General features: G+C 38.9%; 1 protein-coding gene across 2 annotated transcripts; it reads left to right on the forward strand.

The window, feature by feature from the left end:
* The first annotated feature begins 49,318 nt into the window (after positions 1-49,318).
* FBN2 (fibrillin 2) lies at positions 49,319-234,504 on the forward strand. Of its 2 annotated transcripts, none has more exons than XM_076362414.1 (65): positions 49,319-49,545; positions 50,433-50,515; positions 54,345-54,443; positions 55,024-55,119; positions 57,520-57,615; positions 89,397-89,594; positions 104,413-104,538; positions 114,750-114,875; positions 116,873-117,025; positions 117,797-118,030; positions 118,890-119,027; positions 127,608-127,727; positions 128,300-128,425; positions 129,086-129,208; positions 130,298-130,420; positions 136,361-136,513; positions 137,451-137,504; positions 146,108-146,233; positions 149,261-149,386; positions 157,789-157,908; positions 162,986-163,123; positions 164,388-164,438; positions 164,926-165,051; positions 168,077-168,304; positions 170,861-170,986; positions 173,351-173,479; positions 175,572-175,697; positions 176,409-176,534; positions 177,395-177,517; positions 177,638-177,763; positions 181,762-181,887; positions 183,520-183,642; positions 185,072-185,194; positions 185,715-185,840; positions 188,565-188,687; positions 189,071-189,193; positions 193,865-194,026; positions 195,105-195,173; positions 195,826-195,951; positions 197,088-197,213; positions 197,774-197,926; positions 202,808-202,876; positions 203,412-203,537; positions 204,366-204,491; positions 204,906-205,031; positions 206,605-206,721; positions 208,647-208,775; positions 209,082-209,201; positions 212,558-212,683; positions 212,915-213,067; positions 213,645-213,710; positions 213,990-214,115; positions 214,222-214,341; positions 218,511-218,633; positions 219,060-219,191; positions 220,562-220,687; positions 223,077-223,283; positions 223,984-224,109; positions 224,665-224,787; positions 224,937-225,053; positions 225,725-225,853; positions 227,527-227,646; positions 229,454-229,685; positions 230,366-230,555; positions 233,747-234,504. In XM_076362414.1, exons 1-65 carry the CDS (start codon positions 49,319-49,321, stop codon positions 234,119-234,121), a joined length of 8,730 nt encoding a protein of 2,909 aa, XP_076218529.1. In that variant the 3' UTR covers positions 234,122-234,504. The 2 variants fall into 2 exon arrangements, with proteins under 2 accessions (XP_076218529.1, XP_076218530.1); XM_076362415.1 differs by having other exon boundaries at positions 230,366-230,525.
* The last annotated feature ends 17,548 nt before the right edge of the window (positions 234,505-252,052 follow it).

The raw sequence follows: 252,052 nt of genomic DNA on the forward strand, positions 1-252,052 counted from the left end.
GACTGCTAGGGCTCCATAAAAACAGAAAAGCATAAGGTATTATAGATGGAAGCGATATGAACTGGTATCACGAGCTTTTGTTCATGCTCCCAAACCATATTTACTTTGAGGTGTTTTTTTAAATCTTGCATATGCCTCTGTATGTTTGTGTTTGACACTACCATAAAATAAAAACCATCATCACAACAACATGGAAGAATGCTTTAGATGACAAAAAGGAAAGAATCACACCCAAACTGTGTAACTTCTGCATAAAAGAGCCCTTCTTATCTCAAAAGTGTCAGTGCTACAAAGTCACACAAAAAAACCTTAGGTTTAAAATGGAGACTGAGTGGAGTGTCACTGATTTGAGTGGAATGTGAGAGGACTATTCCCAAAAATTGATTCTGCTGTTGTTGATGTCAATAAAAATCAAAGTATCCCCACTGAAGTCAATATCAATATAATCTCCAAATGAAATCAGAATTCAGTCTCTTCCCTACACACAGAAGCAACAAAGCATTTTTTGTTTATTTTGTTTTCCCTTTTTGGCTATGGTTTCCCAAACAAACAGAGCTGTTCTTCTGTCCCTTTTCAACAAAATAAGAACTGTAGCTAAGTGGTGAACTGCATTGTCTGGAGTTTTATAGGTTGGTTTTCTTAATCATTGAACACAATTAAAATAAAAACCAGAATTTGTCCAGTCATACATACTGAATTCCCCCAAGTTTGACATAATTGTATAAATAAAATCTACAACTATTGTGTGCCTAAGGAAAACATTTCTATTCATGAGAAAGACAAAAAGACATGTATGGCAACAATTCTATAATGGGATAACCTATGCTTAAAATGGGCATTTCTAGCAGTACAAAAACATTACCAATCCACATATTGTTTTCCTTATCTTCCTAGCATATATGCAATATTGGAAATTTTGTGATAATAAATATTATCTTGGGTTTTTAAGAATGGAATGCTTCTTGCCCACTTGCAAGAAGTCTTAGTATTGGTAGAGTTTCTGCTGTTTAGAAAGCTGTAGTTGGTGTAAAGTGTGAACGGAATTAGTTGACTCAAAAGTTGAAGGGGAAAACAGTCAAAGTAAACAGTATCTTGTCTAATAGAAGACATTGCCCCAATTTATCCATCTTTCTTTGTTTATTTATTCAGACCATTTTACCAACATCACACTATTAAAACGTAGGTAAGGCAAGTTATCCTTAGAGTGAGCAAGCAAGATTTTGTTTCTTTAGAGGATCTGTTTGTCTGCCAGAGTGGGTTTATCTCTGGTTCAATTACAGAATCAAAAATTAAAATCCAAGAATTAGAGACAAGAAGGGAGTTGTAAGAGATCAGAATATCTCACCTAGAAAACATACAAATGCTGAATACAGTGGTGGTTTTGTTTACCATAATGTCTTCATTAGCTAAGCAATATCTAGTGTATTCTTAACTGCAGAGCAGCATTTGCACAAGTTCATCACCATTTTGAACTAAGTGACGCTTCAAACTACTAAAAGTGTCAGGTATTAAACTGTACTTTGTCACAGCTGTATATATTTGGAGTATCTCCAGTGAAGCTTTTAAAATTATTCCAGTTTATATTTGAAATGGAGCTTGGCTTTACCGTAAAAGCAACACAGAAAAGGCAATAGGAAAGCTGACTGGTATGCACCATTGACCTATTCACATTGGAATGTCAAGCGCCCTAGAGCAGAATAGGTAGTATAGAAGTGTTATCTAATTGTAGGGATTATCTATGGAGCAACAACACTGTTTTCTTTGTTTAAAAAAAATGATATGCATCTGTTGACATTGGCAAGCTCTTCAATTAGCAGCAAGAACTAGTGAAGGGTATTTTGTAAATGAACCCTAATTTCTACACAACTGCATAAAATGTCAATGAAAAGATTGAAAAATCACATTTACTAAAACTGATGCCACCATTTTACGAGTAGGGAAAGAAATGACTTAGCTATTTTTGTTTTTATAGGGTGGCTATAATGTAGTAGAGAGTGACTAGTATGTATTAAAATCCTACAAAAATGTAAGGTGTTTTTTCCCTTATCTGCAGCTGAATTGTCTCTACAGTCAGCTTGGAACAAAGCTAGATATGCACAAAGATGTAGCAGCTACATTGTTGTGCTTGAGCAACGTGTAAATTTCAGTTTGATTTGGAAAGGAAACGCTCCACCTCATATTATGAGTTCCTATATTGTTTCCAGAGGTTGCTACTTATATATGAATTATAGTCTTGTTTTCTAACCTAGGATATGGAAGAAGTGCTGTGTTCACTGGCTACCCTCTGAGTATAATGCAGCCCCTGGAGTGAGAACAACAAGGTGGAAGGAAAGGTTAGCAAGTGTTGTGGTTTAAGCCAGTAGGCAGCTAAACACCACACAGCCATTCTCTCACTCCCCCACCACCAGTGGGATGGGGGAGAGAATTGGGGGGGGGGGGGGAAGTCAAATTCGTGGGTTGAGATAAAGACAGTTTAATAGGACAGAAAAGGAAGCGAAAATAATAATGATAAAAGAATATACAAAATAAGTGAAGCACAATGCAATTGCTCACCACCCGCCGACCAATGCCCAGCCAGTCCCCGAGCAGCAGTCGCCACCCCCCCAGCCAGCTTTCCCCCAGTTCATGTACTGAGCATGACATCATATGGTATGGAGTATCCCTCTGGCCAGTTTGGATCAGCTGTCCTGGCTGTGCCCCCTCCCAGCTTCTTGTGCACCCCCAGCCTTCTCAGTCAGTAGAGCATGGGAAGCTGAAAAGCCCTTGACTAGTGTAAGCACTACCTAGCAACAACTAAAACATCGGTGTGTTATCAACATTGTTCTCCTCCTAAATCCAAAACACAGCACTGTACCAGCTACTAGGAAGAAAATTAACGTTATCCCAGCTGAAACCAGGACAGCAAGATAATTTTGGCTTTAAATTTAGTTATGATTGTAAACAATTACATTAAAATACTCTTCTTGCATCAGGAAAAAAGGGGTCAGATACATCCCTGAGTATGTAAAAGGTTGCAATTAAAAAATGAGAAAATCATTGCCCTGGCCAAGCTAAAAAGAAAAAGAAATGGGCTTAAATTTGAAAGATCTAGATTAGGCACAAGGAATAATTTTCTACTGATAAAAAAAATAAAGAGCCACTGTAAAGTATTGCTTGAATCTCTGTGGACAAATGAGAGAAGAGTTTTCTGGGAATGTATTTCCAAAATACCTATTATTTAAAAACCAACCAAACAAAAAACCTCCCAGGTTTTTCCTGTTGTTATCCCTTACTTATTAAATTATAATTCAATTTCTGCTTCTATGACACCTCACCTTGCCACCCTTTTTACATTTGGTAATTTGTGTATGAACAGTACTTATTACAGCAAGAGTTTGGGAAGAAATACCAGAATGCAGGATTCTTCAAAACAATTCTTCGTTATTAATCAAGAATCACTAAAAGAATATTAAGCAGAATTTGGGGCAGGAGATTACTGCTTTTAGTTTTTACATTCCATTAATTGTTTCTTATCCTTATCACAGTAACTAACTGTGTGGCACTAACATTCCTTAGATACTTGTAAATGAGTGAGTTGGGTCTAAAATAATCTCTTCCTCCTCAGTGAATGTCCTAATCACTCTGTACTATGTGAGTTCAGTCTTCTCAAGCATAGCAAAGAATTGAACTAGGTCTTCTGTGGGATTCAGTATTTCAAAGAGCACTTCTACAGGAAGTAGTTTGGCAACAGGGGCCATGTGAAATGCAACAGTTGTCGGCAGACTGACAGATAGAAGTGTGGCATTCACCTCTTTTCTGAACTTTGCCTTTGTGGCTTTGTCTTATTGCAATACATAAAACTTGATGGAGATGCTAATACAGAATCTGATGTGCTGGGCCAGCACTGATTTTCTTACACAGACAGATACTCTCACATCTACTATAAGATATGCATTGGTTATGTCAGCATAGAAGAAAATGACAGAAAATACAATTTGATGTAGGTGCTACTTTCAATGAAGTTGTGTTTCCCACTGAACTTAATAATAGCTCTCATTTAGTTTGACTTACCTGTTCTGTATCATTTTCCTGCAAAAGCGGGAAATTCTATAAGCAGGAAAGAAGGAGAGAATTATGTTTGTGACAACATACAGGCTTCAGCAATTTTAGAATCAGAATTGACACCCTAAGGGTATAATGTTCACAGTTTGGATGCTGTGAAAACTATTGTTAAAATTCCAAGCTATTTAAAAGTATTCAAGCCAGAGAATTATGACTTGTACACAAGACTTAGAACTACAATAGAACCCAAAGTTTCCCACATTATTTTGCTTTTATGATGGTCTCTAGAGAACCAGTAGAGTAATGTAATGGTTGCAAACCTAACTGCTAATTGTAGACTTGACTCCTCATTTTCATAGTGTTAGCTAACAGTATGCCACTGCTATGTATGGTCTACCCAACACCATTTCTTGGTCAGTTATTCCACTGTGAGCTACATATCGAATTCTCAAGATTGTTTATATGCTATTTAGTCATAAACAAGGCTATTTTATTGAATTTATGGACTACAAAATCATATTCTGTGCACACCTTATTGAGAACCTCTTACCTGAGAACCCCAAACACTGTAAACAAGATATGAAAATCCTATCACAAAAACATGTTATATTTCATTACAAATTTTACATGTTACACTGAACCCTTTATGCCACAGTAAATGGTGTTCTAGTCCTGAAAAGGAACTTTCAGAGATGGAAAAAAAGCCAGAAGACAGATCTTCACACTCTTCCAAGAAGAAATCTGCAAGCTGCTCTTTGATTTCCAGAGGTCCTTAGTCTTTCCTTTTTCTGACAACGGCACTTTATGTGGGTCTGAATTTCATTACTGTAAATGTAAGAACAGTGATTTTTTTAAAATGTCCTTCCTTAAGCTGAATTTGTATTCTTTCAACATTGAATTTGTCCCAGGATATAAGGTGGGGCTTATGTTTAAAAAAAAAAAAAAAAAAAAAATTCATTATGTAGAAGTAGCCTGAGATTTTCAAACCTTTGCTTTAGTCTGCAAAATAATGAGAAGTTTCATTTTTAGAATTTATTACTGGAGAGTGCTAAGTAGAGGTTCTTAGCATCTGTTATATTAATGACAGTTCACATTTTTTGCCAGGAGACAAGTATAAGTCATGTTGGCATTTTTAATTCAAGCAATTACTGATAAATTCCAATCAGGGCTTCCAGAAACAAATTAGGATGACATTTATCATTTTAATCTAAACCAAAGTACCCTTACTAAAAACAAATCTTTAAGAAGTATAGTTTTAATTTTGCAGATAGAATTTGTTGTGCTCTATTTTTCATAGGCTAATATATAGTCCTGCCTTCAAGGAAATTAAGTTCTAAATAAATGTTAAGAATTGGGCACTCTATCCAGTATTAAATACTTACTCCCTTTTCAAGCTGCTCAGATTCCAAGTGGTCTAAATTCTGGAGGTAGTGCAAGGTAGACTAGGTGGTGTATCTCAACAAAAGAAGAGACAAACCATATGAAATTCCATTTAGGTGTAAATACCCAGTTTGAGACTAATGAAAGTGGATGAATAGCAAACCACTCATGAGTGCAATGCCCACTGCATCTTCAGCTCCTTCCAAGTACCCTCACTGTAACAGTGAAGTAGATGAGGTAGTGTAGCTTCAGTGGATGGATGGAGACCATTTCAGTTAAAGGATGTCTCTCACCACATATTCTTGATATTAACCAGCGAGAACTTTTAATGTCCATCTACTGACCTGTATTATATGCTAAGTAGGAAGCAAGTGTATTAAATTTTATGCATGTTTAACACTGAAATAGAAATTATTGTATGTGTAGAATAAAGCTAACATGCTCACATATTTGGGAATACTGATGACAATCGTGCGTTTCTGTGAATGATAAATGTTTGGTGGGAGGAGGTCATGTGTGTCCTGTCCATCGCCCCAGCCCAGCCTCTCCAAAGCCCTGCTTTCCCTCAGAGAATGGGGAGAACCAGTTTAAGTTGCATATGGTAATGAACCATGAGAGTATGACATTCACATATGCTTTTATCTGCTGGTGTATTCAAGAGTAAATGCAAATAGATTAAGTTTATCCACTTTTCATGTGAGCAATTTATTTACTACTTGTGTGCTCTATGTAGGTGAGATTGTGCACCACTAATACTGACAACCTGTAAGATTTATATTTCTGTTAACTAATATGAGGTGCCTTCTAGGAATGCTGTAGCAAAATAACACTCTTATTGTCATGAGTCATCACCCCCAAAATTTTGTTCTTTATTTTAATTGAATTCTTTTAATATTTTGACTGCTATAATCAGACAAGTGTGAAATACTGAGTGTTCTCTTAAGAAATCATCAGCTCAGGATCTTCTGGAAATAATACTGTCAAATGAATTGTGAACTAATTATTCTGGCAGACTTCTGGCACCTTTTGCCTGCCTTTCCAAAAGTAAACATAGGTAGGGTTTGAGAGGATTTTATCAGCATCGTAACAGTATCTTCAAAGCTCCATGCAATGATCTTTCTCACATAGTAACAAGCTTCAGAGATGCTTAGTCACTACAGTTGGTGTCTATGGGTTATACTAACAGGCATGGTGTTCGTATGCCATTATGAAGACCATATATTATTCTCACATATCCTCACAACACCTGGCAGAAGTATTGATGGGAAGATTTTTCTGAGTGAAAATCTTTCTGTTTATAAAAGTAGTTGGATTTCTCATAGGTATGTTCTGGGTCAAGTAAAACATGAGATGGACTTGAACAAGGACATTTTTGGATAAGCCTCTGCACACACTGGAAGCTATAAATGAATTTTACATGTGTCTATAAAAGCAAAACACCTGCATGTTGTAAACAGAAAATGTCAGCAAAGCCAGCACTAGAAAACAGTGTAAACTGAGAGTGAGTGACAATTATGGGGTACAAAAATCACATTCTGATATCTTTCACAAAGGTTTTTTATGCTTACAACTGGATTTGGCAGCTAGTTTGAAATGTCAGCACATAATGTAGATAAAGTTTGTAAATGTACCAGTTATGGTGAAGGTGATGCCCATATTATCTGCCTTCCTAACATTCTATTCACTAACAATATACATGAAAATCCTCATATCTGAAGCTCCTTAGAGGATAAGCTAGTATTTCCTACATTATTAGATAGATGTTTTAGATCCCATAGAGACACATGGTATATTTTGATATACATAAGGTGAGTTACTGGTTTCAGTTAGTGTTGTAAGTAATCTATGGACAGCAAACACAGGTCCAGACCCTCACCCCTCCTCCCTGCACTCATTTCCCCACCCCCAGTTTATAACCCTTTATTGCTTTTCAGAAAATAATAAATAACACACATTCCAAGGGTTTGCAAAGTAAAATAATATAAAAAGTCTTAATCCAGCTTTACAAAATTTCCTGAAGTTTATTTCAGTGTCATTCATGTTTCTCTGCTTTAATCCGTTATAGTATGACAGTCCTTAGTGCACATACCTGACACATTCAACAACAAATTATGTGCAAAAGTAATAAACAGGTATGTATCGAAACTCAGTCACTGCTAGTGTTACTATGGCCCATCTGTTTTATCATTCTCATTTGTTTATTGTTTTTCTTTATGATGGTCATAAAAAAAATGGTGTTTCTTCAGATTTCTGCAGTAAGACAAAGTTTCCATGAAGCAAGTGAGACTCAGCCTGGAGTTTATTGGAGAGTTAGAGCCTAGGCTTGCATATTTTTCTTGCTTTCATGTTTTGAAAAATGATTCCAACATTTTCGTGGTAGGAAGAAAGCAAACTACAATGAATGAATTTTTTTTACATTTTGTACAAACGATACTGAATATTCTCAGTGTTATTAGTTTATGTATATATAACAAATTTCAATTGCAGGTTTACTTAGTTTATTAATTCCAGATTTATTTATTCAATCCTGGAATATTTTATCAAAAGGAGTATTGATTTCCAGAACTATTAGTGATGGTATTTGTTGCTTGTGAAATACTAGAAAGAACAGATAATGCTGTGTGATGCAGTTTGATATGTTTGCCACAGTATGTCTCAACTAGGCAATTTAATTTTATATTAGATTTCTTTGGACTGATTTTTATCACAATGTTTTCAATTTTTTAGTTATACAGTATTGTATTCTACTTTTCCAGTTTTATATTAACATCAGGAGAATATGGGAAAGTAAACCAACATACACAGGACTTTATGCAGGAAGCAGTCATGGCTGCTGACCTAAGGCTGAACTGAGCTGAGCTTTGTATATACCTAAAGCAGCTTTTTGGTCTTTTTCACCATGTATATTTAAAATATATATGGATATACACACACATCTTCTTCCTAAATTTTGAATATACTGAGTAGACATATGTATTTGATGAAAATTTTCAGATAATTTCAGTAGCTAGACTGAGTTCAATCAAGCAATTCCCTTAACAAAACCAGTAAAATGTTGGAGACCCTTTTTGTTCCTCAAAATAGCATAATGGAGATTTTAAAGAAGTGTTTTGGGGGGTGAGGAAGAGACATCTTAAAAGGATAAATAGTAGTCCTATGGTAAAATCTTTTCAAATGCAAATTGGTAGCTCTACCAATCCTTATCACCAAGCTGTTTGAGTAATCTGAACGCCAGAATCAACTGGCTCACAAAGTGAAGTGCCGTGAAATATTTATTTATTTACTTCTGCCAAATTACTGTTTGTTTTCAGCAAAAACAAGACATTCTGCTAACATTTTAATACTAAAGTTGAAGATTCAATTTCTCCTGGTTGTAACAAATAGTTGTGGTTTTTGGATAAGGCCAAGTCTTGAATTCTTTGGCTGGTTCTGTACTCTTTCTGGCCCTTCACATAGGTTTGATACAGACAACAGATTCACTGACCTTGACCAGCTGTTTGGTTACTGCTGCTGGTCAAGGTATGCTGCTGGTATTCCTCATTCCAAATACCTTTGCACTGGAAGACTGTGGCATCTACTGGAAGACACTTTAGCTGGTAACCTGTCAAGCTTGAAAGACTACAGGATCCTCTTTCTGGCAACTACAGTGCTTTTTCCAACGCACAGATGACCCCTCCCATTATCTTTCCCCTTCCTATTCTAGAATAACAGGTCAAAATGAATTTTGTGACCACCTGCTGATCTCCACCCTAAACTAGCTTAATCCAAATTCAGCCTGTCTTCCCATGATGCTGGAGTAACAGAATTCCCAGAGCAATGCTGTAAAGAGTGTGTCTGTTTAAATTCACTGTGTCCAGCTTCTCTGCAGCATTAGGACATCCTGTTCATCTACAGAACAATGATGCTCTGCTCTCCAAGGCAGGCTTTGGAATAGAAACTATAGGACAGAGTTGGGAAAGAATACTTCTGTTTTACTAGTTGAGATAACAAAAATAATTACGCTAGGCAGCTGAATGAAAAATGACCAGACAACGGTAGTCTGTTGGCTTCATAGCAGAGAGATAGCTTTAGGACTTTTTTTTTAAAGAAATACAAATAAAGCAGCATAATAGATAAAAAGTTATCAACAATGATCTCAGATTTTTATCACAGTTCTTAAAATAGTTAATGGAGTCAGAAACAGTGTAAGTGTGTCAGACACTCAGATGGGGGGAAAAGATAAGGAAAGGAAAATTGCTTCAAAATAAGAAGTAGGTACCACCAAAGTTAGAAATCCATATTTTTTATGTCTGCAAAGAATATTTTTAAAACTTGGGGGGACGGACGGACGGGGACTAAGCTGATTTTGTGGCCTGACATTATGTTTTTAGCCATAATAGCTTTTCAGTGATTCCAGCCTGGAACTGGACCTAAATAAGTCTGTTCAAGAATGAGGTGCAGTTTAATTACATCACTTCACACTTTCATGACTTGAGTTTGCGTTTGCATGATTCAATACTGAACTGTGTGCACAAAGTCACCCAAGCCAGAAATGACTCAGTCTCTGCACTGTGCTACACACAATGTAAATGTGCCCTTGGAGTGAAAAGCAAATTGCTAAGTTATAAATTGAAGTAGTTAGAGGTTCAGAGTTCCTGAATGTCTAGTGCAGTACAGAATTTTACTGTGCCTCTTGAGAATGAAGGAACACTTGTAATTTTAAGTTTTATAAGGCTAAATTAAGTTTTATTACTCATTTCTTGTGAGATATCCTGTTACATATTTTGCTGTAATAAAAAATATTTAGTGATATAATATTATCACTATTTTATTGCAGCAGAATGTGTAGCTGGACACCCTGGGGAACACAAAAGTTTAATGAAGTCTTAGCATAGGCTATAAAGACTCCTTAAGAAGGAGTCAGGCTCGGTGTTTTGTTACTATGATGTAGACCCAAAGCAAACTGGGTGCTGTAGTTTCCAGAGGGTCTAATGAATTTGTAAACAAGAAATTCAACCTGTTGGGAAGGGAAATACGAAAAAGGAGACAACTAAATAAATAGTCCTTCGTAATTACGAGTGAGGAAATTTATTGTTTTGACAGCCAAACTGGTGTGGCAACACTTACTTTATTGAAAGTTAATCCTCTTTGATCTTTTCTTTTTTCCAGATTTTAACAGGTCATCAGATATTGTGTAATGACTTAATGTTTAATTAGTGCTTTCAGACTGTGAACAAACAGCAGGTTTTCTTCTAAGTGCACCCTACCTTGTACATTAACATCTACTACTTCCAGCATTTACAGTGGTAAAGTTCACTGTTAGCAAGAATTTGCTAAGGATTAGGATGCATTAATGGAAAACAATCACCATCACCTCTAAGATGTACCTGTATATCATACCAATGCATTGTAATTTAATAAAATTAAGTTATACAAGCTGCAAATGTTTGGTTTTATGATAAATGTCAGTTTTAGGAGACTGCTTAGCAGGAAAAAATGGGTGCTATGGCGTTACTTGCAGCGGAACATACTCAAAAACCACAAGCTGAAACTTGGAAATGTGTACTGAACTTCAGTCATAGTTCTCTTCCACGATATAATGAGATGGCTGAAAAAAGAGCTGCAAGGCCATTCAGGGTGGGAGAAAGAGGAGAGAACTCCACATTATGATATTAGACAGGGTTTTGCCTCTCCTGTGGAACATGCCAGCCTCCGACCATGCAGCAAGCCCAGAGGTGGGCAGCACTGCCTGCCCGAGGCTTTGAAGCTTGTTTCCCTCCTCTGTTTCTCTCGCAAAATGGCTACAAGTGGTGTGTGTGGAGTCTTTACCTCAGGATTTGCCACAGCGTGAGGGGATTTGGATAAGAAAACTGAGCAAGCAGATCGGTTTAATTGACTTTATGCTCTGCTATGCTAGTAGGTACTATTAAAAATTATTTTTTAAGTCATAAATATAATAATAACAACCAATAAATTGTATAGAAAAACTATTTTTATAATTTTCTTGGGGTTTTATAATTGTAATTACAGTTTCTACTGTAAATCATATCATCATCAGCCTGAAGTCTTTGACAGCTTTATTTTAGCATCAAAAGTTTAACAATCCACTGTCTTTCTCTGCAGGGAAAACGCTTTCCAGGGTGGAAGGGCTTGTTGGCAACTATTTCTGAATGAGTACCTTTCCTGGCTTAGTGCAGTTGGCTGGCACAAGAAAGAGCAATCTCTCCATTCAAGGCTCTAATCCAGAAAGCAGTGTCATTTTTTTCTTCATGGTGACCACAGTATATAAATCAAGAAATAAGGCTTTTGTATTCTTTCCTGTGTATGTGAAAATTAATATGATTCGTTTCTGTATTATCAAAGAGGCTGCTTGATGCCTTGTAATTTTGCAGTTCCTGTCTGTGAAATTAAAGCTAAGATTGGTTGAATTTTATTTGATTTTTTTTTTTGTTTTGTTTTCTTTTGTTATTTATATAAAGGAATCTAGTTGCTAGATGCTTGAGGTTTGTTTTTTGGTTTGGGGGGTTTTTGGAGTTGCAATAAAAAATTGCAGTTTGGAAGCATATTACTAAAACAGTAACATCTAACTGACCAAGCAAGATTTAACCATAAAATATTAATTCCTCTGTTATTGAGGGGAAGAAATGCATTTCCTTCAGCTGAAATAGTAAACAATAATTTTGAAAAAGAAACTTCTTATACACTCTATAACTATTGTATATGCAGTAAGAGCAAAGTTTCTGTGGCTTGCTATAGCTGTCCTGCTAGAAGCAATAGCAAATGTCTTTTCAAAGAAGAAAAATAAAAAATTAAATCACTGTTATTATGATGTTTATCCATTCTGCCAGAGACATCTTCTCTTACGTTATGGCTGAAATTGTTGTGTGAAAGTTTTTGTGCAGGCAATTTTTACATTAAAAACCCCCAGATTTGAAGCCACTTGCGCTGCTTGCCAGTACTGCCTGTTTCCTTGGGGCTGTCTTTTAGACAAGCAAACTGATGTATCAGCGTGAACATGAGGCAAGGTGGGTATATCCCGCCATTACACCCTCCATATCTCTGCTGTATTGACTGGTCCGAGCAAGCTGATCCTCATCAGAGTTTCTTAGGTCTGGTATTCTGAGTTAAATCAACTTGGATAATATGGATGAAAGGCGCAGCATCTCAGGTACTCAGCACCTACAGTACCCTGTAGTTCAGACCTAACAGTTGAGGTGCAATGTAATAAATCAGACTCTGTGTAATGGCCTTAGCAATACGTTAAGATACTTTTATTATATTAAGGAATCTAGCTTTCTACAGGAGAAATATGAAAAATAACCATACTTGTTTTGCAACTCCGTAGAACAGTTTTCCATGAAATGTTGCCTCAAGAGATTAATGTAGCCTAAAAATTTTAGGGGTGCTCATTTGATGTGACCACATAAGATTAGGCAACCATCATAGTTGGTGTAGTGAAAAGCTTCTGTATTCCCATCATTTGCATCTCTGAGGGAAATGGAGAAACACATGACATGTTTACTAGATTGTGGTTAAAGTAGTTGCCTAATTTACAAGGAAAGAAGTCATACTCTGTTATGAAGGTCTTTGTGGATGAATTTTGTATGAAATAAACTAGTTCAGGAATATTCTATGTAGTTCACTAAATATATTGGTACTTTTCCTTCCTTCCACTTATTAAAAGAAGATGTCTTAGTTGCCGTGAGTGCAAGCTTATAGAAAAGCATAAGACCTCTTTTAAAGAAATGCCAAATAATTTGCTTCTTTTATGAATGAGTTACTTAATGTCTATCAATAGTCATCTATGTTTAGAAGTAACTATGTATGTGTCTGAAAGGGACCTGGCAATCTTCTCTTTCTAACGATGCGAAGCTTCTTGTTCTGGCTCTGGAAAGCTGTGAGATGTGAAACATTTATATCATGTTGTCTGTTTTAAATGACAATAATTTAAGCTATTTATGAGTTTAGAAGCTTGTTATCTATCACCCTGGAGATGGTTTAGTGGGCACAAAATAGGAATAACAGCTACACAGAAAAATTAACAAATGGTTTCATATAAGATTACAGGTGACAGCTGTGTAGTAATTTATGTATACCTCATAGCATGCCTGAAAATATATCCAAGCAACATATCTTTTAATTTATTTTATTTTAGGACATGGAAGAAAGGCAGTACAGTTTCAAAATCTGGCCATACTAGGTTCTAAACTTGTGCTAATCACAGCTTTAAGAGTACAGCTCTCTGAAAGTGCAGTTCAAATGTACATTTGGGCCTAGGCTACATAGCTGAAATATGGACTGTCTTTACTACAAAAAGGAGTAAGTTATGGCAGTCCTGTAAGTACCAAAAGTTAGTGGCATAATGCCACTACAGTGTGCAGATATTGATTGTTTCTTTTAACTTGTTTTGAACAGTGGAAAATAGTCAACACGTAGTTGTCACTTTGTGCCTTGGAATTCAACTACTTTGAATCTTGAGATAGCAGGAGTATGCTGTATACCTGGATATTAGCTTATCTTATCCTACCCCAAGCTTGAACTTTGCATGTAAATGACATGTAGCACAGTATTACTGTGTGAGTGAATGTTCAAAGTGTACATGTAAACACCCTTTCAAAGTTACAGATGTTATTTTTCTCAGATCTGTAAGAGATGGAGACATGTCTGTTAAAAGTTGCCTACAGTACCATGGCATCAGCTGTGTCATTTTATATGTAAAATTACTTGGGTAGTTTTGTAAAGCAACTTCCCTGGAAAAGTTGGATAATTATTTCCTATATATATTTGCCTTCTCTTTGTTCAGTAATATAAAAAATTTAACTTTAGCACAACATCACTATCAAGAAAGTTTGATAGTATACTCACACAAAGATGTCAGCAGTCAGAGCACACGTAAGGGATTTCAAAACTGTGCAAGTTTTGCAAATTGCTCTTACGAATAAACAGCTATAACTTCTTAGAAAGTAATAATGAAGATAAATGCTTCATGCCCAATAACATTGTTGGAACAGCTTTTAGCTTTCCAGAGAGTTTCAAAAGTTAGTAAGACTTTTCTTAGAAAACATAATTCATATACATTATAAATTATTTCTTAATTATATAAATAATTAATTATTATTATTATAATTAATATATTATATATATTATATATTATATATATTATATATTATTATAATTAATAATTATTATTATATAAATAATTTCTTAATTATATTTGCAAAAGGAAGCAGTCTCTTAAGGCTTAAAATACTACTGGGAATGGCGATCATTTCTCAGAAGTGATGTTTGGTATGATCAAACCTGAGGAATTACTAAATTTCCAGACTACAGTATTCAAGAATTCCACAAGTTTACTTTGAGTTCATGAACTATTTTCCTTATTACAATGGAAGGCATTATTACAAAGATAGCAAGCTTTTGTTTTGGAGTTATGTACCAGAAAATTTAATTTGTCAAATTGTTCATCATCTCTTGAAAGAGCAATTTAATATACTATGTATATCCTTCAGGTTGGAAACCTGGCTTATTGCCAGGGGAGGATAGTGTGACTTTCTCAATTTCTTATAAACCTGTTTTGCATCATTCCTTGCCCTGAGTATATAAAAATTCACTGCTGATGACTTCTCTATTTGGGCTAAATATTATAAGCTGCATACAAACACTATTACAGTGGAAGAAAAGACACCATAGGAATCCTTCATTAATTTATTGTATTCCCAAAATTAATTTAGGATCCAGAGACCTCTGCGTGACATTATTTTGTGATGGGGAAAAGGCATCTCTCCCCAATACACTCAGATAGTTGATTACTTGCTTTCTCTCTCTTCTGGTTTCCCCAAATATATCTTTTCTTGTTTTTGCACCTGGTCATGATTATCCATTCTTTGTTTGAGCAGGAGTGGTACATGCTTCACAGTTTCATTCCCAGATACGTTTTCTTGAAACTCTTTGCAAGTATGAATCAGAATCTGCGGTTTCAGGTAAGACAGTCAAAAGTACTACAAAGCCTTTCTGCAATCCTATTTCTACTACACTGAATTTCTAACAGTAGTGCTGAGTCGATCCACAGTATCATAGGCATAGACAGTCTACATTAATGATAGCATCTGCTTCAGAGGAATTATAAATATTTCACTGATTATATTCAAATGTTATTTGTAAGATTGTAAAGATCCAATTCCTATGTCTTGGGACTATTGAAATGTAATTGTAATAAAAGGTGAGGAAAAGGTGAGCCCATTACTATTTAGCAGTGTTCAGCACAATCCTCCTGGGCCTGTTTAAGCACCTGGCCCAGAAAATTAGAGAGAAACCCTCTAGCTTTTATTCTCCAGAGAAACAGCAGCAAAGGGGAAACCTGTCTTTCCATCACACTTTCTGACTGTGCGTTAGTTCAGCTACAGGACTATTTCCAAGTCAGTACGCAAATAACTGATTACGGGAACTGGAGATACTTGCTCTCTGAAGTTCATGGTGCAGCTGATCTGTGGCTTCTTGTCTGTCTTTGATGGTGAGGCCAGGAGGAAGGAATGCTATAGGCAGATTGAGTGTGCCTCTGTTCTTCACGAGCAGCATGCTGTGCAGCTTTAGTGGGGTCTGCCTAATGGTGGTTAGGAAATTCTCTGAGTCTGTACTGATGGTGTTGCGTTTCAGACCCCTGTTACACAGCGTGGGCTGTAGCTCTCTTCTGCTTTCTGCTGTGCAGTATTGTGGCTAGCAACAAGTCAGGGTTACAAATTGTATTTGGAAGAGTTACTGAAGAACATTTAAGATACTATGCTTCATTCCACAATTAATTCTTGTGAGGGAATGTGTTAGGAGCACTTTGTCATCTTTTTCATTCCTTTGTGAATACACAGAAGCCTTTTTTGGCTCATTTCATAGGCTGTAACTGTTGATACTATAAACAAAGTTTCCTAAAGACAGATGTCTGTGGGACTCCACAGAAAAAGGAAAAAAAATTTCTCAGATTCCTGAAGTACATCTTAGCAGCTGCAGTAGTTGGCACTGACTATGAGAGCTGTGCAACATTAAGTTTTATGGTTTTCTAAGCATTTCAGGTACCATTTTATACCATTCCATTGTATCAAGCTTTCCATTATTTTTGGCAGTACATCCTAAGGAATGTCTGCTTCATTCAAAATTAGTGCTCGTGCCAGTCTCAAAATGGGGTGAAAAAAGGAAGATGGGGGTGGGGGGAGTTGTGCATGAAGGGAATACCACAATCACAAATCACCCTATGCTTAAGGACATGCTCACCACATTCACCAGTCACCTCATGTTTAAGGAGATCCTGATTTTTATGGCATGTTGAAATCACTTGGGAAATTCAGTGACTTTATTTGCCAGAATTAAAGGCTTTACAGAAACATTCATTCATATAGTTGCTTTGCTTTTCTTTGTTGGCTACTATACTCATAGGAATCTAAGCATCACTTAGAGACGGAAAACTGGCTTCACTGAGTTTAAGGAAAGAAAAAAAAAATCTTTGAATATCTCTATTACTGAAGCACCTGTTTTGGGCAAAGTTGCATAATGTAAGATTTTGGCTTAAAGCGTTTTGTAACCAACTAAATCATGTTGGTTTGGATGATGTTAAAAGAACCTCTTTTAAAGATGTTTCTTAGTTTTATGTCTAGACTTCAGCTCTGAGGTCACTAAGCAGCTGTATTTAGTAGCTGTTGGCACACTTTGGTACTTCGGCAGAAGTCTGAATAAGGAAATCTGAAGGTAGCGTACTGCTGACACTGCTTTAAGACACCATTCCTTTGGCCAGTAAAGGGTTAATTGTGAAAGGGTTAATCGTGAAAATCCTGCAACAAGCTATGAAAACCCTTCTTCAGCTTAGTTACACCATTACCCTGGTAGAAGAGCAGGGAAACTGAATCCAAGCTCTTCTAGTTCTGGATCAGCAATTCTCCTGGGAGGAACTAGAAGCTGCGTACACTTGTCCATGTTTAAGGCTTAAATGGGCATTAAAAGGTACATTTGGGTGGGGAACGGGCAGGAGAGGGATGCATAGTTGAGGTCACAGAGCGGTGGCTGTTACTATGCAGAAAGGTTCATATCACACCACTTTTTTTCATGCTAACTATTAGTGTACTCCAGGAGTAATCCTGTTAAAATCATTATGACTGTTCATATGATTATAGGTCAGCTTGTGTCAGTATGCCAGCACCTGGCCCAAAGGAAAGGGAAAAATGTCAATGAGACATTTTTCATTCCAGTTAGGAGCAAGAAAAAGGGTGGGTCTTGCAGTTAGAATAGAGTAAGGATTGCCAGTAAAGTAACTAAGGGTAAAGTTGATTATTGCCTGATGAGGGCAGAGTCCTTATCATCTGCAATGGATGGGACAGACCCTAAACAAAGATCAGATGGGACTGACTCTATTTTTTCTTATATCAGTTCCCCATACTTTACTGAAGTTATGGTGATATGAGGGGGAAATACATTATAAATTGTTCTCTTTTAAAAATCTCAAACCGTCACTTGGTATGTACAAACAAAAAATATTATCAGTTTGAAAGAAACATGGATTTGTCAGAAGCAAAAGATTTACCTGTGTTTGTTCTATCAATAATGGATATTCACTTCATTTACTGGACTTTAGGATCGGAAATAAAGGCCTCCAGCAGCTCTCCTGTTTTAATTTAATCTCTGAAATGCTGATTTCAATTGCAAGTTCATACATCTTCAATACTTAAGTAAAATTTTAAATATTTAAAATAATTTATTTTTCAAACTAAATAGATATATTGTGAGGAATTGTGGGTTTTGAAATATTAACATGTTTTGAGTGATCAATACTACCAAAGTATAGATGCATCCCAGGAATAGTGCAGTATTTTCGTTCAAAACTTTTCCCTTCAAAAAATATGTATGAAAATCTAAAATTCTTTGAAGATATGAGACCTGGTTACCCAGGACATGGAGAAGGCAGAGGTACTCAATGACTTTTTTGCCTCAGTCTTCACCAGCAAGTGCTCGAGCCACACAGCCCGAGCCGCAGAAGGCAAAGGTGGGGACTGGGAGAATGAAGAGCCGCCCACTGTGGGAGAATATCAGGTTCGAAACCATCTAAGGCACCTGAAGGTGCACAAGTCCATGGGACCCGATGAGATCCATCCGCAGGTCCTGAAGGAACTGGTGGATGAAGTTGCTAAGCCACTATCCATCATATTTGAGAAGTCATGGCAGTCTGGTGAAGTTCCCACTGACTGGAAAACGGGAAATATAACCCCCATTTTTAAAAAGGGAAAAAAGGAAGACCTGGGGAACTACAGGCCAGTCAGTCTCACCTCTGTGCCTGGGAAGATCATGGAACAGATCCTCCTGGAAGCTATGCTAAGGCACATGGAGGACAGGGAGGTGATTTGAGACAGCCAGCATGGCTTCACCAAGGGCAAGTCCTGCCTGACCAACCCAGTGGCCTTCTATGATGGAGTGACTACATCAGTGGACATAGGAAGGGCTACAGATGTCGTCTCTCTGGACCTCTGTAAGGTCTTTGACACGGTCCCCCACAACATCCTGCTCTCTAAACTGGAGAGGTATGGATTTGATGGGTGGACTGTCCGGTGGGTGAGGAATTGGTTAGATGGTCGCATCCAGAGGGTAGTGGTTAATGGCTCAATGGCCAGATGGAGATTGGTGACAAGTGGTGCCCCGCAGGGGTCTGTCCTGGGACTGGTACTGTTTAATATCTTCATCAATGACATAGACAGTGGGATCGAGTGCACCCTCAGCAAGTTTGCAGATGACACCAAGCTGAGTGGTGCGGTCGACATGCCAGAGGGATGGGATGCCACCCAGAGGGACCTGGACAAGCTCGAGAAGTGGGCCCGTGTGAACCTCATGAGGTTTAACAAGGCCAAGTGCAAGGTCCTGCACCTGGGTCGGGGCAACCCCTGCTATCAACACAGGCTGGGGGATGAAGGGATTGAGAGCAGCCCTGCCAAGAAGGACTTGGGGGTACTGGTGGATGAAAAGCTGGACATGAGGCAGCAATGTGCACTCGCAGCCCAGAAGGCCAATCGTATCCTGGGCTGCATCAGAAGAAGCGTGGCCAGCAGGTCAAGGGAGGGGATTCTGCCCCTCTACTCTGCCCTGGTGAGACCCCACCTGGAATACTGCCTCCAGCTCTGGAGCCCTCAGCATAAGAAAGACACAGACCTGTTGGAGCGGGTCCAGAAGAGGGTCACAAAAATGATCAGGGGGATGGAACAACTCTCCTGTGAAGAAAGGCTGAGAGAGTTGGGGTTGTTCAGCCTAGAGAAGAGAAGGCTTTGGGGAGACCTTATTGCAGCCTATCAGTACTTAAAGGGAGCTTATAAAAAAGATGGCAGCAAACTTTTTAGCAGGGCCTGTTGCGACAGGACAAGGGGGAATGGCTTTAAACTAAAGAGGGGTAGATATAGACTAGATAGAAGGAAGAATTTTTTTACGCTGAGGGTGATGAAATAGTGGCACAGGTTGCCCAGAGAGGTGGTGGATGCCCCACCCCTGGCAACATTCAAGGTCAGGTTGGACGGGGCTCTGAGCAACCTGATCTAGTTGAAGATGTCCCTGCCCACGGCAGGGGGGTTGGACTAGATGACTTTTAGAGGTCCCTTCCAACCCAAACTATTCTATGATTCTATGATTTTATTATTAGTGAAAACACTGAGACTTTCTATTACAATAATAGTAATCTGAATGCACTTACCTTGATTTAGAAATACTGGAATGTTATCTTCTAAAGGAAGGCTGTATCTTCCTCATTTAATGTCTCTGTTTTCCTTTTTGTTAAGAGTTCTCTGTGTAGACGTGGTGTTCTATCTCTCACATGATATTCTATGGCCAGGGCCTTTGATAGTGTCAGCTTTCCTGTTCACAAGTACAGAGGGATAAAAACATTCTGGAAATATCATTGCATTATATCCAGTTAAATATAATTTGGTATCTTAACCTTTGCTGAACTATTTGAAGGTACATTAAAAAAAAATAGCGGTATAATCTGTAAATATGAATAACGGTTTCTGTAGGACAAGAAAATAAGAAGACTCTTTTTACCAGCTCTGTTACTGTTAGCCAAGAACTGGAATTTTTGGAAGTCTTACTCCTCTGTTAATGCACATCTCATGCTTCAATACAGTACTTTTGGTAAAATACAGCACGCTAATATTGAGCATACAGAAGAGAATTTTCTTGATATAAGAGTTTGTATGTGGTCACCATTTGATAGCTGCCTTTAAAAATTATATACCCAGGATGGTTAAAGATGTGAAATTACTTTGGCCTATGATGTCCACAAGCATGACTGCATTTGTTTTAGAAAGAGTTTTTATTTAAAACTTTTGGCAAAAGCATCTACAGATAGCATGATACAAACGTGAGGCTGTGCAAGTATTCTATAGTCTGTTATTGTGCATAGAACTAGCAAATGTCAAAAGGAAGTGCCTCCTCACAGGTACAGACTAACCTGTTGAACACTTGTGTGTATGCAGGTTTCTCTGTTGGAAACGGGTAATGATTTCCTGGGTTTTTTTACCTATGCATAAAAGCAAAGTTTTAGACTGTAAAGAACTTGAAGACTTAAATTAATTCAATTATTTTGTATCTGTCAGCTACAATAATGTTCACCAATAAGTAGTCCCAAATTCCAAACAACATGCTTCTTACATGGCAAAGATTATGTGTACTGGTTTTGGCTGGGATAGTGTTAATTTTCTTCATCGCAGGCCGTATAGTGCTATGTTTTGGATTTGTGACCAAAACAATGTTGATAAGCACCCGTGTTTTCGTTATTGCTGAGCAGTGCTTCCACAGAGCCAAGGTCTTTCCCGCTTCTCACACCCCACCAGCAAGTAGGCTGGGGGTGCACAAGAAGTTGGGAGGGGACACAGCCAGACAGCTGACCCCAACTCACCAAAGGGATATTCCAGACCATATGACGTCATGCTCAGCAATAAAAAGCTGGGGGGAGAAGGGAGGAAGGGGGGACATTTGGATTTATGGCATTTGTCTTCCCAAGTAACACATGATGGAGCCCTGCTGTCCTGGAAATGGCTTAACATCTGCCTGCCAATGGGAAGTAGTGAATGAATTCCTTTTTTTGCTTTGTTTATGTGCGCGGCTTTTGCTTTGCCTATGAAACTGTCTCTATCTCAACGCATGAGTTTTCTCGCTTTTAGCCTTCCAATTCTCTCCCCCACCCCACCGGGGGGAAGTGAGTGAGTGGCTGTGTGGGGCTGAGCTGCCTGCTGGGGTTAAACCACAACATTATGGAATCAAAATGTTTCAGTATTAGCTACACAGTCACTTTTCAGATTTAATAGTCAAAGGTGTTTGAACGTCACTTAAATGGGATAATTAACTTAATTTTTGGACCAATGGCTCCCAAATACTTTGCACCAACATCATTCTTAAACCTCTATATTTTTCATGCATCACTGTCCAACTTTACACTGCAACTAAAGTCAACGAAATGTAATTAAAATCTAGGCATTTTAGTGCTTAAAGTAGTTCTGTAGGCCAGCCACAAACTAGTTACCATGGCTTTACAGATCAAGTATGGGAATTACAGTTCTAGACCGATCTAGAGAGTTTTTTCATGTTAGACTTTAATCCTTTCCATACGAGACCTGGAGTCCACTTTAACTGCATCATTTAATCAGTGCAAAAATCTTTACTGATAAAATTTAAAATCGTCTTCCACCTACAATTTAGGTACTGCCATATGCACAGGTTTTATGGTTGAAGCAATGTGCAAGCATATTTTAGATCCAGAGCAAGAGCTACATTGCTCCTTTGAGTTTCTCCAACACTCTATTTCTATTCAACACTATCATGTAAAAATTTGTGCTTAAGCTGAAGTGTATAATTCCACCTGTGCTGTGGAAGGCTAGGAAAACAGCTTGTGTTCTCCACCCGCACAATCCGTAGCCATGGAAGGGATAGACAGAATATGCTCCAAAATAAAGAAATTAAAACAAACAAGCTGTGCTTGCGGTAAAATAATACTATACCTTAAGACTTTGTCTGAATTATTTCCTTTTAGATTAAAGAAAAAAAAATCAAGTCTCCATTAAAGTGACGTATTTCTCTCCCCAATAACATTGAATCAGCTCAGAAAATTCACTTCAACAATTAAGCGAGACAGAAACCAGTGGGAAAAATATCTCTTTGGCAATCTGTAGCAACATAATTTGTGCTTTTCACATGCACGCAAGCTCTTTTCACTGGAAGATTCAGACCAAACAGCATGTAACCAGGGGTGAAGAAATAGCAGGGACCAAACATGAGCTGGAATGGGGAACGCATTCTTAAGGAGCTTTGCTTAGTGGCATTAAATGAAGCGTGATTTCCAGATGCATCTTTCAGCCCATGTTCCTGGTGAGCCAGACTCTGATTTGTCTAGCAGAAGGCAGTTTTTTCCCTGCCTGACTTTCATCATTCTCTCAGCTGCAGGTTCAGGAATTGCTATAATTTGTTCTTTGGGATACACACTTTCCTGCTCCAGAATTCTCATATGATGCTCAGGACAAAATGCTAATAATGCTTGTCAAAAACTTTTTCAGTCTCGTACTGTATCTGCCTTGTCAGGGCAATATCTCTTGTTGGTTGTCTGTTGCACTTAGGAGGTATTCTGCCAAGCAGCTGTAGGCAGCACAGTTTGTTCGCATGACTGCAAAGGTAAGACAAAGTACAAGCAACATGAAATGCAGGGGAGAGCTTTAGCTTTCTTTTTTAATGAAAATTTAATTACCAGATGCAAAAGTGGCCAGATGTGCCACCCTAAGTTCACAGGACACTCTTAGCCATATTCCTTTTGCATTTCCTAGATACAAGTGTTTGGTACACAACAGAAATACTCATAGTGTGGAACAGAGTCTTAGCTGACACTTGTACATACCAGGCTTGAAGGAAGGCACAAGAAAACTAGGGAAGGTGGCAAGGTCAAAATATTGGTGGATTCTGGTTAGCTTTTGCTGGCTATCTGTTTCCTTCTGTCCTAGTGCTTATGTCAGTCTAATGTGACTGTGAAGTTGCCAAACTAGGCAATATATGACAGATCTGCAATCAGTTGCACAACTGATTTGGGTATCTGCTCTATAGTGTGCATTTCACCCATTTCAGAAGTTCCAGTTGTCCTTGTTCAGTGTATTTCTCAATGTCCATCAGTGAATTCCCATGCATTTAGCATATGTGAGCATGTTGAAAAGTATTGAATGTTGCTGACTCTAGAATATTTGAAATGCTGATTTCAATGCAGTCAGCAAGAGCAACAGTTACATTGCACAATACATCCATTAACTTCTTTTAATTATGTCAAATTTTCAGAATTTTTACCCATGGGGGAAAAATGTGGGTTTGTATGTCCCTCTATTGTTCACTTGATTTTCTTGTTTGTTGAAACTAAAGGAAAAAAATGGAAGACATGTTCATATTGATTTACAGTAAAAGTACAGAGAACTTGGAATAAATATTACATATCTTATTTTTTACCATTTGAGACCTAAATGAATTTATTTGGAGATGGAAGGAAGGAATGGTATTTTGCTACTTACTAGCTTATAAAACACTTTTACCAGCTGAGTTTTTGTTTCCTGCCAGAAGGCAGAAACCGAGTTTTCAGTTTGCAACAAACGAACAAACAAATTAGTCCTCCCCAGAATCTGTCGTAGTCCTTTTAGCTCTTCTTCTTCAGGTGAAAGAGGAGTTTCATGGAATATTCCTGGACACATGCTGAAGTCAGTAGCTGACAGTTAAATAAATTTGCAAACGCTATATGTGTGATATATCTTAATCTAGCCATTGGGAATGTAATTTACATCTCTAACTGCGTGCATTTTAGTAGCTTCTGTGTATGCCATTCTTCTAAACAGGTAAGTGGCAAATTCCTAAGCTTGGTTGTTTCAGTATCATATGAATTGTATTTTTCCATCGTACTAATCTAGTAGCCTATGAATCTGCTCCTGATTGCATAACCCTATCTTCTACCCTACTCCATAGCTTTCCCATTAGATGTCTCAGGGATGGTCTTGAATCTCTTTCTCATAGGTCATCTTCCATAAAGCTATGAGGAAGTTTTAGTCTGCCTGCTGAAACTGCTTCTCTCACTTCAGAAAAGGATAAATATTGTTCAGGATTTAAAAACACTTGAAGATTCCTTTCAGGCTAATGAAGAAAACCTTGAAATCATGCTTTCAAATTGATCCCACTTGTCACTACATGAAGATCATTCATTAAAATTTTTAGAATGAAAATGCTTTTTTTTTTAAAAAAAAAGAGGCATATAATAAGATCTTGTAGATGATATTAAAAAAGTAATTTACATATAAAGCCTAGATGGTGAAAACGGTTCTTTTGAATTCATGTGATGTATCAGTGAAAAATACATTGCTTCTTATACAAAGAGCAGTGGACTGAGAATAAATTTCATCATACAGTCAGCTAAGACGCTGGAGTATTTTGAGTCCAAACTGAATAACCAGAACATACCTTTACTACATGGGCACCTGTTCAGTAAAAAAATCTGTCATGCCTAATCCAGGGCAAATACCAGAAAGGATTTTTTATTACATCTGGAATTAAAATGTCGAATTCATGAAAAAAAGACTGTAAATAGAGTTTGAATAAATGGATTTCTGGAAAATAAATGGCAGAATTAGGGAGTCAACCAAAATGCTGTCTAGGGAGCTAATAGCTTGCTTATATATGGCGTATGGATTCATCCAAACTCATCAGTGATATGCAGCAAGAAAAAGTGTTCTTTACATTTTTTGATACTCATTTCATACAGAATATTGAGAAATTGTTTATTTTTATTTTTTGTCATCTACAAACACCTTTGACTTATTCAGCCATCAACAATCTTAACTGACAGTCCATTTTATTAGTAACTATAAATTAGAATGAATTAAGATGTTGTCAGCTGTCTAATTTGGGTGGTGTCCTTGCTGAAACTCATAAGGCCTATTCTGTGAGTGGTGTGAAGCCACACAGAACCCAGGAAAGCAACTTTCTCTCTTGCAGAGTATCTTCCTCTTATTTGCTAGTACCCTTTTAAAACGTGTAACTACACATTTCTTTCTCCCACATTTCTTCTTGGATCTTAAATGTATTAATAGAGAGGATAAAAGGACTTTAAAGGTTACTTAAGAGCAGGTACCACAGGTGTATCATAGCAGAGCTGGCTAGTCTCTGCTTTGCTCATACAGTATTTCCAGTTCTTTTCACACAGCACTGCCATGTACAGGAAAGAAATATTGAAAAGGAGAAGAGGAGAGGAGAGGAGAGGAGAGGAGAGGAGAGGAGAGGAGAGGAGAGGAGAGGAGAGGAGAGGAGAGGAGAGGAGAGGAGAGGAGAGGAGAGGAGAGGAGAGGAGAGGAGAGGGAAAAGGAAAAGGAAAAGGAAAAGGAAAAGGAAAAGGAAAAGGAAAAGGAAAAGGAAAAGGAAAAGGAAAAGGAAAAGGAAAAGGAAAAGGAAAAGGAAAAGGAAAAGGAAAAGGAAAAGTTGGAAGGGACCTACAACGGTCATTTAGTCCAGCTGCCTGACAACTACAGGGCTGACCAAAAGTTAAAGCATGTTAAGGGCATTGTCCAAATGTCTCTGAAACACTGACAGGCATGGGGCATCAACCACCTCTCTAGGAAGCCTGTTCCAGTGTTTGACCACCCAGGAAACGGTGGGCATCGCCCCAGGAAAAGGGGGAGAAAGCAGCACGGGTGGGGATAGCAGCACCACCTGCACTGTTAGTAACACCGAGACTACTTCTGCAGCTTTCAGGCCTTTATTTTCTTTTGCTGCCTGATAATTAGACTTAGAGGGCCGGGAGCCCTTGAGGGCCAGCGCATGCCCGAGCTGCTGGCCCAGCGCTGGTTTTGGCAGCGCCTGGGGCGTTCTTCTAGTGCTGCTGGCGGGGTGGTCTCTTCTTGGCTGGAGAAGAGGCCTTGGGGCTGCCAGCCCTCCTCTTCGGGGGTCGCTGTGGCCCCCCAGGGGAGCATTCCCTGCCCCAGCTGGAAGTAGATGGACGTGCCACAGCCTCCTCAGGCTCCTCCTGTGGCTCTTCTTGCTCCCCAGGGATAGGAACAGGGGCAGAGGGAGGGCTGCCGGGACCCCCACGAAGGGCAGCTGCTGAGGAGCTGGGAAGGTCGTCCGCGTTGGTTCCTTCAGGGCTGTCAGAGGGGGCCAGGCCAGGTGTGGGAGACCCTCCTCGGGAGGCAGCGGGGCCAGGGGCAGTCACGGGGCTGCCCTCCCGCCCCCTGGCAGCATGGCCGTCCTCCAGGCCCAGCAGATGGTGGGCCTCCCCGCTGCACCGTTGCACGGCGACATCAATAAGCTGGTGCACAAATGTCGCCGCACGGTTTTGGAGGGAGGCTCCCAGCAGCTGGACCAGGAGATCTTCATCCAGCCCAAAGAGGACCAGGAGGGGCATGATGAGGTCCTCCACTATGACTGCCCGCGAACACCGATTCCCAAAGATCAGTGCCAGCTCCTGACGCACCCAGGGCAGAAGGCGCTGGAGGAGAGCTGGGTGGCCCCGGAAAAGGGATGCCCAGGTGTTCGGCTGGAGGCCACCCAGAGGAGCCCTGGGCAGCTGGTGCTCCACAGGCTGTTGTTCTGTTGCTGCAGGGCTGTGGGCAGCTGGACGGCCAGCAGCTCCTCCTGCCCGACGGCCGGCGACGGATGACGCCGCAGGTGGTGTGACGACATCCTCCTCAAAGTCGTCGTCTGCCCGCACTGAGTGCACGATGGAGAGGATCCTCCTCTTGCAGAGGGGGCACTCGGGCTTGCTGTCAGCCCACCGCAGGATGCACCGGTAACAGAACTGGTGGAGGCATGGCATCACGTAGGCAGCATCGTCCCAGCTGTCCAGGCATATGGGACAGCGGTTGTCCAGCTCTGTGGCCATGCTCTCCACTCGCTGCGGTGGGCTGGGGGGAGCTGGGGATGAAGAACTGCTCCCTCTCTTTGGCGCTGCAGCAGCGGGTGTCGCGCTAGAAAAGGGAGAGAGGCCACGGTCATGGGCTGGCCCAGGGAGGGGTGGAAGAAATGCCCTGGTCCCTCAAGAAGGAAACCCTCCCAGCTCCCCAGGGTGAGGTTTCCCTGCACAGCTCACCTCTGCTGCTGCGAGCGCGCCTCCTGGATGCCCCGGCTGCCTGAACCTGGCAGGGCCGGGGAAAATCCTTCGACGGCTCTGGAGTTGGGCACCAGGAGTTGCAAGGAACAACTCCCTGAGCACGACACCAGCACCAAGGCCTCGCTCAACACTCCAAACTTCGTGAACTCGCTCAGCTGGAGTGTGGTCATGAGCTGGCTGGGTGAGACTTGGCGCTCGGATATAAGCAGTGAGGGACGCCTGGTCACAAACCATCACTTGGGGATGTCACAGTCCATCACTAGGTGACATCAGAGCCCATCGCTCAGGGATGTTGCAACAGGCCATCCTCACCCATGGTGCTCACCCCGGCAGTGCTGTGGCCTCAGCACACGCGTCTGGGGTTACCGCAGCGCCGCTGCCCGCTCCATCCCCCCACCTCTTGTCTTGTGCTCGGCATCGGTGTTTCACGCCAGGCCCCGAGGCCTCGGCCGTGCCTTCCCAGGGCCCCGTCAGGTCGCTCCGGCCGTGGCAGATGTCTCCAGGCACACATGGCAAGAGGGTTCACTCGGTAACACCTCGTGCCTCCCTGGGAGGCTGCAGGACAAAGTCCCACAGGCTCTCCCCACACCCCAGCACTGCCGGCCAGCCCTCTGGGCTCCCCGGCTTCCTCCCACGGGGTGTCACAGGCAGCACTTGGCTCGCTCTGGTGGGTCTTCTCCCGTCTTTCTCCCCTAGCCAGAAGGCACAAGGGTGATCCCCTCTGCTCAGCACCCACCAGGCCTCATCCGGGCACTACGTCCTCTTTGGGGCCCTGGACAGGAGGGAGGTCGACAAAGCAGAGGGGCTCAGGGGAGGCAAGGAGGGTCTGTGGGGCTGTGGCTGGTTCAGCACGGAGCAGAGGAGGCGTCGGGGCACCTCACAGCACACCCCGGTGCCTATGGGGAAGGCATCAAGGGGGTGGGGACAGGCTCTTCCCAGCACTGCCTGGTGGGAGGGTGAGAGACGGTGGCATCTCCTGACACTAGAGAGGTTCAGGCTGGAGATAAGGAATCAAAACCAAAATCCCTGTGAGGATCATGAAGCACTGGAGCGGGCTGCCCAGAGAGGTTGTGGGATCCCTGAGCCTGGAGGTCTTCAAGACCTGAGTGGCCACCACCCAGAGCACAACTGTTACATGCCCGTGAAGGGATGCTTGCTGAAGTCCTGGAGGAGAAAGCTTTGCCAGTGGGAAATACAGCAAAGGTTTCCAAAGGTGCAACAGCTTCCAGATGCTGCAGCGTCAGAAAACTACTTGCTGGTTTCACTCAGTTCAGCAGCTTTCACAAACATTGATTTAGAATAGAATAGAATAGAATAGAATAGAATAGAACAGAACAGAATACAATAGTTTAGTTCCAGTCGGCAGGGACCTACGATGACCATCTATTCCTACTTGTGTGACCACTCCAGAGCTGACCAAAAGTTAAAGCCTATTATTGAGGGTATTGTCCAAATGCCTCTTTTTAAGGCACTGACAGGCATAGGGCATCAACCAACTCTTTAGGGAGCCTGTTGCAGTGTTTGACCACTCTTTTGGTAAATAAGTGCTTCCTAATGTCCAGTCTAAACCTCTCCTGTCACAGCTTTGAACCATTCCTTTGGGGAATGGAACCTGGAATGTGGATTCTTGGAACCATTCCTTCAGCTTCGGGGAGACCTTATTGCAGCCTATCAGTACTTAAAGGGGGGCTTATCAAAAAGATGGCGGCAAACTTTTTAGCAGGGCCTGTTGCGACAGGACAAGGGGGAATGGCTTTAAACTAAAGGGGGGTACATTGAGACTAGATAGAAGGAAGAAATTTTTTTATGCTGAGGGTGGTGAAACAGTGGCACAGGTTGCCCAGAGAGGTGGTGGATGCCCCATCCCTGGAAACATTCAAGAACAGGCTGGACGGGGCTCTGAGCAACCTGATCTAGTTGAAGATGTCCCTGCCCACGGCAGGGGGGTTGGACTAGATGACCTTTAGAGGTCCCTTCCAAGCCAAACTATTCTATGATTCTATGATTCCCACGTGTCCTATCACTGGATACCAGGGAGAAGAGATCAGTGGCTCCCTCTCCACTTCCCCTCCTCAGGAAGCAGGGGAAGCTGCCCCAACGCTAAATACAGCGGGATAGTCACCTCTTTTGATGGGCTGGTCATACTGTGTTTAATGCACCGCAGAATGCGGTTTGCCCTCGTGGCTGCCAGGGCACACTGCTGACTCATACTGAGCTTAGTGTCCACCAGTACCCCCAGATCCCTTTCTGCAGGGCTGCTCTCCAGCCACTCCTCTCCCAATTTATACTTGTGCCCGGCGTTCCTCCATCCAAGGTGCAGAAGCCATCATTTTTTCTTGTTAAATTTCATGCCATTGATGAGTCCCAATGCTCTAATCTATCTATATCCCTCTGCAAGGCCTCTTGTCCCTCAAGAGGGTCCACAGCACCTCCCAGTTTAGTATCATCAGCAAACTTACCAATGGTGCATTCAACTCCTACCTCCAGATTATTAATAAAAATATTGAACGGAACGAGCCCTAGAATTGAGCCCTGAGGAACAGCGCTAGTGACTGGCCACGAGCCAGATGTAGCTCCATTCGTTACAACCCCTTGAACCCTGCTGTTCAGGGCCATTATTTGAACTTAATATTTTAACAAGACCACAAAACTTATCTATCTCTCCCACCTTCTCCCATGTCCAGTTAACCAAGTTTCCTCCAACTCTCAAAGAGAGGACATAAAAGTAGCAAACTTCTGATAAAGGAAATAATATATAACTAATGTAAAATAAGTAAGGAGTGGAGAAATATGACAAGAAATTAAGAAATACATCACAAAAACAAATAAGATAAAAAATGCAGACATAAAACGTTATTTTTTCAATAGCTATTGCTTGAGCAAGACACTACAAATTTCTTGCCAATTATTTTTTATTCCTTCTGTCTTAAATATATATATTGTTTTCATTTTTCACTGACATTTTTTGAATGTTTTACTTTTTTGTATTATCTTTTTTGTATTTTTCCCCTCTGTTAATCTGCATTAATAATTTCTTTGATTTATTCTTTTTGTTCAGTTTTCCTTCATTAATTTATTTTCATTCTCCTTTCTCTGGGTTCTAGATAATCTAGATTATTTCCGTTTCTAGTCTTTTTTTTTCCTTTGCATCCATTGGTGATAAGTCAATGCCCTAGCTGGAGCAAAAGGAAAAAGACTATCCAAAGCATGATGTAGTATTCTTATGAAAGTTCTCTGAGAGAAAGTATATTTCACTTCAATTCTACATTTTTAAGCCTGTATTTTGTAAATATTGAATGTAAAATAGTGAAATCCTACCTTTTAAAGGGTCCAATGATAAGTGAATTATTATAAGTGGATCATTACAGTAAGGTGAGCAAATAAGATTGGCCAGTTACGTGATTAAGATGCAAAAAGCTGCATGTCTGAGAATAGATAATCAGAATGTGACAGAAAAAAGAATTATTTAAATAAATCTAAAAGATTTGAGAACTCTGTTGAATAGGTGCTGCCTTGTAAAGCTTTTCCATAAATGGCCTTTAAATTGCTTTTCCTCCTGATTTTTTTTCCACTCTGGAAAGACTGAACTTATTTATATTTCTGTGTTGTTGTTTTCTCCTCAGAAAAGACACATTTCTCTATTTCTTTGCAGCAGAAGGGCACCTTACTTTATATGTTTGCATTAGACTATATCCCTTAAAACTTTAATGTCATGATCTCTCACCTTACATCATTAGGAAGGATGAAAAGAAATCACTATGCAGTGATGCAGTACTAGTGGCATATGTTTTTCAGTCACAATAAGAAAGGGTAACTTATCACTTTCCATCGCTGCCTGTCTTGCAAGTAGAGATAATGAATTGTGCTGGAGAGAACTGTTGTCTCAGTGGCTGGTGTGTGTTTTGGGGGGGTTATGCTTTCCAGATATTGATGTTTCTTACAGGAAGAGCAAGCTTTCAGTAACCCTTAAGAATACTCTAGTAATGCTCTCTTAAACAAAGACTGAATTTACCTATTTGCAATCTCGCCATAACTGTGTGCCAGCTCTTCTTTTCCCAGAAAACACTTAATGCTGTACACCTTGGTAGATTGAACTCAGTACCCAAGATCCTTTCTTAGCAGGATTTAAAGTTGATTATGGAGTGGATACAGTGCGAGTTTTGATTACAATTAGCAGAACTCAAGGAAAACCCAAGCCAGTAATATTATCTGTCTCAAAGCTGGGGGGGCACATTATCCTGCACCACATGTAGCCCTTGCATTTGTGCCATATGATGCCTAACACACCCTCTCCCTGCCGAGGCCGTTAGACCACGCTTTTTCCCTGGTGTAATCTGTTCTAGGCCACTGTTCATGGCACACAGAAAACTACCACCAGATCTGGCATTAATACACACTCATGTCTGCAGTATCAGTGGAAATACCAAAAAATCCAGACATGAAAAGCAAACTTCACAAAGTAGTAGAAATACTTAGTAAGGTGCAATTCTACATTGGCAGAAGAATGCAGTAGACGACATAATCTCTTCCGCCCCCCTCCCCCTTTTTTTACTATTTGTTACCATTGTTACTTCTCTGCTTTTTGAAGGGAACTGAGTTACTTTCTCACTACCGGAAGTGGACTTTCTAGAACAAGAGTGTCATAGGAGCAGGCTAGCATACAGAAACTTGGGCTGTTTTACCACTGCAAGGACTTTAATAAACGACTACAATCTCCAGATCTGTCATCTTGACCCTTTACAATCACAGTTAAAAATTATGTGATACCATAAATTAATAGCACTGAACTGTGTGGTAATATGCAGTACAAATACTTTTGTAGTCTACACTGAATTTAAAGTTCCCTCCTATGGAAATAGTTTTTACATTTTGAAACTGTTAAACATGTAAATTTGTAGCCCAGTTATAATAAGAGATTGCACCCATCAGTGGTCACAGCTCAGCAGCGGAGTGTAGCACTGGCACGGGAAATGAAGGTGTTCAGCACCATCGTCGCTCACACCATCATGCAACATTCCCAGTTGCCACTCTCAACTGCTTACAAAAGTTCAGCCTCTCATATTTTGACTCTGTATTTCCTCAAAACTTTAGCTGACTGAGCCTCAAGAAAAACATATTCTAGGATTCTGGAGGACAGAAATGCCAAGGTAATAAAGGGCTATCTCTCTAAAGCAGGTGATAAGTCAAACTATCAGCGTTTTTTACACCTAAGTAGACACAAGACATTAAAAACGTACATATGTTTAATTTAATGTAACGAGTAACCTATTGCTACTGGAAATTACTTCTCGGAAAGACCCCCTCCTCCCCACACCCACACACTTAACTGTCTTGTGTAAAACTGAAGATGTGGGATTCTCCACTGTGTATGCATATTTCTCTACTGAAGTTTATATATTCAGGACACTTATTCATAGTTTCTGAATTCAGTTACTGGAGACAGAATGCAGTAATGAAATCTCATCTGAACTGGCTGTGCACTCACTATCTTGGATGATTTCAAGGTCAGTAAGACAGAAGTGATAAATGAGTTGCAATGACTCAAAACCAATAAATCCTGAGGTCCAGATGGGTTTTATCCAAGGTTGTTAAAGATACTAAGAAAGAAGAATGTAGACTGGTGGCAGTAATCCTGGAAAATGAGATTATTGTGAAGAGGTTTTGGAAGCTACAGGAGAAATAAGACTGACATACAAAAATGTAGTAAGCAAAATAATACAAAGTTACTTAAAATGCATGCAAAATAAATGTGAGTAATTTGCACCTGGTATGAAAACACTTCTCCACTGCAGAAGCAATCAAAGGTAAAAATCACCAAATTAACTTTACATTTGTGTATAACAAATTCAGAGCTATGTTAGCACTGTGAACTTCTACCAAGAGTATGAAAAGATTGCTCTGAATATGCTTGAATAGAGATGAAGTCTGTCTTCCCTGAACTGTATAAAATAGAGACCATTTGGTATAAGGATATGCTATCAAAAAAAGTGCTATTAAAATCATTAACTTAAAGACACAGAAAAAAGCCCAAACCCTAGCAGTTTAAATTATTTACTAAAGCAACATTAATAAAGCTTTAATAAAAACTAGCTATCATTTTTTTATGTAATGCCTGTAGAATCATAGAATGGTTCAGGCTGGGCAGGAGCTCAGGAGGTCTCTAGTCGAACGTGCTTCTCACAGCAGGGTCAGCTCTGAGGTCATATCAGCTTGCTCAAGGCATCGCCCATCCAGGCTTGAAGCCTCAAGGGATGGAGCCTGCACAACCTCTCAGTGCTCCACTGCTTGGCTGTTCTTATGGGAAAAATTTTGTCCTTATATCCATGTCAGGGATTGAAGCATCATTATGCTAATAATCTGCATGCAAATAATCTCTGATCTGGAAAGCGCTTACAGCCTGCTATTATAATTCTCACAATAAGTTTAATAAACGTCTCTGAACGTAGAAGACCAAAGCTGGTTATGCTATTTTGGACAGAAATTATCACAGTAGGAGACTTAGTGAGTCTGAACCTACAGTTCACAGATGCAGTGGCAGCACAATCATTTCGGTAAGAGCTAAAAAGTCCACATCAGGGATCAAAGCACCATTTGTACTAATCAACTGAACAAAGATCATCTCTGGTCTGGAGAGTTCCTGTGGCCTGTTGTTACAAACGAGAAGAGGGAAGGATGCTTAAACTGCATATGGGCCTTCACGGGAAGCCAACAGTAGTAGGGAACCGTACCTTTTAAAAGGGTATGGTGTGACTGGAGAACCGGTTCCTTCCTTTTTCCTTCTGTGGAGAAATCAAACCCTGAAGGAAGCAGATAGCTATGGGCATCCTCAGTTCTAAGTGACTTCGGAACAGCACAATTTATCAGAAGTAGCCCCTGCCCTCTTCTTTTGTTAATGCCTGTTGTGTCTTGTGCTACTGCAAAGGCCTCTCTCTTTAAGAGGTCAATACTGACTTTTGTCTTTCCCTTTACAGTCAAAATTTTCAGTGCTACTCTCTGGATTAATACAAAGACATTTTCTACCCGGATACTACTATTCAGCTTGTTACTCATAAGCCTAAAAGAGTTTGAGTTGATTTGTCTTGACCTACCTAAAAGATATTTCAGTTTAAGTAATGATCATTTATTGAGAACTTTAACCAAATTTCCTCTTCAGTTTTGTTTTGATTAGGATGATAAAGGTGACCAAAGTAGCTGCCCAGACTTTTTCAAATACTGAATTGGGACTCCATTAGAACATTTTTTACTGCCCTATATCTTTACCTCTTTCTGTGCACGATGAACAGTGTCCTAGCCATCACTGTGTTTTCAGGTGCCAGAGTTTCCTTACGAGAAATTTTAGTAGACTGCATTCAAACTCTATATAAAGTAGGGAATTATGAACTCAAAATATTAAATTTATGATTTCAATTAGAAAGAATGATTCCAAAGTGTCAGAAAAAATATGGTATTACACAAGGGGGAAACTGAGGAAAAGATTGGATACATGTGTGTTCTTATGGTGTTGGATAAGCAAGATTGAACTATTTTGTAATAGCTGGTAATTAAATTTGCAGTGGTTAGAAAAACATTTTAATTTTTTACCTTTTTTGTACTGCTGTTTTGCCAGTACCATAAAGAATGATAATATTAGAGTAAGGGGGTGAGGAAGTTTGGATTTGAGTCATATTACATCAGCAAATGAAAAAGGCTTTAAACTACTTTTCCTTAACTTACTGTAGAGTTAATAATTCAATTAACATTAATAAGAGGTAGACCCCTGCAATCACACTTGCCAATTTGTGCTCTCAGTTTTTCCAACGTTAAATCTGCAGTAACTTGTATTAAAGCATGTTTTTGGTTTTTAGACAAAGCAATACATCCATAGCTCATCCACACTGTCTTTTTCCAGCAAATATGAATTAATTGTCTGTTGACTTCTCTCAGCATGTTCTGTAAGTTCTTTTTCCTCTCCTTTCTCTGTACCTTGTTTGTACGGATACTGCTGGCAAGTCTAAAGGAAAGCAATGAAAGTAAGTTGGATTACCTGGATTTGTGATAGTTTAACTGAGTGAGGCTCTGGGCTAGTTAAAATTTTTAGTCATTTTAATTTTGATGAGAATATGTAGAAAGAAATGTAATATTCTTTGTGTGAACGATGATTTAATGGATTTAACATTTAATGGGAAATACATCCACTTTTAATACTGGAAAGTCCAAATTCTAACTGTTTTCTTCTTTATTTAAAACAAATACTTGAAAGTAAGAGGCAGCGTTCTGCATGAAAACACTCTTCTACCAAAAAGTCTCATGCAGTCAGTATCGCCAGTGCCATACTACTACCGATGGTAGATCATTGTAACATCTTTTTCTGGAGATCAGTGTAAATTTGATTCAACCTAACTGTGTTTGAAACTCTGGGCTATTTGTTTCGGGTTTTTTTTAACATTAGCAATTTAGCTACTTCTTGGTGAAGTAAGCATAAGCTCCCTGAAGTTTCAAGTTACAGATTTTAGGTACATCACATTTAAGAGAATTCAGGAGGTTCTGGTATTGTATTTTTAAAATGCCAGGAAAATCTGGAAATTAAATTAATGACATTTTCCAAAGGAACATGTTACATTGCAGTTACAAGAAGAAAGGAAATAAATTTATCCCCTTTTACTCATTTAATGAAATGTTTGAAGAATAAACCTTAAACTAGTTTGAGATTCTTCCCAGAAGAACGAAAGTATATGAAGTGATATTTTACAGTTTTCTTGATACTTTCATACATAGGAAGACAACTGTTTATGCCAAGACAACTATGGATGCAATCCTGTGAATATAAACCTTTTTTAAAAGTGCAGCTACATCACTGTTATCTTGAAAGCAAATTAATGGTAAAAAAAGCTGTATTGTTTCTTTATTTCTTGTTATCTTCCAGTTTCTCTACTGAGATACTTTTCTAGATGACTGATACTGTTTATGAAGTGTGGAGAGGATTAACCTGCTCTTGCTCAAGTGTGTGTTCCAAGTTAGCCAGTAACGAGATGCAATGGGTGCGGGCGGGGGGGGGGCACTGGGCATACTTTCCTATGAGAAGTATCTAAGATTAGAGCCATGAATTGGTCCCTCGGTACTGGAGAGAACATAAGGGACTATTTTAAATTGGGCATCTAACTTTGAAGCCACATAGCTAAATTTATCATAGAAATTTGTATTGCATACTGATCCTTAAAGTATCCTCCATTACTGAAGCTAATTTATAAACTAAATTAACTTCTCAATAACAACTGTAAGCTCTCTTTCCTAATGTTAATTTCCTAATTCTGTTGTCAAAATGGGACAAAAGAATTTGATGTTATATTGATGCAGTTCAGAATATGTTTAAATAGCAAATACAGCAAGTGCCAAATGTTGTAGTCTTGCGAATAATTTGCTGCCTTTCAAGAGGTCTGGCTATAGGAAATAGTCAGGCATCATCTTACAGCCTTAAGATTGTTCAAAAAAACCCCATCTGAATCTGACTTGGGGAATGATTGGTGAACATGAATCTTAAAATTTCTGCGATTAAGGTATCTGAGATAAGACAAGATAAGACAAAATGCACTCTTTAGCCCTCCAACTTTATTTAAAACCCTCAGAACTCTTTTTCTGGGTTTCTTATTTTTCCATGCTCTGTCCTTCATCTGTAGATTATCACTTTTCCAAAGCACTGAAGCTACAGTCTCCTTTTTGGTTCTAGTCTCCCCATTTAATCAAAGTCTTTGTCCTCTAAATTAAATACCGTCCTGTTTCTCTAATTTGTTGTCTTGGAATTCAGGCTGTTAGTGCACGGTCTGCAAGGATAAAATAAAACTTAGCTGTATGTTTTTCCCACCTCCTTCCTCTGACTATTTTTAGTAGGATTGCCATCCTGCCTGTCATTCAGGCCCATACTCTCACCATCATTTGCAATTTGCATCATTTGCACTGCATATGATGTTCCATCTGTATGACTAAAAGTCTTGTTCTGGCTGCCATCTCACATGCCAGTGATGACCACTCTTTGTCTAGTGCTTTGAAATGCAATATATATCCAGATTGCTAATACAAAGATAAATTTCTTCCATTGTTTCACTGATTCCACATCCTCTATTATATCAAATATAGGTGATCTTACTTTCTAAGACTCTTGCAGTCACTCCTCTTTGGGATCAAGCGACTGACTGTTGACTGGCCTGTGGAACAAACCTTCATAGTGTGCTTAAAAACTTGATATATTTCTGCACCTTTCTTGCTCTTTTTCCTCTTTGGAAAAATAAACCCTGAAGGTATCTGTAAAACATCCTTTTTTTTCCCCTCATTCATATGTCTATATTTTTTAGTAAATAGCTATGCCACATGCATAATGAATCCACCTGTCAAGCTTACCAATATTTCTTCTGTGCAGTCTCTCCTAGATAATTCTTGCCTTTTTTATATTGATCATAATATTTTGCTATCAAGAAACTTTAATTCCTGTGTTTATCCCATGCTTGCAGAACACAGTCCTGATCCATTAATAAAGCCCCTAGATGCCACTGTAATAATATAAAAACCAGTAACAATTGTAAATAGCAGCAGAATTGTTTTCCAATTAAGATGATCTTGAAAGACATTCAACTCAAGTAACTTGATGAACAGTATCAGTCAACAGATTAGGGAGAAAAAAAGATGTTTTGTAAGTTGTTGAACTTCAAGAATATTTCATAGAGGTTGTGTTCCTTCTGCCTTTGGCATTACCTGGCTGAAAAAGATACTAGAAAACACTTCCACAGCAGCATAGTTTCAATAAAGATAACTGAACTACACCATAATAAAAAGGTATTTTACAATGCAGTGCGTTAGACGATAATGACAAAGAGGATCTGCTGCATGAGTAGGTGTCCATCCTGACCCCAACCACATTCTACGTGGCCTGAAGTATCCTCATGGGTTCAAGTACAAATTTTCTTTGACTGTAAGTTAAAGACCACTTCTGTTTGGCAACAGACCTTTGTGAGTCCCTTGAGCAGTGATTTAAGAGAAGTTTCACTACACTATGTTTACAAACAGGAATTGTATTACCAGTGGTTGAAGCGTAGCCATCACTGGTGAGATCCAGCACACAGCATGGAAGGGCAAATGTTTTGAACAAAGAAACTGTGTTGAAATCTGCCTTCTTTCAAAACTGGACTGTGATGTGCAAAGGTGACTTTTCAGTTTGAAAAGTTTATAACAGGTTCACCCAAAACAGCATATTCTGCCCTTCTATTGTTCCAGTCATTCGCATCTCTGGCTGGGTCTATGAATTTTCTCAGGCTGGGAAGATGGATATTGGATGCTTTCTATGGTCACATTCACATATATTTTCCATTACTGGAAGTCTCTTTAAGGTCTGTGCCAGCGGAAATCAGTGGAGAATGTGGCTTGGTTTTAGCTGCTGGTCTGAAAAGCTCTATCACAGTACTCTTACAAGTCCTTGCTCTTATTCTGTGCAAAGTACTTTCTAGGCTAAGGTAAGTATTATCACGTTTTCTTTATTCGTTTTTCTTAGCTCTAACTGGGGAGTTGATACCAAGTCCTTCTAAAAAATATTTACATTTTACATATATAAAACCATATTTGTCTATTTGCACATATATAAAAATATAAATATGCTTTCTTCCTAAGCAAAAAAGAACATCTAAGAGAAAAAAGCTGTTCATATTTTTGTGTGTGCATGTTGAAAAAAAATCTGAGGCCCAAAGGCTAGGTTTCCTAGATTGTTAAAAAATATATGTATCATAGATATGATGCTTGAATTATCAAACACAGGTTTTTGATTTTAAAATGTCAGAGGCAAGTTAAAAACAGAGTATCTGGTCAAAGAGATCTATGACTATTTTTCTCTGAATGCAAAACACATATGCAATCTGTGAAATGTTCTACCGTAGGCTGAAGGGGAAAGGGGTGTAACTAGCATTTCCTTTTCAGTCTGAAAATTTACAGGAATGCAACAGCACATCTGTATGGAATTAGCATGGCTTCTCTCCCTAATACATTGAGATTCATGTGACTGCAAACCTAGAGTCTATAATCTTGAGTCCAGATTTGTTTTACCTAATAAAAACATCAGGACTGATTGTACCTTAGGGTCTAATATTTAAAAAGACTAACATTATATTTTTAAGAAAATAAAAATAAAAGCAGACAGTTTCATAGTAATTTTAAGCCCTTGCATCTTTAGATATCTGTTTAAGAGTCTGTGTGCAGCAGGCTATATAGCAAACCACGTACCTATATTTGCCGGCACTACAGCTGGATTTGAGACCATCAGCATACTCAGAAAAGTCCTTCTTTTTGGAAAGCCACATTACAAACATTTCTGCTGAGTGCCAGTTTTCTTATGGAATTTACACTGGTGTACGAGCCATTCTTTTTCCTTCCATTAGTCTATACGAAGGGCATGCTGTATATAACATTCCATAATTACAATATGCTGGCATAGTGCTGCTGAAATAAGTTAATGCAAAGTTTGAATTGTTCTTAGTATATGTAGTGCCATCACAGATTTTTGAAGCATTCCATAACGTTAATATATATTATAGATAATACATAATATTATATATTAGACTTTTATCATAGAATAGATAATAGATCTTTATTTCTTTCTGTGTTTTGATGATGGACCTTTTTTAAATCTCCTGAATAATAATCAGAGTTTTATATATCAAGATTATGCTGATTTGAACCTTACATAAATTTGGCTCCCAACTATTTCAATGTGCAGTTGAGTGAAAATTACCATCTTTGCCTTTCATAGGTGTGTGCCTATATAAAGGAACTGCCATGATAGTAATTTAGCAACTTAACATTTGCATGTGTCTTACAGCATGCAATGAAGCAAAGACTATCTGTATTTATATTCCATAAATCTATTTTAATTTGGTAAAAATAAAGTTTGGTTCTAGTATGCAAAAACAATGTTCTCATGTCCATCAGAGAGGAAGAACCTGAAACAAACATGACAGAAAATTATTGTTCATAAATTTCTTGTTAAGAATTATTTTTATTTAGATAATGCTACTGCTTAGTTTGGAGCTTATCAGAGATTCTTGGGACTGCTGTCAAGACCGCTTTACTTTTGTGATTCCACAGAAGAAGTAATATTTAATAAAAAGAGAGAACATAGGCTTTAAGCAGTGATGCAGCCAGAGTAGCAGTTGGTACAAAATTGCACCATTTACATGAATGGTGGAATTCAGGCAAATTGAAGCTTGGCTGCAACTCTTAAATACTCTCCCAGTTCATCCTTGTTGTCTTTAGTTAAAGCTTTATCTTCATGTGGGCATGCAGAAGCACTGAAACGTAGAACAGATCATGTTAACCATGATCTGTAGTTTTTCAGATTCCTCATTTGTGGTGCCACACTCACATGCTTGTAGCAGCAACTCCTAGAACTTCACTTCTGGTTTAGACAAAGAAAACTGCCACAGTGCACAAAGTAACTGTGGCGATGTTGTTAACGTACTGCATAATAAATATTATGTATGCTTTTAGATAGATGGAATGTATATTTGAACATGTCATCTCAGTGTGATTTAGGCTACCTGAATCTTCCTTTTTAAAGATGTTGCTACAGAGAAGCTGAGTCAGAAAATAATGCTTAAAGGAGCCTAGAAAAGAACAACTATTTTAAATCATATGGCTATAAAATTATTAATGTATTTAAATAATTAAAACCATGTAGTCCAGGGTTTAATGCCAGATGAAACTTCTCTTGAATAACTGAGCCCTTTTATGTGCTCCACCTACAGACTCCCCAGGGTAGAGTTTCTAGAATGAAGACAAATCAAAATAATTATAACTATAGATGTCTTCCTTGAATCTGGGAAGTACTGCAGCAGCTATATGCTTTTTTTCATAGACAAAACAGAATATCCAAGAATCTCTGTTGTGTTTTATATTTTACTTAATTTGACTCATTTTAAAATAGACACTGAGGTGTTTGAGCTCTATGAAGGGATGGCTTCGACCTCCTGTTTCATTTAAGACATATATACAGATCTTATTTCCATTGCTAAATCTTGCACATAAAATCTGGTTAACCTTTTCTGCACCTAGAAAAAAAAAGAGAGAGTGCTTAATTCCCCCCCCTCCCCCCCCCCCTCTGATGATAGATTTTGGAGCTTAAAGTAGAATTTCATTTCTGGTAGCTGAGATGTCTAAATTAGGAACATTTCACTTTTGTTTTTTCTCACTTACAGAAAAATCAGTACAGAGTGGTCCACCCTACCTCTCCCATGCTAAAAAAAATATCCCCAAATACGATGAAGTTTTACAGGCAAAAGAGTCAAATCAGTCCTGGAAGGACTGATTTGATATTCTGCCTTGTTTACATTTTTGTCTGTATCATAAAGGTAAAGTAGCTGCCATCTTAAAGTTATGACTAATTTTCTCACAAATAAGACATTCAAAACTAGGTCATCTTTTTGTAGCTGAAGCTTTGTAGCATTGAAGGATTTTTTGTTTAATTGCATGGAATAGTTCTCTTATGATGTGTTTCAGTACTGTGATGTCCTTTTAGCCTTTTTCAAATTGTTGCCTTATGTTTTAAGTATCTTCCTGTTTCTATTTTATAAGCACCACTTTATGGTTTCATTTCTTCTTTTCAATATGCCTCAGTTAACATATACTATTTTTTTTTCATCTGCAGTGAAAGCATTACTTTGAAAACACTGCTAAAATAATTTTGAACTTTACAAATGATAAACCTGCAACTCTGCGGGATGATTGATCTATATGTTGTATATGTAAGGGGCTTTAGGTTGAGGGACAATATCTGAGGTCCAAACTGTAGAGCAACTACAAGTGAATTAGTCAAAAACATGAATCAGAATTGCATCTTAAATGACTGTAATATCCTTTATATGCATTGAAATTTTACAGATGAGCACAGACATGGAAGAGATCATAACTATTTACTTCTTATTTTTTATTGAGAATAAATTTAGGGTTGGAATAAATTAGTTTTCTCTCTTTTTGCTTACTAGTTTTTATTTGTCATTTACCAAATTATGGGCATATTCCAAATCAGTGCATATATTTCAAGAGAAGAAAAAGGAAGTTAGGCCAACTAATCTAATCTCCTGGCCTGAAATAACGCTGAAAAAGAAATAATTCAAGTTTCCATGTGAAAACAAGAACATCAAAAACAACCAAGAGAGACTTGTCAAAAGCAAGCAAGACATGGGCAGATAACAGGGCAGATGGATAGAACAAAAAACATAGATGTTGTCTACCTGATCTTAGTAATGCTTTTGAAACAGTGTCAACTCACATTCTTCTAAGCAAGCAAGAAATCATAGTCTAGATTAAATTACACCTTGAATGTATAATTGGTTAAAGAAAACATATTAGAGCAGTTATCAACAGCTTACTGCCAAGGAGGAAGCAAGTACAATGTGTCAATTTCAGACAGCCTTGGACCCATTACTTTTCAATATGTTTTTTTAAAGAGCAGATGATAGAAAATTTATTCCATTTGCAGATTAATGCCAACCTGGAGGGAGCACAACTACGCTGGAGGACAGGATTAGAATTCAAAATGGTCTGATAAATTAGACAAATGGCAAAAAGAAAAAAGAAAAGGTAAATACAAAACAAAAAAAAGAGTACGCAGTTCAATGAATTGAAATGCAAGTGTTTTTACTTTTTAGGTAGCACTCTTGTAGAAAAAGATTGGAGTATTATAGAGTACTATAAGTTAAAGTGAGTAGTAAAATCAGTTTTGTTTTGAAAAATACAAACACCCTGTAGTCTATAAACAGTATTGATTTTAGGCTGTAAGATAAATGAATTACTCCCTCCTCTCCAATCAGCTTGGGCAAAGTCTCAGCTAGAGAATTGTCTTGAGCTTTGAGTACCTCACTTGAAGAAGGAGGTCAGCCCAGTAGAACAAATCAAGGCAATAAGAATGAGTGGAGATCTGGAAAGCCTGAAAAAAGACACATGCTGGTTTAGTCAGAGAAGAACAAAAGAAAAGACAATGATATTCTTCAAACATGAAGCATATAAGAAGATGCTGGAAATAACAAGTGAATTGGGGGGAGGTGTTTAAAATGCAGAAAGTAGGATTCCTATTGGATGTTTGGAAAACTTTTTAGTGGTAAATCAATGGCATCTGTAGCAGATCACCTGCAGCCCTGCAGAATTCCTGTACTTGAGGCACAGGTTAAATGGGCAATTTGTAGGATACAGGTTGTAGTTGTTTTGGGTTTTTTTGCTTTACAGCAGAGAGAATGAATCAGATGACTTTCCAAGGTCTTCTCCAGAAATACTTTTTAAATGTTTCTGTGGTGAAGATACCAAAGAAAGATACCAAATGAAGATTTGGCCCTGACTGAAGAGGTGAAGACAGGGAGAATACATTGGATCCAGTGGGGAAGAGGGAAAACCGGGGGTGGGAGGGGAAGGAGGGGGGGAGAGAGAGCTTCTGTAGTTAGAGATATTTCTGTCAGCAGTAATCTCAAACAGGTTTATATAAGGTAAGGCCAGAAAGGAGGAGGCAGCAATAAGTAAGGTGCAAAATTGGACCCACAGAATAGTTTTTTTTTTTCTGGGTAGACATAGCAGCTTGAACGTGTACTTCTGGGGAGAGAGGACGTAGTATAGGATGATATGGAAGTTACAAAACTGAGCAACAGAAAGTTTACAAGATTTGTGTTGTTTTGGGGGGTTTTTTTCATAGTGGAAAAGGAGGACTGGCTTAAGAGGACAAGTCCAAAAACTCAATTTTTACAGTGTTTATTTTAACACAACAACCAAACATTCACAGGAAGATGTCAGAAAGACAGGATGCCATGTTAGGCTGGCTGAAGGAAAACAGTTTATCAGAAATGAATGGTGTGTACGAGTCATCAGCATACAGATAGGAGTTCACTCAGATGCCTCAGTTCTTAGAGAACCCAAGTTCCACTCTGGCCCATTTTCCATAGGATTTAGTATGCGGGAGGCTAAGGTCTATTGGGAATCAACAGGTATTTTGTAATTTGTTTTATTAAAAATGGAACAAAAAGAGGAAAGTTCAAACTGCACTTCACAGGCATTCCATCAACATATTTATAACTTCACAATTTAACATTCTCCAGTATTTTCCTATTTCTCAGTGTGCTCTGCCACATTTAAAAAAATGTTTATGTCTGGAATGGTCCAAAATAGTGGTGGTAACAAGTCAAAATAAGGTATACCGAAATAATATTGAAAAGATGCATATGTTTAACAAGTAAGGAACTCGTTTTTACACAAAAAGTCAGTTGTGTAGGTGGAACTTGAGATGTAATTAGAAAAGTAAAAAGGAAAATATTTACACGTTCTTGAATGACTAGATTTTTTTAGTTTATTCTGGTCCCTTCCAACCAATTTTTATCATTTGAGCCACTTTTCATCTAGAATAAAACCAGACCATCTCAAAAGAATTATTCAAGCACTTTTTCCATGGAGGAAGCAGGAGGTATTGCTCATGATGCCCAAAACCTGAATGCTTCCTGTTATACTTGGTATACACCAATACATCCCTTGCTACCAGTATAACCGTGTGGAAGGACCAGCAAACCACACCCTGTACCTGTATATATCCAAGTGCTTAGACCTGTGAGCTGATGACTCTGTACCACACCATATGCTAAGGTCCTAAAACTGGTACTTATCACTGAAAAGAAAGGGTTGTGCTCCTGAAAGGTACAGAAGCACAAGTTCACACATGTGTAATTATATCATTTTTACTGTAGTGTCTTAGCCATGAAACAAAACAACAAAAAACAAACAAAAAACCCGAAACAAACAAAAAAAGTTTTATCCTGCTGAAAAACAGTTTAAGACAAGTATATTCTTTTATATCAAGTATGTGTTGTAATTTATGTGACTTATGCTTTCAATCCATGGCCTTGGGCAAACAGATGGGCCCAATACTGCAGTCTCTTTCATTAACTTAAAGAGAAAACTTTCTGTAGGACAGGACCAGTCTGCAATAGATTCAACTCCTCTTAATGCTGTGGAAGGAAAATAACATGACAGCAGTTTGGATAGCAGCATTAAGAAGAAAAAAAATTGTGGTTTTTTTAATCCTGACATTCTCTTGTCATTTGTACTTTTAATACCTGTACTGATCTAGGCATCCACCATTGGGTACTTTTAATGATTCAGGGTAATGAGTAGCTGAGAATGTTTTTAATTGACAATCAAATGTGGCCATTGAGAGACATAATTTTTAGGACTAAAAGAAATTATTTACCTCCAAGGAGTCTAGTTAGATTGGATCCTACTTTAGCAAAGTGATAGCCCACATTTTTACTTTGTTTCCAAATGACAAAATAGTAGGAGTGCTGTTACTTAAAAATAACTCTCACCCTTGTTTGGGAAGAAAAAAAGTCAACCACATGGGAAAAGTATGGATTCAAAAATAGTCCACATTACAAGTTTTTCTCTGGGAATATTTTCTGTATGTAAATGTACACTTATATGTTTCCTGAACATCCACTGTATATAACATCTTGAACTATTTTTATCAGAATTGGTCAGACTTGAAGTGGAAGTTCAGCTAGAGCAAAGTAGACATCATTCATCCTTCTGCATCAGTCACATGACGTCAATATATCATGGCATCCTCTGTAAAAGAAGCTACTCTATTTTATAACAGCTAGGGAATAGGATGGGAGGGAACCTCTGGGATCATCGAATTCAAGTGCTTTTTAAGAGTTGGAAGACACAGCCTGCAACATCTTTCCTAAAGAAATCTAGTTTAAACCCAAAAGTACTTATAGTTTTAGGTTCTACTTTTCCTAATGCAGAGCTGTATTCCTGTCTTATCTAAGAAACTCTTCTAATTGTAGCACTAATTTGAATTATCATCACTTTATACTTTTTTTTCTTCTACTATTTTCCTTCACTATTTTTTAAAGAGAACTGCTGTTAGCTAAAGAACCCAAACACTTTAGCAGTGGTTTTCCCTTGACCATACTAGTGGCTTTTATGTGCAGCTATTCCAATTTTAACACATCTTTTTCTAATGTGAATGATCAGAACATAATCATTTAGATGATGTCTGATCAGTGTCTTGTACCCATAAAAAGTATTAATGCTTCCCTTCCTAACAAAGACAGCTTTGTTGGTAAATACCTAATTTGTATGCATATTTACATGGACCAATATATGACAATCTTATCAGAATTAGGACTTCTTGCTATTGAATGTTTTGTAGTTTTGTGTGCTAGTTCCTTTCAAAATTCTAGAAAGGTGTTACCTGGTCCTCTTCTGGTTTGAGTGCAACAGGGTCTCTGAGTCTTAGAAATCACTTTACAAATCACTGGTAGCTGCTGACCATTTGCTTTTGTTCCTGTGCTCAGTATCTACAGTTTCAAAGTAAAAAAAAAAAAAAAGTATATATATCTTGGCTTTGAACCATAATTTTTTCCCCCTAATTTCTAGCCCACCCCTGCTGTGTAACTCGTTCACTTTTTTTGTTGTTTCACTGATCTTTTTTTTCCTTAAGATTTTCTTGTGTTGTCCTTTTCAAGATGTAGCTCTGTTTAACTTCTGGGAATTACTTCTTTATCTCTGTGCTTCCTGATATCCAAGGCCCTAAGCTTATCTGAGATCAGGTCTTTCCTTTTTATTCTTTGTAGCCTGCCTGCTTATTCTTTGCATTTTTCTTGAGATAGTTATTCACCCGAACAGGCATGGAATCCCTCTCTCTCCCTGGCTTTGTTAGGCGCATCTCATTCATGACAGGTTTAACAGCTTCTGTTTTGAAGAAATTCCAAACCTCACCTATACTCATGACGTTCCTGAACTCTTCTACCCAGTTGTCTTCATTAAATAGTTCCTTCATTAAATACTTCCCTTAATTTCTCAAGGGTTTACTGTTAATGATTCAGATCCTCCCATGCAAAATTACTTTTGCAAACCTTCCAAATTTAAACAAAATTAGCTTCTGATCAGTCGGAATATAGTTCTGTAAACAGAGCCTCTATTAGAGCCACTGGACCATCAAAGTAGGGCAGTGACTTCAATAAGGGAATGGCTTCGTGACCTCTTAGCTAGTGGGTTTTATTTCAGAGATAACAAAACATGGCTCCTGCTTCTCATTCCAGAATTATAAGTGACAGATAATATGCACATGGAGCTAAAAGAAGCTGCTACGTTTTTTGTTTTGTTTTAAAAGACAAAAAAAAGTTTCCTTGTTGCCACAGTATGTATGGTGAGGTGCTCAACAGTATAGACATAATTCAAAGCGATAAATCTTCTCAGATGACAAAACCAGATTGTGTCCTGTTGTTATCAGAACGACCCACAGGGAGCACTCGGGGACTTTCATCAGGGACACGTCTTCATTGCTTTTGTTTGCTTTTTACTGGTGGCTAACTATTCAGCACATCTAGGTAAATGCATGGGTTTGGCCTTAAAAAGGAAGCACGAAATTAGCCAAGGTGGGTTTTTTTGCATTGATTTTATGATGCTTATGTAGAGAGAAACAGCAAGAGGAAAACAAGTAAAACTTTAAGGTGTGAACTTGCAAAAACTACTCTTGAAGGAAACTGCAAACTAATACAGTTCAAAGTCTCATAGCTCTTGGTGCTTTTCAAGGGTTTTGAAGAAATTTGTCAACTTGCTGACAAAAATACCGATACACGAGGCTGAACCGATACAAGACGGGGATGAGTTCCCGCTTCAGACGCCGCTGCTTGGCATTCCCGTGCCTGACCCCAGCGAGGCCCCCTGCCCACTCACAGGGTGGGTGCGGGTCGCCCGGCTCCCTCCCGCGCCAGCCCCAAGCCCTTGCGAGGCCAGGGGAAAGGGCCATCCCCAGGCTTCACCCTTCCGGGCCGGGCCTCATCCTGCAGCTTCGACCTGGACCTTTCTTTTGAACCCAGGTGCTTTTCCACGGAGGGCTTTTACTTATAAGCCTCTCCGCAAAGGCGGGGCCGTATACATTTCATGGTACAGTTCCCAGAGGTTCGGGAGAGGAGGGGGCGCCGAAGGAAAGCACATAATTCCCTTTCGGGCCAGCTCTACTTGCGCCGCTCCCCCTCCCACTGCTCCGCGCCCTCCGGCAGCCGCCCGCCCGCCCCCTCGCTCCCCTCCCCTCCCCCGCCGCCCCCTCTCCCCGGGCCCCGCCGCAGCCCCACGTGTGCGACTGCAGCGGCGCCCGCTCCTCTCCCCTCGGCCCGGCCCAGCCCCGCGGTGCCGGCGGCGGAGACGCCACCCGCATCCTGCATCCCGCATCCCTCGCCCCGCGCCCGCGGAGCCGCACGCCCCCTCCCCCCGGGGCCGCCGCAGCACCGGCCGGGAGGCACCGGCACCGCCTCCGCCTCCTGGCCTCTCCCGCACCGCCCGCCGGCTGCAAAACCGCCCCCTGTGCTGGGCAGGGGTGTTTGCTCTCCTCTCGGCCCGTGTCGGCGCGTTTCTTTGGACGCGGTTATTGTTATTTATCATCTTGTTCTTATTTTTTCTTGGGAAATCCAACGTGGTTCTGTTGGATTCCCTTTTTCCGGGGGGGGGCGGGAGGAGAAAATCCCAACCAACTCAACTTCTCTTTCTTTTTTTTCCCCTCTCTTTGGAGAGAGAGGAGGGGGGGATGCAACGTGGACCCCGCTGGTGGTATCACCGTGTCCCGCTGACGGCTGCGGCGGCAGGGCAGGCTGGGGAGGAGAGAAGAAAGAGTTTCCGCGGCTGAAGCCTTCCCCCGACGAGGAGCGGAGCCGTGCCCGCAGAGGGCGGCGCGGGACAGGCGCACCTCTCCCCGGCTCCCTGCCCGCCGCCGCCGCCTCCGCCGTTTCCCACCGGGGCAGCCGCAGGATGGGGAGACGGCGGTGGCTCTGGGTGCAGCCCTGCTTCCTGTGGCTGGGCTGCCTGGCGTTCTGGGCGCAGGGAGCAGCAGGGCAACAAAAGCCGCCGCCGGTCCGCCCTGCGGCAGGAGCGGGCGGCATCTACCCTGCCGCCGCGTACCGGGAGGAGGGGGCCGGGAGCGCCGCCGCCGCCGCCGGCCGGGTCCGCAGGCGAGGACAGCAGGACGTGCTCCGCGGGTAGGAACGCGCCGCGCCGCGCTCGGGCCTCCACCTTCCCAGCCTGAACCCCCTTCCCCGCTGCCCGCTGCCGCCCAGCCCCGGCGGGCGGTCCTCCGGGCAGCGCCGCGCAGCCCGCTCCCCAGCGAGCAGCCCCCTCCCTGCAGCCGCCCCCCGCCTCAAACCCGAACCTGAGGTCTTCATTTTTGCCTTCGGTACATCTTACCTGCCGGCCCCTTTATATGGCTAAGGAATTGTGACTAATGGAACTTGATATTTTGTCCTCGGCTATGAAATACGGTCTTTCAATTAGTGCGATTATATTAAAAGCAGGCATTGTGTAGGGCTACGTTACAACTTACAGATGTACAGCATCGGGCTTTTTATTCAAGCATGTTACAATATTAAGATACCTTGACATTCACTTTACTTTGGCTTCTACAGAGGAAATATGCAAAACCTGTTTTTTCTAATGTTTTGGGGAGTTCTTGGTAATTTGAATTCATTAATCTTTATGACCAGCCATCCCTTCTGTCTTGTGTCAGACAGCAGCATGAAGCCAATTTTTATAGCCAGACTTCTAAGACTGTGTTTGAATGCAGAGCCAAACTCATCCCTTGCATATCCTCAATAGTTCCAGCAGGGATGAATGTGGCCTGCTGTTGCCTAGTCTGCCTCTCTTCTTTATACTAACCAGTTGAACTAATACAAAATAAAATGGCTTGGAACTTCTTATAGTGGAGAAAGATTTTGTTCCTTTGGGGAGGATTTTTTGTGGACATCTTTGCTATACACTTCTTCTGTTTCATGTGGCTGGTTTCTTCCCTTGTGTCTACGTAAAACTTTGGATTCTATTTAGACTGATTTATATTTTTGTATATACATTTATTTGTTTCTGTGTGTGACAGGCCAAATGTGTGTGGCTCTAGATTCCATTCGTACTGTTGCCCTGGATGGAAAACGCTCCCTGGAGGAAATCAGTGCATTGTTCGTAAGTGTCTGACTTCCAAGTTTCTACTGCCCTAGGGACAATATTAAAAATAAACATTCTTCTGTGAGTTACTGCTCCATTCAGTATGAGAAAAGAGAATTCAGTTCTGTCTTTCGCCTTATTTTTAAAAAGAATAGAAAGAAAAAGAAAAAAAAATATGGATTTACAGGTCCACGTTTCTTGTAATCGAAAGATTGGCAAGTTGCTGTATTTTCTTTGGTGTGTCCATAAGAGGCATGTCTCCACTTAGTTTTTTTAAAAAGAAGAACATGACAATGAAGGAAAAAGGAAAAAACCTTCCATAAACCAAATAATCAACTATAGTCACAGGAAAAGAAAGCCAAAAGGTCTTGATATAAAGCAAATCAGATCTGAAGTTTTGTGAAACTTCTGTGCTAGGCTTGGAATTACAATCAAATGGAAAACTTTTCTACATCTGGGGTATTTATTCTCTTGCCTGTCATTTTTAGTTGTGTTTTAATAGCATGTAGACTTGGATTATGGCCTGGTCATAATAGGTACTGTGCTGACAGATGTGGCTGTTGACATGGCTTGGGGGGAAAAAAAAAAAAGAGGCAGAGAGGAAGATATGCTCAGTGCTCTGGTTAGGGAGCGTTGCCTACCTAGAAAGGATGTAGAGAATTAAGTTGCATTTTCTGTCTGTTAGATAAAAGCTGGTATTAGACACATGCTTCTTATAGCCCTTGAATTTTAATGTGAGTCTCTTCCCATTCATCCTAGCCTGTCACCATCTCTTTTGCTAAAAAGTATGCTCAACTTCAGAATTCAGGTTCAAGAACACATTGCCCTTTATGTAAGCAATGAAGGTCTTTGTAATACTCCATCTAACAAACTGCAGACATCCAGGCCTAAACTAGGGAAGGAATGGGTGGTAAGACAAGATCTGCCAAACTTAGAGGTGACTTCTGGGCTGTTGCCTTATGATTCAGGACTATCAGCCTGTTCACATCTATTCGTTTTACATGAGTAAATTTGCCTTGCTAATATTTTTTTATAACTGTGCCATGTATCACTGATTTTCATCTCAGGTTGACATGGCGTTTCCTAGCAAAGGTTAACCATGTCATTCAGAGGAAAATGCTGGTGGAATAAGAGGAGCTCCTCAAAATGTTCAGTTCACATTTATCATCCCTTACAATATTGGCTTACTTAAATGTAAACCAGAGTTTTTAAAATGGATTTAGGCTGCCTAATATGCTGTTGATAGGTTTTTCAAATTCAGCTGGGTATCTAGGTCAAATGAAATTAGGGAGAGGCAATGATTTAGGTGCTTTCAGAAATCCTTCTAAAGTATCCTTAAATTGTGACTCTCAGTGCCTCTTAAAGACCTCAGTCTCAGGTCTCTCTCTTCACATCCAGAATAATCTTTAACTTACTATTAATTTATGTGCACAAAGGACATCTTTTAGCTCCGGTTTACTTACTGGAGCTTAATTGCAGCTCTCTAACATGTTTGAAGGGTGAATGATTTTCCCGGACCATCTGTAAGATTGGCTGTGACGCTTTTCTGTTTGCATTTTTGGTGAAGGTTTAAGAGCACAGATTTCTATGCTCACATTAAACATTTATTGAGATGATGGTCCCTCTTGCTAGAGCTGTTTAGCTAGACAAAGCCTCCTGCACAGGATGACGGACAAGCTAGCAAACTTCTTATTGGAGATGCATTGATTATAATTAGTGCAGATTGTAACTGGTGATTTTAAAGTATTATTTCATGAAGAGAAATCTATGAGCTAGTGGCAGGTCAACAGGAAACCATTCTGACCTTACAGTGTTTTCAGTTGGTAATGTGATGATGGTGGTTGGCGGTCTGTGACATATTTTTGATTAAAAGTGATCTTTTATCTAAAAATCAAAGGTCTGGTTTGGTTTACTTTTTCTTTAAATAAAATAAACTGTACTGATGAAACCATATTTAGAATGTGCTTTCAGCTATAGGGCTTTCAGTTGATAAAAAAATTATTCCCTAACAGATAATAAACTAACAAAATGGTCTCAATGTAGACCTTGCTTAATCAGGAGATTGAGTTACGTTGTATAAAGATGGACTGAACAGTGATAGAAGGAAAACAGCCCTGTTCCCTGTGTTTGTCAAGTGCTCTAAGTCAGAGTCCTGTTTCTCACTTTTACGTCTGCTAATGGAAGAAGTATTTCATATCAGTCAGTGGTATGTCTCTGATTTCCACTAAATAGCAAAATCCCACAAACTCTTTCACCTCTCATGCCTTCACATTTAGGGCATAGTTGTAGAGGAATTTAATGATAAATGTAGATGATCCACATTGCATGTTTTTGATGCCCAAAGAGTGGTGTCAGTGGACCACCAATGTGGCTTTTTCTACTCCTCTCTCGTAAAGAAAACGTGGCCTTTATTGGAGTATGTCAAGGAGGATGCGGGTTTACAAAATCTGGTCTGGTTTGGTCATGTTCGGCATCAGTACAGAGCTTCTGATTTGTTGGAGAAAGGGTAAAAGGGAGCATGTAGATTTCGCAGGGGGCATATTTGAATTCTTCAATGGGGCAAGAAAATAATTTGCTTCCTTATGGGAGTTGCATCTCATTTACGCATGTCTTTCTAAATCAGAAGTGGAGCAGAAGCATTCTGGGAAAGGTCTTATCTCTGCTTTCTTTTTTTTTAATGTGTAGGGCCAGGTGTTTTTTTTTCTTTCCTTTTAATATATATAGGCAGTTTTTTTAGGTAGTTGGTATATTCTTGGCAAATTATCTATCGGAGGTATTTGTTCCTTTGGTAGTCCTTCAGTGGAGATGCGCTTCCAGATTATTTGATTTTCTCAAACCCCTAGAGTTACTTACAAAGAAACTGTGATTCTTGCTTGGTTTTTTTTGCTTTACAAGCTGTCTCTGGCACGATATGTGGTTTTTTGAGGTTCTCCTGTGCCATACTGGCTCTTAATGTTTCAGGCTCTCTTTTGGTGCATTCACTAATCCATCAGATTATTTAGATGTATTCATTCGGATGTCCTTTAGAATCTGGATTTAGCCTTTAGCTCTTTTCTTGTTCTGTCGTTCCTTTGTGCAATGGAGCTCCCTTGGCTGGGGAGTGAGAAGGGAAGGCACGACTTTGATGCATCAGGGGATAGCACAACGGCATGCACGTTATGCACACATAATATGGTGTGGACAGGCTTCCCTGAGATTTTTATAAAGCTAGTTTCTAAATGACAATGTGGAAATATTTGAGTACAGAAAACTATTTAGGGAAACTACACAAAAGCGGCAAAGCCCAGCATTTGGATATTGACTTCCTTCCCACAAAACAGCTTTGTGTGAAGGATGGATAATCTTAGAAAAAAGAGACCCTAAAATGCCTCTAAAATAGCGATTATAAGAGACAGACCATACCATAAATTGGCATTTATGATCAATATTGTTTATATTCATTCAAATCTTGGATTCTTGGTAAAGTTTTCTACAGGTCTTGTGGTCTAAAATATATAATTTTAATAATTTGACATTACTTGTGTAATAGGCTGGCCTTTCTAATTAGGGAAAGAGTTGATTATCTGGTTTCAGTGGTCAGACCGGTGTTTGAATATGCCGTATTTGATTCTGTTTGTTTTTAAATGAGTCAGAGATACTGATTATACCAAAATTCAGTTTGCTTTATTTAATTTACAATTACTTTTGCATGTATGTTAAGGGTCCCAATGAACTGAGCATTCAAGTGTTGTGGTTTGTTGTTTTTTTTTTTTTAAAGAAGCTGTTAACATACTTTCAGCTTTTTTTCCTGTAGTTTCAGACTAAGGTTACTGTTAATCACTGTCATTTTAATTGTGTTCTTCCTCAGCGATTTGTAGAAATAGCTGTGGTGATGGATTTTGTTCCCGTCCTAACATGTGCACTTGTGCCAGTGGACAAATATCACCCACTTGTGGATCAAAATCTAGTAAGGACTTACTATATTTATTTTCATTAGAGATTTCATTTTAAGTAATTCACTTTGAGTGTCAACTCAAAAAAACCTACTATGTAAATTCTTTAAAAATAACTTGTCATTACTGCATACACGCATGTAACTTACACTTTGGTATATCTCTAGTTTTTGATAAAGTTTGATATACCATGTGTGCATGTTTACTCTGTGTGACAAATTGAAAAAAAAATGCATTTAAAGAGATAAGCAAGTTTAAATATAAATGTGTGCTATTAACATTTTCATCAAGTCCATTTTCCTAAGAAATGAAGATAGTACAGCCTCCAAGATAATGAAAAGTTCTAAGTTGCTAAAGATAATAATGGAGAACTCTAAAAACCTCTTCATGGTTGCTTTTAAAATAGTGGCTGACTAATAGCTACAGCTTGGATGGCTGTGGTTACAAGAATACCTGAGTGTACATTTAAATACATAGTATATATTGTACGAAGCTCATGTCTACTTTCAGATGTCTCTGTTTTTATCCACATTTGCTTCCCAATGTGGTATTTTTGCCTAACACTGGTATCTCTCTGCCTGGGCTCTGCTGCAGTACAACAGTGCAGCATCAGGTGCATGAACGGCGGCACGTGCACGGACGACCGGTGCCAGTGCCAGAAGGGCTACGTCGGAACTTACTGTGGGCAGCGTAAGTAACTGCTCTGTTGCATCTAAAGTTAAATCCACATAAGTCCTGCAAGCTAGCCTTCTTACTTTAGGTAGAGTAGGCAGATAAAAAAGCCAATATGCTGAAATATAATGGAATGTCTGTGAACAATTTAATGCTGTTGTGGGGTATAGTGTTTTAGCTGAAAGCCAGTTCATGCATGAAGTGCATTTGTATTCTTTAAAATTCAAATTAGGGATCGAATTCACCAAATAGTTCTGGAAAATTCTTTGGGAGCAATGGCAGTATACATCCCACTCTCCTTTTCTTACCAGATGATCACTAATTTTTCATTCTCTTTAATGAAGTTTCTTCATCTCAGAAGAACAGCCTAACTGCTAGGTTAAAGCATGTTTTCCTGTTTTCTACTTGACTAAGGAAAAAGACTAAATAAAGTTCAAGCTTTTGGATACCTTTTTGGTTTGGCAGACAAGCTAGAAAGTAAATTATTTGCACAGCTCTACCTATCACAGTACGGTGTTTACAAGCTATACAAATTTAGCAAACAATAAAAATCACTAAAGGCTGCAGGGATGAAGAAAGACTCAAAGTGTATTCTGAGGCCAGCTGGCTACTAATTAGCTGAGAAATTAATTGCTGAAAGTAGTCTGAAGGAACTAGAGGCAAACAAAAGGCAGCTATGCAAAGAACAGTTAGACTGAATAGTGTGGAAGAACATCCTTTTGTCTTAATCGTTTTTGCAAATGCTAGAGAGCAGTCTTGTTCTTGCTTTAATTCTACCTGGATAAAATTCTAAAATTTTAGGTAATAATTGTAATTCTAAAATGTGACCCTAGTCACAGTCAGATTTACTTTTAAGAGTTGCTGGCCCCTTCCTGCTAATTTTAAAGTATTGGGTCAACACCTGAATGCTCTCAGACAGGGCATATTTCCAGTGAATAAATGAAAAGAGGATTGAATATTCAAGCAGTGGCTCTAAAGCAATTGAGAAAATCTGAACAAACTGTGGAGATTGGTCTCAGTGTATAGGACAGTTAAAATTTCAAGTAAGATTGAGTATTTGTCTTCTAGACACAGTATGGAATGAATGTCTGAAAAATGTAAATATGTCTTTATTTCTTTTTACTAGAATGTAATTGTGTCTTAAGTCTGCTGAAGTTAATTGTCTCACTAAAGTGTCATTGTCCATTAATTCAGTAATGTAACACATGCAGAGAAGTATCTTCATTTTATGCATGATACGCATTCACAGTAAAAAGTAATTCAGTTTTATAGTTCTTGATAAGAAGTAAGGCTTTATCACATTTCCACGTAACAGTATATTTTATGTTCCCCATTGTGATATAGGAGGCATGTGTACATTTTTTCCATTTTGAAATATTTACCTTCTCTAGGTTACTGAGGTTCTTTGGCACTGGATACTCATGTTACAAATGCCATCTTCAAACTGGGGAGACCTGTGTAGGAAGGCAGCCTAGAGACTTCTAGACCAAAATCTCTTTGCTGTTGTTCAGAGCCACTTAAAAACGGTGGGGATGTCCTTTAAGGTGAAATGCTTTGATATGGGACATGTCCTAATTCTGAACAAGGCTACATGTCCTGGAAGCAATGAGCCTGAAAATAGACAGAATTAGTTAGCACTCTTTCAATGGTATTTTTCAACCTCGCTGATGAACTGTCTTCCTTTCAAATTGAGAAGATTTCAGTGCTTTGGGAGGAGGCTTTGTTCTTGATTCACACCATTGATAAATAGTGTGAGTGGGTGCTCCGAAGTCCCACAACTGCGAAGTACCTTCTCAGTCTATATATACTGTGGATTTATACCCCCCCAAAATCGTTTTATTTCTTGTTGGGATCTTTTAGGAAACACAGTTTTTGAAGGTACTTAAAGATGAGTTCAACTGGTAATTCTTTCCCCTTGCTCTAAACATCACTTCTTCTGCCAGCAGTATCAACTGAATTATCTGTCTCTTGGACTCCCCAAGCCTCCTTTCTTGAAAGGTTCGTTGCTATTGTGACTGAATAGCACAACTTAATATGCTCAAAAACCTCAGAATAGCTGAGTTTTTATCTGCTAACTTTGGTGATGGATACAAGTTCTTATGATTAGTGACTAGAGCTGCACAACTGTTTAAAAATATACTTAAGTTAAACATCTGCTAAGAATCTGCTGAATATGATTAATTAAACAGCTGCTTGCAATTGGCATTAAACAGGTGCTAATGGAATTTGGGCTAATGGAATTTGACTTGAACAATCATTATTGTTGGTGATGATTGGTAGGAAGGAGATCAGTTTGATCTTCAGGTCCAGAAAGACTTAGAGCAGTTGAGAGGAAAAAATTTATTTTTGAATACCACATATGGTAATCTTTGAAATATCATTACTATAACATTTAAAACTTTTTTTTTTTAATTAAAGCTGTCTGTGAAAATGGTTGCCAGAATGGAGGACGGTGTATTGGACCTAATCGCTGTGCATGTGTCTACGGATTTACTGGCCCTCAGTGTGAAAGAGGTAAAAGAAATAAATATGGAAGGAAATTATGAGCAGTTATATGCAACAATACATTATGTACATATTTTATGCTGTGTATTTTCTGGCTGAGCCAGTAAGCTTCCAGTAAACCGTTTATTATTTGTAATTTTAGAAAGTGTCTTCCTTTTTAGTCTGGTAGCCACATTTCAGGTTGGCAAGTACAAAGCTGTCGCAATTGGTAGGAATTTGAGCCAATTTAGGCTGCTTATTTTGTTCGTATAATAGTTAAAAGATGAGCTATCTTTTGCTTTCAGCTACGTGAAATAACATTACAGCAAAATTGCTGATGGTGTTAGAATTGCGTAAGTGTAACTAATTGAAGGATCGTTTTTCTGTATAACACCTCTTTCATAAGAGGAGCTTGGGAAGTTATTTGCTCTGGTTAGTTCTGTCCTATAGGAGAAAGTCAGAGACGGAGTGAAAAAATAACCAATTACCGTGATAGTGAGATGAGTTCCTAAAACCATTCTTATTCAAGAAAACATCTTAGACATGGCTTAACTTATAGTGCTTTCATGAATTGGGGACAAAACTAGGATTTTATTTTAAAATTTTATGGAGAAATCCCTCAGCCTTCTTTTACGGGCTTAGAGATACTGACAAAGTAGTTTTAATGATAGTGAACAAAACATTTTTAGTGTTACACTATGTGATTAGCACACAAATAATTAAGGCATGAATTCCATATATAGTGATTTAGAATAAACCTTCCACTCTCAGAAATCTATACTTCTTGCTTTTTAATAAATCAGAGTATTGTTTGTGTTTTGAAACCAAGACTGTTAAACTATGACAGCTTAGCAGAAATATTGTTCTTTGTCTTTCTCCAAGTTGATGTGTTTGCGAATGCATGTTCTCTTCAAAAAGGGTACTGAAGAACTGAGCAACCATAGTGTGAAATGCTGAATACTAGTATGCATTGTTACCTTACTTCTTTAAAATATTCAAAAGGTTGTCAATACTAAAAAGCGGGATGGGATCGTTTGCATTAATAGAAAATAGAAAGTCACATTCTTAATTCACGTTAGCAGTGGACAAAACACCCACTCATGGCAGAAGTAGACTTCTTAGATTGATAAAATAATTTAAATCAGAAAGGACCTCCACAGGCCATCTAGTCTAATACCTGCTCAAAGCAGGTCTAATCAGATCAGCCTGCTCAGGTCCACGTCCAGTCAGGTTCCACCTTCATGGATGGAGATTCCACAACATCTCTGGACAACCTGTTCCAGTATTTGACCACCCTTATGGTAAAAAAAAAAAAAAAATCCCTAATATCGCAACTTTGCATATTTCAGCTTGTATTTGTTGCCTCTCGTTTGATTGCTGTGAGCCTCCAAGAAGAGTCTGGCTTCAATTTCTCTGTATCCTCTGAACTGGTAGTTATAGGCAGCAATGAAGTCACCTTGAAACCTTCTCTTTTAAGGCTGGATGAACTCAGGTCCCTCAGCCTCTCCACACAGGGCAAGTTCTCCAGCTCCCTGACCAATTTGGTGGACCTCCCCTGGACTTTCTTCAGTATGTCCATTTCTTTCTTGTAATGGGAGTCCAAAACTGGACACAACACTCTGATGCAGTCTTACAGGTGCCAAATGGAGGTGAAGGACCACTTCCCTGGTTTGGATGCTACACTCATCCTGATACAGCCCTTGCAGCTGGCCTTCTCTGCTGGAAGGGTACGCTGCTGTTTCATGTTCAGGTTGTTGCCTACTAGGACCCCCATAATCCTTTTCTCAGAGCTGCTTTGAGGGCAGTTAGCCTCCAGCCTATGTTGTTCCATCAGGTTATTCCATCCCAGATGTGAGACTTAGTTTGCTTTTGCTGAACTTCACAAGATAACTGTGTGCCCATTTTTTCTAAGCTGTCCGGATCACTCTAAGTAGCAGCCCTGCCCTCCAGCATATTGACTGGTGCCCCAAATTTGGTGTCATCTGCAATCTCGCTGAGAGTGCGCTCTTGTGCTATCACCCAGGTTGTTAATGAAGACATAAAACTGTTATTTGTCCCAGTACTCATCCCTGAGGGAATGCACTAGTTTCCTGGCCTCTAGCTGGACTTTGCTGATCACAGCTCTTTGAGCCAGCAGTCCAGCCAATTTTCCACTCACCTTATCTACTGTTCACTTATTCAGCCTGTATCTCACCAATCACAATCTCTCTATGGGAGCCTGTCTCAAAAGCCTTCCTCAAGTCAAGCAACGTTCACTGCCCTTTCCTTGTCCTCGGCACCAGTGACCTCAGGGTTGAAAGCAGTGATGACATTTGCCGTTGGTAAACCCATGCTGGCTGCTCCCAAACACCTTCTTGTCATTCATGTGTTTAGAAATGGCTTCTGAAGGGAATCCTGTGGAATTCTCTGTTTCAAATTCCACTCTGAAGTGCTCAAACCTGTATAGAAATTGTGAAAATATCTTGCACCATTTTTTTTTCCACATTTGTTGGCTGTGAAATGGAAATAATTTCCACGTAGATGAAGGAAATAACTAAACCCAACACTGAAAAAGCAGGAGTTGCTATTTGCTATTCCAGGCTGTTTTGTATACCCACTAGATGTCACAAGCAACAGAGAAATGTGAAGGATGAATTTGTTTCTTTGTTTCTAATTGCTTGTCACTTTCATTCTTAAAACCAGATTTACGGACTTCTATTCATCTCTGTTGGTTTAGGTTTTTGCTGTTGCATGTTACATCCAGCCCATTCTCTGTAGTTACTTCTTATGAACCAAGCACAAGGACTTAAATCTTTTATATTTTGGTTAGTGGGGAAATAGGAAGCATTGTTCTGTAAAAACTCTGTTAATATTTACAGCCATTTTCAGAAATATGTCTTTGTAGAATGTACACCTGTCTTCTAGCTAAAATAAGAGACTACCAAGTCTGTCAGTTTAGGATGGATTTTCAGGGGATTGGACAATGTTAGGTTGCTTTATAGTTTGAGCCTTAGTTCAGGTGGAGGTTACATTTGTCCAAATTCAACAGTCTAAACTAGGTATCCAAGATGGATGATGGTTGTAGCTGTACTGTAACATGATAGAATTGTAATACTGCAAATTGATTTATTTTTTTTTTTAATTGATTGCATTCAGATTTTTTTTTTTTTATTTATTGCCAGACAACTTGGTAAGCTTGCCTTTTGTCCAGATAGAAGCAATCATTCCTGGTTAAGATTTGCTTCTATCCTCTGACTAGATTCAGGACTGTCATGATACATGTTAATCATATGATCATATTAATACATATGACAGACTCCAGCTGTGATGATGGCTCAGAGTTTTTAATAACGATGCTTATACTTGAAATAGGTTGACTTGTTTAAAAGATTCTAGTACATACGGATGTTGTAACTTAACTTTTGTGGTGATGAAAGCATTGAAATTTGCTTTCTTACAATTCATTGTGAAACTTTAAGCTGCAGAATTCAAGCCACGTAAAGGAATTAAACACCAGTATTTTGGCATCCATATTTCTTAGCCGTCCTTGAAAGTCTTAGCCTTTCAATTCTATGTGTAAAATGCTATTGTTATACAAGATTTAAACTACATTACATGGTTATTTGGAAATTGAGTTATTACAATTAAAAGTTTACATTTACTTGAAATTGGAGGTAATAAGCCAAATTTGCTTCTGTCACTGTCACAAAAATATAACCTATATGTAATACATATAATTGCATATCTAATTTGCATATCTAATCTAATCTGCTTTTACAACAGTGGATAGGGCTAAGTAAAATTTCACCTAGTCTCTTACTTTGGTGTTGCCTAAACTTTCTCATATTCAAAAAAAGTTGTTACTAATTTATTGTACTATTATTCAGTTAAAGAAAGATGACTCCTGTAGTATATCTTGGTAATGACTATAAAAAGTCTCTAATATGGTAACTGTAAATGTTAATTTTTTTATGCTTTACGTGAGCTGGAGTACATGAAAAAAACTGTAAAAGATACCTTAAATGCCTATTCTGTTCAATAGTAATTTGTAATTTACGCTTTTAACCTAATAAGAAGTTTATGCTTTCCAACAAAATGCAAAAGGCAAAGATTTCTTCATCTGTTGGTTGCAATAGTTGCCTGTAATGCTTTACAGTAAGAAATGGCTCTGTAGTTTAATTTTAAACTGAGTTTAGCAACAGTTCATAACTCTTTAACTAAAATTTTATAGTTTAAGTTTATGTGGACTTCCCTTGCAAATCACATCAGAGTTATAAGAGATTTTGTTTTGTTATTTTTTTACATCACTGTGTTTTAAAAGCATACTTTTTATTGTTCTGTAAATTAAGTTCTTTTAAATTAGGTATTTTCTTCCTAATACAGAACATATGTAGCTTTCCTTCAGATTGGCCTCCCAGCCTCGGTTATATGATAAAACGTGACTGCTTGTTCAGCTATCTGGGCTCGGAGCAGACTAATTTCCGGGCTGGAGACAGGAGGCTGAGCAGTAACTAATGACTGGCATGATTACAGTATTTAACTTGAGACTTGCTGCTGGTTTAACAAGAAAGCAGAACCTGTTTGGGAGCTCGTGGTTTACTCTTTCTGATACATACAATGACCTTTTATATTTCCTGTCAAAGTCTGTTCTTTTGGTCAGCTTCTTGTCTTTGATTTATAAACACACAAGATTCAAGCACTTGATTTTGTCTGTTTTGTTGTTGTTTTGTTTTTAAGGAAAAAACAGATGTAGAAATTTTACTGTTGAATTTTTCCCAGTGAAAAATAATTGGGAAAAAAAAAAGAAACAGATTGATTAAGAGGCCTCATCCTCAGTTGTACATATAAGAGCAGTTTTTTCTAGCATGACCAGTTCCTTTGGTTTCTCAAGACTGTCTGAGCAAATGATATTTGTATTACTGCATATGACCTGTGCATTTTTTTTAATTGATGATTTGTAGAGGCATGAAGCTGTAGAAAAGCAATGACGTTTTCTTCCTTCTTTCTCATGGGTTAAAGGGAGGAAGAAGCAGTGGGAAAGGAGAATCCTGTCACTGATCTAAGTTTGCTTTCATCCCATTTAGAAGGAGAAAAACAGTGCTTGCTTAATCTGTACATAAGCGGCTTATAATGGGAAGCAAAAGGGTTTGGACTGAGTAGAAATGCATAGCTTGGGAAGAATATCCTTTTGAAGAAGGGAGAGGATTTCAGATAAAGCTTGGGCAGGTGAGAAAAGAGGAAAAATGAAGAAACTTAATAGTTGAATATAGCATGAGAACTTCTGAAATGGGGGAGCTTTTGGGTTGTTCTCAGGAAAATGGCTGCTAATGTGTCTTAGCCCAGTGTGTTTGTTGCACTCAGTACAAGTGTCTGGACACTTTCTTTGGCTGCCTGAATTTTGGAATTTCTGTCTATCAAAGAAGTTGAGAGCCCGTACCTCATGACAGATGCAGTAAATCAGCTGCCTTCCTACAGGTTCTTACTGGGTTAATAGGGAAGACTCTGCATAGATGCAGCCAGGTAGTCAGTAGAAACCCTCTTCTGTGCAAGGCAGCAATTTTTATACCAGTTCTGCAATGCCTACAAGAACTTGGCCCATGCAGTTGAAGAGTCCTAGGAGGGACAGCAACAGAGTAAGTGAAGTGTCCCTGTGGCTGGGGAACAGGATGTTGCAGAGGATAGTGAAAAAGGTTTGAGGTAAAGGATGTAACTGAAATAGAGGTTCGTTTTGTGGAGTAGGAGAGCATACATCTAACACCATATCTGAGATCACTTGCCTTCATCTGACCCTCCCCTATAGGAAAATAATCAGCGATGATCCTATGTCTAAGGACAATAGAAGAAAAAGGGGAAAAAAGAGGAAAAAAGAAAAAAAGGTTTTCTTCAACCTGGGAAGAGGATGAAGACGCTAATCAACAGCACAGAGAAAGGGGTAGGAAGAAGCAAAAAGCATTCTCAGTGAAAGTGTTAATAGTATATAGTAACTGAGGCAAAAGAGGAAAGAACAAAGAACACAGAACTGAAGTGGAGCTGTACTGAAGAAACTGATTGGCACCTAAAGATATTTTGGGATAATATTTATGAATAAAATTAGACTTATATAGCAAACTGACACAATTTTATACAGGACTCAATGCTTCTCAAATGTATTTTTATTATAAAGAAAACATACAATTCATATTTATTCTGTAGTGCTGCTGAAGATGCTTGTGTGTGCTTCAGTGACAGTGATTAGGTGTAAATGAAGCAAGGAGGGAATGAAATTCTTTAAGAAACTACTCTTTCCTCTGACAGGTATTCAGAAGATCTTTTACCTTTACACAACTTTTCCGTATCTGTTGATGGTAGCAGTACCGTGAGAAGAAGTGAAAACCTTTTGGGGATGTATTCAGATCCTGATTTGGTCTTACCCCTGTAATCTCATGAAGTGCAGAACTTCTTGCCATGCAGGCTATGGCAGGTTCAAGAGGTTTCCTGTCTGCCAGCCATGGCATACTGCTGCACGAGCGGTTATAAAAGGACCTGTACTTTTTCTCAAGTTGCTTGGTTTATTTTAGCTGTCCCCCAATGATTGTAAACTTTGTTCTGGTGCTTAACAGCAAAAATGCTCTTTTGATCAATGAGACCTTCTCTTTTTGTAGGAGTTGTGGGAATGCAACTTCTTAATTTTGCTGGTTTTTGCTTTATAGTGGCTACTATTAGCCTGAACTGAAATAGAGGTTCTTTATGTGGAATAGGATGTGTGTGTGTATGCGTAAGCGGGTCCCCGCTCTGAAGAGCTAACTGGACAAGGGAAGTATTATTACTCTCTTCCCTGCCCCCAAGACAGGCTGAGGCATGCGAGGTTGTTACTTGTTGAAGGCTGAGCAGGGAAGCTTTTGCAGAATTAGCAATTAACCAAATATCCTGAGTTTCAGTCTGAGGTTTTAACTAGGGGGGTCATCCTGCCTGTTATATTAAGGTGGTGTAAGACTGTTGAATTTTGCATGCTCTAGGAGTGTGTATAAATGAAAATGCAGGGCATTTTAGGAGAAGGCAGGAAGCAAGGAAAGCAATAAGATTAAATAGAAAATAATTACTATATGCTGCTCTTAAATATCAACCAGCATTCTTCTTTTCTTCTTGCCACAGGGCCACGTGTCCTGGTGTCTTTTTTTTCAGTGCACAGTAAGTGGAATACTTCCCTGCTAAACACCAGTTTAGTTAATTTTCAGTCTGCTTTTAGCCATTGGGAAGTGGAGCATATGGTCTTGAGATATTTTCTGCAAGTTCGTAAAGAAGTCATTCAAGGCCTGTTGAGTGAAGAAAAAAAATATTAGTTCGCTGTAGCATACTCTAACTACATGGTCCAGTTCACAGAGGGTGTTCATCACCGCTGGGGTAAACACAAGAGTTACATCATCAACTCGAAGTCTAATTTAACTAAAATCAATTAAGTTTGATCAATTTAACTAGAAATAAGTTAGGGGTAGTTTAAAGCTCTACAAAATGTGAATCTTCCTAAAATTTTAAATTTTCACCATGCTTTTCTACTTACTTTATTTTCTAAATTTTCTGTTAATAATAATTTGTCAGCTTTTTCCATACATTGTGGAAAGTTGATTATAAGCAAAATGCCACAGTGGTGGTGGTATTTTAAAAAAAGCTTCAGTTTAAAATAAAAAAACACACCTCTAATTCTTCTTGGAGATAGTAAAAGGTAACAATTGCGAATACCTGCAGCAATAAGAGGTAAAATTTTATCTGACGGGTAAGTACCTGATTCAGGAAGATAGGTCAGATTATCTGTGTTAAAAGAACCTGGTAGTTATTTTCATTGTTTGTTTGAGACTAGAGGTGTCATCAGAGGTTTGTAATACATACAGTCAAGTGCAGTCCCTGTTCAGAGAAATCCCTTTCCTTCTACAGGTTCAGACCTGTAGATATTTGCATACATCAATCTTTGATGGATTACAGTAGTTCTGAAGGACAAATTCAGAAAGCTGCTTTCATGCTCTTAGATAGCAATAGCTACTAGGATTACAGGACTCTGGCACTACATTCCCTGGTTTTGCCATCCATTGTTATCTCCAATAACAAGGTTTTCAGACTTTCCTTCACCCCGCCTTTCACAAACTGACAATTAACTGTCTAAAGCATTAAAAACCCCACAAGATGTCTACAGAGTATATGTTTATTCGTTGTTAGCAGGTATCTGAAAATTTCTCTCTTCTAGCTGTGCAAAAGATTCAACATTTTGCAGTTCAAAAAAAAGACATGGATAATGCTGAACATGCCATTGGCAGTAATGATTAAGAAAGTAGTATAATCCCAGTCAGTATCTTTCTCTTGCTTCCCTCTTTTCCTTTCTTTGGGTACTTCAGGATGTGACGATTAGTATTCCCTCCCTCTTGCCCACTTTTCCTCTGGTTGCATTATCATAGTCAGTCTGTTAGATAAGTATCTAGCAATGCGTACAGCAAAGTCATTTTATGCTAGAAGGCTAATAATATATAGCATATACTTCTAAGTTACTTCAATAATTCTCACAGTGAGTGTAGTACATGTTGTCTCTGAACGCAGAAGACCAAAGCTGGTTATGCTATTTTGGACAGAAATTATCACAGTAGGAGACTTAGTGAGTCTGAACCTACAGTTCACAGATGCAGTGGCAGCACAATCATTTCGGTAAGAGCTAAAAAGTCCACATCAGGGATCAAAGCACCATTTGTACTAATCAACTGAACAAAGATCATCTCTGGTCTGGAGAGTTCCTGTGGCCTGTTGTTACAAACGAGAAGAGGGAAGGATGCTTAAACTGCATATGGGCCTTCACGGGAAGCCAACAGTAGTAGGGAACCGTACCTTTTAAAAGGGTATGGTGTGACTGGAGAACCGGTTCCTTCCTTTTTCCTTCTGTGGAGAAATCAAACCCTGAAGGAAGCAGATAGCTATGGGCATCCTCAGTTCTAAGTGACTTCGGAACAGCACAATTTATCAGAAGTAGCCTCTGCCCACCTCCCAGTTCCAAAAGCCCTGAGAAACTATCTTGAGGAGTATGGAGCAGTTAAGAGTTCCTCCAGAGCTGAAACTGGGGAGGAAAAAAAAGAAAAAAAGAAAAAAACTGTGAAATTTGAATGACAATGTGTTTCAATCCACAAACAGTAAGCACCAGCAAAAGAAAAAGCTAAAAATCCTTCAATGAAGCAGCCTTGTTACTTTTTACTGTAGCTGGTTTTGAAGCACTTGAAATCTTTAATACTTTTTAGTTAGTTCAGGCATATGACAGGTAAGTATTAAAGTGTTATAGATGTGGGGTTATTGCACTTTGTGTTAGAAATAAAAGCAGAAATTTTATGCCTTTAAACTAGGTCTACAAAAGTAAGATGAAAATACAGATTTGAATAGCCTCTTCCGAGGACTTGAGAATTTTCACCAGAGTAAAATGGAGCTGTGCTGCAACTCAGGCATAGGGAAAGCTTCTTTGCTTCAAGTCAGGGTTTAAAAGGGAAGCACTGTAGCTACACTGCTCCAAACTGTGAAATGAAAGAAAGAACTAGGAGAGTTGTTACACTCTATACTTATGGCAAATAGATACGTTTTCTTCATATCTATATATTTTTAAAATCTATATTTGAAAACTAGTGTTTCCTATTACCTACGGGAGGAACAGGTCCAGGACAGCATAAAATACTGGGTTTTTTATGTGTCAGGTAGGACTTAGACTAGGTTATGTTCCAGATCTAGAGATTGTTCACTGAAAAGTAAAACAAGGGTCCGATAATACAGAGCAATGGACCAAAATCATGAGTGGGGATGTGTTGCAGAGGAGAAGAAAGATGATGTCTTTGGAAAATTCTGTCTAGTCTTCTCTCTTTCCTTCCTCAGTGAAAATTTTACTCTTTGTCAGATGTATTAGGATATGACTTTTTTTTTTTTAATTAGTTGGGGGGTGAGACTACAGGAGCTGAGCAAAGACATGATGGCTTTTGTTAGAGTTTCAGAAGGAAAAAAAAATTTCTTCAGAAAAATGAGGAAAATTATTAATTTTGTTAAACTAATTGATTTGTAATATATATGGAAAAAATATCTGGAGATATTTGCAGAATATCTAGGTAAGTTAGAGATCACAATAAAATCGAGACACTTGTCAACAGGGATTATCTTTAACAAAGAAAGTGCAAAGCCCCTGGAAATATTCAGGTGAATAGGAAAACTTTTGTGAAATTCAGCAAGTGCTAATGTTTTGTATTGCTTATGTGGGCATTGTAGGCAAATTTTAAAATTGGGAAAAAGCAGAAATAAATTAAAGAACCCAGTTCTGAAGTACTGTAAAAATGAACAAAAAAAAAATTGTTTGGTTTTGTGACTGTAGAATGTATTAAGACAAATTAGACAAATAGACTTACTGATAAATTTACAAATATTGTGTTAGAGGAGGCTTGAGAGATCCTCTGGAGAATTCAGGGACCTTGAAAGTTGTTTATTTCTGTAATGGTTACAAATGTTTGAATTTGTGTTGGATTTCTGTATTGCTTAAAAGTACTTGTGTAAAACTTGAAAAACTTGAAAAACTCTACCCATAAAGAGATCCTGCTGAGGTATAATTTGAAACACTTTTCATGTTGTATAGAGGTTTACATTATCCAAGAATATTAGATGAATGAACAGAAGCTCTTGAAAATGCCTGGAGAGGAAGTCACAGCGTACGAGAGCGCTGTCGTGCAAAATCAGACCAAAGGGGCAGTCTCGCCTAGGAACCCGTCACTGCCAGTAGCCAGTTTAACAGGAAAAGTGGCACTTCGCCGAGTTTTTTCCCAGGGTCAGATAATTTTGTGGCTCAGGATTTTTCTGAGCAAGTGGCACTGTAATAATTTTTAACACCTTGTCATTCCTTTTTCTGTGGTGCTTGTGACCAGCTTTGTCCCTTTCTTCACTCCTGAGATCACTTACGAATACGTGAATCAGCGTGGGTCCCAGCATTCCTTCCAGTATGAAAATTAGTCACATACTCCCCCTTTCCTATTTCTTGTTTCTTACCCATGTAAGGAACTTCCCTCTTACTTCGTGCCTTGTTTTCTTGAAGAGCCTATGGTTGAGGTCCTTTGGTATCTCGCTAGACTGTATCTGCTTCCACCTAATAGGTGTGTTGATTCGTTAAGGAACTACACTAGGTATATAGGGTTTGATTTTTCTTTCACAAAAGCCACATTGATTCTTCCACAATGCTATACTTATCAGTATTCCTACATCATTATTAACATTACATTAAAACCTAACTGTTGAAAAAAGGAGGCTTATGGCATACTTCTTGACTCTGAATGGTTTTTAAATTCAGATTAGTGTGGGGATGGGTTTAGAAATGGAAGCTACAGGAATTCTGCAATTTCTTGCTTTTTTTAATGTGAAGATACATGGATTTCTGTAAACTTGGTAATAAAGTCGTGCTCTGGTTCTGTGGGGTTTATGTCTTCCTTTTACCCTCTGACTTAATCTGCTTCATTGGCTTATGTTAATCTTCTGGTTTTTAAACTGCAGTCATAGATTCTTTGTGACAGAAACAAATAATCTTTCTGGGAATGTTCCACTTCCTCCAGTTCTTCTCTATGACATACTTTTTGTTATTAATACCAAGTTTTGAAAGGAAGTCTTTAAATGGAAAGCTTTTAACTGTCCTTAGAGTACAGCATGAAAATGCAAGAACAAGATTTTCACTGTTTTCCAATCTAAGTTTTATGAAGATTTTCAAGTCTTGATTGGGTGAATCAAAAAGTAGTTTTGTCTCCCATCCTTAGTCATTGACCTGCATGCTGACAGCATCCACAAAAAGCAATTGTTGCAAATATGGGAACCGGACAGAGGCTGTCAGTCCAAAGATCCAGTGCCTTGGACTGAAGCCTCGGCATACACAAGTGATTAAAGCAAACCAAAGAGCTGCTGTGGTGGGTTGACCCTGGCTGGCAGGTAAGCCCCCACCCAGCCGCTTGCTGACTCCCCCGCAGTGGGATGGGGGAGAGAAACTGAAGGGGAAAAGCTGAAAACTCATGGGTCAAGATAAAGAGAGTTTGATAGGTGAAGCACTGGTGCACGCAAGCAAAGCAAAATAAGGAATTTACTGACTACTTCCAATCGGCAGGCAGCTGTTAAGCCATTTTCTGGAAAGCAGGGTCTCAGCATGCGTAACAGTTACTTGGAAAGACAAACGCCATAACCACAAAGCTCCCCGCTTCCTCCTTCTTTCCCCCAGCTGTTTTTGGTATGGAATATCCCTCTGGTCAGCTCGTGTCCACTCCCAGCCTCTTGACCACCCCCCCAGCCTACTCGCTGGGGAGAGCAGAGTGGGAAAAGGATAAAGAAAGAGAACCTTGACACTGTGGGAGCACTGCTCAGCCATGGCCAAAAACTGGTATGTTCTCAACACTGTTTTAGTCACAAATCCAAAACACAGCACTTATACCAGCTGCTGTGAAGAAAATTAACTCCATCCCAGCCAGACCCAGTACACCTCCCAAAAAGTTTCTCAGACAATATAGATTTATAGTAGCTTTTTTATTTAAGAAATAAAGGAAGGGATAGGAATTTTCCAGAATTCAACTTTAATTGAAATGCACATTAATTTTTGAAATTCAAATTAATCAAATTAAAAATTTAATTATTGGTGCAGCAAATTGAAAATAAACCATAATACCATCACTATAGGACAGATCTCACTGAAGTTCTGTACGACAGTTTTGTATGATTCCACTGTGTTAAGCATTGATGTCCTGGATTGTTTGTCCTGTATTCACAGTTTCAGCTCGTGTCATAACTACAAATCCAATAGTGTTGTGTGCATGATTTGTCATACATCTATATGCAAAATGAATCATTAAAGGGTGTGTGTGTGTGTAAGCTTTGTTATTCTAGTTGTTACCACATGGTAGTTCATCTGAGTTCTTTTATAAAAACAGGTGAGAAAACAGTGAGAAAAGCTGCTGTTCTGACAATAGTGAAATAATGGCATTTTACACATTTTTACAAGTTTTCAAGGCTATGTGAGGCGATGTCGGGCCTGTTCTCTCTCCTCTAACTTCCAGAGCCCCCAGAACCCTTTCTGGGTTTTGCCATACCCAGGCCATTTTCATAATAAGATGTCTAAATGATCTGGTGAACATTTCTTGTAGATTGCTCAACTCACATAATTAAATAGTTGACTGTTGTATGACTTGTCTAGTATGGTGTCAACACTTTTTATCTATGGCTTTAGACATTGATGAATAACTGCGCTGAAGCATCATAAGCCTTCTTGTTCTTTTGGCATACCAAAATGGTGTGATGCTCTTTCCCCAGAGTGAATGTTTGTCACCATTTTTATGTGTGGCCATAATGTTAATGTGGCCTTATATCAGTATAGGAAATGTATGAATAATTCAATAGAGTTGTTTCAATAGAAACAAATGTATATTTTCTTTGGAGTAAAAACAGATTGTGATTCATGTTGTTCTTACACACTCATTGGGGCTGCTGTGACATGGTTTGTGTGTGTTTGCAAATGACTCCTGCTGTTTAAAGAACGTAATTTTTTAACCTGGAAAGTTGCATTTCCTCTTTCTTTTTCCTGTTCAAAAATGTTTGTGTCATCCAACCTGTAAAACAGGAATAATACCATATAACCAGTTGCATAGCATAACAAGAACAAATCAGTGTGTATATGTATACTAAGATTAGAATTCTTTGAAAGGATTTAGTTAATAATTCATATAGTCATAGAAATCATCATCATACTTTGAAAAACAGTCGAAGAATTAACTGCATCATGTTTGTTGTTTGGGAAGAAGCAAGAACATGGCCAAAACAAAAAATGTTGCACAAAGCATGTAACTGACAAATATTTAATCAAAATTATGAAAAGGAATGTTTGACAAGAAAGAGATTTGCCATGAGTCCTTTGGGAGGACACTATTTTTTCCTCCTTTAGAAGTTGCATGATCAGGCTGGTTTGCTCTGTAATTCCTCCCAAGGAGCCAGTGAAGGTTCTAGTGGTCTGGATTTTCTGGTTGTTCTAAATGCAAGGAAGGGAGGGTGTTATTTGCTCAAGTTTCTTAGTTAAGGACTTGAAATTTTGTAAATGATAGATAGACATATCTTTCCATGTAATGGAAAGCCAAGTGCTTAATTTATTAGAATTAACTAAGTTGATAACAATAAAATGTGATTTACTTGTAATTGATATTTAGATTAAGTGTTATTGGATCAATATTAAATATGTTTTTAGTATAGTTATGACTTTTCATGGTCTAGTAAAGACAGAAGAAAATGATGACGTTTTCAGTCAAATATCTCCTTAGGAACACTGGTTTGTAAAAGCCTGTTGCTGACCTTTTCTTAGACGACTCTTTATAGAGAAGATTTTTCTTTATTTAATCGCTACCTTAAATTAGCCAACTAATAGCCAGTGATATGCAAGGTGTTCAAAGCATGAAAAGCCCAAAAGAACAGCAAAGGAAAAGTCAATGGAAATAACAAATAAAGCGGGAGTTGAAATATTCCTTGTGAAGTAATGAGCTGTTGAAAACAGTGGAAGGAAAACAGTCAGGAATGAAATTGAATAGAATAAAAGCAGCATGGGTAAACGGTGAAATCTGCATCAGACAGGGATTGAAAAAAGCATTTTGATGAGCTCCATGGAGAAATGAAGACGTTAGTGCTTAAGGTCAGTTCATATAGCCAAGTTTCAACACATTGTCGGTTCGCAGCAGTGGAGCTATACACACTGTAACACTACCAGCACATGTGAAAAAACTGTAGTAAGGTATTGGCTGGAAATGTTGATGTGCTGCTAAACTCGCTGAGGTGTTAAAAGCTGTGCAACAAGGATTTTGGATAAATTTCACAAAAAACAGGAGGGATATCACTAAGATCAGTTCTTACTGATCTTAAATATAAAGTGAAAAAAAAGAAGAGGTAATAATAATCCTTATAAAGGAAATATTACTAGAAGAGTAGTGGCATAGGTCTGCCTGCTCTTCTCTGAATCTTCGGCTGCTCTATACGCCCCATTAAGGACAACCACCTCAGCATGTGGCTTTGTGGTACTGTGCTATTTTTTTAGCGTCTTTGTGTGTTTTGCCATTGTGGTATGAAATTTATTTTTCAAAAAAGAAACTGTTGACTACTTACGTGGCAGGTTATTGGGCAAATCACTATTGTGGATACTTTGTCATCTTCACATTTAAGAAAACATTTCCTGAGGATTGTATTTTGCCTGTGCAGCTTAGCGGGGAATGCAGACTTTTCCCATATGTGCACAGCTCTGTATTTTATGTGAGCTTTGAGCTGATTTTCAAGTAGGGTGTGGCATACATTATGTGTCCTAAACAAATGGATGATAACAAAAGATTTCCTCATTCCAGTCAGTGGCTTAATAAACATGGTCATCTATTCTTAATGAGGGCTGAGGAGGGATAGAAAATTTTGCAGTCTGATGACCATGTATGGTCTCTTCTCTGCTTGAGAGGCAGAGTGTGTAATACCATTTTAATGCGAGTACAGCATTACAGTACCTAACATTGTCTACCAAGAAAAGCTATTTTGCATCTGTCTTGCATTATACTGATTCTTAGCCTGCAAGAATCAAGTAAGATTAAGTGTCCTGATTTTTCAAAGGTGATGAACAACATTTCTCTTACTGACTTCATTAGGAGCTCCAGGTGCTTCTTGGAAATCAGGCTGCAATATAACTAACAGACTTGCAAAGTACCTCCAATTCATTGTGCTTTCAATAAGTGCAACTCATCAAGGGAAAAAAATATGTTTGTAGCTGATGTCCAGGCCTTCTCTTCACACCTTAAAACTGTCAGATTAAACTTTTTCTCATGCAGGAATCTTTCAGTTGTCTTTCTCTATAGCTACAAATCTCTGGCTTCAGAGAAACAATTCCCTGCCATGCCTAAAAAGAGGTATGTCTCTACTGTCATGATATCCAACCTTGTAGCCTGCTTTTTCCTTTCTGCTCTGCTCTTCCTCCCTAATTATCCTCTCATGTTGGGGTGAGACACAGCAGGCTGTTTGTGTTATCCTCCCTATGCTTTCAGTGCGGGTGCGTATTTCCAGAGTGGGTGTATCATTCCTCAGTCCCTGACTCTGCGTTACTCTGAATCTGCAGTTTTCTTGTTAGGACTGACAGTAAATGACCTTTGCGTGTGAGCTAAAATTTTGCTCTTCATCTTCTTCAAGACCTTGAGCTCTGTCTCCTCTTTGCGTCTAAAACTTAAGACCTGGTTTATGTGCTAGTTATAGAGAGAATTTTCAGATCTTTTCAGCCTTTGCGCCTTATAGCATAAATGACGGGAAAAATATAAAGGGAGAATCCTTGTTAATTTTTTACCTCATTTCAAGTATTTTAACTGATGGATCATTCTGTAATATGACTTTTTAGACGTACTACCAGAGACATCATGTACCTACCTCACACTTAGCAGTCTGATGCCCAAAAACTTTCATTGCTTCTGAATATTTGTAGAATGCAAGCTTAATCTGCAATATCTACAGTAAATGGAAAGTTTAAGCAAGGCCTCCCAGCTAAACCAAAAACATCTGAAAATAATAAAATGTAACAATGGAAGAGACATTTTCCAGTATAGAAGTTGTATCATTTGAAACTGTAAGATGTTTTCTTTCCTGAGAATTTTTTTTTAAGTCCTCGCTGATTGAAAGTTGGAGATCAGTGTCGCAAAATTAAGTCTCAGATGGTACAATTTAGAATATAATCTTGCATTCATTAGGTAAAGGATTCCTTTGGTTATTTGACTGCTGTATGCAAATGTGACAATTTAGGCACGTATGTGAAAAGATGTTCCCTCTCCATGTTAAGAGTTAAGGTGTATAATGCGAAGTTCTTTACTGACAAAAATTCAGTTTCAGCGTAATTACATAAAATTTTCACTCTTCTTGTGATTTTGTAGAATTGGAATTAATGTTTCTGTTTTCATTCCCCTTTTTGGACCCTTTTATTTGCTTATTGTAAAAGCAGACTGAGTTGTGCCACTTTGTACCACTGCAGAGCTCTAAGGCTCCCCAAGGCCATCAGGATCCTGCCAGAGGAAGAATTTTCACAGCAAGCTGCAATTACTGTTTTATTACTGTAAAGTGACTAATGTTGCTCCTGTATAACCCTACATCTTGCCCATAGAAAAGACGTTTTGATCAAGGTTGAAAAAGGGACTTTAATAAGTGGTCTGTGATTTCTGACAGTTGCTGGAGCAATCCTTCTCACTCATAAACCAGTATAGGGAAGATGATTAATGCTGTTTCACTTTGTGAGGCATCAGGTTGCTCACAGATGGGCCAGCATCATGAACTGAGTAAAGCTATCTTTTTATCTCCTCTTGACAAGGTATCCAAAACACAGTTTGAATGTGGCACTAGGAATAACTGGAGTTCTTTGTTCTTTTCTGCTTAGAGAATCATTTAACTTCATTTCTATTAGTGTATCTTAGATGATGAAAACTTTTATAATTTGATGAGTATCTTACAATATACAACAATATAGAAGTTATTTAAACTACAGATCTTCACATTAGTTAAGCAAAAACCTTTCAAACAAAAGAACTTTCTTTTATTTCATTTTCTAAAACAGTAGCTTTTAAAGAAGTAGAGTAGTTTTCTTCTGGTGTAATTTTACTTCAGTAAATTTCCTTTTTATTAATGCCATCACACTCCAAAGGTGTAATTCTATTGCTTCATAGTGTTATGTCTTTACAGTTCCCTTCTGTCTCTATTGCCAGTCCTCTGCCTGAAGCCACTCTGCTTATTGTCTAAATCAGACGTATAAGGTTCAAAATTACAATGAACTGAACCAAAAGCATAGTTACTTGTGATGCATACCTATTTCTAAAATATAACACCAAAACAAGCAATATTTTTTTTAATGCTTTCACATATTGCTAATATTTTGTGGGTACTTTAAAAATACAGCTCTGTGATGTTTTTCACTCTGCCTCTCCCCATGCTTTACACTTTAAGAAGAAAAAAACAAATATAGGAAAATGCGTAGAATGGATTAGGAGAGGAAGGGGTGGGGGCTGCCTGTAGAAGAAGTAGAAGAAACGTAACACAGAAACTTGTAACAGATCCAGCTGTATTGAAATCTAGCGGAAAGATTTCTGTTCATTTCAGTCAGGTTACCTAAGGTCTCCCAAGGAGGAAAGGAAAAGCCCTCGAATGCATGGGATATGCTTTTGCTTCTGCGTTGGTTTCTAGTAACATCTGAAAATAGTGACATACAGACACTGATTAAGCACACTTACGGAGATGCTTTCTAAAGGAAGGGCTGGACTAGACTGGTTTAAATAATTAAACCAGACAAACCCCGAGTCTTTTCAGATGTGATAAGGGGACGCAGATCCCAATTACTTTTCCATTTTTCTTCAACTGTTTCAGCTTTATCTAATAAAAGAGCTTACCTTTCTGTATACATTTTAGGTAAAAATATGTATCTAAACTAAAAAAGCTATAGTAGTACAAATTCTTACAAGATACTTTTCTGGTCAAAACAGTCAAAGAGCCAAACCATCCTCATCAGCAGTGCTAATTCACTTTTAAAAGCTGGAAACAAGAAGAGATGGAAATCTCGTAATAATTAAAGAGTTGTGAAGGATTAGTGTTTGTCCCTTGAAGTTTTTAGTTCTAAGTAAGGACTTAATTGATACTTTGTAGTCATAGTTGTTTTTAAAACTTAAAACAGTGGCAGGAAATTTTGAACCATGCTACATTAATGAATTGTTAAGCTGAAATTGCTTCATAGCTGAAGGGGTCATAGACGAAAAAATTAATTGAAAGAAAAAAGCAAACATAGGCCTTTATTAGTAGTACACAGGCAATTAAAATTTCAAATGAGTTCATACTTTGAGTAGGCTTTGGAGGTTCCTTTCTCTCTCTCTCTCCCCCCCCCCCCTCCCACCCTGGTATTGGTAGCACATTTCCAGTAATTTGCACTGTTGGTTGTCAGTCTAGTATTAAAAAAAATTATCCTCTGGAAGATAAATAGGAAATGTAAATTAAAAAACATTTTTACACATCGTCAGTAGTCTTAGAGAGAATTCTATTGTTAAACTGTTCAAGCTTGTGGGGTGTATTGGTAGCATTAGTTACGTCATTGCTCTGGGTGTTTTTAGTGGTTGTAGTTTTGATAGCTATATAATTATTCCCAAATGTTAATATATATAATTATATATTACTATTCCCAAATTCTTACACAGGAGTGTGCAAGCAAGCATAGTAAAGCTATACTAACCTGCTGTACTGTTGACAATGTTGTGTATGTGTAACTATATATGTTTATACATGCATATATATGAAGAGGGTATTTTATATATTTTTTAATATGAGTCATATAAATGTATATTTATATTTGTTTATATTTCTGCATACTTTTATATAAATAACTACATATTTTATGTCACTGCTGTCACATAGAGTGATCTAACTTACTCCTGTAAAGCCCATGAAGAGTGTCATCATACAACACAATTGTTGAATTGTTGTTTTACCTTGGTGTGTGTATGCATGTTCTGTGTACACAGAGGTGCCAAATTAGAGCTGAGAGAGAGTGAAAAGAGGGCTTTGAATATTCCTTTGTGTCTTCTTTTTTAATATTGTACTGGAGCTCAATGGTTGAGCAAGAAGTAAAAGAGGAAAAGTATAGATATATTGTTCAATAACAGCCGAACAGTTCTTCTCATGGAAACTTGAGTTTGAAGAATGAGAAATGGGAAGATTTTTTGTTTGTTTGTTTACTTTTCCCTTAAAGGGCATAGTCATTCACTGTAAACCTTATACTTGTTTTGATTAATAAAAAAGGAGTTTAATAAAACTGTGTAAATGTTGAGCCAGGAGGATGAGTATGGAGGGGACAAAAGTCTGTGTGGCTCTATGGTTGGGGGTTAGACAGATGCCAGATATTTGGAAATAATTTTCTTTTTCTGTTTTCTCCTCCTGTGTTTTTTGCATGCCCTGATATCTTTCACTATGTCTGTTCTGCTACCAGCTCCCTGACAAATTCAGTGTTCGAGATCAGATTTTACAAAATGCAGGGTCTCTGAGCAGCTGGCAGATCTAGTCTTTGGGAGTATTGACTTTCAAGTATCTTTCCAACTTATTTCTGGTGAGGGTGAAATGTGAAGTGTGCATGTCCTTCCTTCTTTGCCATGACTTCATTGTCTTTCCCTGTGTACAGCCTTCTCGCTCATAGAGTGCCCTTCACAAGGCTGATAGCATGCTGCAGTCATAATTCTCTCTTCTGCTGACAGGGAGAGGGGAGTCTTCTGTCTCTGCAGATTCCCAGGGAGCAGCTGAGGCCAATGAAAATAGACTTTTTGGGTTCAGTCCTGCAGTACTAAGTCTGGCAGAAATCCCAGAGAAGCTACTGGGAGTTTTGATTAAGAACAGAATTCATGTTTAGGACCATGGTTTGCATTTAAATGTAGATCTTCTGGTTTTGCTACCTAAACGCTGTAGCACTGAACTGGTCTACTAGTTTAGGGAAGTTTCCCTTCCCTAAGAAGGGAAACAGAAAGATAGAGGCTAGAAAATGTTTCTGTTACTCAGCTTGAAACAGTCAAAAAGTAAGCTTCATGTAACTGGTGAAAAGCATATTGGACTTTAGAATTAAAAGTTTTAATGATTTTGACAGTGAAGTATGGCACAGCAATTATGTATCAAAGAAAATGTTTAATTTTAAACTATTGAATTTAAAATGAATTCAATATAAAGGTTTAAAATTCTTTAAATTTGCTCTGCTTTAAATTTTCAGTTATATCTGTCTTCATAAGTATTAGCTATGCAATGTCTTAAAAGCTATAGTTACTCTGATAAAATTATATGGAAAAGAGTAATCCAGGTATTATCAGGGATAGAGTTTGCTGAAGCCAATCAAGAGCACATTGTGTCCAGGGTTGCAAAATACTGGAGTGCCAAAAGTAAGCTGGTTGATTCCACCTCAAAGTAATAGCTTCGTATATGAGAAATCGCAGTAAGTTGTTTGTTTATTGGGAAAAGAGATGAATCCTCTGAATTAACTTCTGTCCTATATTTTGATTGTTGAAAGATGCCCAGCTTTAGAGTGTCCCACTGAAAATATTGTATAAGCCAAAGAGGTAAATCTCTAAAGCTCTTTTGTTTTGCTGAACAAAAAACAGAGATCTGAAGAAGAGGAAACTATGCTTTTGCCACTCCACAGAGGGAACTTTAGTAAATAGTAACTGGCTGGGTTTTTAGTTTATTATCAACTCAAACAAAGTATCAGGATAGTCTAGACTGTCATCTGGGGAAATGTTTCTTGCAAGCTAAATGTGCTTTTTTTTTTTTCTAAGAGCAATGTGTGAAGCAGTTGTTTTTCCTACTTACATTAGCAATTAACAACATTGCATTCACCTGCATGTCCATGGTGTTAATAGGGTTTCTGATCTGCTGAGCCTTTTTGCATGTTTTTCTTAATTTACGCAGGAATTGGTTATGAAGTATTTTCCCTCCTCTTTTTGTGAGTATGGATGCATTCTGAAGGCCTTCCTAAAAGGGCTACTAAGAAGAATACAGTTAATGGGAGAGACTCCACACTGCAGTCATTCACTGTTACCTAACTTCAGCAGAGGCTCCATCATGCGTTACGGCGCCTAACTTTGTTCTGACTCTGGGTTGTGGCCAGCTGGGGGCTAACATGTAAACATCATCTCCTTTTATGTCTTCCTTCTTATTTTTGACGTCACAAAGTAGTACGCAGATTGCGAGAGGGTTGAAAAAAAAATTGGACCACTTCTCCGCCTACCACAAAAGTTGAAGTTATGTTTAGCTGCTTTTAAGTTTTGCAGCTGTAGAAAACTCTATTTTTGCACCTTTAAATTGTCCTGACTGCTCTTCCGCACTTGGCTAACCGAAATATGTCCCAACATACCATGGTGAGATCGGAGTTTCTGAGAATAATTAAGTATTCTCCGTGGACCTGTTCTGCAAACCCTTCTCCATGTGGGTAGTCTTAACCAGTACAAAATGCCTCACTTTCATTAGTGGGATTGTTTTCTGGCATGAGTAATGACACTCAGCTCCAAAGCAGGGGGGTGAGGGTGGGGAGGGGGACTCTGCACTGTGCTCTTTACACTAGTCTTCAATCCTCTTAAAAGGTTATCACATCTGCAGACCTGAATCTTTAAATTTCCTCTTTGTTGACAAGAGATTCTGTTCCTTTGAGGTTGAACTGAATAGCACTCATTTCCTGGGGTGGGGAACCAAAAACCTGTGGAAGATGTAATTAAAGTTTTCATATTATGGTCCAGAAAAGTAGCATATTTTCTTTGCAGGCATACAGCAAGGTATTGACTTCTTAATTGTTGGGATATGAAGGAATTGAAGACTATAATGTGCATTTGTCCAGCTTTCCAGAGTCTAAGTTTTAATGAGTAATATCTTTTTCTTTTCATCATGTGGGCAAATCTTGTCTTGTCAATGAAATCTGAATACAAGGTTTTGTGCAGGGTATGGAGTTTCAGCAGAGGTAAGGACAATCCTTTCTGTCACTGAAAATCAAACATCCAGCTGTCAGGCTGTAACAGAAAATCTTTCTGCGCTACCCTGTTCCACCTACAAAGCTTTGTTGGTAGTATAGCGTGCTCTCCCAGTGGGGATTTAAATGGCCTTGGCTTCACTCTGGTCTTCTGGTATTTGGTGGATTTAGGTCTTACCCTTGACCTTATGGTCGAGAGGAAAATATCTGGCTTCCCTTCCATTAAAGTTTTGAGGTTTGGGGCTTGGGGCTTTGGGGACAGGTATTATTTGTTGTGCTGTAGTTCTGAAGGAGCCTAGTTGTGAACCAGAATGCCAGTATGCTGGGAATTCCTCTAACTCAAAGGAGAAACGTAAGAGGAGAGGGCAGTAGGCAGCGTGATACACAGAGTTACTTCACTGCTTTGAATTTTGTAGACATCTCAGCAAAGTAAAGATGTAAGAAGCTAATAGTAGGAGAGTAGTTACAAACTGCTGAATCGTGCAAAAAATTATTCTTGTGATTTCTTGTCTCCATGTACACTTTGCACTGGGGTAATTCAGCCTGTAACTTCTTGTAATAACTGGTGATTATTATTTCGTTGTGTGTCAGCTTGTGTGTTAAGTATTTGCTAGTAGAGGTATTTCATTAGAGTCCAATATCCAAACTCGGATTCAATCTTTATGTAGTAGTAGGGCTTGTGGAAGTATAAGGAAATATATACATTTACACGAAGCTCCAAACAAACCAAAATTGGAGACCTTGCTGGAACCAAGATTTAGTTACATTTATTTTCCAGCTTTTATTCTACACTTGAAATTTTGTAGCAGTCAGTGTATGATACTGCAGTTGCACATGGCAACAGTTTCTTCCAAGAAGTTTGTAAGTATAGGGAAAAAGGTTGCTTCTGAAACCAACTAAATTCCATAAATGACAAAAGCAAAGTATTTCCATGTTTCTATCTTTCTCTGCTTTTTGTGTGTGTATATTTTTCAAAATATTTTGTCTTAAAATATTAGAAGCATTTTCTTCAATGTTGAGATTGATTACAGAAAATTGCATTTTATTTCAGAAATATTGTTGATTATCTGGTACTTTGCTATCCTTTCCCATGTGCTTAGCTGTGTAAGAATGAATTATTTTTCATTTAAAAAAAGACTTTTAAGATCTGCAGATAATACTATACTAATACTTTATCTGCTTAAAACTGACATAATATCAATTATATTAAAATGGGTGTGTGAACCCTGGAATGTTGTTTTTGGAAAAGAGCTGCTTTTGCTGTTCCAGCAAGAGGAAAATGAGAACGTGCTTAGAATGGACATGACAGCAGTACTGGTGGAAACTGGAATTTTGCTAAAAGCTACAAAGCCCACATAGACTGCTGCATTAAACATGCTTTGTTTTTCTTCTTTCATTTAGAGCTGCCCCTCCACTCCCTTTTTAATTTCCATGTGTATATTAAGTTGCCTAATCAATCGCAGGAGTTTGTGTGATGGAAAGTATTGCATTGCAGGAGCTGGTCAGAAATGGTCATGTGGGACCAGTAGAACAGTAGTAAAAATTCAACCTGAAAATGAAAGCTGTCAGCTGTGTAAAAACATTTAAGCCTTCATGATATATTTAACATAAATGTTCAAAACCTTTTTCAACTAAACTGCTCTTCTTCACTATTACGTATCAAAAAAAGATTTATAAAAATCATTGCTTCAGACAATGACTAAAGAACCTTCTGGGGATGTGTCTCAACTTTGAGTTTTCCACAATTTAAAATGTTTAAAAGACTTTGGTGTTCATTGTTTATGTTAATCATAAACTTAATTGTATTAAATAATTAAGGACTTGACACAGAAGTTTTCTTTTTAAAAAAAAAAAAAAGCTGGGGGAAGGAGGCTCAGACTTTACTATTCAAGCTTTGGTTTATGTGAACTTTGTAGTCTAAATAGCTGTACTGCCCATCGACTGTTTTTTCCAAGAGAAATCAATAGCTTTGCCAAGACTCTCTCATTTTCCAAGAGACTAGCTCTCATTTTCAGCCAACAATCTTTTTTCCTTAACTTGTTGGATGTCACCTTTGAAAAAAATGCTTTTTATTTGTATCAAGCCTGAATCAGTACAATTCATCTAACTTCTTGTTACCTTTGAAACCTCCCTTATGGTGAACCCTCAGTGTTGGCAGCTAAGCATTACTGCAAAAAGAACAATTTTCCATATTAGGATGATTAAAATATTAAAGGAAAAACAATTTTAGATAATCTTTAATAAAACAAACATATGTACCTTTGTAATGTTTAAATATCTTTTTGCATACTGTGACTTATGATCTGCAGATGTTGGAGTTGAAGAAGAAGAATAATATTTGCATATGCATACATTTCAGATTTGTGGTCTGAACTCAAGTACAACTATGAGTATTACCGACCCTTTCATACTCAGATGAAAAGTTAATCAAGGAAAGCCCTGATCTCCCATTTTTTGGAAACAGAATGTCTGGGCAACGCTGTCATTCATGCAGAATCAGTGGGAGAATGGGGCACGCCTTGCTCTTCCAATCCTGCTGGTATTATGGTAGGAGTCACACATTGTGGGATTTCCCACTGCAGGAAGATGGAGCTCAATTATACTTTTAATTATTGAAACATTTAGATTTCACATTGCAAAGGGGAAAATTCAGATACAGTTTCTTTGAAAAATCTCATCAGTAATCAAGGACCAGGTGCTGCAACAAGCAGCAAAAATAAGTTTCAGGTTTCTGGAGACCTCTAAATGTTAGCGGAAATTATGGGGAAATTTGCTACAGCATCCTATCAGAGGTGTAATACAGTTGTTCCTCCAGCATGTTTCCTGTTGGAGCATCTTCTAGCAAGGTGAATTTAACTTCAGATCTTTGCCAATACAGACTTAATCTCTCCAGTCGGAAGCTTCCTTGACATGGAGTCTAGCCTCTTGGACTTTCACCCACTGTGCTAATTTTTCTTTTGGAAGGGAATAAAGTTCCTGGTAACCCTAACAGCAGGTACTACTTTCCAGCATTCAGGTCCCATGTATTAGGTTGTTTATCTAATAATGCTGATGTATGAAATGGATTTTTCAGGTATCATTAATAAAAATAAACTGTTTACTCTACTTGAGCCTGCAAGTGAGGTGGTAGAAGTTGAAATTACTTATTTTCTCATCCCTTCATTAATATTTGCTAAATCATACTTATGGGAGAGAGGTTCTGTAAAAAGTCCTTATGAAAGGCAAATTTGCTTCGTAAGGAAGTGAAACAGATTTATCAAGTATTAGGTTTTGTTCTTTAATTGACAGGGGTGGGAGGGCATATCTCAGATCTCCTCCTTTACTCACTCCTCATGTGATTCATACTGATCAACATGCTTAAAGTTTTCAGTATTTTAATTTTAGTAATAGAAGTATCAATATTCCAAATAGCTTATAGTTAAAAATATTTACTTCCAGACACATTGCTTTCATATTTAGTTATGGTTCTATGGAGTTTTGTTCAAATAAAAATGTTGGAAGAGACTTTACAGTTCCTTCTTGCTAATCTCTCTAGCACTCAGACATGAAATACAGAATTTGTGATAGTATGCTGCTCCAGCACTGCGGTCTACATCCTTTTACCCTTCTGGGGCTTTTACATAGGCTTTATGTAGGGGCAGGAGACTGCCACTGTACCACAAACAGTACTGTTGGGCTTTACTCAGAAACAATATTTTGGTGTTGGGAGCCTTCAGTTAAAATTTCAGTCTGTGCTTTCCCATGAAAAGAAACTTCAAGTTTTCATATTCTTCCAGATAACTTGCAATGGACATTCCAATATGTCTAGGTGCCTTTTTACTTTTCTTTTTCTTTATGTCTCACCTTTTCTCTTTTTAGTTACCTAAGAAGAGGTAAAATTTTCATGGGCAGGAGTGGTTAACACAGTATGAAACTGTGGAGGCTAGGACTATGACAAAATTCAGATAGAAATTGGATCCTTATATGTGTACCAAAATATTTTAATGTTTTGTCCTGAATGACAACAAATGGTAGTCGGGATGTTAAACATTGTGTTTCAGGTTTTGAGCTAATGGGTGTTAGACACCAGGAGGAAACTTAATGTGGCAGCCAGATTATCCCATGTCTACTTACAGCAGGCTTTTTACACCTTCATCTGAATCATCTGGTTTTTGCCAGAGGTACAGGAAGAAAAACAAAATAGATGGATATTGGACCACACCCAACACGAATTCTTACGTTTCTAATCCTTGTGGCAGGCTCCCTGTCAAATATCCTTTTTTAAATTACAGGTAGAATTAGAATAGACTTAACATTTTTTAAAAGGGAATTAATGAAAAAGATCTCAAGGACCATGATAACTACATAGTCCCATTTGTGAATACAGAATACATACTTTAGGAAAGAATAGAAATGCTGTAGTATAATTAAATTTAGAAGTCCAGTAAGCTATTTCCAGGGTTTTTTTTTTCATGTTGATGCCAAGAAAAAAGTACTTCTTATTAAATTTAATTATATTAACAGTTTGGATTGTTGATAAAGGTTGTCATTCTCCAAGTCATGGTGCATATTAAATATAATTTTCTGAGGTTAAAAAAAATGCATAACACGTATGTGCTGAAAATCACTTTCTTTCACCAAAGCAACTACCCTTTCTAAGCAACAAATTATTTATAACATGTGTTCTAACACATGTTCTTTCTGGCAAAACTATTCTGGCAGCAATGCTGGGAAAGGAGTAAATGAAGAAACACCTAACAATAAGACAAGAAAACCAGTATGGAAGAGATGATTGACTGATAAACTCAGGGTTTTTAAGGTCAGATGAACCATTATAATAATATAGTCTTGACTGACTGTATAAAACAGACCATAGAATCTCCCATGGTAATTTCTGAATCAAATACACAGCTTCATTTGAAACTACAAAGTATCTTCAGAATGGCGTCTAGTTTTAGTATGTTTGCTTCCTGTAAGTAAAAATACACTATGTGACTGGAGACCTTTATGTAAAGAGCTGTACTTTACTATTAGCCGGAAAATGCCTGAGTTCACTTCATACTGTAAAATCTTATGTTATCTTCTTAGGATAGAAGACCAGCCACTACTCAGACTCTTTACCTTTGGAATTCATTTTGGATAAACTGAATGGATAAAGATTTTTAAAATGGATACATTTGTTATGGATAATATTTTTAATTACAATGTTATTTTAAAATATTCGTATTACTATAAAGCATGTTTCTGAAATCTTAAATTATTCTTCTGACTCTTTGCATCATTTTTCCAGTTTTCCAGCATCCCGTTTGAAATGCAGTTGCCCTAGCTGTGCAAAGAACCACTCTTGCCAGGTGCAGATAGCAGGTTACTTCCCTGTTGCTATCTGGAAATGGTCTGCTGCTAGGTTCCTGCTTCTGTAACCCAAGGTTCTATAAGCCGCACATTCTCTTTAAGAGCTCAGGATCTGTTGCTTATATGTCATTATTCTGAAGTATCGTTCAGGATCTCAGCATTTTGGGTTGAATTTATTTTTATTTGTAAATCTACCTGGAAGCTTAATGATAGTTCCGTTTGTTCTTCTACTGTTTAAGATGCAGTAGTCAGATTTTTAGATACCCTACTGCAGACTTACACTGATGGAAGTTGCTTGGTTCTAGAACCTGAACATTATGATTTATGCACTTTCTGTTTATTAAGGCATGGGTAGGCACATATATATAGGTTTCCAGAGCATATGTTTCTTATTTAATGGGATATATTAAGCAATGGGTGTATTGGTATCACTGCTTCTTGTATCTAACTCATTCATATTTTCTTGCACAAACACTCATTGTAGTCTGGTTTTATTCTCTAATCTTTCTTTCAAACGCACCCTCCAAACTCAACTTTTCATTAGTAGGGTTGGCAGAGTGTATATATAATCATCTTAAGTCTTATGGGAAGGTAATGGAACTCAAAGACAATTCACAACTCAAATTTAAGTTCCAAGTTTAATCTTGTCTGATTGGATACCAAACTTCTTAACATGGAAGGTCTTTGGCCAGAATATTCCTATGGATCACCAACCATTAAACAGAAAAATATATAATTTGTATTTCTACTCCTACTGTAATGTTATCCAAAGATTGGTCCTATAAAAAAGTGTACCTCAGAGAACAGATGCTACAAAAATACAATATTGTCCAGCAGAACTACTTATTTTCTGAATAGGAGTCCCAAAGTGAGCTGGGATGTCAAGATTATCAGTCCTGGTGAATGCAAGCTTTGGAAATTTGAAAGATGCATAATAAATCATTATTTGATTTCATTATAGGGGACATTCCCCCATGAAGAACTGGACTCCATTTGCGTGCATGGAATAAGGAATGCATGACTAGCCATCATGCTTAAGTTCTGCAGAGGAGTTGCACATTCAGTAGCCCTCCAGGAATAGATCCATGCCTACATGGGCTGATGCAGAATACAACTTTGGAAGCAGGACAGGATTTGGTATTCCCATACAGATCTGTGTGGATCCAGAGATTGTGCTCCCTTGCACTACTGGAAATCTTACTTCCTTCTGATAGTGATTATATATTATAATGGGACTCTCAGTGTTGCTAGTGGCTCGTAAATGGTCTTTTCAGGTTTACCCACACACATCCTTTTGTCTTTTTCAGCATCATGTTTTTGAGAATCTCATTGATGAGGAGTCTAAAATCAATCTTAATTTTCAGGAAAGACTCAATCTTTATTGATCTGACTGCAATCATCACTTGGGCAAGAATTCTGCAATGTGCAGGTTAGAGTCAAACAGTCAGCTCTCAATACATAGAGCAGACCACAGACTTTCCCAGAATCTGCCTATTATTTTGATAAAGTTCATTCAGGTATCAGTCTGGGAAAGACTTTTGCACACAGTGATTTATACATGTTGGTGGTTAATTTCAACTGGGCTGTTCACTTTAAATGAAGGTCAGCAAGCACATAAGTATCCACAGCAAAAATGCCCAACAATAATACTTCAGTCATTAATGAGAGAATGAGTGGACTTTTTTTAATAATTTGTATTACTATCATATTAGTGGTGTATATAACTTAGTTGACATTAGAATGGGAGTCTGCTTATTGAGCAGTGGTAGAAGCTTTTTCCGTGCATATGAAGCTCATTACTTTCACTGTGTGACATTGAGAATGCTTTTACAGATAATATTAGGAAATAAATTATAATACAGTTATTTGCGAGAGCATAATACTGTTTTCCAACAATGAAGTAGTGTTGTCATTGAATTCAATAGCCAAATTCTCATTTGTTTTCACCTGAGTCAGGATATAATTCCACTTCTTTCAGTTGTTAAATTCTGAGCAGTTCTGTTTTTCTTCTGATAGCAGGCAGACCATTGATGATGATTTGCAGGTTAAATGCAGTCTGGCACGTATTCCCCTCAATCTTTGTGACACCTGTGTAAACTTTATATGAAAGAAGTATACAGTCATAATCTGTGATGGAGTCTTTTCCTTACCCTTACCCCTTACCCAAAATCCAGACAAGATTACAGTGAGTTACTGGAATTTAAATCTTTGATGGTTGGAGTTTGTGTTTCAAATATTTGTCATTCTCATATGAGGCTATAGCCTGATGAGACCACTGTCTTCTGCTATCAGTCATCAGGATCTGTATTTTATGTTAAAAATTCAGCTTTCTCCGATTTGGCAAGGGCCTTGGATGTAATTAAACTGAGACCATTGTAAAGCTGCTTGTCTTCCAGTATGTTGAAAGATCACTGAAACCTTTTTCTAATGGACAGGATTTTCTTTTTATAATGTACATATTTTACTAAAAGTACTGTCTTTGTGGCTTGATGGACACAGGGGAAGCTTAAAGGTATAACTCTGAAGATTATTTTCTAATGAAAATCAAGGATGATTAAAATTCACAGTCCTTACCGGGTATTTAAGATCTTTTAATCTCCTTTTATTGTTGGGCATTTTTGCTGTGGTTACTTATGTGCTTGCTGAACTTCATTTAAAGTGAACAGCCCAGTTGAAATTAACCACCAACATGTATAAATCACTGTGTGCAAAAGTCTTTCCCAGACTGATACCTGAATGAACTTTATTGAAGATAGGGAACAGAACATTTATTTCTATTTGAGCTAGCTTTTACTTTAAGAGCCTTGTGTCTTAGTGCAAAGAAAACTGAATCTGAGGTCTCACTGGGAAGACCATTTTCTCCCTTTCCAAACATGTCAAAGCTCTTAATTTTATTCTTCAGGGTGCAAGTATCAAATTCTAGAAGGCATTGATTGTCCCATTTGTAGCTTGGTTGTGAGACCAATTGCACACTAGTGAAAGTGTGCAGAAGGCAGTGTGACCCCACATATCAGTACTGGAGTGTGTTTTCAGTAGGAGAAAAAGGAGAATAGGACAGGATAGCAGGGAGAGCAGCCATAACCCCACTGTTATGCCGCCTTTCACGTGACTGAGTCTGAGTGGAAGCTTTGCATTTTCTTCTTTTTTTCCCCCCTCTTAAAGTTTCCATAAGGATATGAAATCTGGCTTAGAGCAACCATCTGTTTCTCATTTGTTCCTAGAGAATTTCAGTTGATTGTTGTTCCCAGTTTGTGTTGCCTCATGAGGTCAAAAACTCTTTCTCTTTATACAGGTTGAACCTTAATGAGTTAACCATTTACAGGAATTTGACTAGGAGTATATTTTCATATAGTTTGCATGCTATATTCAGGGTACTCAATATAGCTTGAATAGGTTGTATTATCTCATGTTATTCCTCTGAAAATAAATGGTGGTTTACCAATTAGTCCTCTGTAGGTAGCACTATTTTGCACAAGCATTCCAGCAGGAATGTTGATTCTGTGACAGTCGCTGGCATGGACCTTGATCAACGTGGAGTGAACAGAAGTGTGTCTCTGTGGTCTGTAGTTCCCTCCCATGAATCGCCATGAAGTAACTTAGGAACAAGAAAACCAGTTCCCAGTCCTTGTTTGCTTAATCTGATCTGCTCTTTTGATTGTTTGCTTGCTTGCTTGTTTGTTTGTTTGTAAAACTCTCATTTATTATGGATTTCACTGGATATATTGTCACTGCACAGATCAGTTTTGGGTCCAGCTGCCTTTCATTACTTGCATCTATCAGAAAGAAATAAATTGAAAGATCCTAATAATGAAAATCATTACCTTCAGTGGAAGGTGTCATGCTACTTCTGTAAGCAGTAACATAACTTAAATTTCCAGGTCTTCTTGGAAGTTTCTTAATATAGGTATCTACTGGATTAAAAATTGATTCCTTCTGTAGTTACTAGTATGCTGTCTTGTATAATACAGTGATCTTTCCTTTTTTCCAGATTACAGAACAGGCCCATGTTTCACACAAGTTAACAACCAGATGTGTCAGGGCCAGCTAACTGGAATTGTTTGCACAAAAACCCTCTGTTGTGCAACCATTGGGCGTGCATGGGGTCACCCCTGTGAAATGTGCCCTGCTCAGCCTCAGCCATGCCGTCGTGGCTTCATCCCTAATATTCGCACTGGAGCATGTCAAGGTAAGCCTTCTGGTTTAAATTGTGCATGACTATTGTGTTGCTGATACACATGTTGAAAACCTTGCATCCACTTAAAACAAAATCACTGTTTTCCTTGTGTATGTTTTATGTCTTAGTTTTGATAAAATTTGGATATGCTTTGCTGCTTCCAGATTTTAGCTAGTGTACATACAGAACAAAACTCAAGTGCCTGGAAAAAATGAATGCCAGTCAAGGAGCCATAAATACAGAGCATGAAAAGGTCAGAATGTCCATCACATACTGCAGTAGAGCACCAATCAGGCAACTGGCTTATGTTGCTGTACCTCATTCATTCTACTGAAAAATTCACTATTTCTTGCTACTGAGTTGTTTTCTTTCTGAAGTGGTTGGGAGTTATTATATAGACCTTTTTTTTTTTTTAATCCCATCATTTAGATAAAGCACATAGTGAACCTTCTGGATGCTCTGTTTGGATTATTTGTACAGGGCTAGAAAAATGCATGAGTAAGGAAGGACTGCAGTCTTCTATGTTTAGATTCATAAAATGTTTGGGGAATGGGAAAGCCTTCTTGCCTTACCCAATATATCTTTCCATGATGTTAAGAGACTTGCTGCTCCTCCTTTCTGTTGTTACTGCAATCCACCTATCCTGAAAGATAGGTATCTGTTCTGCTGTACCTGCTTGGCTAAGTTTTAGAACAAACTGCATAAAGAATGCAATGACAGCGGATACTAGAACTCCCGAAGGAGAATGTACTACTTTTCTGTTACAGGCTGGCACACATGGTCAGTTTGCAGGCTGTGTTGTCTTAGAACCTTCCCAAGAAGCAGTGGAAACCAAGTAGGTGCTGCGGTCAAACCCCACACCACTATCTACCCCCTGAAGGAATAAGGTTCAGAGTCCAAGGTACAACAGTCTGTTGTTGTGTTGATAAGTGCGCACACTCCACCTTGTTTAAGCAAGAGGGCATCTAGCGCCAGTCTATGTTGCAGTATCATCTTGGCGGTGGCTTGCAATTGTATGTTGATGAATGTGAAGGATGTTCTGGTGCTGTTGGCCAGACATCCCAGTTGGACGAGCGTATCTCTGATGATAATGTTAGTCTTAATGTTGCTATCTGGAATAAACCAGTCAGTCACCCATCCCATCATAGATTTCAGCCGTTCACCCACACTCATGTCTTTCTGAGTAAGTGTTTCTCGCTTTACCCGGTAGTTATGCCCAGTTAAGGTGTGCAACATATAGGGCATCCATTTCCTAGGGCAAAATAGAATGGTACCTAGGGTGTAGGCGGCTGGCTGATAGGCATTTTCCCAGGTTTCATTTTTTCACCAATTAAAGTTGGGATAGGCATATTCATCACTACACAGCCATACCATACCCGGATGTGTCCATACCACCATGGAAGCATTCTTTTCCCACATGAATAAAGCTTGATGTATAGTGTGAGACAAGAGGGCCCACTTCTCTTGAGTCGGTGAGTTTCAGCTCTTGGACCATAGAGTAATTCACCATGTGGGCCCACTTAGATTTCGTTTTCCTCCTAAGTGGATGTCCCAGGAAACATCTTGTGTTTGAAACCAAGTGTCGTGGTTTAATCTCAGTCGGCAACTAAGCACCACGCAGCCGCTTGCTCACTCCCCCCCACCCGGTAGGATGGGGGAGAGAATTGGAAGAGCACAAGTGAGAAAAAACTCGTGGGTTGAGATAAAAAACAGTTTAATAATTGAAATAAAATGATAATAATAATATGATGATGATAATAATAATAATACACAAAGCAAGTGATGCACAGTACAATTGCTCACCACCTGCTGACCGATGCCCAGCCAGTCCCCGAGCAGCGGCACCCCCCCGGCCAGCTTTCCCCAGTTTATGTACTGAGCATGACGTCACATGGTATGGAATGTCCCTTTGGCCAGTTTGGCTGTGCCCCCTCCCAGCTTCTTGTGCACCCCCAGCCTTCTCAGTCGGTAGAGCATGGAAAACTAAAAAGTCCTTGGCTAGTGTAAGCATTACCTAGCAACAACTAAAACATCGGTGCGTTATCAACTTTGTTCTCATCCTAAATCCAAAACACTGTACCAGCTACTAGAAAGGAAATTAACTCTATCCCTGCTGAAACCAGGACACCAAGGAATTGAAATGAGCGTGGGAGTCACTGTTGTACCGCTTCTAAATTGAACCAGTCAAAGTCCCACAGAGTACCATTGCATGTTTCACTTGGGTCTGTCATATCACAATCTTGCATTGTATAGGAAACAGAGATGTTAGGCTTTGATGCATTAAAGTGGGTTAAATTAAATCCACTGCTTGGGGCGGTCCAATCCCGGTCCCAAGTATGGGTGGTGGTGGCAGTGGTCCAGCCATCTACCCATTCCAGGCAGCTTTCACTGTCATTTAGGCTCAAGTGCATGGGACCTTGAACTAGAGGTATACAACACACCTGGACACCTTCAGTGGAATTGAGGGGAACTGCTGTTTTGGAAATGTTTGTTATTAATTCTGATATGTCAATGCCTGAGCCGTAAAGGTGAGCTCTCAGCTGATGTCAGAGTGGCAATGCAGGCAGAAAACGGACCATCATTAATGCTCACATCTCATGCAAAATCCATTACCATTTGCAAGAGTACTTTACTTTTAAGCCCTCCCTGACTGGAAGCATCTGTCTGTGCGGCTGTGCTAATGGCCGTCAGGAAAAAGAGGCCAAGCCACTTCATACTGGCATGGTTCAGGTGCCTGTGACAACACTCAAAATGCAACTGGTTGGCCACATGCTACCAGCAGCAACCCTACACCAAGCTCTTCCAGAATAGAGCCTGGTCTAGCCCACCACTGCGGGTAGTGTCATTTGCTGTCTCCATCTTAGAGGTATGGTGCAGCATGCCGAACAGCTGCACCAAAAATTCAAAAAACCTACATCAACCCGTACTGACCCGGTCACTAGGGGCAAACCTCTACACTCCCTCCAGTAAGCCAATTAACACCACCCAGTATTCCTACTGTGCTGGCAACGGGACCTCAGCAGAATACAAGGACCGTGTACCGTACGAGTAATCCAAATTATGCCATTCTGAGTCATGAATTGATCCATGACATTCCTGCAGAACAGAAAAGAAATTGGTCTCAGTGGGGAAAGGCCGGGTGGTTACCCCTGGATCCACTTGTGGGGAGTTTTTAGGGTCTTGCTGTCAGGAGTCTGAATGCTCCAGATGTTATTATGCATGCTCAAAAGGAGGCCTTGTTTAAGGCCCTCGGTGGGGTGGTTAAAAGATACTGCTTGCCCAATCTGCAGGTCTTGAGGCACTTCTGGGGGAGTCAACAGGTTCGGCAAGGGCAGTCCAGGTGGAAAAGCCTTGCCAATTGGTTGACCACGTCTGCCCCAGTGGAAATTTATTTTGGCCAGAGCTGTCCACAAGCGGCTTCCCCAATCAGGCTTGTGGAGCTGCAGTGCTTGTTCTAGGTCAGGAACAAAAGCAACTTTAACTCATCAACGTCTCTTCATCAGGAAGGTGCAACATCACCCAGGCAGTAGGCACACTGAGAGCTGCCCACTCATTGAACATGAACACATGCACGGGGAGAGATACCCAGGACTGCCATTAAGGCAGAGGGAAACCAAGAAATTTTGGCTCCAGTGTCAATCAGACATCTTAAAGGGAATCTATTCGAGCCCAGGCCGATAATGACATGTGGACCCCCCTTGGTGTCCCACTCGAAAAGTTTAAGCTGCCGTACCTGGGACACCAGACAGGGTATGGGCACTACTGGTTTTCTGCCAGTGGGGCGGTAGCATGCCGAATGGCGTCTAGAGCCACTCTGGTGTCTTTATAAAAAGGGATGGCGGACAGGAGGCCTGCATCCTTGCCACGCTGGCTGGCTTCACGGGCAGCTTGGACCATGGCCTCTAAAACTGCTAGTGGGTTTCTTATGCATTAATTCTAGTGACAAATCTAGGTCTAAACCTTCCCTCCACAGCCTGGTTCTGAGGTCTTTCTCGTCTCTTGTCCCACTTGAGGATTTAAGCCGAGGTCCTGCAGGACCTTGTTTGAGGGTTCTGGCCTCTTTTGGGGGGTTGGGTCAGGTGACATCTTCATCACACCGTATTGTTCTAGCCTTCTGTGTTAATTGGTTTATGAACCATCCCCAACTGTTTTGCCCGTTTTGTATTGCATGGGCGGTACTAATTAAGATTAATTTAAGGCTGGGTGGCAACCTTGTGTGAGTGGTCCTAATTTATTGAGGTTTGGGATCAGATACAATGGTGAGTCTGAAGCTTTCCTGTCACTATTGTGTCTCCTTTGATCAACAAACTTTTCAACAGCCAACTGCACTCGTCTGTTAGCCAATTCCTGAGCAGAGCAAGCGTGAATACGCAGTTGTTCCCCTTGCTTGAGTTTAGGGACACGCCCCGCCCAATAGGAATCTTGGGCAGTGTTGTGGTTTAACCCGGCAGACTGCTAAACATCACACAGCCGCTTGCTTACTCCCCCACCACCAGTGGGATGGGGGAGGGAATGAGAAAAAAAAAGTAAAATTCGTGGGTTGAGATAAAGATTGTTTAATAGGACAGAAAAGGAAGCGAAAATAATGATAAAAGAATATACAAAATAAGTGAAGCACAGTGCAATTGCTCACCACCTGCCAACCAATGCCCAGCCAGTTCCCGAGCAGCGGTCACCCCCTCCCCTGGCTAACTCCCCCCAGTTTATGTACTGAGCATGACATCATATGGTATGGAATATCCCTTTGGCCAGTTTGGGTCAGCTGTCCTGGCTGTGCCCCTTCCCAGCTTCTCACTGGCAGGGCATGAGAAGCTGAAATGTCCTTGACTAGTGTAAGCACTACTTAGCCACAACTAAAACGTGTGTTATCAACATTATTCTCATCCTAAATCCAAAACACAGCACTGTACCAGCTAGCAGGAAGAAAATTAACTCTAACCTAGCCAACACCAGGACAGGTGGTCAGGGAACATAGCGCTCCAAGACCTGCGCTGAGAAAGACACCAGCTCCCCAGCCTCCCTCCTGAGCTTCCTCTTGATTGAAAACTATTCAATCACCTCCCATCTCATGAACTCGTTTGACCCACTTGATTGCTGACTCATCAGGCTGTTTACCAAACTCCTTCTGTAACTCGGCCAGATCAAGGGCGGGGAAAGGCAGTGGTCTTAACTACATACTGGGCAGGTCTCCAGTCTGTCCCCCCTCTTATCGCATGTTTGATAACGGGGAAGACTACTTGCGAGGTATCATCACCATCATCTGGCCAGTCCTCTGGCTCCTTCTTGGGGTCGTTCCACGTGTCCCCATCCCAGTGTTCGGGATCTCATGTTAGGGCATCCACAGTCCCGCCCTCTTTCTCCAAGTTAGCACTGACCATCTATACTACTTTATTTTCTAATCTCTTTTCATTTTCTGTTTCCTTAAAGTTAGACCTTGCATCATCAGCTGCATCTCTTGCCTTTGCACCTTCTCTTATAACCTTTCCATTTGAGCAAGCAGTTCTTTTTGTCTTCCCATCGCTTCTTTTCATTACAATCGGCATGATGGCATGCACCCAACATCTTACAGATGATGCCTTTACCTTTTCCACTTTAGCTCTTCCCTGTGCCAGGTCCGTGTGGCTTTTCTCTTGGTCCCACTCAGACCAGTGGTCTCGGACCCAAGCATTGTCAAACCGGGGCCGGGAGGGGAATCCCATGCTTACCCAAATAAACCTCCACCCTGTTATCCTCGGACCCTGCTCGCTGTGCCATTTTGTGTTGCGGCCCTCTGCCGCTATCTGCCCCTTGAAGGGACAAGGTTCCGAGTCCGAGGTACAAAGTGAGGTGTATTAGGATAGGGCACTTATTAAGTGGGTAACAATTACACCGTCCTGCGAGTGGGGACTATTCTGCTTCTATTCCAAAATCCCTTATAATCTACCTAAGAGGTTTCGCTCGGTTCCCGGGAAAGCGTCCTTACCCGGCGTCCCAAGCGAGGGGAGGCCAGCAAGGCGCGGGCCCGCCCTTCCTCGGGCGCGCTCGAATCGGGCTCTCGGGGGGCGATTCATACAGCCTTCCTCGTGGCGGCTGTGCTCACCGCCTAGCGGTGCCACTGCGCTGCTGCCGGGCCGGCTCGGGGCCGGCGGAAGGGAAGGCCGGACCCCGGCCGAGCGGAGCACGGCCCCCCCCGTCGGGGTCGCCGCCCCGCGGAGCGTCACACCTATGAACAGAGCAGAGGAAGGTTAGTGTTTGGGCTGAAATCGGCTGCTGTGAATCGACACAGTTCTTTGAGTTCTGATTATGATCTGTGCAGCGGAATACATTAACAAAGAGAGCAGAATCCTTTTTGATCAATCAATCCCCAGTCAGTCTGGGGATAAACAGAGGTTTAAGTTTGGGTGACAGGTTTTTTTTTGGTTTGTTTGTTTTCTGATTTCACAAAGTGTCTATGTACGGTTCTGTCTCTGTGTATCCGTATCTTAGGGCTTCCAAAATCCATGTGAGACAGCACAGCCGGGATGCTGCTGGCGTTGCATGCATAAGCAGATCTCTGTGACAGAGTTAAGATCCTCCTTAGCAAAGTGATAAAGTTGACTGGAGTGATCTGCTCTAAATTTTTATATAGGTGATTCCCTCTGGTGCTGGAGAACTTTCTACTTTAATTCCCTATTTACAAAATAACAAAAAGTGTACAGTAGCAGGATCTGTTTGTGTGTATGTGTGTATGTGTTAGCAAGAATTTCTGTTAGGTAATTCAGAAAAAGGGCTTTGACACTGTCTCACATAAGCTGTTGATGTACGGGCTGGGTGAGCAGACGGTGAGGTGGATGGAAAGCTGGCTGGCTGGCCGGGCCTAGAGAGTGGTGATCAGCAGCGCGAAGTCTAGTTGGAGGCCAGTGACTAGGCTGTACCCCAGGGGTTGATACAGGGTCCAGTCCCGTTTAGCATCTTCAGTAATGAGCTAGATGATGGGGCAGAGTGTACCCTTGGCAAGTTTGCAGATGACACCAAACTGGGAGGAGTGGCTGATGATGCCAGAGGGTCACGCTGCCATCCAGAGGGACCTCGACAGGCTGGAGAAATGGGCTGACAAGAACCTCGTGAAGTTCAACAAGGAGAAGTGCAAAGTCGAAGAACAGCCCCAGGCACCAGTATTGCTGGGTGCTGATGATCTTGAAAGCAACGTTGCAGAAGAGGACCTGGGGGTCCTGGTGGAACCAAGTTGAACACAAGCCAGCAGTGTGCCCCTGCAGCAAAGAAAGCTAATGGTATCCTGGACTGTGGAAGAAGAAGTGTTGCCAGCAGGTGGAGGGTGGTGATCCTTCCCCTCTGCTTAGCTCTGGTGAGGCCACACTTGGGAGTGCTGTGTTGAGTTCTGAGCTCCCCAGAACAAGAGAGAGATGAAATTACTGGAGAGGCTCCAAGGCAGGGCCATGAAGATGATGAAGTGACTGGAGCATCTCTCCTCTGAGGAAAGGCTGAGTGAGCTGGGACTCTTTAGCCTGGAGAAGAGAAGGCTCAAGGGGGATCTCATCGGTATATACAAATACCTGGAGGGAGGGTGCAAAGAGGACAGAGCCAGGCTCTTTCTAAGTGGTGCCCAGTGACAGGACAAGAGGCAGTGGGCATGAACTGAAGCACAGGAAAATCCTCCTCAACATCAGGAAACATTTTCCTACTGTGAGGGTGGTGGAGCACTGGCACAGGTTGCCCAGAATGGTTGTGAAATCTCCATCCTTGGAGACATTCAGAAGCTGTCTGGATGTGATCCTTGGCAGCGTGCTCTAGGTGTTCCTGCTGGAGCAGGGTGGTCAGACCAGATGGCCTCCAGAGGTCCCTTCCAACCTCAACCAGTTTGTGATTCTGTGAAAAACATCCCTATTCAGACAGCTTCTGTTGCTCATGGTGTTATAAAAGATTTCAGGAAAGTTACTCTTTTACTGCTTCAAAAGAGGCTAGGTAATGTCCTCCTTTTCTCACTTTTATTTCCCTATTCCTTCTCTTTCAGTCTCCTCCATGGCCCCATGTATTGCAGCATTATTTTTAGTGCTGCTTTCCCCTGCACTGCATCATAGTTCAGTGGCTTAAAATTGCACAAATCTAACACAGTCAATTGCTTGGCTGGATTTCTACTTCAGGTCTCCTCCATAAGAGTTCTTGGTAAAAGTCCTCTATAAACTTGAGTTGAAAAATTGAGAGAAAATCAAGACAACGTAAGATTTTTAATTCTTAGAAATTAAAACTTGATGAAACATCTTTTTGGATTTTTCCTTCAGTTTTCATTTACACAGTGGTATGGTTGACCTGAAACTACAACTGAAACTATTAGCTCAAATTCACTTCTGTGGAGCTCCTCACAGCATTATCTTAGCAAAGGCATCTATTTTATTTAAAATACTTAGTTTTAAGCAACAATAAATCCCTTCATTATTCTTCATTTCAAATACTTGCTTTCCTGTTTTTCTGCGCTTACACTGCTTAAAGCATCCAAATTATACTAAAGAGAAATACTTGATTGCGCTTTTCCTTATATGTCAGAAATAGGCCTCTGTCAGCGTATAACAGCTTATGTTTTACTGTTAATCTTGAAGTGATTAGTATGTTTTAGACATTCTTTTCATAACAATGTCATAAACAGAAACAGTGTACTGAAGGCATGCACGTTGGTTACAATATCCAAGTCAAACTCCTTTGTATGACAAACACGTTGGCCAGATATAATGAATTCTTAGAACTTCTCTGCCAGACTGATCCTGGCATAGCTTCTGGGGCTTCATTTAAATTATGTGAGAGTCCAGTAAAGCTCTTTAGCACCCATGCCCACAATACTGCATTTTCTTTTTCTGCCAGCTTATTCTCTGTGGCAAATATTTTTAAGTTACGCAGTTAACATCATTGCTGAATTCCACTGGGAAGCATAGAAACAAGGTGGTAGTTTACTTTGTGTGATGGATGAACAAAGGAAATTTAAACAGCCATCATTTTTGCTACATTTTTTGCGTATTATTATTATATAGGAAGATCTGATTGTATTTATGTCAGTAGGAGTTAGCATGTGATATTATAAGATGATGGTAAAGCACAAACAGGTGAAGAAAAGTTAGATTTTCTGTGTGGAAAAGGAGAGATGAAGAGTTTCTTTGTTCCACAAAATCATTGCCTTTACTTCCAAAAGTCAAGAGAGTCCCTTTTAAGCTCTGAATACTGGTAATTTCTACTGACCTAAGTTCTGTGGTGTTTGCAGGTTGATAGCACGTTGTCTACTCTGTCCCGAATTATCAGACCACTCTACTGGAGGAAGGGACTGGATTTAGCACTTGACACTGTGAAGCACTGTTTACCTTTCCAAACTCCATATTAGGGTACATAGTCTGTAGAAATAAGCTGCAGGATTTTGCTACAGCTAGGTATGAAAATTTTACAAAAAAGCAATACAGCAGTGTTGTTCACAGGGGTCAAAAAACCTCCATCAGTCAGTTAAAGTAGAAGCTCTAGGAGGGAGCCAAGGGGTATGCTGAACAGACAAATTGGGACTGAGGTACTTGCTATTACACTGCAATACTGCAAGGAAATATAATCAACTCTGTGCCAAACTCATCCTGGCACAGAAAGGTGAATGGAGAGTTTAATCCAAGTAGGAGTAAAGGGTGGTGGATCTGTGAGTTGTGCATAGACAGAAGCTGCAATAATGGTAGTAGGTATGACTGCACAGAGGGAAACTGAAGAAGAAAATAAAGGGGTCAAGATGGAGCTCTAGGGGGGGTGCTACAAAAATGTTAGCAAGAGAGGAGTATTAGCAATTCAGGAAACAGTTGTTCTCCAAATGTGGTAACTCCTAGCTAAGGAGACTTCATTTCATGAAATAGAAAGGTCAGATGAAACTGGCATTAAATATTTACTCTGAGGAATAGGAATAAACAAATACAGGGATCTGGTTAATGCTTTTCAATGTTTTGCTTTCTGCTGATGACATCAGATTTACAGAGACTTTTATTAAAGGAACACAAAGCCCCTTGGTATTCAGTAAAACTGTATCTTTGTAACATATCGATTAGACCAGACTCACTCAGTCCATAGTTTGAATGCTTGGCATTTTTGAAGTGAATGCTTACATCAGCTGATAGCCTAGTTTGGGAGTTGATATGAACAAGTCACAATCAACAGAACGTGCAAGCCTTACTATTGGAAAATATGTCATAATTTCAATATGTGTTAGATGTCAGAGTGTGACAAGGTATGAAGTTGCTCCTACTCTTCACAGGATGTGCATGTTGCAATCTTAGTGTATCTTAAATGGCTCTTTAGCACCTTTTCAGGATTAATTATATTCTCTGAGTAATGTACTTGTATAGAACATTATGGTAGTATTGTTATTTCATTATTACCATGAGCAGCTTTTAAAAAATTGGAGAAGCAAACCCAGTCAAAATTCAAATTGTTTGGGGTTTTTGTCCCCTCCCTCCCCCTCCTCCCCCCCCCAACAGTTTCTATTCAGTCATTGCTTAAGCAGGAATTGTAGCTGTTCAGACATCCCTCTTCCCAAGAATTCAGGCAGGAGGAACTTAGATGTTCCACTTGAAAGTACTTTATTGCCATTGCTACAGGGCTTTAGGAATAGCATAATGGCAGAAATCCCATGTTGGACGTTTTCTCAGTTCCTCCCTGCATTCCTCAACAGTCCATTTCTCAGCTACACCCTTTCCCTTCAGACAGTTAATTTTTTGCACTAAGGAGAGAAAAATAGTCCTGGCTGAATAGCTTTGAAAATATGAAGGTTCTTCTTCCTGCTGCCATTGCTGACATTGTTAACTATATATACCCATTACAGGAGATAATACCCCAAAAAAATCTGTCTATAGTAGGAATACACTGTACTGAATATTAAAGGCACTGATGTGGACTGGACAAAAGAGAGTAGTCAGATGAAGGTTCAAATTCACAGTGAAGAGTGATAGATTATAATTTTTAGTTAATCTAGTGTTTGGAATTAATGTGTCTGGTTTACTGACAGTATTAACAGTGTCATCTGGTATCCCGTCCTGCTGTCATGAAGATAAGTATTAAAACAGGAAAAAAAAAGCTTAGTATTATTTCTGTTGTATGTTTGTATTCGTAGTATTTCTGTTATCTAGGATGCAGAGGAAGAACCAACAGTTTCATGTTGTATTGACGACCAGTTTACTTTTTAGTTCCCACATGCCAAATCCATTGGAAAAAAATTTCCCATACATATTATAGGTAGAATTCAAGAGAAAATTTGTGTTTGGGTAATTGTTATTACTAGCATTGTGAATAAGAAGTGCACTCTCCAAAATTTTTGTATAAAATCTGAGAGGATTTATTTTTCCTGAGCTTTTTGGTTCTTCAGAGTTTTTTGAGAAACAGTCAACTCATCAGAAAGGGGAGCTGAATTTTCAGCTGTGTTTTCAAAGGTACATGGTTAAAGTTAGCTGTGCAAATCCCGCAGGCGTTTTGCAGAGAAAACTCTGCAAAAGCGAAGAATCTTTTTTCACTTGCCAGATATTATCAAGCCTATGAACACATGGAAACATTCTACCTAATCTGTAGCATATCAAACCTCTGTATACAGAACTGTATCTAAAGAGCTATTCATCTAATTTTCTGTTTATGGCAAAAAGTTTATTGTGTTAATGTGGTTGGGTTCAAAAGCGTGAGTAAATGGATAATTAATGATGCTAAAACTCCTGTGTGACTTAGTCTGACTGTCAAAGACATAAAAAACTAAATAAAAATATGCTTCATTTCAAATTTGTTGTATTTTCAGAAAAAATATTCTTATATCTTAAAATGGCATTTAGGAAGCAATTCATAAAATATGCCCTTTTAAGAAAATACTTTTGTCCTTTCTGACTTTTCTCAGTTCCAAAACACTAATGATATATTAAAATACTAAATACAATAATAAAACAAATTTGGGTTTTCATCAAAAGGTGATACTGACCAAAAAATCATCAGGCTTGTAGTGTGTATATATGTTTTTAAGCTAACATTGAAGTTGAATATATTTATTCTCTTTACATTTAAATATGACTTAGAATAGTTAACATATAAGCCCTCAAAAATTAAGATTGATATTAGCACAGAAAAGCAAGGTAGTGCATGTGATTCAAAGATTTGCAGGATCTCACCTTTCATAGTGATACCATTTGTGTTTTCTTCACTGGACAAGCGCTGCATTGTGTTGCATATTTGGGATCAGCTTTTCAGACTTCAGCAGGGCTTGACATTTATTTGTCCTTCTAAAACCATAGGATTGCTATTGAAAGAAATGAACAGAATCAATAGATCTTAAAATTTTGTTCACTTCAAGGCTTCAGTGATACCTTTTCTGTTTCTGGAAAGTACTCATTTACGGCTGCTACTGCCATTAATTTACTATTACTCGACATCTTGACTTACAAAACTGTGAAGGATAGGCAGTGGTTATTTTTAACCACTGATCTGCTGACACAGTTGGCTTAATTTAAGTAAGCATTAATAAATGACACAAGGCACAGGCATATTGCGTCTGATGAATGCATTTTGAGGCCCAAGGGTCAAAAGACAAACACCGTATTAGTTGTACTCAGAAGGGAGCTACTGGGTGGGCTGGGTGTGAATAAATGATGGAACCCATCTTCTGTCTAGATGTTGCTAAATCATGTCCAAATTCCTAAGAATACTTCAGAGACGAAAAGTTTGCTTTCCAGGTAAACTAGATTGCACCAAGCACTAGTTATTTAGAAGAAAAATGCTTGCAGAAAGTTTATGCCTCTGATAAAGTCCTTAATCCATTTACAATCTAACTGTTGTATTTGGACACGGTACTGCGCTGACTAAATCGGCACAGATTCAGGAACTAAATGCAAACTTCTCCAGCAAATGTACTTAAAACCAGGTCCAGTGGTTAAAAAAAAAAAAGCCTTCTTCCTTGACTATGAGCAATTATACCTGCTTAAATGAAAAAGTGGGTGAATGGACAAGGCATATATCATAGCTTTTATCTATAGCACAAACACCAGGAGTAACAAAAAGGAAGTAATATAATCCACAAAATCAGGTGGAATTTCAGTGTCTTGTAAGGGCTTCAAGATAATGAACATCCTACTGAAAAGGAGTACTGTATTCTACTATTAGTATGTTTGTCCTACCTCATCTGTATCTCGCTGTTCTCTACATTCATAGTGGCAAGGGAAAAGGTAGAGAGAAAGAAAATGAACATGAATGTGAAGAGGAAAGAGATGCTTTCTTATGCATCTTAAATAAAGTTTGCCAGCTGCTTCATTTAGTAATGCATGCAGGCTAACAGGAAAACTGACTGAAAATGGAAAATAGGGTAATGGTTAAAATTCTTTGTTTATTTGGCACTAATGAAAAGTCTGGGGGAAAAAAGATGAAAAAAATTTTTCCTAAATGCTTTAAAAATATAGTAATCTTAAATAGGTATTTTAGTCATAATGAAGAAAGGAGTGACATAAAAAATTGTGTTTTTTTTAAAATAGGCAGTGTATTGCTTTATTGAATTCCATACAATTGTAATCCAGGAAGAGAAAATAGTATGAAATTGACCTCTTCACAGAAGAAACTTTGGAAACCACGTAGCTCCCTTTTCTACAACCTGCAAAGGACACTTTATTTCTATTTCACAGTGTGGAGAACTAACAAAATCAGTTGATTTTTGCCTCTTTTGTGAAAGAGCAAAGTGTTTGGCAAGAAATATTACCTGAAATCTCACCGAAGAGCTTCTGCAGGTTTTGGAACAAAACTTCCAAGCCTTCTCTCCTCTATGAACATTTGGATGCATGTGAAATTTTTTTGTGAAGGAATTAGTACGGTTGCTTAATTCTGAACTCTCTGATAGCTATAGATCAATTGAACTTTTAAAAAGAGCTACTGAAAAGCTAAATACCCACATAAAATATGTACATCATGCACTAATCTAGAGCCTGTTCTCCCTTTCCTTGTGTACAAAGAATTTCTGTCTGCTTTAGCACTGGTTATTTCATAGGGGCCTCTATGATCCTTGGTATGACTTTCACTGCCCATTTGCACTTACACATTGAGTCATGTGATAGTTTTGTATAAAAACCTACAGAAATACAGGACATTTTATGTATAAACAAATCAGAGTGGGGAACAAAAAAGCCAACACGATTTGAACTGGAAATAGCACATGCTAAAATACAACAGGAAATTACTGAAAGTAAGATATAAAGCAAAAATGGCAATATATTTTCTGACAGCATTTATTTAACATTGACAGTCCGGCCTAAAGAAATCTATGAAATTCCAGTCCTATTTATTACTTCAGTAAAAAAAGTTATGCAGATAATTTGTCATACAGCTTATCCTGGCTGAACAGCACCTATTTTTTATTGACTTGTGTAGTTTGACTTCTGTCTAGAAAGAATATCCTGCAAGAATTATCATATTTAGTTAAGGTGGACAGGAGGATAGTCCATCTGTACAGGTAGAGATCCTTTCAAAATAAAAATCTGCGTTTTGTAATATTCATGTATAAGGAACAATCTGAGGGCATGGGATACCAACAGTAAGTTGTACAGATTTGACTTAAGTACACTTCTTAAATATTTAAAGCTATGTAAGTCGTTAAGTCAATACATGTACATTTTGAGCTTATATGGAGTCAAATACAATACACATGAAGGTCTGAGTCACGTTACTGCTGTTATTGCCATATCTTATATTGGTGCTGAAGTGGAGAAATGTGCTGGGGTTTGCTGGGGTTATTTTTAAGAATAATTTCAGAGCTCTGTGTATATCAGCAAAAGCCATGATGAAATTTTGTATCTTATGTCAAGTAATCCTTCTTTTTTGTCTTTGGTAGATGTTGATGAATGCCAGGCTATCCCTGGAGTCTGCCAAGGAGGAAACTGTATTAATACAGTAGGTTCGTATGAGTGCAAGTGTCCTGCTGGTCACAAACAGAATGAGGCAACTCAAAAATGTGATGGTAAGTGATGTTGTCAGAGAACATACCTAAAAGGTGGTTAAGTAAAGCATTAGAGCACTTTAGTCATGAAAGAAAAGGTTCTGAATAGTTGCAGTGTCTGATCTGAACAGACATAAGATATAACATCATTGTACTGTGCTTTTTGTTTTTTCTTCACAGCATTGTCTGTTTCTACTTTGCTGTTCGTATTTTGCATTAGATGTTTTTTTCTGTCTGACTCATGTGGGTGAAGACAGTGTTCATCCTGTTTCAAAATTTAGAACTATTGATAAAGAATGCATCTGTGAGCAGCATATAACTGCAACTGAGTAATTAGGATTTTGTTTGTTTTCTCAAAAATGTCCAAAATGTTCTAGTACAGGTAGGTATTTTCAGCCTGCTGACTACAGTGTGAAAAGCAAATGTGGCAGTTTTGGTGATGGATGTAAGAGATTACTGCTATGTGCAGTTTGTGTTGAAGAGCCTGTGTAAGTAAAAAATACATAGGAAATGTTGTTCTTTTTTAGATGAAAAATGAAATAGACCATGTTTAATAAGCATAGTTTAATAAACATAGACCATGTTTATTCAGTAAACGTGTTGATATAATTAAGAGCAGCAATTCTGTATAGTTTAAAGGAATGCAGGAGAAAATGGCTGAGTTTTTGTGGGTTTGATGAAGACTTCACTGATTTGAGTGAATTTGCCATGCCTTTGAAAGAAGTCAGAACTCTCAAACTTCATCCCAACCAGTGGGTACCTTCACATTCAAGTTACACAGATAAGACGACTGCTTGTTCAAGGCTTTGGCTTGTGGTTAGGTGGCAATTTAAGTATGTTATCAAATCACATTATACTCAGTATTCAGTTACAAACAAATACATGGTTTGTAGCCAATTTTGGAAGTCGTCTCAGAGTTTTCCTTAGTTTTGCATACAATACAGAATTCACAGAAAAATTAAGTAATACAATCTGTTTGAAAATCACATTTTATAAGTGAAAATGTAGCATCTGGTGTTATTGCAAGTAATACCGAAGAGTAAGTAAAAAAAATTTCCAAAGGTATTTTTCTCTGGTCTGGCCTCCACCCTTTTCTGTTTTTTTATGTTGACTAGTTTCAATTTCTGCTCAGTACACAATGATACTCCTGTCATGAGTTTTTCTAGGGGAAACTTGGCTATAGCTTGTTACAACCTTCCAAGAAGCACTTTGCAAGAAATAGAGCTGCAACCATAGAAATAGAGCTTTTCTTACCACGGTTGAGGAGAAATAGAAGCAGATTGCATATGTGTCTGTGCATGCACGTGTGTATATCTACCTAACCATATACAAGGGTGTGCTGATAGGTATCCAGCATATGCACAGAGGTTTAGGGCTCTGCAGGGAGCAATCACATTCACAGGGAAAGCAGGTCCATTTGAACAATTTTAGAAGTAAGGGAACACCAGGAGCCTTGCTGAGATACTGGGAAAAAGAGTCTCTTTGTACCTTGAAGACAGTAGAACAGTAGAGGAGCTGTAGAGCAACAGAACAGCATGGCACCATCTCCACAGCCTTCTGCAGGATCAAGGGAGAAACCAGAAGGCACCAAGTGGAGTGAAGAATCGTACAAAACAAGATGACTGAAGGGGAAATTTGTAATCAGAGCCACTTCTCTTGGGAGAATTAAATCCAAGGCAAATCATCTACCCTGTGCTGCATGGCAACCTGTGAGGAACAGGGCTAAGCATAAAGTGGGCAGCACATCCTAGTAAAATCTTTCATTTTTTCTGGGAGGCAGAATGGGAATGTAACCATGGGCAAGAGGTAGTGGGATTTTTCTTGCCAGGGAGGCAAACAGGAAGGAGTGGCTGGGTAGGATACAAGAGATTTGTAGGCCCTCAATGAGGCATCAGCATATAGAAAGGAGAATTGAAATTGGAAGAAAAGGAAGAGGGCAGGGTGCTTTGTTTTCCCTTCAGAAGACCCCTCCTTTGGGCTTTCCCACGTTGGAAAAAGTGGAAAGGAGGTAACTCGGATCATGCATCCACCGCTCCTGCTGTTTTTAGAAACGGACATCATGCTTATCAGCTTGTGAGCATTTACTTGGCTTCTTTTTCCTCTCCACCTGTGTGGAAAGAAGCCCAAAAGATGACGCATCCCTTTCCATTCATTGCTAACTGCAAAAACCCCAGCTGCTGTTGGAATTGCCTGCCACTCGATCACTGGCTCTTAAAATTGTAACTTCCTTTTTATTTCCTTATTGAGTAGTAGTGGCGAGGGGTGCAGGGGCATTAGTAATAGGTGAATCAGAACACAAAGTATGAAGATGTATAGCAATAATCCAATGCTACTTGCTTTTTTCTGATAATGGACTGTAATCATTTGTAAAGGTAAATTGGCAGATATCATTAACAATTACATGCAACTTAGTTTATGACTAAGTTTATATAACAATGTCTGGCACCACTATCAGGTCCTACATGGTGCCATACTGATGTGGATATATAACTTGTGCACCAGAGCTAACTTGTGTCCTACCAGCTCAGAGCACAGGCACAGTGAACTTAACAGCTACTTATACCCACCTGAAATCTGACATATAACTGACATGATTAATTTTGTTAGTATCTCAATCCTGTCATTAGCTTCTAAGCAATGTACTTCTGCAATGGTTACACAACATTTAGGAAATGAATAAGCACCTACTGTTTGCAATTGTCTTTGCATAACTGGCTATTTTTGCCATCATTTTGTGTTACGTGGGATATCAAACAATAAGTACAGTTATCATGATTTTGAAAAATTCTAGCAATACAGTTTATCTTTTAGTAGAATTCAAGCTTAAGTTTACTGGGCATTGCAACATAAAGTACACAAAATTCAGAAACATTTTCCTGTAATTATGCCGTTAAACATAAACAACTATCAGAAAAAAAATTTGCAAATGTTGAATGTTTTCCAAAATGTGACTGTGATGCCTCACTTGAAAGAGTGGATTTGAAAATATTAGAAGTATAATCAACTCATCATTTCAAAGCTGAAGCAAAACCAGCTGTAATTGCTAAACAAACATGTAGTGTATTTGATTGTGTAGGCAATGTATAGATTGGAAATGTATGCTTTGTTGTTATTAATCTTGGATTTGTGTTGTCAGTTGCAACACATTTCATTGGAAGGCTTTTACTCAAATCGGTATTCTTTGAATTACATCTGTTTATTTTGGTGGGACTCTTTCAGCTTGAGACTGTTTAGAACTTTTTATAGTATTAAATGCAATGATTACTTGAATGTTAGAGAGTAACTTTTACATTTTTTGATGAATAGTTACTTACCCTTGTTCATTAGAAGTACACTTGTTTTTTTGATTCTCTCAGTCATGGTGTATTTATTGTTATTCCATGAGACTTGTACAGCAGGAGTAGGGCAATAGTGCTTTTACCCAAGCTGGCTGTTGAGGTGTTAGTCCTGAAAAAAGGCATTTCTAATGTGATAAATACATCATCAGAGCAAAGACAGCATTTGGATATCTGTTATGATGGACTACTGTCTCAGTTCAATAAATTAAGTCCTTGTTCTGATGATGTCTGTAATCTGTTCATGGCAGTGCTTATGCTTTACTGCTGTTAACCCTAGAAGAGCTTCATGTGAAGGAGACCTGATACCTCCTCTCAGCAAGGATGCAGTTAAAATACATCAAATAGATGTTTTCACAGAGATCCAAAAAATGCGGGTCATTTTGTGTATGTTATGTTTCTGCCTGGCATCTGTACTCCAGCTTTGATGCCAAAAGGAGAACTTACTCAGTGCTAAGTTTCCTTTCTTCTGAAAACAGTAATTAAAGCACTCTTTGTATTCTACTTCTTTAACCTATCTAAAGCTCTGCCTTAATTGTTAAAAATGTTATTCAACAGTTCTCCCTGATAGTATCCACAGGAAAAGGAGAATGTATTTCTAACATATATCTGCTTAAAAATTTGTGATGCTTTTGGGACCGTGCATAATAGAATTGAAATATCATCTGCAGTCTGAAATATTTGCTGTTATTTCATAGTTTAGTAATCAATGGGTTTTCATTTCCAGCTTTGTTGGCAGCCTACTGCAGAACAGGTCATATGCTCTGGCTTTGTTTCTTCTAAGCCCCTGCCACTTCTGTCTGCGGCAGAAGTTAGGTACTAATTAGTCCCTGATCACGCTTCCCCATTAGCTTCCCTAGTCACATAATACCCCACAGGGAATTGTGCAGATAACAACCCACAGTGCCCAGTTTGTACCATTTTTTCTGGGAAAAAAAAACATAATGAAACTGTTACTTATCCATTTCCCCATGCTTCACAGTCAAGGTGGTAATACCAAAATTATACCAGTGTAATAGCATGCTTACATTATTCTAAGAATGGAGCACAGAATGAAAGCCAAGCCATGGCTTTATTCAGGCTTTTTTTTTTTTTTTAATAAAGGCTTTGAGAGTTCATAATCTCTCAGTGTGAGATTTATAAGATAAAACTATAGCCAGTCCTTCAAACAATTACACTTTCAGTTGGCGGTACTGGTCATTTGAGTGAAGTTACATCATTTTTATATATGTATTGGGCCATTGGGAAGGATATAAGGAATTGGTCTATGAGTTACAGCCTGTGTACAGAGAAATTATTTAATAGAAACTGCATTGTTTTAGTGAAGTTTTTTATTTAAAACATTATATAGAAGTGATGTAGTATGGAGTATTCTGCTCACTCCTTTCCCTTCTTTAAGTATGGAAAACCAGATCAAATAGTACTTGCTGGCTACAAAGGGCAAAATCCAAGTTGGAGTCAGTAACCAGGCAGGGCTTCAGTGTTCAGAGGCAGAGGCTGGAATCTTACACTAACTACTCAGACCTTCTTTATTTAACAGCAAGTCTTCTATTTAAGAAGGAGGGATTTGAGATCCCCTGCTATATTCTTTGCCGTTAAACATCCAGATGTATTTCATGGGTTAGGGTTTTTTCTCCTGTTGTTCCTCCTGGAAACAATAGCTATCGTTAGAATAAGTAGGAATGCTCATGTTGTGCTTTTTGTGCCATGATGGGTTTTGCTAGAACTATGCTAAGCAATAAACATTGCTTTGCTAGGCTATTTGCTTGCATTATATTCCCTTATTTCTTTTTTTAAAAAAATCTGTAAGAAGGCACGTTTGGCTTATTGGATTTATTTTGAGCCTCAGATTACGGTTTACTGACACAGACCTTTCAGAAATTAATGGCAATTGTATATCAGTAAAGAGGGTTTAAAGGATTTCCAAAGCACATCAGAACAACTTGTATGTGTTAACTCTGTGTGTATGCCCTCATGTAGAAAAGTAACTAGGTAGCTTAGGCTATTTGGGAAAATATGACCTTTAAAAGGAATCCAGCTCAGGGTTCAACATTACTGATTTTATTTATAAGCTTTCCTATATTCCTGATTTATAGACTTTCCACAGTAGTCAGGACAACTCCTTCCACTACTGGGCAAGTCATGGAAGGATTCAAGGAGTGGGCACAGAGCTGAAAAAATTTGGAAAAGGACATTACAGGCGTTGTATCAAATTCCAGATATCCAGAGCACTAGTGTGATGTCTTAACTAAACAAAAGAAAATCCCAAACCCTTCTCTTTTTTGGCCTAAAAGTTTTGATCTACAATATATTGAGTTTTCATTGTCTTTTTAGGAATGTAATTCTGTTTGTTTTTAGGATGTTGTCTTCCAGAATTAATGGAACTTACATCTATGGGTTGTTCAGAGGTGGATTGTATATAGATAAATTGAGAGGAGAAATAAGTTTTCGGTTGTGCTTGCTGGTTTACATAAGAGGTGGACTACTACTTATTAGTACTTCAAGGATCTAATAAATGTGTTCCACCTACCCTTCTCAAATCGAAAGTACATCATACTCCTTGACTAAATATAGTTAGTTATGACACCCTTTACAGTCAAAGGTGCTGTAGGAGGTAGGATGCCTCTGATGCTTTTTCAAAAAGTTGCTGTTACTATTGACATCAAAGGGCTAGGACTATATGATACAGGCTAACTCCTTTTTTTTAAAAACGTGGCACCAAAACGCAAAGAACCTTTTAAAAGAAATAGTTCTATTTCTCGTTTTCCTGCTTTAATGTGTAATTTCATTATACTGTGTGTAATTCAGATTTGATACTACCAGGTATTACTATAGACTAAAACTATTTTCAGGGAACCCTTTTTCAGAGCTCAACAGTTGAGAGCCCCTTTTCTGGTACTTTTAATTCAGTTATTCATAAAATCCTGCTTACTGTAGCAGTAAAAGTCATGAATTCTGGATGACAGGTAGCCAGGCTGGGGTTTTTTGGCAGAAGCTGACCTATTAATACTCACACCTGCAAAGTTTATGTCACACATTTAAATTGGTTCTCACATTGAGACTGGCTTTCTCATCTTGTGTGCAACGTTGGAACCGCAGCCATTCACGCCACCAGTCTTTTTCACCCTTAAGACAGCATCTCCTCGTACTATCTTTGGAGCATTTTCCCTGAGACCATTAATTTATGTATTTTGGAGGGGGGAAGGGAGGAAATTGAGTAACTTTTTCAATCAGCCATCCTCAAAATAGCTCTTCCTGAGGTAAAGTCTCAGAATTTCCAGTCAGAGGTAACAGAGATCTTGTTGAAAGAATTGCACATGCAAGAACCAGGGAGGGGGAAGGAGAGACAGAGATTTAGCTCAAAAACTAGTGAAATAAAAAATCTGTTGACTTGGTACTGCTCCAGTAAGTAAGAAAATTATTCTTCCACAAGGGTTCTCTGTGTTAATTGGTTAAAAAAACGTTTTTCTCTCCACATGGAGAAGACTGTGGAGTCTTCTTTCCACTCTGGTCACTGCCCAGATTTCAGGAAGGTGCTTCCTCCCTTCCCAGCTCCCTGTCATTCTTGGACAAGAGCCCTAGACAGTGTTAAACTCCTGTGCATGTAGCCAGGTGAGAAGGATGGTCTACGTCCTGCAGCTTTGCAGAAGTGGCTAACTACTTCCTTCCTATGTCTTTCACTTGCCTGCGCTATAAACTCCACCTACTCATTACCTCAGTGGGCTTTGTATGGTACGACCAACTAGTTTGGAATTTGGTTTCCTTTGGTAGATCAGGTGTTGTGTTCTTGTAATTAAGATGACTGCCTTTAAAGTAGCAGGTACTGTGCCAAACAGAGTGAAAATGAAGGGGAAACTTTCAGTTTTGAAGTGCCTGCTGGTTTTAGTGCTCAGATTTTTATAGATTCATTTTTCTTGTGTTTCTTTTTTCTTAGGTATAGTAGCTGCTGTTGTACCTCACTTGTCAATCCCCCCCCCCCCCCGAAATAAATGCTATGAAACCTATAAGATTTAAGACCCACTCTCCAAGAGAGTGACTGAATAAAACAGATATTTTGAAAATGCTATGTAACTAGTTCTTAGCACAGGGAATCTTAAATTTAACGTGCTTATGTATCACTGGTGGCAGTTGCTACCAGCTTTGTACCATCCTGTTTGTGTGTACAGCATTTGCATCTTCAGACAGTATTTGCATGCTGGTAAATTGTGATCACCATGCTGGTGAGATCTTTATCAAAGTTTGGGTGCCTCTGAACTTTCTAATTAGTCTTGGAATTTATTTTTGAAACCACTAGAGTAGTGATGGAAAAAGGTAGTGTAGTATCTCCTTGAGATCAAAGGTGTACTTCAAGGGATGGTAAAATGAGGGAGCTTTCTTGTATGAGCATCCAGTGGCTCTGCCATCGGGAAGGTGTCACTTTCCAAAAAAACCTCCTCCTGTAGAGTCCTCATTTTGTGCAATTTTCTTACCTGTCTTTCTGACGTGATGTTTCAGACTGTGTGTGTATACAGAAGACAGTATTCATGTTTAAAAGATTTACGGGTTGTGAAAAACCTGTACTGCATGAAAGATCTCAACAAGGCATGCAGCTGGTTCTGGTTCTGTTTTGATTTACACACATGGTTTCATTTCATTGGATTAAATCAGATGGTAAGCAGTTCACCACATTATATATGTTGTCTTTAATATAGTAAATTAATGCAAGATTTCAGAGATTTCCTGGGGAATTATTTGGTTTTGATTTATACCATCATTTGGAATTCTGGAATCTCTGCAGTGGGTAACTATGAAGTCTGAAGTGAAAGCATTATTTCTTAGGAGTGTTTTGTTTTAGGAAAAACGACACTTTCTTTTGTACATACTTGAGCAGACAAAATGAGGGGAATAGTTGTCATCATTTCATAAATATTTTAATGTGAAATTTGAACTTTTTGTGTCCTATGAAATGCTTAAATAACCTTATTAAAAAGACAAAATTTTCACTTCCTCTGATTCTGCTTCATAGTGCAAAACAAACAACAAAGGCCACAGGATGCTTATATGTATGGACTAGTTAGGAAGTTTGAAGATATGTTACCTGTAAGAGAAATTGTCTTTTCTACAATGACACTCCAAATGACATGCCAGTGAGAGAGGGATTGTTTTATTCATACCTCCACTTTACAAAGAACAGTTTTCACATTCTCAGTAGCCTTGTGGCAAAACTTAATTTTCCTCTCAGTACTTGAATGTCCTCCGTAGATTCATACCTAAAGGAACTTCTTCATGGGTGGACCTTCCCACAGTGAGGAGTTACCTTTTTAATATAGTCCCTGTGCACGCCACATCTTTTTGACACTCTTCCTTTTCTTGAGTTTTCAGTGTGGAGAATGTAGCAAGGGAGGGAGCAAAGTATTCACCACATAACGGCCTCCTAAGAAATAACACCTGCTAAAGTTTATTTCTCAAGTAGTCATTCATCTCAAGAGAATTTCTAGAGTGACGGGTCCAAGGAAATGATAGGTCTGTGTAAAAGTGCAAGGAATGGTCTGTGGGGTCCCAACGCTTTCTTACAAGGAATGTGAAGACCTTCACAGTGTCATCACAAGATAATTTCGGTCATACGCTCTTTCTGATGCTTCTCCTGCATTATTTGACATGAGGCAGTCTGGGTTCAAAAGGCTGATTTTTTTTTTTTGATTTTTGTTTCGCAGTATGAAAGCTAATTTAAATTAATACTGCATCCAGATTTTTACAAACAAGTTAAGCCAAAGTCTTGTACCTATGACTACTTTTGGTATCAAGCCATGCGAAACCCGTGGTATCATATCATTCCAACTGGAAAACATAACTCATTTCAAGCTAGTTAGAAAGTTGGCCCACCTTTTCCCCGAATGCCTCCCATGTTAAACCTTGGCCACAGTTCACATTCACGGAATGCCAGTCGAAAAGCTAAATGTACAGAGGTCACTTAAAAGCAAAATTAGGTTACTAAAATTACTCTAAAAATATTCATATGTCTAAAGATTGTCACAGTTGTAGAATGGTTACTTAAAATGGCTCATTTGTATAAATCGTCATGACATAGCCTTTACTCTCATGCTGTTCTTCCCGCTTGTATTTCTTCCATTCCAGTTTGCTCTGCTGTGCTTCACATCTCTAACAATACAGTCAGACTGCTTCCTTCTATTGCTTCTCATTGTCTCAGCTCCTCATTTCGCTTCCAGTTTGTGCTGGGACAGCACACGGTGTTCTCAGTCCTGGTGCCAAGTGCCCTAGCAGCCCCTTGTTACGTACAGCAGCTCATTCATCAGCTTGATGACATCTCACTTTATATGTATTTACATACAAAATTGTTTCAGTGTTCAGATGAGACCACTGTTTTTAGTTAGCAGAAACATTTGAATGGATTAAAAATACCTGAAAAGAAGTAAAAATGCAACATTTGGTTGCATTTGAAGAGCGTGGCCAAAATTCTTGCTTACAGTTGGAGTATTAGAAGGCCATAAAGCAGTCAGATCTGGTAAGCAATATTTCTGTGGTCACAGAAGCTCAGAGCTGTCATGCTTGGCTGCTGTACCATCCTCCTGCCTTCAGTTCAAAAACAGGATATGTATTTTGGTATTGCATTGTAGCTGTTGTGTGCTTCCTAGAGGTGGCACTCAGTGTGTGTCATTTAGAGGAAATCCCAGACTGCTCTCACATACTCTGTGACTTGAAGTGGTGTACCCCTTGAATGTATAAAGAAAGCCTCCATTAGATGGCAAACAAAACTATTTGCAGTATGCAAACACCAGCAATATGTTATTCAATCTGAGTTGAATAACAACTTCATTTCAGAAAAGCTCTCTTTCCCTCTTTTTAATACCATGTTCCAGTGCTCTGCTAATTATCCTATGTCCTTTCCTCTTTGGGTAGACATTGATGAATGCAGTGTCATCCCAGGAATCTGTGAAGGTGGTGAATGCTCTAACACCGTGGGAAGTTATTTCTGCATCTGCCCACGGGGTTATGTCACATCCACGGATGGTTCCCGCTGTATTGGTAGGTATTCCACCCTGTAGGCTTTTAGAGGTCTCAAGGTTATTAAGGCAATTTATACACAGCAGCAGCAGAATTTCTGTCCCAACCATCTAGCACTTGCCCCTGGCCCCAGGGCTTCACTATATGCTAACTTACTAGTATCTCTGATCCAGCTACTTGAAATTCATAACATCCTCCTGTGATGATGATTGCCACTACAACCATCTTTATGTAGATAGTAGATCACTGTGTTGACTGTATTGTAGCCTGAGAACTCCTGCCTGAGACCTGGATCTTCTTAGGAAAAAAGCGATTAATACTCTCTGTTGTCTAGGCAAACATAGGGAATGTTAATTATGTTTCTCTAATCTGCATCTGATGAAACCAAAAGCTAAGCTCACTTTGGTTCTAAAGGAGCAAACATTTATCCTTACTTGGTATTTCAAATTCCATCTCACATAGGTTAATTTAATGTTTAGAGACCAATATAAGGCACATATATATAAACTCAGAAGGCATTAAGTAGTGTATGCTGAGGTGCCACTAATTTGGCTGGAACACACTATTGCAGCTTTTGCAGGACAATTTATTTAAAACCTGTTTCTATATTATGAAAAAGATGTATGCTTATTTTCACGTGTGGTAATTTCTTTTATACAGCTGCATGTGTCAAATATATGGTATAAACCATTCTGATGAATTAACTAAAAATATTGCATGCCATGTGTAAAAAACATTAACAATTGCTAATAATAGTGTCTTTTCTAGATCTCATGTGGTTCTTCTAATTTCAGACATATCAAAGCACTTTGTTCTCATGTTGGGGAAGGGATGGGAATTCTGAAGGGATTTCTGAATTACAGATAAATTATGTAAGCCAGTAGCAACACAAGACCTACAAGTTATTTCACATGGATAAATTTTTGCACAATGTAGCCAGCTTTTGTTATCCAGGTTCATCTGAGGAGTGCCAAACTTCAGATATATTGTGGCTAGCCTCAGGAATACTGGGAACCTATGATTTCCAATATGATCAAAATTTCTATGGATTTTGGCATGTTTTAAAGTCCGGTTTCTAAAGTCAGCTCCCAAAACCAATTGCACACAAATCACATGCCCTAGTCCTCTAAGGCAGGTCCTTATGTCACAGAGTCTGCTTCCCTTAAATGAACATGTGTCTGAAAGTTCTTGTGCTCTCAAATGTTTATACTATTGGAGTATAATTTGTATACTCTAGAAGTATAACTTCTCCTTTACTTAGGAGAAAATTGAAGAATGTAATCCTTATTGATACAGATTATTTTATTCTTCCCAGTTTAAGATAAATATTTGCTTTTAACCAAAATATCAGGATGTACTCAGTTATTGTAATTAGTACCATGTCTTTCCAAATTCATTGAGCTTTTCTCCTAGTCAGCACTCAGGAGTGTGACAATAAAAGATCTAGGATGTGTCCTTGAAGGAACTAGAATATAATAAAACATTGACATATTTATATAGAGTAGTTTTCACATGGCACTACTAAAAATACTGTTGTACATTCAGTCTACTGAGCAGAGCAGACTGGATATCATTTCTTCAGTCAGGTACATCTACACCAAGGAAAAATTCATTAAATGAATTTACTGATGTTGCGGTTCTTACATGAAATGTCTCGATTTTTGCCATAGTAGGCTTTTCATGTATTTGTATCTAGTTTCTATTTGTATTGTTTTCTGTCTTTTGTGTCATCCATATTTCCTGTTAGCTTGGACAGACTTTAAGATTGTATGTTGGATTAATGTAAGACTAGTGTCGCTGCAAATATGTGATCCTGTAGTTAACCAAATGTGAAATGTGTTGGTGCTGATCACCTCAGATAATTATTGGGTGTTATTTGGGGTATTTTTGGATTTGTTTTGTTGTTTTTTTTAATACAACTTTTTAAACATTTTAGTCCTTACATGAATTGAATAAGGGAAAGTAATTTTGAGAGTTCATGTTACTATTTTTGGTTTTCTTTTTAAATTAACTTCCAGATCAGAGGGCAAGTACATGTTTCTCCAACATAGTGAATGGCCGCTGTGCACAGGAGCTTCCCGGTAGGTTCACCAAAAGGCAGTGCTGCTGTGAGTCTGGCCGGTGCTGGGCCATCGGGTCTGTTCCAGAGATGTGTCCTATCAGAGGATCTGGTGAGTGGCTTGTTGGTTGGTTGGTTTGTTTTCTCCTTCATGCTGTCCATTCTAGTTGGGATGGAGGTCACTGGAATATTTTAAACTGCTTTAAAATGTAGGCTAAATGGAAAAAGAAAGTCAGGAATTACATTATTATTCATTCTTGTGTTTTTAATACTGATGTTACCATCTGTGAACCATTTTTTTCTGGTCCATGATTGTTTGGGACTAGTTTCTTTAAGGTCCTTTTGTTGACTTTGGAAATAGTTCTTGGGAAATGGCAAGGATTTTGTGGTCAAGCTCAAAGAGGAAATGACTCTGAGGATCCATAGTTCATTTTGATTTAAAGGAACAGCTGCTCTCTTGTTCCATTAAATTTTGGGTTACTTTGAACTAGAAATGCGTCAGTATTTCATTTATTCTTTCAACTCTGCTCACAGAACAATAGTCCACATACCTAGTGAAATGTATTTTCAGTTTACCTGTATCAAGATCTCTGAGTGACCAGGGAGTTGCAGTGCTACTGGCAACACATCAACAAAAAGGTTTCAAGAAATAGTTGTAATTACAGTATTTCCTTTTATTATTTTTAGTGTCCTTCCTTAAATAACACCTGTCTCAATCATGGGATCTGCCTGAGATTAGGAGTGGGAGAGGGAACACTAACATCCAAGAAACAAGGAGTTGGTGTTCTGGTTTTTGTAGCATACAAAGATCTGTATCTTCCTTATAAGCTGACTCTGAAGGGTTGATTTACTTCATGCTTCTCTCTGCGTTCCTGTTTAATAGATGAACACCGCAGACTTTGTGTGGATGGCGCTCCTGCTGGAGGTGGTTCCAGAGGTGGTGGGACAGGAGGAAACGGGTTCCTTCCTGGTGGCAATGGCAATGGCTACGGCCCAGGAGGAGCAGGATTCATTCCAATCCCTGGAAGCAATGGTTTCTCCCCAGGTGTAGGCGGAGCAGGGGTAGGAACAGGTGGTCAAAGTCCCACTGGAAATGGCCCAATAATTACAGGGCTAAGTAAGTACTTTCATTGTTGTGGCTTATGTCTCTCTTTTTTTTATTCCTTCTATTTTTTCCTTTTTTTCTGCTTAGCTTTTAGTCTGAAACTGATACAGGGTTCTTAACAAATAAAAATGTCTTTGTATTCAAGCACATTTAAGAGACCTCAGTTGATACATTAGGAAGTTCAGGAGCTCTTTTTTTAACAAGAGTCCGGATGTAGAGATTTTTTTCTTCACTTCAGTTATAGAGTCCTTGAGCCTGTGCTGTCCCTGCTGATCTGTCTTGGTCAGCACTAACAAAACTCCGGATTTCTAAGTGTTTTCAAAAAACCACCAGGGTTTAAAATAAACTGTTCTCTTTCCTTGTTCTTCCAAATGTGAAACTTACCTATTCTGCAGGAACACTGCCTTGACTGAAAGCCCAAGATGAATAATATTCAGAGGGAAGTCTCATATATGTAAAGTTGCTTCTAACGTGTAAGCATGTCTCTAGGATCAGAACCATAAAGTTAATGAAATGCAAGGAGGATTATTAAGACAGGTACACCAAAAATAGTAAACATACAGGAACAGACTGCTTCAACTTTCACCCAAATTGTGGTTTATTCATGAGATTGCTGACAGTCTCATCAGGCTATACACATAAATGGTAAATCATCATTAAGACTGTTTGTCTAATGTGTTTTTTGTTTCTGAGAACTACTTGTTTTTGTGAGTTTACTGTCGTGTCAATAGATAGTGCTTGGAAAAAATACTGGATTTCACAGATATATTTATGCACCTGATAACATATTTTCTGAAGCCAAGTATAATCTTCATATTTACTTCTATTTGAAAATATGAATATTTGTCTCATGTTATGTTTCTTTTATTAGCAATACTTAATCAGACCATAGACATCTGTAAGCACCATCCCAACCTTTGTTTAAATGGACGTTGTATACCAACCCTTTCTAGTTACCGATGTGAGTGCAACATGGGATATAAGCAGGATGCAAATGGGGATTGTATTGGTAAGTGCACATTCCTAAAATCCATGATTCACTTTTAAAATGCTAATATTTTCCTGCTTTAAATATGTTTTTTTTTAAAAAGCATATTCTTTTTCCCCACATACATACTAATTTTAATGATATTGCTCTTGTGAAAGAGACTGCAAAGACCGTGACATTTCTTACACTAGAATAGTTTAAATTCTTCATGAGAGTTATCTGTTTCCTTGAAAAAAAAAGAAATCTTTAATCTCAAATATTGGTATTGAGTATGCTTGTACTTGATCGGTATTGTACATTTTTGTCTTCACATTCAGTAAAGTAAGTTCTGTTCCATGTTCTCTTTTGTTATGCTCACATAGCTCCATTTTTGCTACAGGAGTTAGTCTTGAGTTATGTTCAAGATAACAAAGGGTAGAATTTATGTTTTACCTACTTGTAAGGATGAATGACAGTTTTAAAGATATCAAATCATTAAAAAAATGCATTAATTAACTTTTGGTTAGATTTGCATTTCATATGAAAATACTGAATGCTAACTTTTTATAACGAGCTGAATTTGGGATTCTGCACTTTTATTCAGTTACTGTGGACTTCACTCTTGCAGTGTCAAAGGCTCATCAGGTATTTCAGGGAAAATACAAAATTAGAGGGTTCTTGTGGGGTAGTTGTGTGGAGAAGAATCCTGTATGCAGGATACAGCTTAGTAAATGTATAGGAAATATATAGGTTATATTTCTGATTGGACGTTTGCTTACTGATTCTTTATAAAGAGATTTGAGATCTGTGAATGAATAGTATTATACAAGAGCTTGTTAGCGATAGGCTTTTCTCACTGAAACTGTGCTTTTAGAATCAATTTCTAGCATGCCTGTGGATTAGAGGAAAATGCAGAAACAAAGGAATGCAGGAAATTGCAGCTACATGAATCCTTAAAAAAACCTTCTAATCCAAGACTACTCATTTTACGGTATGCAAGTGAGAATAGTACAGGCAGATTTTGGCATACGTGCAGCAGAGTGGGTATCAACCAGAAGCTGAGCTGGGAACACTGCATCTCTGAGTTGCAAATCTTTCCACCTCCCGCTGAATTGCAACCGCGTATGAGGACCTGCCTGGCTTGGCACCTTGCCTTCAGGAAAAGTGAAATGTGACAACTGTTGAACAGTACTTTTCCTTTGACGTCCCTGTTTCTTACCATGTTTAACCTCTCTGTTTTCCCTTCTCAAATCAACTTGATATACTGCACCTGAAAGTTTGCAAGTCCCCTTAGCTAGGCCATTCTCTTGCACCAGAGAGGTCAGTTATAGCTACGTTGTTCCTGACAACTGTTTGTACACCCTCTTCTTAAGAAATGTCAGCTGATGGAGATGCCACCTAATAGTTGAACTTCTAGAAAGTTTTCAGAACGTCTAATCTAATTTAAACACTATTTTGCAAAAAATTTCAGCTCATTGTTTCTTGTCTTATCCACAGTATGTAAGGAAAGCAGTTCGGTACCTTTCTCTTTGCACTTTTGTGAACTTGAAGACTGTTACAGTTGTTCTTCCAAGTTGTCCTCTATTATATAGTAAACCCAACTTTTTCAGCTTTTTTTGTTTGGGTGAGAGTTTTCTGTACCTCTGATCTCTGGCTGGGAAATTCAAGAGGCTTAGTCTCTTGCTGCATCCTTGGGCCTCAGGAGCTATAAGTGCATTGTAAGTAGGGAGTGAGAGTTTTACTGTAAATCTGTCTTGCATGGCTATTCTTTCTTTACAGTGTATGGAGAGCCCTGGCACTTTTGTTCCCAGCACTAAATTTTGCATCGCTGGAAAAGTTAAATATTTTTAACTATGGTGGACCTTGACTCTTGAGGAACTGTCTTGAAATGTGCTGAGCATCTTCTGAAAGCTGGCATATTGAATTACTATTTCATGATGAAATCTAGTTCACAGCTTGTATTCATATTCTTTGTTACTTGGGGGGCAAGTTGAAAATATCATCTGAAGCACACAGGTGTTTGTTATCAACACACAATATATTTATTACATTTCTAATATTTTTGCTTTCTAAGTTCAAATGAAGAAATAAAGATGAGTAATGATAAAAATCTGAATATATCATTGTTACAAAGCTAGCAACTGAAAAAAGTGAAAGGCCTTTCTAAACTGTACTTTTTGAGGCAACCAGCCTGTGTTCAAATCATTAAAAAGTGGCAATAAATAACATCGTGGTAGAGCATGATTATGATAAATGCTTGCTCATGCTTATAAAGAATTATTCCATGTGAAGAAATATACTGAAAGAGCACGTAGCTGTAAAAAATGAGCCTGCATACCATGGAAAGGCACAGTGTCACCTGTCCCTAAAATCATTTCCTATTAAGGTAAGACAAATTTGACTGAGCTACTTTGTGCTTCATATCAGCAGATAGCATAAAGGTGGCATGTGATTAAGTAGCGGTTCACTGTGGCATATGAGATTTGAATGCTCTTAAACTCACAAAGCCCTTTTTTTTAATTTGCAAAGCATGGAAGATAAATGGCAACGCTGATGTAAAAATTAGTATGGTTTGATACTATTATAAGCATTTGATTATTAATCAAATGCATATATTGATAATGTGGTATATGTAAGTTAAGATTCTAGGAAAAAATGAACTGTGGAAAATAGAGTCAAACCAAAGCAAATCTTCATAGAGGTGGTAAGGTTAACTCCTAAACAAGAGGTAACGCCAGATTAAATGCTAGGAATTAATAACACTAGGAAATTTTAGGTAAGCAGATAAACCAAAGGCCTCACCTGAGCTTGGGTGACCTTTTAGACTTCTGCTGCTAGTGAACACCAGTTTCAATAACCACTGGCACAAAAGAAATGGTGTCTTTGGCTCCTTTCTGGCTTCCCAGCCTAAATGACCAGGTATTAATGTACTAATTTCATCTGAGAGTGGCTTTTGGGATTAGTCCAGAACAGGATTTAAACTCTGGTTGAGCCTATTGTGAAATGCTTCATTTGCTCTATCTTTGTGCTCCTTTATACTTAGGTTGCAGCAAGTAAAGCTATATGGATTTAATTTAAACTTTTTTATTTTATAATTCTCATTGAAGAAATCGTGCATGAAGAAATGAAGTAGGACAACCATCTGTGGTTTAAAAGGCCCATCAGATTTACATGTCTGGGTACTGAAATTGATTGACAGAAAGATATAATATGTTCTTAAAAGCTGGCTGGCATTCTGTCCCTTTCTCTTCTGTGGGGTCACCCTGTAGGCCACCAGCCTTGCCATTCACCTTCCATTCCAGGCTTGTGATAACAGTGAAGTTGTATCTGATTTTCAGTTTGAGGTTAAAGTGCCTGAAAACTGTGAGACTAGATTGATAGGTGCATGGAAAAAAAAAATTGTTGACCTGTTCAGTTCTCTAACACACAGTTATGTGCCCAGGGAAAAGGTGTGTTCACTTAGGGAACTTAGTCTCAACTTTGTAATGCACATCTCAGCATGAAATAGTAGTCTGAAGATTGAGGCAATTTTGGATGCACTGGGATCAACTCAAAAATTTCAGCTGGTTTAACGAAAGCAGAAGATGCTGTGCCAGCTACAGTAATGTCCTAGATGGAAAGTGGGGGAAAAAACCCAATACTGGCTTCCAGCAAGTTTAAGTGTTGCCTATTTTTTTCTGTGTGAAACAAATCAGTCATTACTAATTATTTTGACTCTTCAGTGGTTTGCCTTTTGAGTAGCTGCTTGTATTCAGAAGACTTTTCATGAGAGAGTAGACTTTACGAATATTTATCTTAGATAACACAGCTTTGTTTCACTGTTATTTTCTAATTGTAAGCCAGAGTATCTTAAGTGCCACACTGAATTGGTGATTTGTGAATGGTAGTTGCTATAAATCACACAGAAAGTTGTCTTGGAAATGTAGGCAGGAACTTAACTGCATGGAATTTCTGTGCGTACTGATACATATTAAATGAAATTAAAGGCTTGCTTGAATCTAACTTGGATACTCTTCTCATGACTGAAAGAACAGTCTTGGGGTATTGGGAACAGTTACATTTCACTGCATGGGGTAAAGTTAATGGTATATAAATGAACACTGCTTCCACACTGCTCTATCTCTCTGGCTGCCTACTCCCCAGGCAATAAATTAAGAACCCAGAAATCATTAGGTATTTTTGTATAGAGTTAAAGAAAATTCTTTGTCCTGGTTTTGGCTGGGATACAGTAAATTTTCTTCTCAGTAGCTGATATAGTGCTGTGTTTTGGATTTAGGATGAGAATAATGTTGATGACACACCGATGTTTTAGTTGTTGCTAAGCAGTGCTTACACTAGTCAAGGGCTTTTCAGCTTCTCATGCCCTGCCAGCGAGAAGCTGGGAGGGGGCACAGCCAGGACAGCTGACCCAAACTGGCCAAAGGGATATTCCATACCATGTGACGTCATGCTCAGTACATAAACTGGGGGGAGTTGGCCAGGGGGCAGTGACCGCTGCTCGGGAACTGGCTGGGTATTGGTCGGCGGGTGGTGAGCAATTGCATTGTGCTTCACTTATTTTGTATATTCTTTTATCATTATTATTAATATTTTCGCTTCCTTTTCTGTCCTATTAAACGATCTTTATCTCAACCCACGAATTTTACTTTTTTTTTTTCATTCTCTCCCCCATCCCACTGGTGGTGGGGGAATGAGTGAACGGCTGTGTGGTGTTTAGCTGCCTACTGGCTTAAACCACAACAGTCTTATTTCAAAATTATCCTGCCAAATCAAAAAAATCATAGAAGCATAGAATAGTTTGGATTGGAAGGGACCTTTAAAGATCATCTAGTCCAACCCCCCTGCAATGAGCAGGGACATCTTCAACTAGATCAGGTTGCTCAGAGCCCCATCCAACCTGACCTTGAATGTTTCCAGGGATGGGGCATCCACCACCTCTCTGGGCAACCTGTGCCACTGTTTCACCACCCTCAGCGTAAAAAATTTCTTCCTTCTATCTAGTCTCAATCTACCCTCTTTTAGTTTAAAACCATTTCCCCTTGTCCTGTTGCAACAGGCCCTGCTAAAAAGTTTGTCCCCATCTTCCTTATAAGCCCCCTTTAAGTATTGAAAGGCTGCAATAAGGTCTCCCCTGCTCCTCTCCAGCTGAACAACCCCAACTCTCTCAGCCTTTCTTCAGAGGAGAGGTGTTCCATCCCGCTGATCATTTTTGTGGCCCTCTTCTGGACCCGCTCCAACAGGTCCATGTCTTTCTTATGCTGAGAGCTCCAGAGCTGGATGCAGTACTCCAGGTGGGGTCTCACCAGAGCAGAGTAGAGGGGCAGAATCACCTCCCTCGACCTTCTTTTGATGTAGCCCAGGATACGATTGGCCTTCTGGGCTGCGAGTGCACATTGCTGGTTCACATCCAGCTTTTCATCCACCAGTACCCCAAGTCCTTCTGGGCAGGGCTGCTCTCAATCCCTTCATCCCCCAGCCTGTGTTGATAGTGGGGGTTGCCGCGACCCAGGTGCAGGACCCTGTACTTGGCCTTGTTGAACCTCATGAGGTTCACACGGGCATTACATACTGCTCTCTGACCTAAACTTGTATTGTGCTGCTCTCATGATGGAAAATGCCTGATGGGTCAAGGACCATAAGCGTCCTAAGTGATCTCACACTGAATTGTCAGTCCCTTTCCCCAAACTGATAGACAGCTGTAATATTATTACCTTTCCTTATTTCATTCTGTTTATAAAAACTCTGGATAGAACTGTAGAGACTTTGAAAGTGGCAGCGAGCCTGTAGCTGTGCTGTGTTGAATTTTAGTTGTTTTGCGAATACAAATCTCCATATTTTAAATTTTGTAATATATCTTCAGACTCATCGCTGTAAGTCTTAAGGGGCTTTTGGAAGATCCATACTGTGTCTAGTGAAATTCTGACAAGTGTTACAGATGAAACACTGAAGAGTGGAGAAAAGTGTGATGCAAGTGGCAAAAGAGAAATATTTGACACTGAAGAGGGGTGTGCTGGGAGATAGAATAAATGGGTTAAATATCTCTTATCGCTGTCTCAGATGTTTCCTGTTTATACTGCTGGAATATGCATGCTTGCAATGCAAACTCAAAGCCAGTAACTCCTTTATATTAATATATATTTGCCATTTCCCTCTTTTATCAAGAGCTTATAAAAATAGGAGCATCTTAAGATGCATATTTTATATGGAAATCATGTGATGCAGATGGCTTTGGAAGGATTTTCTAAGCCTAAGTCAGCTATTTCATAGAGGAACACTGCATTCCTGTTGTACAATTTATAAATTAATTTACAGTGAGATCCATTTCTAGCATGAACATACTTTAACAGATGGAGCAAGTTGAAGTCTATAATAAAAAAGTCGTAAATGTCATTCTCTGTAGGAAAACTAAACAAAATATATGAGTGCCATATCTAGTATTTATAAGTTTCCCCTGTCCTCCCCTATGCTAAAGCAAGATAAATATAAAGTTATTTGAATTAAGACATTTGACAAAACATTAATGTGAAAATGTGATTTAGAGTTTGACATTTTGTTGGTAGCTGAGGACTTTGTTCTGAAGGAATTATGTGCGGTTCTCCTTGACCTCCCATATCAGCTGAGCACTGAGGAAAAAATACCCAATCTAGCACTCATGAGAAAGAGCATCCCAACAGCCAGGCACTGTAGAGAAGCATGAAAGCAGGAAACTACTATAATTACATAGAAGTCTACTGCAGTGTAAAGATACAGTTACTGTTTTCTTCATTGTATTTAACACTCTGAATTTCTCTTTTCTTTATCTTCCTTCATTCTTGTTGTTTTACTGGAGTGGTGCTATCAGCTGCTATGCAAATGTGAATGAGCTAAATATGCGTGAGAGGAGGTATTTGATTCTTCCATTTGTTTTGTCTTTATTCATTTAACTGTTTACCCAAAACGGTCTGATTGTATCTAGGCACCAAGAGTGCTGTAAACCAGCTCATTAGACCAGTGATTTGGGTAAACCCAGATCTCTTTGATATGTTTATTGATGCTATTGGTTTTAACTCTGTATGCATTAACACAGTAAATCCTGTGAAATGTATGGTCTTGTTTATGGTTAAATTAGAACAAAACTAACCTTTTGCCATTTTTTAGAATCAAGTAATTCATGGCACAACACTTCCTAGAAGTACACATTTATTTAACATATAAATGTTCTTACAAGTTTAATTTCTCATTCCATCCCATTATTTCCAAGATGTAATGAAGTAGGTTTTAGAACTAGACCTGATGAAGACTGAGTACAAATGATCAGCAAAATGACCTTGGGTTTTTCCTGATATTTTCAGTAGCGTACACTGCAAAATACATGGGAAAATCATCATTACTAAGAACTGATCAGCAGTGGCTTTACTTAGCCCCAGCTTACCTATGGCAGCTTACAGCCAGATACCAAAAATCCCCACAAATCAGCGTTGGCTTTGTGGTGTTAAAGCCTACCTAAATGAAGAGATGAGTAGTTTCACACTTGTAAGTGAAACGGAGGGCGTAGCTGGAGGGAAAAAAGTCAAATTAGCAAAGGTGATTGATGAAGAAAGGGGGATTTCATCAAGGAATCCATTCAGTTTGTAACCTGTGAATTTAGCTGTAGCAGAGATGAGCTGCTCAGGTCATCCTCTGGTAGCTGCAGGAGAGACTGAGGCAGCAGTCCTGCCTGCCAGACCAGAGGGATGTAGCCGCTTTGCTCCCAGGATCACAGAGGGCAAGGATCCTGGGAGGGTTTAGAGGAGCACAATGGGGAGGAACAATCAGTGTTATTTTAGAGCTGGGAATAGCTGTCTCAGGCCAAAGACACAGCTGACTCATTGGTAACCACCTGGGGATCAAATTTGGGAAGGGTTCTTGAAAGGAGTTAAATTTTTCAGAGCCCTGTGTCAAATGGGAGTTATTTCTGGGAAGTTACCTAAGATTTAAGGTGGTTAAAGTGTGTTTGGTTGCACCCAAATACCAGAAACCTTTGGAAAGGAGAGTAAGGTACATTATAGAGAAGGGCTAGATTTAAGTCTGGTGTTACTCAAATGCAAAGACTGGGGTTGAGGATGCAATGGGGCATAAATAATTGAGATGTGGTGCACAGACTGTGGTCTCATTAAGAATCCCTCCTGCTGGTGTGTGGCCCCTCCTCACATTTCTACAATAAACCTGTAATATAATGGGGGGTTTTTGGATGCCATGATTTGCTCTGATCTTAAAATGCCAATTTTGATTTGTATTGGTTTTATTCCAAAGAAGAATGAATGGTCATTCAGTTAAATGAAACTATGTTGAATAAAGCGTTATTCGCTTTCACTAGGCAACTGTCAGGTCCCATGTCTCAAAATCCTCACACATATTTTTTCTTTTGTCTTTCAAGATGCATATAAATGATGTAGTAGCATTTCACTTCTTAAAAATGTCTGCCTAGATGGACTAAGAACAGCTCTGTGTTCTTAGGAAAGTAATGATTTTGCACCAAGAACAAGTTTTAGTATTTAGCATTTGACTGTTAGTTACCATCTTTTTCACTTAAGATACTTCTGGACTTGAAAAAAATGTTGTATACGTTGTGAAGTCACTAATGCTCCTCTGTGCTGCCAACAGATGTTGATGAATGCACATCAAACCCATGCTCTAATGGAGACTGTGTCAACACACCTGGTTCCTATTACTGCAAGTGCCATGCAGGTTTCCAGAGAACTCCTACCAAGCAAGCTTGCATCGGTAAGAAAATTTGCTTCACATCTACTGACGTGGCAGATGTTCTGACCCCTTATGTCAGATTCCATTGGAGTTCAAAAAATAGTTAGCAATGCGATTTCAGTAAATCTCAACAGTTGGTATATTAATTGAAGCTCTAGTTCTGGGCTACCATTCCATTTGTTCTGTTGTTGTCTTTTAACATTTATCCATTATTCTGGAATATCTGTCACTTGGCCAGGGAATTCCCTAGCCAGGAGTTCTACAAAAAATCAGGAAATAGACTATTAGTACGACAGGTGTATATTTATGTATGTACAGAGATGAATGTGTGAGTAGGTTTTTAAAAGTATTCATAAAGTAATTGCTGAGCATCACAAAATGTAGCATTGTAGCATTTATTGTACAAGTTTGTAAAATAATATTTTTCCTGTCTCTGGTGCAGTGAGAATAAATTCTTAACTGTCTCTGGAAAATTTTTTCTAAGTAATATTTAAATAACATGCCAGTATTTTTCAAAGCAGTGATTGTCTCTATATACGTTTTTATCTTACAGTAATTCTCTGTTTGTGTGATTTTTTTTTTTTTTACCTTAGATATAGATGAGTGCATCCAGAATGGTGTTCTTTGTAAAAATGGCCGGTGTGTAAACACTGATGGAAGTTTCCAGTGTATTTGCAATGCTGGGTTTGAACTGACTACAGATGGAAAAAATTGTGTGGGTAAGAACTCTTCTAAATAATGGGGCAGGCATTAGTTGTTGTCTAGAAGTTGTACGTCATACAACAATTAAGGATCATAAAGGATGACCTTTTTTGAACTCGTGTATGACCTGAGGTGAACTTATAGCCCATGCATTCAAATAGTTATTGTATGGAACTGCATGATTTCAAAGAAAACTTGAGGTATTTTTTGTTTTCGAAGCTACATCTCTCTTCGAGAGTCCCAGGTAACTCAGTTCCAGGAATAACATTTTTCCCTAAAGCTTCCTAGCAAGCGCTCCATGTATCAGCACTGCTGAAGAAACAACTGTGTTTAATTTTGACTATACTGTGTCAAAAAAAACCTTCCTAGATAAACAACAAGCTCTTAATTCTGTCAGGTGATTGAAGCTTTTTATCCTTTCATGTAAGAAAGAAAGATGCAGCCTGTTCTTCCATACACAGTCTGCTGAAACACATAAAGTAACTGATCACAAAGGGAAAAAAATATGCTGTTTTGTCTATAGAGTGAAAAGTCTTCAGGTACTTCATCAGAGTTATGAGTAGAATTTAATCTTCAAGTGAAGGAATATGTCGCATCAGTCCTGATCGTTTATTTTTACTGTGTCATCTTCTGGAAGGTGAGGAACTATAAGCAGTTTTCTTTGCAATGTTTTACAGACCACGATGAGTGTACCACGACAAACATGTGTTTAAATGGGATGTGCATAAATGAAGATGGGAGTTTTAAATGCATCTGCAAACCAGGATTTGTTCTGGCTCCAAATGGGCGTTACTGTACTGGTATGTAGAACTGAGGGGTAACGCATTAAGACAATCTTGATTGAAAACAGCTTTTCCGGTCCATTCATTCATGCAAGAATGGCAATCTCATCACATGGATTTAATAACATACTAATACCTTACTAACTCATTGCAGTAGATTTCTTAAGCTGCCTAGAATAGAAATAGGTCTTTAACTTACAGAAAGAAATAACTGAATTATTTAATAGTATTGTGAAAGCTACAACAGATGATAAATTAGCTTTTGAAAAGTCTTGGAGCATTGTAAATGCAGCAAAATATGCAGGCCCTTCATGAAGTGGTAAAGTGAGCAGCAATATGGGTAGTTTTAAAGGTTTAAAAGATTTTACATTGATGAACACACACAAGTATGTTTTCCACATCATTATTCTGGCAATTTAGAGTGCATAACACTTAAGACATCGTATTTGCACATAACATTACAAACTTTTTAAAGAGAGGTCGTTGAAAACTTACAAACATTTTAAGAATAGAGTCTGATTTAGCTTCAGTTGTAAGTAAACTAATGGAAGATACCTGTTGCTGCCAGTAGAAGTAGGTTTGGGCTGGAGTCATTTCTAGTAAGTGCAAAATCATCTAAATTGTTAGTTTTCTGATTTGAAATTAAACCATTTCTATTAATTGTGGTTTTCTTAATGTATATGCAGCTGGGCTGTTGCCTTAGATAGAAATTGATGACCACTGAAAAGTTCTTTGAAATTAAAATTTACCATCATGTGGATATTCTGTGATTAGTGCTTCCTTAACCACACTTTAAAGCAAAGTTACAGTGTCATGGGTTGGACAAAGGGCAAAATTTATCATTCATTTTGCTGAATGTATAATCTGAAGTGCCTTTAATCCTACAGTTTTTCTGGGGGTTTTTTTTTCATATTTTTTTTTAATGTGCAGCTGGAATTTTGATTATTTAGTGTAATTCCAAGATGAGATTTTTTGTAGAAACAAAACAAGGATATGTTGACGATTCATCTGCTATCATAAAGTCATTTGGTAACGTTCTAAAAATATTAATTGTAATCTTGCTTAAAAACAGTGAATAGATTGTTGAATTGTGTTGCCTCCTGATAGATATTGATGAATGTCAGACATCAGGAATTTGCATGAATGGTCATTGCATAAATACTGAAGGATCCTTTCGGTGTGAGTGTCCACCTGGCTTGGCTGTTGGAGTTGATGGTCGGGTGTGTGTAGGTAAGTGAGATTTTTCTTTTTCATTGAAAAGCAAGTGGAATTATCAGGTTGTCAGATTAAAGAAATGCATTAACTGTTGACATCAAACCACAGAGGATCTGCTCTAGGATAAATCTGGAGTATTTGTCTTTTGTTCTGCTATGTGTTTGTGTTCATGTATGTGCATGTATCTATATATATGTATGTATAGTCACATTTATATTCAGTTGTGCATCATCCACTCCAAATCACTAAAATAGGTACATATCTTGGTTGCGACACTGATATTTTCGCACTCCGCTTTTAATTTCTTTCTCTAATCTGAAAACATTTTATTCTCCCTGTACCATAGTGTTAAAAAAGAAAAAGCTCTAGCAGGAGAAATAGTGAAAACTAGATAGACTTGTTTCTGTGAACTCAAATATCATTATTAAGAATTACTAGGAAATCTTGCATTATGTTATCCCATAAACCTAGTGTTAAAAGACAAGACGCTTAAATTCCTCTGTGGAATTGGAGTGGCACCACCTCTTGTTTACCTGTTACTCCTGTAAATTAAACTTACAGTATTTATTCTTCCTGGCATCTCTTTTTGTTTTTGAGGCATACCTTTTGTAGTCGGCTGATGAGTAATCTTTTGTCATATAATCTGAACTTCAGCCTCTTATCCCCTCAAATGTTACTGGTTGACAGTTAAGAGATTCTTCACCCAACTCCACCAGGAGCTCTAGCATAGCTTTAGAGAGCTCACCAGAGAAAAATGGAGCATTTTCAGGGTGATGAAGAATAAAAAAGGGTAGAGGGCAAAAGGTATTCAGTCTTTGTTTTCTACTGATTGCTGGTGGAGAATATTTTGCAAAATATTCATTTTACAAAAATTTCTGAGATTGATGGGACTACATGCACTAGGGACTGCGATACTGAAAGTTCCCTAAACCAGTTTAATCCACAGGAGATACAATCTTTCCCTTCTTCTGCATATCAGAACATCAGTTCTGTTTCCCCTGTTTCTTCTCTCCTAGCTCATGAACGTATCTGTCATCAGGCATATCGGTGCCCCAAGGCTCAGTTAGTGGATAGGCATGGCATTAAGCTTCAGCAGGCAAATGTGCCTGGAATGGGGCCTCCTTGAGTGAAAAGCACACCTCTGGCAGCATCACAACACATTAGCTTCAATTTTGGTATGTGGCCATGTGTGCTAGATGCTGCTGGTTACTGGACTGCCATTGGAGCTGGTATTAGATCAGGCCAGCTGGTTATGTCATGATGTTTGACAGGTTCATGAAGCAGTAAAGGCAGAGAGGAAACCATTGGCTTAGCTCTGCAATAGTCTTATATATTAATCAGTGCTATGACTGTTCTTGCTGATGGATGCATATATGTCTTATCTGCCTATGTCTTATCTGCATGTGTCCAGATAAAGGAAAGACAGACTTCATCAGTATGTTTGGAAGTTATCTTGCACCAAAGGGATGTGAGATGCTACATCCTTGTGTTGCTGTTATCAATTCATTTGAAATAAAATTTTAAATTGTGCAGAAGTTCGTCATTCTTTAAAATAAAATCTAGTGCAAGCATTCCTATCAAGTGCCTGCACAAGCTGGCCCTTTCTGTTACCACTTCAGTTTAAAAAATGCACGATAAAATCTCAGAATGGCTTAAAAACAGGCTAATAAAAAGCCAAAACACCTTCTCAGTCTCTCAGTTGGAACCCAAGTATTTGTTGTTTTAAATAAATGAGATTTTTTGGTAAGCAAAACTGTACTAAAGATTGAGCCAACAAAAGCAATGTTTGTTCTCTCCTACGTAGTAGCCAGGTTGTTTTCTTCTGATTTACTAAACGTTTGGAGAAAAGCAATGAAAAGCTAAAACAATGAGAAGAGGCTTGGTATACTGATTTTAATATAGGAATTTCACTGCTTAGGGGCACAGCAGCAAAACCAGATTTGAGTACAAGCTGTTCAGTACCTTTTTTGTGGTCCAAGTTGGCCTCATCTTTACCCCTGTCAGTGATACAGCTGCAAAGAATCAATGCAGTGCTCAATTTTCTGTGCTTTCATTTACCTAATGCTACCACAGTTCTAGCAGCTAAAGGCTTCACAAGTTGGCCATCAGCTGTGAACACTGTTTTTTTATTTGAAAATGTTAAGCTCCACGTCACATAGCTTTAAGTTTGATGATAAATGCTTAAATTTTCAACAGGAAATATCCTTAATATGACAAAAATCGTAAGGCAGAGTCATGATTTATTTGGAAAATTAATTTTAAAAAGGTTATGTAATTATTCCAGGCATAAAGTAACATAGGAAATTTCAAATATTGCATAACAAAGATATGCTCATACATGACCATTAGAATAGAATTTCCAAGCCAATCTGCTGTTCAGAATTTTTTTTGTGTGTGTGTGTATAAATACACATGCTGTGTTAACTACAGGAATTCTCTGTCTGGCTATTCTGTGCCATATATTACATGAGCTAAATAATACTTTTCAGACATTCTGGCTGCTAGAAGAGTATTTGTAGTCTGAAAGTTAATAAGTTACATGGGGCTTCCTTTTAACAGTATTCCCACAAATGTGCTAGGCAATTAGCAAAAATATAAAATCAAAGAGCCTACAGTCCAATTCTCTCACTCTTACTTTGAGCTGTATTTTACATCTGAATAGTGCCATTGATTCTGGGGGGGCTATTCATAGAATAAATTGCTTTTTTATTTAGTATTATTAAGTATGGCAGAGTCAATCACAAAATGTTATACAAGTTTGGAGAGAAAAATACAGCAAGGGGGAACAAATGCTTGGAAAAGGAACAGTTAGATAAATGCTCAGAGCCAAACTAGTATTTGCAGGCATTTCAGGTTTGGCTATACTTCTAACTGCAGCTCCATGCTCAGATATCTCAGCTGGCTCTGTGTGTGTGTGTGTTTGTGTATCACCTCAGAACTTGTACTGAGCTATGGCTATAGCTTTGAGCAATGTTGTTTGTTCTCTACTGAGACACTTTTAATTATAATTCAGTCTGCAGTTCACATCTCTGCCCAAAGCTATAGCCATCCAGGACAAAACCGCTAAGTTTTATTTTACCCTGGTTATTTTGCAGAACCATACCTCAAAGTGCCTGTCATGAGCACTGCATGGTTTGACCTTTTAAGGCACCTGGATGGGTGCAGTGACTTTCACTGAGAATAGGTCAACCACTGGTCCACCTGACCTTGACCACAAGTATGGTGGTGATAACGTTTGCAGATGCTGAAGTGCTACACCACAAAATTTAAGAGTCTAGAAATGCTATTCTCTGGGAAACAGTGGAGTTTCCCATAAACAGGTACATGGTTACAGCAGCACCAATGCTAAACTCTGATCCAGGGCATAAAACAAGTTCTCTAGTGTTCTGAAATTAGTAGCCAAAGGCTGATCAAACTATACATGGAGAGCAGCGCAGGTTCATCAGTAAGGTGCATGCTTAGAACTGTTGTGACATGGGGAACCTCAGCTTGGTGAGGTGCCTACAGCAACTAAGCCATGGACAAAGCAGCGCCTGTCTTTCTCATTCTTGCTGTCTGCATGGGAAGCACAGCCCAGGGAGGACATTCTTCCTGTCATATGATTGCTGTTCTGGTTCTGGAGGAGCCAGCTTGGTTCTTCATCCTGCACATGCTTTGTGAATCACTGACTGTGTATATAAGACTGTTTTCCTGTAACTCATTAGGCAATCCTCCCCAAATTCCCTGTGCTGCTTCTATAAAAACATTGGTTTATGTGGAAAAGCATTTGCTCTCTTCTTATGCAGCGCAGTTGCTCAGTACATCTGTAGCTTCCTCCAGCTGCTTCCCACACTTCACATCTTTGAAGACCTTCCTACAGTATTTCTTTCACACTTTCCAATCTTTTCTCCCCCTGCAGTTTCCCTTGGTGCCATTTCCTTCCCTCAAATTGCTTCTCCATTCTCTCCCAGACACATAACTAAGGGGAAGCCTTCCCTTCTGTGACAGGGCAATGATTGAAGCCCCTTTATTCATGGCAGAGCATGGCAGAGTGGCATCTGGATTTGTTAGAGGTGGAGGGAAAGGATGTGATGCAACTACTTATTTTACAGAGTACATGAACAGACATTTCTTGTGCAAAAATTCTTGATTGTTGTCAAGCATAATAGTCTTCTTCTGCTGTCAGGTGCAAGTAAATTGTATTGGCTTCACCTAGACTCTTGGCAAGGAATAAGCCCTGAAATCTGGGCCACATTTAACTGTGCTCCAGAACCATCTGTTCCATGGGATACCAAAAGCAAGAGAAAACATTTATGTACAGGCAATCCTGTTTGTATTGAGCCAGCTTACCACAAAAGAGCAGGCAGAACACAGAAGGAATTGCCTGTTCTTACTTGGATTGGCACAGGATATTCAACATCCACTGTAAGATTTTTCATGCAACTTTTCTTTGTTGTTTCGGGGTTATCTTTTAAGTAGGTAACTGTCTGGATTCCCTCAGACCCTACTCAGTTTCTGAGTGCACCCAGGCTCATGTCCAGGCAACAATGTATGGTAGTTTTACTGGGAGACTGACAAGGAGCATAAATTAAAGCCACGTTGTGGCCTGGTCCATAAAGATGCCTGAAACAAAGAGTATTTCTGTAGCTCCAACAAGTGTCTGTAGAAGTATAGGAGTCAAAACTAAAGGCTGTTTACTCCATCTGTATCCTGCAGTTCTCAACCACACATTTAGGTGGACTGTCCACTCACATGCTTGTTAGAAGATCTCCAGTATTATCCTATAAGCAAATATGCAAAAGGCATCTAACCCTGGAATGACCAAAAAACCAAAACAACAAAAGTCAAAACAAAATACGTAAAAAGCAGTCTAAGAGACATTCTCATAGTTCTTGGGTAAGTATAGCAGATGGGTAAACCTGCAAAGGTAGGGCTGAAGGCCTGCCTTGGAAGATGCATCTTACTGGTCAAGTCAGTCAAATTGATTTATATGACTAAATCAGCTGCAAGATTGGCAGTATGCACATGGTGAGTCTTACAGCTGTGTGGCTGTCCTGTATAATTTTTCTGCTGTCTTTTATGGCATGATCTTCGAGGTTGGAGACCTTCCAGTTATTATGTGTTTTCTTTGTGTAATAAGTGGTGGATTGTCCTGGCCATCATTTCCAACCCTCTATCTAGGGATGGCACTGTAATTTCTATAGTGGCTTTTCAATCACAAATCTCCAGAAGTTTCTTATACTCAAGGCAGTAGTGCTGCTTTCCCCACTACCTAGTCATGTATAAGAATTGCTAAATCGCTGTTGCTAGCTAGGTATTGGGACCTCTTTGATATCCTAACCCTAATCCAGCACTGGTGCCAGTTTACGTATAAGCCTATTAAGATAGCCATGTCACGTAAATGCTGGTCTGAACAGTCTGCTGAAATTGCATTTCTGTTCAGAATTTGTAAATACAGTAGCAGGCTATGCTCCTCCTTTTGGAAATAGGTAGTCTCCCATATTACCAGCCCTGGGCTGCTGGTGAGTTACCCTATGTGAGGAACCATTTTGGAAGCAAATAAGAGATCTGTGTGTCCAGGTTATGGTTGTAGTACTTCTCAAAGGGAAAAATCAGTCACCATATGCTGATTCAAGCCATTCTGTGTTTCTTATTGAGATATGTGTTGATGGATTTACAAAGCTGCTCTGGTGTGTGGGTCATCTTTGCTGGGTCCTATGGAATGCTTTTAGATTCGCCCACAATATGCTAGTTTAGGTGGTTTTAAAGTGCTCTGGAGGGAGCTCTGGGGGCTAATCATTTTGAGAATTGGCCTTGATGCCATCAGGATTATTGTAGCAGAACAATGCAGATGTAGCCAATGTAACCATTTTGTTGAACAAAAATTTTTTTTTTTAAACTCTCATTGAGATAGTATGCATACATTTCACTCTCAGCCTAAGGAAATCAATTATTTCTTTGCTTGCCCTTTCTTAGATACTCATATGCGTAGCACATGCTATGGAGGCATCAAAAAAGGAGCGTGTGTCCGTCCTTTCCCTGGTGCTGTGACAAAGTCTGAATGTTGCTGTGCCAATCCTGACTATGGTTTTGGAGAGCCATGCCACCCCTGCCCTGCCAAAAACTCAGGTAAAATTTTGTGTTTCTTTGAATACTACAGTGAACATGCAGACTTTAAAAAATTTTATTCAGATCAGGTTGTTCATTTATTTCATGCCTTAAAGAGAAATGAATAGGGTACTTAATGGAATTGTACACTGATTCTGGAAATGGTTTCTCCTTTAAAGAAAAACTCTCTGGTATTTTATGTTCAGTATTTGTGGGTTTATGCATTGTAACGTTTGAGGTGAACCTAGTTCCAGAGCTAGCCAGACTGTGACAAAATTCAAGACAAAGGACATGAGTATGCTATGGATGAAGTTGGGTCCCTGAATTAAGTGTTGGCTATAAGTAATAATACTTTAAAGATGATAAGCAGAGTTCTCTGATGAATCTGTAAATTTCCTAGTCAAATCAATCCAGTTTAAAAGAGCAGCCCATATTAATTTTAGAAATCTGTATTTCATTTTATAAGAATCAGTTCTCCAAATAAACCTGGGGATTGATTAAAAAAACATCTCCTGAATATAGGACTGAGATGATTTATCTTGGACCGTATTTCCATTCAATGTCATTTTCTGAGATAGCAGAAAACTATTTAGAAGAAATGAAGTAAAACTGGCATTATGGTTGAAAGCAGTAACTTAAGGAGACAGTACTGTCAAGACTATAATGAAATCACTTGAGTGTTTAATTCTTGTTATCAAATTTTGGTTTTGTATGTATGTGAAAGTTCAGGGTGGAATGCTACTTGTTGTAGCATTATTAGCTATATTATCTATATATAGCATTAGCAATATTATCTATAAATAGTTATTTCATGTGAACATTGGCATTTTGTTAGTTACTTTGTAGAAAAATTATTTTGGAAAAAAGATCAGGTGGATTTGGTTTAGGATTAAAGAAGGTGAAACACAGGAAATAACATTTTCTTTCTTCCCCAACACCTCTTGCTTCAATTGAGTAGCTGAATTCCATGGCCTGTGTAGCAGTGGAATAGGTATTACTGTGGATGGACGAGGTATGTTGCACATTTTCTTTAATATATATGATTCAACATTAAAAAAAAATACTCGGAATTATATTTTTCTTTAACATATTAGGGTGGAGGTTTTTGCCTCAAGATTAATATGTTGATTTTAGTATTTTCATTATCAAAGTACAATAATTAAATATCGTCTAAAGGAAAGGCCAGAATTAATTCTCTACAACATTGGATTTTGCCTGACCCTGACAAGAAAAAAAAAGGTCATCCATTTTAAAGGTCTTACCTATAATTTATTTTTTTTTAGAATAGGCATAAGACAGTTCTCCTTCATTTGGGGAATGACAGGAGCCACTTGAATTTGCAGTTGATTTTCAGTCAGCTGGGATAGTAATAGAGCAGTTTTTCACTCCAGATCCAGTGTTCACTACATGGACTGTTTCCATGGAGGGATCGTTTCTCTGGTGAGTTAGAGTTGGAAGGGAGCTTACTAAAAAAGGATCCTCCTAAAAAAAGTCCTGAAAGTGAGCACTTGCATTTCATACTGGGAACTGTAAAGCTCCAGCTCCTTTTTCTAGCACCACAGAGAGAGGGATTTTAAAGATAATAGCTGAGCCAGGCCTGAAGCAGGGGTGATGCATGCTGCAGCTGCCAGATAGGTAGAGTGGGTTCAAGAAGGAATGGTGGAACACAGTATTATGATTTATTGCTAGATAGTTCCCTGATGAGTTAATAAAGTTGCAGCCAAATTAAAGCAGATACTGTACAGTTAATATTTCCAGGCATTTAATTTATGTAGCTTTTATCCTTGTCAGCATTAAAGCTCCTATTCAGTTCAGCAGGAACAGAATGAGACCCACTGATCATTATACTCAGAAACACCCTACATAGCTTTTAAAAATAGTACTATAATAAAAGAAATTCTGTTCAGTACTGTAAGTGTATGTATAGTTTTTTGTTCTCTATGAGCTCATTGCTTAACATGTTGCCAAACTTACAAGTAATTTGAAATCCATAGAGTTTGTATAATCCACTGCTTATACCAAGGGACTTTGTTTGCCAATTCCATTTCCTAAAGGAGAGGAATACTGATCCCACATTCAATCCCTAATAAAAATTCTGTTGTGTTCCTCATGCATTCTCATTATCAAGAGTGAGTGGGAATACACTTTATCAGTGAAGCTCTTGTCATAGAGATTTTATTTCACTTTTAGTTGATACATAGCTTGTTAATTAGACTGCAGTCCATCACCACATCCCTACTCCTAGGTGCAAAACCTTCATGTCTTCATGTGAGAGAAGTCTGGACATAGGTGAGGACAGAGATTTTGCGGTCTGGTTCAATATAAAAAGTAACAGGAAGGGCTGGACCTTCTGAAATCATTAATTTGATAAGGAGAGATAAAGTCATGAAATTGTGTGGCTTGTCCCCAAGATACAAACAACTTTAGTAAACTACAGAAAACTTTTTACTCAAAAGAAAACATAAAGCTGAAATATTAAGCTAACTCACACTTTCTTAAGAAATTTTCAGATGTCTTATAGCTTTGCGTTTAATCCAGGGAGAGCATGATTTTTCCAAATGCATATCTGAGTATATGTAAATCATGATCTAAACTGCACTACGATTAAAGAAGAAATGTCCTTTAAAAGAAGTTGAGCAGTACAAGTGTAAAACAAGCTTTGTATGAAGTCACAACTAGGCCAGCACCCCTACTGTTCTTTCCAGGGTTTGGAAGGGGAACTGTTCAGAGCAATGGGCTTACCATATGGGAAGAAATAACTTAATATTGAAAACCCCTCTTTTCCTCAGAGGCAAAAAATATTAAAACTAGCCTGTTCCTGTTCTTATAGTTCATAGGAATGTTTTGGAATTTTCCAACTACAGCAGAAATTCTATATGAGACTGTAAATTCAGGGAATATATCTCATTCATCATCCTATTCTGTTGATCTGAGAAAAATTGTAAATTTCCAACAAGTGCTATAATTTCTATAAGACTGAGTATGCTGTGGTATTGACTTATGCGTTAGTCCTGTATTAGGAAAAGTCTTTGTGTCACCTAATAATTTATAACTTCTTACCTAGATCCTTAAACCACAGGCACTGAGTGCACAGGCTAGATATTTTGCATCAAGGTATTCTTACAAATACATAGTTCCCTACTGATTTAGGTTAGAAGGGGTATCTGGTAGTCATTCAACCTAACCTTCTGCTCAGAGCAGGGTAACTTCAAAGTTGAATCAGGTTTCTCAAGGGCTTGCCCAGTGGAGTTTGGAAAATCTCCAAGGATGGAGTTCCCATAGGCTCTCTGGGCAGCTTGCTCTAGAGCTTAACCACTCTGATGGGGAAGAATTGTTTTCCTGGTGTTCAGTTAAAATTTCCCCTGTTGTAACTTGTAACTATTGTCTCTTGCCCCGTCATTGTGTACCTCAAAGAGTCTTGCTCCATCTTCTCTGTAACCATCTGTTAAGATCAGAGAACTGCTATTAGATGTCCCTCTCATCTTCCCTCTTGCTGGCTAAACAAGTCCAGTTCCCTCAGCCTCTTCTCATACATCAGGCACTGATCCTGCTAGGGGACTTCAATCACACTGACATCTGCTGCAGAAGCAGCACAGCAAGCTGTATGTAGTCCAGGAGACTCTTGGAGCGCACTTAGGATAATTTCTTAATCCAGGTGATAGCCTAACCAGAGGAGAAGCGCTACTGGACCTGTTGCTTACCAACAGAGATGAACTAATTAGTGAGGTCAAGACTGATGGCAGCCTGGGCTGCAGTGATCATGCACTGGTGGAACTCATGATCTTGAGGGAGATGGGCCAGGTGAAGAGTAAAGCCAGGACCATGAATTTTAGGAGAGTGAACTTTCAGTTGTTTGAGAAATTAGTGGATGGGACCCTCTGGGAAACTGCCCTCAGGGATAAAGGAGCAGAACATTTTCCTTAGGTCGCAAGACCTCTCAATTCCCATGTGTAAGAAATCAGGCAAGGAAGGCAGGAGACCAGCATGGCTGAATAAAGACCTCCTGGTCAAACTAAAGTGTAAGAAGGAAATGCATAGGCAGTGGAACCAGGGATATGTATCCTGGGAAGAGTACAGGGATGCTGACCAGGTGTGTAGGCATGGGATCAGGAAAGCTAGAGCACAGTTGAAGCTGAGTTTGGCAAGGAATGCGAAGAATACGGCAGGCTTCTACAGGTACATCGGTCAGAAAAGGAAGATTACAAGAACCGGAGCACGGTGAACAGGGTGGGCAAACAGGACGTGGTGCGTCAGAAGGGCATGGCGTGGCAGTTTGCACGACAGCTCGCGCGGGCAGGGTGTGCAGGGAAGGTGAGAGGGCAGGGTGCAGTCCCCCTCCTGGCTCTAGAGGCCAACTCAACTAGTAGTCATCACCCTCCCAGAAGAGGACCTAGCTATGGTTTCCACTCGGCTGAAAGCCATCGCCAGAAGGAATGTGGCGAACCAGACGGAGCCCTCACGCAAGCATACAGCTGTCCAGGTCTCCAGCTGCAGGGAGTGCCTGAGCCTGTCACTTGTACCAGAGGGCAGCAGAGACACCACCTGTGTGCGGTGTGACCAGGTGGATGATCTGCTCAGCCTGGTGGCAGAGCTGAAGGAGGAAGTGGAAAGGTTAAGGAGTATCCGGGAGTGTGAGAGGGAGATAGATTGGTGGAGCCGCACCCTACCATCCCTGAGGCAAAGGCAGCAGATGGAGGCTCCTCAAGAAGCAGAGGATCCCCTGCCCCCTTGCCACCAGGCAGAAGGAGGGGACCTAAGTGATGGGAGGCAATGGAAACAGGTCCCTGCTCGGGGTGCCAGGCAAACCCCCGCCCAGCCTCCCTCACCTTCCCAGTTGCCCTTACACAACAGATACAGGGCCCTGGAACTTGAGGGCCAGGCCAATGAGGATGTAGACGAAGGTCCATCCAGGGGGTTGCCTAGGGTGAGGCAGTCAGCCCCATGCATTATGACTGCCTCTGCTAAGAAAAAAAGGAGGGTAACTGTCGTAGGCGATTCCCATCTGAGGGGAACAGAGGGCCCAATATGCTGACCAGACCCATCCACAGGGAAGTCTGCTGCCTCCCTGGGGCCCGGGTCAGAGACATTACTAGGAAACTCCCTGGTCTGGTATGGCCTTCTGATTACTACCTGCTGTTGGTTATACAGGCTGGCAGTGATGAGGTTGCAGAGAAGTCCAGAAGCAATCAAAAGGGACTTCAGGGCACTGGGGTGACTGGTTGAAGGATCAGGAGCACAGGTAGTGTTTTCCTCAATCCCTACAGTGGCAGGGAAGGATACAGGAAAACATACCTGATCAACACGTGGCTCAGGGGCTGGTGCCACCGGAGGAATTTTGGCTTTTTTGATCATGGGGAGGTTTACACGGCACCGGGCCTGCTGGCGGCAGATGGAGTCCAGCTGTCTCACAGGGGGAAAAGGATTCTTGCTCATGAATTGGCGGGGCTCATTGAGCAGGCTTTAAACTAGGTTCGAAGGCGGAAGGGGATAAAACCAGGCTCACTAGAGATGAGCCTAGGGGTGGCATGCCAATGCTGGGGGTGAAATCGATAGCCCAGCTCAAGTGCATCTACACCAATGTACGCAGCATGGGTGGCAAACAGGAGGAGCTGGAAGCGATTGTGCAGCAGGATAGCTATGACTTAGTCGCCATCACAGAAACATGGTGGGGTGACTCTCACGATTGGAGTGCTGCAATGGATGGCTATAAACTCTTCAGAAGGGACAGGCAAGGAAGGAGAGGTGGCTCTGTATGTTAGGGAGTGTTTTGATTGTCTAGAGCTCAACGATTGTGATGATGATACGGTTGAGTGTTTATGGGTAAGGATGAGGGGGAAAGCCAACAAGGCAGATATCCTGCTGGGAGTCTGTTATAGACCACCCAACCAGGATGAAGAGGTGGATGAAGCGTTCTACAAGCGGCTGGCAGAAGTCTCTCCATCACTAGCTCTTGTTCTCGTGGGGGACTTCAACTTCCCGGATGTCTGCTGGAAATACAACATGGCAGAGAAGAAACAGTCTAGGAGGTTCCTGGGGTGTGTGGAAGACAACTTCCTGACACAGCTGGTAAGTGAGCCTACCAGGGGAGGTGCCTCGCTCGACCTGCTGTTTACAAACAGAGAAGGACTGGTGGGAGATGTGGTGGTCGGAGGCTGTCTTGGGCTTAGTGACCATGAAATGGTAGAATTCTTCATTCTTGGTGAAGTAAGGAGGGGGGGCAGCAAAACCGCAACCATGGACTTCTGGAGGGCGGACTTTGGCCTGTTCAGGACGCTGGTTGAGAGAGTCCCTTGGGAGACAGTCCTGAAGGACAAAAGGGTCCAGGAAGGCTGGACGTTCTTCAAGAAGGAAGTCTTAAAGGCGCAGGAGCAGGCTGTCCCCATACGCCGTAAGAAGAACAGGCGGGGAAGACGACCGGCCTGGCTGAACGGGGAGCTCTTGCTGGGACTCAGGAAAAAAAGGAGAGTTTACCACATGTGAAAGAAGGGGCAGGCAACTCAAGAACAGTTCAGGGATCTCATTAGGTCATGCAGAGAGGAAATGAGAAAGGCAAAAGCCCAGCTAGAATGCAATCTGACCGCTGTCGTTAAAGACAACAAAAAATGTTCTTACAAATATATTAATGACAAGAAGAGAGCCAAGGAGAATCTCCATCCTTTATTGGATGCAGGGGGGAACATTGTCACCGAGGATGAGGAAAAGGCTGAGGTACTTAATGCCTTCTTTGCCTCAGTCTTTAATAGTCAGACCAGTTATCCTCAGGGTATTCAGCCCCCTGAGCCGGAAGACAGGGACGGCGAGCAGGATGAACCCCCCATAATCCAAGAGGAAGCAGTCAACGACCTGCTACGCCACCTGGACGCTCACAAGTCTATGGGGCCGGATGGGATCCAACCGAGAGTGCTGAGGGAGCTGGCAGAGGAGCTCGCCAAGCCACTCTCCATCATTTATCAGCAGTCCTGGTTAACGGGGGAGGTCCCGGATGACTGGAGGCTTGCCAATGTGATGCCCATCTACAAGAAGGGCCGAAAGGAGGATCTGGGAAACTACAGGCCTGTCAGCCAGACCTCGGTGCCAGGGAAGATTATGGAGTGGTTCCTCTTAGAGGGCGCTCACAAGGCATGTGCGGGACAACCAGGGGATCAGGCCCAGCCAGCACGGGTTCATGAGAGGCAGGTCCTGCTTGACCAACCAACCTGATCTCCTTCTATGACCAGGTGACCTGCCTAGTGGATGAGGGAAAGGCTGTGGATGTGGTCTACCTGGACTTCAGTAAGGCCTTTGACACTGTCTCCCATAGCATTCTCCTAGAGAAGCTGGCGGCTCACGGCTCAGACAGGTGTACTCTGCGCTGGGTCAAAAACTGGCTGGACGGCCGGGCCCAGAGAGTTGTGGTGAATGGAGTTAAATCCAGCTGGCGGCCGGTCACGGGCGGTGTTCCCCAGGGCTCAGTTTTGGGGCCGGTCTTGTTCAGTATCTTTATCAATGATCTGGATGAGGGGATCGAGTGCACCCTCGGTAAGTTTGCAGATGACACCAAGTTGGGCGGGAGTGTTGATCTGCTCGAGGGTAGGAAGGTTCTACAGAGGGACCTGGACAGGCTGGATCGATGGGCCAAGGCCAATTGTATGAGGTTCAACATGGCTAAGTACCGGGTCCTGCACTTGGGTCACAACAACCCCAGGCAACGCTACAGGCTTGGGGAAGAGTGGCTGGAAAGCTGCCTGTCGGAAAAGGGCCTGGGGGTGTTGGTCAGCAGCCGGCTGAATGTGAGCCAGCAGTGTGCCCAGGTGGCCAAGGCGGCCAATGGCATCCTGGCCTGTACCAGAAAGAGTGTGGGCAGCAGGACTAGGGAAGTGATCGTCCGCCTGTACTATGCACTGGTGAGGCCGCACCTCGAATACTGTGTTCAGTTTTGGGCCCCTCACTACAAGAAGGACGTTGAGGTGCTGGAACGTGCCCAGAGAAGGGCAATGAATCTGGTGAAGGGTCTAGAGCACAAGTCTTATGGGGAGCGGCTGAGGGAACAGGGGTTGTTTAGCCTGGAGAAAAGGAGGCTGAGGGGAGACCTCATCGCTCTCTACAACTACCTGAAAGGAGGTTGTAGCGAGGTGGGTGTTGGTTTCTTCTCCCAAGTAACTAGCAATAGGACGAGAGGAAATGGCCTCAAGTTGCGCCAGGGGCGGTTTAGATTGGACGTGAGGAAAAATTTCTTTACTGAAAGAGTGGTGAAACATTGGAACAGGCTGCCCAGGGAAGTGGTTGAGTCCCCATCCCTGGAGGTATTTAAAAGACGTGTAGATGAGGCGCTTAGGGACATGGTTTAGTGGGCATGGTGGTGTTTGGTTGATGGTTGGACTCGATAACCTTAGAGGTCTTTTCCAACCTTAATGATTCTATGATTCTAAGAAAATGTACACAGACACACACAAACACAATAAATAAGACAGGAGAACTAGTGACAACCGACATGGAGAAGGCTGAGGTACTCAAAAAATTTTTTTTCTGAGGTTTCACTGGGAATCACTCTTCCCACATCTCTCAAGTCTCTGAACATCAAGGCAGGGACTGGGGGAACAAAGTCCCTTCCATCATAGGAGAAGATCAGGTTTAAGACCCCTGAGGAACCTGAACATACAGAAGTCCATGGGGCCTGATGAGATGCATCCCAGGGTCCTGAGGGAACTGGCAGATGTAGTTGCTAAGCCACTCTCCATCATATTTGAAAAATGGCAGTCAGGCAAATTCCCCAGTGAGTGCAGAAAAGGGAGTATCACAGCCATTTTTAAAAAAGGGTAAAAAGGAGGACCCTGGGAACTACCGACCAGTCAGCCTCACCTCAGTGCACAATAAGATCATGGAGCAGGTCCTCCCGGAAGTTATGTCAAAACATGGAAGATAGAGGTGATCAGAGACAGCCACCATGGCTTCACCAAGGGCAAATCATGCCTGACTAATCTAGTGGCCTTCCACAATGGATTGACTGCACCAGTGGACAAGCGAAGAGTTACTGATATCATGTACCTTGACTTCTGTAAGGCCTTTGATACTGTCCCGCACAACATTCTTCTCTCTCCACTAAACTGGAGATAGATGGGTTTGATGGATGGACTGTTAGATAGTTAAGGAATTGGCTGGATGGTCATGTGCAGAGTTACGGTGAACGACTCAATGTCGAGGAAATCAGTAACAAGTGGTGTCCCTCAAGGATCCATACTGGGACCAATACTGTTTAATGTCTTCATCAATGACATAGATAGTGGGATTGAGTGCACCCTCAGCAAGTTTGCAGATGACAGCAAGCTGAGTGGTGCAGTTGATTCGCTAGAGGCAAGAGATACCATCCAGAGGGACCGTGACAAACTTGAGGAGTGGGCCCATGTGAACCTCATGAGGTGGCACAAAACTGGACACAGTATTCCAGGTTTGGCCTCTCTAGTGTCAAATAGAGGGGCATAATCACTTCTTTCAGCATTCTGGCTGCACCCTTGCTATACCCTTGCTTTGAATGACAGCCCCAACAGCCAGTGAGTCAGATGTTGTCCACATCTGTCACAGGATCAGGTTTTTCATATCTTTCAGTGTCTGGTTATCTTCTGTGTTGTGTTAATACAGATATTAATGAGTGTGCATTGGATCCTGATATTTGCTCCAATGGAATTTGTGAAAACTTACGTGGCAGCTATCGTTGTAACTGTAACAGTGGCTATGAGCCTGATCCTTCTGGAAGGAATTGTGTGGGTAAGTTGCTTGATTTTTTTATTATTGTTGAATAATTCATCACTATCTTGATCCTAATTTGAATTGACAGAATTTAGGTTGCAAGACATCTGCTTCTTAAAGCTATAATGAAAATGCAAAAAATCTCTAACGATACTGCTTTTCTCAATCACTGCATAGCTAATATTCTCACTGGTGTATTTTTCTCTTATTGGTGGGGGAGTATTACTGTTTGGGAAGTGTAAGCAGGAGATATCATTGCAGGTTAGGAATGAATTTTCTCAAAAGCATGGATCGGTTTGTGTTATAATTTAATATATAACATTTGTCAAGACCCCCTAAAATGTGTCCCTTTCAAGGCTGGATGATTATTTGTCAAGAGCTGAAGGTCATGATTTTGCATAATAAAATGTAACAGATGGCTGTCATTATCATAATGAATGATAACTGGTGGCCTGTCTACACAACCTCTGTGGTATGCAATAATCATGATGTCCCCGAGTTACACCAGTGCAGCAGAATGGATTGCTGCATGCTTAGTCGTCTAATTTCTGAAAGCTTCAGCTCATGAAGGAAGCAATGACCCACTCTTAGGATTTCACAAATCATGTCTGAACAGTGGGCTCAAGTGTAACAGCTATTCTTTTATTCTTCAGAATTTCAGGTCACCAGTATGCAGGAGTGATTTGCTTCAGAAACTTTTAATTGTCATTTGTAGTTTGGTTTAGGTTTATACCAGACTGTTGTTGCAGTACCTCGACACATTTTCTGCAAGTGTTTAGGAATACCCAACAGAAGATACCTATGTTATACGTTTCACTCTCTGTCTGATTAATTTTATTATTCATGGTCATACATGAAATTCAGTATTTTTTTTCTTTTGGGAATTCTTACATCCAAAAAACCTGTATTATATCACAGGTACATTGTACAGTAATATCGCTTATAGTCCTGTTATAGTCCTGTAATTTTAAACAGAAAACTGAAGTTTGTTTGTAATAAAAGCTAATGGAAATCTATCTGAAACCATTAGAAAGTCTTAAGTATCATCCTACCATCTGATGTGTTTATTTTGGGGAATTACTGCTCTCTAGACTTAAAGTTTTACTGACCTATCACTGGTATTTGTGGTCAACAAAACCCCACCATTTTTGGTAGGGAAAACTTGGACTATATAACTGTGGTATAATTTTAGTACCAAACATTCCTACCTAGTGATGTAAAGCAAACACAAAGTAATAAAAGTGTTTCTTTTCATCTGCTTGACTTAAGGAATTTTACAGCTAGTTTCTTTCTAAAGGCCCTAAATATGACCTTTTGGCAGGAAAGGAACTGCTGCAGAAAACTGTTGGTGGTTTTTTAAAATACTTCATGTAATATTCCTTTTCCAAATGGGTTTTATGGCAAGGGATTTTATTTATCTTGTTACACTTGGGATTATGTAAGTGCTAGTATAGGTATATGTCTGTTTAATTATTTAAATAAAAATACAGCATACTGACTGTGAGGATGCATTTATTCTTAGATAGGAGAATTTTTGCACAAAAGAATTTAATTATGAACACTCAAAGGGTTGAAATGTTTTAATTAATGGTACAGATTATGAGCTGCCAGGAAGTAAAAACGGTCATCATACAGAATGCAGACAGTATTTTTGTCAGTTTTAAGTGTTTTTAGAGCATAAGCTATATCGTTCTGTGTTTTTACACAATAGATTACAGTCCAAATCTGAAGTTATTCTGTGAGATTCTAAGGAAATAATACATTCGTAACAATGCTAGTTTAGGTTAAAAGATTGCACAACAAGCTCAAAATTAAAGTCTATTCCTCGTGAAAACGCCAAATTCCAAATCCATCCTCCTTTACTTAGTTAAAATCAGATGAGGTTAGATTAAGGACAGGTTAGTTTAGAAGAGCTTCTTTACAGCTGCCAAACTTAAATCTCAGATTTGTCATCTGGGGAAATTCAGACTTTATTGTCTGAATCCTGAATTGTCTGCATAAAGGAGTTTATAAACATAGCTTGCATATAAGCATAGCTTGCAAAATCTAATGTGGTTGGGAAAGCAAAAGCCTCCAGATTGTAATTATATTGCATTCTTGTTTTTTCTTCTTTATTTTTAAACTTAAGCTCTCTAAAAAATCTAGTTGATTTAAGATTTCAGTTGCAGTGTTAAGTTTTGGAAATCAAGCAGTCAAAATATAGGAGACACCCTGAAGCAGCATGAAGTGTCGGGTTTATCATGGCTTATCCTGTCAGTATTCTTCTATAAGCTTAAGTATTTGTGACATGTGATGGGCATTAAAGGAAAGTAGCTTAAAATTATACATTTTTTTCTTTTTAAAAAACAATAGGGCAATGAGGAGGATTGATTGCTTTTTATTAGCTTTATTTGCAGTTAATATAAGAGGAGTTCAGGGAGTGATGTTAATTTATGGTTTTTTCCTATTCAGTGTGTTTGACATCCTAGTCTTAATCACAGGGGTTTTTTTTAATACAATATACCTCTGAAGGGGAGGTACACGTGTACTCTTGAGATGTCTGCCATACGTGAACTGTACAATTTAGATTTTAACACACATGTTCACTTCATGGACAACAAAATCAATTTTTGCCCATAAAACAGGATTAGAACAGTAATCTAGCATACTGTTATTTGTGTGTTTAAAAAAAAAATTAAAATGCTGGTTTCAAAGCAAATAGACCTTTGTGAAGTTGTTATGGTGATACAGTCGTACAATTGACAAAGATCCCAAGGTCATTCAGGAAAACATAATTATTATCTTAAGACTAACCATGAGCTATTTTTAGAGCCTGCTAATGAAAAACTTTAAAAGCAGAACAGAATTTTTGGTAATAAGAATCTGAAAATGAATTAGAGTTTTGAAACTGAGAATTGGCATTTCTCCTTGCTCAGTCACTGTTGTAGAAAACTGCATATCCAGCAACCTAATTGTTGCTGTAGAAAGCAACGGGGGCTACTTGTGGAGGTGAAGGCATCTCATGGCATTTGCACTCATTGGTATGTCTAACTCATCTTTTTGCAGACATTGATGAATGTTCAGTGAACGGGCTGCTGTGCGATAACGGGCTCTGTCGAAACACCCCTGGAAGTTACAGCTGCACTTGTCCAAAGGGTTATGTGTTCAGCACTGAGACAGACACATGTGAAGGTGAAAAATCTGCAAGTTGTGTTAATTGTATTGCTTATTAAAGCTAATTAAAACATTAGCTATTAAAACATTAAAGCTAAACGATCCCAAAAGATTCAGAATGGTGACGAGGAAAAGACAGAACTAAGATGTTGCATATATCATTGCATTCCTTTTGTAATTTCTCTGCAATATTTTTTAGTGTGTCGGGTCTTGCCATTGAATTTCTTTCAAAGTAATCAGTTCATTTTTTTATATTAAAATATTGTCCTTTCCTTAGATAAAACATTTTTAAGCTGGAATAAAGGGGAATATGTGCTTCCCTTTGGTCATGTAGCGGGGACACCTAGTCTGTCGTTTAGGTAAATGCGTCTATTTTGATCCCAGAGTCTTTTCTTTCTTTTCTTCCTTCAGTCTGTGGTGGTAGTTAATTCTAGATCAAATTCTGGTATTTGTGATGCTTTATGTGATGTTTGAATTCCAGAATCTGGATATTACTGCCTGGTATATACTAAAATTGTCCTTTATTTTTACAGTATAATCAAAATCGCTTTCTTACATTACTAATGAACACAGATGTTAGATCAATGAAAATGTTACATAGCAGAAACTAATGAGAAGTTTTAATTATTAAAAAAAATAAAGGCTGTACAAAAAAAGTCAAAATAGAAGCATTAACTTTTGTCTCAATTTTTAATGAGTATTCAGAGTAGTAGAATTTTACTGTTCTTTTGCATTTCTTTTATTTGGTTCCATGGTCCGTAAATCTCAGTATTTGTTATCATTAGAAAGTTTTTATAGTAAATAGTCTTGCATTTGAGTGAGTGATGAGGAAGCTATAATCCTTTGTTATGGAATACCTATTATGTGAATAAATGCCATCAACCAGATTTGTCTGAAGCAGTGGAAGACATTATTGTCCTCAGCTGCTTGTTATTACTGATCAGACAGAAGTTACTGCCATACAGCTAAACAAACACATAGAAAGGAAGGTGGAAGCACTCTGTAAACCATTCTTGCTGTGTAAGATCAGTCAGGTTAACTTAAACCATTTCCTCAGCAGAATATACTGAACGGGCTAACTTTGCGCTGAAGCAGGTGAGGAGCACTCATGTTCTTTGCCAGTTTTCAGCAGAGTGGAAGCAAGCAACATGGCAGGGCAATAGTGTTTTGAATGTCTCCAACTGTTTGGAAAGTGAACATATGTTTACATTCAAAACATCTCATGAAATGGTTTGAATTCTGGTAGTATCAAATCATTCACCTCTTCACCCTTTCTGTTCAAAAGAAATTATGTTCCTTTATATTTTAGTACATGTGTGTTTCAGAGGTCACTTTTAAAAGTTGAAATTTCTTCTCTCCCTGTATGTTACAAATTAGTAGCACTTGTTCAGATTAGGGCTTTTCTTATATCATACCCCCATGGATTTATAGTGCTCTCTCTGCTAAGTTGTCTCAATGCCTAGTATCTATCCACAGTGTTCAGGTGAAATTTATTCTTCAGGGTCTGTCTGTATGTTTAGTTTCCATGCACTGAAAGATTTCTAGCTGTGAAAATAGCTTACTGTGTGTCCTTAATGTGCATGTTCCTTAAGGAATCTCCTAGACAGAAAAACTGAAATCGTATGGTAAAGGGAGACGTTCATTACCAAGATGAAAAGGCCATCAACTTCAGAGGATAACACTGACCAAAAGATAGATGAATGAGATGTGAGAATGAAAAAAACCTAGCTGAAATTATTGAAATAAAATGTATCTCGATTTTCAAATATAACACATGAATTTGTTTTTTAATGGTAGTAATAGTAATATAAACGCTCAAAATAAGGATTTGACAACAACAACAACAAGAACAACAAAGTGGTTTCATGGTTGCACTGAGCAACCACAGCCTTAGGAAAAAAGTGACCTTTTCTGTCTTCTGGACATCCTTATCATCATTGCAGTGTGTTTTCTCTTGTGCTAGAAGAAGTTTGAGGATCATGATATAGTGAACCAAATCTGGGAGTCCCTAATCTTAGTTTTTTTGTGAAGGGGGTGTGTGAGTGGAGAATAGCTTGAGGGAGAGTTTATCTGGAGTGGAAATGAATTTACTAGTTCATTTGAATTAATAGTTCATTGAGGAGAGGTTGACTTCTTTAGATAGAATTGCCAGCTGATATTGACTGCAAAACCGTAGTGTCAAAAAAAAAGTTACAGTTAAGATAAAATAGAATTTACAGGAAAGTATATGAAGAGAAGATACTAGCAGAAATCCAAATGGCATGCATGTCCCCTCTTAATGGCACCTTAGCGCATTTTTCTAAGGAATGTGACCACTTTTAGGTTTCATCTAAGGGAATTAATTAGGTGCATTCCCCAAATTACAGTTTATGAATCAATTCTAAAAGCATGAGTAAAGAACCAGTATGATTTATTCAAACTAACACGTTATAGTGCCTCTGACAGACATCTAGTAATACAGGAAGTGAGGTATTTCACAACTCGAGTCAACCTGAGCATGAGGTAGAAAATGCACACACACTTTATTTAAGCAGGTTGTTATGTAAATTAAAAGATATTCTATTGTGAAAGAATAATTACTGAGATGATCATTCAAGCTCATTAAGTAAGGCTGTTTGGGTTTCTGTTTGGTGGGTTTGGTGATATTTTAATTAATGCATTTAATCTCATTTTTTTAACTTTTTTTTAGATATTCATAAAAGAATGTGCATCTGTACGTGTTTGCAATATTTGTACTGTGGCTCCTGCAAAGACTAATGAAAGAGTATTATTTGATATTCCAAAAGATTCTAAAAAAGGATAGATCTGTCCCTGTCTCATCTCCCTTTCGTGGTGGTCGTCAGGTTTAGCCTGTTACTGAAAAGGAGGATATTTTGCCATTTTGTAGAATAACAGTGGCTGTGCTTCTCTTGGCTGTATTTCATAATCCTGTATGTCTGCTGAACTCTGAGCAATGAGCTTGTGATTGGGCATGAATGTTGCAGTAATATTTAAAATAATAAAACTTCCTGTTAATGGAAGAAAAAAAATCCTGTTTTCTCATTTGGGAAAAAAAAAAACAACGAACAACTGATCATTAACTAAAACTTCAGATTTCTATGAGTATTTCCTTTCTCAACATAGTTAGCGTACTCACCCTAAAATACTTCTCATTTTTTATTGTCTGTACAGCAGAATCTGAAGGGTTTTCAGTTTCTTTCAATATTGTTGTCTACATTAACTTACATACATAGGTCACGAAGGATCTGTCATCTTCATCTTTAATATCATAGATTGGTGTTTAAATTTAGCTGATCAGGTAAAAAAGCTGATCAAGAGGGGTTTGGCATAAAACTGTCTATAAAACCTATTAAATGTATTACATTTTTTCTAATGTTGAGTGGGTTGGCAGTAGAGGAATAAATTAATCTCTTTCTGTCCAAATTCTGTTTTCAAAGAAACACTACGTAATTTGGTTTGGAGTTACAAGTTCACTAGTTGTAAAAAACCTCTATAGCCAAAAGCTTTGTATTGTGCTCTGAAAATGCTCTGATGCTTATTACTCACCAGTATATTTTTAATTAATATAACTCTCATCAGTAACTGCGAAGAAAGAACAAAACCCTTCAGTGTTTTCATTTATAGTTCAACTGAAATTTTTTATCAATTTGTTGTGGGGAGTTGGGGAGTTGTTTGAGGCTCCAGAGTCTGTGAAAGTTGAGATTTTTACAACAAGCTTTGTGGTTTAGATTGTGTTTCCAGTGACATAACTAGTTAAATGTAAACCAGATGTGCTTTGAAGTTCATTTCCAGGCATGTACAGTGGACTGTTTCAATTTTTGTTCCTCTGACATTTACAATGTACACTCACTTTACTTAAGGAAAAAAAATGTTTTTAAAAAAAAACCCTGATAAGTATTTTCATACATAGTGGCTTTTATTTTAAAATATAAAACAGTATTAAAATCAATTTGGTTTCCTGCTCACTCTTGTTAAAATTATAATTTAATATTATTGTAAGAAGGTATATGGAAACAATTTTTGGAGTTTGTTTACATTGTGCACATGATACTTTTTCTCCTGATTCGGCAGAGCACTAATGCTGAAGTGCATTCATCCTTTATTTATTTTTTTTCCTGAATGGTGGTTTTGGGGAGTAGTCAATGCAATATTATAAACCTGCTAATACTCAAAAAGCATTGGTTTTGTTTTTTGTTTCTTTTGTTTGTTTGTTTCTTTTTTCCTAGCATAGTGCTGAAGCATGTCAAATGCAGAAAGTAACAAACTGTTTTTTTCAGGATTAGAGGCCTAGAGCGTAGTCACAAGATCGTTTTAGAAACAACCAGAAGTTAATGCCTCCAGATAGGCGTACCCTAATCCTCCATGAAAACTGCTCTCCTTCTTTCTACTCCGTAGACAGAAATGGGATGAGTATTCCTTCACCTGCATCAAGGCACAGTGAAATGAGGAGGAGTCTGGTTCTGTGATACATCTTCCCTTACCCCCGCTCTTGGCAACCAGCTTCTGCCATTCTCATCCCAGAAGGTGGAAAGTGACTATTTGTCTGTGGGATCAGTGAGGGACTGGCACTGGCACTTGAGAAGCATAGAAACTGAGACTGGGAGAAAAAGGAGGAAGAAGGGTGAAAGGGGAACATTCCCTGCAGACAGCAGCAACCTTGGCAGATCAAGTCAGCTGTTTTGCCAAGGAATATGTTTGATGCAGACTTGAGTGAAGATTTAGACTAGATCGTCTGACTTTGGCTTGAAATGGACAGGCAGTTATCCCAGTCTAGAAAGTGTTCGGCTCTGACGGTGGTGTGTCACCTTCCTCTTCTTCCCCATTTTTGGTGACCTGTATGTTCAGTTTGAGTCTTTTTCTCTCCTTTCACTGTCTTTGGGCAGAGAATGAAGAACATGGCCCATGAAATCAAGAGAGCTGCTTCACTCTTCATAAACTGTTGAACTTTAGATGTTTTGGCCCCTCCGTCTCCACTTACTCACTTATCTTTGGTTGTAGTTTCAGGGACACTGACTTCCAGGTGTGGCACTCAACTATTTTTTATTAGGTTTGGGTTTCTTGTTAACTCTGAAAACCCGAAATACAAGATGTGTTTTCCTAGAAGAAAATTGATTGCAAACCTAACTTGCTAAGTATCAGAGAGAATTAAAGATAGGCACGATAACCTCATATTACATCTATAAATGTGAAGTATTTTAAGTTTCATGCATTTTTTTATATTCTGAATATGATTGAAGTGATGTTTTGGATAGTGGCAACTATCTGCTTAATACAGTGTTTTGTCTTGCACATTGGTTGTGTATGTGCAGACCTGTGTGTGGTTGGACTGCCAGCTGTTAAAACCATGTGACACTTCACATGAAAATCACCTGTTTTCAGCTACAAATATCTTCAGCAGACTTCAAGCACTTGACCTGTAATTTTCTTCACTGGGTGTCTGAGTCAGACTAGATTTTAATTTTGCCTTTAAAAAAATTCAGACAAAACTTTTTGTTTGTTTCCAAGAACATGTTGATTTGTGTATTTAGAAACATGCAAACCTTGTGACCTTTTCTTTTAAAAGCTGTTGCTCCTCTATGCTGTTGGAGCTTGAAATTTCTTGAGTAGTTTTTGTGTCAGGATGGTGCCTCTTTACTCTGAAAATGTGCTCAGATGTGGCCAAGTTGTAAGTCTCATTTTGCATGTGCTCAGAGGAGACTACTGTCCAAAAGCCCCAAAGATTCTGTGGCACAGATCATGGGAACTTTTCTGAAGTCCCATCTTACCTAAAAGCAGGGAAGAGCACTTGCAACTGACTGGACAGAGAATCATATCTGCATAAAAGCAAAGACATAAATGCAGAGACTGATCAAAGATCGCCCTGACCCACAACAGAGCAACTATACAACATTACTTTCCAAAAATACTCTCTGAATCCCCAACAGTTGTGGTTCGGGGACTTCTGGCACCAGAAGTAGGATCTTTACCTTATACAGACCTTGGTGAATTTATCTTTCATGAACTTGTCCAGACTGCCATTGATTAATGCAAGCTTTCAGCATCCTAGGGCAAGGATTTCCAATTTCTCTTCCTGTTGGGTAAAGAACCATTTCTTTACTTGTTTTGCTACCAGCCAGCTTCATTGGATGTCCCTTTGTTCTTGGACTTTAAGAGACAGTGAACATTTGATGCCTTTGACAGGGAGAAACTATATATAGCTTAAATTTAGTTAATTTGTCCCATCTTTTCCATTTTTCTCATTTTTTTTAAAGCTAGCCAAACTGCTGAAAGCAAGATGACAGATGGAAAGGAAGAAAAAGTGTATCTTTCTCCAAGAGAATTTCTATAGAGAATTATTTGACACACAGTACATATTTAAGATGACTTCTTTGTCTCAGTGTGATCTGTTTCTAATTGTGGGAACCAGATACTTGGTTTCTCTGCAAAAGCAGCAGAGACTACTCTCCACTACCAGGTATTGGTGGCTGGGGAGAGAGCAGAAAGCAAGGGAGGCAGGGAGCATACCTTGGATAATAAAACCTTAGGTAATAAAGTGTGAAAGTATTTACAGGGAGGAGAAGGGGTGCAGAGCAGATAAATGTCGGTGCGCTCTCCAGATTGCCAGCTCAGATACAGAGGGACTTAGAGCTTGCTCTGTCAGAACAAACTGGCTTTCTAGATCTGCTTGATTACCTCTGTACTGCACTTCCCAGCACATCAAGTCAGTACATGAGCAGTGCCAGACGCGGCCTGGCCCTACCTGCTCATACACTGTGCTGTACTCTCCATAATGAGCTGGCTCAGAACCCAACCTGAGACAACACGACCAACTGCGTCTAAGCAGGCTGTTTGCAGAGAAACATGGAAACTCTGCCTAATGCCCTACAGGACTATCAGCCCATAGTAGGATGCGGCTTACCAGCTTGGGCACTGCCGACGCAGTTAGCCCAGTACAGCCAGCCATCGAAGCTGTGTGGGTGTGATCGAAGCTGTGTGGGTGTGTTCATGTAACACACTGTCTTGACCTGATAAGGCCTCCTAGATTTTATATCTCTGCATCTGTGTATGATTAATGTGTAAACTGGGTAATCCACAAGTTTAAGAGTAAACTTCACAAATGTAAAGCTCTGTTGCTATTCGAAAACTTGCTGGCATTCAAGGACAAGTCCTATTTGCTCTTTGTAGGTAATCCCATTAAGTAAAGGGACTGTGAAAATTGGCTTTTAAATTAAGTGCTTGCTTTTGGCATGAAGAGAGAGATCACAGTTTCCTAAGTTTACCGATTTCTGGGCATTTTCCAGCTCTCTTTTTTCTTTCTTTTTTATTTTATTAATATATACATAATTTGGTGAGTATTTTAAACATACCCCAGAAGATCATGAAAGAATACTTGTCTAGTGAAATGAAGGCTTGATGCATCATAATATGTCAAATAGCAAATGGTACATTTTTCATGACTTCTAAAAATAAGGAAGATATTTTAATTTGTCTTGAAAATGATCTCTTGATGCTATTAATGTTTCCAGTGCTTAACTAGGTACTGTATTAATTTGTAATTAATTTAAATCAGGCTATTTTAGTTTATGGATATGACATTATTCCTCAAGCACTACTAGCAAATATAAGCAAGCACTAAACAGTTTTATTTCTGACCCACCGAAGGAACTGTCTGCTTGGATTAGAATGTATGGCTTGATTCAGGACCCAAATCAAAAAATGCAATTGGTTGAGTTCAGGAGGAAATGGTGGATATGCATCTGCAATTGTTCTTTGAAAGAATTTGCTAGTATTGTTTTAACCTTAAAACTGATTTCACTTAAAAAAAAAAATCAGCGAATAATACTGTCTGCAGGGGTCCTATTCTTACATGTGAACAGGCTTAAAAAACTCACAGGGGTAATAAATAGAAGGAGTTAGGGGCTAGAGGGAAGTACCATTTACAGTATTCCAGTTTCAACTCCTATTTCTTGAATGCTTTCCAGAACTAGAGAATTGCAGCCAGCATTGTAATATTTTGCTTCTGACAGGGTTTTCTTAATTCTTCCAAAGCCTCATGGAGCCATAAATGACAGAAACAATAAGGCCTTTGTTTGTGCACTGCGTATTGTGGCTGGGAATGCATTGCATTCTGTGAAAAAAGAGTTTTATTTTCTCACAGGACAGTTATAATTGATGCTGGAAAACTTTATAGTCCAAGTTGTTGGAAATTACTGTCTTTGTAGAAAAGAGCCTTTTAATTAACACTTTCAAAATACGTGCTCCTATACACATGCACATACATGCTACCTGTCTGTCCCTGTATCTTTTGAATGTCATGCTAGGGGGGGGCAAATATACCAGGCAGTCTTGGCAAATCATGGTCCACAGCAGCATTTATACTGTATAATATTTTCCAGAAGCACATCGTAGTTCTAACAGTGTCTTTTGTTTCTGGATTATAGATGTAAATGAATGTGAAAGCAGCCCATGTGTCAATGGTGCCTGCAGGAACAATCTTGGATCTTTCAATTGTGAATGTTCACCTGGCAGCAAGTTGGACTCTACAGGACTGATATGCATTGGTGGGTATTTCTTCCTGTTACTTTCCCTTTTTCTTACTAACTTGAAAAACATTGATCATATTGATTAATTAAGCAAGAAAATAATGCATTTGGTTAATTTCCTCATGATAGCAGACGACATGTCTAGTTCTGTAGGTGAGACCAAACAAACGTACTAATTTGATTGCTTCCATGGAAGCAGGAACAAACTGAGAGAAACATAATTTATGAGGATGTCCAAACTATGGTGAAAGTGGTGAAATGCAGGTATTGATTGGTGGGAGAGAGTGGGGATGTCTTCTTATTAATAGGAATTATCTTGTCCTTTGGGAGAATGAGAATATGAGTAAAGCTCATATTCTATAAAGGTGATTAGTCTGGTAGTTGAGAAACTGTAAAGCAGAAATGCCCACTCAGTCCTTTGGCCACTTTTAAATCTGAGACAAGAAAGCAAGTAAAGTGGAGGAACATCTACTCAAATAGTGATAGGAAAACACGTGGCTTCTAGGGTTCAGGACATTCTTCATAAACTGTGAAGACTGACTTTCCTAGCTATAAGGAAATGTTAATGGATTTTGCATTATAGCACAATCTCATACTTTACCTCTTTTGTAGGAAGCTGTTAAAGTTGAGTAAGACAGATCTGAGTTTGTCAGGATCCCTGCCCCTGGAGCAGAAACATGAGTATTGTCTTGGTTTTATATATATACACGCACAAAATACATATATATAAAAATAAATTAATGTTAGCATCCTTTGAGGATTCTGTTGCATCGAAAAAAAGCAGAGCACTGCACAGATTTTATTGGAGCTAGCAGCAACACTTGTCTGCAAGATGTCATTGGCATTATCTTTGGAAGCCATTCATTAATGTTTTTTTTCTTGCCTTTCCAAGAAAACTCAAAGGATTGGAGACATCTGTACTTCTCAGGTGATCGCAAGCTGCCATTGTTTCATGTTAGGATATGTGGGATAAATGGGATTGGAGTGTCATTAATAACTTTAAATGTTCCTTTTATTTTAACCTGGATTTGTCGCGTGTTCTTGATTCAACTTTCCTGCCTTGCCAGGATTTTCCTAAGATAGGAAATTGAATGCAAAGACTCAAGTTTCCATTTAATGATGGAGTCTGCCTATGCCTTACTATGTTTTTTAAGTGGATGTTACTTTTGTGCCTAAGCCGTCTCTTAGATTTCCTTGTAGCATCACCAGCCAGTAAAGTTTAGTATTGCTTTTGTTCTTTATTACATTGTGCTAATTTCACACTAAACTGTGCTTTTTTGTACTGCTTATTTTTAATCTTGTTGTGTTCTCACATCCAAAGGTGCTACAAGTTCACTAAGGGCCTGATTATAACAATGATCTGGATTTACTTTGCGAATCGTTTCCGTTGGAATATTTACAGTGTGAGGTCCCATTTGCCCTGAATATTAGTGATAAGTAACATAAAACATAAACAAAAAAATCCCCCTGAATAGTCAGATAAAAAGTGAAGAATAGGAGCCACCTATATACTGTGAGCCTAATCATTAATGTTTTACGTTGACCAAAATCGTGTCAGGGAGGGTTTTCTGTACTCTCACATAGGTGAGGATGTTAGGACAGAAGGGTCAGAAGTACAGCTAATGCAAGACATACAGATTTATACTGTCAGAGCCCAGTTGTATGTTTTTCTACCTTGGCAAAATTTCCAATGGAATTGGTAGGGATGAGAGGAGGGCAGACTGGATTATTGAAAAGTGAGTAAGGGGTTGGAAGTTATAGGTAGTTTACTGTGTGAAAAACTTGCAAATGCTCGTGTTGAATGTATGCCATTTTATATCTCTACAGTAGAGCAAGTTGTTTTTTCCCACTACCACTGCAGTGAGAGACTTGTATATTAAATGTATTTGCTCTAATTTCTTTAGTGGTTTGCTCCTGTAAAGCATTCCTGTAGCATCAGATATGAAAAGCATATGCCAAAACATAAATGTATCGCTCAAATAGTGTGGTGTTTTGAGAATGAGTTGTATTCTTCATAAGAATGATCAAAGTTAGGTAATGTCAGATTCTGACCCCTCTCTAGTTTTTCTTTAATTTCAAATTTGCTCTGATGTCAGAACCAGAATCAGTCCTACGTTATAAAAGTAAGTTTTTCTTTCTTTCTTTCATGATGATGATTAAAGTTATTGAACATAAAAATAGCACAAAATTTTTAAGTAGAAGCACGACAACAATGTTAGGATAAGAAAGGATTAACATAACCACTGTTAATTTTATTTTTACAATTTATTGCTCCAATGTTTTTGTTGCTACTTGGTCTTATTGCTGATTTTCACTGTCTTGTGGACTCAGGTCGTGTATGGCACGTTAGACTGATTTTATATGGAGAAGCTATGACAGAAGACTTCAGTCTGTCAGTTCCTCTAGCTCTTTTGCTCAGTCTGCTCAGCCTCAAGGCTGAAGAACCAGGTGGCTTGAACCATTTGCATCCATATTACCTGTAGAAATTGAGCACAGATGGGAGTAATTTATGTCTTTCTGTGAGCTTTCCTGGGTAGAGAAGAAATGACTTGCTCAAATTACAGTCAGAATTCAAGTCACAACATTTGTGCTCAAATTTAAGCTCAAACCTCCAGCAGATGAGGGTTGTTAGTTCAGCAGTTACAATATAAGCAACCAAAACCAGCAAAAATGTTGACATATTTTGCATTTATTTCACTTGCACACTGACAGTGTTTGCAATATTGAGGCTTCACTCTTAGAGGAAAAAAGTGGAATTGTTTTTGAAATACATCTGTTGGTGGTACAAGTGTTGCATTGCTATTTTGGTAATTGCTCATACAGTAGGGATACTGTGATCTGTGCTTTTTGAAATATGCACTTAATATATGCTTTTTATGCATGTTTTAGTCAAGATTTGTGGAATTCGTACAGTGCACAATAAGCAGGCTGCCATCTGCCTGTAGTATGCATATATTCTTCAAGTCAGAATCAGAGATGCAAGCAACAGAAAGAATGCTTTGATGCTGGATAATAACTTTCACCAAAGTGAAAGTCACAGTGACTGCCCATTGTAGATTTCATCTGGACAAGAGAGATTATGTAAAATAAAGGAAATTTAACTCATAGCCTGAAAAAGACAAGACAAGCAGACTTTGGCAGGATAATGTAGATGCAGCTCGTGTGAGAAAAGTCACCTGCTAATTTGTATAGTTTAAATCATTTTTGAGATATTAGTTTGATTTTTCCATCCTGTAAAGTTGGCTACTAAAAATAAATAATATTGAGCTCAAGAAACTTCTAGTGAATAAAGCAATGGAAGCATTTACATTTTGATAACATAAAGCAGAGACATCAACACATGGGCAGCAAAGAGCAGCTAAAGAACCTATATTCCCTCCCCCCTTGTTGGTCCCTGAATTTGGGACATATGATGACCAGGGACATGCCCATCCCATGACTGGGTAAGAGCCGACCCAGCTAACGACTGTCCAGGTTTTGTCTTTGGTCTTGTTATGTTAACCCAAGTCTTGACTGTTAGCTAAAGGCTGATCAAGGTGTGGAAAAGATGCCTTTTCCACTCTTCTGTACCCCTAGTTGGTTTGTGCAGTTGTTTAAGCGTGGTGTTCTGCCCCATGTGTTTGAGATCAACATTAACCTAAATAATACAACTGTTTTACACTTAACTGTTAATGAAGTATGTTGCCCAGTTTCTAGGGCTGATTCTAGTCACATTCTTGGGCCAATTTTTTTCCTGTTACTTTAGCCAAAGAAGTGTTGTGCTCTCTGTGGTCTACATAATTGTATAACATGACAATTTTGTAGAAAAGTTGAAGTTGTTTGAAAAATATAAGCTATTTTTATATAGCTTATATTATTATTATTCTATCCTAAGTGCATTGCTCCTAAATATGAGGTATTGGTAGTACTGACCAACAGCGCCTAATAGGTGGTCTGGCTTTTTGTACATATAATATATGTAAATCTTAAAGCCAAATCCTATTCCTCTTTCATTAGTCATCTCATTAAATTCATCTGGGCCACTTGCTTAGATTTGAACTCTGAGTATGCACATGCATTTAAACTCTACACAGCTGACCTCCCAATCTGGGTTAGATCTTTACAGACTGCTTTTGCGATCTGATCACAAAGGTTGTTGCCTGCTTCAAGAAATTTTATACCATTTGAGTGTAACATTGTAAAGGTACTAAGCAAAGGTGCTGTAGGTACAACTTTTAAAGTATGTAAACTGATTTAGGATCTAACTGACATTTTAAAAAATGGCTTGGGTGCTGAAAGCATAGATTTTAAGACTTGAAGATTTGGGTACCTAAAAGAGAATTTCAGAGGATTTCAGGCAGCAGAGAAAACACTTGTGGCTGAAAACCTCCCCTCTGCTCAGTGGCTATCTATCCTGGGCTGCTGTCAGGAGGTGCTGCCTGACGTGGCTGGGCACTTGCTGGAATGGGTTTGCCCTGAGCTGGTCTGGATTCCCAGCGTGGCCATCCAGTTTGTGATTCAGGAGCTGGGTGTGCTGGGGCTGAGCCCTCAGGAGCAGAGAGTGGAGTATAACCTAACAGGCATGTTCAAAGCATAGCTAATGCATCAGCAGAACCAGACCGCTCAAAGAATATAGCACACCCCTATCCCCCACATTTTTGTCTTTTTTTCCTTCCTGACAACCTTGAAGGTTCACTGAGTGAGAGAAAGGCAAGAGCACTTGGATTTCATAACCCAGTGGTTCAGGCAGGCAGCTGGAAGGGGGAGTCCCAGGTTGTGATCCCTGCTTTTGTTATAACTTGTGTATTTTAGATGGGTAAGTCACTAGATAAAATAAATAAATAAATCCACTGTAGTATCTGGAGGATGTCTGCTAGCTGTGGGACCTGGGCTATAAAATGCATGCAATAGTGTGCTCTATTGCTCACTTTTAGTGATAGTGCTATTTCTTTCCACCACTTCTGAACTAAACTGTGTACAGAATGACTCTGATGGAAGGTTTTCTTTTAAAAGAAAGCCTGCACTCCCTTGGTACTCTTGTCTACTGGTGGCATGAACATGGCATGCCAGCTCTTTTTGCTGTGACAATTCCATCTTGTTTTCTATTCCACTGCAGATAGCCTCAAGGGGACTTGCTGGCTTAACATCCAAGACAGTCGCTGTGAAGTCAACATCAATGGTGCTACGCTGAAATCTGAATGCTGTGCTACCTTAGGAGCAGCTTGGGGCAGCCCATGTGAGCGATGTGAATTAGGTATGCTCTTATATCCTGCATCTTTTGGGAGAAGAGAGGAAGTACCACTATATAGATTCTCATCATTTTCTGTGTAGAAACAAACAAACAGACAACACAAAAAACCTATGAAATGAAGTTGTTTTATTTAGCATCACTTGTAATCTCCACCATCAGAGATCATTCTAATAACTTTGAAGTTACCAGGAAATAACATGTGAATAAATCTTTCAATAATTACATATGTTTCATCTCCACAGGGACTGTGCATTGGGGTAGGGAAGTAAGGACTACAATAATAAAGTGAAATATCTGGTGAAAGTCTTGATGGCTTTCTATGGTGCGGACTGTTGACACTTTTTCCAGCTGTTTTCAAACACATAGTTTATGTACAATTACTGATTGCAGAATAGTACTACTATTAGATTACAGGGCTAGGTCTGGAAGTTGGAAGCAGGAATCCTAACTGTGTGCTCTAGTTTGTGGAAAAAATACTGTGCCGCATTCTCCCCATAAGGTTTGAATAATGCCACTTGCAGCTGAACCAGTGTCAGGACATTTTAGCCTTTCATTTTTAATTGGAACAATAACTGTGGGCACATGTATCCCATCTAACAAGCATGGTGCAAACAACATCTGACAGAGCTCTGAACTGTGCAGTGCAACATCAAGCAAAGATACTACTTTGGACTCCAGAAAGCAGCATGGTCAGGTTAGACTGGTAAAAGTAATGAAAAACTAACTGATCTAGAGATCAGATTAGATCTGGTCTAATTAGCTCAGACTGGATACATTTGGCCATTTAATTTCCTATTCTCTAATTAGTTAAATTTCAGCAAGCTTTCATATCACTACATCATGCTACATTTTACATGCATATCCTAAAATAATGTCATTGCTCAGATCCTTTGTTAAGCTGCAGTGGAAGAAAAGCCTTTAGTGATAACTGGCATCACTAAAGCTTTAAATCTTCAGGCAACTTTACAGGAAATTTACCTTTCAGCAACATCTGAGTGCAGAGATTGATATGATTAGATGCTGAGCATTCTGGTCTCCATTAAGGAAAGCACATGAGAAAGTAATTGTCTAAGATTTAATTTCCTCAGCTATTCACTTGTTTTAAGTAATGCGTGAATCAGTACTTTTCTTGATTGAGGCTAAAGCACTCACCACCTTATACAGTCAAATTATTAGAGAATTCCAAAGATCCGTTTATTTTTGAATTATTTACTCCTATATTTCTGTCATTCTGAAGCAGTGATACATCTTTCTGGCTTGATTCCAGACACAGCTTGCTCAAGAGGATTTGCCAGAGTGATGGGTGTTACCTGTGAAGGTGAAGTTTTTGCTTCTTACTCAAGATGTCACTTTTTTTCCTTTGAAAATGACATAAAAGGGGGTTTATTATGTTGTTGTTTTTGTCAGGCATAATCATATTGACCTTAGATGAATGCCTTCACAAACAGTTCCTGACTGTTGGGAAGTGTTATGTTACACTGTTTGTTGGAGAATATCAAAATGGTAAAAAGAGAATGGAACTGCTCCTTCAAAATACGTTTAATCCCTTCAGTTTTTTCCTTCTCTCAGCCATATCCATCATCTTGTCTTAGAGAAGAGAATGTGGAATCTTAGTGCCCTATGACTTGAAGATCTTGCAAGAGTCCCTTGAGACTGAGCCAGATGCTTGTTTAGAACAGTGTTCAGACCCCAATACAGTATGGATGAAAGCCTCTCTCTTTCTTTCATGTAGCTTAAATTCTCAGTAAAACTGTAGCTGTCTCCGTCGAGTTAGCATATAACTCAACTCTTTGTTTCCCCAACAGATGTAAATGAGTGTCATGTTTTCCCGGGGGTTTGTCCCAACGGGCGGTGTGTTAACAGCAGAGGCTCATTTCACTGTGAGTGCCCTGAAGGACTGACGCTGGATGGAACAGGGCGAGTGTGTTTAGGTAAGAGTGCGCTCAACTCTGCCAGCTTTTTAGCTGCGTCCAACAGTTGTCCAAAGTTACTCTCAAAGGGGTGTGAAAGGATGTTTGGTTTGTTTCTGAATTCCTCTGAAAACAGCTAAGCGTACGTTTTAGTTTATGCCTGCTTAGATATCAAATGCCTGTGCCAGTTCAGGGAAGAGCTGTTAATCCCTTGGGGGAATATGAATGTTTGTGTTAGGATTTGTTTTGCCCACAATGCAGTAAACAGGTTTTGCTAGAGTGCTACCCTTACTCTGACTCCCGTTCACAAACAGAAATGTCTGACTCTCCGGGAGCTAGATGATAAGCAGTCAGCTGGTCAGCCAGAAGCTTGTAATGCAGAGTGAACGGTGCTTTTCTCTATTGCTATCTAGTCATTTTGTGGAACTTGGATACTACCTTGTAGCACGAATATGCTGTTGCAAATTGGTCTGCCTGAGAGTAATCAAAATGAGTGTAGATAAAAATAAGGCTTCATCTTTGTTGTACAGATTAGTGTCTTCTACTGAGAAAACATGATGTGCATGAAGACATACATTTCTCTAGGAAAGACTTCAGGTATAAAAAATACTGAACCCCTGTGTAAGTTCAAGAAAACAGAAGTATCCTGTAGCAGGTATAGTTAGTGTTATTAAACTGCATCTTTAGAAATCAGTGGTCAGAGATGAAAAAAGATAAAGTCAGGGTACTGGATGTTTAGAATAGATTCTGGAATCCATATTAATTTTTCTTACCAGTTCTAAGGACTGTAAAAATATGATTACTGACAGCACTGATTTCTTTTAAGAATATAGTGCAGCAGAACAAGAAAAAAAAAATTTCAGCCCTTGCTTCATGTCAAGGATTTTCCTACTCTAACCTTTATTTTTTTATTTCAACAGTGTTCTCTTTCCTCAAGCAGATTCAAATTTAAGCAAACACTTTTGCTTTAATTGCACTATGCCTTACCAATAGCTGATACAAACAGTTACCAGGTTGTGGGTTTTTTTAATGTGAATGTAATTCTAGGGATATTTATTAAAATAAGCAGAATTTTGAAATGAAGCAGATTTGTGCAATCAGTATAAATGTCTCAGAACAAAGAAGCAATTCAAAACCAAGTCTGCCTAGATGCACGTATCTGTTGCGGTTGTGCGTACCATATGCAGTTTTGTATGTCAGGTTTTACTTGCTGTTCCATCCCCCCACCCACCCACCCCCAAAATTAGTAATTCTGTTGCCAGTCACTGGCATCTGTGGCCATCAACCCTGTATTATTTCTCAATGAGAAATTTGGTAAGAAGAGGTGTGAATTTAATTGTGGTTGATAGATATAATGAAAAGTTGGAACAAAGGAGCCGTTTTCAGGCAAGACACAGGATTCCTTTACCCTCAAAGCCATGTTTCCTTTTCTTATTATAATGAAAAAATGACCTTTTATATTATAAGATATGTGCCTTCTATGCTACACAAGCACTGTGCACTATATCGTGTATTTCTGAAATACGTTTATTTCCTGCAGGATCCAGTACAGTGATTTTAGTGCAAACAAATATTTATTAGCCGTATGTTTGCTGAATCGCTGGAAATGAAAGTAAATGTGATCTTGATGGGGAATAGTTTGCAGGAAACCATGAGTATTCTTTGAACAATTTCCACTTCTTATACTTGCTTCTAAATTGTTTAACTTCGCATGTGCATAGGGTAAATATATATTGTAAATCTGTACAATGTTGAAGGGCTTGTATGGAAAACAGTTCAGCAGCTCATCTGTGTTATTTTTAGACCTTGCGTCTTCTCCAAAGCTTTTTGTGCTAAGCATTTAAGTGTTCTGTTAGGTTTGCTAAAGCCTAACTTCCAGTCCATACCATATGAAACATAAATGCTTATATTTATCCTGAAAATACAGCTTGACCTCCAGTCCATTTCAGTCATGTCAGGATGCTCTAGAATATATCCAGAAGTTATTTTATCAGACACAGTGTGTCCTTGTGATCTTCCTTACACACTGAAAATAACTCTCTTTTCCTGGAGACCATTAAGCTACCAATACATTTCTGTATCACAGACATCTTCTCTAGCACTGCTGTAATTGATACTGTCCATTTCCCATTATTGGTATTATTTGCCAGATTTTTGGAATTTGGGCATAGAAATTCTCCTATGTTGTAGAAATTAGCATGTGGAGACTTAACAACCCATTTTTTATACTAATTTTATATTTTAACAAATACTAAATTTTTTTCTAAAAATTTTAAACTATTATTCTTTGCTGAAATACAAATAGGTGAAAAGTGTGGAATGTACTGATGCTTTCAAATGGGTTATTATTGTTATTTTTTACTGTCTGTGAGAGATAGCAAAGCTGATTTTTTCTGTGTACAGACCAGTGCGTGGTACATTTCCTGACAGTTGGGTATGCAAGTACAGATTCTGACCGCACACTTGGTTGATCTGTCTTTTGGTTGACCTACTTTTCTGCAAGTGGGACCCTTGAGTATAACCCTAGTTCATTTTTCTGGAAACCATGTTGTTTTCTCCTGCTAACTGGTGTTAAAGTAAGCCTAACAATGGTCAGCAATTTTTTTTTTTTTTATTCCTTGTATTATTAAATTAATTTAATATATAAACATAGGTAGGAATATTTTTTTTTACCATGAATGCAGGTCAATTTGTAAATGAGAATACCTGATACAGTAAAGAAATACATGTCTCTGTCCTATCAAATACACATAGAAACCTAAAAAGCACAATCACGTCAAAATAATGGTATATCTTGATATTGGGAGACAGCAAAAGAAATGCTCGTACTTTTATGTGGTACAACAGAGATCCAGAAACTTAACTATGGTGCAACTATAGCAACTTCAAATGGTTGAACGTTGTGCAGAAGTGTAGAGTCTTGAGCAGAAATCTGTCTCCCAGAAACTGAGCCTCACATGTACTCGTGCCTCAGAAATAGGTTCTTCTAAAAACAGAAAACTTTAGCAAAGGGTAAAATGCCTATTTGTTGTTGTAAAATGAGCAGATGTTCGCATGGAGCAATGCTACCTGAAATGGGATGAAGATGAGTGCATTCAGTCTGTGCCTGGCAAGTTTCGTATGGATGCCTGCTGCTGTGCTGTGGGGGCTGCCTGGGGCTCCGACTGCGAGGAGTGTCCTAAGCCTGGCACCAAAGAATATGAGGCTCTGTGCCCCAGAGGCCCTGGCTTTTCCAACAGGGGAGATATTCTAACTGGCAGGCCATTTTACAAAGGTAAGGGTTCATTCTTGGATCTAAAAATGAATTACAGGTACATGTGGGTGAATATTCTAAGAAAATGCTAGGATTTGTGTCTATGTTTGCTATGTACTTGAGATGTGAGATGTTATAAAGGTGTTTGCCTGAAAGAGCTGACCTTACAGGTGGGAAACTCTCTGCTTGCATGGTGCTCAAGAGTGTTACAGGAGCCTAAAAGGAAAAGGTGCAAAGTTTGAATTTGGTAAGGAGAAAAAGGAAATAACTATGACAGGACTGAAGGGAGGGGAGCTCTGAATGATGAGAATAACAGAAAAAGTGCAAAGGTAGTGCTTTGCAGTTCACTGGGGGTCGGATGAAGTTCCATAAGGTCAGGGAGTTAAGATGTAAACGTAAAATATTACTAAAATTTGGCCAGGGTTCTCTGAAAGAGAGACTGAAGAAGGATGGGTTCTTTCTGTGGTTTGCAGAATTAATAAGTGATTAAAAGGGAAGGGTGTCTCTTGCATTAAAATTACGAGGGCGATGATAATGAGGAGCTGCAGTGATAAAGAAATAAATAAAAGCCTTTTGTCCAGTTTTTACTAGCTTCACCTCCTGTAGAGCAAAAGGAAAACTGAAGAGGCTGGAAAATGTTAAGAAACCAGATCTGAGATATTTTAGGTGACTGAGATCTGAGAAGAAAAACTGCAAATTTCTGTGTGCAGAAGCTGAGGTGATCCAGAAATGTTTTAGTATTTTATTTATTTTTAAAAGGATGTATTCTGAAGCATTTGTGTTGAGTTGCTTGAGAAAACTTTAACAGATTGGACCTCCGCTTCACCATAAAGAAGCTCTGATTTTCAGGAGTTACTATTCTCAGGCAAAGCTCTGAGCGTTCAATGGTGATTTACTAAACAAATAAGGAATTTAATAATAATAATAATGATAATAATAAATTGTTTATTTTTATTAAATTTATTTAATTAGAAATAATAAATTCTTGATTAGTTAATAATAATAAAATCTTGTCCACTCCAAGATTTTTGTAAGGTTTTGCTTCTTGTTTCTGCTTTTGTATTTGGACCACACTTTTCTTCCATTCTCACTAATACGTAGGAGATAGAAGTTTGTTTCATCAAAGATGATTCTCAGGTAAGGACATTAATCCAGCAAATTATATCATAGAGCATAAGAAAAGCTCAGTAAGTTTGTAAATGCTGTTGGGGGGGTGCATATGACAGAGGCTGACACATGAAACACCTTTACTTGTCCTGTGCAAGATCCTTTAACAGGCTGTGTTATCCAGCTGTCCAGCAAAATGCATTTAGAAGAGGTGAAACATTTCATTTGATATTCTACAAAAGAAAAATCACCCTTTTCTAAACTGAGCTCCAGATATCACTCTGGCAATCTCAACTTAAAAAAAAAAAAAAATCAACCAGGTAATAGTTACATCTTTTACAAGCTGGCTTAGGAACACCACGAATATTCATTGTGTTAGAAAGCAAAACAGAGCACAATACACATATTGGCATCATGGGCAAAAGAGTCTCAACTCGGCGAATTTCACTGAATTTGGTTGATTGCCGATTAACATAAACTTTTAATTACTGGTTTGGGTATTGAGAAGCAAAGAAAGCATAAACAATTCAACAGGTAGGGAAACATCTTTTCTCCTCTACTCCCAGGCTTGGCTTCAGCCCCGCACCTTTCCTCCACCCTTCCTGGTGTCCGGCCCCTGCTAGTCCCATGGATGAGGCAGTAGGCAGCACAGGGCCTTGAGGACACTGCGACGGTTTCTCTTTGTCACCCCTTGTTGTTTAGTCTTTTCTTTTGCTGCTCCTTCCTTCTTACTCATTTCCTGTACCCTGGCATGGGCTCCACCAATGGACAGAGACCCTCAGGGGTGTTCCTGCTCCAGCATGGGTTGTCCACAGCCCATGCTCCTTCAGGATGTCCCAGACCCAGTGTGGGTCACTCATGTACTGTAGTCCCTGGGGGGTGTACCTGCCCCAGCATGGATCACTCACAGGTCATGGTCCCTCAGGGATCTCCATACCCCATCAGGGGTTGCATGTGGGTCACAATCCCTCAGAGGTGTCTCTGCCCCAACATGCATCCCCCGTGGGCCACTGTCCCTCAGGGCGTTCCTGCCTCTGCTTGGGTCACCTATAGGCCACAGTCCCTCAGGCGTGTCCCTGCCCTGGCATGGGTCACCCACAGCTGCAGTCCCTCAAGGGTATCCCTGCCTTGGTGTGGGTCTTCCACAGGCTGCGGTTCGTCAGGGGTGTCTCTGCCCTGACATAGGTCCTCCAGGGGTGGCAGTTCCTCAGGGGTTTCTCCTCGGACATGGGGTTCTGCCTTCCAAGAGCGCATCTCCAGTTGTGTCTCCAACAATGTCCTGCTTGCCTCCTCCATTTCATTTTTCCGTTCTCCTAACCTGTGTAGGAGGCAGCCATCCCTCCAGTCCCCAGCAACCCAAACCCTGCCTTTTATGCCCAGTGCAATTGGTAAGAAGGAACAGGAAATTCCCATTAATTTTACCTATATTTGTGCTTAAGAATGCTCTTTTCTTTTGTTTTTATATCATAGATATCAATGAATGTAAAGTGTTCCCTGGTATGTGCATGAATGGTAAATGCAGAAACACAATTGGAAGTTTCAAATGTAGATGTAACAGTGGGTTTACTTTAGATATGGAGGAAAGAAACTGTACAGGTAAGTCTTGCATTTTCCCCACTTTTTCCTAGAATCATAAAATAGTCCAGGTTGAAAGGGACCTCAAAAGATCATCTGCTCCAACCTTTTGTGGGAAAGGGAGCCTAGATGAGATGATCTAGCACCCTGTCCATCTTGAAAACATCCAGTGATGGGGACTCTACCACGTCCCTGGGGCATTTTAAAGGAACTTGCACTTGTTGCATAGCTTGGTGATCTGGAAACTTAATGTCATTCATTTCCTCCAGTTCTAAGAGCTTAATCTTTGGACAGAATGGCCAGCTGTCTTAAGTTTCCCTTTAAGAAATTGATTCTTTAATAAATGTAACAATTCTTCTTGTACACATACATTAGGAATTTTTTAAATTGGTGTTAAAGATGCTCAGGTCATGCTCTGTCAGTACAACCTGAAAAATCAGTAAGGATCACCAGCAAAGCCAAGTTCAATGTTTTAACATACAGATTAACTTAATTTACGTTCCTTACTCTCTGGTCATTGTATTACCAAATGAATTTAGAGACTCCACTGCAAATTAATTTTCATTTGGCTTTGATAGCCAAGCACACACAGAGGCACCTCTTCTGACATCAGTGCAACATTAACTCAAGAAGACATGTGCATTTAATGTAATAGTTCAATATTTTGTTATTTACTGTCTGGAAAAACTGAAACAGAAGTTAAGCTTGATAGTTTTCTGGTTATGAGAACCTGGATGCCTGCATTGTGGGTGGCTCTGTGCAGAAAATGAAGGAAGTTTTGTTATACCACACAGGTGTCTGTGAGTGAGTCTGAGTAATATGAAGTGTGGGTGGTAAGGCATGTGAACTGAGGTTGGTCTGGATGTTAATGTTGCCCTAACTGGTGATTTCCTTGTTTTTATAGTGATTGCATTGATGAGAAATGCATTTAACAAATTTTATTTCTAAACTAACAAGAATAGGTCAGAAAACTTCTCCCTGCAAAAGCTTTTTTTGGTTCTGTTTTTGATTGAAAGCTTGTTCTGATGAAAATGTTCCATGGAGCAGCTGTAGAGAACCAGGTTTTATTAAATGGAAGATCTTTTTTTTGTTTTAAATAAGCAGCAAAATGTCTTACAAAGCCTGCAGGAGGCCAGATACTCTGTAACATCCCAGGTCCACCACATGGGTTACCATCTGACATCTCCACACATCTGTGTGTGAGGACTGCACTGTCTTCACCTGGCAGAAACCTGGCCATGGGGAGTGACACAGAGGCCAAAGAGACTCTTGCATATGGTGAAAAAAGAACTGTTTTAAATCTTTAGCAGTTTCTTTAGTTAAGCTTATACTTGCCTAGTTTTCCTCAACCACTTTCACAAATGAGTCTACTGCCCAGCTCACCAACTTACTGCAAACATATTGATGCACTTCTCTGATTCCTTGCTCCCTGGACTTCTTGGATGACAGAACCAATCCTGTGCCCTATCCTGGACTAATGTCTTCATTGTTTCAAATACTCTGTTATTTTTATTCCCCGTAAAGACTTCATGATTTCTTAATATGTAAAAATTAATGACACAGTAGTGAATGAAGCTGAAGGTAGAGGGTATAGTGGAGAACATGGAACAATGGCACTGAACCCTAGTTCACCCCAAAAACACTGGATGGGCAGTAGAGTAAGGAAGAGAGAAGTCTGGAAAAATGTGAGGAGATAGTAAATAACAGGCTATCCAGTTCTTCTTTCCAGTCCTCTCCTTCAACACAGACCTGTTTCACTGGATCATATCCATATTACAAATTCCTCTTTAGCTTCTTCCCTCACTGCCAGTGTGTGTTACAAAGAGCTCTTCCTTCTTTTTTTACCTTCTACAAACCTGCTGTAGTTTTCCACAGTAAGTTTCATTCAGACTTAACTAATAAGATAAACAGTGAACTGTAAATCTGACTTTCAAAGGAGCTACTTAAATTCCTAATGGAAAGGGTATATGTAAGCTTATAATGCTATTACTGGATAAATGTCTTCATAATAAGCAATTTAATATCAATGGCACTGTACTTATGGAGTCAATTGGTACCTCTGTAATAATAACTCAGAATTTGTTACAGCTAGTAATTTCCTTAGAAATCTAACCTTAAATTACACTTAATGAACGCCTACTTGTTACATTGTTTAACCTATAGTTGAGAGCTCTGAAGGCATGGCATTTTGAATCCTTCACAAACTGTTTCACATAATCAGATATTCCTTTAAATATTAAATGAATTTCATTTTTCTCTGTTGATTTATATACTATATATGATTCTGTAGAGTTAATTTATAATGGCCAAGTGTTCACTTCTGTGAAAAGCAGGATAGCCTTGAACTCTGTTTGATTCTTCTACCTCTCCATTGCTATAAAATAGACATTGATGAGTGCCGGATCTCCCCAGACTTATGTGGAAGTGGTACTTGTGTCAACACTCCTGGAAGCTTTGAGTGTGAGTGCTTTGATGGTTACGAAAGTGGATTTATGATGATGAAGAACTGTATGGGTAAGTGTGACTGTACTCTGTACTATACTAGCTCTGCTCTACTAAACACTTCATATGTATAATTATTGTGAGTTCTTGAACAAATGAGACTGATACACAGTTTATAGGACAGATAACTGAACTATGCATATAGCTTTGCTTGTTCTTTTTGCTAATTACTTTTGCACATTTCTGTATAGATATTTTAGAATGGCAGCAACTATTCATTCACGTAGCTAATGAGGTATTCAAACATTTGGTAAAGTTAGGAATAGAAGGCTGGAGTTTCAAAAGTAGTGTGATTCACTTTTCCTTGATTCTTCTAGGAGTCCAGAAATTCTGAGCATTTCTGGAAAAATCACATCTCTCTAATCTGTCTGAAGTTGTAAGAATAGATATGGAGACAGGAAAAGTTGCTAGCCCTCTTAAAAAATCTTGAGTTAGTATTGTGGAGTACTTCATGAAATACGTCATGAAATATATAATGAAAATGAAAAGTCTAAGATCTTCATGTTGACGATGCTGAATGGGTCCTCCTCCTTGTCCTTCGTGAAGATTGGATTGTCATTTCCTCTCCTTCCACCCTAAAGATTCTTGCCTAATTTCCATGGCCTTTAAAGGATGGTCAGGAGTGGCTTCAAAATGACATTGGCCAGCTCCCTCTCAGCACTCATGAGTCTTTTACATGTCCTTTGTCAGCAGGTGCCTTGCCCCATTTTCCCTCATCTTTTTGCTGCTGCTGTTATACCCTTCACATCCCTTGCCAGGGTCAACTCCTGGTGGCTTTGGCTTTCCTAACCCCATCCCTGCACGCTCAGACAGTGCTTCTGTATTTCTCCTGCATCACCTGTCCCTGCTTTTGCCTATTTTATGCTTCCTTTTTTGTTTGTGACAGGAGCTTTTGTGCTTGTAATTGAACTCAAATAAGTGGTCCTATGCCCCTGTGTGCCAGGATGCTGTGCAGGCCTCCTGTCACCTTTACTTGATTTCCTGCAAATTGTGATGCTTTTAGACTCCGGAAGTCAGCAAAAAATCATTGCCTGAATCACAGATGAACATAACAAAGAAGCTAAACTGAGGAAGCTGAATAGCCTTCATGAGAGACAGTACAAATGCAGAGAATCAATACTGTATGGTGGGGATATGTTATCTGTAAGACAGAGGCAGGGAAGCAAAATGTCACATAAATAAGCAGAGAGTGAGGAGATAAGAGAAATGACTTCTTGAGGGCCTTTTACAGGAACTAAGAAAGGGAGGGGATAATATTCAATGAAAGCATTTTGGAGCTGTGAGGACTATCCAAGCAGGAGTATAACAAAAGATAAGTTGAATTCTATAATCAGGCAGTTTCTCCTCTCATGTGAATAACCTGCAAAACCCAGTGGTATCTTGGCTAAATTCTCAGGCTAATGAAAGATAACACTAGTCTGCCTATCTGAATAAAAGTCTCTAGTTTCAAGGATAGGTAGCCATAATGCTTCCTGGGAGTCCAAAAGTGTGAGGGCATTCTGCACCTTGAACATCTTTTGGTCATACTTCTCTTCATCCACATATACAGTGTTAGCTGTTTTTATCAGGTTTGTGAGTCAAATACTCAGTTTGCCATTGTAAGCTGTAGCAAGCATATTTCTCAGCCACACAATGACATACACAGGAGTTATCAAACCAAATAGCCATTTTGTTAAAAGTTTACACACACATCCCCATTAATGGCATCCACAGACAACAATTTCAATGCATACATAAATGGGTGTCTGGTTGCATTAAGAAGCACTTTTTCGAAAATTTCATCACATTAATACATTGTTCTAAATGGCAACCATCCAAACAGTTGCTGTCTTTTCTTGTGTCCTGTGTTTCCCAGAATACTTAATTTTGAATGATGAATCTTTTGTTTTCTTGAAGGGAAGAATACCCATTTTTAGAGTTAATAATGTATAGTTTTTTGTTTGCCGTGTTACGCAGTATGAGGAGAGGAGCAGCACTGCTTCAGTGAAACAATCCTTTTATTTCTGACCTCCAGATTTTGTCACTTACAGACACTAAGAATTGCTTTTCTCTTTGTTGCTCCTTAGTAATGATTTTATATTTGTTTATCATGGTCTCTTCGCAGATATTGATGAATGTGAACGCAACCCTCTGCTGTGTAGAGGTGGCACATGTGTGAACACCGAGGGGAGTTTTCAGTGTGACTGTCCTTCGGGACATGAGCTGTCACCATCACGTGAGGAATGCATAGGTGAGTTTCAACTCAGAATAGTAGTCTTCAGCTTTCTAAGAAGAGTCGTCATTTGTGCTATGAAAACTTCTTGTCTCTGGCAAGGATGGGATCTCAAGAATATCTTGTACAAATTCATGCTCCTCCTTTATGTGAGTATCTTCAAATTAAAACCTTGTAACACATCCTGTAAAATCTCCATTGCCCTTAACGCTGTTGACTTCAAAGAGGAGTATTTTACCAGGCCTCTTAGGGATTATTTAGCAACGCAAAGGACTGTACCACTCATGTTTTCAAGTAAAATACATACAAACACAAAGTGAACATCGTTCCTACAGTCAGAAAAAAGTATTGTCCCTTATTGAAATGCAGCTCTCCTTTTTGCATATAATTCACCAAAATGGTGAAAAAAATGCAAAAACTGTAATGCATATTATCTCTTTGGTTTCTGTGTTTGATGCATAGTTGCTTCAAAAGTTGGTTTAAACCAGCAGACTGTGCAGTTAATGTTCACAGACCAGAAACAAAGAAGATAAATCTTTGGACACTGGCTTAAACATATTGTTCAGAGCACCATACCTTGAACTGGAACATGCTAAGAACAAGAAAGAAATTGAAAAAGCCTGAAAGCCACCAGTTTAAAATAGTACTTCTCACCCTCTTTCTCTGGCATTTAAGCAGTTAGTCTGCATTCTGAATAACAGGTAATTTATACGAATAATTCTTTTCCAGATGTAAATGAGTGCTCGTTAAGTGACAATCTCTGCAGAAATGGCAAGTGTGTGAACATGGTTGGAACATACCAGTGTTCCTGTAGCTCTGGGTACCAGGCCACTTCTGACAGACAAGGCTGTGTAGGCAAGTGTTGTACACCTTCACCTATGTATTTGTGCTCCATTGTATATTGTTTCATCTGTCTTTGTTTTTATTTAATTTCATACGTTCCTTCTGAAACTGAGTAGGGCCATCTTATCTGCTATTAGGCATATCATGAACTATTGTGGACCCTTCTTTTACCTTGGAGATATAAAGAAGGTATAAAAAGATTGTTGCTGTAGTGAACTCCGCAGAATGCTTTGAGAAAAAATATTCTTATGGTAATACTCTATTAAAATCAGAGGCTTGAGCTAACAACCAGAAAATATTGCTTGATTTCTTGATCAAGCCAGAACAGCCCCATGCATTGATAGTTTCTCTTTCACTTTTTCTCTTTATTGTATACACTTCTTAAATCCTTCACTATAGTAATACTGAATTATGTAGTTGTCATCACATTGGTAAGGAGAACAGAGGTATTGAGAGTTTTTTATTTGTTGGCTATGTTTATTTTTTTGCAAAAAAATAAATTTGTGCTACATTTCAAGCTTTAATGAAACCTAAGTTTCTCAGGGCTTTTCTTTCTTTCCCTTCCACATGTTGTCTTTTGCACTTTTTTTTACATCCCTCCTTTCCACATGTTGTCTTTTGTAGTTTTTTTTACATCCCTAGTAATACATATGAACAAAAGCAACAACTAAAAGTAGCCACTTGCTCCCACAGATGAAAATGCAGTTGAAAGAGAGAAAGCTGAACAAAATACAAATCAGAGACAGCAGAGTGAGAATAAAAATTCAGAATCGTATCACCGATAAACTGTTTCATCTGCTAAGTAAAATGGCAGGAGAAGATGACTTTTCCTTATAAAAGTAGACTTACTACTATTAATGTTGCTTCCCCAGATATTGATGAATGTATGATAATGAATGGAGGCTGTGACACCCACTGCACTAACTCAGAAGGCAGCTATGAATGTAGCTGCAGTGACGGCTATGCTCTAATGCCAGATGTCAGGACATGTGCAGGTAGGTTTTAATATCTTAAAAGTTCCAGCATCGTATCTTTCAGCCGATATGAACATGTTATTCTTTTAGCTGATCCATACCAGAGTGACAGAATTATTATCTGTTTTTTTATTTTTTCAGATATTGATGAATGTGAGAACAATCCAGATATCTGTGATGGTGGGCAATGTACTAATATTCCAGGGGAATATCGCTGTCTCTGTTATGATGGATTTATGGCTTCTATGGACATGAAAACTTGTATTGGTAAGTAGCTATATGCACCAAATTTAATGCAAGTCTAAAAATTCTGCAGCTAATGTTTTAGGATGTTCTGCTGAATCCTTGAAAGTGGGTACTGAAACTAAGTGTATTATAAAAAAAAAAAAATCTGTAGATCTTTCTTGCCTATCACTATAGATGTCAGGAAGGGTAGAAAAGAATTTGAGAAGTCGATAAAGATGAATCAAATCACATAGTTCCAAAAATAGGAGTGATTTAATTGTAATGATATGATTCCTCTAAAACATCTCTATTGAGAAGAGACTGAGTGCCCCAGCATTTTCTTCTGTCTCTTGTAAATGTTTTAGTTTATTTCCTCAACTACAGAAAGTTATCATGAGTAATTATAAAGGAAATTAAAATAAAAGTATCTCCTCAAATTAACCTAACCTGTTTAGTTTATCTTGGTGTTTATATGAACTTCTTACCTTTTACATTTAATATAAAGTTTCATATGTTTCATATTTTAAGGTGGTTTTGGCTATACCAATAACATCTTTTTATATTTTGTGAGCATCTGTCAAACAAACCTTCATTTTGCACATGTGCACAGTCACACAGACACACACACTCAGGAGAAACTAGTTACATGTAATACTGAGCAAAGCTGTCCTGAGCTGGTTTTGTCGCCTTTTTTCCATAGAGTTGAATTTAAGATTTTCTTTTCACCTTCACTTTTATGTTATTCCAGGTTCTTGTTTTCAGTTTTACACACATACTGCATGTTTATGCAACCAACTGGGAAGTTTAGAACTGATCTTTTCAATAATTTTTTCATATTAGCCATGTTAGTAGCTGTAAAATCAGAATACTTTTTTTCATTTTATACATGACTGCTCTTAAATGTTCTTCTCTAGGAAAACAGTATCTGATATTAAGGTTAGAAACCTACAGTGCGGAAGTGTGAATTTCTGCCATGTATGTAATTGCTTTCCTTGCTAACAGCATCATCTGGTTTGTCAAAAAACCTTTGGGGTGACTGCAGTTTCTTACTGGACCTAACATTACTTTCAACAAAGTACTTGATTTTTTTTCAGCAGAAATATTTGCAAGATCTTGTATTTATTTGACAATATGTGAAATTAGATGATCTTTGCCATTTAACTAGTGTAAAATTGGAGCTATTTGAATAAAGTAAAAAAGTTGACATAGGTGTAACTCATAATAAGACTATGTTTTAACTACAATTTTTAACCAGATCTTTAATTATAAACTATATAGCTTTCAAATGAGGTAAATTCTGGAATAACGTTAAAGCCTTGTATTATACTTGAAAGCCTATATTGAAAATTTAGCATGCAGTATAAGAATCTAAAACACAGTTCAGGTACAAACTACAGTATTCTGTAGGAGAGGTTTTCTTCCTAATGGAAAGTTTTCATCATATATGCAACACTCGGTGAAATTGGGAAGAACAGGGAGACATCAGTAGCAAACTTACCTCTCTCGTGAAACTTCAGTCTGCATCAAGGCAGCAAGTGCTGAGCAGTCACATTGTTGAGGTGTCTGGGAAGGGAGTCACAAGAGCACATCTACAGTCCTGATGCCCTGTTTTTCCTTGTGACTATTTTTTTTTTATATGGTTGTGGGAAAACTTTTCTGGTTGTGGCTTATCACTTGTTCTTTCTGCAAGGGTCTTTCCCCACTCCACCTGCAGCCTGATGTCTCTTTGAATGTTACCTTTGTGGTGGCTTTGTGTCTTTGTATGTGCCAGAGGTAGCTCTAACATTTGGAAGCATATCTTCTCAAGGGCATGCTTTTAATGTCTCTGCTCTTTACCCTCTCCCAGACTGGCTTTCAACCACACCAGTAGGACAATGGTTATTGACCTCTTCTTTCACTCCTACTTAACCTCAGCTTTGGTAGACATTTTGATTTTTCTTCCTCTCTTGAAATGTCTTGAAGTTTCTTTCAGCTTCTTTCACAATCAGAGGGACTTTGTTTCTTGTCAGCAAGGAATTAGCCCTGCCACACACACACACACACACACTTGGGATCATTAATAAAAATTATTTCCTAGCTACCCATTTTCTAATGGCATAGCAGAGTGATAGATACAGGTCTGTACTAAAAAGCTGCCAATGATCCATAGGCATTCTCTGAAACCTAAATGGAAGGTTGTGCCAGAGCTACTCATAGCCATGAGCTGCTAAGAGAAGGAGTTTGAAGTTTCTTCATGGTGTTAAGAGTTCCCTATTTGATATGCTTCATAGTTCAGGCTTTTCCAGAGAGATTTTGGAAGAAGCAGGTCAATTCTTATGTTCCAGGGGTGTCTCAGCAAGCAGAATTACAGAGGTAGGTCTGCAGCTCCTGCAACTGAGAAGACTCAGAGCATAGCAGCTTTCCTTTGCCTCATAGTGTGTCAACTGAATGTACTAGGGAACACTGTTGTAGGGAACAAAGGTTGCTGTAATGAGAGTATTTAGAAGACTGACGAGATCAGCCCTGTTTTAAAACACAAAACTAAATTTTACTAAATTCATTTAATAACAACACACTTGCCAGCGGTCAGTTCTTACACAATATTGATCATTATCACTGCACTTACAAAACTGTTAGTTTTTAACAATCACATTCTAAATTACATGCAAGTATACAATACCACAGAGCTGTTACAGGTAGTTTGCATTGACTGTCTTCCAGCCCTTGGTATTGCTTAGTCACAAAGGTCAAGGTGATTGGACTTGAGCACTTGTCTACAAGAAAAGCTCGAACTGAAGTGGGTCTGTCTTCTTTCTTCTCCAATTTTCCATGCTTATGTTTTTACGCTATTGCCCCCCTCACAAAAAGAAGGGTCCCTTCTACTCCTTATAGGCCTTATCTTGTTTTCTTGTCTTGCCAGTCATTCTTCTGGTGTACCTGTGAGGTTTTCCTGCCTATCTGCAGTCCCTTGTGCTTATATTGTCGTTTGTCTGGCAAATTCTATGACTTTGACATGTCCTACATGCAGCTACGCCCATATTTCTTTGTCCTTTTGGCAGTCTCCTTGTTCACATCCTTAAGCAAAACTGTGTCTGGCTATGCCATCGCAGTATTACATGATACTTACACGCTATTGCTAGTTACACTGTTTTAGCATGCTTATATTAGGGTTTAAGGCAAGCTAATATTAATTATATCCCAATTAATGCACTTTTAATTTATATGTGATATGGGCCTTTGCTTTGGCTGCCCTACATGACATCTTACTTCACTCAAAAGGACAACTACAAATACCAGAAATGCCTTTTTGTCCACAGTACAATGATTCTCTTTAATGTCATATTATAATACTGTTAGTTAATATCATTTCAAGGGACAAATGGAAATATTGGACAAGGTATTTGAAAAGTTCTTGGGCCATGTTGCCCCACTGCAGTATGACTTAGAACAGTCATATGAAGCTCCTCAGTTACCTGCTTGACAGGTGCCCAATTCTAGTTTTTGTTTCATAAGATTCATTGTCTTTCCTAAGTTGAATTCTTATTAAAAAACCTGATTGAGTTTACTTTATTATTTTTTATAATTTTGACAAATGCTATTCAGAGGTGTCAGCACACTTGTATATATCACTACTCAATTTTAAATAGTGATCAAAATGTGCAAATTGGAACCTGTAAATAATGGCAGTACAGGAAAAGTAATCAATTTACTGTATAAATTATTCTTTGGAAGAAAATTGTAGCTATATTATGATCAAGAAGGTGTTTTTAAAAAATGCTTTGAAATAATTGACTTCATAGTCCAATAATTAGCATACTAAATAAGTTAGAAAACACTGTGGTATGTGGACTACACGTTCATCCTTGCTTGTTTTTAGGGAATTAAAAGAATATAGAATGGACAGCTGAAATATATTATATGAAGATTAATAAATGCCACATGTCATAGAGGTGGACCATGCTTCTGATGTTTTCACCTGAATGAAAGTATTCCAGAAAGACAAAGTATGCTGTTAAATGACAGTAATGTTCAAGTAACAATGAATTTATGTGCACTTACAGATGTGAATGAATGTGATTTGAATTCCAACATCTGTATGTTTGGGGAGTGTGAAAACACTAAAGGTTCCTTCATTTGTCACTGTCAGCTAGGATATTCAGTCAAGAAAGGAACCACTGGATGCACAGGTAAAGCAAATTTCTGGCATATCTGTCATGGTGTGCACATATCTTGGTTGGCTTTCAGGTAAAGTAGATGCACAAGTATTCACACACAAGTGAGAGATTGGTATCTGTACGTAATAGTAAATATAACAGTAAGTATTTTACATTAGTCAGCATGTATCCAGAGTTTGAAAAGGCACGTTCCTTGACCAGTATCAATATGATATGAGAGGCCCTTTACATAACGGTAATTTTAAAGGCAAAGCTCTTACCAGTATACATTGGGGGAATATCTGTGGTATGAAACATAGCTTGGGTGGGCACAGCTGCCTTTGTATTAGAAGTATTTTATCAGTACTCATTTGTTATACATACTTAAAGTATGAACTCATCTGTCAACTAAAGCTGCAGGAAATGACCCTGTAGTCTAAGAACAGGACAAAAGGAAAAAAAATGCAAAAGAAAAGAATGAAAAAAAGTGATGATGTAAGAGGGAAAGTATATGCCATCCTTCAACCCATGCTAACAAATTTTAAAAAAATCATAGTCCGTCAGTTTCAAACTCTGTGAGTCTTTGTGATAGTTAAGCAGTACTTTGTCTTCTGCAAGCTGGGTCCACTGTGTTTAGGAAGCTAAGTTGTCCTGGTTTCAGATGGAATAATTTTCTTCCTAGTAGCTGGTATAGTGCTGTGTTGTGGATTTAGGATGAGAATAATGTTGATAACAGACTGATGTTTTAGATGTTGCTGAGCAGTGCTTACACTAAGTTAAGGACTTTTCAGCTTCCCACGCTCTATCGACTGAGAAGGCTGGAGGTGCACAAGAAGCTGGGAGGGGGCACAGCCAGGACAGCTGACCCAAACTGGCCAAAGGGATATTCCATACCATATGATATCATGCTGAATAAAAACTGGGGGCAGTTGGCCAGGGAGGGTGCAGCCACTGCTTGGGAACTGGCTGGGCATTGGTCGGCGGGTGGTGACCAATTGCATTGTGCATCACTTGTTTTGTATATTTTTTATCATCATCATCATCATTATTATTATTATTTTCCCTTCCTTTTCTGTCCTATTAAATTGCCTTTATCTCAACCCACAAGTTTTCCCTTTTTCTGATTCTCTCCCCCATCCCACTGGTGGTGGGGGAGTGAGCGAATGGCTGTGTGGTGTTTAGCTGCCTGCTGGGTTAAACCACGACGTAAGTTCATCCAAAATTATTCTTCTGGGAAAGTTGACAGAATTTTTCCTATAATTTGGGTTTTAAGAATTTGTTCTATAATTACTAAAATCTTGAACTAATCATTTTTATAACTGAAACGTCCTGTGCACCCAAAGGTCTCATTCAGACATATAAAGATCAGCGTATTTAATATGTCTCGAAAATAGCTTTAATTTCAAACTGAAAAGCAGTGGTGGGAAAGCAGACTAATTTTGTCCTGTTTACAAAAAAAGAACAAAATGGAAAGACAGTTGTCACTATTTTTTATGAATGTATAATACGAAGTAACTTGCTTGAATTATTCTGTAGTCTTGAACAGTTGTTTTTTAAAGGACTGCAAACCTGCACAGTGGAAATAAGCAACATGTAAAAGGAACATAATTTGTAATGTTCTGGTGCTCCTGATGTAAATACTAATAGTTTATTTTGTGCTTGTAGATGTGGATGAGTGTGAAATTGGTGCTCACAACTGTGACATGCATGCTTCATGTGTCAATGTACCAGGAAGTTTTAAATGTAGTTGCAGAGAAGGATGGGTTGGAAATGGCATTAAATGTATTGGTAAGTATACAGAAAATAAAGCTTTTCTCTTTTTTATTTTTTCTTTTTTTTTGTTTAATGAAAGCATGTAACGTGACTGTATGATTACTCCATTAGAAACAAAGTATTATTCTTCTATCTGCTGCACTCTGTGGATAGATGGATATGCAAGAGTCTTATGTTTCCAGGGTTTGGTTTTGTGAGAAAAAAAATGGTTTTGTCTCAGAAGCCTGTCTGTGTAACATCTAACTGAATTAACTATGTATTTTACAAAGTTTACATACAACTGCTAGAATGTGCAAAATAAAAAAATCTGTCAAAAATAAAATGGAATTTTTGTGATTTCCTGCCAGTAAGATATTATTTCTGTTACTTAATACCGTTTTTTGTAAATGTCCTGTAGTATATCTAGTTAATAGACCCTAATATAAAGCAGATTGGACTTGAGTTATGGGAAACTTGATTCTATTTTTGCTGGGCTGCTAGAGTAGCATCATGTCCCCTTGCCTTTGTTTTTTAGTTTGGTGTGTAAAAGATCGTAATATTTACCTTTTTTTCCGAACATTTTGGGATCTATGGAAGAGGAGCTTCATTTAAGAATTAGGCTTTATTGGTGTGATATGTGAAAGAAAAAGTACCATATTATGAGATTTTACTGCAGGCCAGATTTTCTAAGCTTTTTAAGCCATATCTGAGAAAAAGAGGAAGGCCCTCTGGTCTTTATTATTATCATTTAGTTAAAACTATGTGAGGTTCTACTAAGTAAATAGAAAGTCCCATTTGAAGGAGAAAACTTTAAAAAGTTTTTCCAGCAGCATCCTCATAGTTAGAATAGCTCCTGGGTATAGAGTGTTCTTCCAGGAGGCCACTCTGCATATGGGTGAGAAGAGACTGTTGGCTAGCCCGTAGCAGTAGCTAGTGTGACTCATATGTCATGGAGTCACACTATGCCATTCCCGTCAGACATTCCCTTGAGGGGAAGGAAAGTCTGAAAGTCTCTTCTTTTTTTTTTTTTTAATCCAAGTTGACATCCAAGTAAATAAGAAAGCTTGCATTAACTTTCACTGTTGTCACATTCTTCTGTTGCTTGAGAAGGCTCTCCAAATGTATGCCAGATTTCAACCTCACTATATTTCTTTGGTTTATTGGTTTTTTAACTCATTTTGAATTCAAGTTCTTTAACAGGATATTAACATTCAAGTAACGAGTCAGCTGAATTGCATCTGTTGCTTGGAAACACTTTACCCAATCCCATGCATTTTAATTTAAACGAAGAAATACTAAAATGAAATCACTATAGATTAACCCTGTATCTTCTAATGAGAACTTTGTATGTTTATGGAGACGTAAATCATCTTTGCAGTTGCACTTGTTAGCTTGACAGTTAACTGTAGGCCAAGGATGCTAACTGCTGTGTTACTGCTTGCACTCTTTTGCCCCTGATGTGCAGATCTTGATGAATGCTCCAATGGGACTCACCAGTGCAGCGTGAATGCCCAGTGTGTGAACACCCCAGGGTCATACCGCTGTGCCTGTGCAGAGGGATTCACTGGGGATGGATTTACTTGCTCTGGTAAGAATTTTCTGTGAAAGCTGACTTGTCACTGATTGTTTCTGTTGTATGGAAGCTTTGCAAATTAGATCTAAGCCCAAAGTGCAAGATAATAAATGTAAAAGTGTCTTTTAAGATCAGGATTCTTTCCATCTGCTGAAGAAATGTAACAAAGGCAACTGATTGTTCTTTTGATTTGTGTGCCAAATTGGACCCACTGAGCCCATTTGTTGTGTGAAGTTCCTGTCTGCTTCTTCTAGAAAGAAAAAAAAGCCCGATAAACTTTGCATTATTAAAAAAATTTAAATATGTTAATGAAAAACAAGGAGTAAGGAGTCATGGCAGGATGAAAGCAATAATTTTGGAAATGACATTACATTTACTTTTCTGCATTCTTTCAATTTACTTCATCTTCAGGTGTAAATGCTTTGCTTTATATCAACAATACTCGACAGCACTATTATTTTGAACATCAGGATAATATTATTTGTATTTTGCTAGTAAAACATGTAGTTTCAGAGAAATTTTCTGTCTCCCGCAGATGTTGATGAGTGTGCAGAAAATGTTAATCTGTGTGAAAATGGGCAGTGTTTGAATGTCCCTGGTGCCTACCGTTGTGAGTGTGAGATGGGATTCACTCCTGCCTCGGACAGCAGGTCGTGCCAAGGTAAGCCACTGGTCCTTCAAGTTCGTTTTCTGAGTTTGGATTGGCTGCTATAAAGCAATCAACACGAAGTGCTGGAAGGACCTCAACCTGGAAGCAGAATATTCAGCACATGCGTCACATATAAGTAATTTCTTCAAGCAAGGATTATTTTGCAGTCTGAATTATGTTGAAGGTAGCTTTCATCTTTTTATGAAGTTTTCCTGGCCTTGGTCCAAAAATCCAAGAGTAGAGGTTTGGCTCAGTAATTTTTTTTTTTAATTATTTCTCTTCTTTTTGTCACTAGTGAATAGTGTGTGGAAAATCCTCTGTTCATCACTGTTTTATTTAGTGTGTTTACATAGGAGACACAAACTGCATTAAGTGACCTCATTTTAAAATAAATGTTTTCAGGAAAATTGAAGTAGGCAAATCACTGCTATATTTGACAAGTTTGTAACACTCCTTAAAATGCATACTGGAGATTTTTTATCATCACCCTTTCACACTCAATATTGTACCAGATCATCTGAAGTGCAAAAGGAATTACTATCTTTCTAGTCCAATTCAGCTTCTATTCCCTGTTGTGTTCTTATGTCTTTTTTTGTTTAATATAAGAGAACTGTATATTAGATAAAGTCTTTTTTTAGCTGGTGCTCCAAAGCTTTTTAACTTATTTCATGTTTAATGGTGGAAACCTCATAATGTCTTATCTTGATGAGACATTAAAAACAGATTCCAAAATGTAGTCTAAAATTTAGTCAATAACTTGGCATGTTCAAACATTCAGGTGTACATGTATGAATCAGACTTACAGCTGTAGAAAAATTGCAGATGCTTCTGAAAAATGAGCTACACGACTGTTTTGGTCAGTTCTCTTAACAGTTACCAAGTATTGTCAATCATCTTTACTGAATTTCTCAGTGCAGCTCAGTTAGTTAGTCATATTATAGTCATGCCAATGTTCTAATAAAAATCGCCAAATAGATATCAGCCAATCAATGTTTTGAAAAACAATGTGATTCTAATTCTTGGGACAGCAGATCACCAATGTTTGGCTTTTCAATTGGTCTACAATGAAGCTCTGAAAAATAAATCAAAGAATTTTGGAAAAATGCGTGGTATATTGGTATATTACTGTGATTCCAACAGAGATCTGAAAGCATTCCATAGATGAAATTGTGCTGTTGGAGAACTAAAAGATCTGGGTGCTGAATACTTGCAAGAAGTTATCTTTTTTTTTTTTTTAAAGTTGATATATTAATTTGTCCTATGATAAGGTGACTCCTTGGCTGATTTCTGCAATCAAGGGAAAAAATCCAAAGCCTGGATTTAGTACGCTAATTGTAATACAAATAATTCATCCAATTTCTTCAGAAATCCCTTGAGATGTCAGTACCTTAGCTTCTCAATGATACAGTCTTTTCCATAACTTTATAAAGCTTCATCTGAACACAAGTTATGTTCATGACCTGATTTGGAGGTCATTCCATGGCTGTACTTCAAGGTACTTAGAAACCTTCCTTTAATTTCCAGTTTAAATTTACTCAGGACTGTTGGATATTAGGCATTTATCTTAAAATTTTATCTCTCTCCCCCTGAAGTTACCCCTTCTCATATGTTCCTATAAAGAGGCATTATATCACTTCTTAAGCTTTGGCTAAGGCAAGCAAGCCAAGTTCAAAATAGATATTTCATTACTCGAATCATTTTAATATCCCTTTTTTACACCTCGTCCAATTTGAGTTCATCACTCTTGAACAGAGCACTGTACACAGAATTTCAAATGAAGATTTAGCTGTGCATTGTAAAACAGTATTAATACTTTCCACTTTCCTGTCTGCTAAAAATAGCTCACTAGTACATGCTAGAGTTGCATTTGCAACCTTTTGCACAGCTGCTTTATTTTGGCAAATTAAAAGTCTTGCTATCAGACAGTACATGCAGGGTTTTTTTCCCTCTTATCTTACTTACCTTCAACTCAGAAGTCCTTTATAGTTTGTGACTAATACCATAACTTTGCACTCTGTGCTGTTAATATTTAACTCCTTTTCTAGCACTGTAATTGACAGTCATCTAATTTTCTGTCAGTGTCTTTCAACTTTATTTCATCTTCAATTTACGTGAGCACACAGGCAGTCCTTTACATGCATTTTAACTCACCTATATGTAGTTACTATACAGCTGGTTTAAGGTGGGCTTGAGAAAATCGTAGATAATTCCTACTTCCTATATTCCTTTTCCCTGTATTCTTTCTCCAAGGAGATATAAGTAACTGTCGATGCCTACTCCCTCTCTTTCTTCTTAGTATACTTTTTTCCCCCGAGAATGGTATTTTGAAAATCTTACTTGCCATTAGTAAGAAATGTTGCAGACTATGAGCTAGGAAATAACTGACACTTTTGTATGGTGTTACGCTTCATTCTGTTTAATGCACATGTTGGAAGGAACTTACTGGCTTTTTGACTTAGCTTTCATTTTGGGTCCTGAGAAGTCAGTTTTGCTTTTTTTTACTTCACACTAAGTAAAACAGGAATAAGTAACAAGCAGCTTAACAGAGAAAGCCTCACAAATCCCTAGCTATAGCATTCTACACAAAACCAAAAGTGATTACTCTTTAGTGTTGCTTTTTTTTTTTTTTTTTGTTAAGTTAGATGTGTCTTCATTTGCTTTTAGTAGTACAACACACTGTTGTAGTATTAATATGGTAATGATATGTAACTTTCTGTTCTTAATATATTCCTTCAGATATCGATGAATGCTCCTTCCAGAACATATGTGTATTTGGTACCTGTAATAACCTACCAGGAATGTTTCATTGTATCTGTGATGATGGCTATGAACTAGATCGAACTGGGGGAAACTGTACAGGTATATCTCTTCTGTTCAGAAATATGTCAAGACTTACTTTTTTTTTTAATTGCACCAAGTTAATTTAAAGATGAGATCACAAAACGTGCATTGTATTCTCTTACAACAATGAGAGTGCATTTTTCCCCACTAAACAAGCAATGTGTAGAATTGCATGCTTTGGAGTTGGTTTAAGAATGGAACAAAAAGAATGGCGTCTTAAATATGCAGCTGTACAAAGGTTATTCCTAAATGTTTGCTGAATTATTAGTAGTTCTTTTGTTCAGTTTCAGCTAAAATTCACTTGCATTTGAAATTTTCTTACCTGTTTTGTCTTGAAAAGTACAATTATTATTCTTTTCTGTCCAGTAAGCAGATTTATAAATGTAACCTTCCTATTTTAGATATCGATGAATGTGCTGATCCCATTAATTGTGTTAATGGTCTTTGTGTAAATACTCCCGGAAGGTATGAGTGTAATTGCCCTCCAGACTTCCAGCTGAATCCTACTGGAGTGGGTTGTGTGGGTAAGTAAAAGCTACCTGAAGTATTACTTCAGAAATCACAGCCAAAGTGACTGTTTTGATGCAAATGAGGGTAGCAAGATAGAAAAATTATACTTCCACATGCTGCTTATCCTGTTATATAGTTTTCTAGAGATGGAGTTAATTATTTGATGAATGGTGTTTATAGTTTCTTTAAAATACACCTTTTTAAAAATTGTTGAAACATATATTATCTGCATTTCCATTCTCCTGACAGTCAACAATCCTCATTTAAAAAACTGAATTTTTTAATCCTAGATGTGTCTTGGGACTGATTTATGTGTTTAGCTTAAGACTGAACTGGAATTAAAACTGGTTGTGGTACCCATTTGGCTGGAAACAAAGTAAAAGACATGGTTCATGTAGTTTACATAATTCGCTATGGTTTACACAGATTTAAAGTGAATTTTCATTACTTTTCCCCCTTGCTACATGATATAGGACTGTCATGTCATTAGAGTATATACTAGCAGTCTAGGGAAGTTTTGGGGAAGAGGGAGGTTGAGAGAGGGGCTAAGGTTCATCCATAAGGATTTGTGTGTGATCCTGGGAAAGACTTCTAACTTTTTATTTGGAAAACAGCCTTTTTGTTTTATTATGTTGGGAAGACTCAAATGCTCCTGAATTGGTAGTTAGAACACTATCCATTTTCTAAATGTTTACAATAATAGTACAATATGATGGCAAATAAATATATTCTAAGCAAATAATTTCTCAGCAAATAATTTCTAAAGAAATGCAGATTTCCTTCAGAACAAATTTTATGGCTCATCTTTTACATGTTTATCCATTTTCTGCCTGTGAATATTCTCTGTTGTTTCACTGGATGCTAGAAACAAGTCCTGTTTGAGACCTTTAGATGTCCACAGTCTTGACCAATTTATTCTAAAGCTTTTAAGCTGAGATTTTTAAAGATGAAGTGAATTTATGTAATCTATTCCCATTCAATTGGAAACGTGTGTTTCGGTCTCCCATAGACTCTTCTGACAATTCCTGCCTGAATACTTTTCTTCTGCAGCTGCAGTCTGACTTAAGCTTTTAGTGTTGCCTCATCTGAGATTCAGTTGAAACAATGAAATCCTGCCTTTTTGGCTCCCCTTCTGCAGCATATAACTACTAAGATCCTCATTCTTTCCTACAACTAGATGCTGGGTGTGATCTGCCCTGCAAGCCCTGAATTATGACCAAAGAATTTAAGTGATCTCTGAAGAAGCTTATGAGAAGGAATTATCCTACTGCTAGCTGACTTGTGTTATGCTAAAAAATGGGAATTTGAGTTGGCATTCTACTTTGGTACCAGTTGTCCCAGTGACGTTTTTGGCAGAGGTCCCATGTTTCCTCAAGGAAGCCTCCACAGTGGAAGGGAAGCTAGTCAAGAGTAAATCTAGCAACTCTGGAGTCCCAAATGAGAAAGCAAGCCCTCCCTCTCTGAAGAAATAATGTTGAATAAGAAAGTGGTAGAAAAACTGTTTGACCCTTCCTTATTTCGGTCCTGAGGAAATACTACTAGAGCTATCCCCCTCTCTGGTACAAAGACTCTTTTCCTTTCCCTTGTGTAAGAAGCATTTTTAGTTTCTCAATGACTGATTGTACAGAAAAGACACTCCCAAGACTTAGCCCCCTGAGCAAACACAGGGTTTTTGGTTGGGTTTTGGGTTTTTTTCAAGTTCAGTTTCAGACAGTGGCAGAACTGGAATCGACTTACCTGTCTGTGGGAGGAGATGCAAGCCTTGGGTGTACACTTCCCATCTCTCTACAGCCTGATTCTATGACAAAGTGCAAAAAACACTCAGTGAACATTCAGCGTTTGTTTTTGACAGGGGCAAGCAAAGCCTCTGCTTCCCATGAAATATCATCAGAGTAAGATAATAGAAATAAAGTCCTAATCCATGAATTAAATGACACTTCGGTGATTTTTTTAAGCCCTTGAAGAGATGGGGCACCATGTGCAACTAAAAACATATTAGTTACGATATTTTATACAATTATAGGCATTGTTAGGTTTTGAACTTTTTTTCGTTTGCCAGCAGTTCTGATTTGTAGTATTTCCAGAGGGTTAAATGATTTTGCATGGGGAGTGGAAACAGAGTTGCCATTCCAGTGCAGCTATACTAGTTCTGTTTCTAGATTTGGTATGCTTTGGGTATGTCTACTTTACTGACTTACGCAGTCCAAAGAGGGAAGAACTGAAGTTCAGTTTGCTTGTGATCCTTTATAGTCTCAGGACTGCAATTCCAAATTGCAGCTTCACTTGCAGTGATGTTTGTGTCACTGGCACATGCTAAAACATTACCTGATTTTCACTCTAAGCTTGTAGTCATTTGGAAAAAAAAACCCACAGAGGCTAGTAGATCTCACCAAGAAAAAAGAAGGTTTCTTGCTTCTGGAATGCACAAGTTGTGCTGAAAAATGTTCCAGAAACTTCTTGTCAAAGGACAGCAGCTTCTGGTTCTCTTCAATAGCACTATCTCTTGCATGCTTGAGCAAAACAGGCAGAGGAATTTAAATTCCAGTTCCTTTCAGAAGAAACAGAAATATTATCCTTGGCAAAGAGGAACATGGTGCTGTGTCAAGACAGCTCATGTGAGGAGTAAATCGAAACCTAAAACTCTTGATGGACTTGGTATCAGTGTTCTGCTAGAGAATTCCAGGCTCTGCCTTCGTTCCAAGGTCTGTCATCTCCTATTGTTCTTAATGGGCCTGAGGTCTTGGGCTGAAACCGTCTTCCAAAATGGTCATTGTTTTTCACTTTTCCCAAGGAGAACGAAGCCAAATCTCCTCTTAAAAAGGCAGATGTCTCATGCTATCATGAATGGAGAGAAGCATGCAGTTCCTCTGAGAACAGGAGGAGATGGGTATTCTTAGAATAACCACGTTTGGGTTGGTTCAGCTCAAGTCCACAATGAGAACAACAGGATGTGCCCTTTTAAAAAGGCAGTTCATTTTACTCTCTTCTAACATTGTCTTTAAAAAAAAAAAAAAAAAAGACTTCCACTCTAACATATGCTGATCAGTGATCTGAGGTAAATCTTACCTCTACGGAGATAAAGATACCCTGCTTTGAAGTTTCTTCTTTTTCCATCAGAGGCTCAGAGGTACAGAATACATATGCCTCTGCCACTCAATTCTTAACTGAGTATTTTAGCTTTACAACAGTGTGCATTTATGGTGAGATACTGAATTTTATTGCAGAATATGTGGGGCCCAGGAACACCCTCCATTTTCACGATCTCTGCTACAGTATGCTCTTAAAACTGTGCAGTATAATAACCCAAAATTGTCTATTAATGCTTAAATTTGAATAAATTTAAATCCTTTGGAAAGCTTGAAGGTTTTCTCTTCATTGATGTTAAGACCCTGTAAAAACAATATTCAGTCTGAAAATTAATGTGAAGTTGTGTTTTTATATTACACATATTTAACTTACTTGAGGATCTTGAGAACAAGTAGTTCCTAACAATTCAGAAAGTTGCCTTCAAGTTTTTTTTCATAGATATGTCCCAAACCTCAGGATACTTTAAAAACTCATGTCGTATCAAGACAGTTGTTAAACTCTGGAAATTCTGAAAGTATGAACTACCTACATTTATCATACTGTGTTCATTTTACTCCATGTAAATTGCTAAGGCTGTAGCATCTGGCACTGGCTGCAAGCAGTAAATTAAAAATGTGATATTTCTTGGTAAAATACGCATTTGGGGAAATCATTCAAAAATTCATTTATAAGTTTCTTAGTCATACCATTAACAGAAATAGTAAAAATGCAAAAAGATACTGCAGCCTTTATATAATGAATTTATCAAAAAATTTTTTGTGTGGATTTCTGTGCTTCTTTAGAGGCAAGTTAATTCATAGAAATGATCTTTAGAATTACAGTGCTACTCTTGAGGAAGTTAACGTTCATCTTATTTGGCTGTAATAAGAAATATTATAATAATTGACTATCCTTTCATTCCTTATATTTATGACTCACTGCTAGTTACTTTCCATTTATAAAGAACAAGGAAACAATAGGTGCAGCAGTAAGAAAACTCTTAACTTTACTCCTCTCAGACTCCTTGCTCATTCTGCTGATTCCAGCCGTTGTCTAAATCATTAAGTTACAGTTTGAGTGAACTAATAAACTAATTTTCCTCAAACCTACTGCACATTTAGATTATTTGTTTCAATATTAACGATCTTTGGAGAATTTCTTTGCCAGTGGAAGAATTTTTCCAGTGGAATGATTTTGTTCTGTGATTCCATAGAAAAATATGTAAATTCTTCTCATTCTGCAAGAAAGAGTCATAGCCTAGTCACAATCAGAATATAGAAAAGAAATACTACCAGCAGACTGCAGCAAGGTTTCTGATATTTTCTGGGGTGAAAGACTGGGAATAGTGTATGTGCTACATTAGTGTATGGTGTGACTTTGGAAGACGTGCAAGCAAACTCATCTCTGGGTACTTAGGAAGCTGAAGCTACCCATTTTCCCTGCTGTCTCTCTCAACATCACTAACTGCCAGCGTACATGAGTGTTTTGAGCTTGCCAGTGACTTCAAAAACACGTTATCTGAATTCCTGCTTCTAGATATGAAAAGTTAAAATGAATGCCTGTTATTCCTTTGTCCAGATCATTGTGTGCAGCTGTAGTCATGTGTGCTTTATATGTAGATAACCGTGTTGGCAATTGCTACCTGAAGTATGGACCACGAGGGGATGGGAGCCTATCCTGCAACACTGAAATTGGGGTTGGAGTCAGTCGTTCCTCGTGCTGCTGCTCTCTGGGAAAGGCTTGGGGAAACCCCTGTGAGACATGTCCCCCTGTAAACAGCAGTAAGGAAATGTTGCCTTATTCTCCCCCCACCCTTTTATTATGTAAGATGCTAACAAGGGATAGAAAAAGTATTTGAAATCTTTTACTGTATTGCTATACATTTATCATTTAAGAAACTGATTTTCTTCATGAGGCACTGTTCTGGCACAGTTATAAAAAAAAAAAATCTCCCTGCTACTGTCAGAAGGATGATGCAGAGGTGTGGACCTGAGTATCAGAAGACCTGATCTTTAGTGTTCTGTGACTGACTTGGTGCCTATTCTCACAGTAATAAATCAGTGGTAACTTTAAAAGGCACTTCCCTCTGGACCAGGCCCATGTACTTTGGGTAGTTTTGGGCACTTTATTTTGCTTTTACTTTTCTCCCATTTAAAAAAATTAAGGTAGTTGCAGATATGCTTAAGTTTCTTAAGAATGGAATGGATTGCTTGCATCTACTAGGACTTTTTATTGAGCAACTCCATGTTGGCAGGGAAATAAATAAATTAATAATTCTTAGAACTCAAATCATACCTTTAATTTGGAGAGCTGCAGTAGTTCTCAAAGGAGAGTGTTGGTAACTGTTGGGTAACTATTTCCAAGTCACTCTTGAGTACTTTCAAAACTGTTACCTGATTATACTTAACAATTTTGTAGAGCTTTGAAGTTCTTTGAATGAATAATGTGACAGAAATGTCAAGCATGTTGTTCTTAACAGTCTCATAATAGCATGAATTCCAAAATTCCAATTTTAACACATATTTTTATTGATGATATACTGTCATTTCATATTAAAGAACTAGTCAAAAAGCAAAATATGTGCCTTTATAAAGGCACAGTATGGAGAAAACAGCATTGTGCCTGCCTTAAGAGTGTCTGAGGTTATGGTAATGTTTTAAGCAGAACTCTTAATCTTACCTTGATTTGCTACTAATCTAATGCACTTGCTTTATTTACTGTGAATTGGTCAAGAAGAATAGAAGACCAATGAGTGTAGGGAAGAAGACTCATTAAAAACACAAATGAAATTTTGTGTTTCTGTTAGCATTTTATTCTTCATATGACTGACATACTCTCTCTTGTTATACTTTACTTTAGCGGAATATAATACTCTCTGTCCAGGGGGAGAAGGATTCAGACCAAATCCCATCACTATTATTTTAGAAGGTGAGTTTATCATAAATGACTGTGATGGCTGGTAATAAAAAAAAGCATCAACTTCAGAGAGATGTATACAGAAACTATATTTTGCAGAAATCGTTACATTTTGCTTTGCAGTGCAAAGCAAAACCCTCTGCTAATATGGACTGGACAACAACATGATGAAAAGGCATACTGTAAAAGAATATTGAAAAAGTCCAACAATATTTCAGTAGAAGAATAGGCTGATGCATACCTTCTGTGTGCCTCCTTAGTTGAACTGGCCTTTGAAGTTGGCCCCTGAAGGATAAGTCATTTATGAAAATTATAGCTTATCAGTGGAAGGTATAAGTTTCAGGAAATAAGTCATTGGACAAAGAAACTCTGGTTCCAATGAGTGTGCAGGAATGAGGAATTAGATGCCAAATTCCTGTAAACAGTAATGGAAGTTGAACTCCATAGGCTCATCAAGCTGAAACGTGCTCCTGAAGAGCTGTTTAAATGGAAGAGAATGAGGATCTCATCCATGCTTTCACGAAGTGCAATTTAGAAGCAAAAAAAAAAAATCCACATGACAGTTAAAAGCTACTAGTTGGTAAAATTTCAGGGGAGTACTTAAAGTCTCTTGTTTCTTTTCATTCTGGAATGAAAATATGGTGGTTTTGTTCTCTGTTTTCAGACATTGATGAATGTCAGGAACTGCCAGGTCTCTGCCAAGGTGGAAATTGCATCAATACTTTTGGCAGCTTCCAGTGTGAATGTCCGAAAGGCTACTACCTCAGTGAAGAGACAAGAATCTGTGAAGGTTGAGTCCCTTGAAACCTCCTTCTCTATCACAGTGCAGTTATTATGAAAAACACTGTCATTCTTAGCCTTAAATCCTTAAGTGGATATGGTACCCACACCTTTACCTAAAATCTTCTCTAAAATCATTATCTTTGGCACCAGTGATATGATTAATATAAAACTTGAAATGCAACACTTGAATATACTAATGTTTATTTCTACATGATAGATCTCAGCTATGTGTATTAAGTAAACTATGGTGTTTATTCATGATTTCTGGCTTCTCACTGGAAGACCTCGTATCTCCTGCTGGTTTCACTAGGATCCCTGTATTTTGAGTAAGAAAAGGTGTCCACAGTATTTCAGAGCAGCAGTTTAATTTACACAACGTGAAGTGAAGTGAATATTGGTCTTCCTTTTGTGTTTGAAATTTGTCATAAGTGTTAGAACCAAAAAATTGTAAATAGACCCAAAAATTTAAAGACTCTTTCATGTTTTCTCTTAGTTTGGAGTGTTGTAAGCCAGCTTCCCCTTATTCATTAACTTTGTGAGAAAAAAAAGTTGTCTCCTTTCAAAACAGAGCTTGTGAATCCTGAGGCTTTGCTAAGCTCGGGTGAAGAAAACTAACCAAACTGGGTTTGAAATTAAAATTGTATGGGCAAAAAAGGCTTACGCCCCAAATTCCTTAAATAAGAAGATCCAAGGTTAGAGCAGCAAGACTATGCGATTATTCAGCTTGCCTATTTCTAAATAGAGTACTTAAAAGGTCATTTCTCAGTGGAGTAGTGAACACATTAACAGAACTGTAAAGTGACAGTAACATTTCTGTGAGAACAGGGTGTGAATGTCTTTTGTGGAGCTGATGGGGCACAACGTGCTCCAGTTTCAGTAGTAAATTCAACAACTTTGATTTTATTTAGGGTGTTATCTTGCACTTCACTGGCTGGACTTAATAGAGATTGACAATATTACTTTTCAGCACCTGTTAAAATAGCTACTTCACGCAAATCTGAGCTGTACTTTCCAAGCTAGCCTTTAAATGAAACATTTGTGTTATCTTAGCATGGTTTATTATGGTCATATTTCTCAGAAACATTTGCTAGGACTTGGTCCTCTTTTCCCTTGTTAATTGTAGTGTTTTCATTTGGTCACTAGATATTGACGAGTGTGTTGCACATCCTGGTGTCTGTGGTCCTGGCACCTGCTACAATACCTTGGGGAACTACACCTGCATTTGCCCACCTGAATATATGCAGGTGAACGGAGGACATAACTGCATGGGTATGCAAATGTCATCTTTACTAGAACTGTCTGAATATCAGACTGTTTCAGGGCCAGACTCTCTGCTTAAAATTTCCTTTTAGATGAGGCCAGTTCTAAAGCCTTGTATTGCTTTTTCCTACCTTAAACTCCCAGACAGTTATGTCATGTAGCCAGGAAAGAGATCCCAATGACTGACATGCAGTGTTCAAGTGATCTTATTCCTTAACAGAACTCAGAAATCTTTTTTTATTTTCACTAGTCATTTCCAAATGGTAGGGTTTACTATACAAATGGATCTGACGGGCATCTACAGTGTGTTTCTGATTTCTTGGGAATTTTCCTTTTTCCCCTTTGTGTCTTTGAATGAAAACTGAAAATATGTCAAATTTCAGGTAAGTCTAAAACAAAGACTGTAGATTACTTCAATCCTTAAGTTATTTTTAAATGCATCCATGTATATGCTTGGGTTGCATTCAGAAGCTAGAGTTAATGAACCACTGTCTAGGTTGGTAGGGGGTTGATATTCACTTAAGTTAGTTTGTTGGTTACTCCGTAAGTGATTCTTTTCTCACATCTAGACATGAGGAAAAGCTTTTGCTACAGAAGCTATAATGGAACCTCCTGTGAGAATGAACTGCCCTTCAATGTGACCAAAAGGATGTGTTGCTGCACATACAATGTTGGGAAAGCCTGGAACAAACCTTGTGAACCATGTCCAACTCCAGGAACAGGTAAAGCCTATAATCATCCCATTTTGTTAGTTTGCTCATCTGCTCCTTTGACCTATTAGCTCAAGTTAACATTTCAGCCTGAAAAAACCTTTGCTGTAGTCCCAAAGCAGAGTGACAACACCCTGCCATCCTGTCACTGGCTGGATTAAGTCTTGGTGTGCTAAAGAAGAATGGGTATTTCTTCCATATTTTTAAGTGGAAGTATTGCTCCATATTGAGTGGAAAGATAGAGCTTGAATAGTTTGAAGGCACCAATCATTCCCCCTGGATGAAAAAAAATTCAGGAAGAACACGCATATTTTCCCTTTCAGCTGCCCCTGAAGGCAAGGGCAAGGGAACAGGCTACTGTCAGGTGTCACTGAGATGAATAAAAAGGCCTGGAAAGTACAGACTGACCTTCCCAGCAGCAGCAGGAGTATGTCAGCCCTGTAGCTAAAAGGATGTATGTAAGACAGGTATCTGTAGGTAGATCTAATTATTTAGATTTTTTTTTGGTGATGGGGATCTATAAAATGAGTGTGCTATGATTGTTTTATTCTTTCTTTCTGACAAATACCAAGGCTTTCAGAGGTCTTGTATGGACATAGAATTAGTTTCAGTTATTTATATTTATGTCAAAAATCTATGCTTGTGTAGGTAAGACCCACCAGCGTGGCGCAGTAGGCATAAACAAGTTTTCTGAATGTGTGATTACAGAACTCCCGTCTCTAAAGCTGTCACTTTGAGGTTTCTGGAAAAGCAGTCATCAGGCAATAATACTGAGGTTGAAGATACTGGCTGACAAGAGATGCCTGCTGCCTGGTCTGTCTTCCAGGATAATTAATTTAGATTAGTATAATTTAGTTACTGCACAGTTGGGGATACATTTCTCCTGGTAGTCCTAATCTGTCAGAACAAAAAGATTGGGTTTCATTACTAAGTGTATTGCCTTTCTAGATTTTTCACTTGTGTCTCACATCTGAGCGTGATCCCCCTCAGTTGCTTTTACATTTTCTCTATTAAAGGTGATGAACTTGCAAAAGCTCAATAAGCAGGGCACTGTAAAGGGAAGTAAAAATTCCCTTCTATAAAGGGAGGTGAAAATAATAAGGCACAGTTCTTCTTCAATTAGTCTTTATGGGGTTCCTTGCCTGGGACAAAACACCGTTGAAAGCTCAACTCAGAAAAATCATTGGTGGGAGGATCACCAACTTGAAACCTGACAGTAGCACCTGGCCTTCATTAAAATTACATTTGTAAAAAGAGCAAAGGTGCCTAGATAAAACTAAAAAACTCAGGTGCCTGTTTAGTACAAACACATTTTATTGTTTAATTGACTTTGCCCCACGTTTACTGCCGCTAAACCCGTACCTCTGATGCTGCATCATTTGTGATGTTAGTGTAAAGAATGTATTACTTTCATTCCAAGTGGTTTATCCTGGTGACATAAGGGAAACAGCAGATAATTTAGGAAAGACTTTCCCCCACAAGCAGTGAAGAGGAGGAAAATGGGACTGAAAAGAAAAAACAGACTCTTCCTTTTCTTTCTTAAGTAGGAGGAGGGAGAGTGAAGGTATGTTCCTGGCAGTCAGGAATGGAAGATGGAAATAAGCTTGAGAGAGGAAATATATATTTGCTATCACAGAGAGCTCATAAAATTCTTTCCCATAGTCATTTATCTCGGCGCCATAAAATTGTCATCATGATGACAACATGATGAGAAAAATACAGCAAAGTACTAGCAGGGATTCATGCAATTAATATTCTTGGATGGAAGAAAGAATTCTCCTTTTAAATTGGTAAAACTGACGTTCTCAAAAACTTCTGCAGCTTTTAAAGATTTGTTAAGACAACTCCACTTAGTCTGCAAGCAGTTATGGGGTTAAAATATTTCCTGAAATATTTCAATATTGCCTTGTTAGCTCTTCTAAATGCCTTTACTGTATTTGGAGACATGGTTGAACCTTTTTCACCATGAAAAGAGATTGCGTGAGGGATCAAACACAAATTCCAAGTGTAAACGGTTGAATAGCTGCACTTATGTGGTATAATCAGTTGTTCTGAAATCTGGGTGGGAGCTACACATCACAGACAGGGGTTATGATACACTGACCTTAACCGGTTTGCTAGACTGAGCCCAGTAGCTCATTAAGAGCATTATTCTGCTCTGATGAGAATTACATTGTTCCTCTAAGTGAAGTTCACATGCCAATGCGTTTACATTTTTTTTCCTTTGTTAACAGAGCTCTTTCTTCTTTTTCATATATTTATGCTTAACAATCAATCTCTTTTTGATGACTTTAAGTAGTAAAGACTGTATTGCTTGGTTTTACACATTATACAGATCATAACCATTACCATACAGATGTTAATCAGGAATAATCATTCCTGTTTGTTTGTTTTTTTCCCACAAAGAAATGTAAAAAGCTGCTTCACTGCTAAGGGGTAACCAAGTATTCACAGAATTCTTTCCTGGTTTGATCATTTCAGGAGTGCTTGACCTCAGAGGGTTTTTTTCCTGTTATGTGATAGATCTTTTTTGTCCTAAAAAATAATATAGTGATAAGTATATGGGTTTTTGAAGTACTTTTAAAGTCATTGATGCAAAGACAAGCTTTCAGAAAGTAAATCTCTGGCATGTTTGTGTATGGATAATTTGGCACTGTGTATAAATGCATTATCATACAGTCTTTACCTAATTATATGCTCTTTTTCTACACAGTACAAACTGAAAAAAAATATGGCAAAACTCTATTAAACAGAATGCGTGGAACATGTAGGTAGCATAAGATGGAGTGAAAGAAGGCCTGCAACCCTCAGAAGCCTCTTCTTCATCCTCCCAGACCTGATGTGTTAGGCGTTATCACAGGAGTAGGTTATCATTGCCCACAGAGACAGGGTAGTGAACACAAAGCCCTCTTTTTATCTAGTTTGTGTGTTTCACAGGTTTACTGACAGCAGTAAATGGCATAAAGCTCCTTGCAGAAAAGAACTGTTTTCTAACCCCCAAATCTTATACATGTTAATATAAAAGAGCAGAAAATTGCTGGATGGTAAAACACTGTGGCAGGGACCTCTGTGGCCCAGTATCCTGTGCTGCAAGAATAACCTCAGTAGGCATTAAGTAGTCATTAAACAATAGGACAGAAGAAAGAATAAAATGCTGAAGCTCAGGTATACTGGATCCTACTTGGCTTATACAGGAAATAACAAAGAATGTTTAAGTGTGAGAAAAATATTTGGCAAATCTCATTCTGAGCAATGATCAACTACATTTGCTGAAATTTTAATAAATAAGAATGTTTGGTGTAAGGGAGACAAGAATTATTCAAGTTATAACCCCAGTGGTTAAACTTTACAAAATTATAAGCTACTGAAGAGCTGCTGCTAAAATGTAGACGATCAAGAAACTCAGACTACAGCCAGTAGAGAAGTAAACTATCACCCCTCTAGATTAAAGATCATTACTCACAGGAAAACAGAAGGGTCTCCTTTCTTTTTTTCTGGTGCTAGAAGAGATGCCTAATAATTTGTCTGCATTTCAGGTTTAGAGGTGAGTTAAAGGTAGACTCCATACACTTCCTGTCATTGGATAGATAATAGGCTTCCTGTAAGTCCTCAGCAGCACGAACAGTGGACCAAGCACTCATGGAATTCTCCAGATATTACACTTTCAGACCCCCCTTGAATTTTATGTCAGTGGGACATTTTTGTAAATTTTATCCACATTCTTTAGAAGGATGTTTTACCTTGGCTTAATGCCCTGAATGTACAAATATCTACCGCATACTTTGGAATTTTTCCTTAACAATAATTTGGAAACTTAATATTGAAAGATACATACTATTTTTCTGGAGAATTTGAATGCTGATATGATCTAAAAAGATGCTGAATAGCAGTTGCATGGTTATTTGCAAACACACGCTTAAAGCAAACTGTTCATTCAAACTGGTTGTGTCTTCACGTTGGAATTATTTTACGCCCCTTTAACAAGTGGACTTTATCAGTACACAATTCTACTGGTAGTCAGTATTTTACAAATTTGACATAGTTATAGTTGTAGACCTGTCATTTTTCATATTTCTACCTAGATCAAAATTTATCAATGTATTGTAGTTGTCTAATACACTTTTTTCTGGAAAGCACTGTTTTACCAGTAAAATCTCATGCCAGCATAGATGTTTATAAGAGATACTTTTTTAAAGAAGTAATTATTTCTTACATCCTACAATAATTAATAGATCCCATGCTAGAAATTTTTCTCTATATGTTGCAAATCCACTCAACTTCATACGCCTTGCCTAGAAAACCATGGGTTCTTTGGTTTTATACTTTATACTGCACATTTCCCATCCTCAAGATGCTCTGGAAAAGACGATATAAAATGAGCATAATAAAACAATGCTCTTTTTTGGAGCATCTTTTTTTAAAGCAGAGTGTCCATTCTGCTCTAGTTTAGTGGAACTAAGCTGCAGTAACCTCTGCAGAGAAGAACAGAGATAGTATTGTCAAAGAAGGCTAGGAACAGGTAAATTACATTTATTTCTCCTATCTGAAACTGTTGCTGCAGATTCTCTCTACAGATGTCTAGAAAGCAGGCATAAACATTAAAAGGTAAGTTAAGGAGTTCTATTTAAAACAAAAACGGAAGTGCTGCATTCTCAAACCAGACATTTACTCGTGTGAAAGTCTGCAAAGATTTGAGAAAAGTATGAATTAGTATTTCAATTTTCATTCATTTATTGGCAATCTGAATTTTCAATACCATTTGTAAAGGAGGCAATGGCTCTTCTGAGTAGATTTGGCTTGTATCAACTCTTGAAAAGCTGAGAAGACTACAAGTAATTCTTAGGAGATTTATAAATATTCACTAAAAATGCATTGTTCTCTGCTTTGCTCTAGCTGAGTTCAAGAACATATGCGGGAATATTCCTGGCTTCACTTTTGACATTCATACTGGAAAAGCTGTTGGTAAGTTTCACCAAACTTATTTTAACCAAAAATTGTTTTGCATAAGATTGTTGCAGCTGCATAATGGTACCAAAATGAACATTTCGTACGATAAAATTCTAATTTCATTGTGGAGTTACAATGATGACATAAATTGTGAGCCCCATTTTTGTGTAAAATATTTCTGATTCATTTTTTTTTATTTTTACGTTTTGTTATGATCTTCTGCTCACCCTCCATCCTAGTTCATGGTTTTGAGTTTTAATTGGTAAGATAAAAGGTTTTGGCCTCAAAAATATTGTGGGACTTACCTCACATTTGTAACACTTCTGCACCTTGTCTAATATTTAGCATTACTCTGTTTTGATCACTTCCTGAACTTCACATAGTTTATTTTCTCTCATAATGGGCGTATGTTTAGATTTATATACTGTATACAATTTCTGTAGATTAAAAGAAACTTCTCAACTCAGTTTTAAGCACAGTGAAATTGAGAATCCAAGCAGTACATAAAGCCATGAAGTACTGTACTTTGACTAGCTCATCTCATTTTCAGACATTGATGAATGTAAGGAAATCCCAGGAATCTGTGCAAATGGTGTTTGCATCAATCAGATTGGCAGCTTCCGCTGTGAATGCCCCACTGGATTCAGCTACAATGACCTGCTCTTGGTCTGTGAAGGTGATTTGAAATGACGTTATTTTCTACTTAGGCCCCATAAGCATGCTTATCTTAAAGGGAAGGGGAACATTTAATTCACGTTTTTCAAAATCCAAGAGACAGACTGTGAGCTTTTTTGTAGGGCTCAAATCTATAAATCAGTTTGTGACGTGTTTGTCTTTAGTACATATGCACATGCGCGTAATAAAATTTGTAATAGTTTTGTGTCAGGCAATTCATTGACTCCTAAATAGGAAGTAAACAAGATGCTTTTATTTAATTTTATTTTAGGGAGGAAATTTAATTCTTGTTCTTAAAACTTCTCAAACAAATGTTTCCTTGATTTTTTTTCCATCTTGTGTCTGTTCTTCTACAGTATTACAGGTAGAGATATTCATAGAATATTGAATAGCTAACAGTGAAATTTTGTGTGTCCTAAAGTCAAGAGGAGTTCTGTCATTGGTATTCAAGGGTCTTGTGCTGACGTGCACCTTAAAAAGCTAACAAACTGTGCCACTTACTATTTCAGTTCAAAAGCGAAGAGGAACATTTTTTAATACAAAAACCAATTTCTTTAGGCAGACGTTTAAAATTGCAAAGCCACTTCAGTGTATAGTAAGTTGGATTCATAGAATCCTCCTTCATCCAAAAAGTGTGTTATGGATGAAATTGTATTGATTTTGCTTTTCATTTGCAATTACGACACAGGAGGCTGAAGGTCAGAATATTCATGCTTTGTTGAGGACAAAAGATTCGCCTTGCACAAGACAGGCAATACAGTCTAAATTCTAGGCAGAAGTAACTATCTTGTGGCTTCTGATGTCTGAACCACGACTCTTCGTATTTCAGATATTGACGAGTGCGGCAATGGAGACAATCTCTGTCAGAGAAATGCAGACTGCATCAACAGTCCTGGTAGTTACCGCTGTGAATGTGCTGCTGGTTTTAAACTTTCACCCAATGGTGCCTGTGTTGGTAAGAAATCAGTTGACTTTTCTCGTGTGTTTGAATCTGTTTGTACCTAATCAATGGTATGTGCGTGATTCCCTCGAAGGGTAAGAGCATCATGTTACCTTGCGTATTCTGATGTTTTATGTAACAGTTTTTACTTTATAGCCCTTTTTCTCTGTAGAAGGGAAGAAAAGACAGGGTAAAATTTTTAAAGGACCTTCTTGATGTATCAACCAAATCCTAACAGTAGTTTTGACCTTGAGGTGTATAGGCAAGAAGTTCCTATAAAATGAAGTATTGTTATGATTCGGGTTTAGTTATGGATAATTTTGAGTCTGGTTTTAATAATAATGACAGATTGTAAAAACATGTTTGTGTAAAATGAATGACAAATAAAAGTCAATAATGTGTACCATCTGTTTTATATTTTTGTTACAGATCGCAATGAATGTCTGGAAATTCCTAATGTTTGCAGTCATGGTTTATGTGTGGACATGCAAGGAAGTTACCAGTGCGTATGTCACAATGGTTTTAAGGCATCCCAAGACCAGACTATGTGCATGGGTATGGAAAGAAAATGCTTTTGTGTGTGGTTTGTTTGGTTTTGTTTTAAAAGGGGGAGGAGATGAGTCTAAATTTTTGAGGAGATTGTAGTGACATTAAAAGACTGATTCATATGCTTTTGGATTTTTGTGAATAAAGTATGTGAAGTTGTCCTTGGAGTGGATATATTAGTTTGAGGAAAAAAATCATAGTATTCTCAGAGATAGCTCCATGTTACTGAAGAGTATATTAACCCCATTTTCACAAAAATACATAGCGGCTTATTTGACAGAGAAGTTTATAGGACATATCACAGAGTGATAGAGTTTGGAGATAAAAAAAGATTTTTCAATTATTTAGAAATTTATTGAGTTCATGTTTAATTTAAAAAACAGAATCCCACGTTTAATGTAACTTAAATCTATACTCATTTTGTATTAAAATGAGAACATGATAGAGATGATGTAAGAAATAAGAAGATTGCAAAGTAAGAGTGTTTTTTCTTGTTCTTCTAGTGTTTCGTAATCAGTTCTACAGGGTTGTAAAAAGAAAAGGTGATGCATATGTGAATTTGGTTCTCTATGAGAAAAATAGCCAAAAAATGATTTTGATTTTTGAAATAATGATCATCTAAATGTCAGTTGTAAGCTGTAGAGAAGTTCAGTGTCTTCTATAACATAAGTGTGTTCCAATTTCAACTTTAAACAGACATTTAAAACCTATTCATATTGTATGACATACATACATACGCCTTGAGTCTTCTCATATTTGGACCAAATCACATTTGTCAAACCATCTAAGAAGGATATTTGGGAAAGCAACTTGGGTTAACAATGCACAATTTTGAGAGCCTGGTTACTCAAAACAGTAACTTAAATAATTCTAAAACTAGTTCTAAAAATTTCATAGTATGAAATACAAATCTAGACAATGACAGGTTATGGAAATGATCCATATGACAAAATGTTTACCTTCTGTAAATAAATAAAATGTTTCAGATCCCCATGAAACTCCAGAAATTACTGAAACACACAGCAGGAAACATTGAATTTTAGTGCCTTCTAAAAATGAATGTTTGCAAGAGTTTGTAAGCAGTCTTTATAATTCTGGATGTAGTATTGACATAATGTATTTACATATGTAAATTGATTGGTGAACAATGACACAAAACTCCTTTTGGAGTGTTTTCAACAGGTTTTCATGGGCTTAAGAGCAAAATATTTACACAAAATTTGAGATAGTTCCAGGGCTGTGATGCTCAATCTTTTGTACTAAGTTCTGACCACTAGTGTACATTAAGAAGTTAAGAAATGTTAGTATGGAAAATAAAAAGAATGCTTTGAGATACTGCACATGCATTTACTTTTATCTTTACATGTAACAGCATCTTTTATTTTAAAATACATATAAAAAATGCGTCATGTAACATTTTCTTATGTGTACCCAGAAGCTGTAAAAATCAGTAGTATAAATAGAAAATGTGACAGATGAAAGGAGAGGCTGAGGTTTAGAATGTTGTCACTGTGCACAGATAATACATTAACACATAACTGGGAAAATCAGTTCCCGCATACAGTTTTGTTTCTCTTTGCAGATGTTGATGAATGTGAACGCCATCCATGTGGAAATGGAACTTGTAAAAACACGGTTGGATCATATAACTGCCTGTGTTATCCAGGATTTGAATTAACTCATAATAACGATTGTATGGGTAGGTGATGTAATCCAAACTTCATTTTCATTGCTGCTGGCTTGGTATGCCAAGGAGGATAGTGTATAGTTAAAACTCAAACAGAAGACAGGTCAGGGCGCTAAGAAAGTTAATTGGGTACAGTAACTGATACTGTTACCAGCCCTAGAGGTTAATCATTACTATCATTTTTTAAACTAATTAAAAATATTTTTTACTGGCCAGCTTGAGATAATGTAAACCCTAAATCTCTGGACCACTGAGGCAACCTTAGAGTTCGCTGGCATTTTAATGCAGCACTCACCTCCATTAGATTTCCTGAGTAATTACAGCACACGTCCTTCAGTACTGGCACAGTCCATAGTTGCAGTAAGCATATATTCTATCACACCACCAGTGTTGCCTCATGAATTTAAAATAATTTCTTTACTTCACCATATTACTTGCACACAGTGTGAAAGAGGAAGCGGACCAGCAGTAAGAAAGGCAGTACAACTAATCTACCAAATCTGCTCTTCTAAGGTGAACTCTGCTTATGTAGAGTTTATGCAGGCATTGCTATTTCCCCTTCCCTAAATCACAGGACACCAGAATATCTGATGGTTTTGGACAATTTAAATTCCTGGATACTTGTGATAAAGCAAGTAAAATCTTCCTGGGCTGAAGAACAGGCTCGTAAGTCTCTGGAGATCCTCTCCCTTGTGCAGAGCGTAAGCCAAAAGAGAGGAAGGCTTTACATTCCTTCCTGCTACAGAAGGAAGACAGAACAAAGTCTACTGGTTCAGGAGAGAACTAAAACATCTTAAATAAGTATTGTAAACCCTCTCCTTGTCCAGGAAAGAGAAAATTAAGAACTTGTTCAAGTAAGAAGAGTCTGCTGCCAAAGAATGGCACTATTTACCAAGGAGGTTCATTCCCTCAGCAGTATAGCTGACAATCTACTGCCAGGAGCATCCAGCGCCTCTGCTCCAGGCTGTGCCTTCAAGGAGGCCAAGGACCTCAAACTGACTCAGAGATTTGGCCTTTTGTTATCACTCCTCTTGACAGCTTGGAGACCCTCAGGGCTTTCTTCCAAACTATCCTAGTCATTCAAAGGCAATTTAGTCCATCCCAATATAATACTTTGGAGGTATTTCTGCTTGTAGAACTGTAACACAGAAGAAATGCGCTATGGAGTGAACTAGTAACACAGGCACAGCTGTACTGGCTGAAGCAGAAGGTACATCTTTATCAGGAGCTGGTACTTAATGCTTCTGAAGAAGACTGAAACCTCTTCAGTAAAACTGATGTTAGTCTTCATCATTCAAATTCAAGTATTATAAAACAGCAAAGTGTGAGTTTTCTTACACCATGATGCTTACCCGATCTCCTTTTCATTTATTCTGACACTTTCTCATCTGTATTTTTCCTTATGCAGTGCTCCTTTAAGTCTGCATTATATAAGTAACTCTGCAAACCAATAAGCATTTTCAGACCTCATTTTCAGAACTGTTATGGAGGAGAAAATCATCCTGCGCTAAGCAAATGACATATTCCAAAATTTGAAAATGACAAGGCAGGTTTTAGGAGGAGGAAACTCGAGTGCATATAAATCCAGATAAAATCCAGAGCACTCCATGTAACATCTTCTTTTCTGTGTCTGGAGTTAGTATCATACAGTCACTTGGCAGTAATTGAATGTCTCCAGATGCAGTAGCTGAGGTAATGCTGCAAGTTTGAAAATTGTAATACCTTATAAAAAAGAGTGTTGTTTAAATAGAACATATACCTTAATGCACTTGAGTGAGAGTTACTTTCCACTAGCTGTCAGCTGTTCCCTTGTTGCTACAAGATTTGCCTTTTCCACAGCAATATATATTGCAACTTCAGTGTGTTTATAACATACTGTATATACTATGCTGGGACTCAACTCTCGCTTCAGGGGTTTTATTTTGTTTTTTTTACAGATATCGATGAATGCAGTTCCTTCTTTGGTCAGGTGTGCAGAAATGGACGGTGTTTCAATGAAATTGGTTCCTTCAAATGTTTATGTAATGAAGGATACGAACTTACTCTAGATGGCAAGAATTGCATTGGTATGTATAATACCACATGGAGAGGTTAAAGTACTGATGAGCTGAAGTAATCAAACTATTAGCTCCCATCTAGAGGGAAGCACCACAATCTGAGTATCTAGGTATAAAAAAGAAAGATAATGACTTTAATGAAAACACAGTAGAAATAACTGGGTTTTGGAATAGTTGTTGATTTTCAAGCATTTAATGCCTTAGAAAGAGGAAATTAGAAAAGAACCCTACAGTCTTTTTCATGAATAAGCCTGTTTTGTTACCATAAGAATTACATGATTCTAAACCTTTCTTGATTCCATCTACTCTCCAAAGATACTAACGAGTGTGTGGCACTACCTGGTTCATGTTCTCCTGGTACCTGTCAAAATTTGGAAGGATCATTCAGATGCATCTGTCCACCAGGATATGAAGTAAAAAGTGAAAGTTGTATTGGTAAGGCAAGTTGTAATTGTTGCTTTTGAACAATTTAAAAATTAGAGTATCTGGTTCTAATTTGGTGGAAAGTAGTTGTACACCCTAATGTTTGTGAATGTTGCCCAACTTAAAATCATGGTGACAGGGAATAAGTAAGTAGGAAAAGTCTTCAGGAAGATGTTTTAAAAATGGAAGGCAAGATATTTTGTACTGTATTGTACTATATTTTGTACATTAACTTCGTCATTAATGCAAACAAAAATACTTAATTTTCAAAAAAATGGTGTTTTATCTTTCATTCACTTTTCTTTTTTTTTAAATATCATTCATAAAACAAACCAACGTGTGTACTGGATTTATATAATGTTTACAGAAAGGTAATTATTGGCAATCAATGCATGAACTAAGCTTCCGGTTTCAGAGGGCTATGAAGTTTAAAAATGTCAATAAAGTTGTGGAGCTCATGGGAACAATTGCTTAAATTGGTTTCTTATAACAACTGTTTTCTGATTTCATGTTTTGTATAATGTCTCTCAAGTGCTGAGATTCACAGGAGGAGGAAGAGGGTACAGCAGACCTTTCATCAGTTTGCATGTTCTTGTTAGTTCAAATAAGTCTTGTTTAAAGCCTTGAATATCGTTCAGGAGTTGAATGTCATACAATGACTTAAGATTTGGTACGGCAGAGAATAAGAAATAAATCCAGGTTCCAACTCCCTTTTCCAGCAGAGCAAAGCACAGGACTGCTGTGAATTTATTGGGCATTTAAATGAACTATGTGGGGCACCTGGCGAGGAAGGTGCACACAACCAGTTTTAGGTAGCTAACCTAGAAGCCTTAGGTTTCTGCATGGTCAGAGGATAGAGTAAGCACCTGTCTCTCCACTGTGACTATATTAAGAAACCTGGTTTTCAGCTTAAATGACTAAAGTTAGCTGGTGTGACACCCCAGACACACATTCATCCAAATAACTCCCAATAATAAATGAGCAGCTTGTCCTTGTATGGACTGAAGAAAACACTGGCAAGGACATAAAGAGTTGGCCTGTAGCCACCTAATCTGTATGGGTGCAGGAACTGGATCACAGGAACCTTTTTGAATTTTTGTCTTGAACAATAGGATGTATTTTCTAAGCCCCAGAGTTCTCTCGTCCTTTTGCATCATGCCACCATATTCAGTTTGCCTGCCAACTTGATGGTTTCTTTTGGCAGCTGCTATTTCCATATTAGCAATTACGTTTGAGATTAATTCAGATCACCTACAGTTGGAAAATCATTAGTTTAAAATGAAATCTTTTGGTTTTCCAGGAATATCACTGTTTATGGCCACTTTAGTATCCTGACAGAATCTCTTGATGTTTTTGACAGCATCAGTGACTGCCAGATTTTTGCCTGAACTGAGTAAAAGGGACTTAATTGCATTCTTTTTCTTCATTCTGCCATGCGGCCAGAAAATTTGCAGCTAAAGTTCCTAGAAAATGCCTAGATAATGACACGTGATTGTACTAATACTTCGATAAATATTATGACAGCTCTTGCAACATACGTTCCCCATTACTTTCTGTTGATCTTATATGCAAACAGCTTTGTAAGAATTCATTGCTTCTGTCTGTAATGTGAAGGTTGGCAATGGCTAGATTACTTTTTGAGCTCAGGGTGATTATATGCAGGAGAAACCAAACCAGATGAGAGCCACAGAAAAATTCTTAGTTTTCACCTACCCATTTAATAGATTTCCTTTCATTTTATGGGAATGAAGGGGAGAGGACTTGTTTACTTCCACAGTCTGGCTAGTCACCTGTTTATCATGGCCACAAAAAGAGTTTCTTCCACTAGTCCCAAGCCATTCATCACAGTAATAATCAGTACTTCAAAAGAGCTGTTTTTCCATCCCATTAATGCAGCTGAATTGCTGAGCTTTGTATATTAGCAACTGCCACGCTAACTGGGAAATTAATTACCTTTTTTTCACTGAAATAAACTGGCTTAAAAAGCTTCACATAGTAAGAGCCTGTCCATGGGAAGCTACTGCAGAGTTTGGTCGTATGCCAGGTTATGCTGCAGTGGTTTGTTCATGTGCTATACCTAATAGTAACTTCTGAAAATGGGACTCAAGGTAATATTTTTCAGAAGTAACGTCACAGAATCTATTCCTGCCTGACTGCTTCCATCACTCCACTTACATTTTCCTGGTGATAAAGACTGTATTTCCATTGTTTCCTTATCTGCTAAATACAGGTCAGTTTTCTAAGATTCAGTATAGTAGAGAGTCCAACAAATATCAGGAAAAATGGCACTACAAATTTGTGACTCAACATCCATGAAGGTTACTTTCATGGAGAATACCTATTCCTGACTACACTTTGATTAAGATCAATATGGATATCATTGTAGAATGCTTATACAGCCATAGGTCTCCATGATGGTTCTTTTAATACCCTTTACTGAAAGACTCAGGAGGGGTTGTACTGCAGGTAGCTTTGAAGATTATTAAAATACACTTCAGAATTTATTAAATTATACTTACCTTTACAAATTACTTTGGCAAGGAGGCTTATATCTTCTGTCAGTATTTGCAGAATAGAATAAATTAAAATATAGTTTAAAATAATAGATATAAAAAATTGAAGGTCTATTAATTTATTACTTTTCTTACTCTGTCTGTTGTCTATATAGATGCAGGATATGCAGCCTGATACTGTTTGAGCTGCACAATTTTATCGGCACTTGGTGTTTATATTAAATACTCTTTTAATTTGGTTTAAGTTTTTAATAATTATAAAAAGATCTCTATTTAAAAAAAATATAAATCTCATTTAAATAGTCATAGGAATATATTCTAAATTATGCAATTGAACAGGAAAAAAAATTAAATAACATATCAAGAGTGGCTGTAGAAGACCGGTAAATATAAATGTGAATGTACAAATATATAGGCCGTCCTCTACTAATAGCTAGCTATAGTTTCAGGTCAAGAATCAGTCAATTGGCATGAAAAAAGCCCACCTTTAATTACAGAGAACCCCCAATGTACAGATTTTTAAATATTCATCTTTGGATGTTTTATGTTTACAGAAAAATGTATTTCTTATGAGAAATGTATCTTCTCCTCTGTTTCAGTCTGAAAGCATTTATTAATGTTTACATTATAAATATGACAAAGAACAGAGAATGGTATTTGGAGAGGAAAGTGTATGCCAGTGAAACACTCTTAATTTGAAAGAGTTAGTGGAACCTTCAGGCTGCTTTATCTCTTGGGTGCTTTATTGGAGGAGCACCTCCCGCTGAAGTTAAATAACTAAATAAACAGTCTTTCTTAACCAGGGAATTCACAACCAATGGAGTTACGGTGAACCTTTTCTCCTTTAATTTACAGATATTAATGAGTGTAACGAAGATCCAAACATCTGTCTCTTTGGCTCTTGTACGAACACTCCAGGAGGTTTCCAGTGCATCTGTCCTACAGGTTTTGTGCTGTCTGATAATGGACGGAGATGTTTTGGTAAGTTAATGATTAAGGAATGTAATAACTTATTCGAACAGGTAACAGATACTCTGAGTAAAAAGGGACCTCTGCAGGTCCCATCCAAACTATGCCCTTATGAGGGTTGGAAAGTGCTTTCAAAATAGTATGAAAAATACAGGCCTAACATTATTCCTTTCGGGGCTAGACAGTCATCATCTAACCAGGTAGGAGGTGCTAGCTCCTCGTAACTGTGTTTTCTTTTTTTAGATACTCGACAGAGCTTCTGTTTCACTAACTTTGAGAATGGGAAATGCTCAGTGCCAAAGGCTTTCAACACCACAAAGGCAAAGTGTTGCTGCAGTAAAATGCCAGGAGAAGGATGGGGTGATCCTTGTGAGCTCTGTCCAAAGGAAGAAGAAGGTACACATCAAGATTTAAAATAAAGCCTTTTTAGGTGGGAGAAAAGGAAGAGCGCATTTGTGTTGTACCTTTTTGATCATTAGAAGGAGAGATCTTTCTGGCATTCTCTCTTAATGGCCTTTTCTAGTGCCATTTTCAGGTCAACAAAAGGAACAAAATTAAATAGAAGAAACCACAGAAAAAGAGAAATACTGAGTTGTTGGTTTTGCTCTGTAGAGAAATGAACTAGTAGCTTCCATCTGTAGATCTAACCTGCTTTAGGCAAAAGAGAAGAGCAAAATGGGACAGTGCCAAGAATCCATGAAGTAGTTGACAGTTTTCAGTTCTTGGTTTTCTCCAGGTACAGAAAGGGGAAGGCACCAAGCACACGCACACAGAAGCTCAACAAGTTCTAGTGCTGCTTCCCCGACCTAGAGACAGTGTTACTTTTGCATCTGGCAAGACAGCGTAATGACCATGATTTAAACAGTTGACAGTTTTGAAAAATGTGATATAGAAGATTTTTGGATGGCTTTAACCATCTGTCATGGTTCTCTCTCTCACTCACTCTTTTTTTTTAAAAAACATACCTCTACAGTTGCTTTTCAGGACCTGTGTCCATACGGTCATGGAACTATTCCTGGAATTGATGATACACGTGAAGGTAGGTATTCTTTTTCCTGATAATTAAAAAAAAAAATATTTACACTTAAAACTAGTCTTGGATATTATAGTATGTGATGGCTTACTCCCCACAGCCCCAGGTGACAAAAGGCTGACCTTTAAAAAATGTGGACCGTTATGAAGTGATAGAAGATTACCTTTGAAATTGCATGGCTAGAGGCAAACAGAACAGGGCGCTTAGTTTTTTTAAAATGCTTTTTTAAGACTTGATAAAGAAATGCATCAGCTAAGTCATTGCTAATATCTTCCTGCTTTTTAGATGTCAATGAATGCCTTGAAAGCCCAGGAATTTGCTCAAATGGTCACTGCATCAATACTGATGGATCGTTCCGCTGTGAGTGCCCCATGGGATACAACTTAGATTACACTGGAGTACATTGCATCGGTGTGTCCATATTTCATAAATTACAAGAATTATAACACTTGAATTTAAAACACAATTTGAAATGTGTGCCAGTTCTCTTCAGATTGCATTTATTCATTATATGCAGATACTGATGAATGTTCAATTGGCAACCCATGTGGAAACGGTACGTGCAGTAACGTGATTGGCAGTTTTGAGTGCAGCTGTCATGAAGGATTTGAGCCAGGCCCAATGATGAATTGTGAAGGTAACTTGTCCTCTTTATTTTTTTTTCCTTTAGTTTTTGTCCAGTCATCAGCATTCAAATTACTTTATTAACCAGGCCTTTGGTGCTATAATAACTGGGAGGAAAAAAAGTTTCTCTGCTTGAAATATGTGATTGAAAAAGAAGTCCTGAATTGATTTAAGCAGTATTTTTAGTTTATCACAGGATTTCCCAAACTGCATGTTGTGGTATGTTACACTATTCAGCCGTTTGTTGGAAAGGGGGAGCGGGTGGGAAAAAGTAACTGTTGAGCCCCCAAAATGTCTTCATAAATGGTATAGCTAACCATGGCAAAAATGCCTGAAATTGCAGAGCATTTTTCATAACTGGGGCAGAGCAGTTACGAGCTGACCCACTCATCATAGTTATAGTAACAAGTGAGTTATACTGAACGTAATAAACTGAAGTCAGAACACTGCTCCATCTAGTCCGTTATTTCATCCCTCACAGTTGAAACGCTAATTCAGCATACAAGCATGACCAACAACTTTCTGGAGTTCACTCCTCTAATACAAGAGCTGAGGATATAGGGAAAATATGATGTAAACTGGAGATACATCCCTGCAGAGTGGGTTTAGTAACCACTTATGGATCTATTGTCCAAGAATCTGTCCAGTACAGTCTCGAATCTGCTGATACCATCTGCCTCCACAGCCTGTTGTGGCAGCAAGATCCAGAATGTCACTGCTCTCACTACTTAGAGAAGTAGGTGCTGCTTACTGGGGGCTGTGCTGCTCACCAGGCACTTGCATCAGGGATGTCACCGAGAGGCTTCCAAGCCTCGTACAGTCCACTGACTATTATCCGCTGCTGCTGTTTCACGTTGGCACCAGTGACACAGCCGGGAGCAGCCTGAGGACTATCAAGAAGGACTACAGAGCCCTGGGAGCAGCAGTAAGGGACTCAGGAGCGCAGGTAGTTATTTCATCAATCCTGCCGGTCAAAAGGAAGGGGTTTGAAAGGGCCAGTCGAATCTGGCGAGTCAACAAATGGTTACGGGGCTGGTGCCACAGCCAGGGGTTTGGCTACTCAGACCATGGGACTCGCTTTGAGAAACCTGGTCTACTGGGGCCTGACGGGGTCCATCTGCCAGAGAAGGGGAAGAGCATCTTCGGTCATAGGCTTGCCAAGCTGGTGAAGAGGGCTTTAAACTAGACATGCCGGGGGAGGGGAACCTCAATCCATCCCACTCCTACCAGTTTGATGCCAGGGCCAGCAACAGATGCCCAGAGCCTGGAGAAGGAGCACAGGTCAGCAGGAGAGCACCTGAAGAGCAGCACAAAGGAACTCCAGCCAGTAAGGCAGCTTCATTGGGGGCCCAACTTCAATGCCTCTATGCAAACGCACGTAGCATGGGGAATAAACAAGGGGACTTCGAGATGTGCGCACGCCTGCAGGGCTACGACCTTATTGGCATCACGGAGACATGGTGGGATGGCTCCTATGATTGGAGTGTTGGGATGGAGGGATACAGGCTCTTTAGGAAGGACAGGAAGGGGAGACAAGGAGGGGGTGTCGCCCTCTATGTCAATGGCCAGCTGGAATGCACGGAGCTCTGCCTGGGGATGGATGAGGAGCTGACCGAGAGCTTATGGGTCAGGATTAAAAGGAAGGCAGGGACAGGTGACATTACGGTGGGGGTCTGCTACAGGCCACCTGACCAGAAAGACAGAGCGGATGAGACCCTCTATAGACAGATAGGAGCAGCCTCATGCTCACAAACCCTGGTCCTCATGGGGGACTTCAACCACCCCGATATCTGTTGGAGGGACAACACGGCAGGGCATAAGCAATCCAGGAGGTTCCTGGAATGCGTCGATGGTAACTTCCTTCTCCAAGTGGTAGAGGAGCCAACGAGGAGAGGTGCCATGCTGGACCTTGTTCTCAGCAGCAAGGAGGGGCTGGTGGGGAATGTGAAGCTCAAGGGCAGCCTGGGCTGCAGTGACCATGAAATGGTGGAGTTCAAGATCCTTAGGGCACCGAGGAGGGCGCACAGCAAGCTCACTACCCTGGACTTCAGGAGAGCAGACTTTGGCCTCTTCAGGGATCTGCTTGGTAGAGTGCCATGGGACAAAGCCCTGGAGGGAAGAGGGGCCCAAGAAAGCTGGGTAATATTCAAGGATCACTTCCTCCAAGCTCAGGAGCGATGCATCCCAACAAAGAGGACGTCCAGCAAAAACGCCAGGAGGCCTGCATGGATGAACAAGGAACTCCTGGACAAACTCCAACACAAAAAGGAAGCCTGCAGAGGGTGGAAGCAAGGACAGGTAGCCTGGGAGGAATACAGAGAAATTGTCTGAGCAGCCAGGGATTGGGTTAGGAAAGCTAAAGCCCTGATAGAATTAAATCTGGCCAGGGACATCACATCAAGGACAACAAGAAAAGATTCTAGAGGTATGTCGGGGATAAAAGGAAGATGAGGGGAAAATGTGGGCCCTCTCCGGAACAAAACAGGAGACCTGGTTACCCGGGACACAGAGAAGGAGAGGTACTCAATGACTTTTTTGCCTTGGTCTTCACCAGCAAGTGCTCGAGCCTCACTGCCCAAGCCACAGAAGGCAAAGGCGGGGACTGGGAGAATGAAGAGCCGCCCACTGTGGGAGAACATCAGGTTTGAGACCATCTAAGGCACCTGAAGGTGCACAAGTCCATGGAACCTGATGAGATCCATCCGCAGGTCTTGAAGGAACTGGCGGATGAAGTTGCTAAGCCACTATCCATCGTATTTGAGAAGTTGTGGCAGTCAGGTGAAGTTCCCACTGACTGGAAAAGGGGAAACATAACCCCCATTTTTAAAAAGGGAAAAAAGGAAGACCTGGGGAACTACAGGCCAGTCAGTCTCACCTCTGTGCCTGGGAAGATCATGGAACAGATCCTCCTGGAAGCTATGCTAAGGCACATGGAGGACAGGGAGGTGATTCGAGACAGCCAGCATGGCTTCACCAAGGGCAAGTCCTGCCTGACCAACCCAGTGGCCTTCTATGATGGAGTGACTGACTACATCAGTGGACATGGGAAGGGCTACAGATGTCGTCTCTCTGGACCTCAGAGACCTGTAAGGTCTTTGACACGGTCGAGGGAGGTGATTCTGCCCCTCTACTCTGCTCTGGTGAGACCCCACCTGGAATACTGCATCCAGCTCTGGAGCCCTCAGCATAAGAAAGACACAGACCTGTTGGAGCGGGTCCAGAAGAGGGCCACGAAAATGATCAGGGGGATGGAACAACTCTCCTATGAAGAAAGGCTGAGAGAGTTGGGGTTGTTCAGCCTAGAGAAGAGAAGGCTTCGGGGAGACCTTATTGCAGCCTATCAGTTCTTAAAGGGGGGCTTATCAAAAAGATGGCGGCAAACCTTTTAGTAGGGCCTATTGCAACAGGACAAGGGGGAATGGCTTTAAACTAAAGGGGGGTAGATTGAGACTAGATAGAAGGAAGAAATTTTTTACGCTGAGGGTGGTGAAACAGTGGCACAGGTTGCCCAGAGAGGTGGTGGATGCCCCATCCCTGGCAACATTCCAGGTTAGGTTGGAGGGGGCTCTGAGCAACCTGATCTAGTTGAAGATGTCCCTGCCCACGGCAGGGGGGTTGGACTAGATGACCTTTAGAGGTCCCTTCCAACCCAAACTATTCTATGATTCTATGATTCTATTTTCTTTCATCTGTTTTAAACTAATCCCCTATTAATTTCATTAAGTAGCTCTTATTTTTCATAGTGTGTGATTTGTGTGCAACCATTCTACTCTCATTGGATGCTGATCAGGATGCTTCTTACAAATTTTGTATTTTATGAATCATAATTAGTTTGCTTTCTGAAGCAAGAATTCATTTGTTTTGGAGTTGGGAAAAAAGCTGACATCTCTCATAACACAAAAATACATTAAAAAATGATCATATAATAAAAATCTGAAATAGGCCTGTCCCAACTTGTCATTCTAAGCTCAAGTAGTTCCATATTTATTATGCCATTATTTTTAAGCAGAGCTTCGTTCAATCTTCTCTGGCTACTCAAAACCAAACATCCGCAAGTTTGTGGTTTGAATTACTACATTTCTGATATTTTTAGCTGACAAGAGAAACACAGGTATAAGAAACCTTCTGGGTGATTGTTTTAGAACTTAGTGGAGAATTATTATTTTGTTCCTTTCTATTCAGATATAAACGAGTGTGCTCAGAATCCCTTGTTGTGTGCTTTTCGTTGTATCAACACTTACGGTTTCTATGAATGCACATGTCCGGTCGGCTATGAACTAAGAGAAGACCAAAAGATGTGCAAAGGTAATGACTGACGTATAAACTTTTCCCCAACTTCCATCACCCTCTACTGGGCCAAAGCATAATCCAAATATTTCTGTGCATCTTGAATTCATCCTCTCAGTGGAATGTAGCAAAGAGCCCAGCAGATGATAATTTACTCTTTCAGAATTCGTGTAAGACCAGTATCTAGTGTTTTTGTTATCAAGTGTACCCCTTGATGGGGATTGTAAAGCCAAGAAGGTCACAATGGTGAAGTTCATCTTTAACATGACAAGATGACACAGCTCACAAAGATTAAGACAACTACAATTAAGCACTCAGATTTTTCTTCAGTGCTTGTTAGTTAGGGAAGTCTGTATGTCCTTTCCCTTGAGAAAGTGCTAGTTGTCTTCAGTAAGTGAAGCTACTGGAAGGAAGTTCAAACACAAAGTATATATTTTTTTCCAGATCTAGATGAGTGTGCTGAAGGTCTCCATGACTGCGAATCAAGAGGCATGATGTGCAAAAATTTGATTGGTACCTTCATGTGCATTTGTCCTCCTGGAATGACCCGAAGACCTGATGGAGAAGGCTGCACAGGTAAAGCTTAGGAAGGGAAGAAGACATCTACTGAAATACAAACAAGCAAACAAATGAAAAATTCTCTGTATGTGTATATAGTAAACTAGAAAATAGCAATTCGTAAAGGACACTTAAGATAGCTAATGATGCCCAACATCTTAAACTTTCTTTTTTGTTTCAAGGTTTGAGCCTTATCTGAAAGTAGTTCTAAATGACTAATAAGTATTTCAGAAGAAAAACTCTGGTTTTGTTTCTTTTGTTGTACAACAAAACCAGAAAGTTTTTCAGACGCTTGTTAGATTTAAAAAATTAAGTTGCCAAAGAAAAGAGACCTCATTTGATGAGTAGGAAGCAAAATTTTCATAAAGAAAAAGTTACATTTCCTTTAGCATTAATACTGTTTATAAATAAAGTGGCAGTTCCTTAAAGGATTAAAACTGTAAGATTCTGAAACAACATATAAAAGCCATGCAGAGCAAAAGACGTGGAAATTGACATAGTTCAAAATAATTCTCCATCCTGTAAGTAAGCAAACAGCTTTCCTCCATCATTTTCTCAATTAGTTGAGGGGAAAACAATAGCTACATTTTGGCAAATTACACTTTCTTCTGGTACATAAAAAAACCCGAGACCATTCCAAAGTTCTCTGTGGACAGAAGTAGCTGAGGCTGTCATTGGCTCAAAATAAATAAACATCCATCTCAGTGAATGCTTTAAATGAAAATATTTTAAAACGGTGTTCCTTCAGCAAGAGAATGACTACTCTCCTTTACAGATTTTTATGATTTTTTTCAGGGGAAATAATATGTATTAACGAGAATTTTGCCTTTTTTGCCATGTAATGCTGCCTTTAAATCACTTGAGGTTTTTCTGAGATTTTATTTTAAGCATCTATAAAGGTGTGTAATTGTATCGGTGCCATTAGCTATGGAAGGAAATACACTAAGATTGTAAACTGTTTCAGGGAAATGATGTGCGGACTGAAATGTGACTGATTGCAGAAGAGGTCAGATGTATTCAGAGACTCTTAATGATTACAAAGTGAAAGTCTGTTACTCAAATCATACATTTATTCCAATTTTATTTAAATGTTACTTGCCAGGTAGAAGTTATGACTAGAACTTTCTCTGCTGCAAGTGTTTTCTGCTTCTTGTTATACGTTGCAAAGAACATACAAGGATTAAAGCTTTCATCCTAGGATGCAGTACATAAGCAATGGAATAGGATAGTGTTATTAGGAAAGTCCTTTCCAGGCTTAATCAGTTGTTGATTTTCCACTTCTTGCAAATATTTTGCAAATATTACGCAGAATAATTAATGCATTCTATGAGGCTGATATATTTTCTTGTAACAATTTATTTAATTTTTCTTACTGTATTTTTGTAAAGATGAAAATGAATGCCGTACCAAGCCAGGTATCTGTGAAAATGGTCGTTGCATGAACGTTATTGGGAGCTACCGATGTGAATGTAATGAAGGATTCCTGTCAAGTCCGTCAGGCATTGAATGTCTTGGTAAATGCCTCTTTCGTATACATTTCATCTTACATTAAAGTGTAAAGGATGTGGAGTGTAAATTAGGCTTCTGAGTACCTAACTGCTCTCATATCTACAGAAATTAAATAATAATCCTTATTAATTAAACAATGATATGATATTAAATAATGATAGGAATGAGGAGCATCTTGAGAATGTCAGCTGAGTCTAGCAATTGGGAGCCTCACATAGAAGTGTCTAAATTCCAAATGACACAAATATGGTGCTGAGCAACACTATCCAGACAAAATACAGGTATTTTTAAAGAAGAAGCAGAATTTAGTTACCTTGGATCAAAAACTGGGATGCAGAGCAAAATTAAGTGTTTGCATATTCAGAACACGATCTTAAGCACAATACTGCAACTAGGCATCTGAATTTTCTGTACCTTTAATTCAGACAGTGATTATGAACACAAAAGACTAGGATTTCACAAAAAAATTGCAAGATACATTAAAAAGTTCTGAGGCAGGCCTGCACATTAAATGCTGATGAGGGGTTTTATATTCATCAACCTGTATTTCCTTTTCAAAATGTTCAGACTTGTCATTTGCACTATAAAATTAATTGTTCCCTTTTTAGAAATCAAACAGAACTGCAAAACCTTATGTTTTCATGATGAGTGTTGAAGTGTAGATACTTCAAAGTGTTTTACAATACTGAAACTGTATGAGTATTTATTAGTATTCTTGCATCAAAAATACTTGTATATTATCTTACGTGTAAGTATGATAAAACCAGCTCCCTGTAAATTGTCATGAGTGTGCTGACTTCATGGCAAAGCAGTACCATTGGAAGTGCAGGGTATTTCCTAAGGATTAAGACCAGATGGGAAGAGGATGCTGCAGTCTGTTAAACCCAGCCAGTCATTAATGCCAAGAAAATACCCTGCTTGGAGGTCATTATTGCTTTCTTATATTTAGTATATGATTTTCGTATTATTTTCTGAAGACTATGCTTTGGGTTAGTTTGCTCATTGCTGCTTTTCCTTTAGGGTTTCCTGGGTCAGAAATTACAATGAAAAATGAGTCTGGCAGAAACAAAGTATTTCTTCAGAATTGGAGCACAAACATTAAGTCTTAGATTACATTATTTTAAATATATTGTGCAAACCTTTATATTCTGTTCACATTACAGTTTATTCCACATCTCAAACTGGGGACAAAGCATTATATGTTCTTCAAGTCATAATGTACATGAAGACCTGCACAATATACCTATCTAGGAGAACAGAAATCTGCTGAGTCTTGCAAATTACTACAGCAAACATGCTGTCTCACACAGCTGACACTTGCAGTGAGGACAGCTTTATCTGATGTCAACAGTTAAGTTACCAGGCACCCAAAATAATTTTTGCCAAAGTTCACATTTTAACTGATGCATGTAAGAAATGTATAGATTGTACTCCTCATACTTGTAAAAGAGAAGGTCAGCTGGGTGTTGATACATAGACACATTCTGAGGGATCTGAAGGATTTTAACTTTTAGCTTTAAGAGAAAGTAATAAAATCTTTCATTTAAAAACATAAGCGTCTGTCAGACCATGGTTGACAATGTCTCCATTTTAATTAACAAATAAGACAGGTGACATAGCCTATTTAGAAGGTATCATCTCCGCAAAATTTAAAGTTTCCATTAGCACTGGAAGCTGGGATCTGTGCTCTCCTCAGCTGCCTGTTTGAAAGAAACTTCTAGGAGCATTAAGACTCTGAAGTTCTGCTCCTCTTTAATGATTGACAGGTATTAACCAAAAGGTTTAAAAATTAAGGAAAATAGAATTAGAAAGGGACAGACCAACAGTAAGGCCATGTAGATCCTTTTTTTTTTCTCCCCAACAAAAACTAGGAGTGCCACTGATAAAGTATTGAGTTGCACTGACACTTTTAAGTGCTAAGGATTTTGCCATTTAAACCACATCTGGATAATTACAGATGATCAGACATGCAATTTTAGCCAGTAAAACAAACAAACAAAACAAACTTCTAACCCCACTCCAAGTAAATTGTTAAAATGCAAGCCAAACATAGGCAGCTTAAGTGGAAGCTCAGTTTGGCCCACAGCATGTTTTACTATCAAGCAAGCTCACCAGATATGCCCCAGGGCACAACTTTCCTAGAAGTAAAACTCGTATCCAGCTCATGCAGGTACTGAACTTTAGGGATGTCTGGATACACTTGGAATGGCAGCAGATTATCAGAAGACACAATAAATCTGAAAGGCTAAGTCAAAATAGACTTCACAGACTGGTTGCTAATAATCTTTTAGTGCTTGCATGTGCTGACAAAGAGCCAGAATAATACATCAGATGCTTAATGGATCAGATGTTTATCTCCTACTCTTTCTTGATCTCTCTACTTCTTCCTTACAGATAATCGCCAAGGGTTTTGCTTTGCTGAAGTTTTACAGACAATGTGTCAGATGGCTTCGAGCAGCCGGAATCTTGTCACTAAATCTGAGTGCTGCTGTGATGGGGGCCGGGGCTGGGGTAACCAGTGTGAGCTCTGTCCGCTTCCCGGAACCACACAATATAAGAAACTCTGTCCACACGGACCAGGCTATACTACAGATGGAAGAGGTATTTGCAGGGATGAAAAGAGGCAGAAAAGGGGAAAAGAATATGCTCATGTATTTAAGAAAATGCAGAATTCTCTTTGAAGTTCCTTGGAAGAATTTCCTGCGAAACAACAGTTTGATTTTTTCAAATGCTGCCAAGAGAACAGAAATTAAAACCACCTTTAAACAGTAGCTGCAACCAAAATACTCACAGCTGTGCAGAATTTTCAGGGTTGGGATCTAAAACAATAGGTACCAACCAGTAACTGAAAGCTAGAAATGATCCCAAAGCTTTGGTATGCTGAAAAGTTGCATACATGGCAAAGGCAACAACAGTTGTTCTAACAACCGTCTCACTGAATTCTTTGCAGTTACTATTTCCACATAGGAAGCAGAAGCTAACATACATTTTTAAATTGTGGTGAAAAAATTTTTGCGTCATCTAACTGGTCATAAGAAAATTTGCTTCTATGGGTTTTGTATTTTGAGTTAGCAAAACTGGAACCTGATTACCCAATGAAATAGCAGGAAGGTTTTGAAACAAAAAACAATAATGAAAGCTTGAAGGATGTTTGACTTTGAATTCAGATCCCTCTTTAAAGAGAAGGAAAGGGTAAAGTTCCTATCAGAAGCATGATGATGAGGAACTGTGCAAAAATGGTAGAGAAGAAAAAAGTTGAATTTGAAACGGAAAGATGACATATTTAATATTTTCTGTACAGATATTGATGAATGTAAGGTCATGCCAAACCTATGCAGAAATGGACAGTGTATTAACACTATGGGCTCCTTCCGATGCTTTTGCAAAGTTGGCTATACCACTGACATAAGCGGCACATCTTGTATTGGTAAGATTCAGCATCTTAACAAGTTATTTCTTTAATTGGTACATAATGACGTATCAAGCTCTGTAAACCTTTGTATCAAAGCAATTTTTTTCTCATTATCTCTTTTATCTCTTTTCTAGCTTTCTTTTCGTAATACGCATTTCTATTTTTGTATTTCATTTGGGGAAATCTAGAAGCAAGCTGTACTGGCAATATTCCTGCAGTAGAATGAGCACTGAAATACGTTTCAGCTGTATAACCATTTTGACTGACAAACCAGCTCATTAGTTCGTCGTCTACATTTTCCCACTTTCCTGTTGGTTACACATATAAGTATACCATAGTATGCCCAAAAATAAATACTTAGCTGTTAGATGAAAATATTAATGCCACTGGCAGCTCCATAGAAACTCCACAGCAACACATCCATAGAGAAAGAAATAGGAACTCTGAACAAATGTAAATTGGGGATTTTTTCCTACAAACATTTTTCTCTTATAGGGCTGTTTAGAAAACACCCTTCAAAGACAGACAAAGAAATCAGTACAACAGATACTTAACAGTTTCTTTCTTTAGATCTTGATGAGTGCTCCCAGTCTCCTAAACCATGCAATTTTATCTGCAAGAACTCAGAAGGGAGCTATCAGTGCTCATGTCCTCGGGGCTACATCCTTCAAGAAGATGGAAAGACATGTAAAGGTAGAGAAGGTTATACGCAGTAACCTAATTTTGTTGCACCTTGACTTAAAAGGAAATAGTTTTGAAGTGTGATATTTTTATCAAGTTAGACTAAATGTACCTCTTTTTTTGTTGACTTTTCTTAAGACAACAACATCTCTTACTTTCAGATCTCGATGAATGTCAAACCAAACAACACAATTGTCAGTTTCTCTGTGTCAACACCCTTGGAGGCTTCACATGCAAATGTCCACCTGGTTTTACACAACATCACACAGCTTGTATTGGTAAGAAAAACATTAGTTTTCTTGCATCAGTTTTTCTAGAAGAACAACATTCTCAATCCTCATTCATGTCTTTTGCTCTGTATAAACAGTAATAATACAGCGCAATAATGTCAGCAGTCCAGAAGACAGATTTTGAAAAGCAACAATTATAGCTAAAGAAAAATCAGTCTATCCACCATTTGTATTTTCTTGCTTAGTAAACAGTTGTACGTAGTTAATACATGTTATTCTATTCTAAGTATAACCACATGGAGACAAAAGGGTAAAGTATTAAAATCTGATTTAAAATGTAGTTAAACAAAAACAGACTGCATTTTCTTCTTTAATAGATACAGATGTCTTTAGATCTTAAGCATATGCATGAGTCTTGCCAACTGAAACTATTTTAGTTCAGCTAATGCAGAAGTGCAGCATTTTTCCACTGTCAGCCATTACATACCTGGGTCTTTCGCACTCATAACTGAATTACAACTTGCACTTCCAATTTATTAACTACTCATAGCTCTGCATGAGTCATCAGGTCATCTGACATTTAAGTATGAAAAGCTACATTTTCAAAATAAACTTAGCACCTCTGTGGATTTCAACCTCTTAAGAAATGTTATATGGACATGTCTAAAATCATGCCACAAGGTATACCAACCTTCTTCTCTCCCCTCTGCATTTTTAAGATAACAATGAATGTGGTTCTCAGCCATTGCTTTGTGGATCAAAAGGTATTTGCCAAAACACTCCTGGAAGTTTTACCTGTGAATGTCAAAGGGGATTTTCTCTGGATTCTACTGGATTAAACTGTGAAGGTAACTAGCAAAGGTCAAATGTTTTTATGGTGCAAATCCTTACTTCTGTGTCTAGTGAATTCTGTGATGTCAAAGACAGATAAAACAGAGCACCAGCCATAGTAAAAGTAAATACCAAAAAGAATGTATTTGAGTAATTTTAAGCATTATTGTATGTAAGAACATACTGCCTGAGTAATTTTTACACAAATGAGAATAAAAAGTGACTTTTTAGCTGAACTCCTGAACAACTGTTTCCAGGCTGCCATTTCAACTTCACATAGGTTTATGCATCTAAAAGTTTAGTTGTTTCTTCTTTTTCGTTTTCATACAGTCTAAACAGAATCTCTCTACAAGTTTTGTTTCGGCAAATTGTAATCACTCACCTGAGAGTGTCTAAAGATTATATTCTAAATTCCATACTTTAAGTCTTCTACCATAGAGATACACATTCAGAAGGGTAATTCACTACAGTTAAAATACAAATTATATTGTTGAGCTTCATCTCTCTCTGGTGGCCCACAAGGGAGCCCCAGTCAGGAAATCTCTATTTGAGAGCTGCAGACTCTTCAGTGGGCCTCAGATACTGAGCAAAGAAGAAATTAAAAGGCAGTACTAGGTCATCTGGCTGCTGAGAATTAGAAATGCGGAGGTACATGTGCACAAATTTATGACATCTCAAAATGTCAGCTACCTTAATACAGCATTTAAAACAGGAATTAATATTTAGAGTCTATTTCTAGAGTAACAGTGCAGAATATACGCAGCCAGAAGTTTTAGAAAGCATTATCTTCTGTCAGATTACTTTGTTCTCATAAAGTAGATACATCCTTATTGTGTACTTTACCCAGCACCTACCAAACAAAACAAATAATTATACATATCAAAGCATTCACAAGATACATACACAACTAGCACATCAGAACTGCTCTATATGCCACTACTGATAAAATGACAGCTTTCAGTTCCTGGCATGATGGTTTTCTGTACCTCAGGCTTTGGGACATCACAATTCCATTAAATTTGTTTCAAACTATGGACAACTAGAGTGTAACTTAGAATCTGTGATACCATGAATGACTTTCTATTTTCTACTAGAACTGCATGCTGTATCTGACACATTAGGCTGCTTACAATCTATTTATTTCTTATAGCAGACACTATTTCAGATGACTGAGTTTTTACATTTTGTTTTTTCTTTCTGGCTTTCTCCTTTATTTACACATACCTCAGAGACTTTTTAGATGGCTTTTTCTTTTTAATTGCAAAGGTAAGCACTTAGATCCAAATTCAGTATGTATTCCTCATATTCAAACACTTCAGTATGTTCCAGGAAACTTAAAGCTTAGTCCTACGTAGCTGGTTTGAAAACTGAAATAAAAAAACACTCAGATTCTAAACATTACATCAAAGCAACATCATGTAGGATTACCAGGAATAGTGTTTCTTCTCCAAATCTGAGTAACATAAAGGCTCAAAAGCTCCAGTCGGATTATTGATAGATAGAAAGAACACTACATTAATTGACTTTCAGGCTTTCCAAAAGACCAACCTGAATGGTGCTTCCATCTTACAGCAGTACTTCTCTGTCATGAATACTGGTGTTTCAATGATTATAATCAAAGCGAGTAACGTATTTGACAACGTGTATAATTGTGTGTTCCTCATGTTCTGCTTCTCTGCCGATTGCAAAGATGTGGATGAATGTGATGGAAACCATAGGTGCCAGCATGGCTGTCAAAACATCCTGGGTGGATACAGATGTGGATGCCCACAAGGATATATTCAGCATTACCAGTGGAATCAATGTGTTGGTAAGCACAGAATACATTTAAGCAGCAAAGGTGGCATAGTGTTTATAGTGACAACTGCCAGGTGAGGACAAGAATGGGCAGGACAAAGGGTATGCAGACACAAATCTTTTTTTCCTCTGTCCCCCTCCTTCCATACGCTTATTACTCCCAACATAAATCAGTGACATAAGGTAACAAGAAAACACACTCGTCCTGTTGAAACTCCATGTGACAAGGAGAAAACTTTTTGTCCTAGTAAGGCCTAAATTCTGACTCCCTTCTCCGTGGAAAAATCCCCATCTTAGAAAGGTGGAAAGATATTAATTCAATTCCTGAAAGCAGCAATGTAAATACCTCTGCTGGGGAAAAAAAAAAAAAAAAAAAAGGGAAAAAAAAATCCCACCTTTCATGAGTAAGAATCACTCACCATCATTAGCAATTTGAGAATACTACAGAATAGCATCTATGGTGAATGGGGAGAAAAAATATCAACACAACCATTAAGGGTTTCCTACTTCCAAAATACAGTCTCAAGGCCAACATTAGTTCTTTGGGCGGGGAACAGGGACAAATTAATCAGCTCAGCAGTTTTATTGTAGGTTTAGCTCATTCAATCCATCATTTCTTTTCTGTGTTTCATGAACTAAGCTAACTCCCATACCAAATGAAATGTGGGAATTTTTTTTTTTTTAATAAAAACCAACACACCCCCACACAACCCCATCCTGTACAGTTCACAAGGCACCACAACAACATATTTACCTTTTCAGGTTTGCTTTCATGGTTCTCTGTCAACGGTGTCATAATCAGAGGATGGCTGCGAGCACTGCCATACATTTCTTATAGGCTGGTCTTACTGTCCTGATCCTAGACATATAAATTAGTTCATTATACCCATTTTACATTAAGTAGCACGCCAGGTAGTTTTTCTGAAGTCCCAACCACCATCATCACTCCTTACTTAATACTGCTTTACAGCAAAGAAAGCAAAGGACTGGAGTGGGAGTGACAGGAACACACAAAGAACAACTCCCACAAAACTCCAAACCAGCTGCAGTCTCTGAATATTATAGATAGTCCTCAAAAGAATGTGTCTCCTGTGCAGGCAAAAATGGTAAAGCATGCGCCAATGGTATTGGAGAGGAAAACACCTACAGGGAAACAGTACCTTGGTAAGATAAAAAAAATAAGCAACGTGCCAACTATGAAAAGTATGATCTTCCATACAACAAGCTACTTTCCTCACTCATTTTTCACAATAGAGCCTGAAACTAAATCAGTCATACTGACTGGAGGAGTGATCTTCTCTGTATCTTAATTCAACACCCCCAAGGTGAAGACAATACTTCTTTTTCATTTTGGTTGGCTATTTAGATTGTCTTTCCCCTCACAGAGCCTGCAGGTTTCCACTACACGTATGTGCTAACTTCGCCCCATCGCTACGTGCGCACGAGCACTTATCATGATTGGAGTATGACTGGAGTTCCAGCTCATTTCTCCTCTGTGGACCTTATATGGTAGGAGTGTACCCTGCCAGGGGAAAGAGGACCCCTAAGCAAAACAGGAGACATACCTTGAAGGAAGGGGGAGCATTGGGTCAATATAAGGTTAACTGTAACTATCCTAAAATACCTTTACAGCCCAGTATATATGTTTGGGACCTTTGCCAATGTATTTTTTCTTCAGAGACCAAGTCTCTATGGGGTAATGAGGTCAAGGATGTAGCAGAGCCCTAGGACTTGCAGATATTCTGATTTGTTAGCTACGTCATGCTTGCCTGATGTCCATCAGATTAGAAGTTACCAATATACTTCTGTTTGCTTACTAGATGAAAATGAATGCTCCAATCCTAACGCGTGTGGCTCTGCTTCTTGCTACAACACACTTGGAAGTTACAAGTGTGCCTGCCCATCTGGATTTTCTTATGACCAATTCTCCAGTGCATGCCATGATGTGAATGAGTGTTCTTCTACCAAGAACCCCTGCAATTATGGTTGTTCCAACACTGAAGGTGGTTATCTTTGTGGCTGTCCACCTGGCTATTACAGAGTTGGACAAGGGTGAGTATCTCCACACAGTCATTCATCAAAGACACGTTCAGAAGCCTGTAAAAAGGCTGGACCCTAGTCAGACTGAAGAACAGAGGTGCAAATGAAGGACAGGCTACCAAGTCATCCTTTCTCCTCCCTTTGCACACAATATCCATAAGCTAGAAAAAAAGACATCTGTACATGCAGCATGGCACTCATTTTAAATCTAGTGTATAAGCAACATTAAACAGTTCTTTCTCCCCCAGTATCAGCACAAGAACTCCTTCACAAACCTGCTCAATGAGGACTGTTACTGCATAAGGATAGGTACCATCTGTACTGAGATAATTAAGGGTTTTAAGCCACACTGATCAACCCAGAACATTAAACACGAATGAATATTGTTCTGGTACATGGCAGTGGCTAATTTCTTTAGTTCCAGAGTTTGGAGCAGGCTGGTTTTCTTCTGTTTCTTTGTAAGACCTGTAAATGAAAATTAGAAAAGCCTACAGGCCTTCAGCCAATGGTTGTATTTCATTCAGTATGCCACACTCGTGTGAAGAAAATTAATGCACAGACCTCCTGCTGAGGGAAGGGAAAGGAAGGAGATACAGACACTGTGATATAGATCACATACACTTGTTTTCCATTTAGCAGGACAGTTCATAAAACTGCAAGAAGTAACTAAAACAGATGTTTTTATTCAACAGCCACTGTGTCTCAGGGATGGGATTTAACAAAGGCCAGTACCTGCCACTGGATGGAGATGCTGATGAAGAGAATGCTTTGTCCCCTGAAGCATGTTATGAGTGCAAAATCAATGGCTATTCCAAAAAAGACAACAGGAAGAAGAGAAGTGCTAATGACACTGTACGTACCAGGATGAATAAGCACTATAATGTACTTCGAGGTATTTTCAGAGATACCGTTCTCAACACTATCAGTAAACGGAGGGAATTTTTTAACAGGCCACATTCAATGGTGAAAATCTTTTTTCCCCTGCCTCAGTGGTTTTCACACTTGGGTCCTGTCGGCAGGAATGATGTGACAGTCAGAAAGACATCAACAGCTATGAACGGATGAAGTTTTTAAAGCTTGTAAAGAATCCTTTGTAGTGCGAGATGTTGTCTAGTTCCTCAAAATATATTCAGGGAAATAATCTTCCTATAATTACAGAGAGCTAGGAAACTGGTCATGTGTGCAATCTGTTCTGCTGTCAGGAGGAGAATGAACAGCATTTTATGGTCTGGGACAGCTCAATAGATCTTCTTGCAAATCATTTTAGTCTAAGTAATTCCATGGTTGCTCACAATTGTGGGGTACTAAAGCCCATGACCTGGCTGATACACTTAAGTCCATTATTTGCAGAATTGCTGAGGGTATTAGAGAATTACACTTCAGACTTAATTTTTTTCTTACTGCATTTTGTGGGCTTACAAAAATAAGTTACGGGATACTCATCAAAGGGCAGCCCTACTGTTTACACCTTTTAGATGCTTTTTTTTTTCAAAAGTTAGAAGAATCATAGAATCATAGAATCATTGAGGTTGGAAAAGACCTCTAAGATCATCAAGTCCAACCGTCAACCCAACACCACCATGTCCACTAAACCATGTCCCTAAGTGCCTCATCTACACGTCTTTTAAATACCTCCAGGGATGGGGACTCCACCACTTCCCTGGGCAGCCTGTTCCAAGTGTACCTGTATGTCTGTTATCTGCATTATCTGTATGATAGGATGTTGTCTTCTAGCATTAGCTCTGGTCTTGAAATCTGCCGTAATGGGAAACTGACTCAGTTTAGAGGTGGGGACACACACAGATTTTCCTTCAGCAGTACAAGAGCTGTGTAATGCAAACAGGCAAAATGTAAGTCCTCAGCTAAAATGGTAAGGTGTGCTAGCCTCACAAGTTACATTGAAAGAATGGGGAAACAAAGTCTCCTTTCTAAAAGGGTAAGGACATAAAACAATCCAGAAGCTCCAGCCTTAGTACACACTACTTTGCATGATGCCGTCAAATCCAGTTCTTGTATTGGCAAAGTTTCGAAAGAAGCCAGTAATCCTATAATTTCTGCTCTAAAGGATATAATGTTGGCACTTAAAAACCTAAATGTTTGATTTCCCCACACACATCCAGACTTCCCACAAACATCCCTTTTCCCTCCCCAGTGCCACTCCCATTGGACCTGTTCCAGTCTGAATTCTGTGGTCAACTGTCCTGGTTTCGGCAGGGATAGAGTTAATTTCCTTCGTAGTAGCTGGTACAATGCTGTGTTCTGCATTTAGGAGGAGAACAATGTTGGTAACACACCGATGTTCTAGTTGTTGCTAGGCAGTGCTTACACTAGTCAAGGGCTTTTCAGCTTCCCGTGCTCTACCGACTGAGAAGGCTGGGGGTGCACAAGAAGCTGGGAGGGGGCACAGCCAGGACAGCTGACCCAAACTGGCCAAAGGGACATTCCATACCATGTGACGTCATGCTCAGCATATAAAGCTGGGAGGAAGAAGAAGGAAGGGGGGGGGGACGTTTGGAGTGATGGCATTTGTCTTCCCAAGTAACCGTTACGTGTGATGGAGCCCTGCTGTCCTGGAGATGGCTGAACACCTGCCTGCCGATGGGAAGTAGGGAATGAATTCCTTGTTTTGCTTTGCTTGCATGCGCAGCTTTTGCTTTACCTGTTAAACTGCCTTTATCTCAACCCACGAGTTTTCTCACTTTTACCCTTCCAATTCTCTCCCCCATCCCACTGGGGGGAGTGAGCGAGTGGCTGTGTGGTGCTTAGTTGCCGGCTGAGGTTAAACCACAACATCAACCCACCACAGAAATACATGGATGTTTTTTCTGTTGCACAATTAATTTCATATCTAGTTCATAATTGTTATCTCTCGTTATTATGGTTTTTTTATAGCATTAACCTTTTCAGTTTCTCGTACTAGAACTATCTGAGCAGTAAAAGTGAAAGTTTTCACATCCATAAAACTATGTGAAAAAAGAAATTATCTCATCACTAATGACATCTATGGGGTGCAGTATTTAGAACACTACAGTACTTGCTCCTGTCCACAAATTTTCCTTGTTTTCACAATGTGTTTTTAATTACATTACATATGAGAACACATATGAACCTACATGTGATTGGAATTCCCTCAGAGAGAGAGATAACCTTTGCTATCTTTACAAGCGTGAAAGGATCTTGACATGTAGGCTAGGTACCTCACTTAGTATCAGGTTTCCTAAAGAAGACTACAGCCTATTTATTTTTGTAGAAGCACTTTCAAAAGCTGTTGCTTGTTAGATGGCTTTCCTAGGAATGCACTCATTCTCACCCACCGCCCCCAAGTGTGTTCACAGCTAACACCTCTGGACAGATTCACACCTGCAGCATAACTATACTGAAGCTCAAATTAAAAAAGAACACGACTGATTTGTCAGAAAAACAATGCTGGGACTTTTTTCCACACTCCTTTCAGTGGTCCAAATAGGATGTAATTGGACAACGTGACATACTAGCCCTTTCTGTAGAAGGCTAACAATACAGCAGTTCTCTCCTTACTTCTATTTCCCTTATAATCACTGTACTTCCTCATCACCAAATGCTGAGCCTGCTTGTTTTTAGAAGCGAGGATTCATTAAAAGAGTTTTACCAGAAGTTTCAGTGAATTCCCATACAGTGTTGTGGTATGTGTTTCTGTAATGTTCCTCACTGAAGTTGATCATAAGAACAAGACTGTGCCTCACATACAGTCTTTACTGCGGCAGTAAATATAGGTCTCTTTTTTACATGGACTTTTTGCAAGCATGAAGTTAAACAGATTCTGAAAAGAATCTGAAATCTGAGTTCCCTCTGTAGACCTGATGCTGTAACTTTAATTATCCTGTTAGGCCTGTGTGAGAAGCCTTTAAGATTTTCAGGGTGTGTTATATGGAATTAAGCAGTTCTCCTAGGTGGAAAGGATTTACCATTGCTTCTTTCACAGCTAGGTTTTCACAAATTCAGAAACTGTTAGTAATCACGTGTTATTCTTCTCTCAATGCAAGTGAATATCTGTTTCTCTCCTGCTCTAAACAATCTTTCCTCCTTTACTTCAGATTGAGCAGATTAGCTTGGAAAGCCTAGACATGGATAGTCCTTTGAAGATGAGAGTCAACATTTCCAGGCTTGACAACAAGGAGCACATCCTAGAACTCATGCCAGCCATTGAGCCCCTTACCAACCATGTGCGCTACATCATCTCACATGGCAATGACGATGGCATCTTTCGAATCCATCAGAGGGATGGACTGAGTTATTTGCACGCAGTTAAGAAAAAGTCAGTGCCTGGAACTCACACACTGGAAATCACTAGCATTCCTCTATATAAGAAAAAGGAGCTAAAGAAACTGGAAGACAGCAATGAGGACAACTACCTCCTAGGAGAGCTCGGGGAAGCTCTCAGAATGAGGCTGTGGATAGACCTCTACTAGCCATCTTCCAGACTGAGTCCAGTTCTTCAGTCACTTCTGTTCACCTATCTATCCACCTGAGCATATCTGCTTTTCAAAGGCTTTGAAACAGTCACTGACTTTTGGGGGAGAAAGGGAGAGGGGAAGACCTCTTTCTTTCTATCCTGCCGAGACTGCAGAACCACCCTTGCAGGAGGGTAACTTAAACTCTGCCACCGCCAAAACTTTGATTACAATGGCGATCATGGTTACTGTATCTTTTATATAACCTCAATTTAAAGTATATTAAAAAGTTAAAGTTCAAGAAGTCATCATATGGCACTAAATGGCACAAAAATGTGAGCTATTTTTTTCCTGTTAGCAGTCTGTAACACTTTGGGTATTTTGCTATAGTTCCTAATTAAAAAAAAAAAATATAGAAGTTTATTTATTTTTAATGCAGTAATATATGGAGAAAATAACAAATTATGTAAACAAAAAGGGAAACTTGCTTGTTTTTCTTTAGATTTATAAATTTGAGCTATAACATTTTAGAGGTACTTTCTTAATTAAAAAAAATAGATTTGAAAGATGTTTCCTTTTGTATTTGGGCCAGTCATCCAAATAGTATATAAGTAATTTTAAAATGTATCAGAGCTGAAAGAGCACTGTAGTACATCTTCTGGATATTCTAAAGTGCTCTTGCAAAACTTCGAGTATTCAAAAAAAAAAAGAAAAAAAAGAGAGTCTTAAAGGACAAGAATTACAATATCAGTCTCTGCAGAGATCATATTTCACAGCAGCTCAATAGGATTGTATTCTGAATCAGCCACATCAAATAATGGAAGAAGAGGCACAACCACTGTAGCAAAATACCTTGACTGCTTTTAATACCATTAGAATTGCAGAACCAAACTGTACTGTACTTCCTTCCAATAACCTCAAGGAACCACACATGCAACCACACCTCATTCTCAGAAAGGGTGCTCTACAAACTTGCATTACTGTAGGCAGCTGAAGAAAATGTCTCTCTGAAGGGAACGCGTGATGTTTCATACTGTTTGGTGCTGGCTTGAATTAATGGTGCATTTACTAAAAACTGAGAGCTGTATCAGGACTGCCATATGTGCACACTAATTATGCAGCGCAGACAAGGAAAATGCGTATTTGAAATCCATTTGTTAGAAGTTTCATTAATACTGTAGTTATACACCGTATGCCTCATTTTATCATAGCTTATTTTGTAAGAAAGATGTTTGTACAATGAGTTGACATTTAGTTTACTTTAGTAATTTTTTTTAAAATGTCGTACCATTATGTGTTAAGTGTATGTCTCAATGGTGCTTTTTTTGACAGCTGGTGCCTGTAACGAGTCACGTTACAGAATCTCATATGTGAAAATAGCCAAAGCAGATGCTGACTCCAGGATTGTTTCAGTCGCATATCAGTGCTGACCAAAGATTATATCAAGTTATACTCAGTGATTTTTCTTTTCTTTTCTTTTCTTTTGTTGAGTTTGGGGATTTTGAAAAGAAAAAGAAACTTTGTACATTTTTAATCAAATGTTTGTAAGAAAAAAAGTTTTGTTTGAAGGTCTGTATCAGTAAGACAACACTTTTCTTGCAATAAAGCTTATTTTGGGGTATTTTTTTTCTTTGAAATGTCTGTGTTCTTTACACAAAATAAGCATCTAATTGTAAATCTGAAGGATTTCAGAGCAGAAAAAGGAGCTGGTACGGTGCAAACTCTTCTTCACTCACACTTAAGGTTATGCAGAATTTGCTGACTTAGTTTCTCTATCATGACAGAGCTGAAACACAGGAATTAAACTGGCCTTACAAGATTAAAACTCTGCCTCAGCTCTCTCAAAATCTGTCATATATTAGATTGAAGTGTGCAGAAGGTTTTGTTTGTCCGTGTAATGAGGGCTGAAGGACCATCACAATTTAAGTTTGATAATTCAACTCTAAAAAAAAAATCCCCATACGTTGAAGAGTAGGAGTATAAAACCTCCATCCCACCTGAAGAGCAAAAATCTGGTAAGATCATCAATGAAGGTACTTTTGCTTGCTGGCAGTCCCTTCCTTGAATGCCCTTCATTAGGTACACAGTCAAACCCAGCAGTGCAAAAAATGTTTTTTCAGACACCCAGTTATTTCATGTTCCTTCTCTGACAGGATGGGCCTGTAACAGTTTTTCATAGGCCAGGCTCTTCAGTCAGCATTCTAGAAAGGACTATTTTTCTATGAGATTTTATTAGGCTGATGGAATCACCAGTTAAACTTCGGTGTAATGGATGTGGTCTGCAGACCAACAGCTGAAGAACCTGCCTTTGTGCTAAGCCCACAGAAGAATTCAGGAGTGGCAATGCACTGCAAAACTAAATACAGAAAAAATCTTGCTGCCCTAAGTGTGTTTCTTAATTTTTCCCATGTGTTATAAATGAAGCCTAAGCACCTAAACTAACCAGTGCTGCAAAACAGACATGTCTTAAATCCAAGAAAAGGGCTGGATTTATGAACTTTACTCTGAGGGGATGAAGAGTCGCAACTCTACATTCACACTTCTTAAAGCAGGAGAACAGGAAAACATGAGAGGGCAGAAGGAGAACGTTTTATATCTAAAATAAAATCCTAGTCCCTAGTGCGACTGCTTATGTATTTGACACCAAATCACTATAGCAGAGATAGGAAGTAAGTTCTTTGCTCCCATAGCCTTACAGAACTGATGAAGGAGGTGGTTTCTCACGTGACTTGTGAAGCTTGTTCCAAGAATGCCAACCGTATGTCAGCATGGGTGGTCACAGAAATGTTTAACCTGTGTATTTGGACATGATTTTGGTACAAGCAAGGCCTCCTCGCTGCTTGGGCTTGTCAAGAATGAGATGTTTCTACCCATGGCCAAAACCAGATCTTGAGACACAAGGAATGCCAGCAGAAACAGCTGGTCATGTGCCATCACTTTGATCCCTCGAAAAGTACTTGTTACCCAGACAGGGATTTTGAGGTTTAAAATTCTGAACTCCAAGGCCAAAGCAGGAGCTCAGCAGCACTTCCATGCATCAAAGTGTGTCTACATTGTACTACAGTGCATCCTGAACAGAAGTACCCAAAGCTGGCTCAAATCTAGCTAACCTTAGAAACCACTGCTACAAATGACACCATGAAGAAATTATGAAAAAGTGACAAGAGTGAACATTACCCGTAATAAATGAGAAACACAGGAGTCTTCCTCAAGGGTCTCAACTCCAGTCAGTCATACAAACAGCAATTGAATATGCTGAGGCACTAAAACTGGCAAGCATACACAAATTATAGTAACTTAAGGAAACAATACGCACGTATTTAAAAGTATAACCATTCTCACAGTTTTACCAGCAGGAGTATTACAGCACAGAGAAAGCTAAGACTGTCAAAGTCCAGACAAGAAAACTGCTAGATTGGAGCACTATGTTCCTACTGTATCTGAACCGGGGGGGGGGGGGGGAGAACAGCACTGTAGCAGTTTTTTGGTGCACAGTACGTTTTAAAATCCTATGTCTAAAGATGTTCTTACATAAATTAATGTGAAATACTTTTATTGTTTCCATTAACAGTAACACATCATCTATCTTTTTACTGCTGGTGGTATTACATTACTGCAGTTTTATCCAATTTTGGTATCTCTATACTGCTTATATACTTATAGAAATATCTCATATTTCTATACTTCATCCTATAGCATTTCTTGCCCAATGTAGACTCAACAAAATCCTGTCTGTTGCCACTAAGATTTGCCCTGGGGCAAGATTACTAAGAAACGGCCGAAAAAAAGAATTCCAAAACAGTACGAAGAACATACATATGCACATAGCTACACAGACACTCCCTCTTCACTGCAATGAAGAGAACTGATGAATTACTGTCTCTGCTACACCAGAATTTTGGAAAGATTTTGAATCTTAGGCCAGATTACCAAACTGACAGCTGAATACCAGATGTGTTCTCAAGGCCTGGCTTGTGGTGTGAAGCCAACGAATACATATGCATTCAAGAAGACGGGACCCCAATCCCAGTATATATATTTAGCAAAAATAATGCATTATATATCTAAGTGATGCAAATACAAGGGCCTAAACCTGGATCTCTGAATTCTGTAAAATAATTGCCATATCTCTAGGTCTTACTGTTCATGTGGAGATAGCTTACGGAAGTTCATTGTCCTCTCTACCCTATGCTTTTAGACCTGTATTCATCACTGAGAAAGAAAAAAGGGCGAGGGGATCAAATAACCACCAGGCCATAACCTTCAAGTGCACATGCAATTTTTTTTAAAAACATTAGTTTTAAGATAAAAATCAACACACAGATCAACTGTATCACCAAAAGGCACAAGTTTCATTGCTGTTTTGTCTGTTCCAGAAAAATCACGTAGCAGAAGGCTGAAAGCAGGTAAGAAACAACTGATTAAAAAGTTACCAATTCAATAGAAAGCCTGCAAAGTAGTTCACCCCCAAACTTAAAAGGTAAATGCACTGTTCTCCCCCACTATATAACATTTCTGAAAGCCATAAACTCTTAAAAATCAAAAATAAAGGCAATTATGATCATCTGACATAGGAAACAATGGAAACATTTGAGCAGTACGGTTCCCACACAACATTGACAGGCACAAATGAACTATGGCCTGAGTCACCTGTAAACGTTTAAGTTTAACATCAATGAGGAAAAGTTGTTTAGTACAAATATAACACATCTGGTATGCTTTAATGAGATAGGTAGTTTACATCACCATTTTGTGCAGATATTTTCACCTGGGTGGATGCACAATTAACTTGCGATGAAGTGATCAGACTTGGGAATTTTGAGATGAACTGTGGCAAAACCCAACAATTCCTACGTCTTCCAAACTGGCTTTAATATCATATAACCTTCATATTATATGCTTAAGCTCTCAAAACTAAGATTAAATTGCCAGCACCAGTCTCTCTCTCAACCTTACTGACTCAGCACTGGCTAATGCATGGCCCTGGCCTGCTCTTGCATCCTCAACATCCAAGCTGCACTTGTTTCCAGGTCCTAGTTTTATGGGCAACCACAGTCTTCAGCTTCAGTACTGGAACAACGTCTGCAGTCCCACACCATCTGGCAGTCACAGCCTTCCTTTCTTTTTCCATCTAAATTACTCATAAATTGTGCAAATGCTAACTTAACAATTTCTGTGTCACATTTTTGAAGGCCATTATACTGTAAAATGACTGCTATTATTTGGCAAAGTGTTGCTGGATGTTTTATTTTCATGGCATTGATTCAAATACACAGCTGAAGAGCCTAATATATTCATTCATGAGTTTGCTGCGGTCTTTATTTTCCCTCAGTATGTCTTCTCAAATCCCTTTCTAAGTTTCAGATAAGGCCTCCAATAGACTAGGTCACTGCACAAATTAAGATTACTTCTTTCAAGGAAGACTTTTTCTAAATCAAAATTTGTTCACCTGGATAGTAATTGGTTCACCTGGATAGCGAAACTGTGATAGCTAATCAACTAATAAATCTGCAGGAAAATTCCAGCTCTAATAATAGCATCATCCTGACATTTTTATGAAAAAAACATGTTCATATGATCTTCAGTTAAATTTTCCGTTTCTTTCAGTTAAACTTTTCTCATTTTTCAATAAGCCTACAACAGCCACAAAGTTTCCATTTCTTCAGAAAACATGCAGGCACACAGGTGAGGCAAAGTCTCAGCTTCCATAGAACTTGCAATATGACAAGCACTGCATGTCCTGTTTCAATGTTGAGCTTAGTATCTTCAACTCAAAGGAAGAATTCTTAACAGCTCATGTGAAGGTGAACTTAAAATCTAGCTAATAACTTTAAACACCTTACACTGTAATCATATTTCTGTCCATTTTGCCACATTAGCTGAACAAAACAATCTACTGTATGGCCCACATTTCCTAGCGAGTCTAAAAACCTTTTATGAAGTTCCCAACAAGGAGTGGAAGAAAGGAAATGAGAAGTTATAAACAAAACAAAACAAAACACCTTCCCTCAAAACTTGCATTTTAGTAGATAGTCACATCTCCCACCGTGCCAGGTGTTTCAGCTAATTGATCCTACTATAAACTTAGGTACATTAATGTGCTGAATTGCCCAACACATAATTTTTCTATACAAATCACTCTTTCTGGCATCTGTTTTGAATTGGTTCCCTTTATAATTTCCATGCATGTCCCTGTCTCTTACTGTTTTCTTTACAATGAAAATAATACTTAGGGTTTATATCATTTATGCTTACATAAAGTCATGCAGTCATTCCCACTTCGGAGGGGAGAGTTAAAAAAGGTGTTACTTTAGAATTTACCAGCTCATATGCATCACTCCTGGCATTAACTTTTATTGCCCTCGTATCTTTATACAAGTGTTGATGAGAACAGGTCATAATGGTGCCATTGCTACCACAAAAATTGAAGCCCCTGTCAGCATTTCCCAAGTAAAATCCTATATTCAGTCTTGCTACACAGCTGTAATAATGCTCCAAAGTGAGTGTGTAAGGCTGATGTGGAAATGTATGTGCTTCTTCCCTTCGGTTCCACCAAAGGTATATTATCTCATCAAATGTCTATTTTTTATGAACAAAAGTAAACAAGTTTACTTATGAATATTGCACTTAGACACAGATCAATTTAGAAGAAACTTAACTGGATAACAGAGTTGATCCAACTTCTTTTTTTAAAACAGGTTTTTAGAAAAAGTTTTTTAAATGGCCACAAGTCTATTTCTGGATCAACGAACATTTTTCCAAATTATCTTCCAGCCATGTACAAAGTTAATAACGTATGATACTGCTAGGAGATTTATCTAAAAGAATTGAATTCAATTAGATGTAAAACAAGGGTTTTTTCCTCTTCCAGGAGTTTTAAGTCATAAACCGAAAATGAAATACAGAAACCTGAGAAGATCTGACCTTTGTCAGCTGAGACACTGAAAATTGATAGTTAAGAACCAAGATTCAGCTTGAAATGCCTGTCACTAAAGTTACCAATTGGTGCACAGAACTTAGAAAAGACAAATTAAAAACAAAAAACCATCTACGGTATTTTTAAGGCCAAACTTACTGAGATACCTCAGCTCTATGTCTCTCACTCTTGATCAGTAAGACTAACATCACCAGACAGTTTAGTCAACAGTAGCCCCATCTCTGGAAAGTGCAATGTGTTTTTCAACAGGCCTTTGAACTTTGTGGAAAAGTGCCTTTCTGAATCATCCATTGAATTCTTGGACACATAATGCACAATATTTTAAGCCTTTGATTTCAGTATTCCTAAAACTCAGTGAAATCCTTACAATGTGTACTATTGTTACACTGATCAAGCACACAGAAATGGCCTTAAATAGCTGCTCTTGAATCAGAGCTGAGCTTCATTGGGATAGCTCCTAATGTAGCCCATCTATTAATATTACTCTATGGAAAATACCAAGTATACCAGACGTGCTGTTAACTAAATGGATTGAAATTCCTTTGCCTGCTTACCATATGATGCAAAGAAACACTATTTCTAAGCATCCCACAGAATAAGAAGATCCATTCAGTCTCAAAACAGCTGTTTTTTTGCTAAACGGTAGCTGTCCTGGAATCCAGTTTTAAAGCCAAGATGAAAGTAGAAGACGACTGTTTGAAAGGAAATTTGATAGTTAAGTCCTTTTTCAGCTGCTGAGAACACAGATGTAAATTTTATAAATGTGCCCACTTCAAAATACAAGAGTTTGTGGAATGTGGAGCTAACCACAGATGAATTTTGTTTCCTTCTGAATGGAGTGAGTTACATCCACCACTTCCTCAGTCTAGCCTCCTCTCCTGAGAAGAGGAGTAACACTTGCTTCATGCAACACTGAACAGAATATGATAGCATTATTCAGTCACATTATTGATGTGAATCCAACATGCTGTAAGGTACTTCAGTGTCTTCCCACTCTACCCTTTCCTTTTTAAATGGACTGAACTGACTCTTGTGTATTTGTGTTTGTATTTAACATCCTGTCTACTCCTATATGTTCCCCAACTTCTTTCAGTGAAAGGAAAACTAATCTACCCTTCATCAGGACGTGTTCTTAAGGAAAGCACAGTCCAGAGGAAATAGCCAAGAAAAACAAACCACAGTAACCAATGCTTGAATTGAGCACCAGCAAAGCAAATAATTGAAAAGCTCTTGTTCCCATAAAGTTATATTAAAAACCCACCAAAACATTGCTGCTTGTGAGACAAAAAGCCAGTAAAAGAGAACACGAAATGGGCCTCAAATATGTATATAACTTGGTATGGTTAATAAAAAAAAAAAAAAAAATCCTTTGTGGAAAGCAGTATTTTTTTTTTTTAATGTTTCTGAAGTTTCAAGACCAACATCACAGAAAATTGGGTCATACCTATTTATCCACAAAAAATTGGGTCCTACCTATTTATCCACAGAACATGCAAAAATGTTACAGTCACAGTGCCAGATTTACCTTCTCTATTGCTCAGACAATAACTTTCCAAAATGAATATAATAGAAATGTCTTCTAGACATGAGAAGGAACCACTATTAATTCTCTCAGTCCTTTATCTCTCTTCAGACTAACAACAGCATCAGCTAATACTATATGATTTTTTTTTTTTTTAAATAACCATCAGCTGGTTAGGAAAGCTGCTTAGTTTTGCTTTTACCTAATTAACCACTCTGATTTTCTTAATTTTTCACTTTCAACCATCAATTTTTTAAAAAATTGCCTCTCAATTTCCTAGTGCCATGACTTCTCCCATATTTTTCTCCATAACATTCAGAAATCTCATCTCCAAAAGCAGTACACCCATCACCAGTCCTCATAAATACAGAGACTCTGTCACATGCTACTGTAGTAGCATATCAAAAAAGTATGCATTCAGATGTAGAATACAGTCTACACAAAACAAGCACACAAGGATGAAAGCTGGTTATTAAAGCAACCAAGAAGAAATACTCTAAAGTGACTAAGACAAAAAGCAAGATTCGTTAAAAAGCAAGAGGAAGCAGAGTCCAGAATATGGTCCACGTAAGCTGTCAAAACCCAAAATTTTCAATGATGCAAGTAATATCAAGTATTCTATAACTAAACGGTTAATTATGAAGAAAAAAATGAAAAATAGGGTGAAAGAAATAGCAAAATGCTTTAAGCACTTCCATAGTACACTGTGCTTTTTCAAGAAAATTTAGCATGCACAGAGGTCATTCATACACTGCACACCAGCTCTGATAGAAAATGGAAATAACAAGAAAAATAATTCAAAATGTTAAGCTGATTACCTCCACTACAAAGTTTTCCCTTCAGATGCACCCTCATTTGAGTAAGACCCCACATCTGCATTTCCAGGTATCCTATAACACGTCTTCAATGCCTTTTTATGTCAACTTACCTTTCCACACAAGACCTTAATTTCTATCCGGAAGAGTGAGAGAAAAACAGGTGACAAAGATGTGGCCTTCCTCCTCTTCTCAGCACTCATCTATTTACCCCCAATTCTACACCATGGTTCATGCATCTTCTCAGTCTATCCCTTGTGTCCTTATCCTCTGAGTTCTCAGTTTTCTTCTCACACCCAAAACATGCACTCCACTAATCTCTCTAATCCATGTTCTATCTTTCTTTCATCCTTAGGTGAATTGAATGTGCCAGTTAATTGTTTCCATTTAAATTCCCATCCTCTTAAAGTTCCCTTACGACACTTACAATGCTCTCTCCAAAACAGAACTCAGAACCATAGAATCTCATTCACAGGCATTCATCTTCTGCCAGTTGGCTTTGACATATTATTTCACAGCTACTGTAGTGGCAGACCGATCTAAATTTTCTTGACTCTCAACTCAAAGTCGAGACATAGGATGCTTCTAACATTTTTGCAGGTGACCTTATATTCCTTTCTATTCTCCTAAGAGCGTATGTATAAACATCTCAGAACATACTTGAAACAGACAACTGGAAGAAGCCACCTGATCACAGGAGCTGGTACTTACAGGGTAAGTAAAACACAGGGTATTTTAAACATAGCAGTATCTGTTGGAGGGGCAATACAGCTGGGAAAGCAATTCAAGAGATGTCTTAGTGATAACTTCTTGATGCAGTTGCTCAGAAAGCCACCTAGGACAAACTCCCTGCTGAATCTGTTTTCTCACAAGAAAGAACTGGCTGGGAATGTGAAGGCCAAGATCAGTCTTGGTTGCAGCGACTATGACAAAGAATGGAGTTTAAAATCCTGAGAGAATCCTGTAATCAAGACAAAAGGTAGAATTACAGCCCTGGACTTCAGGAGAGCAGGCTTTGGCTTCTTTTAAGATCTGTGTAGCAGGTTCCCACAGGAGACTGCTCTGCAGGGCAAAGAGACCGGGAAAAGCCAGCTGATCTTCGACAACAACCTCTTAAAAGCACAAGAACCTTCCAATCAGATGTGCAGGAAATTGAGCAAGCATGGCCAAAGACCAGCACAGATGAACAACGTCCGCATGCAATCAAACACAAGTACACAGAAGGTGGATGCAGGGACTGGCTGCCTATGAAGAATACCAGTACATTGACCAAGTGTACAGGGATGAAGTTTGGAAATCCAAAGCTCACTTGGAGTTGAAAGTAGTGAGAGGTGTGAATTACAATAAAATGGGCTTCAGTTCACTTGCAGCAAAATACCAAGGAAATGAACAAGTCCAGCATAGTCACCCAGATGACTGGTGACTGTGCTGGAGCACACAACATGTAAGAGGGGATTCAGAAAACTGATTTTTTTCAGCTTAAGAAGAGAAGGCAGTAGGGAGATCTTTTTCATGTCTTCAGTAACGTAATGGGAATGCATTCTTCCTGGTGCACAATAGGATGAGAGGCAACAGACAAGTTGCAAGATGGGAAAGTCTGATTTGACCATCCTTACGAGGAAAACTTGTAATTTAAACACTAGAACAGATGCCCAGAGAGGCTTGGAGATATCAAAACCTCAACCTGATAAGGCCCTGAGCAATCTAATATACCTGGAGCTGCTTTGAGAAGGGGGTTGGGCTAGATGACCTCCACAGGTCTCTCCCAAAATTATTTATTTTACAAGTATGAAAATTCCCGCAAAATAGAGCCAGATATCTTAAAACCTTCTATGCGTTACTTACTCCTGGGAAAGAACTTGGAGCTTTGTTTTATAAACAGTTCTTAAAAACAGCAAGAACAAACAATGCACATACCATTTCTTAAGATCACAGCTCTCTTACTAAAGTAGGTCCAGGTGGGCGGGCAGGAGAGTAAAAGAATTTCTCTAATGCTTTTTAAAGTTAAGAAAAAGAAATTGTACCCTATCCATAAATAACTGCTCGTTAGTGGCTCACCTGAAGGACAAACAATACAAACTTCAAAACTCTGTCAAACCATGTGACCTGACTAGCCTCACCATTACTACTGCCATCATGAAAATCTTAAGCCTTAGGAAGAACCTTGTCATTCCTTCAAGCTCCCTGTACCACAGACTAATTTCAAAGATCCATACATATAATGCAGTGAAGGCAGTGAAACTACGGGACATCTTTTCTTGCCTTTGGCTAGATTTGGGAAGTAGATAGCTTGGATCTTACCTTATGTTTATGGACTGAAGGAACAAGCTGTGTTATGTATTTGATTTTTCTTTATCAATAACAATTATCCCACAACACAGGAATGTTTTAAAGTTTAAATTAATTCTTTGTAATTACTTCTAATTGTTTCCCATTAAAGGGAAGAGAGAAGATTCCTAGTATTCACAGCAAAACCTAGAAATCCGGGTTTGATCTGAATTCCAAATCTGCCACTAAGTTACTTCCTGGCATAAAAGCTGCCATAGAATATGGTTAATTACTGTCAGAACAAGGACAGGACTACAAACTCAAAGCCTATTGCCCTTTATTTAGAGGCTGACTACCTGTTGTCAAAGCTACAGTAGGAGAAGACACTTTTTATTACTTAACCTTGCCTAATCCTGGGAAAGTGAAAATTTCTTGATTATGATGCATTTGGAATGATGGCGCACAGACACATTTGCAAAGGCAGACTCCAAATCATAAATTAATACTGGAATGTTCTGTGTCTGGGACAGAAAGAGTTTTCTAGAATGACCTAAGAGTTTCAGAGTTGGCCAATGGATGGCCAACAGGATGGAAAAAGTCAGATCTGTTTTCTGGCTAGAGAGGATGCTCAGTTCCCAGAGTTAACAAGTAATCATAACTTTGTTTTTTTTAACCCATTGGAATTATTTGCATCATGGTGACTCCCAGGTCCCAGCTGAAAATCAAGGTTCATTTTTCTAGGTGCTTACAAACATGGCAAGAACAAGAAAGCAGCAACCCCCAAACCCTGCAATACCATTAAAATAAAAATATCATGGATAGAGTGCTTAGTAAGGTTTGGCATGTATTAGCCAAAGCTTGAGTTTTCCCAATAAATCCTACGATGTCTTAAATACTACTATTGCTAGTTGAAGGATACAGAAAGATTTTAATGAGAATAAAGAATCTTAAAATTAACAACACTCAACTGTGCAATCAAAAGTAAAATGAAATTCTATATGAGGTTAACCAAAATCCCATGTGAAAGCCCACACTATTCTGTGGTTAGTCTTGATTTCATATGTTAATACTGTGAATGGCTGTTGTTGGTTGACTTCACAAAATGTCATTTCCTTTGAGGTGCAAGCTCCTCTTTGCCGGCACTGTGCTTTGACCTGCTGTGATTTCTAGGTTACCAGTGCTTAAACTACCATGTTTTACGACAAGCAACAATGCTTAACTTTTGTACTTATATTTTTGCACTTTCTATCTGTTTTGATTTTTTTTTTCTTTACCTCCACTGCTCATCAGAGATGAGTTGCATTAAATGGACCAAAATATTTATAAAACACATAGGCTAATATTGGATTATCTGGCATATTCTTTTGCACATATATCCCATCCCCTGCTTCATTACAATTTTTTTTAATACTCTTCTAAATGTTAATCTATGTAATTGTAACAGTAGTACAAAGGAATTGTTCAAGAGTCCCTATAATTTGCAACGATGTGGTTAAACCATCCAGCCAGGCATCTTGGTCTGAAAGAATGAATGACCACACTGGGCTGGGAGTGAGGGTGTTTCAAGGCTGATCCCAGCTCTCTAATTTTCAGCCAGAGCCTGCGGAAATCCTTTGCTTGTGACTCCATTTTACCATCCGTTTTGCAGAGACAAATTTAATTGCAGAGAGATGTTCCAAGATTTAGTTATTAGTTGTAAAACACTTCAACAGAGCGATAAAGTTATTTGCAAGCTTAATAAGCTTGGAAATGCCTAGTGCTACACTATTCAGTTTCCTCCAATACTTTAAATAGCCAGTACCTGAATATTGTGGGATGACGTAAAGCTTTTATCATCTTGTTCCTACCTCTGTACTTGTAGAACGTGGTGGATGTTCATCTTGTTTGTTACTTATGAAGCAAAAATACCTTGTTGAAATGCTATGGATCACTCTGAAACTAGATGGGACACGTCAAGCTGGTTTTTTTTCTAACGTCTCTTCTCCCTCTGCCTGCAGCATTTATCTTTCTGCTCTCTAAGGTTAACGCAGCTGGAAATAACCACTGAGAAAAGCGAGCATCACCCAGTGCTTTATGAAATGGTGGTCACTTGGTGATAAAAAGGCTGTTTGAACTCAACAGGCAGCATCTGCATGGAGATTCCTGCATCCTTTAGAACAAAACCAGAGTATTTTTCCCACAAAGGGAGGTGGGAAAAAAATATTAAACTTTTCTCCATTCCACAGTCAAAATTATGGAAAATTTAATGCAAAAGAATACTATTATGCCGATGTGCGTTAAGTTTATTCAAAGCACTAAGTCGTTTAGCCCATGAAACCGAAGGAACAGTGCAAGAAGAGTGTATTTGACAGTGCAGTTTCAGGCATTACCCGAGCTGTTGAAAGACAATACTGCCACCTAGCGTTACTATTGTAGTTTGAATTCCTAGAAAACTGCACGGAGAAAGTATTTCCTATTTCTTTCACTAAAAACCGTGTTTTATTAGCAGGATTTTGTAATTATTACTGTGGATGGGAACTGGGGGACTATGAAGACGAGGTACCTAGGCCCAGAACCTCACACTAGAATTTGTTTTGACTACAGCTCATCAGGGTCAGTTTTCCCCAGATCCCCACAGCGTGGGAGCGGACTTGTGAGACCCTTCTTCTCTCACGTCCAGGTACTACTGCCATTAGATTCCTGTTAACAGCAGATTTTGCAAGATTTCACTGACGGATAATAAAAATACATTTCCAGCACACGACACCACGCATAAGCAAACATCACAGCACTTTACAAAAGGGCAGGCTTACGGCAAGCCAGCACGGGCAGCTGTCCGCAGAGGCTGCACGACGCCCCGCACAGCCAGGGCTCCCCCAGGCCCCGCACCGCCCGCGGCCCCGCTGCCACCCCCACCCCGCGGGCGGCCTCCGCCCTCCCTTGCCCGCAGCCGGCCCGGGCCGACGGTTGAACGGCCGCCGCGAGCGACAGGACAAGCGGCCCGCCCCCCGCAGCAGCCAATAAGAGGACGAGGGGAGACGCCTCCAGCCAACAGGAGCGCGGGGCTGCCGGGAGAGGCGGTGCCGGGGTGTTAACGGCGCGGCCCAGTGGGCGGCAGGGCAGTGAGGGGCGCGAAATGGGGCTCTTTGGAGAGAGCGTGGTTAAAAAGTTAAGTTTTGCGTTGCCTGGCATTTTAAGTCCTGAACGATTCCATTTTTACTCTCCCCATTACATTGTGACATGCAGGTAAACATGGCTGCGCAGGCTGTGTGATGGCGCTTAGCACCCCTGGGCCTGCACAAGCGGTGCAGGCAGGGAAGGGAGGCAGGCTGGCAGAGAGCTGAGTGGAAAGAAGATTCCTGGAGCTACAAAACCAACCTTTTCTGGGAGAGAGAGCAGATCAAGGGTGAGACCAGCAAAGAAACTGTTTTCAGGTTCCTTTTCCTGCTCTTAATTCTGTGCCTACTGACACCGGTAAGAACAAGGACGTAAGCAGTCAACATGGGCTTGACTTAAGCCTGGTCACACAGACAACGTCTGGTTGCGCCCCCTGTCGGCAAGTTTGATGTATACAGCCCAAAGGATACCGTATGTTTCTTTGTCATTGTGACATGGACCTCCAGGCATATGAGGCGCCTTATGTTTCAAGAGAAAGGTGTTCCCTGCTCCTGTTTGGAGAAGGTGCATGCTGCTGTTTCAACATTTACTCTTCCAGTTCAAAAGTTAACAAAGTAATGATTTCCACCAGCTTGTTTCCCCCACTCCTAAATGCATGCACCACCCTCCAACCACCTAATGCACAGTCTTAACTCTGAAAACCTTTTCCACACCATGCTGGTGAGAGGCAGAGTGGCAAGAAAGATTTGATGATGCACTGGTAAGTGCCCAGCAGTTTTCACCCTGCACCAGAGGGAAGCAAGGCAGTGGTAAGACTGCCTTTTTGAGACAACAAAAAAAGTTTTATGAGACAACAAAAAAAGTTTTTACAAATATATTAATGACAAGAAGAGAGCCAGGGAGAATCTCCATCCCATATTGGATGCAAGGGGGAACATTATCACTGAGGATGAGGAAAAGGCTGAGGTACTCAATGCCTTCTTTGCCTCAGTCTTTAACAGGCAGACCAGTTATCCTCAGGGTACTCGGCCCCCCGAGCTGGAAGACGGGGACGGCGAGCAGGATGAACCCCCCGTAATCCAGGAGGAAGCAGTCAATGACCTGCTATGCCACCTGGATGCTCACAAGTCTATGGGGCCGGATGGGATCCAACCGAGAGTGCTGAGGGAGCTGGCGGAGGTGCTCGCCAAGCCGCTCTCCATCATTTATCAGCAGTCCTGGTTAATGGGGGAGGTACCGGACGACTGGAGGCTTGCCAATGTGACGCCCATCCATAAGAAGGGCCGGAAGGAGGATCCGGGGAACTACAGGCCTGTCAGCCTGACCTCGGTGCCGGGGAAGATTATGGAGCGGTTCATCTTGAGGGCGCTCACAAGGCATGAGTGGGACAACCAGGGGATCCAGCCTAGCCAGCACGGATTCATGAAAGGCAGGTCCTGCTTGACCAACCTGATCTCCTTCTATGACCAGGTGACCCGCCTAGTGGATGAGGGAAAGGCTGTGGATGTGGTCTACCTGGACTTCAGCAAGGCCTTTGACACTGTCTCCCACAGCATTCTCCTAGAGAAGCTGGCGGCTCACGGCTTAGACAGGTGTACTCTTTGCTGGGTCAAAAACTGGCTGGATGGCTGGGCCCAGAGAGTTGTGGTGAATGGAGTTACATCCAGTTGGCAGCCGGTCATGAGCGGTGTTCCCCAGGGCTCAGTACTGGGGCCGGTCTTGTTTAATATCTTTATCAATGATCTGGATGAGGGGATTGAGTGCACCCTCAGTAAGTTTGCAGACGACACCAAGTAGGGTGGGAGCGTTGATCTGCTCGAGGGTAGGAAGGCTCTGCAGAGGGACCTGGACAGGCTGGATCTGGCCCAGGCCAACTGTATGAGGTTCAACAAGGACAAGTGCCGGGTCCTGCACTTCGGCCACAACAACCCCATGCAGCGCTACAGGCTTGGGGAAGAGTGGCTGGAAAGCTGCCCAGCAGAGAAGGACCTGGGGGTGTTGGTCGACAGCCGGCTGAACATGAGCCGGCAGTGTGCCCAGGCGGCCAAGAAGGCCAATGGCATCCTGGCCTGTATCAGAAATAGTGTGGCCAGTAGGAGTAGGGAAGTGATCGTGCCGCTGTACTCGGCACTGGTGAGGCCGCACCTCGAATACTGTGTTCAGTTTTGGGCCCCTCACTACAAGAAGGACGTTGAGGTGCTGGAGCGTGTCCAGAGAAGGGCAACGAGGCTGGTGAGGGGTCTGGAGAACAAGTCTTATGCGGAGCGGCTGAGGGAACTGGGGTTGTTTAGCCTGGAGAAAAGGAGGCTGAGGGGAGACCTCATCGCTCTCTACAACTACCTGAAAGGAGGTTGTAGCGAGGTGGGTGTTGGTCTTTTCTCCGAAGTACCTAGCGATAGGACGAGAGGAAATGGCCTCAAGTTGCAGCAGGGGAGGTTTAGATTGGATGTAAGGAAAAATTTCTTTACTGAAAGAGTGGTTCAACATTGGAACAGGCTGCCCAGGGAAGTGGTGGAGTCCCCATCCCTGGAGGTATTTAAAAGACGTGTAGATGAGGCGCTTAGGGACATGGTTTAGTGGGCATGGTGGTGTTGGGTTGACGGTTGGACTCGATGATCTTAGAGGTCTTTTCCAACCTCAATGATTCTATGATTCTATGATTCTATGGTACTGAAGCAGAACACCATTCAGTGCCTCCATAGTCTCAAAGACCTGAAGCCTAGCTCCCACTCCAGCTGAACATAAACCAGGTTTTAGGTGTAGAAATAAGATTTACAGGATCCCACAGAGGTTATACGAGAAGTGTAACTAGACTAATGAAGAACATACACCAAGGTGAGTCCTGCTTTCCTGTTTCAAAACAAAACCAAAACAGGTTATATGCAGTGTGAACCTTCACTGTTTGATTGTGTAGCCAAGTGATGAGACCAACCTTGATCCAATTTTCATTTTTTAGCTTCAAAAGCATACGTGGTCACTTATCTGTGAATTCAGCTAATGGTACTGTGTCATTATTTAGGTCAACCACTTCTCCAGCAAATAGGATCTAGAAAAACTGCTACATGCCTTCTCCTCTACCTTTTTACATGCTGAAACAGGTTAAAGCCAATGCCATAGAAGTTGGCAGTGTACTTTTAACAAGCATTCCCTTTCCACTGGCCTCCAAACCTCACTCTCAAGGCCTAAATTTAAATGCATAGAAAAACTTAATCAACAAGTATTTAGTAAATTAAGGATATATAGTAGAGGTCTGAATTTATTAGAGGTTAATTTTCAAATAAAAATTCTCAGTCACCCAGCTACACTGGGAA

Source organism: Aptenodytes patagonicus, chromosome Z (assembly GCF_965638725.1).
Source record: "Aptenodytes patagonicus chromosome Z, bAptPat1.pri.cur, whole genome shotgun sequence".
NCBI classification, from domain to species: Eukaryota; Metazoa; Chordata; class Aves; order Sphenisciformes; family Spheniscidae; genus Aptenodytes; species Aptenodytes patagonicus.

Excerpts from the sequence above, each read along its gene's own strand:
- FBN2 (XM_076362414.1), top strand. The coding sequence starts at position 49,319 with ATGGGGAGACGGCGGTGGCTCTGGGTGCAGCCCTGCTTCCTGTGGCTG. Across the intron at positions 119,028-127,607 it reads TGCAAATGGGGATTGTATTG|ATGTTGATGAATGCACATCA; the intron begins GTAAGTGCACAT and ends TGCTGCCAACAG. Across the intron at positions 227,647-229,453 it reads CCAGTGGAATCAATGTGTTG|ATGAAAATGAATGCTCCAAT; the intron begins GTAAGCACAGAA and ends TTTGCTTACTAG.